The 227,206-nt window shown below is 41.9% G+C and overlaps 3 protein-coding genes, 2 long non-coding RNA genes, 34 other non-coding genes and 1 pseudogene across 41 annotated transcripts; 14 read left to right on the forward strand and 26 right to left on the reverse strand.

Moving 5' to 3' along the window:
• Nucleotides 1-14,470: 14,470 nt before the first annotated feature.
• On the reverse strand, nucleotides 14,471-14,864 carry LOC110216652 (histone H4). The gene has a single exon (XM_020998513.2). The coding sequence runs from the start codon at nucleotides 14,826-14,828 to the stop codon at nucleotides 14,517-14,519; it is 312 nt and encodes a 103-aa protein (XP_020854172.2). The 5' UTR covers nucleotides 14,829-14,864; the 3' UTR covers nucleotides 14,471-14,516.
• A 4,675-nt stretch (nucleotides 14,865-19,539) lies between these two features.
• Nucleotides 19,540-19,621, reverse strand: TRNAS-AGA (transfer RNA serine (anticodon AGA)). The gene has a single exon. It is a non-coding gene; the product is annotated as a tRNA-Ser (tRNA).
• A 6,276-nt stretch (nucleotides 19,622-25,897) lies between these two features.
• On the reverse strand, nucleotides 25,898-26,399 carry LOC144457510 (histone H4). Its single transcript, XM_078154922.1, has one exon. It carries the CDS (start codon nucleotides 26,320-26,322, stop codon nucleotides 26,011-26,013), a length of 312 nt encoding a protein of 103 aa, XP_078011048.1. The 5' UTR covers nucleotides 26,323-26,399; the 3' UTR covers nucleotides 25,898-26,010.
• Nucleotides 26,400-39,433: 13,034 nt separating this feature from the next.
• Nucleotides 39,434-153,210, reverse strand: LOC110220087 (uncharacterized). The gene is made up of 3 exons (XR_002327778.2): nucleotides 153,122-153,210; nucleotides 48,293-48,355; nucleotides 39,434-40,975 (listed from the first exon to the last, which is right to left on the reverse strand). It is a non-coding gene; the product is annotated as an uncharacterized LOC110220087 (long non-coding RNA).
• TRNAK-CUU (transfer RNA lysine (anticodon CUU)) lies at nucleotides 49,123-49,195 on the forward strand. Its single transcript has one exon. It is a non-coding gene; the product is annotated as a tRNA-Lys (tRNA).
• TRNAV-CAC (transfer RNA valine (anticodon CAC)) lies at nucleotides 50,035-50,107 on the reverse strand. Its single transcript has one exon. It is a non-coding gene; the product is annotated as a tRNA-Val (tRNA).
• Nucleotides 60,036-60,109, forward strand: TRNAI-AAU (transfer RNA isoleucine (anticodon AAU)). Its single transcript has one exon. It is a non-coding gene; the product is annotated as a tRNA-Ile (tRNA).
• TRNAQ-CUG (transfer RNA glutamine (anticodon CUG)) lies at nucleotides 63,711-63,782 on the reverse strand. The gene has a single exon. It is a non-coding gene; the product is annotated as a tRNA-Gln (tRNA).
• On the forward strand, nucleotides 67,272-67,342 carry TRNAG-CCC (transfer RNA glycine (anticodon CCC)). Its single transcript has one exon. It is a non-coding gene; the product is annotated as a tRNA-Gly (tRNA).
• TRNAQ-CUG (transfer RNA glutamine (anticodon CUG)) lies at nucleotides 71,852-71,923 on the forward strand. Its single transcript has one exon. It is a non-coding gene; the product is annotated as a tRNA-Gln (tRNA).
• Nucleotides 73,598-73,668, reverse strand: TRNAG-CCC (transfer RNA glycine (anticodon CCC)). The gene has a single exon. It is a non-coding gene; the product is annotated as a tRNA-Gly (tRNA).
• Nucleotides 82,595-82,668, reverse strand: TRNAI-AAU (transfer RNA isoleucine (anticodon AAU)). The gene has a single exon. It is a non-coding gene; the product is annotated as a tRNA-Ile (tRNA).
• On the forward strand, nucleotides 96,436-96,509 carry TRNAI-AAU (transfer RNA isoleucine (anticodon AAU)). The gene has a single exon. It is a non-coding gene; the product is annotated as a tRNA-Ile (tRNA).
• On the reverse strand, nucleotides 99,221-99,316 carry TRNAI-UAU (transfer RNA isoleucine (anticodon UAU)). The gene is made up of 2 exons: nucleotides 99,279-99,316; nucleotides 99,221-99,256 (listed from the first exon to the last, which is right to left on the reverse strand). It is a non-coding gene; the product is annotated as a tRNA-Ile (tRNA).
• Nucleotides 101,068-101,149, forward strand: TRNAS-UGA (transfer RNA serine (anticodon UGA)). The gene has a single exon. It is a non-coding gene; the product is annotated as a tRNA-Ser (tRNA).
• On the reverse strand, nucleotides 101,438-101,510 carry TRNAK-CUU (transfer RNA lysine (anticodon CUU)). The gene has a single exon. It is a non-coding gene; the product is annotated as a tRNA-Lys (tRNA).
• On the forward strand, nucleotides 102,486-102,558 carry TRNAK-CUU (transfer RNA lysine (anticodon CUU)). Its single transcript has one exon. It is a non-coding gene; the product is annotated as a tRNA-Lys (tRNA).
• On the reverse strand, nucleotides 102,775-102,856 carry TRNAS-UGA (transfer RNA serine (anticodon UGA)). Its single transcript has one exon. It is a non-coding gene; the product is annotated as a tRNA-Ser (tRNA).
• TRNAI-UAU (transfer RNA isoleucine (anticodon UAU)) lies at nucleotides 104,609-104,704 on the forward strand. The gene is made up of 2 exons: nucleotides 104,609-104,646; nucleotides 104,669-104,704. It is a non-coding gene; the product is annotated as a tRNA-Ile (tRNA).
• Nucleotides 106,617-106,690, reverse strand: TRNAV-AAC (transfer RNA valine (anticodon AAC)). Its single transcript has one exon. It is a non-coding gene; the product is annotated as a tRNA-Val (tRNA).
• TRNAH-GUG (transfer RNA histidin (anticodon GUG)) lies at nucleotides 122,493-122,564 on the reverse strand. The gene has a single exon. It is a non-coding gene; the product is annotated as a tRNA-His (tRNA).
• LOC110220078 (small ribosomal subunit protein eS24 pseudogene) lies at nucleotides 123,715-124,544 on the reverse strand (annotated as a pseudogene).
• TRNAV-CAC (transfer RNA valine (anticodon CAC)) lies at nucleotides 125,847-125,919 on the forward strand. Its single transcript has one exon. It is a non-coding gene; the product is annotated as a tRNA-Val (tRNA).
• On the reverse strand, nucleotides 126,591-126,663 carry TRNAV-CAC (transfer RNA valine (anticodon CAC)). Its single transcript has one exon. It is a non-coding gene; the product is annotated as a tRNA-Val (tRNA).
• TRNAK-CUU (transfer RNA lysine (anticodon CUU)) lies at nucleotides 127,873-127,945 on the forward strand. The gene has a single exon. It is a non-coding gene; the product is annotated as a tRNA-Lys (tRNA).
• Nucleotides 128,295-128,367, forward strand: TRNAK-CUU (transfer RNA lysine (anticodon CUU)). The gene has a single exon. It is a non-coding gene; the product is annotated as a tRNA-Lys (tRNA).
• Nucleotides 129,373-129,445, forward strand: TRNAV-CAC (transfer RNA valine (anticodon CAC)). Its single transcript has one exon. It is a non-coding gene; the product is annotated as a tRNA-Val (tRNA).
• Nucleotides 130,117-130,189, reverse strand: TRNAV-CAC (transfer RNA valine (anticodon CAC)). The gene has a single exon. It is a non-coding gene; the product is annotated as a tRNA-Val (tRNA).
• TRNAG-CCC (transfer RNA glycine (anticodon CCC)) lies at nucleotides 138,204-138,274 on the reverse strand. Its single transcript has one exon. It is a non-coding gene; the product is annotated as a tRNA-Gly (tRNA).
• Nucleotides 147,808-147,901, reverse strand: TRNAI-UAU (transfer RNA isoleucine (anticodon UAU)). The gene is made up of 2 exons: nucleotides 147,864-147,901; nucleotides 147,808-147,843 (listed from the first exon to the last, which is right to left on the reverse strand). It is a non-coding gene; the product is annotated as a tRNA-Ile (tRNA).
• On the reverse strand, nucleotides 152,839-152,912 carry TRNAI-AAU (transfer RNA isoleucine (anticodon AAU)). The gene has a single exon. It is a non-coding gene; the product is annotated as a tRNA-Ile (tRNA).
• Nucleotides 153,211-159,573: 6,363 nt separating the features above from the next.
• On the reverse strand, nucleotides 159,574-159,647 carry TRNAI-AAU (transfer RNA isoleucine (anticodon AAU)). The gene has a single exon. It is a non-coding gene; the product is annotated as a tRNA-Ile (tRNA).
• An 8,498-nt stretch (nucleotides 159,648-168,145) lies between these two features.
• On the forward strand, nucleotides 168,146-168,219 carry TRNAI-AAU (transfer RNA isoleucine (anticodon AAU)). The gene has a single exon. It is a non-coding gene; the product is annotated as a tRNA-Ile (tRNA).
• Nucleotides 168,220-173,424: 5,205 nt separating this feature from the next.
• Nucleotides 173,425-173,506, reverse strand: TRNAS-AGA (transfer RNA serine (anticodon AGA)). The gene has a single exon. It is a non-coding gene; the product is annotated as a tRNA-Ser (tRNA).
• Nucleotides 173,507-176,340: 2,834 nt separating this feature from the next.
• On the reverse strand, nucleotides 176,341-176,413 carry TRNAK-CUU (transfer RNA lysine (anticodon CUU)). The gene has a single exon. It is a non-coding gene; the product is annotated as a tRNA-Lys (tRNA).
• Nucleotides 176,414-178,029: 1,616 nt separating this feature from the next.
• TRNAH-GUG (transfer RNA histidin (anticodon GUG)) lies at nucleotides 178,030-178,101 on the reverse strand. Its single transcript has one exon. It is a non-coding gene; the product is annotated as a tRNA-His (tRNA).
• Nucleotides 178,102-179,562: 1,461 nt separating this feature from the next.
• On the reverse strand, nucleotides 179,563-179,634 carry TRNAG-UCC (transfer RNA glycine (anticodon UCC)). The gene has a single exon. It is a non-coding gene; the product is annotated as a tRNA-Gly (tRNA).
• Nucleotides 179,635-193,035: 13,401 nt separating this feature from the next.
• On the reverse strand, nucleotides 193,036-214,842 carry LOC110220069 (uncharacterized). Of its 3 annotated transcripts, XR_002327769.2 has the most exons (4): nucleotides 214,751-214,842; nucleotides 201,595-201,658; nucleotides 200,441-200,947; nucleotides 193,036-193,562 (listed from the first exon to the last, which is right to left on the reverse strand). It is a non-coding gene; the product is annotated as an uncharacterized LOC110220069 (long non-coding RNA). The 3 variants fall into 3 exon arrangements; XR_002327768.2 differs by having other exon boundaries at nucleotides 200,441-201,658; XR_013486858.1 differs by lacking the exons at nucleotides 193,036-193,562; nucleotides 200,441-200,947; nucleotides 201,595-201,658 and adding an exon at nucleotides 203,431-213,619 and having other exon boundaries at nucleotides 214,751-214,841.
• TRNAE-CUC (transfer RNA glutamic acid (anticodon CUC)) lies at nucleotides 201,288-201,359 on the reverse strand. Its single transcript has one exon. It is a non-coding gene; the product is annotated as a tRNA-Glu (tRNA).
• HJV (hemojuvelin BMP co-receptor) lies at nucleotides 213,867-217,823 on the forward strand. The gene is given in 4 exon segments (XM_021003907.2): nucleotides 213,867-214,234; nucleotides 214,754-214,821; nucleotides 214,824-215,321; nucleotides 215,972-217,823. Coding segments are annotated over 4 exon segments (1,278 nt in total). The 5' UTR covers nucleotides 213,867-214,143; the 3' UTR covers nucleotides 216,593-217,823.
• Nucleotides 217,824-227,206: the final 9,383 nt, after the last annotated feature.

Raw genomic sequence — 227,206 nt, forward strand, 5'->3', positions numbered from 1 at the left:
AATTTAAGATTGCAAGGCATGGTCGCGTGGTTGGTAAATTTAATGCGGGAACTGAACTCGGCTCTTCCTAACTCCCAAATCCCAATACTCTCGGAATATCAAGCTGTAGTAGCCAGAGTTCAAGGGCTAGACCGGAAAAAAAGATTCCGCAACTAAAAGGAGAAAATCACATTCCTTGAAGCAAAAAGAGGCCTTTCAAAGAAATAATGGCTTCTGTCTTACCTTCTTAACTGTAGTTATTTGTATTATAAAACCGAGTATGCCTTCAGAGCAACTGGCGGGCGGTTGCAACAGTTATGGCTACATCCAATCCCAGGAGGCCCCGCCCCTTGATTCTGTAAAGACTTCTTGCAGAGGATAGGATTTTAACCCGGGTTTGTAGTTTGTCCTTTGTTCTTGAAGAGGACCAATGACTTCGGGAAGGTGATGTCCTCACTTGCAAGTGAATTGGATTTAAGTGAGGCAGGGCTATGCAACAGATTCTCAAATAGGCAGGGGGAGGGGTATGTCTGGAGACATCCCTTAGTTATCCCTTGAATGCCCATGATTGAATGGGTCAAGGGGCAAATCATAGCCATGATATAGTGGGTAACCTTACCTTCAGCCTTGATTTCTGCCCAGGCTTGGTGAGAGAGATGGAGAAAGTGGGAGTGTTGCCCAGACCCAGGTTCCCTTGTCCTCCCCAGTCTTGAGAAGACTGGAGGATAGGGTACTGGGGGGCTGCTCTACCACTTCTCCTACTTTGGGGACAATCCTTCCTCCAATGTCCCTCCTGGTCACATCTTGGGCAAGGTCCTGGAGGTGTCTGTCTTGGGGGCTTCCTCCAAGGGGGTGCCTTGGAGGGGCACTCCTTGGACCAGTGACCCTCACGGTGGTATCAAAAGCAGGACTTCCCACTGCCCAAGTTGGCAGGAACATTCTTGGGTCTTTTCCTGACCATGGCAGCAGCCAGGAATTGAGCATATTCTTTGTCTCTAGCCCTCTGCCTGAGTTCTTTCTCCTCTGCTGCAACTAATTCTCTGTTGTTAAAGACTCCAAAGGCAATCTCCAATAACTGGGCCTGAGGTGTTTGGGGTCCCATTGCCAATTTCTGTAATTTTCTCCTAATATCTGGGGCAGATTGGTTAATGAAATACATGCTAAGGATTGCTGCCCCTTCTGTAGAGTCAGGATCTAAATTCATTTACTTTTTAATGGCTTCTACTAGTCTATCCTGGGAAAGGGCAGGGTTTTCCTTTTCTTCCTGAGCAATTCCCTTAATCTTTTGAAAGTTTACTTGCTTTTGAAATGCTGTTTTGAGGCCTTCTAGCAGACAAATTATCATGTAGTCTCTCTTTCCCCTATCCTCACTCTTCTAATAATCCCGACCCGGATCACTAGCAGGAACAGCAGCTGTTGGGGGGGGTATTTTGTGGGGTCATTGCTAGCCAAATGATCCCCAAAATTTTGGGCTTGTTCCCAGATTCGTTTCCTCTCTTCAGTGGTACAACAGGTGGAGAAGAGGACATGCAAATCACCCAAAGAAAGTTTGAATTGTAGGGACGTATCTCTGAAGCCCTCAGTAAATTTAGTTGGATCTTCAGAGTATCGACCCAGCCTTTCCTTAACCTGGGTGAGGTCTGAAATGGAGAATGGAACATGCACCCTAAGTGTCCCATTAGGAGAGGCAGGTATTTCACTTAAAGAAAAAGCCCTGAAGGTCCTACAGGAGCAGGGGCTTGTGGGGGGGGGGAGGAAGTCCCACTTGTCCTGAGCGAGGGACTGGAAAGTGCTGGCTGAACTGGCAAGGCCGAGGAATCCAACTGGCAAGGGGGAAAATTACCTGACACTGGAGGAGGGGGAGGGATCAGGGGAGAAGACACCATGGTGAGACCCTTGTCTGGAGCCTAAGTAGGGGTCTGGTCAGAAGTAGAGGTCAGGGGAGGAAGCACTGAGTTGAGAACCTTGTCCAGAGCTTGAGCTGGGGTCTCTCTGGAAGTAGAGGCTGCAGCGAGGCCCTTGATCAAGGCCTGAGTAGAAGTGGCCTCTAGAGCAGGGGCCTGGGGAGGATGGGGAACAGCCAGAGAGGCCAGAGAAGAAAGGGGTGGAGATAGGTGCTGGGGAGGTGGTGCAAACAGAGGTTGGGAAGAAGGGGATGCCATAACCCTAGGAGCCATAAGAGAATTGTCCAAAAGGTCCATTTGGTCCCCACTCTTTGCTAGTGGGGTGGCTCTAGCTATGAGCATCTAAAATCCTTTCTGAGAATGGGATCTCTAGAAAGCTCAACAAAAGCCATTAAGTAATAAATCTCCACCCATTTTCCTTCTCTGTGACAATATTTTTGTAACTCTGAGAGGGTCTTTACCCTTAATGTCCCAAAAAGGGGCCATGCCTCATAATTTTCCAGGTGATACTGAGGCCAAAAGATGTTACAAAAACGCACCAGCTTTTTCTCTTTAAGTTCTGTACAGAAGCTAAGATTTTCCCAATTTAGTAAAAGACAGCCCAAAGGTAAATTCTTGGGAAATGAAAAGGATTGACCCATTGTGGGCTTAGGGAAAAGAAAAGAAAAGAAAAGAAAAGGAAAGAAAAGAAAAGAAAAGAAAAGAAAAGAAAAGAAAAGAAAAGAAAAGAAAAGAAAGAAGAAAGAAAAGAAAAGAAAGAAAAAAGAAAGGAAAGGAAAGGAAAGAAAAGAAAAGAAAAAAGAAAAGAAAAGAAAAGAAAAGAAAAGAAAGAAAAGAAAAGAAAAGAAAAGAAAGAAAAAAATATATATCCAAAAGTTTCCCAATTCCCTAGCACAGAGAGAACTGAGAAGTTTGAACCAACGCTTCCTGATAGGGAGTCCATCCTCTATGCTAAGGAAGGTATACCCAGGTCCAAGTGCTCAAGCACAGGCACTGGACCGAGAGCCTGAGAGCATCAGGTGGAGTTTGAGACAGCCTTGTAGCTGTCTGACCTAGAGGGACCTGAGAGATCAGGCCCCAAAACACTTCCAAACCAAGCCTAGCTAGGTGCTTGGAAATCCCCCTCCCAGCCACAAGACAACAGAGGAATTGGGGAGGGGGAGGCTTACCAGTCTTAGCTGAAGAAGAGTTTGAGATTTGGCAGTTGTTTCCCGGTCAGGGAACCATATGAAGAAGTCTGGGACTTTGGGGTGTTGCTGGGAACCCCAAGAATGCGACACTGGGCCCTGTCTGAAAGAATTCAACTCAAATCTTCTTCCAGCCAGAAGAAAAGTTTATTAGTGATAAATCACATAGGCCAGGTAACACCCATGAGGACGAGCAGGCATGAGAAAGTCTCAGCCTTTTGGACTTGAGATTCTCTGCATGTGAATGGGGGCCAGGGTGGATCTCATATACCAAAGTGCCTTTGAGTAGCCCAGAGGGGTCTGGGAAAAGGGTCTGGGAAAAGGGTGTAGGAAAAGGGTCTGGGTAAGAATTACTATTGGAATGTCTAAGAGATTGAATAGATAATGAAGGAACTGAAAGGCATTTGAATGAGATCAAAAAGATGGGGCTAGGGCTTTCAAAGGGAGATGAGGGGCTGGGGCCTGCAGACAAATGGGAGCCAGATTCCCTTTGGGTCAAGGGGTGAAGACCTCAGCTTAGGCCACACCCCTTCAATTCTACTGTTAGATATCGACATGTATAAATCTGTAAAAATTGTTCAATCAAATCATGAAACAAGGTAAATAATGAATCGGGCAGAAAGCAAGACATCCATACTCAGAGGGTTGCTCCCACACTTCCCAAAAGCATAATCCCTCAGTTGTTCCCACTCCTCAAGAGGACACATGTCAATGGAAAGTAAACTGATGTTAACATCAGAGGACTTTGATTAAAATCCACACTTTATCACTTGCTACCTGTGTCACCTTGTGCAGATCACTTAACCTTTTTGGTCTTCAGTTTGCTTATCTGTAAAATGAGTTCATCGGACTAGATGACTTCTAAATACCTTTCTGATTCTGTATATTATGATCCTATAATCCATTTAGGTGAGTAGTAGGGTGCCAAAGAGCCGAGTCCACAGTCATTAATCAATCATCTCCCTCTTAGAGAAGCAGCTGGTGTGTGTTGTCCCCTTAGGTCCAGAGCTCTACACTTCAAGATGAAGTTGTCTTCACCCTTACCATCTTTCCCAGAGCCTGCACCTCTGAAGCCCCTCACTGCTGATTTCACTTCTCATACTCTATCTGGTCCTTGGCAGCTACTTTCCTTCATCACATTCCCTACCTCTTGTCTTTTTAAGCAGGGCATGCTAAAAGCTGCCTAGTCCATATAGACCTCTGGTTTATGCCCTCACAGAAGGAAATCATGGAAATATCAGCACCAGAACTTAATTCCCCTGTAAGTTGTTGTTAGCATCTCCAAATCTTCATGATCCCATGGACCCTCACATACCAAGCACTTCTATCCTCTGCTAACCCTCAAAGTCTATCCAAATTAATTTTTTCCATGACACTATCTATCCATTTCATCCTCTGCCATCCCCTTTTCCTTTTGCCTTCAATCTTTCCCCAACATCAGGATCTTTGCCAGTGAGTCCCATCTTCTAATTATGGGGCCAAAGTATTTATGCTTCCACTTCAGTATTTGACCTTCTAATGAATAGCCTGAATTAATTTCTTTAACTATTGACTATTTGACCTTCTGGCTGTGCAAGGGACTCTCAGAAGTCTACCCCAGAATCACAATTCAAAAGCATTGATTCTGTGGCACTCAGCTTTCCTTACAATCCAATTTTCACAGCCATATATTGCTACTGGAAAAACCGTGGTGTGTGGGACAGCTATCCTTATTTCCAATAAATTCAGAGCCTTCTCCAGGTAGAAGGCAGAAAGGAATTTTTATTATGATCTCCCGAGAAAGGGCGACCCGCACTGAAAAACCTCTCAGTGTCAGGGTGCCCTGAACATAGATACAGCAGGTTTTTATAAGGCCATCCCCAACAGTTCATCTCCCCACCCCCTAAGCCTTGAAGGTAAATTTTCCCGGAGATAGTGACAAACAAACAGATGTGGTTATCTTGAAATGCTCGAATTCTGCAAATCCCTGCAAAATTCCTGTTCCCACCCCACCCAGAGTCCCCTGCAGACTCGATACAACCATTTGTTCACACAGTTGGGCAAAAGGCCTGTATTTTGAGTTTAGATTTTATGAGGGGTTTTCACCACATTCCATTCAATAGCTTTGACTATACAGACTTTTGTTGGCAAGATGATGCCTCTGCTTTTTAGTGTGCTGTCCAGATTTGCCATAGATCTCCTTTCAAGGAGCAAGTGTCTTTCAATTTCATGGCTGCAGGCACCTGTGTGCAATAATCTTTGAGTCCAAGAGTATAAAATCTGACACTGCTTCCATTTCTTCTCACTCTATTTGTCAGGAAGTGATGGGATCAAGATCTTAGGTTTCCAAGATCTTAGTTTTTTTCTTTACCGTTAAACATCAAACCTGCTTTTAACATCAAACCTGCTTTTACATTCTCCTCTTTCACCCTCATCAAGAAGCTTCTTAATTCTTCTTCAATTTCTGCCATCAGAATGGCATCATCTGCATATCTGAGATTGTTGATTTCTCCCAGCAACCTTAAATCTGGCTTTTGATTCATCCAGCCTGGCATTTCACATGCTGTACTCTGCATGTAAGTTAAATAAATAAGATTACAATATACAGCCTTCTTGTACTCCTTTTCCGATCTTAAACAAATCAGTTATTTCATGTTTAGGAGTAGTTTTTCTGTTGCCTGCATAACCAGAATGATCTACACCTTTAAAATGGCCTTACTGGGCAGTCAGAGACCCTTCCTGCATTCATTTCTCAGGATGGACTCCTTCATGCATAGCAGTTAAAACCTTGTGGTAAAGAGAGAAAGCCAGAGAGCCACGTTCTTTCCCTCCTCCTCCCCCTTAGGCCATGAGGCCTTGAGATGAGGGATTAAAGTTTGGGGTTTTCCTTTTGACTTTTTCAATTCTAAGTGTTAGGGAGTAGGTGGAGTCTCCAATCAGGGACCTTGATCAAGCTGCTGTGATCTGGGAATCCAAGAATCCAACCCTGGTATTTCTTCTAGGACACAGCAGAGCCCTGAGGAATAAGGCTTTGAACTTGAACTTGGCTGAACTGTTGGAACTGAACAAAACTACTAACCTAACTACCCTTTTGGTGCCTTAGACTGAGGTGGTATTACCTGGGAGGGTCATGGCCCTGAAGCAGTTTTCAGATCAGTTCTAGCTTTATCTTTGAAGTAAATATCCCTTTGTAAAAGCTAATCCAATGTTATTTGGTTAAATGGAACTGAGGTGCTAGTCAATGGACCCCTAAAAATAAGGAAACAATTGTCAAGGATTCAAGTCTTTGGCAGAGAAGAGAGACTCCCCAAGCCCTTTAGGATGTTGGAAAACTTTGGGGTGGTACAAAATGTAACAGACCTAGTCCTGAGAGAGTGGACCAAAGTCAAAACATGTTACACAGGGTCTAGATGGAAAAATGCAGCAGGTCTGAATCATAAGCTACCACAAGATAAATGTGTGTGTGTGTGTGTGTGTGTGTGTGTGTGTAGCCAAGTCCTTTGTTCTGGCTTTATCACTATTTTAGATGCTAATATCCTTCCTGGGGAGGCCTTGTAATGTAATGCAGAACATTATTTTACCATTTAGGTAGTAGGGCCCTTTAGGCAATGGAAAGCAGAAGTTGCTGTGTAATCTTGCCCCAGACCTCTTTCCTCCTAAATCTAAACAATAGTGAAATGTACTCCTGCATAGCTTAAGCACAGCCCATACCTCCAAAGCAAATGGATAAGAAAACTTGCAATACAATGGCTTTAGATAATTATGTTTATACCAGAAACCAGGACACCTGGTCTGGTTTGTGTGATCCCTGACCTGTAATGATGGGATGCTCGGATGCTTGTGCTTGTACTTTTGCCCCAAAAATGCCTCCCTAGTCTCAGAAACACTATCTCTAACAACCACTCCCCAGCCCAAGGACGCTATGCCTAGCAGTATTCATGCATGGGCCTCAGCAAGATCCTTATCTGGCTGCTCAGGTCCTAGCCCTCAGATCATATCTCTGGAAAACTCCAAATTCCTTAGCAAGACCCTTATCTGGCTGCTCAGGCCACAGCCCTCAGATCATATCTCTGGAAGCCTCCATTGTAAGAAAGTTTGCAGAGCATTATCATATCTACACAGAGGGAGAAGGGTGTCCTTGACCAGCCAGACTTCAAAGATCCATCCCCCTCCCTGTACTGTATACTCCCTATATAAACCCCAGCTCGACCCCTGATGGAGGCTGCTTGATTTGGATGTGAATATCCCTGGCAGCCACGCGCTAATAAAGTCCACAATTTAAAATTAGCCTGGGTGGTCAACTCGCTAATTTCTCGGTATAACAGTAAAAGGTAGGAGGTTTTTTGTTTGTTTGGGGGGTGGGATGGGAGAGGTGGTAGGGAGAAGGGCACAGCACAGTTATGTGCCTGCTTTATCTCAGGGAGGCTGATTAATGAGAAATGATAGCTTATATAGAAAAGCAAACTTAAGACCTGAGAATTGTGGCTAATTTCTCCCTAATAGGTTTCAGGAGCCCATGACAACTATCATTCTAGTGGTTACTGAGTAAGTCCAGGACTGCTGCTTCCTATAGAACACCCCTAAGTCTTCTTTCTAGAAGCAATGCTACCAATGGGGTAAGGATAAATCAAGTTATGTTTTTTGTTGTTCTGGTCTACGTTGTCCCAGGAATAAGAAGAAAGATAGTACTTATTCTAACAATTCCTATAAGGGTGCATGCTTTTACTTACATGCCATGGCTGTGAATTCCTCTCTCTTCCTGGGTAACATTCTTAAGAATTAACCCCATGAGCTGCAGACACAGTACTGTCCTTAGAATGTCTCCTATGTCTTGTCCTATCTTTTAGTTTGCCAGTAAATGCCAGGCTCTGCTACATGAGGCCCAGGTCCTTCCTCAAATCATCGTGACCTGCTAAGACTGACATTTTCCTGCCAGGCAGCAATATGTGGGCTAATGCTTCCTACAGATCATTCAGTCTCCACACACTGAACAAGTGACAGTTTAATATCCTAAGGGGTCACTATAAGAAGCTTTTACGATGGAGTATGCTTGTACCTGGACCTTTTCTCCTGCTAAATAGTGATGGTCCCTTTCAGATTAACTTGAATTATTATTAAGGCAGAAATAAACAGTGTAATTGCCCATGTGCCACATTCCTAGCCTTCCTTTTAATAGATAGTACTTGGACTTAGGAAGTGAAGTCAGAGCAGTAAAGGGCCAGCCCAAAGCAAGGTATTCCATGACCTGAAAGTAAAGGTGTAACTCACATAGAATTAATGAGGCTTTGCTCCCGTTGTGAAAGGGGTTTCCTCTTCACAGTCAATCAATCAATGCGCTTGGTACTATGTTAAGCAGTAGAGATAAAGACCCATCATCATTATCATCATCACCATCGCCACCACCATCATCACCATCACCATCACCATCACCATCGTCATCATTATTCATCATTGTCACCCTGATCTGAAGGAGATTATGCTCCCTGGGGGACCAATATTTCTGAGCCTCACCTCTCAGTCCTCTGCCAAACTACTAGAAGATGGGGTACAGCCACTATAGTGTCTGTCACCTTGGATCAACATTCTCCCCAACCCTGCATAGGTACAAAAGTTTGACCAATGCATCTCCTAGCATGATTCTACTTATACTAATGCTGCTCCCTCACCAAATGCTCCTGCCTTGGGTGAAAAAGTCTAGTTACAACAGTAGGAGAAAGGAACCCAAGTAGTATTTAGCTGAGACTCTCCCCAGTCTCCCCAGGGACCCACTGGATGATACACTGATCCATCACTCCTACTGCAAGCCAGTATGCAGCTGGAACGCCTTTCACATTTATGAAGATTCATTAAATCAATTCATAGCCCCCAAAGGAACATGTGGAATTGGAAGATCTGTCCCCATGGTCACAGGTTATGATAAAGATTAGGGAGAACACGGTGGGCTTCAACTATACACCCAAGAGCCATTATGTATAGTTAGGAGCTGCCCTAATGTCTCTTGACACTGGGTTTCCTAATTATGTTGCTCCAGTTGGATAATGACAATTATCCATTGCATTAAGACTCACTGCAATTCCCACCAGATTCCAGGTAAGCCCCTTCCATATGTGGGCTTCTTGGGGGTCTAGGTGACTTACATGAACTGTATAGGTCCTTAAAGGGGACACCTAGATGGTGTGGTAGATAAAGTGCCAGGCCTGGAGTCAGGAAGACTAATCTTCTTGAGTTCAAATCTGGCCTCAGACACTTACTAGTTCTGTGACCCTGGGCAAGTCAGTTAACCCTGTTTGCCTCATCTATAAAAAGTTTCCTTATCTGTAAAATGAGTCGGAGAAGGAAATGGCAAGCCTCTCCAGGATCTTTGCTAAGAAAACCCCTCATGAACAGTCAGATACAACTGAAAATGACTGAATGACAACAAAAGGTCCACAAGAGCTGTTCTACCTGCTACATAATGTCCAATTGTTGACTGACATTTTTCCATAAGGCCTTACTTTTCCCAAGGTTATAGAATCCCCATTCCCACTTGCCTCAAGCTTAAATGAATGCTTTTCATCAGCAAGGTCACAATAAAGTCAGCTCAAATAGCAATTTATTTCATATAACCCCTGTGGCTCTCTACCTTATCCCATATCATAGGTTGTTGTTCTGAATCAACTTGTGTTTTCAGATCATAGTTTTGTATAAAGCAAGGGAGTGGACAGCCATAATTACCATTTTGTGGTATCATGGGTTAGGGCATTTTATCAAAATAAACAGCACAGGCCATGTTGTAAAAATCCAAGGCACTATCCACCATTACCCAGGGCATATTAATGTCTGCAGGCTAAAATTCTGGGAGATGCCATAGAATGATATTGTTAGCTTCTCTCTGGAGAGATACAGATCAGTTCAATGAATTATCAGCTGGGCCCAGTTGCTAATTTCAGGAATCAGAGTGGTTTTATATGCTTCAGCTTGCCTTATTATTATATTACATATCAACTATTCCAGTTAACATGATGGTATCTGCAGCAATGGGGGTCCTGAGAAGGATAACCCCACTGGACTCAAGGCAAACTTCCAAGAACAGATATATTTCCATCCTGGGAAAAAAGAAAAGAATAAAGCAAGAAGATTGTGATACCAGGAGAATCAGGAGAGAGGGGAAGAATGGGCCGGAGAGGTGAACAGGAACATGCAGCATATAAAACCAACAAGGCTGGTGCTTTTCATTCATTGTATCTGGAAGAAGCAGGAAAGAGAATAATAACGGGAAGTAATCTTGAACTCTCACTTGTTAGGTAACTCACAGAAAGCAAAACAGTATCCTACAATGTTCCAAGAGCACATTCTTGGGCATGAAGTACAGAACATGGAGAAATAAAGTTATGATAAGCAGGCTCAATCTGGGATCAGTTATAGCCTAAAACATCTCAAAAACACTTTGTATCAGCACAGTGATTAGCACAGTGCCTGGTACACTGTAGGTGTTTAATAAATATCTATTGACTGACTTTTTAAAAAATCTTTACATAGATTGTAAAGTTTATAACCCTTACAAAGATGTAACCATCTTTGACTTAAACTCTCTATTTATATGGTGTTTGGATGACAGTCAGCTTTGTCCGAGAGAAGTATAAATTGAGTATGTCCTGTTTTGATTTTGAGTTCTTCAGTCTAGTTGCAAAAAAATACAGGTGACACACCCATGTGGATCATAAAGATCTCTCCTCAATTCAGAGGTACTAGGCCAATGGAGGGGGTGACCTGATGCTGCTCAAGGGCTCTTGAGGAAACTTTGCCCAGAAATTCTCTGTCCCCTCTTCTGAGCACTATCACTTGAGTAAATTTACTTTCGTTTTGCCCAAATTTGTATATAAGTCTAATTCTCTGGTGAAATCTTGAGTCCAGCCAAACCATTAATGTCAGAAGTAGGATTTTATAACCAGAATGGACATTTTACAGAGAATGTTGGAGGGTGGAAGGAAAGGAGAAGGTTCTTATTTCACATGGAACAAACCTTTCTCAGCGCCCTCCCGCCTTGCTAGGGTAGAGATACACAAAAGGGCATCATTGTGTTAGTGCAGTGCTAAGTACCATGCCCAGTGAAGAGCTGGTTCCACTGCCTTTCTCCAAACTGGCATTGACTGCTGGGCGAGTATTTTGTTTCCATGTGAATTTCAGATACAAACACATCATAGAGTTCTGCCAAAGTAATGTAGAATTTGCTTGTCTCCAAACTCGGCACACAAATCATCTTCATTCTCATCTTATCTATAAACTGAGGGGACTGGGACAAGTGAACTCCAAGGAATATTACAAATAGCAGTTTCTAATAGCTATGCTGCCTGTGCCAGTGTTCCTATTATGACTGTCACCTGACCCTCAAAGCCCATTGGAACAGGACTCTCCTGTCATTGGTGGAGAGGGCAGAAATTCTCCCTCGGAGAAACCTGTTGGTTTTCTACACTGCATGTTCCTGTTCACTTCTGTGGCCCATTCTTCCCCTCCATCCTGACCCTCTCCTGGCATCACAATCTTACTGCCTAATTCTTTTCTCCTTTCCCAGGATGGCATTGTGGCTGCTCTTGGAAGTTTGCCATGGATTCAGTGGGGTTATTCTTCTCAGGATCCCCATTGCTGCAGATACCATCACATTAACTGGATTAATTGATATGTGATACAATAGTAAGGCAAGCTGAAGCATACAAAAGCACTATGGTCCCTGAAATTAGCAACTGGGCTTAGCTGCTAGTTTGTTGAACTGGAGGGAGGAAACAGTAGAGATCTACTCTTTCGTCTGGAAAGCCACATGGAAACTGCCCCCTTACATGATTCTATGAGATCATACATGAGAGTTCTTTGTAAATAGTATAATATGCATTGTATAAAGGTAAATTATCAATTGTGGAAGTCAACTTATGGCCCCACAGCAACTTCTAATGGAGTCCAAGGTTTTTATCTCTCCACAACCCCTTGTCAATATAAAATTCGCTTCAAAACAGCTTCAACTACCCAGATTACGTACAACAAATCCGCTTTAGTCCTGATCCCTATCTTCACACACTGAAAAGGACATCTCTACCTGGATCCTCTCTCTCTATCTCCCATCCCTCACTTCAAATACTATGGTCAAATCCAAATGTTCTCATATAGCTCCCTACCCTCAGCCCCCCCAAAAAAGTATTCCTCAGTGTTCTAAAAAGAGTGCTATATTTGGAGTCAGAGGACATAGGTTGAGTCCCAAAAATATGAAGTGCTTACTACGTACAAAACACTACGCTAGGAATTAAAGTTACCAACACAAAAATCAAACATCGACTCCTCCCCAAGGGGACCTGGATCTGAAGATCAGTACCTGTGATCTTTTCCAGCTTACTTGTTCTAGCAGGGCCTTGGTTCCCACATTAGAAAGATAAGGAGAGGTGGACAAGATGATTTCTAAAGTCTTATCCTACTCTATCTAGGATCCTGTGGGCCTTTTCTACATGTTACCATACTGAATTTAAGTACTAGGGAAAATAGATTGTGGGCAAAATGTTTCAGATTTGACTATTTCTGTCTGCGGCATTATCATTCACTCAGACTGACATATTCACAATCAGAAAGCTATATTTTTGACTCTTCTCTTATAACTCATAAGACAGTTACCACCTCCCCATCCCTGGAGTCAGGAAGACCTGAGTTCAAATTTGACACTTACTAGCTATGTGACCCTGGGCAAGTCACTTCATCCTCATCTGTGAAATGCAGAAGGAAATGGCAAACTACTCCAGTGTCTTTGCCAAGAAAATCCCAAACAGTGTCACAGAGAATCGGACATGACTGAAACAGCCAAACAACACTACCACCTCCACAAACCTCTAGAAACCAGGTACTCCTACATTTAGAAGGCAGCTAGGTTGTACAGTGGGTAGAGCACAGAGAGTCAGGAAGACTTGAGTTCAAATCAGGTTCACTTACTAGTTGTGTCGTTCTAACTAGCTGGGCAACTCATTTCAACTCTTTCAGGGTCAGTTTCCTCATCTACAAAATAAGGATAATAATAGCACTTGCCTTCCAGGGTTGTTCTGAAGATAAAGTGATATAACATTTGTAAAGTTCTATATAAATAGCTATTATTATCTATCCCCTTTCTTCTACTCCCTTTTCTACCCTAGGACAGATCGTAACATTTCTTCCCATTTCTACTCTCTAGTCCCTACAATTAAGAATTAAAAGTTCCAGAATATTATTTTTTTGTACACATGAATCCATTTTTGTCCGTCTCTTGCTCAAAAATTTTCAGAAGCTCCCTGGTTTATCGAGGAAAGTTTCAACTCCTCTGTCTGGCAAACTGTCTTCAGCCCTCTATGCATGTATCTGCTTGCATTGTTCTTTAAGCACGGAACGTTAGTCATTCCCCCGCTCTATCTGGTAAAAGTAACAAAAAAGAGAACGAGGCTAAGCTGTGCTCATAAGCCCTCTTCTTCCCCCACTAACCTAAACTTTTATCTTCAGGTAAAACATCTGCACCCCCCAGCTCACTAACAACCAGGTAGGAAAGGATTTGTTTTCTTGGAGATTAGAATGCGTATCTTCTGTTTTTAAGGACAGGATCTTGGGAAAGGAAGCGGAAAAAGCCAATTGGTGGGCCAGGGGAGAATGGGAGGGATAGCGTGTATTAGTTATTGAATTGGTGTTTCTTCTGTCTCATATAACATTGTGCCAAGAGACTGAGCGAAATACAAATGACGTGTAAAATGAAATCTCCCTATTCAGCAGCTTGTGAAATCCTTCCATGAAATCCTTCCAAGGCATTAGTCTTTCCACGGCGCTTCAATGCTACAAATTTAGCGACTGGTAGCACATTACAATTTACTTCAGCCCTCTTCTTTTCTAGCTGAACTAAGGCCCAAGGTTAGTCACTTACCTGTTTTCATAAACAAATTCAAGCCTATTGATAGGAATTTCTGGTTTTCCCTCGCTGGGAACGATTTTCAGATATCCAGAGCAGAGCACTAATTTAGGTAGCGGCCTGTATTCTTTTGCCCAGATGTCTCTTGATTGGGTAGAGGCCATATCGTTCCTCCCTGATCTGAAATCTATTGGTTCATGCAGTATCCCTTCTGGTCCACTAGCACGCTTAGCTTTCCTGAATTACTGCATCCCTGCTTGGTAAAACGCATTGTATTCTGTAAATGATAGCTGAATAACAAACCTGTTCTTTCTTGACTCTTGTCTAAGAAATAAAAGCTAAAACTGGGCTTTATTAAGCCACTTAAATGTTAGGGCCCCCCAGTAGGTTTGGCACTAGTCGTTAGCATACAATCAAACTCTTTGTTCTACGACATAATTACAAAAAAAAAAAACCCCAAAACCAAACAGCACACATACTAAGAAACCTGGGTAAACCGAAAGTCAAATGAGACAAGAGCTACAGTCATTAGGAGGAAAAAGTGTGTGGCCCTGAAAAGGGCCTTTATTTTGCTAGGGATATAGAAATTTAGCCTCCGAAGCCATAGAGCGTCCGGCCCTGGCGCTTGAGCGCGTAGACCACGTCCATGGCAGTGACCGTCTTCCTCTTGGCGTGCTCGGTGTAGGTGACGGCGTCCCGGATCACGTTCTCCAGGAACACCTTCAGCACGCCGCGGGTCTCCTCGTAGATGAGCCCCGAGATACGCTTGACGCCGCCGCGCCGGGCCAGACGGCGGATGGCAGGCTTGGTGATACCCTGGATGTTATCGCGGAGCACCTTCCTGTGCCGCTTGGCACCCCCTTTGCCCAAACCCTTGCCGCCTTTGCCCCGACCAGACATAGCGACAGATAGATCGCAGATAAATTGTGAAGCAACCACTAGCTTGTGCTCATTTATATAGCCGAGGGTCCGACCTGTTTGAAAACCTCACACGCTGGGCGGGAAAAATTTTTCCCCTCCCCTTTTGGCTCTAACAACCAATATCTAGTTTGAGTGTATAATTAAGTACCCGCCCCTCCAAAGAGACATTCCTCATAAGAAAATTTTTTTTATAAATATTTCCTTTTATTTCCAGAATCGTATTTTCAGTAAAGTTTCTCCCGAGAAAGATGAAAATGGAGACACGAACAAGTAAACAGGGATAGTATCTGCATTTTACTCTTAATAAATAAGCTTCGGATGAGATACGATTCCTCCAACTGCGGGAGGCGCAAGGTCTCACATAACACGCCATTTCCTGTAGTAGCTTCTAGGATTTATCTCAGGCTACAACAACTTATTTGCACCAAAACTGCTTCGGTAAAGAGCCTAAAGCCATGAACTGCTAGTTTATTGAATTTCAGGTCGTTTAGTACAGCTGTCTCCTTTTACAGATGAAGGAAAATGACTGATTAGTGAGTGGCAACAACAGAAACAAGAAGGAAGGAGTCTTGGTTCAGCGCACTTATTTACATTCCACGCTGCTATAAAATGGTGTATACAAGTATTATTGTGCTTTCATTTATTCAATGACGTGAAGGGGAGTGGAAAACTCAGTTCACAAAGAAATTAGTTTGGCAGAGATCCCTTCTCCCTGTTACTGGTTCAATGGTAGAATTCTCATCTGTTAGTACAAAAGTTGATTCTCAGAAAAATGTAGCATTTATTTCACAATCTGCAACTCTCCCCAGAGCTGGTTTATAGCTCTGATTCATCCATTTCTGGATCGTGGGCCTAGCAAAATTCTGACTTTGTTATTGAAAAGTATGTGTCAGTCATCTTCCCTATGGCTCTCCTCCTCATTCTTTGTCACTTCCCAAAATGAAACAGCACTTCCCTATCCACAAGTCCGGTATAAATGTGCTGTAAAACAACTTGAGAGCAAGCAGGGACTGTTTTACTTTCCTGTTTGTATTTCCAACACTTAACTCAGTGCTTGTCACAAAATTAGTTCTTAATGAGTGTTTTTTCCATTCATCATTTATTCATTTTTTCTCTTGCATTTTTCCTTCATCCCATTCCCTTCTTTACATATAACCTCCTCTATTTTCTTCTCATCTACCCCAATCTTCCTCTTCCTGATCTCCCCCTTTCTTCCTTTGTCTTCAGTTAGTCAACAAGCATTTATTAAAAGCTGACTATGTCCTCAGCACTGTGCTAAGTGTTGGGGATTGGGGATAAAAAGAAAGGCAAATGTATATTTCAGTCCCTGCCATGAAAGAACTCATATTCTAATAGGGGAAACAATATGCAAATACCTATACATACATACATACATACATATATACATACATACATATGTATGCATGGTTAATACAAAGTAAATGAAAGGCAAAAGGCACCAGGAGTTGGGGGGGGAGGGTGCAAAAGGCCTCCAGCAGAAGGTAGAATTTGAGCTGAGTCTTAAAGGAAGCTGGCGAATCTAGATTAGATGGTGGTGAGAAGGTAGAGCATACCAGGCATGGGTGACAGTGAGAAGGAGTCAGTGAAAATGCATGGAGTAGGAATGTGTGCCCTGTTCGAGGGACTACTGAGGACACGAGTGTAGGTAAGTTGTAGAGGGTATGAAGCTGAGCAAAGTGAAAAAGTAGATCCTAGAGGTCTTAGGGAGCCACAGGGTAGGGGTTGGACCTATGCTTTAAGAAAATCACTTTGGTGGCTGAATGGAGAGTGGATTAGAGTGGGGAGAGAACTGAAATAGATAGATCCACCTACAGGTTATTGCAATAGTTCAGGTATGAGGTAATAAGGCCCTACATTGAAGTAGTAGCAGTGTCAAAAGAGAGAAGAGAATATATTGGAAAGATGTTGCAAAATAGACAGCAAAAGACCTGGGCAACATATTGGATATGGGGCAGTGAAAGATAGTGAGGAGGCCAGGAGAACTCTTAAGTTGTGAGCCTTCAAGACTAGGGATGGCATTCCCCTTGTGAATGATTTTGGGGCCCTCCTCACCTGAGAAAGGCCTAAAACCTGGATTGGCTAATCAGGAGAAAGACATATCTGGCCCACTCTGAGATTAACCTACCATAATAATTTCTGTGCTCTGGTATAAGAGGCATGCTTTGCTTTGTTCTCTGAGTGAACCCAAAATGCCCCTTCCTGTGTCAGCAACTACAAAGCCAAATGACACTGACCAGGAGTGAAAATTCTTCTGCTTATGACTACCAAACACAAGGTGACTTGAACTGACACTATCTTGAATAATGGGACTTTTCCTATGTTTTCTTATGTCATATTGATGATAAAAGAAATATAGACATCCTGGATCTCTAATTTCACTTGACACCTTGACATTCTCTTATCTTATTGTATTTACAACCTATCCCATTACAAAATTCCTTTCTCACATTATGGTTTAAATGAATATGGGGACTATAATTTGGGGATGACACAGGCATCCTGAGTTGGGATTGTTCTAAGTGTATAAAGGGTCTCCTTCAGCTTGTTTACATCTGAGTTCAGAATTATTTTCTAACTCTGTCATACATGATTCTGGCTTAATGAGAATAAATAAGCACATTTATAGCACATGTAGATTCTGTGTGAACCCCATTCTGTTTGTTCTTGAATAAAGGGAAATCCCATTCTATTTGTTCTTTGGACCAAATTTTTGGAAAGCCCTCTACAGTAATAGGGAAGGTGGTGGGGGGGGGGGAAGATAGAGGGAGAAAGAGGAGTTTGGTTTTGGACATGAGTTAAGATGTCTACTGGATAGTGGGAAATGTCTGAAAGGCCGTTGGAGTTCATAGATTGGAGAATCGCAGAGACCTTAGGGCAGCATAGGTAAAGTTGAGAATATCAGCATAGAGATGGTAATTAAATCCATAGACGCTGATAACATCACCAAGTGAAGTAAGGGGGTGAAAAGAAGAAGGCCCAGGACAGAGCCTTGTGGGAATCCTGTGGTTAGAGGTTGTGATCTAGAGGAGGATGCCCCAAAGGACATTCACAAGGGTCAGTCATCAGATGGAGAAGAGGAGAACTGAGAGGAAGAAAAACTAGATAGAAGAGAGTATCAAGAAGAAGATGATGAACATTGTCAAAGGCCTATGAGATGGAGGAGAATGAGGAATGATATTGGTTTTAGCAACTAAGAAATGCAGTTATCAAAGTAGTTTTTGAAAAACAAGTTCATGGACCCCAGGTTGGGAGCCTGCCTTAGAGTTTTGGATCCCCCATTACCTGATCTTTTTCCTTGTGAACTTGGTGGTAGCTTTTGTAAATCATGATTCTTTTACATAGAGTTTCATTCCCGGTACTTTGCTCAACACGACTGACTAAGTGCTGCCTCAGAGCGTGGAGGCTGCAGAAGACGATTCAGGATGACTTTGAAAAAGTTTTATATTTCACAGAATCTATGAGATACGACTTAGGGGCCAAGGAGTCTTTTTATTCTGCATGTTTCATTGCTTAGCTTCCCAAGGGCAGAATTTGAATTGCATCTGAAGTCTGCCAGAGAGTGGGAGTCTGCCTTTCTTTTCTATTGGTTGTATTCATCTGGTGTAACTCTCGGCCTGGTAGCCAGAACAGTCCCAGAGACTAGGCAGTTCCTCTCGCCCCAGTCTTTAATAAGAGGAAGGCAGAGTGAGTGAAGAATGACAGAGGAGGACAAGGGAAGGAGGTCCAGATCCATGAGGATCTTGTCACTGGGAGTTTTCTGACCTGACCCCTTCTAGTTGGGAGGGGCAGTATTGAGGAGGGCACATATAACCAGGTGCTACAGCTACACTTCAGAGCTACAAATAAACAAATAAAATGTTGTTTGTTTGTTTGTTTTTTACAATATTCTTACCGGAAAAACAAATATATATCTTTGCCCTCCTGGTGTCCTGATTCCAGACTATATATTATAGTTGTTGGCTTGGTTTTTCTTCTATCGAATCGGGGGAGTCATCAATCTCAGTGAAGTTCAGACATATCATACAGACCAAGTTCATACATAAAATGCAGTCTTTGAGGGGGGAAAATCCCTCTTCTCTGACCGTCAGTCCCCTCAGGTTTGGGGCATTTAAATGCCTTGGGTATTCTGTGTTCTGGATGTAAACTTTGTCTACTCAGTTCTGCTGGAGGCTCCACAGCAACCTGAAATTAAGAGAAAAGTAAGTTTCCGAAGTTACAGTGCTTGATTTTCTAGTTGAGGGGTGGGGACATAAAACTGGGAGCGGAAAGAACTCTTAGAAGAAGGGAGAGTAATTAAACCTCCAGTCAGAGTAGTGTTAGGCTGCAGGCTTGGAAACTGCCTGTCCCAGGACAGAAATACTTGTCGAATGAAATTAATCAAAAACGTATTCATCGAGTAATATGTGCAAAGTACTGTGTCAGACGCTGGAGAACATATTAAAAGTGACTAAGCTGGTGTCTTTTTAATCCTTCATGGAGCCTGCCATCTGGCCCTTTTCCAAGCCTACTTCTTTAATGACTTTCAGACTGAGAGATCGGTGGAGTAAACAGATTCACCATGCAGCATCTTGCTGCTTTCTCCCTGAGTTTGAGATACACTTGCTTGAAACAAGCAGTTAAAGTGGAAATGAGAGAAGACAGATTTGATTAAAAAAAAAAAAGACATCCTCGTAGTCGGCAGGATTCGAACCTGCGCGGGGAGACCCCAATGGATTTCTAGTCCATCGCCTTAACCACTCGGCCACGACTACTTCTTATGCCTAGTAGCAACAATAATATAAATAATAAATCATGGAAATACTGTTGGAGAATTCGAGTATGTTTATTCATTGTTTAGTAGTAAATTATTGAGATTCTGTTACAAGAATCTGTCTCTTCATGAAAGAAAACAAGAAAGTTGCTTTAAGCATACCGCTTGAACTCTAAAAACTGATATGGATCATTTTTACATGTCGTATAAACCCCTCTGTATATCCTTCTATTGAATTCCTTACAATACACAGTAATTCAAAATACTTTAGTCAAATAACATAGGGTAATCAGAACAGGTAACACATGTGAACTTCCACTTCAGTAGTTTTTCCCTTTCTTTAGAGAAAAGACTATATGGTTTCTTGATCCCCCTATCAGTTACTAGTGTGCCCCCTCCTTTGCATGTGTGTCACACATACACACACCCCTTTGCTTATGTGGAAGCAAATTTAAAGCCTTTTTAGTTTAACTGGCAACATTTAAAATAGATATTTCTTTAGTCTAAAGTTCTTTCCAGATTTTTCCCTTTAGTGAATTTGTATAAAAGTTCAGGAACAAAAAGCTAAGGCCCCAGGTGGGAAAATGGATTAAATCATGTGCTAACTAGTTTTAGAACAAGAACCGACCTAATTAATATTGTCTTTCCCATCCCCCTAAAGAAATTAGAGTAATGGCCCACCTGAAAAAAAGGAGAGAGGAGCTATCTGAGACTCATTCTACAGAGGCATATACTGGAAGGCTTCTTTTCACTCTAATGCCAGAAAACCCACTCTGATGCCATTCCACGTGGTTTAATCTCCAAGACCAAAATGAAGGTTCTGTTGCTTGGATTCTAAATTCAGATGCTAACTATTAGAAGAGACCTTTACAAGTAAGAGCTTACCTAAAAAATAGTTTTTGCCACATTTACTATTGTGAGGAAAAAAATGGGAATTTCAACCATTTCACCACATCTTGATGAACGTTAATAATGTAGAAATCCCCCAACCACCTGGTGGCCATTATAATATTGTGAAGTTGCCCTACTCCAATCTGATAAAATGGATGATTTCATCCACTAACTGTAACAGCTACTTGCTGTCCCTTCAAGAGACCTTGAAGTTTTATCTAAAAGGACTGACTGCTTTTATAATTGTAAAAGATTTTGGTTTCTTTTATCTCCTGCCCGTGAACAGGTAATGTTTTCTCATCATCCTGCTACTTATACTGCCCTTTTCACTCTCCCTTGTCTAATTCCCCACTGATTCTCCACCCCCTTCTCTACCCTTCCCTGTCCTGTGTAATGCTTTACTTGTTTATCCTAAGTTTCTGCTATGTGCTGCTGTGTACTCTAAAAAGGCCTGAATGATTATAAAAACCAAAACTGTGCCAGTGAAATCTAAATTTGCTTTTAGGGAGAGCAGATTCCTTAGCATTTTAATTTCAGACTATCTGACCCAGAAATACCAGATCCTCACTGATGGGCATGTTTCTCTCTAGAGGACAAGAGAACTCTCAAACACTATTCATTAAGCTATTATAATTTACATTCTTATTCATCATTTTTTCTGGATGGTATACTGGCTGGGCTAAAAATTGAGAATCTATCTAATAGGGAAATGAAATTCCTCGAACTATACGTGAATGAAAGCTGATACAAGCAATGGATTTGACACACCTTTGAAGTGGTCTGGAAGCATTGGAATATCAGAGCCAGGAGTGATGAGAAAGAGAAAAATAAAATAAAACCAACTACTCTTTAACTTTAGCACTCTTTTTTTTTAAACTCCTAAATGCAAACAGGTTCTGTGTGTGTTTCACTTAGAACACCTGGATTGCAGCTAGTGAGAATGAAACTTTTGTGGGGTATGCTTCCATACCCAAAAAGTCAGCAACATTCCTAAGTGGATTCTAGACACAAAAATCTTCCATAAGTGGATGATGGAAAAAGACTGACCTGAATAACAAAAGCCCTGTGTAGCCCAGCTGGAAGATCTCAGCCAAGACCTCAGTTGAGTGGGCTGGATTGCCTTCTGAGAAAGGCAGAGCTTCTCCAACTAAGCCAAGCAAATTGATATCTTTTTAATACTAACTTTCTCACAGTATTGCTATATGGCAGAGACACATTGAAGGTTACCCTCTCCAAAGAATATAAAATGAGTATGACACAAAGGGCAATGGAAAGGAACATGAAAGCAAAATATTAGGATCTCAATTTTATAAATTAATGTATAAGACTTGGCTAAATTTTAGTAAGCTTTTAACATTTAGCGATTTATATCTGTGTTGTATGTTACTAGTTGGGAATTGAAAGCCATCATGTAAACTCTAGCATATACATAAAGTATCAGAAGACACTAATATTTTGTGTATAAGATTACTTTTGTGTGAATCTTATAAGTTGAAATATCTTTCTCCAATCGTGAAAACTCTTGAAGCTGTATGATAACAATTATGATTTAACATCTGCAAGTGTAATTCTGGTGTTTTCTCTTTCTATTTGATAAACAACCTGTTCTTAAATTGTAACTTAAGATAAAACTTTCAGTGTCAGGTAGTTTCTAGGACTTCTCATAAAGATTTACCCAAGAATACAAGACACACACTACTTGTGTCAAACTGGCACACGTGATAGAGAAGGCTTTACAAAACAGTTGCCATTTGACAATACCATTTGAATGTTAGTTTTAAGATGATGATTACTTCCTAGCCTGAAGTCTGGAAGTGCTATTCATCCTTCATTCTGACTTCTTATTGCTCTGGGATTGTAGACCTTTTGTTTCTGTAAATGAATCAATGAGTCTTGTTTTTGTCTTGTCTAGCTCTGTAAAGAATTCCTTTTGCAATTTGATTGATGAAGGACTAAAAATCTCTAAATTAGTGTGACATCATGATTTCTTAAAATTGAACTGGCACTGCCCAATCATAATCACTGGATATATCTCTCCAAATTAAGTTGTTCTTTATTTCTTTGAAGAATGTTTTGTAATTGTATCTATATGTCTTGTGTGAGTCTTGGTAGCTTGACTCAAATATTTAAATACTTTGCAGTTAATTCGAAAAAGATTTCCTTCCTTTTTTGAGTGTTCTACTCTTCATTTTGTTTTGTTTTTTTCCTATAGAAGTATAGTTGTTGTTGTTGTTGTTTTTGTAGTTTATGGAAGTGTTGCAGTCTGAGAGGTTGAGACCCCTCAAAGACCGGAGTACAGGACGGGATCATCTGGAATGAATTCACAGACTTAAGCATTGTTTAAGTCAAGTAGGCAGAAAGTTTATTGTTAATTTTTCAGCAGGCAAGGATTCTTAAGGAACCTGCAAGAAACTGAAGATGGAAATATGGAAAAGGGCATGGGAAAGGAATGCCAGGGATACCGATTAGGTAATCTAAAGGTCCAGGTGTCTTTGGGAGCTATGGATGGGAAAGTATAGGGAGTATACTGGACAGGGAAGGAGATGTCAGAGGCATGGATCTTGGGAATCTCGCAGGAGGAAAAGTCCTTGGGCCAGCCAAGGACAAAACTCCTTGGGCCAGACAAGACACCCCTCTCTCTCTGTCCTGATTAGAGAATGCTCTGCAACAAGGGAAAGCTTTCTCACAAGACAGGAGCTCACTAAGGAATTGGGAGGCTTCCAGAGACATTATCTGAGGGCTGGGGCCTGAGCAGCCCAGCACTCTCTCACCCAGCTTTGTGTAGCCGCACCACGAAGAGAGATAAGGGTCTTACTGGGGTCCGCACATGAGTAATTGCTAGGCACAGTGTCCTTGGGCTGGAGAGAAATTGTCAGAGCTAGTGTTTCTGAGACTAGGGAGAAAGAAATTGGGGTCCAAGTACAAGCACAAGCACCCAAGCACCCCATCAGAAGCTTCTAGAAAACACGAATCATTTTCCATTTTTGTTTTTGTCTTTGCATACTCAGCGCCTTACACAAAGCAGATGTTTAACAAATGCTTGCTGATTCTTTGATCCTGATGCTCTGTTGAGGACTATACACCAAAGTATTTATATCAACACTTTCTGTAGTAGCACAGAACTTGAAATGAGGTAGGTGTTCAGCAAGTGGGAAAGGGCTAAACAAATTATGTTACGTGAATGTAATACAGATAATTAATATGAAGAATTCAGAGAAGTTTGCGAAGTGAAATGATGAAGAATGAAAGGAGAACAATGTATGTAACCATAATTTAAATGGAACAATCCATGAAAGTGTAATTAATGAATTAGACTGTCCATAGGGAAAGGATCAAAAGATGTATTTTCCTCTCTTTTGCAGAGGTAGAAATTATTGGTGTGGAATGTTATTCACACTATAAGATTTTATAACATGTTTAGTTTTGCTGAGCTGCTGTTTTCCTTTTTAAAAAATTCTTTATTAAAAATGGCTTTTGAGATGTATGTTCAGGAATGAAAATAATAAAAAAAAAACAAAATACATCAATGAAATGAAAGCTGCATTACCAAGTGGAGGAGGGATAAGACTGGTTCTACCCACATGGGGAGGCAACAAATAAGAGACAGCTTGGCTTAGTGTATAGCAAGAGCTTGTCCTTGAAGCCAGAAAAACATAGGGTCTGTTCTATCCCTTGCTTGACATACAAAAGTTGCATGACTCTAGGTAAGTTTTGGAATTTTTATTCTTTGTGACCCTCTTTTGAGGTTTTCTTGGCAAAGATACTGGAGTGGTTTGGATTTTCCTTCTCCAGCTCTTTTTTACAGATGAGGTAACTGACCCAAATAGGGTTAAATGACTTGCCCAGGGTCACATATAGCTAAGTAAGTATCTGAGCCCAATTTTGAACTCCAGATGAGTCTTCCTGACTCTAGGGCTGGCATTCTATCCACTGCACCCTAATTGTCTCTCCTAACCATTAGAACTATCCCAAGGGGAGTGGGATACTTACAGGGTTCAAGCAAAGGCATCATATTTTAAGAGATTCTTTATCTGGAGGTGGGTGGGATATGAGTTTAACTAGATGCCCCTGAGGTCTTGGCTCTAAAATGCCATGACCTTCATTATTTTTACTTCTGTCAAGCTTAATACATACCCCCATTACTAATTGCCAGGGTATATGTCATCAATTTTGTAACAGGTTTTTACACTTTTACTCTCGACCTCCTTCACACTTCTATCAAAATATTTCTTAGCCAGAAATCTGGTCATGTCACTAATACTCAAAAACGTGCAAACTTGCTTATGGAGAAAACTTTCCAATCCTTTGCCTGACATTCTCCACAATTTGGTGCTAGCCTGCACTTCCAACCACATTTCAAAAACTTCCAAGCAGTCCAGATACAGATATCTCAAAAGTGCTTACATTATTTTTGGGACACTCTGAATAATTTAATGCTATTGACCTTTCATTTGTATACAGCCTGTACTTTGATTTATGCCCTTGCTGTTCCCTATACCTGGAATAAACGAGTGGCCTACAGCTCTGAATTCAGAGAACCTGGGTTCTAATTTATGTGACCCTGGGAAAGTCACCTTATGTCACTGGGCCTTAGTTTCCCCATCTATAAAGGGGTTGGAATTAGACAATACCAAAGATCTCTTTAAATTTTAAAATTGTAACTATAAAGAATAGCTATATAGGCATCTGCAGTGTCCTATCTGCCAATATAATAACACTATCAAAGCCTAGGCTACTACCATAATTTCTCAATTTTACCTTCTCCAAATTAAACATACCTAAGCTGGAGCCTGTGATAGAAAGTATAAGGAGCAATTAAGCGGAGTACTATTTTAACCAGTATTTTTTTTCTAGCTTGTGTCCATAACAGTGATTGGTTAAAGCTGGGGAGTCGTCGGAGAATCCAGGATCTAAAAAAATGACTCCTACCATCTATCTTAAAAATCTAGTTGGGACTGATAAAATACCACGACCTGATCTTTCAGGAATGAGCTTCTCGCCGTTGTTTCAGGATATTACAGCACAGTGAAATCCAAGTACCCCGTTGGCTTAATTCTCAGCACCATAAAATTTTGAGCTAAAAATGGAGCTTGATACAGTAATCAGCTCTTCATAGCTGAAACAGTCTCTGGGGGAATGACATTACAAATAGGCTAGTATTTAAATTTTCTTCAATGTCTGCTGATATATTTCCCGAAAGGCTGCCAATCTGAGATTATTCTCTGCTACCAAATGCAAACAACCCTTTCATGGTTAAGCATAGTGACTAACAAAGAATGAATCCTTGGTTACATAGTCAGAAAGTGGATTAATAATGCACTGCTACTCCACCTCCTTTGTTCTCTCAGTCTGCCACCCCTAGGAATTATAAACGCTACAGTTAGGCTAAGCCCAGGAAAACCTTTTAATTCCGCAGATCGATCTCAGCTCTCTTGATGAAAAAAATGAGGGGCCCTGAAAAGGGCCTTTTAAGTTTGTTTTGCGAGTTGCCAAATCAATTTAGCCGCCGAAGCCGTAGAGGGTCCGGCCCTGGCGCTTGAGCGCGTAGACCACGTCCATGGCAGTGACCGTCTTCCTCTTGGCGTGCTCGGTGTAGGTGACGGCGTCCCGGATCACGTTCTCCAGGAACACCTTCAGCACGCCGCGGGTCTCCTCGTAGATGAGCCCCGAGATACGCTTGACGCCGCCGCGCCGGGCCAGACGACGGATGGCGGGCTTGGTGATGCCCTGGATGTTATCGCGGAGCACCTTCCTGTGCCGCTTGGCACCCCCTTTGCCCAGACCCTTACCGCCTTTGCCGCGACCAGACATGATGGCTAACAACTACACGCAGCACTGAAGCTTCTGAGCTTCCCGTTGGCGGCGGGCCCTTATATAGCCGAGGGTCCGACCTGTTTGGAAACTGAAAGCGCGCGGGCGGGAAACTTGATTATTACGTCATCTTCCGCCCTCCCACCGTCCCCGTCCCCAAGCCATTTCACTTGGTCCTAACAGCTACCGGACAGATAATTCAAAACCTCAAGCTCCGCCCTCTCTTAGAGTGCATTTCCTTCTGATTGGAAGAAATCTTTTTCCGATTCCTTCTTCTTTGTCTCCGATGTGTTTTTGAAATTTGTTTTCTAGTAAAATTCCACAAGAAAATTCTGTAAATAAAGCCCTTTGAGGTGCAATGATTTGCGCACAATTATAGAGCTGGTTAACGGCATAATACGAATTTAACTGGATTAGGAATGTCGCCTTTGTTCTACAGCACCACGCTATTATCTTCCTACCCAAAGCAAAGACCTGGGGCTGACCGAGGCGTCCCAGTTCACCAAGAAATCTAGGAAAAATGGCTTAGATGGCTCTTTTTGGTGTTTGATGGTGGTTCAGTGACAGGATTCTTATCTGCTTAAGAAAGAGTTTGAGCTCAATTCCAAGCTAATGGCATTTAGAGAAAGAGAAAAGGAGGGAGAGAGAAACAGAGAGAGGACAGAGAGACGGAGAGACAGAGAGAGACACAGAGACAGAGACACACAGAGAAAGGGACAGAGAGAGACACAGAAACACATACATACATACATATATATATATATATATATATATATATGCATAATGCTTAATCTGTGTATATTGTTTTCATTTAAAATCTCAGATTCTGAATGTAAAACTCATTTTGTGATGCCATATGGAAAAGGAGACAATTCTTTATTGTCTTTTTTTCTGTTTAAATTTCTCCTTTCGGAAATCTTTACATTCCCTCTCATTTTCCGTCCCACATGCGCTATTTCTGTCGTGCCAGTGACATTGCTGCGCACTCAAATAGTCAGGGAAAAGAGACTGATGAATCGATCTTTTAGTGAAGAGAACAAAAGAGGGAGGAACCGGTGAAAATGTAGATGTCATCTCAGAGTGGAGTCAAGGGTCTCCAATCTTCGTAGCAGGTGGCGCAGCGGGAGCGTGCTGGGCCCATAACCCCAAGGTCGATGGATCAAAACCATCCTCTGCTACAAGTCCTTTCTTTTTCCCATTTTAAAAAATCTGAAATTAATTACATTTCACCATATTTTTAGAAGGCCTCTTAACAGGGAAAAGGAATTTTTAAAAGTATATAAAACGAATAGAATTACCTAGTAAATATTACAATATGGACACAGCTAGAAGGATACCTAGAGGTACCTCCCCCTTATTTTACAAAAGAGGAAGGTGAAGTCCCTTGTGCATTGTAGAAAGGTCAGTGTTGTGAAGACCATTGCCAGGGAAAGAAGCAGTAATGAGGGCAGAGATGGAAACTCTTGTTCCCCTGGGATTGAGGATAGGGAAGAAGCTGGTAGCAACTTCCTATTTTAACTCATTACAGTCTTAGTAGGTATAAAACTCACTTGTTTCCATGATGTTGAAGGGTTTAAAATGCTGTCAGTACCTCCCTTTAAATTTTGTTACCCTGAGACAAAATCTTGGTTTCACTCCTTTATGCACGACTCAATTGGTAAATCTGAGTTGGGCCCAGTTGCTGGTAACTGAAAAAAGGGAATTTTTTGAAACCAGATTATATTTCTGCTTGTGGGGCATTGCAAATTTATCTAAATAATTTGATGGAAAACCTTAGGCAGCAAAACCTGCAATTCCATTTCTGGACCTAGGCTGCAGGGTTTCAAAGAATGGTTTAAACAAACCCCGGATTTTGACAAAAATTATTTTTAACCTCAAAATACCTCAAACCTTAGACTTACCTCTCAAAGACTTTGTCTCCCTCTCCTGCTGTATTTCCCATTCTCTTTTCTGTACCTTTCACTCAACTTCTGTTTTCTTTCTCTTTTTCACCTATTTCCTTCTCTCTTCCTTTGTCCCTTTCCCCACTTTCCTTCATTTCTTCCTTCTTCCTCCTTTTCCTCACTTGTCCATTTCTTCATTTCACTAAACTGACTATGAGATAAAACTGAAGTTTGTTTTCAGTATTTTAATACATTAGCAGGGTTAAAATGGAGTACCTTACACATAGCCAATGTGAGTGTTGAGTGCAGACCCTGGCTGAGAACCACATTAAACTTGCTATTTTACTCAATACTTTGTTCATTCTTATCCAGGCTTCTAGGAAAATGAAGGTATATGATCTGATATTTCCTCATTAATTATTAAAATTTCCTTGTCTCTGTCATTAATTAATCAATCAATCAGCTCTGAGCCCCTATCCAGTTTTTATTTGTTTAATAAACTTTGCAAACCTCTCTTCCCATAAGTTTTTGCTAACCTCTCTCTTTATAAACCCTCCTAATCTCCTAGTCTTAAATAAAGATCAACATTATGCTGGCTATGTAATTTCTTAAGGATGTAACAAGCAGTAAAACAAAGAATAATTATCCAGAATAGATCATCTATAAGATAGATAGTCACCTCTAAACATCACTGCAACAGCTAATTCTACCTCAGTTGTAGAAACACAGTCCCATTCAGTTAAGGGGATACCAATGAAAGTCTCTTCTCAAAAATTCTCTTGTTTCTTTGCAAGATAAATGTTAAAACAACTCTCTTTCTCTTAAAAAAAAAGTTCTCTTAGTTCTTAATCTCTGTCCTTACAGTCTCTCTTTGGCCATCACAGTTAAAACACACTCATCTCAGGATTCTGCTGTTGTTCAGACATGCCTGACTCTTTGTGATCCCATTTGGTATTTTCTTGGCAAAGAATCTGGAGTAGTTTGCCATTTCCTTTTCCAGCTTGCTTTATTACAGATGAGGAAACAGAAGTAAACAGAGTTAAGTGACTTGCTCAGGGTCACATGGCTAGTAAGTATCTAAGGACAGAATTGAATTCAGAAAGATGAGTCTACCTTGACTGCAGGCCTCAAACTCTATCCACTGGTTTTCACTTAGCTGGTCTCTCAAGAGTCTATCCCCTCTTAAAGATACAGCAACTGTATCCATCATTTCTGTGGAAGAATGGCTATTGAATCTTCTGTTACGCACAAATGTATCTTTCTTTTTTCTTTTCACTGATTTCCCCTCTGATGACAAACATGCTGAATCCTTTCCTAACCTAACAAAAACTCTTGCCTCCAGCCTGATTACCCCTTTACAATCAACATAAGACTTTCTGAAGAGCAATTTTTATTACGTACTTCTACTTACTCATCTACTTACTCTTCAGCCCTTTGCAATCTGGATTCTTCCCCCACTGCTATATAGAAACTGCCCATTAATCACTAGATCCAGTGATATTTTCTCTGTACCTTCCTTCCAACACTTGATGCAGTTCACCATTATTATTTTTATTCTTCTTTTGGCTTTCAGTACACAGCACTCTTCCTGTTTCTCCTTTTTTACTGTGTATGCCTTATTTTCCTCCTCATGTGATTCCTTTTCTTTTCCCTAACATGTAATGTAAATATTACCCAGTTCCGTTCTTGGCTGTCTTCATTTCTACAAAATCTTCCTTAGTAATATCAACTATTCCCATGGTTCCAGCTACCATCTCTTTGTTAATGAATTGCAGATCTTAATCAGGACCTCTCTCCCAGGTTTCAAACTCAAATTTTAGCAGTCTATTGGGTATTTCTATCTAGTGATTCCATTGATAAACTCAAATTCAATATATTCCAAACTGATCTTATCATCTTCCCCTGCCGTATTTCCAAATGACACCACCTTTCTTCTAGCTACCCAGGCCTCAGATCTTGGTGTTACCTTTAATTCCACCCTTTCCACTGAGATCTTACTAAGGAAGAAAACTGTAGAATCTCAAAAAGGGTGCTTCTGAAGGAGGTAAGAGATGGTAAAGGAATTTGGAGCCTGGATCACAGAAGTTGGGAAATGACATAGAGATATGTTATTCAACTAGACTGTAGAAAATCACAAAACTATGTTGACTAGGGCCACTAAAACTTTATGTAACATTCTTAACTGGGTCTTCCTTATAGCAAGGCTATCCTATATTTCCCTAGTCAAGTCACCGTCTCACTCACCACGATAGATTTTCCAACCTTTTTATATGTCCTCAAAATTCCTATGACTTCCCTTTCCCCAACCCTCTCTGGTGAGAATTTTGCCTAATATTTCACTGAAGAAGAAAAAAGAGAGAGACTATTTGCTAAGGGCTCCCTCTTCTCCCCTCCTCATTCTCCAGTAGATTTCACCCTCCATCATCCCACTCATCTTCAATCCCACTCCCTACTGGCTTCTTCTCTTCCACCTACAAATACAACCACCACCCTCCACCCTCAAAAAAATCTTCACTTGATCCATCTATAGCATTATTGTATTAGCTATAGTCCTACAACTTTCCTCCCTTTCATTGCCAAACTCCTCAAGAAAGGGATCAGCTGATGCTTCTTCTTCCTTTCATCTTCTCCTATTCTTAATTCTTCTCATTCTGGGTTCAGATTTCATCATTCAACCAAAACAGCTCTCTTCAAACTTATCCCTCCATTGCCAAATTTAATGGACTTTTCTGAGTCCTCATTCTTCTTGACCTCTTTGCTTCTTTTGACACTAGTAATCACTCTCTTCTTGATATTCTGTTCTACATTTTATTGACACTACTCTTTTCACCTTCTATGTGCAACAAAGGTGTCCACCAAGGCTCTATCCTGGGCCTTCTCTTCTCCCTCAATATTATCTCACTTGGTTATCTCATCTTCCCCTTCCCCCCAACCTCTCCCCTCTTCCTAATTTCCCTATTATTGTTGATGGTACTACCATCTGCCAATCGGCCAGGTTGAAACCTAACTTGGTTATCATCCTGTACTCTTTCTCACTCCAAAGCCATCCACTCAGTTGCCAAGTCAAGTTGATTCTATCTTTGCACCATCTCCCATCTATATCCCCCTTTTCTCCTCTGACACTGCCACCATCTCAATACAGCTCCTCATCACCTCATGCCTAGATGATTGTAGTGGCTTTGTGGTTGGTTTTGTTGCCTCAAATCTCTCACCATGCTTGTCCATCCTCTGGAGGAAGACTCAGCTACCAAAGTGACATTTCCAAAGTGCGAGTCTGACAATATCATCCTTCTATTCAGTGAACTCTCCTGGTTCCCTACTACCTCCAGAATAAAAGATGACATCCTCTGGCTTTTAAAACCCATTATAACCTGGTCCTTCCTACCTTTCCAGTCTTCTTATATCGTACTCCCTTACACATACTCTATGATCTAGTGACATTTGTCTCCTTGCTCCCTCATGCCTGGAATGCTCTCCCTCCTCACTTCCACCTTTTAGTTTCCCTGGATTCCTTCAAGTGTGGATATTATATGTGCCCAATCTGCAAGAAAAGCCACAGAGGCAGAGCTCTGAGCCAATGGCACTTTATTAAAGGGTCCATGGTCCCCTCTAATGAAGTAGACCTCATATCTTCCTCATGACCTGAGATGCCCCTGATCTCCAGGATCTTGTTTTGTAGCATTTGATACCTAAGTATGCAAAAGAGGCGTAATAAAACACAGAATCTCCTTGGTTGATATACCTTGCTCTTGAGGGACAAAAATGACATAACAGCCACTTTGGGGGAGTGGGGTCTGGGGGCCACAGGTTGGGTGAAGCATGGGGCATTTCTACCAAGTGGTTATAAGATGGTCAGCTGCTCATGTTGAACAAGAGAGTGTTCCAGAAGTACAAAAATAAGTTAGGAGACTTTCTCGAGAATGAAGGTATCCCACCCATGCCAGGTTTGGACTTGGAATTCGAGTAAAACAGGATGGAGATATCTTTGTCATTATTCTTGCAGTTGCTCAAGTGAGGGGCATAACTGGGAACAAGTAGTAAACATTATGTTAAAGTTTGAGGCCCGTTATAAAGGCTTACTATAAGAATCTAGCTTATCTTATTATCTCTATATGACATATAAAATATCAAACTGATTAATACTGATTGTAATAGAGTAAGAGTCCAAATGAATCATTTCTCACACAAGTCTCAGCTAAAATCCTATCTTTTGCAAGAAGCCTTTCCCAGTCATGTTAATCTTACTGCCTTCCCTGTGAGATTATCTCCAGTTTATCCTGTACAGACAGATCCTGGCCTCTCACAGCAGCCATTTAATTGAGTTCTGGTATTCATTCTGTCCACTCACAGCTCTACAAAGTCAATGATAAACTACCTTAACTGATTGCTCAATAATTAACACACTCCCATTTATTCCCTCCCCATCACAGTGATTCTGTGCTCCCAATTGCCATTGTTCAAATTCTGTTCTTAATTTCCTAAGTGACCATTCCCTTATTCCTACCCCCCTCAATACATTCTCCAACCCCAAACCCAATATCCTACTCTTCCACTGTGGTCTCTGGAATGCACACTCCATAGGTAACAAACAAGCTTTCACCTCAAACTTTTTTCCCTTTTTTTCTCACTCTATCATCTTGCAGTCATCAAAACCTAGTTTCCTCCTGATGACCTAGCTTCCATGTTCATGAACACTGAAGTTCCTTTTCTGATCACAATCTCTTATCATTCGTTCTCTTCTTCTACTTTGCAACTCTGAAATCTGATCTTCATCCTCACCATGATGTCCAATCCCTCAACTCTCAGTTGTTTCCCAGGCCATTTACCCCTACATTGTCTATACTCTCTTCTTTTCCCCATCTTGATTCCTTGATAAATCAATTTACCTATACACTGTCTTCTCTTGAATTCCCTGCCCTTTTATCCTATTAAAGATCTGACCCTTGCAAGTCTCAGCTTTGGATTACCCTCACTATCTGGCGCTTTTGCTCTTCTATGCTGCTAAATGACATGGGAAAAAATCATGAAATTGTTATTACTGGGTAGACCATAACTCTATGCTACATAATCTTAACTGGGCCCTCACTGGAGCAGGGCAATCCTTTTATACCTCCCTAATTGACTCACTATCCCACTCCTCCCTATCCCACTCCTTCCAAGGACTTTTCCAAAACTTTCCATCCTTCCTCAGGCTTCCTATGGCTCCTCAACTTCCACTCCCTCAGCTAAGAACTTTGTGCCACATTTCATTGAAAATATTGAGAGCATTTACTGAAAACTCCCTCTTTTCCTTCTCTACCTTAACCTACATCACTCATGCATTCTGCTATTATCTTTGAAAGGGATGTTCCAGTGAAGACTCCTCAGTGTAATTAAGGTTTGGGATAAAGCTGAGTGGGATGAGGGGTCCCATTAAGACTTCTCAGAAGAGTAAATAGAAATAGTATTGTGACTCAAGGCAGGCATAGCAGCCTGACAGAAATCACCCGAGTTATGGGAATCCAGCCCCAAGTACCCCCCCTTTTTATGCCATTGTTATCTCACTAGTTAAAGTTTGCCAAGGCTGAAACCCTTAAAGCCCCCCCATATCTTGTACCTGTTGCTATATTTAGGTAGTGGTGACCTGGCTATACAGTACAGTGTCTACCTTGACTGAGCATTTTTAATTATTTCTTTGGCAATATTTCAGTAAACTAAGGGGCTAAGTACAGTGTGCTCTTTGTTTTGTTTTCTGTTTCTATAGATTGTGAGCCAAGTAGTAGACAGTTGTGGGGGGGGAGGCTTTACCCTTTAGGGCTATTTAATCAGGTCTTTTGTTTCTATAATTGGTCTCCCTTCATCAGAGCATACTGGTGGAGGGACACCTGAATCTCAAGATTTGAAATAATAATAAATTTTTAACTTTCTGTTCCTACCTAGATATCTCTAAGTGTGTTTTTCAATTTGAATTGCATCCCACACATCTTGTTCTTCACCCATGTCTCACGTAAAAGGGTGGTCCTTTTCCTTACCAAGACAAACCCCTCTACATGACCAAGTGATACCCTTCCACCTCATTTTCTCCAACATGTTGTCCCCTTTATTATCCCCATTCATATTAGCCATTTACTTATCTTTAATCTTTCTTTGTCTACTGGTTGCTTCTCAGCTGTTTATAACATGCTCATTTCTCCCCCATTCTCAAAAACAAAGCAAAACAACCCAAACCCTCACTTGATCCATTTATCCCTGCTAGCTATCACCCAACTCCTAGAGAAGGTTATCTACAATTATTTCCATTTTCTCTCCTCTCATTCTTTTAATTCTTTGTAGTCTGGCTTTCATTCCCTTCATTCAACTGAAACTTCCACCTCCAAATATCCAGATAATCTCTTAATTAGCAAATCTAATGGCCTTTTTTCCAACCTGCATTCTTCTTGAAGTCTCTGCAGTCTATGACATTGTTAGTTACCTGCTTGATATTGTCTTCTTTCTAGGTTCGTTGGTTTTTTGTTTTTAGTTTTGGCTTTGTTTTTTGTTTGTTTGTTTTACCACTACTCATTCTCTTCCTACGTGGTTGAGAGCTTCTCAGGCTTCTTTGCTGGGCCTTCATCCAGGTCAGACTTGTTAGTCATAGGTGTCTCCCAAGGCTCTGTCTTGGCCATCTTCTGTAAAGTAGGAATAATACAGCACCAGCCACACAGGGTTGCTGTAACAATCAAATGAGGTACTATTTGTAAAAGGTGCTTGGCATATAGTAGTTGCTATATAAATACTTATTCCTTTCCCTTCTTCACCCTGAAACCATTGCCCAACTTGTCATGCCCACTGTTCAACACTCACCTTCTTTTCTTAACCCCTTCTACATAGGCTCTTAAGTACAAGTGAAATGTTCAGGGTTTTATTCATGAGAAGTGTTAATCTATAAATTTAAGAGAATATTTAAGGTGCACACATTTTCTGGCTATGAAGCACTTCTTTGATGATGGAAATAAATAGCTGCCTGTGGGTTAAGCAGATCATGGCAATGGTTTCAGGGTGAAGAGTTACAAACATTATGAGTTAAATGGATAATAGTTGAAATTAGGGGCAAGAAACTCATAAATATTCTATAGGTCAAGAATGATGTATGGCAGACAAGCAGCGAACTCTGTTTTTGGTTGAATTTTCACACATCCTGCTACTTTGGCCACATCCTGAAGATTTCAGCAAACTTCCCCTTTAAGCAACTTTAGTCAGTTTAAATATATGTAGTGTGTGTGTGTGTGTGTGTGTGTGTGTGTGTGTGTGTGAGTGTGTGTGTGTATTACATATATCATGTATTGAGGGAGAGACTTAAGAACAAAAACACAGCAGGGATATATCTCCTGCTTATTTTTGTTCATTGCAAGGTGCTATCACAGGGGCTTGGATTGATCATCGTGACATCCTGGTACCTCTTCCCTCAGGATTACTGCCTCATAAGCAGATGCATTTGGGCTCCAAGACACTGTCCTATACCTGTACCTACTTTGTACACTGAGAGTAGTCTCTTTCCTAATAGGGATCCTGTTAATTCCTCTTGTGAAAACTCTAGACATGAGCAATATTTCAGCTTTGTTTTAGAGTTCTTCTGGATTGGGGCAAAATGACCCAGAGAGAGGGAAGGAAATCTCTGTGGTCAGGGCAGCCCGGGATGAATCCAAGCCCCACTAGCATATTGTAAACAGCCTTTCATGAGAAAGGGGCTATGGAAAATGTTAGTATTTTTTTCTACTTTCTGATCTACAAGGGTATCTACTTTTATAACACACACACACACACACACACACCCCTAGAGAGAGAAAGAGAACCTCCTTTTCCCTCACACTCTCAATTTTGCACTTTTCCAATAATAAATGATCTTCTTTCCTCATTTGACTTCCAAGTTCATAATGTGCTCTACTATGAAGTGTCAAGCAGGGGGCCTTGCCCTCAATTTCTCCATAGCTTCTTTATTCAAGACATTATTTTATATATTGATGTGAGTTGAATTTTTTTTAATCTTTTCTCAAAAAATACTTATAGGACTTAGAATAAGAAGACATAGATTTGAATTCCCAGTACCTAAATGGCTAGGAATTCTGCAACCTTCTGATCCTTCCTGTTTCTTTTTTTTTTAATTTGTATGCAGGGAAAATAATATTTGTGCTATATAAACCAAAGACTTTAACTAGGATAAAATAAAATGTATATGAAGCATTTTATATTGTAACAGGTCCAGCCCCACCAAAAAAAAAATGCCACATAAATATGAGCTGTTATTTTATCAGATAAGATGGTTTATGCAATGCGATATTCCAACTTCCCTAATGTGACCAGTGAGTAGGAAAGTATAAATGAAAGTACAGCAAGCATTTAAAAGAGTAGAGAGAGAAGCTATGCCATTAGAAGCAAACCAAATCTCAGTGACAGAAAAAGATGGAGAGAGCAAGAAAGGAAAAGGTTTAAGATGAAAGCTTGTCTCCTGAGGAGCATGCATTCCCGGAGATCACCGTGGAAGGGGTAGAGAGTTTTAGAGGAGAATGTTGGGGAAGGGGGGAGATCGAGTAGAGAGGGGTGGGATTAAAGGACTGGTCAGTGAGGGACCACAAACAGAGTCATAAACAATAGGAGCTGGGTGGTCAGAATCACTGGGAGGGAGAAGTCACGATAAGGTGCAAGAATATTCATCATTGAGGAATATGTTCAGGTTGTTTATTACTCTCCACAAGCATTTGGCCTAGGATAGAATTGACTCAGGGGTCTAGGAAGCTGTGTGTTGGGGGTCTAGGGGGGAAGGGAGTGAAAGGAAGTGAAAGGAACATGGAATCCTAAGTGGCCAGAGAGGGTCCCTGGAGCATGATGGAATTCCTGCTTAAGGTAGGTGAGGCAACTCCTGTCGCATATGACCTGTCTCAGGTTAAGAAATGTCCTATTCTCTGGGACTGGGGAAATATTCAAGACTCTGGCTTTTCTTCACCAGGCAGTAAAATTTTTTCTGTAGCATGATATGTAATATATGTGTCCACCACAAACAGGACTCCCACCACCAGGTAGAAAAAGCCTTGGAACTGAATTAGAGATAATAGGTACAGAAGAGATCTTGGATTAGAAATGATTTTCCTCCAGTTGCCTAAAGACTCCTGAAGATAGGAACATCATAAAAATGAAAAGCAGAGTGGGGAGCTAGAATGCCAGCAGCTATTTAGTAGTCACCTATGGGATTTAGGTCTTGGAGACAGCAAGAAAAGATCTGTATTTAAGGTGCAAAAAAGTTTCTCCCCCACTGTCTTTTTTCAGAATTTCCTTTAATAAGACACAGAGACTTTTATTCCACAATGAAATCGATGCTATGTAACACAGTTGAAGTCACTCCTGGGACAGATAATACTGTTAATTCAGTCAGATAAAAATGATTGCTATATCCCTGCGCCTTTCCCAACTTTTTTTTTTGTAATGGTGTAACACGGCATGACAAAGGGCATTGATTACTTTATGGTATCGAAGCAAATAAATGGAGTTACTCTGTGTTGTGTTTTGTGGCCAAATCTATTAGAAACAAGATTTTGGAAGATAAAGTTAGAAAATAAAAAATACAAATTCAAACAGCTGTTTGGAAGACAACTGTTTAACAGGCCCCTTCTCTCTCAACAGAGTGTCCCAGTTTGACACAAGGAGTCTATATCTTATTTATTATTGTGGAGGTGTTTATGAGAAGCCCTACAAATTATCTTGTACTCTAAAATGTACGTTAAGCTACAACTTAGGAACAGAGTATTCATTAACAAAAAAAGAAAATAGATCAAAATTACATTTGATAATGGTAAATCATAACAGTCAGAATCTCATAAGTTCAAGGACTTCCAGGACAAGATAAAGGCAGATTCAAATCTGCAAGATTCAAATAATAATAGTTTTATAAGAATAAACAAATTTCAGTCATAGGTATATAAAAGATTAGTGGCTACAGCTGTCTTACAGTATATTCTAGAATTTGCACAGAGTCTGTTTTGTTTTGATTACCAACCAGGAGCTTATAAATGTAGAGGAGCAGTAAATTTACTTAAACTTTATGCATTAAGGCATGTAGAATTAATTTATTTTTCCTTTAATACCATTTTAATTTTTATTAGTGTATTAATCACTAATAAATTTCTTCATAGATTTGAAACTTTACTATTTTATTCTATCAGGGAAAGAAGAAAATGGAAGGGAGCATCTAAGACAAGCTTCCTTACTTTATAACTACACCAGGACCTAACCTTGATTAGCACTACAAGAACTTCTTCCAGTTATATCCCAACTCTGCTTCCTATCACCCGTATGATTTTGGATAGCTCATTATACCACAGATGGAAAATAGTACTGGCTTTAATGTCAAGTATATGTACTTAAATCCTACTTCTTTTGCTCATGAACTTGGACAAGGCTGTACAAGCCTCATTTTCCTCATTTGGAGAAGGAAAAAATGAAGGGGGATGGATTAGCCACATGTCAAACATGTCTGCCATGTCTGCCATGCTTACTCCACTCTGTGGTGTTTAAAATGGTTTGAGAGACATGACTTTATTAATAATGCCAGAATTTTAATAAAGGGATGGTCATTTGGCATGTCTTTCTTGGACCAAAGACAATTGTGACAGCAGGCTCATGGCTCATATGTCCATTGGAAAAGAGGTGTTCCCACAGGTGGCAATCAGTTCTGACTGGTTAATAATAAGAGAATGAATATTACAATGAGGTGCTAGACCTGAACTTTTATTATGTCCTTTAGTCCTAAGTCACACACACACACACACACACACACACACACACACACACACACACACCCCACTTGAATAATTTGTTCAAAGAATTTATCCCCATCCAAACCTGAGTAGAGCATAATGGCTTCCTCACCTGGATGGGGTCTCGATAGAGGAGGAGAAATTGAAGTCTTGAAATAACAATAAAAGGGGGAAATGTGAATCTCCCCAAATCATTGGTTATTAATAATAATTTCTGTCAACTCCCAAGTGTAGTTCAAATCAACTTAAAATATAAATTGGGAAATATTTAACAAAATAAATAAAAATACAATAAAATACAGATAACATCGCATTTTAAAGCTGATGGTATGCAGCTCACAGGGATCCTTATCTATGCTTCAGTGGCCTCCATTGGTATTTGAGTTTGATACCACTGGGTTAGATGACCTTTAAAATCCAATCCTATTCCAGGGCCTGTGGTCTATTTTTCAAGTGGCCCTGAGTATCAATAGAGAGTAATACAAAAAAAAAGGACAAAGACAGAAAGGGCTGTACCAGTTAGATGGTCCTTCATTTGTTCATTTCATGAGACTGAGTTACTGCTACTTTGCATGGGGTCCCACTGCAGCCTCATTCATAAACCAGGTCCTTTATTCATAACATGAATTACTCAGGAGAAAAGAGATGTTTTTTATTTCAGTTACCAAGAATTTGCTAATGCGTTGATATTGTCATTACTGCTGCACATCAGTGGTAAGATATGCAGAAAAGAAAAGCAGTTTTTGGAAATGAACTAGTAAGTTATTAAGTATCTGAGGCTGGGTTTAAACTCAGGTGTTCCCAATTCCAGGTTAAGTGCCACCTAACTGTCTAGTTATGCAAGGCTAACATTAGTTCCCTTTTTGACAAGGTTACTAAAGTGATAAACCAAGGGAAGTGTAGATAGAGTTTAACTACATTTTCAGAAAACATTTAATAGAGCTTCTCCTAATCTTGTGGAGAAGGTGTACAGAGGAGGAGCAAATAAGTTAGGGGTTCTTAACCTGCATCTGTAGGTAGATTTCAGGGAGTCTGTGAACTTGGATAGGAAGAATCCTTTGGTAATTGCATTTCCATATAATTTGTTTCCTTTGCAATCCTATGTATTTTATTTTACATCTTTAAAAACATTATTCTGAGACAGACCTATATACTGCTAGATTGTCAAAGGTGTCCATAATAATAATAATTAAAAAGGTTAAGAACTGCTACTAGAGGGATTCAAAATTGGTTGAATAGCTGATTCCAAAGAGTAGTCACTAATGGTTCCATTTTGACTTGGAAGGTCTCCATTGGAGTTCCTCAAGAATCTGTAGTTGGCCCTATACTTATTATTGACAGGATTTTTTCCCAATAAGTTTTTATTGATGTCTTTTGTATTTTTACATCACCACGTTTTCCCCTGGCATCTCTTCCCCAGCCCTTCTGAGAAAGTCAGCATATAATGAAGAGCATTTTTAAAGATAAAAAGAGGAAAAAAATCATTATAACTGATCAACACATCAGCATGTAATGCCAGCATGTAAAAGACACTGAGGTCCTTTCTGGAGCTGAAGTGCCAAACATTCAGACTCCACTGTAGAGAGTACAACTCCAGTGGGCTGGCAACTTTGTTCAAATGCCAAATCTACCTTTTCCTCAACAACTGATTTACAGAGAACTCACACAAGGCAAGTGCTCACATAGAGGTCAGAAGAAAGAATACAAGAACATTCTCAAGGTCTCTCCAAAGAATTCTGGAATTGATTGGGAAACATGGGAGACACAGGACTGCCCACCATGACATACCCACATTGAAAAAAGGTGCTCTGCTCTATGAGCAAAGCAGAATTGCAGTAAATAAAAAGAAACATGAGATGAGCAAATTTAGAGATATTTCCACTTGAAATGTTTATATGGACTATTTGTACCCCTCCTGTGGTAGATTCTTCTGAGCTTTCATTGGTCACTTGCATTCAGAGGCACTGTACCTTGACCCCAACGTAGTGATGTCATTTTGATCCTCTGTGAACACAAAGGACAACAATCATTCAGTAAATTTTATGTGCCAGCCACTCTACTAAACACTGAGGAAACAAAGAAAGGTTAAAAAAATAGTCCTTGCTTTCTAATTTTAATAGTTTTCCCCCCAATTACATGTAAAAAACATTTTTTAACATTCATTTTTTAAAATTTTGAGTTCCAAATGCTTTCATTCCCTTACTCCCCTCCTTCCATCACTGAGAAGGTAAACAATTTGAGATAGATTATATATGTGCAGTCATACAAAAAGTTATTTTCATATTAGACGTGTTGTGAAAGAAAATGCAGGCAAAAAATAAAACCAAGAAAAACAGGATAAATGGTCAAAGGATATGAACAAGGAGTTTCCCCATGACGAAATCAAAACAATTTATCTTTATATGAAAAAGTGCTCTAAATCATTATTGGTTAGAGAAATGCAAGTTAAAACAACCTTGAAAGAGCATTTTACACCTATCAGTGTAGTGATTGAAGGGGAAAGTGAAAAATGTTAGAGAGAATGTGCAAAAACTGGGACACTAATTCACTGTTGGGAGAATTGTGAACTGATCTAACCATTCTGGAGAGCCAATCTGGAATTATGCCCAAAGAGTTAATAAACTGCCTATATCCTTTGACCCAGCAATACTACTACTAGGAAAAATAAAGATAGTTACAAAAAAAAACCCTTTCTTAAATCTGCATGCAGACTCCAACAATTCTTTCTCTGGAGGTGGATAGCATTTTTCATCATAAGTCCTTCAGAATTGTCTTGGATCGTTGTATTGCTGAGAATAGCTAAGTCATTCACAGCTAACATCATACAACATTGCTATTACTGTGTACACTCTTCTCCTACTTCTGCTCATTTGACTTTGCATTAGCTCATGTAAGTCCAGGTTTTTCTGAATGCATCCTGTTCATCTTTTCTTATAGCATAATAGTATTCTATTACAATTATATACCATAGTTTATTCAGCCATTTCCCAATCAATGGGCATCCCCTCAATTTCCAATTCACTGCCACCACAAAAAGAGCTGCTATCATATTTCTGTAAATATAGGTCCTTTTTTGGGTTCTTTTTCTTTAATTGCTATGGGATACAGACCTAGTAATGGTATTACTGGGTCAAAGGGTATGCACAGTTTGAGAGCCCTGTGAGCATAGTTCCAAATTGCTCTCTAGAATCAGTTCACAACTCCATTAAGAATGCTTTAGTGTCCCAGTTTCTCACATCTCCAACATTTGTCTTTTTCCCTTTCTGTCATAGTAACCAATCTGATAGGTGTGAAGTTGTACCTCAGAGTTGTTTTAATTTGCATTTCTCTGATCAGTAGTAATTTAGAGCATTTTTATGTGACTATAAAAACTTTGATTTCTTCATCTGAACACTACCTGTCCATTTCCTTTGATTACTTATCACTTGTGCAATGACTTACATTCTTATAAATTAGACTCCGTTCTTTGTATATTTGAGAAATGAGGTCTCTATCAGAGAAACTTGCTGTAAAATTTTTTCCACACTTGTGATTACTGTGTATTTCCCTCCATCCTATTTTTCCTGTTTCTCTCTCCCTCCCTCTCTCCCTCCCCTTTCCTCTCTCTCTCTCTCTCTCTCTCTCTCTCTCTCTCTCTCTCTCTCTCTCTCTCTCTCTCTCTCTGTCTCTCTCTCTCTCTCTCTCTCTCTCTCTCTCTGTCTCTCTCTCTCCTTTTTATCCAGTCCTCCTCAAAAGTGTTTTGCTTGTGACCACTGCTTCCCCCAATCCTCCCTCCCTTCTATCAGCCCACCCTTGCTTCTATCAACCCTTTCCCCTCCTACTTCCCCATGTGGTGAAATAGACTTCCCTACACAACTGAGTGTAGATGTTATTTCTTCTGTGAGCCAATTCCCATGAGAGTAAGGTTCAAGCATTGCCCACCAGCCCTCCCAACTTCTCTTCCACTGTAAAAAAAAAAACTCTTTCTCACCTCTTTACCACTCTTTCCTTCTCCCAGTGGATCTGCCTTTCTCACCCCTTAATTTTATTTTTTTATATCATCCTTTCACAGTACATGCACGTTCATGACCTCTGTCTGCATATACTTCTTCTAACTGTCCTAATAATGATAAAGTTCTTAGGAGTTTTAAGTATTGTCTTCCCACGTAAGAATGTAAACAGTTGAAAACCTTATGATTTCTCTTTACTATTTACCTTTTTATGCTTCTCTTGAGTCTTGTATTTTAAAGTCAAATTTTCTATTCAGCTCTGCTCTTTTCATCAGAAATGCTTGAAAGTCCTCTATTTCATTAAATATCCATCTTTATATTCAGTTTTGCTGGATAAATGATTCTTGACTATAAGTCCTAGCTCCTTTGCCATCCAGAATATCATATTCCAAGCCCTCCAATTCTGAATGTATTGTTATTTAGTCATTTTAGACTCTTTGGGACCCCATTTGGGGTTTTCTTGGCAGAGATACTGGAGTGGTTCATCATTTCCTTCTCCAGCTCATTTTACAGATAAAGAAACTAAGGCAAACAGAGTTAAGTGACTTGCCCAGGGTCACACAACTAGTAAGTGTCTGGATTTGAACTCAGGTCCTCCTGACTCCAGGAATGCCATCTGGCTGCTTATTCACTGTGCCATGTAGTTGCCCTGATCCTTTAGTGCAGAAACTGCTAAATCTTGTGTGATCCTCACTGCAGCTCCATAATATTTGAATTGTTTCTTTCTGGTTGCTTGCAATATTTTCTCCTTGCTGTGAGCTCTGGAATTTGGCTATAATATTCCTGGGAGTTTTCATTTGGAGGTCTCTTTCAGGAGATCATTTGTTTATTTTGATTTCTATTTTACCATTTGGATCTAAGATATTAGGACAGTTCTCTTTGATAATTTCTTAAAATATGATGTCTATACTCTCTCTGATAAAGGATTTCAGGTAGTCCAACAGTTAAGTTTTCTCTTCTTGATCTGTTTTCTAAGTCAATCGTTTTTCCAATGAGATATTTCACATTTTCTTCTATTTTTCATCCTTTTGATTTTGTCTTATTGTTTCTTGATTTCTCATGGAGTCATTAACTTCCACTTGCTCAATTTTAATTTTTAAGGAATTATTTTCTTCAGTGACCTTTTGTACCTCCTTTTCCATTTGGCCAATTCTGCTTTTTTTTTTTTTTTTGGTAAGGCATTTGGGGTTAAGTGACTTGCCCAGAGTCACACAACTAGTAAGTGTTATATGTCTGAGACCAGATTTGAACTCAGGTTCTCTTGACTACAGGGCTGATGCTCTATCCACTGCACCACCTAGCTGCCCCTTCAATTCTGCTTTTTAAGGAGTTCTTTTCTTCAGTGCATTTTTGTACCTTCCCCCCCCCATTTGGTCAATTCTGCTTTTTTATGAATTCTCTTCAGTGAATTTTTGTACAGCTTTTTCCATCTGGCCAATTCTGCTTTTTAAAGCATTCTCTCTTGAGTGAATTCATCATCTCTTTTACCATTTGGCCTATTCTGGTTTTTAAGGTGTTATTTTCTTCAGTAGGTTTTTTTTTTGGCCTCCTTTACCAAGTTGTTGATGCTTTTTTCATGATTTTCTTGCATCACTCTCATTTCTTTCCCCATATTTTCTCTACCTCTCTTATTTGAGTTTTAAAATCCTTTTTGAGCTCTTCTAGGATTTCTTTTTTGGTTTGAGACAAATTCACATTTTTCTTTGAGGCTTTGGATGTGACTGTTTTTACTTTGTTGTCTTCTGAGTTTGTGTTTTGATCTTCCTTGTCACCATAGTAACTTTCTATAGTCAGATTCTTTGTTGTTGTTGTTTGCTCATTTTCCAAGCCTATTTCCAAGCCTAAAATTTTTTATTTTGTGTTAAAGTTGGGCTCTAATCCTAGGGTGGACTGGTCATTGTCCCAAGCTTCAGGTTTTTTGTACTGCTGTTCTCAGAACCAGTTCTAGGAATGAGTAAGTTTTCAGTTCTTCCAAGGCGTTATAATCTAAGGAGAGGTGTGGTCACTCCTCTCCTGGCCTGCACTCTTGCCTGTGAATGACCACAAGCAATGTTCTCCAGAACTGTGACCAGGGCCCCTGTACTCCTGTGGCTTCATGTTCTAGTATACTAGTGCTCCTCCTTTTCTTCACCCTGGGACTGGGACCTGGAATCCCAAGTGGGCAAATCATTCTGTGATGTTTGGATTCAGTCAAAGGGCTGCGCTTGAGGACCTAAAGGGCCACATGTGGCACTGAGCCTGAAGTTTCCTCACCCCTGCCTTAAAGAATTAACTAGGAGTTCTATGAACTTTCTAACCTTAAGTCAGATAGAGACTTTGGACAGAGATCTTGCCCCCATTTAGGGTTATTAAGGAAGATTATTGGTGTATGTTCAAAGATATTAGATGCTAATTGACCTCTAAAATTACAATAGGAGGGTAACTTTGCTTTAGTACAGGAAGAGTATTCAACAAGAATACAAGACTTTGCTTGGGTCGATGCAGCCTACCTTGTCTCCACGCAGGTATTCTGGACCAGATATAATGTGACTCATGTCTTTGGAACAACTTTCAAGGCTGAAGGGTCCTGACTCCACAAGTTTAAGCCTCTTATATGCTTTTAAGAGATTCATTAACCTGCTCCAGAAAGGTGCATAAGTGTCACCCAGGGTCACCAGGAGGCTGCACAAATGGAGACATGGCTTGAGACCTAGCCTCCTGAGCCAATGAAGTCTTGAGGATAGCTTCATTGCATTTTAGGGAAAAAACAGCCTAGTGTAATTGAAGAGATGGAATCCTGATAGATATAGATCCAATCACAGATGTGAAACTGCAAGTTATCTATTTGTGATTTGTAAAGAAAGTATAAAGAAGCATTTACACTTTCTTGTTAAGGAGATAGGAAGTTTCTCCAACAATTTGATGAAATTATAGTGTAACTAACTGCGAGCTGGCTAAAGGATCAACCTAATGGCCTTTAAAAGCCAGCTAGAAACATTCTCTGAGATGTTAATACAGCTGCTAGGAGCCAGTTCGTAGGAGCAGTTGGGAGAAGGGGAGAGGAAATATTTCTCCTCAATGCTCCCATGACAGCATCCAATAGAATGAAGTCAAGGGAGTAAATGAGAAGGATTGAGAAAGAGTGGTAGCTTCGGGGCAGCTAGTGGAGCAGTGGATAGAGCACCGACACTGGATTCAGGAGGACCTGAGTTCAAATCCAGATTAAGACACATAACACTTACTGGCTGTGTGACCCTGGGCAAGTCACTTAACTGCATTGCCTAGCAAAAACAAAACAAAAAACAAACCCCCCAAAAAAGAGTGTCAGCCTCAATTCAAATTAAGTACATCCACAGAGAGGAGGAGATCCAAGAAGCCCACCTGAGTGACTTGATATCACACCAAAAAGGGAGAAACATGAAGAAAGCAGAAGAGAAGGACATTGGAGTGCTGCAGAATCAGTCATTAGTTACCTAGGTCACATGTGTCTCCTATTTGTGTAGCTCTATGAATGCTACAGTGCCCTACATGTGTACACATTCTTCCTAATGATGTGTGCTTTTGTGGGAAAGTATACCCCCCAAGTTTATGGGGAAAATGTTTTATATTAATGCTCATACTGTGTTGTTTCCAAATTATCAATCACTATTTGAAAGATTTCACCAAAGCACCCTGAGCTATTGTACCACTTGCTCTAACACTACCGGCTTGGACATCCAAAGAGTAGCTGCTGTCTCTGGTTTTAGGGTTATTTCTAGAGCTATGTTCTTAAAATGATGATAGTGCAAAACTTCTCTGCCAGATCAGGTAGGCTCCTCTTTAACTCAGTACTTCAAGGAGGAGTGAGAGGGAGGAAAAAAAGGGCCACTTGTTGTCCAAGTATTGAGATGTAGCTGGAAAGGAGTCTGAAGAATGGGACTTCCTACAGAGATTGGTTTTTTGGTTCTGAGGGGGAAGTACCTGTAAATGCAGACCAGTTTAAGCTGGGAGTACCCTGAGAAAAAAATTAAATATGTGCATGTGTATGCATATATGTGTATGTATGTGCATATATGTGTGTATATATAATATGATCGATGACAGATAGATATTCATTGGCCTGCTCCAAGAACATGATGTGAAACAGGACAGCAGTTTTCATATTTGAAGGATGAGGCTTCTATCTCTGCTGCTTTTTTGTGCTTAGGTTTGGTAGCATAGTGGTTATGACATTTGTAGTGAAGTAGAAAAACCAGACTTAGCTTTACCTAGTCCCTCCTGTTTCCCAAGACTGCAATCTATCGCAGAGTAGTCCTCAGCTACAAGGAAAGTTTCCTCATGGTCACGCCAAAATATTCTGCCCTTTGGTTCTCTTGGTACTGAAAGAGTTCTGAGAAAGACTGGGATTATAGGATAAGGGAAGGAAAGAAATACCAAATAAGACTGGAAAAAGCCAGTGGCAGAACACTTAGCTTGTTCATTATGCTCAGAACCACACAGCTTTGCAATACACATGCCCATCACATAGATTCTACTCTTTACAACCTGGAGATACCAGCTCTTTGGCAGCTGTTATCCCCATCAGATGTCCCCCAAAGCATTTTCCTTGCTTTTTGGGGATGAGCAAGATTTCACAAAACAAAACAAAACAAAAATAAATCTGTCAAAATCTCCCAAGGTCTTTACCATTGACCTCAGGTGGTTTTTCTTCTTTCCCTTATGATGGCCTGCTTCCTTCTCCACCTAGGGTCTTTCCAGAGAATCATGGGATTCAATAGAAGCCTCTTTCTCAATTGGGTCCTTTGAGACTCAGGTTCTGCCTTAACCAGAGCTGGGGGGAGGGGAGCAAGTGAAGCCAGAGTAAGGGAGGAATGGAAAGAGTACATTTGGGAAGGTGCAGTTGAGAAAGTATTGGAAGAAGACATCTTCTCTTGATTTGCAGGATATTTGTCAGTTTCCCACTCTGTTTATTTCATTTCCCACTCCACTCCTCCCCCCCAAAAAAAGTGGATATTTTCCTCTGTCAACAGAGAACAGTCAGTTTCCTAAGACTGAGATGATTCTATTTTGAGGGGAGAGGAGGAATGGAGACAGGATTTCATTTCGAAGAAGCTAATGGACACTTGACTGTGAGTAAAAAAAGGGAAAGATGGAAGGGAGAGAGAAGGTGAGCATCAATGCAAGTGGCATCAAGTGTCTGCTTAAAGATAACATTTCTTAAGATAGTCCCGTTTCAATGGCTAACCCCCAGAACTTGAAAGCCAATGGTTCTCACTGGAACCATTTACGTATCATTTCTACCATAATCATTTTCTCTACGTGCTAGCTTTCTGGATTCCTGTTACGGTCCAATGTGACAGTCTCTCCTACTTACCTTTTCAACTGCCATGGGTCAGTAGCTGAAGAGAAAAAACTCCAATGGTGAGCATTACTGAGCCTGGAAACGACAGAAATAGAGCTCATCTGAGTAATTATCTTCATCTTTAAGGGCAGTTTCAATTAAACTGTTTGCATTTTTATAAAAATAGTAAGCTGGGTTTAAAGCCAGTGACCATGATTTCACATCCTGACTTTGGTGCTCACTACCTTTGTGACTTTGGGCAAGTCATTTCCAGAGCCTTAGTTTCCTGGCAATCCAGCATTAATTTTCCTTCAGGTTGACATTATTATTTCTTCTGGGACACCAGAAAAAAACAGCTATAAGGTCTTTTGCTCAGCTAATTCAGTCGGTAGAGCACGAGACTCTTAATAGGCTCGTGAGTTCGAGCCCCACGTTGGGCACAGTTGTGAGTTTTTTCTTCCACGTTTTCTTTGAAGAAACAAAATAGTCACTCAACACTAAATCATTTTCTCAGACTGTCGCTGAGGTCGGGAGGAGAGAGAGACAGAGAGAGACAGACAAGGACAGAGACACATACAGACAGGAGAGAAGACAGACAGAGAGACAGAGACACACATACAGGAGAGAAAGAGAAGACACAGAGAGACAAAGACAGACAGAGAGAGAGAGAGAGAGAGAGAGAGAGAGAGAGAGAGAGAGAGAGAGAGAGAGACTGAGAGACGATTTGAGGGACTTCACAGAGGACTTGGCACCTGAGCTGACCTTAGAAAGAACAAAAAGATTCTAAGGACAATCTAAGAGAGACTGTATTCCAGGAATACAGTTAAGGTGGAGGGAAGGGGAAAGAAAAAGTCCACACGGTCGCCCGGCTAGCTCAGTCGGTAGAGCATGAGACTCTTAATCTCAGGGTCGTGGGTTCGAGCCCCACGTTGGGCGGAGTCTTTTATTGGTTTTACCCTATTTTCTTTGGACCTGATGGGTCTCAGTCTGTTCAACAAACCTTTATTAAGGGCCCACCCAGACAACTGACAGTTCCGTTTGGGCAATATAGCTTCTTTCCTTCCTCATTCACTCCCTCCCTTCACTTCCTCCCTCTTTTTCAGTGTGTTGCAAGATTGCGCTGCTACCTGTGACCAAATCGCTCCTGGTGAGACCAGGGACATATTTCCACCGTAAATACCATGAAAAACCACTGTCTCCGCTTTGTCTCTGCATCTTCCAGGAGCTTTGGTCGGCGGCTACTACCAATAACCACACCTGGGCCAAGCGTCAGGGAGGGGCGAGAAATTCGTGCTAGCAGTGTCTTCCCCCCCCCCCCTTTAGCCTCCTATGCACCACTAGGTAACCGAAACATCTCATCTAGAAAGGAATGGTCCTCTTCAGGGGTTTTCGTTCCTGGGTCCCTGAGCCCGAAGAAGGGCGGTGCATCCCTCTACTACGAGGTCTGGCAGGGAAGAAAGACTATTAATGTGGAAGCAGACCTGTTGGCCTTCCCACAGCCCCAGGACACATATAGCTGAAGAGGGTGCACACCCACTACTTCTCACTCTACGACGTCTCGAGAACTCCGGTGTGCGTGTCCTGGGAGTTACTGAACTCAAGGAAAACACAGTAACACACGCCTAAGTATTACACAAAACAGCATGAGCTAATCACCAGGCAGGTGACGTGAAGTATTTCCTGTATGGTTTGTTGCGCTTTCCCTACCAATTGATTTCCGAGAAGTGTGTCTGAAGGGTAACGTGATCTGGGCAAAATAAAGAACACAAGAACCGTGTTTCCGCCCGGTTTCGAACCGGGGACCTTTCGCGTGTGAGGCGAACGTGATAACCACTACACTACGGAAACTTCCTCGAAAGCAGTTTTTTAGTTCTTCACACCTGAAATTTGTCGCGCGGTTTCAGGTTTTGGTGATATTTACTAGATTATAGTACTGTTTGGGATTCTAAGTTCACCCTGGACCCTGCGCCTGCATTGCCGCTCACACAAACCGTCTGGCGTTTCTCACTTCCACCTCTCCACGCCAATCCGGGCAGCTACTTCTTCACTAGAAGCTTCCTACTCAGCCAACTTCGAGCATAAGTTTATTTCTCAGACCACTGCCCGCTCCTCCACGTGTACATCCCATCTCTGATACAGAAAGACGCTGGATGAAAGTTCCCAATTAGGGCCTATATATCAGTTCAATACTTATACATGCTACCTAGACCTATCACCCACGAGAACTGAGTAATACAGCTTGCTGATAGGGATTTCCCTAGTGGGGAAGGCAAGGTTGCTGGTTCCCATTTCATCAACAATATTCTCTCCCTACTCCCAGCTAAAATCTGGAAATTTTGTCTTACAACATATGTAAGGAATGATTGAAAAATTGCAGTGGTAATTAATTCCCAGCCCAAAATGGGTAGGCATATGTTATGAGAAGATAAATTTTCAAAGAAGGAAACACAAACTGTTCCCAAAAATCAGTCACTAACGTTTATTAAGCTCCTACTATGTCCCATGCACAGTGCTAAGTATTGGGGAGATAAAAAGAAGTAAAAGACAATCCCTGCCCTCAAGGGTTTCACAGGGATTCAAGCAAGTATATATTTGTATGTGCATGCACACATATATACATACATATGCATGCATGTGTGTACAAACAAGCTATGTACAGGCTAAATAGGAAATAATTAGAAGAGAGAAGCCACTAGAATTAAGGGGGTTGGGAAAGGCTTCCTGCAGAAGATGAGATTTTAGTTGGGACTTAGAGGAAGCCAGAGAAGCCGGTAGGCTGAGATGAGGATAGAAAGCACTCCAGGCAGGGGGCACAGAGAAAATTCTCCAAGCTGAGAGATGGAGTGTCTTGTTTGTGGAAGGCCAGTGTTACCAGGTGAAAGAAAATGTGACAAGGAGGATGGTGTAAGAAGACTGGAAAGGTGGAAGAAGACTGGAAAGGTGGAAGAGGAAAAGCAATACATTTTGAATGCCTTTAAATATCCAATAGAGCACTTTGTATTGATTCTGAATGTGCTAAACAGCCACTAGAGTCCATTGAGTAGAACCTGAGCTTTAAGAAAATCCCTTTTGTGGCTGAATGGAAAATGAAATGGAGGGGGCTAGACTTGAGGCAAGCCACTCACCAGCAGGCTATTGCAATAGTACAAGCATGAGGTGACAAGGGCCTGCATCACAGTGGTGGCAGTGTCAGAGGTGTGAAGGGTGTGTATTTGAGAGGTGTTACAAAGATGAAATCAACAGACCTTAGCAACAGATTGGACATGAGGGATGAGAAATAGTGGGTCCAGGAGGACTCCTACATTGTGATTCTGAGAGACTGAAAGGAAGGTGTCATCCTCTACAGTATTAGGAAAGATAGCAAGGGGGAAGATTTAGGAAGAAAGATATTGAATTCTGTTTTGAACATGTTTGTTTGTGGTGTCTGTTGGACATCTAGTTTAAGATGTCTGAAAAACAGTTGGAGATAGGAGATTAGAGATTAGCTAAGAGGTTGGAGAAGGATGGGTAAATTTGAGAATCACCAGCATAGAAGTGATAATGAAATTCAGGGAAGTTGATGACATCACCAAATGAAATGGTATAGAAGGAGAAGAGGACCCAGGACAGAACCCTGAGGGATGCCTATGGGTGAAGGGAGTGATCTAGAGAAGGATCCAGCAAAGGAGAAAGAGAAGTAGCAGTGAAATAGGTAGGAGAACCAGAAGAACTCTCTCCACCCCCAAAAAAGAATTTAAGAAAAGAGAATGTCAAGGAGGAGGGAGTGATCAGCAGTGTCAAAGGCATCAGAAAGGTCAAGGACATTGAGGACTAAGAAAAGGACATTCAATCTGACAACTAAGATCATTAATAACTTCGGAGAGAGCAGTTTCAGTGGAATAATTTGGGAAACTGGATTGTAAGAGGCTAAGAGTAAGAAGAGAGAAAGTTGAGTAATCTATTGCAGTGAGCCTTTTCAGGAGTTTAGCTACAAAAAATATAAATGGGAGAGGGGAAAGTGGAATACTGAGATCCATTTATAAGCAAAAGGATGAAAACTGAAACAGCTGTGAGACATGAACTTCTACTCACTGATGAGTAAAAATTAATTAATTAGTTAATAACGATTAAAGCAATGAAATCCAGTACTGATAGGGTTGTGGGGAAAAGATGCCGTTGTCCATTTATGGTGGAATTGCAAACTCCTAGAATTCTTTTGGAGAATAATCTTCCAGTATCCAGTAAAAGTTCCAAAACCAAGCATATCTTTTCATCCAATATTTCCATTGCTGTGTATGTACCCTGAAAGAACTATCCAAAAGGTTAACAACAACAGAGGAATGCTGTATTTGAAGATTCTCATAGTCACATTATATCTAATGAAGATATGAACAATGTAGTGACTTTTATAATATAGTAAAATATAATAAATAATATATAATAATATAATGAATGAAATTAAATATAAATATATTTAATATTAATCATTAAATAATATTAATATTAAATAACCACCTGAATAATATAATAGTAATAAATATAATATAATATAATTGGTTGAACCAAATTGTAGCACTATCACTAGTGAATTCATGTTCCCATCTTTTCAATGTCTCCCTCCAACCTGACTATGCTCATCTTTTATCATCTTTGTCAATTTTCTAGTCGTTAGGAGAATCCTTAGGACTGTTCTGATGTGCATTTTCCTTATTATTTGATGTTTTCAGCACAATTTTATTAGGTAGATGATATTTAAAATTCTTTTGAAAACCCTTAATATTCATTGATGTGATGATCTATTTTGTCAGTTGATGAATAACTCAACCTTATACAGATGAGTAAATTTCTGTATTTTCTGAATATCAATCTCCTTTCAAAACTAAGAGGTAATTTTTTTCCTACAGTTCACAGTCTCTCTTCTTAAGCTGCCTGCATTGACCTTGTTCCTGCAGACGCATTTAAATATTTTGTTAAAACAAGGATAGCTTGTTTTAGGATACTACCTAAGTATGGTTATGAAAAGTAACTTCTTCCTACTCCGTCTGAAGGGTAATGATGTGACCTGATATATTTGGGTGGAACACCGATTTGGAATTTGCAGTATACCAAGGAAGGAGATAATCTGAACCTATTTTCTCTCTAAATTAGTTCCCATGTTTCCAGTAGGTGTTTTTTTTTTCTTTTATGAAATGGATTTCTCTCGATTTTTTTTTGTTTTAACATCACCTATATTTGACAATATATCCTCACCTTTTTCACAAAGCCCTATAATAAAGAATCAGAAAGATGGGGGGAAATAAATCAGCAAAACTAAGCAACACAGAAATAATATGACATTTTATGTGCTGCTCCACAGCCATGGTCACCCACCTCTTCAAATGACTCTTTTTTGTGGTCACCCTTTAAAATGATAATTCCACCCTGTTCAATTTTGGTTCTTTTGTTGTTATTTTTCTTTTCATTTATGTTGCTGTAGACATCATGTGTTTGGATTTCTTGGTTCTGCTGCTTCATTTTGCAGCAGTTTATATATGTCTTCTGATTCTTTTCAATGGTCATCATAGTCATCATTTCTTACTGCCCAGAATGGATTACTTGTCAAAGAGTATGAACAAGGAGTTCACATAAGAAGAATTATAAACTAGTTACTATATGCAACATTATTTGAAATCACTAATAATAAGAGAAATACTTGACAAAAAAAACTGTAAGATTTTACCTTACACTCAGAAAATTGGCAAAGATGAGAATAGTCAATGATGGAGGGGTCATGGAAAAACAGAGATATTAAAGCACTCTTATGGAAAACATCATTGGTATAACCATTCTAGAAAGTAATTTGCAATTATAATAGAAAAGTGACTAAAATGTGTCTTTGACCCAGAATTCCCAAGAATTCCTAACACATAGGCAGTGGATAGGTGAATTTTGTACTCATTCTCAAGTGGGGAACACCAGCAGGAAGGTAATGGATGTGACATTCTTAACCCTCTGCGTAATACAAATTAGCAACGGGCCTCAAATTAGAGGTGAAATCTCTTAGGAGGTTGATGGGCTTGGATTTTTCTGAATTTTGTTTCTTCTGCCACCTTGAAATCTCTTTCCCAAGCTAAACCTACCAAGACAATCAATATCTATAACTCTTTAGGAATCTCATGGGGAATCTCTCCTGGAAGCAAACAAAGGAAAAGGTTTCATCTTGAAGGGCACTTGAAAATGTACTTACCATCCCCTCTGTCCTTCATCTTCCCACCTTCTTAGTACCCTTCAAACTCATGAAACAATTGTCCTACCTCTCATCCCCTTCAATCCACTTGGTCCAACTCCACCCTCTTCCTATGACCTCACCCTCCCACAATCAAACATGCCTCCATAGTTCTAGCCTCTATTAGCTGCCTGGTTATACCTGCACTGAAAGATTATATTCCATATACTATGAACCACCTGGACAAGAGGGGAAACTACATAAAATAGGAAAGAGATCAGAAAGCTGTAATGGTAGCAAGATAGTAAAAATGGAGGGATGCAAGACTATTTCTGCAGCTATCCCTCTGCTCACAACAGATGACAAATTATTGACAAGTTTTTGAGATGGTTTTGCTTTTCATAAGAAGAGCAGGTGGAACTAATAGTTTGGGCTTAATTCTGACTCATAAGTGGCAAAATATAAATGACGAGAACTTTGGAGAAACATGACCATCCCATCTTATGGATTTGTGATAGGTAAGGAAAGAAAAGCCAGGTATAGATGCACACTCTAGATTTTGAGAAAATTGAGTTTCAAATAATTTAGAGATAGGGTAGATTAACATTCTAGAGAGGAAGTAAACACATGAATGACCTAAAGAATGAAGTTTTGACAACAAAAATTATTCTAGTGAAAGAGAAAACATCTGAGATACGGATGCACAGGATATTCATTTACCGCATTATGTTTCAAAGGCATGTATAGAAAATGGAAGCAATGGCAGATATTTTAGAACAAATACAAGAATGACAGTGTTAAGAGAAATGTCAGAAGTCCTGACAACAAAAAGATAAAAGAAGAAACTTGAGTTACAAAAATGATGTAGCTACATTTTATGCACTGCAGTTTGTTTACTTGAAACTAAAAGTTTTAAAACAAAAAAAATAAAGATCACATTCCAAAAGAAGCCAAAATGAATCAATGCTTACACAAATCCAGTCACTAAGCCAATTCCACAACTTCATGGCTCTAGAAGACTCAAAATGTCTGCCAGCTGTTCACCATATGCACTGTTTTGACCACAAAACAACCTGGCAAAACCCAGGACATGTTCTCATGCACATTGCACAGCTTCAGGGATGGAATTCTGTTGAGTCTCAAGGTCTTCTGCTTTCCCCAGGGGGCATTTTCACAAAGTCTTAAATCTATGATCTATGATGGGGGGGAGGGGAAGGAGGAGGGAAAGGGTGGAGAGAGAAGGGACTTAAATCAAAAGACTAAATGAAAATCAATCAAAAGACAAAATCAAAATTAACTAAAGCCAAATTTCATAGCAAGCCCCTTGCCAGGAAATAAATGTGAAGTAAAAAAGAAAGAAAGAAAGAAAGAAAGAAAGAAAGAAAGAAAGAAAGAAAGAAAGAAAGAAAGAAAGAAAAGAAAAGAAAAGAAAAGAAAAGAAAAGAAAAGAAAAGAAAAGAAAAGAAAAGAAAGGAAAAGAAAAGAAAAGAAAAGAAAAGAAAAAAGAAAAAGAAAAGGATAGGTATTGATAAAACTTTTAAAATGGTAGAACAAACAAAAAACTCATGGTTCGTGAGTCCTCTACCCCCATAATGTCTTTAAACACTTTCCTTAGAGACATGTTAGTTCAAATCAAGGCACATTTAATAAGAAAACATAGCTTCTCCACCCATCCACCCCCAAAAATAAACCCAACCAGAGTATTTTGTCTATACACTGCCATGCATGGATGATATACTCTCTCCCATAAATTAAGACTTTGAGTAGAACACGCACAAAGAAACCACATGCTCAAGCAACAGGCATGGAGGGCACATTTGTGTGACTAAAAAACATTGGTGAAGAAGCACATGCCAGCAATTCCAGTGGCCAGGGCACAGGCATTTTGTGTATACATACACCCAGCACAACTCACACACCCAAAGCTTTAGAGCTCCTGATGTCTCTGGTAGTGTGCTACTGACGCTCTCTGTCGATCTGCTGAATATTTCTAATCTTTTCACTAGTCATCACATTGTTTCACTTCGGCATCTCGCCTGATTTTGTGGCTTCTCTCTACAATTGGTTTCTATGCTTCATCTCTTCAGGCCCATCTGCATGAATCTCAGCTTCCATCTGCTAGAGCACAATGATTACAAAGGCTTTCCCTGAAAACAACAGGCTGATAGCTCTTTTTCTCCATAGTTATGGGTCATTACACCTGGTTAAGGGAAACCAAATCAAAGTCAGACAGAGAGACCCAAGGTTTGAAATACCTGTGGCCTGAGTTTCACATTACCTCTTATGGACATCCTTTGCAAACAAAATTTGCTTTAGGAAACTCTTCTGAGGAAATCCCACAGTAATTGTCTGGAAGCTAGAGTTATGAAATTAATTTCATTCCAAGTCTCCAGGCTGGCATGAAAGCAAATCTAAGCATAACCATTATCCTGGCCCCTGCTAGCACAGGTTCTTGATTTTATGATCTATTTCTTTCAACAGCAAAAGTCCAACAATAACAACCCCAATTTCACCCTACCTCTTCTCCAGGGACCTTGCCCTCCCCAATATGCCCAGCAATCCTTTGCCCAGCATGGATCCTTAAGATTCTCACTGTCTCTCTTCTTTCCTGCCAGGGACAGAATTTGCAGTTCCAACTAATTACATGGATAACACATGAACATCTATGAGCACACAACATAAGTAATTTAAATTGACCTATCACATAGAGAGAAGTGATTGTCCCAGTCACATAATATGATGTACAGGAAGGAACCTAGTAGCAGAAATTCATAGTATGATGAGATTTTAAATCCTTTACCTCTCTAGCTGAAGGTGGGTGATGTGTTTCATCTTCATTCCTCTGGGCTACTGGTTTACCATTGCACTGATCAGAGTTCTCAAGTCTTTGAAAGTTGTTTTTCTCTATAATGTTTCTGTCATTGTATACTTTGTTTTCCTATTTTTCTCATTTTAGTTAGCATCAATTCATAAAGTCTTCCCAGCTTCCTGTGAAATTGCTCATTTGGTCTTTCCTTATGGCACAAAAATATTCCATTATGTTCACATATCATAATTTCTTTAGGCATTCCCCAATAGGTGGGTCCATTCTTAGTTTCTAGTTCTTGGCCACTACAAAAAGAGTTACTAGAAATATGCTGTAAGTGAAAGTCCTTTTCACTTTCTTTGATCTCTTTCTTTGTATAGGCCTTCTATGTGGGGTAATGGGTACATGCAATTTGATAACCTTTGGAGCATAGTACCAAACCACTTTCCGGAATGGCTGGACCAATTGACAGTCTCTCCAAGAGTGCACTACTCTGCTTGTTTTCCACACCACCTTCAACATTTGACATTTTTCTCTTTTATTACATTTTTCAGTGTGATAAGTATGAAGCAGAGTTGCTTGAGTTTTCATTTCTCTAATTCATAGTGATTTGAAACATTTTCTCATGTGGTTATTAATAGTTTGCATTTTTTCCTTTGAGAACTGCTTGTTCATATTCTTTGATCATTTATCTACTGGGGAATGACTCTTCATCCTATAAATTTGAATCAGCTCCTTAACTAGCCTACAAATGAAAGCTTAATGAGAGAAAGTTGCTGCAAATATTCTTTCCTGATGATGTTTCCCTTCTCAGTTTATCAGCATTAAGTTTATTTGTACAAAAACTTTTACATTTTCCATTAAAAAATTGTCCCTTTTCCTTTTTGTCACCCTTTCTATCACTTTTGTAATCAGATATTCTTTCCCTACCCAAGTCACTGAAAAACGATTTCTCCTTTGCTCCTCTAATTCACCTGGGAAGTCACCTGTTAAGTCTAAGTCACATAGCTCATTTTAGAGTTTATCTTGGTATATAGTGTGAGATCTTGATTTATACTCAATTTGTGCCAAACTGTCTTCCAGTTTTCCCAGGAGCTTTTTCAAATAGTGAGTCCTTAGCCCATTAATTGGCTTACTTGGATATGTGGAACACTATGGGATTGTGTTTATTTGCCTCTGTATGTTTTATGCCTAATCTGTTTCACTGTTGGACTTCATATGTTTGTTCAGTTTTAATCAAGTCATTTTAATGATTACAGAACTGCTTTTTATCATAATTTGAGATCTGGTGCTGTACTGACCTGCATCCTTCCCACTTTTTTCCATTATTACTCTTTATATTCTTGACCTTTTGTTCCTCTACATGAATTTTATATTTTTATTTCTGTAAAATACACTTTTGTAATTTGGTATGGCAATGAATAAGAAAATTAAGTTTGGTGTTATTGTCATTTTTATTATATTGGTTTGATCTAGCCATGAATAATTAATATTCTTGCGGTTATTTAGGTCTACCTCCGTTTCTACCAAGAGCTGCATCTAGTTCCTGGGGCTATCTTAGTAGATACTCTGCCAACTATTGCATACCTTCTATAGTTATTTTGAATGGAATTTCTCCTTCTATCTCTATTTCCACCACACTTTTTTCCTGGTCAGTCATCCAAGGACAAAGAAAGCAAAGAGAATGGGTTCAAGACATATATACTGAAGGCATAATTTCTGAAGAAAACCTTAGAGTCAGATTCTGCTTCAAATTACTGATTTGGGGTCTTTGATAGCTCAGGTTAGAGCAAAGAAAAGAATAGGAAAGTCCTTCCTTTTAAAAGCTACATACAGTCAAGCAGAGCAAGTTTACATATTGGCTGCTTCTGAAAACGTGTCTCATTAGCCTCTAGTTCACTGCCTCTGTTCCAAGTTGTGGGAAGCAAGGTTCATTATCGATTTCTGGAGCCATGAGTTGTTGAATTGGCCATGTTTCTGAAATCTATGAAAGTTGATTTTCTTTCCATTACTTCAGTCATTGTATAACTTTTGCTCCTGCTTCTACTCCCTGAATCTGCACCAGTTTGTACAAGTCTTCCCAAGGATTGTCTGAATCCATCTCTTTTTACCATTTCTTGCAGCACAATAATATTCCTTTATATTCTTGCAGCATTCATCCATCCCCTCAATGGACACCCAACTCCCTTCTTTCCAGTTGTATGTTTGCCTTTTTTTAAGTGTTCCTAGAAATATTGTGGCACATAGTCTTACATATGCATGGTAGCATTGCTGGGTCAGTCATTTAAAAATACTGTAGGGAATGGTTGGATAAATTCCTGGCTCCAAAAATAATGAATTCGTGGTTATTAAGTCGTGTCCAATACTTTGGGACCCTGTGGACCATACTGTCTATGGGGTTTATCTTGGCAAAGATACTCCAGAGGACCAAAGGAATCAGATTAATGACTTGCCCAGGATCACACACAGCTGGTAAGTGGCTGAGGTCATATTTGAATTCAGGTCTTCCTGACTCCAGACCAAGAGCTACCTAATGAATTCATAATTTTGCCTTTCTTCACATCCGCTGCATTTGGGGGGGGGGGGAGGAAGGATTCCCCGAGAAAGAAAGAGTCAATTAAGGGAAGGGAGGTTCTGGTGTGCAAAACAGTAGAGGAGGAGTCCTCAAACAGTCCGAGGCTCACTTAAATGGATTTATCTGGCAAGATTAACAACGATGCTTAGAAACCCAAGGAGACTTTTCTGTACTACTGCTGTGAATGTTGAGTGAAGTACGTTCTGCCAGAGGCCGGTTAGCTCAGTTGGCTAGAGCGTGGTGCTAATAACGCCAAGGTCGCGGGTTCGATCCCCGTACGGGCCACTACACTTTTATAAGGGACAAGCGCACAAATCCCACTCGCTGAACAGTGAAGCACAGGGAACTCTAAACCCCTGCTTTCTTGCCCTTGGGGGTTGAGGGGGCAACGAAACTAGCCAATGAAAGCCAAATTTCACACCTCATCTAGCTAACCAAGAGATGATAGATAAAAGGCGAATCTTCTGTAGTCACCTGTGCCACTCGCAGCAGCAGATCGAGCCAGGGAAATTCGGGCACCAGTGTAACGACTTTCTCTCCTACAGTTTTTTAAAAATACACTTTTTATTGATACCTTTCTCATCACCAGTATTTCTTCCTCATTCTTCCCCAGCCCCTCCAGAAAACCAACTCATTGAACTAGCAACTCTTAACAGAAAAAAAAAAAGAGGAAGAATGGGAAACGGTACCAACCAGTATTGAAATTGAACATGCATTGAAAAAGTCTGAAAATACGTGCAACATTCCAAACCTGTGGACCTCCGACACTTCTGCAAAAGAGTACAGGTCGGGATGCCTTCTTAGATCTCTTCTTTGGGGCCATGTTCTTTCTAAATTTTTCAACTTACATTGTGGTAGTCCCAGTGAATTCTGGGGTTTTTTTGGCTCTGCTTACTTCACTCTGCATCAGAGTGTGGAAATCATTGCATGATTCTCCTTCGGGAATGAAGAGAAACCTCTGAGCAACAAGGAGCAAAAGCGGAACCTGGATAGACTCCAGCCTGGAAAGAGACACCCTTCTTTCTCCCCTCTGAGAGCTCCTTCTAGTCTGTCCATCCTTCACCTTGCAGGATCCCCATCCTGGAGTCTCAGGGAAGGCATGAGGCCTGCCAAACTTGTGCATAACCAACTACTAGTACCCTGTGAGCATTCTGGTACTATGTGGCACTATTCCTGGCAAAGGACCCAGAAATGCCGCTTCTAGGTCTCTATCCCAAAGAGATCATAAAAAAGGGGAAAGGACCCACATGTACAAAAAATATTTATAGCAGCTTTTTCCATGGTGGCAAAGAACTGGAAATTGAGAGGATGTCCATTGATTGGGGAATGGCTGAACAGGTTGTAGTATATGAATGTCATGGAACATTACTATGCTATAAGAAATGATGAGCAGGCAGACTTCAGAAAAGCCTGGAGACTCATATGAACTGGTGCTGGGGGAAGTGAGCAGAACCAGGAGAACATTGCACACAGTAATAGCCACACTGTACAATGATTGACCTTGATAGACTTAGCTCTTCTCAGCAATGTAAGGGTCTAAGACAACCCAAAAAGATTCATGATGGAAAAAGGTTATCCACATCCAGAGAAAGAACTTTGGAGGCTGAATGTAGATGGAAGCATATTCTTTGCTCTCCTTTTCTTGGTTATTTTGTTCTGTTTTTCTTTCTAGTGGCTCCTCCATTTTGACACCATTGTTTAAACCCCAGCTACCCAGAATGTAGCTGTGTCAGGTCAAACGGGCTCAGGGTTTGGAGTAATCTGACTCTTTTAGCTTATGTGACTGGTTTGGGTCCATTTTTATTTCTGACTGTCCTTAGTGACCCGCACTCTGTTAGGAGCCCTCACTGATGTCTCTGTCATGAAGGACAAGCAGAAGAATGCACTTTCTCTCTTTTCTGTTTCTCTCTCTATGTCTCTGTCTCTCTGTGCTTTTGTCTCTGTTCTCTGTGTGTGTATCTCTCTGCGGCTATCTTTGTCTCTGTCTGTCTTTCTGTCTCTGTCTCTCTGTGTCCCTCTCCCTCCGTGTGTCTCTATGTCTGTGTGTGTCTCTTTCTCTTAGCTTTAGAGTATTTCTAAGTCCTCCTCCATCCCTATTCCCCGGCCTCCCTTACTCCCTTTTCGGCCTTATTCTCCTCACCCCGATCTCCAGCGCTGGATTTGAGGTGGGTAATATTAGCACTATCTGCATGAAAGTGTAACTGAGGCTAAGCACAACAGGCCACGCCGAGCTCCGGAGCTCTCTCGGAAGCTTCTGATCCTGGACCCAAAGCCTGATTAGCCGCCGGAAAGCTGTGCTTAGTAGAATCAATGTGATGTCTTCACTGAGTATCTGTGTTAAATGTTCTGTCAGCGTGTCACAGTCTGCGTAGAAGTATGCTCGTAAATGTTCTGGGGAAAAGCTCTGGGTTTCTTGGCTTTCTACTCTTCAGTATGACTACAGCTCTTGGCACCTTCGAATACGTTAGTGGTGTGGTCATGTATTCTAGGCCCTCAATGGAGCCTACAATCCAGAACTGTTGACGTTGTCTTTGCAGAAAGTCTTAGTCATCATTTTCATGCTTTCCAAAGAGGCGACTTATAACTGCGAAATTCCCAAGTGACCCTGAATCAGCTTGTTGTAAAAGCGTACTGTAATTGGCTTGGAAGGAGAAAACACTTTTGCACATCTGGTCCTAGTTCCATCAAAAGTCACAGTTACTTAAATCATACTGCTTATGCTCTCCCTTGTGTTCTGGTTGATTATTATAAAGTAAAGCCATGAAAGTAAAGCAAGAAAGAAAAGTAAGTGAAGCTGCCAAGAGAGGGCTAAGAGCTAGAGATGTCTATGTAGGAGTGAGTGGAGTGAAGTCGAGCCCTGCAACTGAGCTGTGTGAGCAAGTGTGGAGAAGGGTAAGGGCGGGCAGGGAGGTTCGTAGGCTTCGAGCTGTCTGTTAGCGACCTTGGGGACTTACGGACTATTTGGTAGGAGTCGGTGAAATTCAATCAGGAAGGTGAGGCCTCGAAAGATTAATGGGTTTTAGAAAGATCTGAGGTTTCTTTAGAATAAGGATCCTCACACACACACACACACACACACACACACACACACACACACACACACACACACACACACACCCCATCATCGAAAGGTAAGTAGTACAAAGAGATGTTGCATAGGTATTGGTGGTTCAGTGGCAGAATTGCCCCCTCCCACGCGGGAGATCCGGGTTCGATTCCCGGCCAATACAGTTAAGCTTTTAGGTATCTGTTCGTCACTGTTGACAACACTGTCTCCTTCCTTCCACCATAAAGTTTCTCACCTTCTGGGACTCGACCTTAGACCCAAAGCTCTTGGCAGCTCTGAGACACCCTTCTCACACAATACTCACGGCCATGCTTCTTTGTAGTCTCCAATCTTTTCTTGATGATTGCCATGCTGTTTGTGTCCTTCATTTTCATTTCAATAGACGTTTACTGAGCACCTACTGTCATAGTCTTTTGTTTCTGTGCCTGTCTTCCTATCCCCAGTGCTTAGCACGGAGCCTGGCACTTAACTGGAGCTTAATAAATACCAGTTGACTGACTAGTATACCAATTCGCTACTTGACTCTGTTGGGAGCGATAAGACGAGTACCGGTTTCGCATCGACGCTGGAAGCTGAAAGAAGTAGGGGCAAAATATTATTCTTCAAAATTCAGTCCATATATGATTTGCCCAACATACAGACCAAATCACGCATCTTTCGGGTTCTCTCTTTCCTGGGCTTAAGATACGACCTAACCCAATAAAAGTAGAGTACGAAAGTGTGGCCTTCACTCTAGACCTAGACTAACGGGGAATCAAGAAAAGTACCTTCTTTCCTTATGTAAGGACTTGTGAAAGTAGGGGGGGGAAAGAAAACCCAAGGCCCCACCGAGACTTGAACTCGGATCCCTGTATTCAGAGTCCAGAGTGCTAACCATTACACCATGGAACCACCTTGAGAAAACTTTTCTTTCGTTCCTTTTCAGCAAGATTTGGAATATTTACCTCAATCAGGAATCCTTTTTCTTCCAGAAATCCTACTTTATTCAAGAGCAGAAGATAATGTTCACCGCTGTGAAGACACTACCTTACACTTTCATTGATCGCCTGCCTGACTGTATGCATCTCTGTCTCTGTCTCCCTTTCTGACCCTGTCTTTCTGTCTCTCTCTGTGCCTGTGTCTTTGAGTCCAGCTCTGTCTCTGTTTCTCTCTATGTCCGTCCGTGTGTGGTGTGTGTGTGTGTGTGTGTGTGTGTGTGTGTGTGTGTGTGTGTGTGTGTGCTCCTTCCTCGTTTCTTTCTTTACAGTAGTTTCCTTACGGTACTGGTTATCACATTCTCCTTACACGCCAAAGCTTCTGGGTTGGAAACTGAGAGGAAATAATTGTTCATCCCTTTCCTCTTCCTCCCCCTCCCCCGTAAGTCCTTCTCTCAGTCTGCGCTTGGGAGAGGAAAGGGGTCCGTTCCACATAACTAACTGTCGGTAGTCCCTGAGAGCCCAGCAGGGTTTCCTAGCATCTCAGTCCGTACTCGATTCGCAGTAAAGATGTCTAGACCTTTGGTAGACAGACTAGTGATGCGCACTACTGGAAAAGGTCCCTGCTCTGAGGACTGCAGCCTCCTAACTCCTCACATCACTCCTTCTGGACTCCAACTACGGAAGGATCTCAGCGTCACTCCAGATCTAAGTGAGCATCTTGAGGATATTGCCCTCGGCCTTGGCGTCCTTGGCTCCTAGCTTAGGACCTTGCACAGTACGTTGCAGGCTGCTACTCGATATTCTTTGAATTTCATTGAAACTCTGGGGCGAAGAGAACAAGAAATGTGTGTGAGAGTGTGCACGTGCGTGTGTTTTCATGCGCTTGGGAGCTGTGTGCATTGAACACACTCTTTGTCCCTAGTTCTTGGTCCTCCGTCCCACCCCCGTCCTCCACCCCTTTTCAACTTCTTTGTAGTGTCTGGGCAAACCAAGATCTGGTCTTGTAGTACCTAAAACTTCGGTAGATGCTAATTTAAAACCTAGCTGAATGAGTGAGTATGATAACTGTTAGGGAACACTTGCGTTGTACAAAGAACCAATTAATACAAAGAGAAAGGTGTTCATATTTGGAGAGCGAAACAAACCTTTGAAGGCTATGCTGCATTGGCCGGGAATCGAACCCGGGTCGGTGGGAGGCGAGAATTCTACCACTGACCCACCAATGCCCCGACACTTCTTTTCCTATCCTATACTTCTCTTCCTTTATCTTACTAGGTTCTGCACACAATGAAACGAGTAGTTCATTATAAAGTCATCTAAATCTAGGCCTCGGGTTCCCGATCTACACAACTGAAGCGCCAATCTCACCAGTAAATTTCTTAGGTCCCTGATGCCTCCAAACCTATGCTGCTCTCATTCTCTCTCCCTTTAACTTTCTTTGCTCTTGCCCACGACTCAATCCTCAGAAACTGGCGCTCGCGCTCGCGCGCGCACACACACACACACACACACACACACACACACACACACACACACGGCAACAATGTCATGCTCTTACCTCTCCTGGGCTTCAATTACATTTTCACACAAGGTCAAGTTTCAAGGGGAAAACAAAGGTCAACCACTTCATATATTTACATGTACACACATATATACATAAATAATATATATGTATTTCCGTACATATATGCCTATACATATATGCATATGTATGGATATGTGTATATATCTCATTATCTCTAGCTTTGTGGGTGAAGTGTTTGACCTTTGCTTTCCCCCAAAGGGGAAAGCATCCCTCTGATATTTACACACACAGCCTAATATGTATTTATGGGTACACGTGCATTTATTTACCTATGTAACCCGTGCACGAATACATGCATACATACATGTAGTAAGGAGTCATATGCCTAGAGGTGGTAGTTAAATCAATGGGAGCTGATGAGATGATGGAAAGAAAACATTGAAGGACCACTAGATCTGTACCTCAAAGAGATCAAAGTAAGAGGAAAAGAGCCCAATGTACAAAAGTAGCTATAGCACCTTTTTATAATCACAAAGAGCTTGAAAGTTAGGGAGGTGTCCATCAATTGGGGAATGGCTGAATAAACTGTGATATATAAATGTAATAGAATACACCACAAGGAATAACGTGTGGGTTTATTTCAGAATATCCTGGGAAGGTTTGTATGAACTAAGGCAGAGTGAAGTGAGAGGAGCTGCGACAACAGTTTCCGAACTAACAGCAACACGAAAGACAAACAAAAAGGAAAGATTGAAGATTTCTCTTCATTGCAACGACCACCAATGCTTCCAGAGAAATGATGATAATTTGTGCTGCCCATCCCCTGATAGGGAGGCCACTAATCCAAGATGTACAAAGATTCAAACATTTTTGGACATGGACAATGAGGGAATTTGCATATTAGTGCCAAGGGTTTTCTTTTTCTTTTAAAATGTGAAGAGGGTTTGGAAAGAAGAGAAACATGTCTGCCAACTGTTTTATTTTATTTTTTTAGAAAAATAAAGAAAATGCAGAGAGAGAAGACAAGAGGATCCAGGAGAGAGCTTTGGGGTACAACTTCAGTTAAAGTGTGGTATGTGAATAAGGAACAACTGGAGAAGACCGAGAAGAAATAGACAGATAGGTAGGGAAGGGAAACAATACAATTGTGTCAGAAAAAAACAGACAGGAGAAAGTGCCCAGGAGGAGACAGTGGTCAATAGTATCAGGCTTCAGGGGAGTTCAATAAGAATAGAATTATGAAAAGCCCATTGCTTATGTAGATTGTGTGTTTGTATTGCCCATGTAGGTTATATATATGTCCACAATTGTCTATTTAGATGTGGCTTGGAGAAAGGAATGAATAGAGGGATATTTCTAGAGTATCCTCTACCAATTCCTCCCTAAGAGAGAATTAGATTGTTCAAAGCAAGGGAGAAGGAGATTAGGGTCATACAATCTCTCTTCAAAGAAGGGATACTGGACTATATCTGAGTGAAATGTATTTCTGAACCCAGGTGTGTATGTGTGTGTGTGTGTGCATGTGTATGGGGGGGAGACAGGGAGAGGGAAGGGAGAGGGGGAGAAAGGGAGAGACGGAGAGACGGAGGGAGGGAGAGAGGGGAGGGAGAGGGGAAGAGAGAGACAGAGTTACACAGTCTCTGAGGACTGAGCTGTGAGAAGAGGAAAAAGGAGGCTAAGGGGAGAGAGGAGCATAGGTTTCAAGGCGTCAAGGACCTTAGAAGTTTTCTGGTGCTATTGGTGCTGCTGTTGTGCAGATCAAGAATTCATCCATTCAGTCAAGGTTTAAACGAGTGCCTACCGCAGCTTTAGGTGTTACAGGACGAGACTTTGGCTCTGCCAGACACTACATAGAAGATTTAGGTGACTTTTTAATGATCTGCAAAGCCCCCTGGGATAAATGAAGAGAAGCATAGGAAAAAAAACGACCACGCGGGAGCATTGGTGGTTCAGTGGCAGAATTCTCGCCTCCCACGCGGGAGACCCGGGTTCGATTCCCGGCCAATGCACCGACTTTTTAAAAGTTCATTTCACTTTTCCTTTTGTATTAAGTGGTTCCCTTGTAGCAAATTGAACTGGAGTCGCAAGTGACTCACGTCCGGTCCGAATTGCTGCGCAATCGACGTTGTTTATTGTAACAGGTGTAAATGCCTAAGGCCAGGTTTAGGCAAGACCACTCACAGCTGTCTGCACTATCCAGGTGTACCAGAAGGTCTCTTAAGGTTACCTGCAAAGCCAAGTCACCGCTTCCCCCACCCCTTGCCCCCAAGATTTGCTCCGGAGAATAGAAAGCCACAGATTGTACGGGATTACCCGGACTACCAGCAAAATTGGATCGTGGCTCCCCTCGGGCAGAATCTAGCTGGCCATCCTGCCCGACTAGAGAGTCAGCGTCCTCGACCAAACTGGACGGTCCACAATAGCGTAGACAGGCTGACAGGTGAACAAAACCATTTTTTTACACAATTTTTAGAAGTGTAAGGGGAGGGGAGGAAATTTTATCTGGGGCGCGCACATACACTGGGTAAGCTCGGGTGGTACCTTGGGGCGGTACCTAAACTCATCTAAACAAAACTTATGCCTACAAAAGTGTTTAGCCTTGGGGACCAGCTAAACTTATCTAAATTAACTTTTCTTGTAGGGTGTAACCAGTGAGCATAACTATGACTAAGCTAAACTTATAAGCTTTTTTTATATTAAAATAGAGTTATTTTGCTAAGGGTGGGGGGAGGGAGAACACATGGCTTGCGGTTAAATTCACACATAATACAGGGGCTCTAGGAATTTAAGTTATGGAAACATGACAGGCCAGTGTCCACTGCTGTGCCCATTTCCCTCCTCTCCATTTCCATAGTTCAGACTTTTTGCTTGTTTTTTTTCCCTCAAGCCTGATTATTGGGAGGGGGTCATAAACTTCACAAGCGCAAGTTTTTCAGAGCAGTTATCATTTTCTCTTTGGGATTCACCCATTCAGTCAAGATTTAAATGAGTGCCTGCCGCAGGTTTAGCAGCTACAGGACGAGACCTTGGCTCGCCCGGACAATACTTAGAAGCTGGAAAAGGGGTGGGGGGGGGCGAGGTGGAGGTGGAGTCGAAGACCAAGAATGGGGACGAAGAATCAGTTCAAAACACACAGCTGCCAAACGTGAAAACATGCACTCGCGCGCGCGCATATTCCTTGTTCTCTCAGTCCCACGGGATGGAACACAATGCAAAAATATCTAGTAAGCGCTTACAATGTGCAAGGTCCTAAGCTCGGAACACTTCCTTAGATCTGTAGTAACGCTGACATCTGGCTGTCTGGAAGAGAGCAGAAACTGATAGACAAGAACCAAAAGTCAGCGCAAAGAGGCAGAAAAGCGTGTGAGAACCACGAACGCGAGACTCTCTCCAAGAGTTCCCTAACCAAATAGTGGGAGCCATCTCCAGTCGTCCTGATCTATATCTTGCACTGGACCCAGATGGCTCCAGAGGAGAAAGTGCGGCTGGTGACTTTGCACAGACCTGTCTCACTTAAATCCAATTCAATTTCAAGTCAAGGCATCTGATGTCACCGTACTCTTCGATAACGAAGGACAAACAACCTGTGAGTAGTTCGTACTGCTCCAGTGGGGACCCAACTGGCCAGTTACAGATGGGGAATGCAGTTCCTTCTTCCTTCCTTCCTTCCTTCCTTCCTTCCTTCCTTCCTTCCTTCCTTCCTTCCTTCCTTCCTTCTTTCCTTCCTTCCCTCCCCCTTCTCTCCCTCTCTCCTTCTCTCCCTCTCTCCTCTCCGTCTCCCTCTTTCTTTCTCTCCCTCTGTCCACATAGGATATCACAGCTTTACCAGCGGGTGCTCTGACCAAAGGAATGCAAAATTTGATGGCTGAAATCTAAAATGATATCTTGGTGTTTACTGGCTAGATTTCTTTCTTAAAGACCATGCCTTCAACCCAATTCACTCTGGCTCTCATTGATTGGCTAACAATAGATCCCAGCCCACGCCCCACTTTTTGGGGGCCCGGATGGCTCAGAGTAAATGCAAATAGTAATTGTTTCTGTTTTGGCCAGAAACCCTGAGGATCTTCTCCTCCCAGATTAAATTTTTTTTTAATTGGGCAAAAAGGGCCATTCCTTGGCTCATTTCCTACCTAGCCTTGGTCACTGAATGACTGTTGCTTCAGGCCAAGTGAGAACTTGGAAGGACCTTCGGTTAAAAAGGCCAAGGTCTTCCGCTGCACCAGGCACCATCTCCAGTTGTCCTGATCTTTATCTGGCCACTGGACTCAGACGGCTCCGGAGGAGAAAGTGAGGCTGGTGACTATGCACAGCCCTCCCTCACTTAAATCCAATTCACTTGCAAGTCATGACATCACCTTCCTGATGCCCTGGTCCTCTTCCAGAAGGACAGACAAGTTAAATAGTGCCTCTAGGCCAAGGAGTGGAAGAGGGGTTAAGTAGAAGAGTTCATCATTTTGGACGAAAAGGAGAATCAAGAAGAGAACCATACTTGTCTGTTGATGCATGGAGAAAAAGAATTTCCTAGAAATTAAACCTAAGAGATTTCCAGTGAATGAAATTGAGCTGCTGGATTTGGAGTCAAGTCCAGCCTCTAGAATGCCTACTGTACATCACCGAACCTCTTAAAACAATGCTAGCTTTCACTAGATTTCACAGACATTTGTATCATGTACATTCCACTTTAAAATGGAGTTTCATTTTCTCAAACATCTCTACCTTGTTCAAAAGCAAATGACAAGGCCTTCTATCACGCAGACACCGGCTGCGCTGCGCACTGATCTTCTCTCTCTGTCTCTTCTCCTCCCTTCTCCCCTCCCCCTCTCTTCCTCCTCTTCCTCTTCTCTTCCTCCTACTCCTCCTTCCTCTCTCTCTCTCTCTCTCTCTCTCTCTCTCTCTCTCTCTCTCTCTCTCTCTCTCTCTCTCTCTCTCTCTCTCTCTCCCCCCTTCTGCCTCTGTCTTGGTATCAGTCTCTCTGCCTCTATCTCTCTATTCTCCCTATTTCTCTCTCTCCCCCTCCCTTCCTCTCCAGTGGAGAACAGGAGAATTCCCAGGGAATTCCCGGAGAATCCTGATCCCTTCTCGGCTGAACCATCCCAAATGTGCTCTTTCTCCATCTCTCCCTCATCCCACCTCATTAGCCCACCCCTGGTTAAGGCAGAACTTGTGATTGTGATGGAGGAGAACTCTTCTTCCTGGTCCCAAGTGTCTCTGGAAGGCCCCAGGTGGGAAGGGAATCAGGCCATTCTAGGCGAGTAGGGCGGTAGTGGTGCTTCGGGACCTGCGGTTCTGAGGGGTAAAGGTATAACCTGCTCCCTCTCGCCCAAGCTAAGCAGGTTCTGTACATGAGCTTGTTGATCATGACAATTTTTGTGTGCTCCTTCCGTAGTTGGATTCTAGAATGAGTAATTTGAGGAGGTGGAACGCTGCAGTCCTCAGAGCAGAGACCTTTTCCAGCAACGTATCCCTGTCTGTCTACTAAAGATCTAGACATCTTTGTTGCCAATGGAGTACCAACTGCGATTCAAGGGAACCCTGCTGGGCTCTCAAGGACTATCAACAGTTAGTTTTGTAAAAGGGACCCCATCCTCTTCCAAGAGCAGATGGAGAGCGTATTGGGGGCATGGACGGGGGTGGGGGTGGGGGCAAAGATTTCCCCATGATTTCAAACCGAGGACCTTCAGTGTGTAAGGCAATCTGATAAAAAGAGAGGCGGAGACAGACACAGAGACCGCGAGAGGCAGAGACAGAGACTCACACAGTCAGACACGTGATCAATGGAAGTGGCAGGTGGTGTCTTCGCAGCTGTAGAGGTTGTCCCTTTTTCTCGAAAAAGGTAGTTTCTTTTTTTGCATGATAACTTTATTATATATTTAAAAGAAATTGCAAGTTGTATATAGTAGATTTTCAGTTTCATGTTAAATCATCTTTTTTATTCCATTATGTTACGAAATGCTTGTGTTACTTCTTTTTTTTAATTAATTTATTTTGATTTATCTAACAATCACTTCCATAAGCTTTCTGAGTTTTAAAATTTTTCTCCCCTTTCCTCCCCAAGACCACGTGCAATCTGATATAGGATATACATATATATATTCCTATTAAACATATATTGACATTAGTGATGTTGTAAGTAAGAATTAGAACCAGTAGGAGGAACCACCAGAAAGAGAAAACAAAACACAACAGAAGAAAAAAAATGGCAAATAGTATGTTTCGATCTGCATTCAAACTCCATAGTTTTTTCTTTGGATGTGGATAGCCTTTTCCATAATGAGGCCTTTGGAAATGTCTTAGATCATTGCATTGCTGAGAAGGGCTAAATCTATCAATATTAGCCATCGCACGACGTGGCTGTTAGTGTACAGCGTTCTCCTGGTTCTGCTCATTTCACTCACCATCAGTCCATACAAGTCTTTCAAGATAGAGTTTCCTGAGAAAAAGGAATTTGCGATTGATGAAGGTAAATGCTCCAGATCTTGCTGAAAAGGAACGAAAGAGAAGTTTTTTTTTCCTAAGGTGGTTCCATGGTGTAGTGGTTAGCACTCTGGACTCTGAATCCAACAATCCGAGTTCAAGTCTCAGTGGGACCTCGATTTCTAATTTCTGCTTGTTCTCGATTCCCGATCAGTCTAGGTGCAAAAGGATGGGCTGATGGATTCCTGGTTACCTATATCTCACTCTATTTTTATTGGGATTAGATCGTATCTTAAATCTAGGAAAGAGAGAACTGGAAAAGTGCGTGATTTGGTATGTATATTTGAGGAAATAACCCCATTGCCTAGGAAAAAAAAAAAGGAAATAATATGTGGACTGAATTGATCCTTTGCTCCTATTTCTGGACTTCCACCTTCCAGGGTCGGTGCGAATATGGGTCTGTCTTATTGTGCCCAACAAAGAGTCAGCCAAGTAGTGAGTCAGTATACTAGCCAGTCAACTCTCATTTATTAGAGTTTGAATGCTTGGCAGTTTAGTTCAAGAAAGAACGTCAGTGTCTGGCATCTTATCCTGCCAGGTGATCGTCAGAATCTTCCTAAGACAATTCAAATGGAAGCGATTCGGTTTCCTGGCATGGAGCTGGTATACTGTCCAGGTTTTGAGGGCATACAACAATGAGGTCAACACAATGGCTCTGTAGACCTTCAGTTTGGTAGCCAGTCTAATACCTCTGCTCTCCCACACTTTCCTTAGGAGCTTCCCAAACACTGAGCTAGCTCTGGCAATGCATGCATCAATCTCAATATGTTAAACCCTGGAAAGTACCTAGATAAGTGAACTTAGCCACAGCATTCAAAATTTCTTCCTTTACTGTAACCGACGGTTCCATGTATGGATGGTGTGGTAGTGGCTGATGGAGCATCTGTGTTTTCTTGGTGTTAATTATTAGGCCAGAAATAACACAAGCAGCAGAGAATCGATCCATACTTTGTTGCTTCTCAGCTTGGGAGACTGCATTGAGTACACAGTCATCCCCTAACAGAAAATCTACACCAACACTCTCTTCTCTCTACTTCAGAGGGCTCAACTCCTATGGCCTGGCTATGTTGTTCGACTGTAAAATGTCAGCTTGCCAAAAGTGCTACGTTTATGGAGAACTCGAGCAGAGCAAGCGTTCACATGGTGAGAAGAAGGGACATAAGGACACTCTCAAAGTCTCTGTTAAGAACGTTGGAATTGATTGTGTGACGGAGAGACACTGGCACAGGACCGCTATCGTGGCATGCCCACCAGAGAAGGTGCTGTGATCTACGAACAAAGCAGAATTGAAGCAGCTCAAAGGAAAGGCAAGAGGCGCACATTTAGAAAATCCACCCCAAATGTTCACATGGGACTATTTGTGCCCGACCGGTGGTAGAGCATTCCGAGCTTGTATTGGTCTGATCAGCCACAGACACTCTGTAACTTGACTCTAGCATAGTGATGTCATTTTGATCCTCTTCAAGAACGACGAACAAGCAACCAAGCCATTATTTATTAAGAGCCAACTATGTGCCAGGCCCCAGCTAAGCGCAGAGGCTAGGAAGCCGGGCACTGAAACAAAAGACTGCAGTAGCAGGTGCTCAATGAACATCTGTTGAATGGAAGATGAAGCACACAAACAGAATGGCAATCACCAAGAGATGATTGGAAACTTCAAAGAAATATTACAGTGAGGAATGTGTAAGGGAATGCCTCAGGGGTGGCAGGTGAGAAACTAAGTGGTGGAGGGAGAGGAGGCGGTCTTTCTCGTATCGGAGAAGGAAGAGGGCGGATATCTAAAACTTAACTGCATTGGCCGGGAATCGAACCCGGGTCTCCCGCGTGGGAGGCGAGAATTCTACCACTGAACCACCAATGCCCATGCGATTGGGCTCTCTACTACTTAACTGTTATATGATCTGGGGTGGGGGTGGGGGTGGGGGTGGGGATGGGGATGGGAGTCATTCTAAAGAGACTCTCAGATCTTTCTAAAATCCATTAATCTTTCCAGGCCTCACGTTCCGGATTTGAATTTCACGACTCCTACTAAATAGTTCCTAAGTCCCCGAGGTCGCTAACAGCTCGAAACCTACGAACTTCCCTGCCCGCCCTTACCCTTTTCCACACTTGTTCACACAGCTCAGTCCATTGCAGGACTCGACTCACTCCTACATAGACATCTTAGCCCTCTCTTGAGTTTCACTTACTTTTCTTTCTTGCTTTACTTTCATGGCTTTCACTTAATAATAATCAACCAGAACGCAAGGGAGAGTATAAGCTGTATGACTTAAGGAACTGTGACTTTTAATGGAACTAGGACCGGATGAGCAAAACTGTTTTCTCCTTCCAAGCCAATTACATGGTACTCTTTTACAACCAGCTGATTCAGGGTCACCTAGGAATTTCGCCTCTTTGGAAAGCATAAAAAAAACCTAAGACTTTCTGCAAAGACAACGTCAATAGTTCTGGATTGTAGGCCCCATTGAAGGCCTGGAATACATGACCGCACCACTAACAAACATATTCGAAGGTGCCAAGAGCTGTACAGTCACACTGAAGAGCAGACAGCCAAGAAACCCAGAGCTTTCCCCCAGAACACTTACGAGCATACTTCCATGCGGACTGTGACACGCTGGCAGAACATTTAACACAGATACTCAGTGAAAACACCACACCGATTCTACTAAGCACGGCTTCCCAGTGGCTAATCAGGCGTTGGTTCCAGGGTCAGAAGTTTTCGAGAGAGCTTTGGAGCTGTTTGTACTTAGGCGTGGCCTGTTGTACTTAGCCTCAGTTACACTTTCACGCAGATTGTGCTAATGTTACCCACCTCAAACCCTGCGCTGGAGATCAGAGTGAGGAGAATAAGGCCGAAAAGGGAGTAAGGGAGGCTGGGGAATAGGGATGGAGTAGGACTTAGAAATGCTTTAAAGCTGAGAGAAAGAGACACACTGAGACATAGAGACACACGGAGAGACCGGGACACAGAGAGGCAGAGGCAGAAAGACAGAGACAGAGATAGACACAGAAAAACACACACAGGGAGAACGGAGACAAAAACAAGGAGAGAGACACAGAGAGACAGAGACACGGAAACGGAAAAGAGAGAAAGTGTATTCTTCTGCTTGTCCTTCATCATAGAGACATCAGTGGGGGCTTCTAACAGAGTGTGGGTCACTAAGGACTGTCAGAAACATAAATGGACCCAAACCAGTCACATGAGCTAAAAGAGGCAGATTGCTCCAACCCCTGAGCCAGCCTGACCTGACACAGCTCCATCCTTTCACAGCTGGGGTTTAAACAATGGCGTCAAAATGTCAAAGATCTAATAATATTCGGTGGTTTCTCTGCAACTCTCTTTTCCCATTTCTTACTGCGCGTTAGTATGCCATTCCATTCAGATATCACAATCTGCTCTGCCATTCCCCAATTGATGGGCACGCCTTTATTTTCCACTTCTTTGTCCCTACAGAAAGAGCTGCTATAAAAAGTGTTGCACACACAGGTCCTTTCCCTCTTTCTTGTGTTCTTTTTTTTTTCTAACAATTTATTTTTAGTTTTCAATGTTCACTTTCATAAGATTTTGAGTTTTGAATTTTCTTCCCCACACTCTTCTCCCCCTTCCCCAAGAAGGTGGGCAATCTGATATAGGCTCTACTTACACATTCATATTAAACATTTTCACGTTTATCAAGATGTAAAGAATTAGAACTAATGGGAGGAACCACGTGAAAGAAGAAACAAAAGAAAATAACCAAAGAAAAGGAAAGCAAAGAGTATGCTTCCATCTACATTCAGACTCCAAAGTTCTTTCTCCGGAAGTGGATAGCCTTTTCCATCGTGAGTCTCTTGGAGTTGTCTTAGATCCTTGCAATGCTGAGAAGAGCTAAGTCTACCGAAGTCAGTCATCACACAATGCAGCTGTTACTTCCTACAGTCTTCTGGTTCTGTTCCCTTCACTCAGTGTCAGTTCATATGAGTCTTTTCAGGTTTTTCTGAAGTTTGCCTGCTCATCATTCCTTATAGCCCAGTAAGGTTCCATGACATTCATATACCACAACTTGTACAGCCATTCCCCAATTGATGGACATCCCCTCAATTTCCAATTCTTGGTCACCACAAAAAGAACTGTTATAAATATTTTTGTACATGTGTGTCCTTTTCCCGTTTTTATGATCTCTTTGGGATAGAGACCTAAAAGTGGCATTGCTGGGTCAAAGGGTATGCACAATTTTATACCCCTTTTGGCATACTTTCAAATTGCTCTCCAGAATGGTTGGATCACTTCACAACTCCACCAATAATGCATTAGTGTTTCACTTTTGCCACATCTTCTCCAACACTTACCAGTTTCCTGTTCTGTCATGTTAGCCAATCTGATAGGTGTGTTGTGGTACCTCAAAGTAGTTTCCATTTACATTTCTCTAATCCATAGTGATTTAGAGCATTTTTTCATATGAATATAGATAGCTTTCATTTCTTCCTCTGAAAACTGTCTGTTCATATTCTTTGACCATTTATTAATTGGGGAATCTTCTGTTCTCTTTGAGGTAGAGACCTAGTAGCTGGCCAACCCCACTTAGCTCCTGGCATTCTTTTCGAGGAATAGTGCCACATTGTTCCAGAATACTCATAAGATACTAGTAGTTAGTTATACAGTAGTTTGTCAGGCTTCATGCCCTCCCCGAGACTCCAGGATGGGGATCCTGCAAGGTGAAGGATGGACAGACTAGAAGGAGCTCGCAGAGGGGGGGAAAGAGGGCATCTTTTTCCAGGCTCGAGTTTGTCCAGGTTCAACTTTCCCTCCTTATTACTCAAAGGAGGTTTCTTTTCATTCCCGAAGGATCTCAGAACTGTTCTCTGGGCCACTCCAGTTCCTGAATAGCTAGCTAGCTGTATGTCACCATCTGAGTCAACGCTCTTGCTTAGCGTTAAAGGAGATGGACTTGAAAAATTCTTGCTGAGTTCCCAATCCTGCCAATTTATCCTGAGAATGTTGTTCACTGCTGAGCAATTAGGACAATCCATTTCCGGCGTATTTCCTACTTCCACTGCCAAGGATTTCTCCTCATTTCTTTCGCTGCCATGCAACGCATTTGTCCGTTTAATTCATTTCACTTTGTGAAAGGAGGACAGCAAACGTGCTTCAGGGGCTAGTCGAGGTAAGGAGACTTGCCTGTGTTTCAGTGAATGAGATGCCCTTGCATTGGAAGGAACAGGTAAACGAATTATGGTGCATGAACCTCAGGGACTACGACAGTGTGGTAAGAAACAATGAATAACCACGAACGACCACAAAGAAGCATGGAATGATTTCCACACTCTTATGCAGAGTGAAGTAAGCGGAGCCAAGAAAACAGTATTCACACGGACTGCCACAATGTCAATTGCAAAAATTAGAAAGAACATGGCCCCAAAGTAGAGATCTAAGAAGACATCCCGACCCGTACTCTTTTGCGGAAGTGTCAAAGGTCCACGTGTGTGAAACGTTGCACGCATTTTCAGACTTTTTCGGTGCATGTTCAATTTTGGTTCTGTTTCCCGCTATTCCTCCTTTTTTTTTTTTTGTTAAGACTATTGCTCGTTAAATGGGTAGGTTTTCTGGAGAGGATTGGGGAAAAAAGAAGAAATTCTGGTGACGTGAAAGGTATCAACAAAAAGCGTATTTTTAACATTTTAGGAGAGAAGATCGTTACATGGGTTCCCGCATTTCCCTCGCTCCACCTGCTGTTGGGGGCGCCACAAGTGACTCACGAAGATTCGCCCATTATCCGTAGTATCTTGGTTAGCTAGACGTCATGTCAACTTTGGCTTTCACTGGCTAGTTTGGTTGACCCCCACACACACACCCCACAAGGGCTGTGGCGGCAGAGGTTTCCAGGTGAGTTCCCTGTGCTTCACTGTGCTGTGAATGGGATTTATGCGCTTGTCCCTTGGAAAAGGAGCTGGCTCATACAGGGCTCAAACCCCGCGACCTTGGCGTTATTAGCACTACGCTCTAACCAACTGAGCTAACCAGCCTCTGACAAGCTACATCTTGGTCATTGTCCACAGCAGAAGTCCCGAAAAGTCTTCTTGGATTTTCTAGCGTTATTGTTAATTTTGCCAGATAAATCCACTTACGCAGACCGCGGACTGTTTGAGGACTCCTCCTCTATTCTTTTGCACACCAGAAAATCTCTTCCCTTAACTGACTCCTTTTCTTTCTCGTGGAATCCTTTTTTCTAGATGCAGCGTTTGTAAGGAAAGCCAAGTTTATGAATTCATTAGACAGCTCTTGGTCTGGAGTCAGAATGCCTGAATTCAAATATGGTCTCAGCCACTTATTACCTGTGTGTGACCCTAAGCAAATCACTTAACCTCTTTTTCCCTTAGTCCTCTGGAGTATCTTTACCAAGATAAACTCCATAGACAGTATGGCCCACAGTGTCACAGAGAATTGGACACGACTTAAGCATGAATTCATTCTTATTGGAACTGGAAATTTGTCCCAACCATTCCTTGCAGTATTTTGGAATGACTGACCCAGCGATGCTACCACCCATATCAGCCTAAGACCATGTACCAAAACATTTCTAGGAACGCTTAAAAAAACCCCAAATAACTGGAAAGAAGGGAGGTAGGTGTCCATTGATTTCAGAAGTGCTGAATAAATGCTATATGAATATAAAGGAATATTACTGTGCTGCAAGAAATGGTAAAAGGGTTGAATTCAGAAAATCCTTGGGAAAATTTGTAGGAACTGATGCAGAATCAGTGAGCAGAATCAGGAGACAAAGTTATGCAATGACTGCAGTAATGGAAAGAAAATCAACTTTCCCAGATTTCGGAAACGTGGCAAATGCAATGACCCATCATGGCTCCAGAAACTGTTGAGGAACCTTGCTTCCCATATCTTGGAACAGAGGCAGTGAACTAGAGGCTAATGAGACACATTTTCAGAAGGAGCCAATATATAAACTTGTTTTGCTTGACTTTATTTAGTTGTTAAAAGGGACGACTCTTATTTCCTTATTTCCTTGCCTTAGCTCTAACCTGAGTTACCAAAGGCCCCAAATCACTAACTTGAAGCAGAATCTGATGCTAAGATTTTCTTCAGAGACTATGCCTTCAACCAATCCTCTTTGCTTTCTTTGTCCTTGAATGATTGACCAGGGGGAAAAAGTGTGATAGAAATAGAGATAGAAAGAGAAATTCCATTCAAAATAACTACAGATTGAGAAGCTAGGGGGCCCAGTGGATAGAGCATGGGCCCTGGAGTCAGGAGGAGCTGAATTCAAATCTGGCCTCAGACACGTGATGCTCTAGCTGTGTGACCCTGGACAAGTCACTTAACCCTGATTTCCTCACCAAAAACAAACAAAATAACTACAGAAGGTATACATTAGTTGGGAGAGCATCTACTAAGATAGCCCCAGGAACTAGATGCAACCCTTGGCAGAAATGGAGGTAGACCTAAATAACTGTAAGAACATTAATTGCCCATGGCTAGGTCAAACCAATATAATAAAAGTGACAATAACACCAAACTTGATTTTCTTATTCATTGTCATACCAGTCAAATTACAAAAGTGTATTTTACAGAAATAAAAATAATAAAATTCATATAGAGGAAAAAAGTCAAGAATACAAAGGGTAATAATGGAAAAAAAGTGGGAAGAATGTAAGTCTGGTACTGATAAGTATCAGATCTCAAATTATGATAAAGAATTGTACTGTAATCATTAAAATGACTTGATTAAAACTGAACAAACATATGAAGTCCAACAGTGAAAAAGATCAGGCATAAAACATACAGAGTCAAATAAACAACAATCCTATGGTGTTCCACAAATCCAAAGCCAATTAATGAGCTGAGGGCTCACTATTTGAAAATGCTCCTCAGAAAACACGAAAACAGTTTGGCAGGAATTTGGTATAAACCAAGATCTCACACCATATACCAAGATAAATTCTGAAATGGGTTACGTGACTTAGACTTAAAAGGTGGCCTCCCAGGTGAATTAGGGAAGTAAAGGAGAAAGTACCTTTCAGTGGTATGAGTAAGGAAGGAATTTCTGATTACTAAAGGGATAGAAAGGATGACAGAAAGTACAATGAACAATTTTGTGTATGTAAAATTTTCAAGATTTTATACAAATAAATTTAATGCTGATAAATTAGAAGGGAAACAAATAATGGGGAAAGAATATTTGCAGCAACTTTCTCTGATTAAGGTTTCATTTTTAGGCTAGGTAAGGAGCTGATTCAAATTTATAGGATGAAAAGCCATTCCCCAATTGATAAATTGTCAAAGAAAATAAACAGGCAGTTCTCAAAGGAAAAAAAATTCAAACTGTTCATAACCACATAAAAATGTTTTAAATCCCTAAGAATTACAGAAACGCAAACTCAAGCAACTCTGAGGTACTACTTCATACTTACCACACTGAAAAATACGATAAAAGAGGAAGATGACAAATGTTAAAGGTGGTGCTGAAAACAGGCAGAGTAGTGCACTCTTGGTGGGACTGTCAATTGCTTCAGCCATTCTGGGAAGTGATTTGGTACTATGCTCCAAAGGTTATCGAATTGCATGGACCCATTGACCCAGCTATACTGCTAGAAGGTCTATACAAAAAAAAAAAGTGATCAAAGAAAGTGAAAAGAATCTATATGTACAACAGTATTTATAGCAGCTCTTTTTGTAGTGGCCAAGAACTAGAAACTAAAAGTGGATCCACCTATTGGGGAATACCTAAAGAAATTATGATACATGAACATAATGGAATATTATTGTGCCATAAGAAAAGACCAAATGGGCAGTTTCAGAGGAAGCTGGGAAGACTTTTATGAATTGACGATAACTGAAATGAGCAAAACTAGAAAAACAAAGTATACAATGACAGAAACATTATAGAGAAAAACAACTTTGAAAGACTTGAGAACTCTGATCAGTGCAATGGTAAACCAGTAGTCCAGAGGACTGAAGATGAAACATACCACCCATCTTCAGCTAGAGAGGTAAAGGACTTAAAATCTCATCATACTATGAATTTCTGCTATTAGGTTCCTTCTTGTACAACATATTATGTAACTGGGATGGCTTTGGCACAATTTCCCTTAATTAGGTACAGTGACATAAGTATGGACTAAAAGAGCTGTCAGCCTGTTCTTTTCAGGGAAAAGCCTTTGTAATCATTGTGCTTTTAGCAGATGGCAGCTGAGATTCATGCAGATGGTTCTGATGAGATGAAGCATAGAAAATGATTGCAGAGAAAAGTCACAAAATCAGAGGAGATGCTGAAGTGAAACAAAGTGATGACAAGTGAAAAGATTAGAAATATTCATCAGGAAAGCAAGGGAGAACAGCATCACCACATTACCAGAAACATCAAGAGCTCTGAAGCACAAGTCCTGTCCCCTTTTTCTTCCTTCTCTTTTGGGTAGAGACCTAGTAACAGGCCACCCCCACTTAGGTCCTGGCATGCTTTGCTCAGAATAGTGAGACATCATTCCAGAATGCTCACAGGAGACTGTGTTGGTTATAAGCCAGTTTGGCAGGCCTTGTGCTTTCCTGGGGAATCCAGGCTGGCGGTCCACCAGACTAGAGTGGGCTGGGAAGGTTGGAGGTCTCTTTCCAGGCTGGAGTCTGTCCAGGCCCCACCTTCATTCCTTGTTACTTGGAGGAGGTTTCTCTTTATTCCTGGATGGTCTCAGAACTGTTCTCTGGGCCACTTCAACTCCTGAACAGCCATATGTCCCCATCCAAGTCAGCACTCTTGCTTGGCATTAAAGGAGATGGACTTGAAAAATTCTTGCTGAGCTCCCAATCCTGCCAATTTATTGTGAGGATGGTGTTCACTGTTTAGCAACTAAGACAATTCAGTTTCTGTGTATTTCCTACTTCCACTGTCAAGGATTTCTCCCCATTTCTTTCGCTGGCCATGCAATGCCTCTGCCAGTTTACTTCCCTTCACTTTGTGGAAGGAGGACAGCAAATGTGCTTCAGTGCATGTGGGAGTCAGGGGCTACACGAGGTAAGGAGACTTCCTGTGTTTCAGTGAACGAAACATGGATGCCTGTGGATTGGGAAGAATAACTAAACAAATTGTGGTATGTAAATGTCATGAACTATGATGGTGGTGTAAGAAACCACGCATAACCATGAATGACTACAGAGAAGCATGGAATGATTTCCACCCTCTGATGCAGAATGAATTAAGTGGAACCAAGAAAACAGTGTTCACACGGACTACTTCAATGTCAGTGGAAAGAGCAACCACAAGATATTCATGAGTCAATGTTGCAAAAGTTAGAAAGAAAATGGCCCCAAAGAAGAGATCTAAGAAGGCATCCCGACAGGCACTCTTTTGCAGAAGTGTCGGAGGTCCACAGCTGTGGAACATTCCATATAGTTTCAGACTTTTTCAATCTATGTTCAATTTTGCTACTGTTTCCCCTTCTTCCTCTCCTTTCTGTAGAGACTATTGCTGGTTTAATGGGTTGGTTTTCTGGAGGGTCTGGTGGAAGAAAGGAAGAAATACTGTATGATGGCAAAGTAAAAAGTGCATTTTAACAATTGTAGGAGAGAAGGTCACTCTGGGGATTCACGCATCGCTCTCTCCCCACCTGCTGCACAGGTGATTCAGGAAGATTTGGCCATTCTCCATCTTCGTGGTTAGCTAGCCAACGCTTCAAATTTGTCATTCTTTGCGTTAGCTTCCTCTCCTCCTATGAGCTGTGACTGCAGGGGTTTACAGAGTTCCTAGTGCTTCACTCCAGTTGGGAGTGGGATTTCTGAGAGCGTCCCTTGTAAAAGGATCTGGCCCATACGGGGATCGAACCCGCGACCTTAGCGTTATTAGCACCACGCTCTAACCAACTGAGCTAACAGGCCTCCAGTAACCTGTATTGTAGTCAAGACCACCCGAGTACTATGGAAAAGGCCTGCTGTTCTAAGATTGTTATTTATTATTAGTTGACAAGTTTACCGGTTAAATATTTGTTAAAGTTACTATCTGCCAATCCCTCTCCTAAGCGTTTAGGATACAAAACAAGGCAAAAGACAAAGGAACTCACAATCTAAAAGAGGAAACAACCAGCCAACACATATCTGCAACAAGCTATCCTGTATAGGATAAACAGTAAATAATTAAAAGAGAGAAAGTACTAAAATTAAGAGGAATTGGGAAAGGCTTCCTGTAAAATATGCGATTTTCATTGGGAATAGAAACCAGGGAAGCCAGTAATCAGACATGAGGAGGGAAAATGTTCCAAGCTTGGGAGCAGTTTGACCAGAATAAGCCAGTACTGAGACTTAGCAGGGGGGAAATCTGCGATATGATAAGAGGCTAGGCAGAGGTGGCCTCGAGGCCAAACTTCAAGTTCAGTCAAAGGGCCGAACTTGAGGACCAAGAAGGTCATATGTGGCCTTGAGGTCACAGGTTCCTCATCCCTGGGCTAGGGATTTAAGAGAAGATAGTGAAGAGTTGTATTGGTTCACCAAGGCACAAGATGGTTAAGAGATGAGAAGGCGACGAGAGCCAGCAAGATGGCCTGGGAGAAAACTGAGGGGCTGAAAGATTGAAGATCATGGTGTGTAGAAACACCAGGGTTGTTAAAAAAAAAAAAGGAAGAAGTGAAAAGCCAAGTGAGTGAGTTTAGATAAGGAATTCAGAATTCTTAAACACAGAGGTGGTGCATTTGTGGCAAGATCTAGGGTATGATCATCTTTATGCATGGGTAAGGTAAGATGGAGGAGTAAATCGTGGGAAGTAAGTAGATTCAGGAATCGAGTGGTTAGAGTATTTGAGAGAAATAATATGTATTTTGAAGTGCTCCCCAAGTATGAATGCAGGAGTGGAAGAGGAGAGGAAAAATTTGTGAACCCCAAACCCATGAACCCCAATTTGAAACAAGGTCTGCTCTAAGAAAGAGACAAATGAAATTGGGGTACACATGTCCATGGTTTAATTTCTCTCAAGCTGACTTGACATCATTGCTTGGGAGTTCAGTCCAAAACTGGGCTCCCCCTCCAAGGGGGCCAGTTCAGAACTGGCTCAATTTGGGATTTGGGAGTACAGCATTATATACCCTTTCAACAGAGGCTCAAATCAACCTGACATCATTCCAGACCACTCTCAGCCTGTATCTGGGCAGTAGTATCAGTCTCCACCCAAGCCTGAGTAGAATAAAATCAATTCAAGTTTGGGTTGGGTTTGACCAAGATAAGAAGATTCAATGCAATCTCATGTCCTTCTGAAGAACTTCAAAGCAGAAGGCTGCCAGGGTGGAGCTCTGAGTCTCTAAGATACAGTTACCAAGAGAAACCATTTTTCACAAATTCAAGCTAGATACCAAACTCATTGATGAAGGAAGAGTAATTGCCTATAGACAACAGCTACCACTATTTTGATGAGGTAGTAGATGTGAAAATGTGACCTTCAAAAAAGGAGATGTTACTGAGTGATGGAGATTGGAGGAGAATGCAGAAGTAGCAAAGAGGAAAAAGGAAACTCTGCCATCTCAACCAGTGAGTCAAGGGGAATGAGTAAAGGTGTAGCTACTACTGACTGAAAGGGGAGGGGATCCAGTTTCAGTAACAGCTAGAACATGGAAGAAGTGGGAGAGGATTGTGATCAATAAATCAACTTAGCCACCAGACTATTTGAAGACTTCTCTTGCCCTGCTTTCAACACCAGAACCCATTTTTCATGAACAGTTTTTCTTCCAGAATGAACTGTCTTTTGAAATGCAGCAGGTGGGAGGACAGAGCTGACTGTGGGTGGTGCCAGGAATTAGTATTTGGGAACTTTGCAACAAAAATCAATAAAGTGACTGACCACTATGACATACCTTAAAGTGGTCCAAGACAGAGGGAGAAAAGCACCCATATGTAGGCAAATATTTATAGAAACACCTTTTGTTGTAATGAAGAAATGGAAACAAAGGGGAAGAATTGTCCATTGATTGCAAAATATTGATTGTCGAACAAATGCTGAATGAATAGAAGGGAATATCATTTTGCTGTAAAAAATGGCAACCCAGCAAAACTGAGTATAATCCCTCAGGGGAAAAAATGGACGTTGAGTGAAATAGAAGACTTTCAAGCATTCTTGATGAAAAGACCAGAGCTGAAGAGAAAATTCGACTTTCAAATACAAGACTCAAGAGAAGCATGAAGAGGTAAACAGGAAAGAGAAATCATAAGGGATTTATTAAGGTTGAACTGTTTACATTCCCACATTTGATATTTGTAACTAATGAGACCTTTGTCAGTATTAGGGTAGTTGGAGGGGAAAAAAATTATATGTATAGATAGATTGACAGACAGAGGGCACAGGAGGAGTTGAATATGAATGGGTGATATCTGGAGAATGAAATTAAGGGGTGAGAGAGAATTATACTGGGAGAAGGAGAAAGGGAAAGGTAGAATGTGGTAAATTATCTCACATAAAACAGGGAAGAAAAGGCTTTTGCAGCGGAAGGGAGAGAGGGGAAGGTGAGAGGGAATAAGTGAATCTTATTCTCGTAGGATTTGGCTTAAGGAGGGAATAACATACACACTCAACTGGGTATGGAAAGCTATCTTATCCTACAGGAAAATAGGAGGGAAGGGGATAAACGAGTGGAGGAGGATGATAGAGGAGAGGGCAGATTGGGGGAGGGGGTAATCAGAAGCAACAATTCTGAAGAGGGACAGGATCAAAAGAGAGAATAGAATAAATGGGGGGGGATATGTTGAAGGGAAATATAGTTAGTTTTCCACAGCATGATTACCATGGAAGTGTTTTGCAGGACTACACAAGTATAGCCTGTATCAAGTTGCTTGCCTTCTCAGTGAGGGTGGGTGGGGAGGGAGGAAGGGAGAAAATTTGGAACCCAAAGATTTAAAAACAGAAGTTAAAAAAAATTGTTTTCACATGCAACTGGGAAATAAGAAATACAGGAAATGGGGTATAGAAATCTATCTTGCCCTACAAGAAAATAGAAGAGAAAGAGGATAAGAGAAAGGGGGGGGAAGATAGAAGTGATGGGGCAGATTAGGGGAAGGGGTATTCAGAATGCATGCCATCTTGGGGTTGGGGGAGGAACGAGATGGGGAGAAAATTTGGAACTCAAAATCTTGCGGAAGTGAATGTTAAAAGTAAAAATAAATAAATTAATGAATCATAAAAAAAAGAAATGGCAAAGGAGGATGGATTCAGAGAATATTTGGGAAGACTGAGATGAAATGAGGCAGAGGTAGGGAGCAGAACTAGGAGAACAATTCACACAATGACTGCAATAATGGAAAGAAAAATAGCTTTCAAAGATTTCATTAGATGACCAGGACAATGCCCCATCATGACCCCATGAGACTGATAGTGAACTTTGCTTCCCACATATTGGAACAGAGGCAGTGAACTAGAGCCAGACTGAGACATACATTTTCAGAAATGGCCAACACTTGTTTGACTTGACTATATTTGGTTGTTAGAAGGGAGAGCCTTTATTTCCTTTTCTTTGCTGGAGGGAGGAGCTATGGAAGGTTGGAGGTGAGTAATGACTTTGAAAAAGAAAAGAAAAAGAAAAGAGCAACATTGAAAACAGTTTTTTAAATTCCAGAAGAGAGTAGAAGGACATTCAGAAGGGAACACAGACAAGCAGGGCAGTTTCATTATCATCATGTTGAATTTGATATATATTTTAAAATATTAGATATAATACAAATTCAGTTTCATAGACTACCCTCTTTTTATGTCTTTCTATTGAAATTTTTATGTTTGTTCATGTTTGTTAAATTGATGATTTTGAAATGTAAAAGATAAGACTATGCCAACTTGGATCAACACTGTATTTCTGTCATAACTAAGTAACTCTTCTTTTGATAACTGTTAGGTGAACTGTTAGTGTTACATTCCTTTATAAACTCTAATTTGAACCATATTGAACCTACTCTTGGCAGAAATAGAGACTGACCTAAATCATTAGAAAAATATTACTTGTTAATAGGTAGATAAAGCCAATATAATAAAAATGACAGTGATACCTAAATTAATCTACTTAATAATTGTCCTGTTGAGATCTAGCGGTTCATGGGCCCAGAAATTCAAGGGCAAGCAATGCAGTTCCTACCTGGAATGAATCCGACCCAAGCCTTCTTTCAGCCAAAGGCAAGATTTATTATAACACCTGTCAGAATAGAATTTTCCCTTTGGTAGATGAGGCTAACTCTTTTTATAGGAAAAACATTGTGGGATGATCTTGATGGGAGTGGACAGTAGGCTGGGGTGACTGGGGTGAGGGACTGGGAAGGGCCCAGTGCCCTAGGGGAATGCCAGGGACCTAGGCCATGTAACAGAGGTACCAGAGAATTGGAGGTTTGGTCATAGGCCACAATGAAAGGCCAGTTGAGAGGATGTCTCAGGTGAATGCCAGAGACTTGATAATGTGGGAAAGTTGGGGGGGGGGGTTCCCAGGGCCAATGCTCCATCAGTCCTACCCATCAAATTCCCATAAGTGTATTTTATAGAGCTAAAAATAATAACAAATTTCATATGAAAGAACAAAAGGTCAAGAATTTCAAGTGTAATAATGAAAAAAGTGGGAATGAGGAGGGTGCCAGATCTCAAACTGTAATAAAAAGAAGTAATCATTAAAAATGATTTGGATAAAACTAGATTAAAAAATATGAAGTCAAACAATGGAAAAAATTAGATATAAAACATACAGAGACAAACAAAGATGGTAACATAGTGTTCCACAAATCCAAGGACCTCAATTACTAGGATCAGGATGCACTATTTGAAAAAACCAGCTGGGGAAAACTGGAAAACAATTTGGCAGAAAACAGATATAAATCAACCTTCATACCATATACCAAAATAAACTCTAAAATGGATATGTGACTTAAACATAGCGACATCATAAGCAAATTAGAGGAGAAAGGAAGAAATCACCTTTCACATGTACATGATGGGACACGGGCCCAAGCCAAGACCTTTGACCCTTACCCAAAAGAATTTGGGTCCCGTTTGTTTAAGGAGGGAATGATGGAGAGGCTTTGGAAACCCCATCCTTGAACTCTCCTTGAATTTTCCTACTTTATCTAGTAAGAATCTAGCATTAGCCTGAGGCTATAATCCTTTTAACTGGCCTTTCATCCTTGCCTATGCCCATTTCTCTGTTACCCTTAATTTAACCCAGCTCTTTATTGTCTATTACCTCTGGATCACCTCCCACTACTTCCCACCCCTGATCCTATCTAGAACCCATTCTTTTGGTCCAGGCATTTAACCCCCAGTCACCCCAGCCTACTGGCCACTACCATCAAGATCCTCCCCAGACCTCTTCTCCCAGATCCCTCCTCCAGTCACCCCAAACTACTTGGCTACTCCTAGATCCCTCCCACAGTCTTTCTGTATATAAGATCCATCTTGTCTCCATTAAGGGGCTCAGATTTTTTAAATCTAGTTAAGGTTCAGATTCTTAAAATCTAGCCAATAGTACAGACTCACTAGGAATCTTGCTCACCCCAATCAGTGTTCTAATAAACCTTGTCTTTGGCTGAAAGAAGGCTTGGTTTGAATTCATTTGGACAGGACCCTTGGATTGCTCTTTGGGGTCCCAGCACCCCTAAACCTCAACATGTGGATATAGAAGAATCTCTGACTACACAAGCAATGGTAATGGTGACAGAAAGTTAAAAGGACAATTTTGGTTATGTAAAATTTAAGAGTTTTTGCACAAATAAATCTAATGCTGTCTAAATTAGAAGGGAAATAGGTATCAGAAAGAATTTTGCAGGAAACTTCTAGGACAAAGATCTACATTTTAGAATAGATAAGGAGCTGATTCAAATTTTTTTATAAGTTTATACTGATATTCTCTTTATTTACTTTTGATTTTTTTTTAGTAGATCATTATTTTAATTTACATTGTTATAGTTACTGTGTATATTATTTTCTTGGCTATGCTTACTTCACTTTGCATTAGTTCATATAGGTCTTTCCATGCTTCTCTACATTTATCACACACATTCTTTCTTGCAGTACAGTAATATTCCACTAGTATTCATGTACCACAATTTGGTTAGCCATTCTCCATTCAATGGACATCTACTTTATTTATAATTCTTACCTATCACAAAAAGTGCTGATGTGTGTGTGTGTGTGTGTGTGTGTGTGTGTGTGTGTATGAGTACATGTGGACTTTTTCTTATCAATAACTTCCTTGGGGTAAGTTCAAATTTATAAGATGAAGAGCCATTCCCTATAAATAAAAATATAAGAACAGCCAGTTCTCAAAAGAAGAAATCCAAGCTATCAATAAACATATGGGGAAAAATGCTCCAAATTACTAAGAATTAGAGAAATTCACTTTCAAGCAACTGTGAGGTTGCATCTCACACCTCTTACACAGGAAAAAATAACAAGAGACAAAAATGACAAATATTAGAGCTGTGGGGAAACAGGCAAGGTAGTGCACTGTTGGTGGGGATATGAATTGGTCCATTCATTCTGAAAGGAATTTAGAACTATGTGCCCAAAGTTAAACTGTACCCATGGACCTAGCTATACTACTATTACTGCTAGGTTTATACAAGAAAGAGATTGAAGAAAATGGAAAAAGACCTATACTTACAAAAACATTTCTAGTAGCTCTTTTTGTAGTGGCCAAGAACTAGAAACTAAGAATGGACCCACGTATTGGGAAATGCCTAAAGAAATTATGATATATAAATGTAATGGAATATTACTGTGCCACAAGAAAAGACCAAATGGGCAGTTTCAGAGGAAGTTGGGAAGATTTTTATGAATTGATGCTAACTGAAATAAGCAAAACTAGAAAAACAAAGTATACAATGACAGAAACATTATAGAGAAAAACAGCTTTGAAAGACTTGAGAACTCCGATCACTGCAATGGTAAACCAGTAGTCCAGAGGACTGAAGATAAAACACCCCACACACCTTCAGCTAGAGAGGTGAAGGATTTAAAATCTCATCATAATATGAATTCTGCTATTAGGTTCCTCCTGTATATCATATTCTGTAACTGGGATGATCACTTCTGTCTACATGACAGGTCAATTTAAATCACTTGTGCTGTATGTTCATAGATGATTCAAGAGTGCCCTATGCAATTGACTAGAACTGCAAATTCTGTCCGAGGGAGGGAAGTAGGGAAGCAATAAGAATATGTGCCAGCCAGAAGATTATGAAAAAGGAAGGAGTATTGGGTAAAGCCTAGAATAGAGGGAGGGTGAAACTGGGATTGTTGCTTGTCTTTTGCTGTTGACAGAATTAGACCACAAAAATGTGTGTCAGCAGGATGTAGGATAATGGCTATGCCTTCTTTCCTTAGTTTTGGTCTCATTTAGATTCCCTTTCATGCCAATCTGAAGAGGTACTTGGAGTGAAATTAGTTTTATAACTCCAACTTCCATACATTTACTCAGGAGTTACCTCAGAAGAGGCTCCTAAACAAATTTTGTGGGCAAAGGGTGCACCTAAGAGATTGTTGCCCGCAACCAGATATTACACCAAATGGAAAGGCGTGAAATAAGACATGAAGTGGGACCAGGTGGAGCAGAAAAACTGACTCAGTTTATTTTTCTGAGGGTACAGGATATATAGAGAAAATCCATCCTAACTTCAAAGAGTCCTCCCCGTGAGACACTGCAGAAACATCTGCTAAGGATGTGATAACATACATTTCCTCCTTATCAGAGTTCCTAGATAAAGTTGTAAATTCCAAAGCTTTTTCCTGGCGCCTGTATAGAGGAGTGAATATGTAAATCTAAGGTTCAAAGACTGAGAAGGAATGTCTCAGGAACCTCCTAACAGGGAGAGATTGTCCTGGATCTTAAACTCATATCAGACTCTTAAGATCAGCCCTCTACAAGAGATGAAGTGAAACTCAAGTTACAGGGCACTCCAAACCTAGGGTCACTCTGTCTAGCTTGGGTACAGTTTCCCTTAAATGGGTAGAGTGACTCACAGCTATGGACTAAAAGAGCAGTCAGCCTGTGCTTATCAGGGGAAGGCTTCTTAGTCACTGTGCTTTAGCAAATGGAAACTGAGATGTGCTGCGGGTGGTTCTGAAGAGATAAAAAACAAAAACCGGTTTCAGAGAGAAGCCACAAGATGAGAGAAGATGCTGAGGAGAAACGATATGATGGCATATGAAAAGATAAGAAACATTTATCAGAAGAGCAATGGAGAGCATAAAACTGATATTACCAGAGGACATCAGCAGCCTTAAAGCTTTGGAGGTGTGAATTGACCTGAGGATATGTACAAAAAACAAAAACACTTATCCCCCGGACACAGGGATTTCTAGCATGTACATCTTCACCAATACTCCTTAATCACATGTGTGCCCTCCATGCCTGTTGTTTGATCATATGTGATCTCTCTGTGCATGCCCTATCCACGGTCTTAATCTGTGGGAAAGTAGGCATCATGTATTCATGGCAGTGCAGGGATGTGTTGTTCTGGTTGGGGGTTTTGTTTTGGAGGAGGGAATGTAGGCACTATATTTTCTGATTAAATATCTCTTGATTTGAAGTCAAATGTATTTTAGGTAAGCGGTAAAAGTAAAGACATCAATGGGGGCTCATGAACTGTGATGTTTTTGTTTGTTTCATTGTTTTTAAAGTTTTATTAATTCTTTTCATTTTTACTTCACAGTTATATTCTGGCAAAGGCCTTGACAGACTGGATAGTTTTTCAACTGTGCATCCCATTTAAACCTCCCTTCCTTCCCTCCAACATAGATAACAGGATTCAGAGATTTCATGGGAAGAAGAAAGCAGAAGACCTTGAGACTTGAAAGAGTTCCAGCCTTAAGACTAGAAGCTATATATGACAACTTGTGTCCTAGCTATCTGACACATGTTTGCAGCCAAAGCTGTGGACATGATTGGTCAGCCTGCTGGCATCCAGAGTCTACAGCCATGAAGGTGTGGCATTGACCTAGTAATTGAGTCATTTTGGATGTTACTGGAATCTGATCTATACATGAAGGTGTTTAGCCAGGCAGCTGCTAGAAGCTAGAACTACATAGGCATGTATGATTGTGGGAGGAGTGGTCATAGAAAAAGGGTGGAGGTAGGTCATCTAAGCTGAGTGGTTGGGAGATGGGACAATTGTTTCACAGTGGAAGTGGAGGGGCACTGATGAGGAGGTGCTAAAGTGGGGGACATGGAGAATGATGATGATATCAAGTGCTCTTGAAAATGAAGCCCTTTCCTTTGCTCCCAGGAGAGCTCCCCAAGGGATTCCCAAAGAATATTATTGTAGATATTGTCTTGGGAGGTTTAGCTTGAAAAGGAGATTTCAGGATAGCAGAACTACAGAAATTCAGAAAAATCCAAGCCTGTTAACTTCCTAGGAGGTTTCATCTTTAATTCTAGGCCTGATTGCTCATGTGCACCACACACAGAGTTCAGAATGTTGGACCTATTGTCTTCCTACCAATGTGCCTCATTTTGCAAATAAATGCAAAATTTACTTTTCACTGAGTATGTGTCAAAATTTTCTCAGAATTTTGAATCAGAGAGATATTTTAATCACTTTCTTAACTTAATTCTAAATTGCTTTCTAGACTATTTGGACAATGACATCTTCCGTAAGAGTGTTTCAGTGCCTGTTTTTCCACAACCCCTTTGTCATTGCCTATTCCTAAATTCTGCCATCTTTGTCAACTTTCTGAGTGTGAGATGAAACCTCAATATTATTTTGATGTGCATTTCTCTTATTATTAGTGATTTCAGGCAATGTTTCACATGGTTGTTAATATTTTTTAATCCCCCTCCTCTTTTTTAGGATACTGTGTTTATCCCCTTTGACAAACAATCCAGGTGGAGAATGGCTTTTGGTCTTCTGTATATTTGTTAGGTGCCTTTATATCTTGGATACCAGATGTTTTCAGAGATATGTGACTCAAAAGTATCCTTCTCCCTCCTCCCCCATTGGCTATTTTGCTTCTTATCTTGATTGCTACAATGCTTCATTACTACTTTGATTGGTATAGCACCAAATCTGAAAACTGATTTGGACAGTCTCATCTTTTTAAAACAATCTAATTGGAATATTATTAGGCATATAACACAAGGAGACCAATGGTTTTTTTTTAAAGAAAGATTCCATTTGCTTCAAAACATTCATAGTAGCCCTTTTTGTAGTAACAAGCAATCCAAATCAAAGTGGAAGCCCTTCTCTTCAGTAACGGCTAATCAAGGTATGCTTTATCAATATAAGGGATTATATCTGGGCTGTAAGAAATGATGATTACAATGACCATAGAAAAGGATGGGAAGACATATATAAACTGCTGCAAAGTGAAGCAGCAGAATCAGGAAGTCCACACACATGATGTCTACAACAATATAAGTAGAAAGAAAAATAACAACAAAAGAATCAACATTGAATGTGGTGAAATCATGAGGTCCAAGAGTGATCACAAAGAAGAGGCATTTGAAGAAGTGGGTGACCATGGCTGTAGAGCAGTGTATAAAATGTCATACTATTTCTATGTGTTGCTTGGTTTTGCTGACCTATTTCCCCACATCTTTCTGATTTCTTATTATAGGGCTCTATGAGAAAGGCAGGGATATATTGCCAAATATAGGTGATGTTAAAACAATACATACATATATATATATATATATATACACATATATATATATATATATACATATATATGTATATATATATACATATATATACATATATATGTATATATATATATATATATATATAAAGAGGAATTTATTTAATAAAAAAATGGAAACCATGGGAACTTACTTAGGCAGAAAATAGATTCATATTTCTTCCAATATACACTACAAGTTCCAAATGAAGGCTGGACCCAAACACATCCAGTCATATCATTATCATTTAGAGGAGATTAGAAGGAGTTACCTTTCATAACTACAGCTGTATGGGACAATACTTAACAAAACAAGAGATAGAGATATTAAAAGAGGAAATGGATACTTTTTACTACGCAATATTTAAATACTTCTGCAGGAACAAGATCAGTGCAAACAGCTTATGAAGGGAGACTGTCAAGGATAGGAAAAATATGTTTATTACTTCTGAAAATTGGTATAAAGGAAAGATGAGAATTTATTCATCTATATAAGAGCAAGAGCCAATTCATTGGTTGACAAAATATGTCATTATATCAGTGGGTGTGAAGTGATTTCAAAAGAATTTCAAATGATCACCCACCTAATGAAATATTGCTACAAATCATAAATAATAAGAGAAATGCAAATCAAAATAGCTCTGAGGATTCTCCTTAAAACCAACAAATTGTCAAAGATGGCTAAAGATGGGAATAGTCAGTATTGGGAAGACAGGAACAATAATTCACTGGTGGTGGAAATGGAAACTGGTTCAATCATTCTGGAAAATAATTAGAAATCATGCATCAAAAGTTACTGAAGTATTCATACCCTCATTACATACAATATGGCCATGAAAATCTTCCGAAAGATCTCTCCTTTTGGTTGGCTTTTTGGATAACTCTATCAGAGTAAACACACAGCAATGGAAATATTGGGTAAAAAGATAACCTAGTTTTAGTACTTTTACTGAATACTGACAGATTGCTCTCCAAAAGGATTACAAGTTTGCAATTATACCAGAAATTGATAGATATACCTGTGTTTCTGCTATCCCAGCAGTATGGGATTTCATTGTTTTTAGTTTTTGTTGTTGTTATCATTATTATCATTAGCTAAATTAATGATTGGGGAGTCTATACTTCAAAGTAGTTTTCATTTTCATTTATTTGATTATGAAGTGGATCTAAGCTCCCCTCCCCCTCATTTATTGTGAACAATTTATGTTTCCTTCTTTGAAATTATGTTCTCATAACTTAGGGCAATTTATCTATTTTGGACTGGAAATTCCCGCTGTAATTTTTTAATAGTCCAAAACAGGTAGAACACTAGGCCAGAAGTCAGAAATATCTGAGTTCAAATCTGTCCTTACTAGCTGTGTGACCCTGGGCAAGTCACTCTGCCCTGTTTGCCTCAGTTTCCTCATCTGTAAAATGAGCCTGAGAAGCAAATGGCAAACCACTCCAGTATCTTTGCTAAGAACCGAAATTAGGATTTTCTGAAAAGACTGAGCAAACAACAACAAGATGGACTGAGAGGTAGAGACCTTTCTTTTCCTGGCCTCTCCATCCCTTAATATATTCAGTGTCTCTTCCCCCTTAACCTTTCCCAGTCCATCTTAGACACTGTCTTTTATTCTGGAAAAACAGCATCCGTTTTGGTTTGTCATTTTAACTCTAATGAATTCCAGCTTGCTAAACTTATGTAGAGTTGCTAGCAAGAGGCACATGATTTAGATTAGACAGTATTAATGTGTAATAAATTTGTAGTATAATACCTTCAGTCAATTGATTGGCTTTGGCAAAATGCGATTATCAGTAAGACAGGGCAACAAGGGATTCAACCTAAATACAAGTCAGGAAATGCAAAAGAGGCCGGTTGATGGAGGGAGGAGTAAGGTGTGGGGGAGAGGGCTGGAGGGGGGGGGTGATGTGGTTTGTCAAGAAGGCTTCACTTAGGGTGAAAGAGGCAAACCAAGAGGGAAGATGTTTCAGGCACTACGGAAGTTTTGAGACAATGGGTGGACCAACTCTTCATGAAATTATGTTTCTTGATGTCTTTGAACACAAAATAAAAGCAGCTTCCCCAGCTTCTGTTTGGCTCTCCAAACTATCCTTTCGTTAATCTGTAGCTATCAACGAGTAGAAAACGTGGCTGCTCACACAGATGTGAACATAATAACAGAAGACAGGAGAGAGTTCTTCTGTTTTTCCTAACTGAGGGGAATGATCTTTGAATTGGAGAAAAGAAAGAAAAAATGGTTAGCAGGGAATTGAAACCTAAGAGAAGTGAGACAATAAGAGAGAACTTCTCCTAATGGTCAACAGCCAAAGCCCATTTCAATGAAGAGAAGTGAGGATTTTGCCTAAAAGCAAAAAGAATATCTTCGCCTGCAGGGGCCCTGAAATCTATCTCCATTTCCATCATCTCTGGCTCCTATCAGCCCGCCCTTACGCAAGGCCAAGCCCACGCTGTGCAGCCATTCTGCACCTCCAGGATCCCAAGTCGAGCTCGAAGAGTTGAAAGCAGAGGTGACCTCATCTCATCTGGGCTATGTACAAGGACTCAGGCTCTACTGCATTGCTGAGCCTGAGATCCTCCGAGGGAGGGCCCCGCTTCCTTGCAGCTGCGCTCCACCCCCACTCCAATTTGGAAACTTGCGACTTTGGCCACTTTAGCACGAAACCAGGCTGTGGTTTTCTTTTTAGGGTGAGTTTAGAGAGTACCAGCTGCTTTGTCTTAGAAAGGGTCTCCAGAGTTAGCATAAATTGTTCATCTCCGGCAGGTAGTGAGCCTAGAAATGGAATTGAACTGAAATGAGAAAAGCGAAATGCTAAATTTCTTTTCCAAAGGTGCCCTGTGGGCCAGGGAAGTGGGAGCCAAGTGTGGTCCAGGAGGCCATCACTACAGGAGGCACAGGTGAAATGGCAAACCATGAGTCCAGATGTCCGGCTGATTACCAGGAACGTCTAAGAAATACTGTCCCAGGGTACCCTGAGTTTAATGTCAACATTTATGAAAACCTTACATAAAATTCTTCGCGTGCGGCCGGTTAGCTCAGTTGGTTAGAGCGTGGTGCTAATAACGCCAAGGTCGCGGGTTCGATCCCCGTACGGGCCATGTGTTATCATTTTGGAAGGAATCACAGAAATTCACGTGTGGCATCTTGAGTCTAGCACTAACTAATCCGAGATTGGATCCTCTCTATGAGAAATAAACGTTGTAGATACAAAATAGATGCAAAGTGAAATTGAGAAAACATCTGTAGAAAGGGATGTATCTGGAATCTGGAATAAATCTGGAAGAAGTTGGAATTCGACCGGGCCAAAGTGAAGAGCTAGTACATTCTGGACTAGTGCTAGTCCCAAGACAAGAGGCCTCGAGAGGAAGAGGAGGAACCAGGCCCCATTTGACTCATTGGCCATTACTCACCTGGGCAGAAAGCCATAGGACTTTGGATTGTGCTGTTTGATGAATCTACGGATTGATATGTCTACTTTCACCTGAACTCAGTAACTAGGTTACCGAGTAACCTAGGTTACTAGGTTTTATCTTTCTGAGGAAATTTGTCTTTGGGAATGCCACAAACTGTGTGTGAAGAAATGGTTGGTGTCGGAGAGATTTTCAAAGCCAGGATGGATCATCTGTCTCTTTGGACTTCCTCAAGCTGAGGAAATAATTTGACTGGTGTCAGGCTTGTTACCAAAAGGCAGAATATGAGCTCAAAGTGTTTCCTTCCACATCAACGTCCAAAGAAATTATGTTTCTTCTCATCATCTAAGACATCCGATGGAGCCAATTCAACCCGGTCCTTTCTGTGGCACTGCAAAGAGAACCTTTGGACCGCCTCCCCCCCACCCCCGTCCCTTCATTTACCTTCAACTTCCTTTGACCTTCTGGTTTCATTTACTACAACAAAATCAATTGACGTTGCCTGCTTCGCGTCCTCCAGTGCTGTGACAGTTTGTTACTTGTCAGATAGAGATCTCACATTTGGAGTAGGTGCATTGCAGTTATTTTTCTCGACGGGTTTAAAATGGTGTGACTGCTTTGGCAACCCACCACCGTTTCTAATTCTAATATTTTCTCTCATTTTAATAACAAAAATTGAAATAAAAAAACCCACACAGGCTCTTCATTGATTAACTAACAGTTCTGTAGAGATGACTCCCCAAACTCCATTTCCAGTGCCCACTGGTGCTTTGGCATTCAGCCAACTGAGTGAAATGGACCGGACTTGTCATTTAGATTTTTTATTGCCTATGTATGAGTTCCTTGACCAACCAGATCATAGTAAACTCCTTGAAAGCAGGGGCCACACCCAGAATCAAAATCCTCTAGTTCTGTACCCAGCAGTACCTACTCACTAAATTGTTAATAAAGCGCCCCGGGCTCTCTCGCTTCTCAGTGAGTTCCGAGTTCCATCCAGGAAAGCTTTGAAGGGTTGGAACCGAAGCCCCTCTGGTCAGCAGCCATAATGCTTTCACCTCCAAGAAAGGGCAGGTCAAGACAAGATGACAGAGGATGTTTCCCCTTCTCCACAACGGCTAGCAAGCCCACTCTACTTTCCAATGGTCCTCTGCTCCTTTTTGTCATTTTTTTTTTCTCGGTGGGAGATACAGAATTCCCCAGCTCATCTCCCCTTGACTCCTGACTCCGATGGCTCCCTCTCTACGCGAGTCTGGCTCTCTTCCCTCTCCACTCTGAGTCGCCAGGGGCTGCTGACCTTTGCTTTCGCTTCTTGCTCCAGGGGAAGGGTCCCCAGGAGAATCACATCTCGGGGCCCGTTAGTAGTTTAGGAAGGAGTTTCGTCACAAAGGCGGGGTCACAAAGATCCAAGTCTCTCAACTTCCCAGAAGCTTCCACCTCTACCCGGGAGCCCTTGGCTCCTTGAGCTCCACACACTTCGACCAGTTCCTGCCACGGGCTACGGTCCCAGTTCTCTCTTTGCCTGGGACAGCTGGGGTCCAGGAGGTTTGTGTCCCTAAAGAAACCAAATACGTGCCGTTTCTCTGGCAAGCAACGGCCAGGTCCACGTTTGGGTGGTCTCCACTTTTCAAGGATGCACGCTGTCTTGGTGAGTTTAGGCCTCATCACCCATCTCACCCGGACTAACGTAGCGGCCCGTTACCTGTTCTTCCTGCTTCGCTCTCGTTCCGCCCCCCACCCCGATCGGTCCTGCTGCCAAAAGAATCTTTCTAAAGCGGGGCGTCTGGCCTTGCTGTTTTGCCATTTGAGAATCTTCAGGCTCCCTATTACCTGTTAGTCTAGATACGAACTCCTCAGCTTGGCTTTTCTATCACTGCCTGCTCATTCTTCCCCGAGCTCCCTTTCCAGACTAAGGTCAAATGACTCGTCTTCACACACTCTCTACCTTCCGGGTCAACTGGCCTGCTTGCCGGTCCCATCTGCTGCCTCCCTGCCTGGGAAGTTCCGGACCTCCTCGGACGAGCCTCTGGCAAGCCTTCGCTCCCTTCAAATCTCAGCTGAAACGTTGTATGGCTCGGAAAGATTTTTCTGCGATTCTGCCCGCACTCCTCTTCGCACCTGTCAGGAACCTCTCCCTAAATGATCTCGTTTTCACTTCTGGGTGTGTTTGTTCTAGTACGTAGGTTCCCGTAGGGTAGTTTGGTCTTGAATGTTAGCACAGCAGTCTGCGCAACCTCTCGGACCTAGGAGGCGCTTAATAAATGCCCGTCAAATCTTTGCTTTCCCCCGGAAAACGATGCAGTCCCCGCTCGCCTAGTAGCGCGGATCCCGGCTCCTGCCACTCCGCTGCAGTGCAAGGAAAAAACAAAAATTCCGAGGGAAAACAACAAAAAAAAAAGCACTGCTCCAGGTGAGGATCGAACTCACAACCTCGGCATCTCTCGCCCACTAGTACTGCCGTATAAGTACCGCGCGCTAACCGATTGCGCCACTGGAGCCACGCAAAACTGCTCTCTCGCCCCCCTCACCAGCCAGAAGCCGCACAAGGCGTTAGCTCTTCCAAACGGAATCGCGACTCCACACCCCACGGCTCCCGATCACTTAGCCACGACCAAACGATCTTGGACAGGATAGCACACATAGAATGTCTTGGACAAAAGGACAGCCAAGGGCAAAACGCCCGGTATCCCGGGCCCTTGCTACCACCAGCCCCTCTGCCGCCTACACGCGCACCGTTGCCACGCTTGGGCCACCAGAAGCCCACCAGGAACCACGAAGAGAACGACTTCTCTGTCACCAGGGGAAAAGTCTCACTTTCCAGGTGGCTTCCACATCCATTGCGTTTGCTTCCTCAGAGAGACCGACATTTCCCCGCCACGCATCAGACCAACGTGTGCACTGAGAGCACACGCACACGGTGTGCCAGGGGGAAAGGGTAATATAGGAAGGGCTTCGCCAACCCTTTGCTATTGAGAACGCGAACGGGCCCGGGGAGGGCGGGAGGATTTACTTGACCACCAATCTTTCCCTGTTTTTGCAGCTTTTATTTTTTCTTTCAGAAAACAGATAAGAGTTCAAGCAAAAAGGAGTGTGGGCCAAGTCTCCTGACACAATCATCACAATCGTCCTGCCTCTAGTGAGGTGGGGGGAACTCGAGGCAGTGTGAGGAGATCTCAATACGTATACCTATGGCTATACAGTGAACTGTAGCCCTGATCATGAGGGGTAACAGCAAACAATGAGACAAGCTTGGTTCATAGCAGGGCTTCATCACCGGAACATGGGTGCTTGTCCAGTGCTCAGAGAACATCTGATGCTGGCCAAAGCAATACAGTAATTACATGAAACAATGCTGAAATTTTGCTATGGCTGAGATCATCCAGAGGGTGAGCGCAAGGGATTGTTGCTATGCCAAGCACAGCTTGCTTGCTGGACCTTAGCTCTGGAAAACAGGGTGTCTCCCAATATTTTGACAGGTTCCATCTGAGCCTTTTCTTCCACTAACCACTAACTGCTGAGTCCCGGTCCCCGTTGTCCTTTACCCAGATAATAACTGAAAGAGCTTCTTACCTGGTCTCCCGGCTTGCATTACCCTCCTCCCATTCGCCCCGTCTCCTCCTCTCTCCATCTCTTATTCCCCAATCACGGAATTTTTAAGACGTGTGCGATGCCCAGCTGATGAATACAGCTGTACGTTGGCCCCCGGCAAAGTCCGATGTCTTCGACCTGACTACGACCATCCCCCACGATCCAGTCCTACTCCATCTCGCAAACATTCATTTCGATCTACTCGGCTACCCTGGTATCCTCGCTTCCCTACCCCACCCAAGTTCCCAACAAACAATCAATGCCGGTCAGAACAGTGACATACGCCACCAACACCACGTTCCCTGCTTCCGCCTGGAAGGACGGTCAGAGATATTGTGGCTGGTTCGTTGTTGTCCTTCGTTCTGGAAGAGGTCAAAATAACATCACTATGTTGGAGTTAAGGCACCGTGTGTTCAACTGTGGCTGATCAGATCATACAAGCTGGGAAGGCGGTATCACAGGTCGAGAACAAAGAGTTCAAATGAACATCGCTAGGGGGCCTGAGTTCTCTGTAGGCTTGGCATTCGAACAACGTGGCCAGCCCATCGGAGTTACTCTCTCTGCAGGAGACTTTGAATACTTGGCATCCTAGCTCGAGATAAAGGACCACAGACTCTGGCAAACTTATCCTACCAGGTGATAGGAAGGACTTTTCCGGTAGGTAGTCGTGGCCGAGTGGTTAAGGCGATGGACTTGAAATCCATTGGGGTTTCCCCGCGCAGGTTCGAGTCCTGCCGACTACGATGTGTATACTTTTAATAATGGCCATGAACAGCAGATGTTGTGATGTTCCCAGAGCAAGTGGCCAGGGGGAGGTGGAGGGGAAGGGGGCAGTGACAAACAGAAGAGGGAAATAAGAATAAGCAACTTTTTTTCTTTGTGTTTTTTTTCGTCTGCGGTACGCACCATCAGTGCCCAAAACCTCATAGAGTCATTACGGACACTTAGATAAACTTAAGTTTACTTAGTAGAGACACCTAGATAAACCTAAGTGGATTGATCGTCAGAAAAGAGTTCGAAAAGGAAAAATGCGCCCAACGTGAGGCTCGAACCCACGACCCTGAGATTAAGAGTCTCATGCTCTACCGACTGAGCTAGCCGGGCGCTTCTGTTGTTACTTTTTCCCACTTTATACTTCCAAAAGATACGGGAACGAGGAACACTGACTAGTTCAGCAAGTGAGTTCAATCATTCATTCATGCCTAACGGGTGAAGTAAAACTAAGCAAGCCAATCCGCACCTGCTAGCCTTCTCGCCTCTCCAACCCTACCAGGCAAGATCGTCGTAGCATTTCCTCGGCCCTTCTGCCTGGCCCACGGGAAGAAAGGCTCAAGGGGGGGGAATTCCACAAATGTCCGCAAACAAAAAGCAAAGGTCTCTCTGGGCCTAGCCTCTAAGGCTGTCTCTACATCCATCCACCCCACTGTCTCTGGGGTGAGGGGTTACCTATTCAGTAGGTGGTGGAGAGGAACGAGGGAGAAAGAACTTGTAATTGAAAAAAAAAGGAAAAATGAATAAAAAAAGTATTTTGATCCACAAAAAGGCAAAAAAATGGGCAAAATCCTTTGGTATCTATTAAATAATTACCGTCTCTATCTCAGATGATCCCCTTGTCCCCTTCCCTCCCAAATCGGTGACGGAAATAAGAGAGCTGGTTTTTGAATTGACTCTTGAAGGTTTCGCAGTGCGGAGGGGAATGGAAAAGTTGCAAAAAATCAAGAAAGTGAAAAGGAAGAAGAAACTGAGTTCTTCGAGTATCCTTGATAATTAGAACTGATAGAACAAGACATTTTTGTAAAGTCACAAGGACCCTTGTGAAGCAAAATATTTTAAAATGTAAAACAGATGTGGCAGGTGATTGTACGTAACTCAAATTCAGTTCTAATGCTCAGTAATAATAGCTGAATTGTAAACTCTTCCAGAAGGAAAGTGGGAGAAATAAGGAGGAACTGCAGAAAAGGAAGAAAGCAAAGGGAGAAAGAGACCACTGATTTTCCCCTCCCACTCCGCGAGTTTCACTGTAGATTGATTTCACTTGCTGAGCTCAAGTATGACGTAGGGAGAAGATAAGGAGAGGTCGCCCGGCTAGCTCAGGCGATAGAGCGTGAGACTCTTAATCTCAGGGTCGTGGGTTCGAGCCCCACGTTGGGTGCGTGTATCTGTTTTTCGATCTCTTGTCTGGCAATTTAGGTTTATGTTAAGTGTCTCCAACTGAAGGTTTACATAATGTAAAAACAAAACCAAGTCCTGTTCTCACTACCGTAGCCTCGGGGATGCTACCAGGAGTGTTCCTAGGTTTGCTTGCTGGCGCCTGCGGAAGCAACATCACAATATCAAATTTGTCGATGACGTTATTAAAATTACACATCGTAGTCGGCAGGACTCGAACCTGCGCGGGGAAACCCCAATGGATTTCAAGTCCATCGCCTTAACCACTCGGCCACGACTACCTACCGGAAAAGTCCTTCCTATCACCTGGTAGGATAAGTTTGCCAGAGTCTGTGGTCCTTTATCTCGAGCTAGGATGCCAAGTATTCAAAGTCTCCTGCAGAGAGAGTAACTCCGATGGGCTGGCCACGTTGTTCGAATGCCAAGCCTACAGAGAACTCAGGCCCCCTAGCGATGTTCATTTGAACTCTTTGTTCTCGACCTGTGATACCGCCTTCCCAGCTTGTATGATCTGATCAGCCACAGTTGAACACACGGTGCCTTAACTCCAACATAGTGATGTTATTTTGACCTCTTCCAGAACGAAGGACAACAACGAACCAGCCACAATATCTCTGACCGTCCTTCCAGGCGGAAGCAGGGAACGTGGTGTTGGTGGCGTATGTCACTGTTCTGACCGGCATTGATTGTTTGTTGGGAACTTGGGGTGGGGTAGGGAAGCGAGGATACCAGGGTAGCCGAGTAGATCGAAATGAATGTTTGCGAGATGGAGTAGGACTGGATCGTGGGGGATGGTCGTAGTCAGGTCGAAGACATCGGACTTTGCCGGGGGCCAACGTACAGCTGTATTCATCAGCTGGGCATCGCACACGTCTTAAAAATTCCGTGATTGGGGAATAAGAGATGGAGAGAGGAGGAGACGGGGCGAATGGGAGGAGGGTAATGCAAGCCGGGAGACCAGGTAAGAAGCTCTTTCAGTTATTATCTGGGTAAAGGACAACGGGGACCGGGACTCAGCAGTTAGTGGTTAGTGGAAGAAAAGGCTCAGATGGAACCTGTCAAAATATTGGGAGACACCCTGTTTTCCAGAGCTAAGGTCCAGCAAGCAAGCTGTGCTTGGCATAGCAACAATCCCTTGCGCTCACCCTCTGGATGATCTCAGCCATAGCAAAATTTCAGCATTGTTTCATGTAATTACTGTATTGCTTTGGCCAGCATCAGATGTTCTCTGAGCACTGGACAAGCACCCATGTTCCGGTGATGAAGCCCTGCTATGAACCAAGCTTGTCTCATTGTTTGCTGTTACCCCTCATGATCAGGGCTACAGTTCACTGTATAGCCATAGGTATACGTATTGAGATCTCCTCACACTGCCTCGAGTTCCCCCCACCTCACTAGAGGCAGGACGATTGTGATGATTGTGTCAGGAGACTTGGCCCACACTCCTTTTTGCTTGAACTCTTATCTGTTTTCTGAAAGAAAAAATAAAAGCTGCAAAAACAGGGAAAGATTGGTGGTCAAGTAAATCCTCCCGCCCTCCCCGGGCCCGTTCGCGTTCTCAATAGCAAAGGGTTGGCGAAGCCCTTCCTATATTACCCTTTCCCCCTGGCACACCGTGTGCGTGTGCTCTCAGTGCACACGTTGGTCTGATGCGTGGCGGGGAAATGTCGGTCTCTCTGAGGAAGCAAACGCAATGGATGTGGAAGCCACCTGGAAAGTGAGACTTTTCCCCTGGTGACAGAGAAGTCGTTCTCTTCGTGGTTCCTGGTGGGCTTCTGGTGGCCCAAGCGTGGCAACGGTGCGCGTGTAGGCGGCAGAGGGGCTGGTGGTAGCAAGGGCCCGGGATACCGGGCGTTTTGCCCTTGGCTGTCCTTTTGTCCAAGACATTCTATGTGTGCTATCCTGTCCAAGATCGTTTGGTCGTGGCTAAGTGATCGGGAGCCGTGGGGTGTGGAGTCGCGATTCCGTTTGGAAGAGCTAACGCCTTGTGCGGCTTCTGGCTGGTGAGGGGGGCGAGAGAGCAGTTTTGCGTGGCTCCAGTGGCGCAATCGGTTAGCGCGCGGTACTTATACGGCAGTACTAGTGGGCGAGAGATGCCGAGGTTGTGAGTTCGATCCTCACCTGGAGCAGTGCTTTTTTTTTTGTTGTTTTCCCTCGGAATTTTTGTTTTTTCCTTGCACTGCAGCGGAGTGGCAGGAGCCGGGATCCGCGCTACTAGGCGAGCGGGGACTGCATCGTTTTCCGGGGGAAAGCAAAGATTTGACGGGCATTTATTAAGCGCCTCCTAGGTCCGAGAGGTTGCGCAGACTGCTGTGCTAACATTCAAGACCAAACTACCCTACGGGAACCTACGTACTAGAACAAACACACCCAGAAGTGAAAACGAGATCATTTAGGGAGAGGTTCCTGACAGGTGCGAAGAGGAGTGCGGGCAGAATCGCAGAAAAATCTTTCCGAGCCATACAACGTTTCAGCTGAGATTTGAAGGGAGCGAAGGCTTGCCAGAGGCTCGTCCGAGGAGGTCCGGAACTTCCCAGGCAGGGAGGCAGCAGATGGGACCGGCAAGCAGGCCAGTTGACCCGGAAGGTAGAGAGTGTGTGAAGACGAGTCATTTGACCTTAGTCTGGAAAGGGAGCTCGGGGGAAGAATGAGCAGGCAGTGATAGAAAAGCCAAGCTGAGGAGTTCGTATCTAGACTAACAGGTAATAGGGAGCCTGAAGATTCTCAAATGGCAAAACAGCAAGGCCAGACGCCCCGCTTTAGAAAGATTCTTTTGGCAGCAGGACCGATCGGGGTGGGGGGCGGAACGAGAGCGAAGCAGGAAGAACAGGTAACGGGCCGCTACGTTAGTCCGGGTGAGATGGGTGATGAGGCCTAAACTCACCAAGACAGCGTGCATCCTTGAAAAGTGGAGACCACCCAAACGTGGACCTGGCCGTTGCTTGCCAGAGAAACGGCACGTATTTGGTTTCTTTAGGGACACAAACCTCCTGGACCCCAGCTGTCCCAGGCAAAGAGAGAACTGGGACCGTAGCCCGTGGCAGGAACTGGTCGAAGTGTGTGGAGCTCAAGGAGCCAAGGGCTCCCGGGTAGAGGTGGAAGCTTCTGGGAAGTTGAGAGACTTGGATCTTTGTGACCCCGCCTTTGTGACGAAACTCCTTCCTAAACTACTAACGGGCCCCGAGATGTGATTCTCCTGGGGACCCTTCCCCTGGAGCAAGAAGCGAAAGCAAAGGTCAGCAGCCCCTGGCGACTCAGAGTGGAGAGGGAAGAGAGCCAGACTCGCGTAGAGAGGGAGCCATCGGAGTCAGGAGTCAAGGGGAGATGAGCTGGGGAATTCTGTATCTCCCACCGAGAAAAAAAAAATGACAAAAAGGAGCAGAGGACCATTGGAAAGTAGAGTGGGCTTGCTAGCCGTTGTGGAGAAGGGGAAACATCCTCTGTCATCTTGTCTTGACCTGTCCTTTCTTGGAGGTGAAAGCATTATGGCTGCTGACCAGAGGGGCTTCGGTTCCAACCCTTCAAAGCTTTCCTGGATGGAACTCGGAACTCACTGAGAAGCGAGAGAGCCCGGGGCGCTTTATTAACAATTTAGTGAGTAGGTACTGCTGGGTACAGAACTAGAGGATTTTGATTCTGGGTGTGGCCCCTGCTTTCAAGGAGTTTACTATGATCTGGTTGGTCAAGGAACTCATACATAGGCAATAAAAAATCTGAATGACAAGTCTGCCTCCCGAGGCCTCTACCTCGGGACTTGTGGTTCTGTCCAGGAATACACTAGCTCCTCATCACGGCCTGGCCTATTTCCAGCTCTTTCCAGAGTCAGCTCTAGAAGCCCCATCATGTATCTATTTTGTATGTAAAACGCTCGAGGACAGATACTTTTTTTCATCTTTATTCTTTGATCGCTTGCTTTGGGACTGATTGTTGGATTTCCATAGAAATCTTCCAATCACTGATTATTCGATTCTAGATTCAAAACACCCTAGATTCAAGAGTGTAGTAGAGAGTTTCTGTCATGTCTTCCAGAAGAAAAATAAATGGCCCGTATAGGGATCTAACCCGCGACCTTGGCGTTGTTAGCACCACGCTCTAACCAACTGAGCTAACCGGCCTGCGCGTCAGATGTTTTCTAAGGCCTTTATAAAAACTGTTAGCAAACTCAAATGTCCTGGGATAGTCATTTATCATTCTTGACGGAGCTGGCTGGACAACCGTCCTCAGAGTTTGCCATTCCTCCTACACCTCCTGGAGCAACCGCCTCCTAGATGACACCTGGCTCACACTTCTCTGGTCCACAGAGTACCTCTGTAAAAGCCACTTTACATTTCCCATTTCTGTTCAACTCCATTTCCACACTGCAGTGGGGAACAGACCTGGATTTGGGAGCGCTTTTAAAAGCGAGGGTTTTTAAAGAGAACCGAGTCCAGGGAGAGAGGGAAGAGTGTCCTAAGGAATCTGATACTGGAAATTACGAAGAAATGCCTAGATCTTCCGGTCCGCGGTTGCGTTCATCTGCTCCAGAGAAGACGTCGGGACTCCGACGGCATCGGATTGCAAAAGCACTGTGTAGAACCCACAAGTGAAAGGACCAGACCTCTCCGATGTGGCCTAAACTCAGGGATCCTAACAACTGACAAGGACTCCAAAGAGGGTTCTCTTCAGCACCATCCCGCTACCCCAGTGCCATTCTCTATCCTTACTACGTACAGCCCAGAGATTCCATTGATTCAGTAAGAAGCTTCACTTTTTCCCCTCCTCAAAAAGGCCCGCGATCCTTTCACTTGGGAGATGCCATAACTCTACTTGCCCAGGGAAGGTTTGTCAAAAGGCAAACATCAAAATAGTCTGCTCTCTGAGTTTCAACACAATGCTATGTCTTTCGCTTCACTTGGATCAGACCTGAGATCGGAGGTCCTTTGGTGATCTCCCCTTCAGGACAGGTGACTTCCAGAGGAGGCAGCAGAGAGTCAGAATCCTGGGACCCATTACTTCCCCAGGTGACAAAAGGCGTTCCCTTTTTGTTTCTACTCTCCCACTGGGGACAAGTATCCTCATTGCCTAGGAAGGGGCTTGCTATCCACCTGAAGAGTGCCGCGGGTGAGAGTGTGACCTTGGTTTCCAGGGAGTCAAGATGACGGAGTAAGAAGTAGGTCGCTCTCACCACCCCTTATTAACCTCTGAATGCCCAGAAAATATCGCCCCAGGAAAAACTCTGGAACAGTTGAACCAGCAGAAAGATGGGGTGCAGCAGTCCTATAGCCCAGGAAGCTTGAGGGATTAACGGGAAAGGCCCTTCTTGCCTTGGGGGAGGGGGAGCAGTACAGAACTGGAGATGTCCCAGCAAGCTAGGGGAAAGCCCCACCTCAGCACACCAGGGGGAGATCCTGAACCCCAGGTGGTGGAGCAGGCAAGTACCAACACCAGGCTCCCCAGTGCCTCAGTATGGGCGGCTGAACCAGTGGAAATCGGCTGGGGAGACGACCAAGTGTCACAGCGATCTCCGGCAGCCAAGTATCCCCATACCTCAACAAAACTCTGGGAAGTGCAGCTCCAAGGGGGAAAGCGCAGGGCGGAGAGACATCCTGCAGCAGCGAAATATCCATCTTCAAAGAGCGAAAGGCCCTGATGAGCAGTCAGCCTCCAGGGGCCAGACTACTATCCCTAGAGCTCCAAGGTTGCTGATTCCAACCCAACACCAGGTAAGCTGCCAGAAACCTACAGCCTCCAACTGCCAGCATCTGAAGCCCCAACACACAAAGCCAGGGACCAGGCCCCAGGCTTCCAGCACAAGAAGCTTGGGTCAGTGCCTCTTGCTTCCCAGCAGGAGAGCTCAATTTTTTTTTCAATTTTTTTTAAAGGCCAGGAAATAAGCAAAGACATTGAGCAAAAAGAAACATACCACAGATTCTCATTATGGGGACAGTGAAGATCAAGGCAGAAATTCTGAAGAGGACAACATTGTCAACAAACCCACATCTGAAACCTTTTCAGCAGTGCAAGGATCTAAGACATCTCCAATTGTCTCATGGAGTTTGAATGCAGATGGAAGCATACTATTTGCTAGTTTTTTCTTCTGTTTTGCTTTGTTTTCTCTTTCTGGTGGTTCCTTTTTTGGTTCAAATTCTTACTTACAACATCACTAATGTGAAAATATGTTTAATAGGAATATACATGTATAGCCTATATCAGATTGTGTGCAGTCTTGGGGAAGGAGGAGGGGAGGGAGGGGGAGAATAATTTTAAAACTCAAAGGCTTATGGAAGTGATTATTGATAAATCAAAATGAATAAACAAAAAAAAGAAAAATACTCTACTGAGGAGTGAAAAGGAGAAAAGGAGAAAGAAAGGCATAAACAGGAGGGAAAATAGAATGGAGAGAAAGACACAGATAGTAATAATAACTGTGAATGTGAATGGGATGAACTCTCCCATAAAACAGAATTGGATAGCAGAGTGGATTAAGAACCATAATCCTACAATATGTTACTTAAAAACCTGGAAAGACTTATACGAACTAATGCTGAGTGAAATGAGCAGAACCAGGAGAACATTGTGCATAGTAACAGCCACAAATGATGACTGACTTTGACAGACTTAGCTCTTCTCAGCAATGCAAGGATCTTAGACAACTCCAAAAGACCCATGAAGGAAAATGCTATCCACATCCAAAGAAGTCTGAATGCAGATGGAAGTATACTATTTGCTCTCCTTTTCTTTTGTTGTTTTGCTTTGCTTCTTCTTTATCATGGTTCCTCCCATTAGTTCTAATTCTTCTTTACATCATGACTAATGTGAAAATATGTTTAATATGAATGTATAAGTACAAAAGAAAATACAATTGGCCAACTGGAAAAAAAAAGTACACCGAAGAAAAGAACTCCTTACAAAGCAGAATTGGCCAAAGGGAAAAGGAGACACAAAAACTCACTGAGGAGAACTCCTTAAAAAGTAGAATGGGCCAAATGCAGAAGGAGGTACAAAATGTAATAGAATAAAAGAATTTGTTAAAAATTATAATTGGGCAAGTGGAAGCTTATGACTCTGTGAGAGAGCAAGAATCAGTCAAACAGAAACAAAGGAATGAAAAAAATAGATAAAAATGTAAAAAAACCTCATTAGTAAAACAACTGACCTGGAAAATAGATCCATGAGGGACAATTTAAAAATTATTGCTCTACCTAGAAAACCACGATGGAAAAAAAAAAGAACTTGGACAGCATCTTTCAGGAAATCGTCAAGGAAAACTGCCCTGAGGTCCTAGAACCAGAGGGTAAAATAACCATAAAAAGAATTCACTGATCACCTCCTGAAAGAGATCTCAAACTGAAAATGCCAAGGAATATAGTAGCCAAATTCCAAAATTACCAGGTCAAAGAGAAAATACTGCAAGCAGCCAGAAAGAAACAATTTAAATATCATGGAACCGCAGTCAGGATTACACAGTACCTTACAGCTTCCACATTAAAAGATTGTAGGGCGTGGAATACCATATTCCGTAAGGCAAAGGAACTTAAATTACAACCAAGGATCAACTACACAGTGAAAATGAGCACAGTCTTTCAGGGGAGGAAATGGACATTCAACAAAATAGGGTACTTCCAAACCTTCCTGATGAAAATACCACAGCTCAACAGAAAATTTGATCTTCAAATACAAGACTCAAGAGAGACATAAAAAGATAAACAGGACAGAAAACAACAACATATTATTAATAAGGGCAAACTGTTTACATCCCCAAAAGGGAAGATGATGCTTGTAGCTCTTGAGAACTGTGTTGTTGTTACACCATTTTAAAGGGGTATACATAGAGGGGGTGGGTATAAGTTGGCTTTGATGTAATGATAAAAAAAAAAAGAGTGCCCCAACTCTGGACCTTTCCCCCCTCACAGAGAACCTTGGATTTGGATACTGAGGGGTCTTGGGAGAGCTGGCCAGCTTGTAGGTAGGATGCAGACACATGTCATAGCTGCCTACCAACTGTTTGAGACCAAAGCTGTGGAGGTGGACAGCTAGCCTAGTAGGAGCTGGATTCTGAAGCTGTGCTGTTTGGAGCTATAGAAATGGGAAATGTCAAAATGTCTTCTGCCATAAGGGAGAGTGGAAGTGGTTTTGAAATTTAGAAATTGGAGGGCTGCTTGTAGCTTGTAGTTGGGGCTTAGGTGGAGCCTAGTCATTGGTGACAGTTATAAGGAAAGCCCATTCTAAGCTACAGAAAGATGCCCAAACCCTTCAGTGACCAGAAAGTGAAGTTCAAGGTGGCAAATCAGGCTGAAGAAAAACAGTTGAAGAGGAATGAGTCAAGGCCTTTGGCAAAGAAGATCCTGGTGAGGATCAAAAGCCTTTTGTAGTCAAATACTCCAAGGACCAAATAGTGCTTTCTTTGACAAAAAAAGATAGGAAGGTTTTCCCCCCCAAGATGGACTTTTGGCCTGACATAGCTCTTTTTTGCTTCTTTCGTCTTTTTCAATGAAAAATCATGTATTTTCTCTCCCTTTCACTTTCCTGTCCACCGAGAGAGAAAAGAAAGAATGAAAACAAGACTCTTTTAACAAATATGCAGAATCAAGCAAAAGAAATTACCACATTAGTTCTGTCCACAAATGTGTCTCAGTCTACACCATGAGTCCATAAGTCGATCTATCTGAAGGTGGGTAGCATGCTCATGCTTCATTATCAATCTCCCTGGAATTGTCAATGATCATTGGTTGCTGTTTTCCTTAAGAAATAAAATAAAATAAAATAAAAAGTTGGGGCAGGTAGGTGGCATAGTGGATAGAGCAGTGGCCCTGAAGTCAGGAGGACCTCAGTTCAAATTCGACCTCAGACCAAACACTTGACTTTTATTAGCTGTATGACCCTGGGCAAGTCTCTTAACCTCAATTGCCAAAAAAAAAAGTGATGAACCATGCCTAGTAGCATCCAGCCTCGAACATGGACCCAGTGTAGCACTAGCAGAGGTGATAGTGTCAGGCAGAGCATCAGCAGTGGTGAGCTCAGTGGTGAGAATCAACATATAAATATCAGAAGACAGTAGGTAAGCAATCCGATTAATCAAAAAATATCTAAGGAACATTCATTAAGTATCTACTATGTGTCAGGCACTGTGCTAAGTGCTAGAGATGCAAATACAAAAAAAAAAAAGAAATGGAACTGAAAAGCAGAGGGGAAGGGAATCCAACTTGGGGATATGGCAAATAAATCAGTCAGAGAAGTCCCAAAGTAGTGCAGTCAGGTGAGAAATGTGATGTCTGAACTGAGTTGTTTCCTTAAATGGAGCTTTGGAGTTCATGACCTCACCTTCCAGTCAGAGAGGAAGAAAGTAGTGATGCTGATGAGATTATTTATGTAGGATTATGGGGCTATCCTGATAGTGATCTTCCTGGGCCATGCATTCTGAAGATCTTTGGTCTCCAGAGCTATAAAAATGGGAAATGTCAGAATGTCTTTTACTGTAAGGGAGAGTAGAAGTAGTTTTAAACTTTAGGAAATTGAGGGCTGCTTGTAGATTGTAGGAAGCTGAGGCTTGGAAAAGTGCTGGAAAAATCCGTCAGAGAAGTCCCAAAGTAGTGAAGTCAGGTGAGTAATGAGGTCAGCTTTAGTCTTTTTCTACCCTCGGAGCTAGTTCATCTGACTGAGTGACTTGTACTTGCTTGAAAGCAGTTAGGTTGTCTCCTATTATCATATCTCTTGAGTTTCATTTCCTTATTAACCATTTTTGTTCTGCCTTTCCCAATTCCCTCTCTTGCAAAAACAGAAGGATTCTCCTTTGTCTTCTGTTCTCATTGTCCTATCCATCTGCACAGCCTGCTCCCAACATAGCTAAGGAAATAAATGTATGGATGAACAAATGAAGTCCCTTTTGTCATTTTTAGCATTCATCACCAATGTTAGCTCTTGCTTAGATTTAGCTATCTTGGCACTATTTTACAAGGGGCACTCCCCAGACACTATCCTTACATAGCCATCATGTGGTTTGGTGGAAAGACCAAGGGACCAGAATTCATCCTCCCTAGGTTAGACACAAGCCTTCAACACTTACTAGCTCTGACTTTGGCAAGTCATTGAATCTCTCTGTCTCATTTTTCTCATCCGTGACACTAGGATAATACCTCTAGCACTTATCTCTCTGGATCTGGATGAGGATCAAATAAGGGTAATGTGTTGCAAAGTGCTTTGCAACCTTGCTATATATGGAAATGCCACCTCTTGTAATCACAGAAATATGTCACACCTTTTTTGGTATTCTTTCTCTGTCATCTGTCCTTGCTTCCATAATCTACATAAGTTTCAAGATGCTCACACGCACGCGTGTGCACACACACACACACACACACACACACACACACACACACACACCCCTAAGCTGGTTGTGGTTGATATGGCTAGAGGAAAATATCTTAATTAACAAGGGATAGAGATGATCACAAAAAGTAAAATAGTTAATGTTAATTACATGAAATTCAAAAGCTTTTGCACTGACATAATCAATGCAACCAGAGTAATGATCTGAAATCCAAAATATTGGGTTACATTGATTGCATGAGATGTTCTTTTCTTATCTTCATTATTTTTTCTTGATTTTTATTAGTTTGGGGCTTAGTTCCAATGAGTGAATAGTACACAAATAACTGATTCAGGAATATAACTCCCATATCAGAGGACCCCAGCTCAGCACCAGGTAAGCTGCCAGACCCCTATGAATACCAGCAGCACCAGACGTGAGGATCCCCCATGAGCCTCAGGGTAACATTAGTACAGCACCAGGTAAATAGCCAGGGCTGCAGCCACCAGCACAAGAAGTGGGAGACAATGCCTCTTCCAACCTGGGGGCAGAGCTCAAATTTAAAAGAAAGGAAAAGGCTCCCAAAAAGGGGAGGGGGGGAGAGATGAGCAGAAAACAACAACAACAACAAAAAGAATCTGACCATAGAAAGTTATTGTGGTGACAGGGAAGGCCAAGATACAAACCCAGAAGAGGACAACAATGTCAAAACATCTATGGATAAAACCCAAAAGAAAAATGGGAAGTCATTTCAAGCCCATTGAAGAGCTCAAAAAGGAGCTTAAAAATCATTTAAGAGAGGTAGAAGAAAAATAGGGAAAAGAAATGAGAATGACACAAGAGAATTATGAAAAAAGACTCAACAGCTCGGGAAACTGCTTAAAAAGTAGAATTGGCCAAATGGAAAAGGAAATAAAAAAGTACACTGAAGAAATACTGGCTGTTGTCCTTTGTTCTCAAAGAGGACCAAAATGACATCACTGTGCTACTCAAGTTTCAGTGTGTCTGACCATGGCTGATCAGACCAATATGAGCCTGGAATGTTCTACCACAGGTCAGATACCAATAGTCCATGTGAACATTTGGGGTGGATTCTCTAAATTTGTGCATCTTGCATTTCTTTTGAGCTATTTCAATTCTGCTTTGCTCATATAGCACAGCACCTTCTCTGATGTGGGTACACTATGTGGAGTGGTACTGTGCCAGTGTCTCCCATGTCACACAATCAGTTCTGAAGTTTTTAAGAAAACAACTCCTTAAAGAGTACAATTGGCCAAATGGAAAAGAAAGTACACAAGGTAGTTGAAGAAAACAACACCTTAAAAAGTGAGAATTGGGCAAATGGAAGTTAATGACTCTTTAAGACATCATGAATCAATCAAACAAAACCAAAAGAATGAAAAAATGGAAGAAAATGTAAAATACCTCATGGGAAAATCAACTGACATGAAAAATAGATCCAGTAGAGACAATATCAGAATCACTGGACTACCTCAAAGCCATAATCAAAAGAAGGACCTGGACAGTATCTTTCAAGTAATTATCAACAAAAAATGCCTGGATGTTCTGGAACCGGAGGGCAAAATAGGCATTGAAAAAACCCACCAATCACCTCGGGAAACAGGTCCCAAAATAAAAACCCCCAGGAACATTATAGCCAAATTTCAGAACTCTCTCAGGTCAAGGAAAAAATGCTTCAAGTGGCCAGAAAGAAATAATTCAAATATAGGGGCGTCACAATCAGGATCACATAGGACTCGGCAGCTGCAGACTTAAAGGATTGAAGGTCATGGAACATGGCATTCCATGGAGGGCAAAGGAACTAAGACTACAACCAAGGATCACTTGCTCAGTAAAATTCAGCATAATACATCAAGAGGGAAATGGTCATTCAGTGAAATAGAAGGATTTCAAGCCTTCATAAGGAGAAGACCAGAACTAAACCAAAAATTTGACCTCAATATCAAGACCCAAGAGAAGCATAAATAGGTAGAAAGGGAAAGAAAAAAAAACAGAAGGGATTCAATAGAACTACACTGCTTACATCCCTACATGGGAAGATGATACTTGTAACTCTTAAAAATCATACCATTAACAGTACAGATAGAAGGGATAAACACAGACAAGAAGGTATGGGTATAAGGTGTATTTGAGGGAATGACATAAAAAAATAAAGGATGAGAAAGAGAAGTAAAATGGGTTCAGAAGGAAGGGAGAGGTAGAATGGGGTAAATAATCTCACACGAAGAGTTGAGAAAGACTGTTACAGTGAAGGGAAAGATGTGGGGGGAGGCAATGGACATTGCTTGAACCTTACTCTCATCAGTATTGGCTCAAAGAGGGAATATACACAATCAGATGAATACAGACATCTATCTTAGTTGACAGGGAAGTAGGAGGGAGGAAATTAAATAAAATGGGGGGGCTGACAGAATGGAGAGCAGATCAAGCGAGGTGGTAAACAGAGGCAAAACATTGGGGATATGGGAAAGAAAGGATGAAAAGAGAGAGAGGACAAACAGGAGGAAGCATAGGGTGGAGGGAAATACAGAGGTAGTAATCATAATGGTGAATGTGAATGGGAAGAACTCTCCCATAAAATGGAGGTGGACAGCAAAGTGGGTAAAAAAACCAGTATCCTACAATATGTTGTTACAAGAAACACACTTGAAGAAGAGAGACACACAGAGCAAAGGAAAACCTGGAAAGACTTGTACAAACTGATGCAAAGTGAAATGAGCAGAACCAGGAAAACACTGTACACAGTATCGGCAACATCATGTGATGATCAACTATGAATGACTCAGCTTTTCTCAGCAACGCAATGATCCAAGACAAGTACAATAGACTCATGAAGGAAAATGCTATCCATATCCAGATAAAGAACTGATGGACTCTGAATGCAGATTGAAGCATATTTTTTTCCTCTTACTTTATTCGTTCTCTTTTTTAAAAACTTTTTATCTATTTTTTCTTCCACAACGATGATAAATATGGAAATATGTTTCATATGATAGCTTGTATATATAAACTATATCAAACTGCCCATCATTTTCAGAAGGGGGAAAAGGGAAAGAGAGAGAGAGAAAATCTTGGAACTCAAAATCTTGTAAAAATGAATGCTAAAAATTTTCTTGATTTGTAACTGTGGGAAAAAAATAAAATACTATTTAAAGCCAAAAAAAAATAACCCTGACATAAATTAGAAGTCCTTTCTGGTCTATTAAAATATGCTTTTTTTCAATTCTTACCTACTTATCTAGTGCCTGCAATATCCAGCAGTTAGTAACACTTACTTTTTTTTAGAAGAAAATGTACGTGATATAAGCTAGAGGCTTTTGAGTAATTTAAAAGAATTTGTCCCTGCCCTCATTCCTTCTTCCTGACCTATGCTTTCCCATATAATGTCTACCTATCCTCAACTTTGCATTGAAATAACCAAATATCATTGTATGTGGTTAATTTAGTTCATAGACTTTGTATATCTCTTCAGCCCCAACAATTAATGTAGATGCATAAGCTGCAAAAAATTTCTATGGAGACTTTTTGCAAATACATATTTTTGCCGCATATTTTTACACATTGTTATACAAAAATGCATAGTTTTATACAAGGACCAAATATCCTATAAAATAATGTATTTTTCTACCTTTGGGTGTATGATTAAATCCACTCCTTTCTTTCACCAACCACCTTCTTTCTTTCTCAAGCAGATATGTGGAACAGTGGATAGAGCCAGTCAGGAAAACCTGGATTCAAAACCTGTCTCAGGTGCTTAACTAGCTATATAATCCTAGGTGCATCATTTAACTGGTCTGAACCTAGTTTGGATTCAGTGGGCATTTTTCATCCCTTGTACCTCTAAACCCATGATGCTATATTCTTTCAGCAATTCAGCCACTCATTTGTCATTGAATAAGAATCACACATGGGAGCAGTTCAATTCTGAGTGATTTTTAACAAGTAATTGATGCTCAGAATGAGAATTGAAAAATGAGATTGATACCGATTGAAAATAATCTTGCAGAGGAGCTTAACTAATAAATGTCAGTTGCCACAGTCAGGAGACCAGAAGATCTTAGAAAGCAAAAGAGCCTGCAAAAATCTGGTCTCACTTGCCAAATAAAGAGTTCATGCCTTTCTCCTTGTGCTGTAGGAAAATTGATTCATTATACTTTTCAGGAAATATTCTTGTACCATTTAAATCCAACCTTATGTGATTAAAGGTTGTCCACACCCAGAATATCTCTTGACCCTAGTAACTCTCTAGGAATGCCAGAGATAACTACAAGGTATTTGCAATTCCTCCAAGCCCCAGATTCACCTAAACCATTCTTATTTTGGGTTACCACATCCAGGAACTACTGAGCAGCCCACCCCAAATCTCTGTTTTGGATTTCCTTGTGTTTTAGCTTCACCCAAATTTTATTGAATGTTTACTGTTGCTCATATCTATCTCCATCTACCTTGCTTTCGGGCTGCCCTTTTGGCAAGATTGCTTAACTGTGTACACAGGGATCCTTGTGGGAAACCTTTGTCAAAAATCTTACATGATGTAAATCTTCCAGAATCTGGAGAGAAGGAGCAACACCTTTCTGTTGGCTCACTCTCATCTACTAAATGACCTAGTAAAATTTATTTCTAAAAATATTTTGGACAACAGCATACATTTAGAAAGGTGTAGCTTACATCTTCTTACCATGGGGATCGAGGAGCATTCCAAATTTCCCAGCTTGATGAGTGAATAAGGTGGAGCAGGGTGAGGAGATGTCATGAGTGAAAGTGTAACTAGTGCTAAAAAAGGACAGGAAGGGAATCTATGTCAACAGGAGCAAGCCAGGTCTCAGTGGTTGCAAAAAAAAATGGAGTGAATGAGAAAGGAAAAGGTTTAAGGTGAAGTATGTGAGCTACTTATGGAGCAAACACCCCAAAGAGAACAGTGGAAGTGCTATATAGTTTTAGAATGGAGGATTGGGGGTGGAGTGGGTGAGTTAAGGGAAACAGCAATAAAAGAATGGTCAGGAGGAACAGTGAATGGAGGGTGAACAATGGCAAACAGGTTCTAAATTATTGGGATGGAAAAATTTGGTTGGATGGGAATAAATTATTCATTGGGAATTGAGTTCAATTAGACTATTTTACCTAGGAATTCACCCTTAGTATGGCATCATTAGGGGTCTTTGTGTAGCTGGAGATTGAGAGAAGGGGAGAAGCCAACTAATGTGGAGTTGTAGAAGGCATGGAGCATGACGGAATGGCTAACCTAGAGAGGCTATTCCCATGTTCCTTCCCAGCACATGATGAGGGATGAATGGGAATAGAACTTTGAGATTTATGCTGGGTTTTTGAAGATTTGAGAGTATGGTAGAATTTCTCCATCAAGTAACATGGGAAGATATGGAATTCTTTTTCTGACATTAAACCTGTCATATCAGAGAGGTCCATCAAGAGTAATGATGAAAACCAAGCAAAAGTAGGTTTTCTTCACCATACACTAACTTAAAAAATTAATATCTTTCAATTTTAAAAATTTTGAATTTACAACATAAAATGAGCTTTTCCTTATACAAGATAAAACAGAAAAAAAGATTATAGATGAAACTCACGTATAGCTTTCTTTTTTTTTTAGTGTTTAATAGATTCAATATGCAACTTTCAAGATTTCCTGCATTCTTGTGTTTCCTTTTGTCCTTGCTTTTCTTGCCTTTGTATGTTCTTTTACTTCTTTTCTTTTTGACAACTCTTATCACTAACCACCCCCCCCCTTTGGCACAACTCCCTCCTATCCAAAATTGGGGTTGTGGGAAGGGACCCTTGTAACAAATACTCATAAACATGTAAAATAAGTACCCATATTCTACATCCAAAAATGAATTTCTTGCCCTACATATTGAGGCTATCACTTCTCTGTCAGGAGGTGGGTCATTTACTTCACCATAGGGCTTCCCTCTGGCCCATGGTTGGACATTTCATGGAGCAAACTTCTTAAGTCATTCAAAATTGTTTTTTTTTACAATGCCTTATAATACAATTCTTATTACTTTGGTTCTGCTTATCCCTTTCTGTATCAGCTCATAAAAATACTCCCAGGTTTCTTTGAAATAGTCATGTTCAGTCTCACCCTTGACTCTTCACTCTCATCCACCCCACATATCTAATCAGTTACCAGTTCCAGTCCTTTCTCCAACAGCAGTCTACCGACACAGCCACCACCATAAGTTTCTTGTGGATTGTTGGAATAGCTTGGGAATTAGACTCAGTATCTCAAAATTTCCTCCATTAGAAGCCATCTCCCTTAAAGGTGACAAGTAGATTTCCCTAAATTATGAGTCTGACCCTGTCACTTCCCTCCTTAATCAATTCCAGAGACTCACTATTACCTCTGATATAAAATATAAACTACTCTGCTGGGCATTTGATGACCTGTCCTAAGCCTACCTTTCTAGACTTTTTAAATACAGCTTCACCTCAACCATTATGTAATCCAATCAAGTGTTTCTCATAGGTGACATCGAATTTCCAGAATTTGTGTCTCTGCACAGGTGGTCCCCCCATGACTACAATGCAATCCTCCCTTACCTCTGCCTCTTAAAAATACCTGAACTTAGCTTGAGTTCTTCCTTCTACGTAAGGCCTGATCCATCCTTCACTCTCTCAAGCCTCCTAGACGCCAACTCCACCCAATATTACCTTCTATGTATTTTGAATCCACCTACTTATATCTGCACATGATGTTAAAGTCCTTAAGAGCTTGGACTGTCTATATTTTCAGTGCCTATCACAGCTCCTGGCACATTATAGATGCTTAATAAGTGCTTTTGATTGATTTTTTAAAAAGTATAGGCATGTTACAATCATCTACAAAAATTGGCTCTAGAAAGAAACCTCTTTATAGGATAAAATAGTAGCAGGATCCCTGTCTACCAGAGCCTGTAAGCAATCTATTTCCAAATAGAAGTGTATCAGAGTGAGCAAATGAGAGTCAGGGAAGCTTCACTCAGCTGAATCAATTTGGGATGTCCTCTATGAAATTTTTGTTCAATGTCCTTTTCTTGTCATTGCTGAGGAAATTTCCTTTTTTAAACCTTTGAATGACCCTACGGATGTCTCGTTTCATTCTGATAGTTAACATAAACTATCCGGAGACTGGCTTGAATTAGGCTCAGTCCAGGTCAAGGCTGTTAATACATACATTTTCTTACCATCTAAATACTCCTCTGTTATCTTCTTTACTTTCTTTGATCAGCTAGCTATCGGAGTTAGGAGGGAATGGGGAGATGGTAATTAAATACTCTTCCCCTTTTGTCTGGTTTGGACTAGTGAATAGGAATACAGAAGATCTTGTTCTGGAGTTATTTAATGAATTGGTATTGACACAGTTTCTTATAAATCTACAAACTTTAGGTAGAAATAGGAACCAGCTGCTCTTGCTTAAACAAAAGCCAAAGCATCAAGTGAGAAACCAATCAAGCTTATTTGATATGTATTTTTAGGGGCCATCTCCAGTCTTCCTGATCTAGATCTTGCCACTGGACCCAGATGGCTTCAGAGGAGAAAGTGAAGTTGATGACTTTTCATAGCCAAGTCATAGCGTCACCTTCCTGATGTCATGGTTCTCTTTAAGAATGAAAGACAAACAACAACAACAGGTATTTTAACCTGTTTTGTGTTGGCTGTTTGCGTTTGCTACCAATACGATGTAAACACATTGAGGGCAGAGTCTGTTTTGATTTTATATTCATCTCCCCAGATCTAGCCCTGGTTCTCAAGAGTTGGATGGAGAAGAGCAGGCCTTAGGAGCCCAGCTGAGGTGAGTTGAGGGTTTGTTTATGAGGACTCCAGAAGGAGAAATGGGACTTGAATTCCCTATAGTTCTGGAGGTGTGAATTATTTTGGCCATATGTTCCCTATGTGTCTGCGTCACTACTATTACTCTGAAGCTATGCTCCCTCTTACCACAGACATGGTATATGTTTGTGGAAGTATATTTGTGCCCCAGATTTTGGGGAACAAGGCGAGGAGAGAATACTTAATAGCTACTGTCTTTACCTTACCTTGGTAAAGGCCTTTGCTGAGAACTAATTATGATTGATCACTGATTATGGAAAGAAGGAAACTTGCATTTATTAAGGTGCCTACTGTGTACCATCTCATTTGATAAATAAAACAAGCCTGCAAGATAGGTACTATTATTATTCCAATTTTACAATTAAGGGACTTGCCCTGAGCCACACAACTAGTGTCTGAGAGAAGATTTTAACTCAGGTCACCCTGGGTTAGATAACAGCCCAGCCTTCTATCCAAAGTGCCAACAGGCCTTGAGGGAAAGTACAAAGATAAGAGACAGTGAACCAAAGTAGCAGGAGTCCAAATGCACAGAACGTATAACCCTATAATCTTGTAGAGATCTAACCTGCAACCTGGGGGAGAAACTTGGAAGCATAGCCCAGGAAGATACCGTAAATACTGGGTGCCATGTTCCCCAGGTTGATACGTATAAGATTTAGAACTTAGAAGGGACCTTAAAGACTGTAGTCCAAACCCACTCCTTTTACAGAAAAGAAAACCTAGTGCCAGAGAGAAAAGGTGAAATTCTTGACTTCTGTCACACACTTAGTAAGCATTGGATATGAAATTTAGACACAGGATGACATTACCTGATATTCTAACAACAACCCTTTAAACAATGATTCCCCCAATTGAAAGTGGAACCTAAAATAAAGACACAGGTCTTCACAGTGTGTGTGTGTGTGCAATTTTATATTTTATGTATTAATAAAATTTATATTTCATATATATATGTATATATATATGTGTATATATATATATATATATATATATATATATATATATATATATATATATATACATTTACACATTTATATGTTTCTCAAGGCAAAGGAAAGATCACGATGGGATTTCCTTCTTTTTATGACCTTGGCAAAAGAAGGAAAGAGGTGAATGTGGAGAAAGACCATGGAGTCTATATAAATCAATCCCTCCAGGATGTTACACTACAAATTGGTGCTCATTTTGGATTTTTGTTGGTGGTTAGGTTCTTTCCCCCCTCTTACAGAATCTTTCAGTCATCAGTATCTCCCTTTACTGTTATTCTGGAAGAGTCATCACTTGAGGTATTAGAATCAAAAGTCGGAACCGTACTGGTCTGGCTTTGCTACTTGCTCTTGGGAGAAGTTGGATTCTGGTGTCTGCCCTTCTTTGGGCCATGGAAGATCTTCCCTGGGTGAGAGATTCTGGACTCATCTGGGCTTGGAGGACTCACTTCACCTCTTTCTCCTAAATTTGCATCTATCTTCGTCATCTCCAGTCAGAAGGCGGAAGAGGGAGTTGGAAAGATGAGATTGCTGCCTTGTGACTTGTGTGGAAAAGGCCTTCACTTTCATGACTGTTCCATTCTCTGGAGACACTAGAACTGAGACCTTCTCGGAGTGTCGGTCTCTTTCTGGCATTTATCCTAAAGGAAAAAATGAGACCAGAACTCCCAGATGGAAACCTTGGAAGAGATGGGTTTGGACTGCAGTTTCCCTGATTCGGCGCCAGTGGTGCAAAAAGAACTATGGTGGTGGTTTGCTGGAATAAAAATCCATAAACCAAATAAAAAACCTCCATACTGCCGTGACTCGGATTCGAACCGAGGTTGCTGCGACCACAACGCAGAGTACTAACCACTATACGATCACGGCACGCCACCAAGCAGAATGCTACCGCGAGTCTTTCCCTCAACACTTTTAACACCATTTAAATCCTCCCTCTCAAGAAAATTATTCCTTTTTTAATGATCGTTCTTCGCCTCCCTTTCTGATAGCCCAAATATAGAGTTCAGCGTAGAGCATTGTAAAGCCGGTCCTCAAGCACCAATCAGAACATGGCCTCTGCTCTCCATTCACCCGGAAATACAACAGTAGCCCTCCACAACACCACCGCCCCCGCTCCCACTCCCGAAGGTCAGTGGCAAATCCTCTGGGGACTTGACTGGGTTTGGATTTTCGTGGTTTGTGAAGTCTTCGTCTTGCCTAAAAAGCAACAGTCAGCGTCTAGGGAAAATGCTTTTGGGATATGGGAAGGGGGTGACAGGTGCATGAGAGCTGGTTTCTTCCTTTCTCTCTCTTACCTTTTGCCAGGGAATTTGACTCATGTGTGCCAGGAGATGAAGTAAACCAGAAGGACAACACAACCATCCCGGGGATTGAGAGAAGAGGCTTCCTTACCCGCACCTTCACAAATCTCCACCCCACCCCTCCATCTCTCCTTGCCACCTGCCTCACTACCCCGCAGCTCTGGTTAAGGCACGACCTGAGTCCTAAAGGACCAAATTGAAAGGACCCTTCTTCCACGTCCCACGAAGATCAGGAAGGCCCGAGGTGGCATCACAAGGGAAAGGAGAGACACCCCACCACTCCCACCACCCTTCCCTCTATGCCCCAGCAGGTCAACTGCCAAACCATCTGAAACAACTAAACTTAATTTTAAATGAACAATTTCACTTAATACAAATTGAAGAAAGGAGACACATGGGGGGTGGGGATGTGGGGAAGAAGATATTAGAACGTGTCGTACACGTCCAATAAGCACAGCCTATGTTTCGGGAGAACCTCAGATTTATCCCGTGGAATTAATAGCAAAGTCAATGAACTTGTCAACGCAGCACATTATAAAGTGGTCGCTTATTCGCTGCTTTCTACTGCCTAGTGAGCAAGGTGGAAATCTGTTGGTGTTTGTTCTCAGTAAGAATCAGAGGGTAGTTTTTCCTTTCCTATTTCGAGTCGTGCTGCCTCATTTCCCCCTAGAGGAGGCAGAGAAGATATGACTTGATTTAATTTTTTTTTTCCTGCCTCTGAGTTCCCTGGCACAGGGGAAAAAGAAAAAAGAAAAAAAAGACACCTGAAAAGCGAAACCTGCTCCAAGGCTTGGGGGGTAAGGCCGTTGCTTGTCCCACTTCTGTCAGTCGATGGCTTTAAATTGACCATTACCTCTATTCTCACCGAGAGAGGTGAGGATGAATTTTTCTTCTGCGATGCCCATGCCTCCGATCCCAGTTGAAAAATCCAGACGCTTCTTCCCAGTTTCCAGCTGAACGAGGGAACCTTGCCGCTTGTGAGGATAGATACAAATTACGTGATAGACACTACGGAAAACAGACTGATGAGTTCATCCCAGACAGAAGATAAACTCCTTCTTCGAATTTTTTTTTTGAAGTTTTAACGTAGTTTATTTATGCTCTGATGAAAAATTATCTTCACGGATAAACGTCATCCATAGTACCTTTTATTCCTTCTTTTTGCCGGCACCAACATTTGCCTTTGCAGTACCCCTGACTTTCTTCATTCTGTTCTTGCGTTCCTTTCGCTGTTTTCTTCATGTCTTTTTCTTCTCATACAGGCCATGCCTTGCAAATCTGTGCTTTGGTTCATTTTTCTTTGCATAGTCGAGGGAATCATGAATCATGCCAGAGCCTGTTGTTTTGCCACCACCAAAATGAGTTCTGAATCCAAAGACAAAAATGACGTCTGGGGTTTTCTTGCACATCTTGGCAGTTTTTCTCGAATTTCAGTCTTGGGCACTGTAGCCTTTCCAGGATGAAGAACAGCTATAACCAGCTGTTTACGCTGAAGTAGTCTGTTTGTCATGAATTTCCTGGTTCTGATGGTTACAGTATCATTCATGGTGGCGGCCTCGAGCAGCAGAAGAGGGAAAAGCCATTCTTCTAATTTTTACTCAGTGAATAAGTCAATCAGAATGCGCAGCTGGTCTCTTCATCTCCCACCTCGCCCCCCCACACACATATACACATGTTTACATTTAGTACGTGATCCACGGGGTTCCTAGCCATTATGAGCCCACCTATTTATCACTCCTTTTCTCTTACAAAGTGTAATAAAAAGGGTTTATTGAGAAAGGTATTTTCCCAGCGCTCCACATTTCAGTCCTTGAAGGATCTGAGATTTCTTCTTTGTAGCTTCTCTCTCTAGCCAGGGATTGTGCCTTGGATAGTTAGAACGCTGTACATATTTCTATAGGATTTTAAATGGCACGCTTTGTTTTCAGAGTTGCTTCCGTGTTGATCGCCAGTCCATATATCTGCATACATCAGCCAAGTGAGTCTGAGGTAGATCACTGCTCACTAGACAACCAATGTGGTTTCTAGCACTCTGTCTCCCCAAAAGTGCAATAGCCAATACTGGGTTAGAAAGAGATCTTGGCATTACTAGGAGCACGCCCTAGAAAACTGAGCTAACCAGTTCCCAGGGGAAAATACAATTAAAAACCAAAAACAAAACAAAAATAGAAGGACCCAGAAGATATGCATGGACCTATCCAGAGTAAAAATAAGTAGAGAAAGGAAAATAATACGCTCAATGACTCTGATAGTGTCGATGAAAAGGACCCTCAGGTGAAATCAGTCTTGGCCCCGGGAAGAAGTGGAGAGGTCTTTCCTTCTGGCCCTACATACATAGATCGCTGTTGCACTAGGGATATGGAACGTGTCATACTCGCTGTCAGAATCCAATTTATTGAACCATTCCGTCAAGTTTGAACGCGCAGGTTCTTACCAGTTGTTGTTGCTGGTAAGCACATATCCTGCAACTATGAAAGTTGCTCCTTTTTGTAGTTGAAGGCCGACTTTCAAGCTGTAACCGGCAATTCCACTCAAAAGCTAATTACGCCTGAGAAGGAAGCTTCAGAGGAAACCACGAGCGAAGCGGCAGACTGGGCTGTGTTTGAGAGCGGAGAGGAACGCGGTGAAGTTTCAGAGAGGAGCGAGAGCGAGGTGTTCAGTTGTTTATGGGTTGGGACCGCCCTACAGCGGAGTTAGAAGCCTCGCTGGGGCACTGGGGAGCCCCTGTTCGGCCACAAACTTTGCGGCCTTGGGGAAAGTCGTCCTTAACAGAAGGATCTCACCAAGGAGCCGAGGTTGGCAAAGGGTTTATCCGGCCAAAGAATGACGGGTGAGGTAGTAGTGTGTGGTTTCCGTAGTGTAGTGGTTATCACGTTCGCCTCACACGCGAAAGGTCCCCGGTTCGAAACCGGGCGGAAACAACGCCGTGCCGCCTTACCACTTTTGGCCCAGCCCAACTCACTTGGCCTCTCAAACACGCCTCCGCTAACCTGTTTTCTCTAGGAGCTGGGAACAAATCCGACGCGAAACCTCTGGTCCTGTCCTTACCTACCTTGTGGTGGCAGGTTGTTTGCTTCAGAAAAAGGTCTTTATCTACCAGAGGGGCTCCGCAGGTCACACATGCGAGTGACGTGGCCGTCGCGACGTGGAGTGTGTCTGTCAGTCAGTCGGCTAACATTTTATTTATTAAAGGCATGTCCAATAGGTGCCAAGCACCGGGCTAAGCGTTGAGGACACAAACAAAGGCAAAGGACAGGCCCAGCCCTCAAGGAACTCACAATCTAATCAGCGTGTGTGCGCGGGCCCTTGGCCGGGATTTGCATCCAGGGGCTGTGCTTCGCCCCACAGGTATGTGTTTGCTGCGACATCGAGACGGTAACAGGCTTTCCTTCCGTCAGGAACTCGTCCTACATGCCGGGATGCACACTCCTGCTTCGGGCTCAGTGCCCCAGGCGCCAAAAGAGCAGAGTGGACCTAACTCCACCCCAGCCCAGCTGACTATGCGTTCCGCTTCTGACTCCCCGGCTCCGGGAGGTGGGGTTTCAGGTTGGGTCTGTGGTCCAAGCCCCGGGAAAAAGCTTCATGGTTTCGCTGTTTCCGCCCGGTTTCGAACCGGGGACCTTTCGCGTGTGAGGCGAACGTGATAACCACTACACTACGGAAGCAACCATACACAACGTTTAGGGAGGATGAACAGCACCACAGGACTTCGATGATTCTGGAAGAGGGAGTGAGGCTAATGATTTTGTGTGACTCTGCCTCGCGTCAATACAACTCACTCTCGAGTCAAGACATCACCCCGTGATGTAATTTTGTCATCTTTGAAAACGAAGGACAAACAACCATTACCAGTGGAAAGCTGCTCCTGGTCTGGCAAGCAGAGGTTTGGAAACTAGCAGATGCGCATTTGGCCTTCCCGGCCCCGTTTACCTCCACCATTGTCTGTGTGTCTCTCTGCGAGTGTGTGTCTCTCTGTCTTCCGCTCCTCTATGTCTGAACAAATGACTGGGCGTGTTGAGTTGGGTGACTGTTCTTCAAAGAAAATGGGGGAGGAAAAAAAAATGCTGCGCCGAACGTGGGGCTCAGAACCCAAGACCCTGAGATTAAGAGCCTTATGATCCACCGACTGAGCTAGCCAGGCAAAGATAGAGCCTAACTTCTCCATTTTTCAATGGGAAGAAATACTGAAGCTGTCTTGACTGAGAAAATTAATGTACCCAGCCATATTCCTGGTTCTCTCCCTTACCTTACTCTGGTAAGGTATCACCGCAGTGGGGATTCCTGCACTTTCGTACCTCTGCCAAGAGGTGCTCAGAGAGTGGACGCATCAAACAGAGTCCAGGATCGTGGAAGGGGCGCCGAATCAAAGGGCATGGAAAGAGCGGGGTAAAGACACACTTCCTCTCAGCGCATTTACTCACTGTGTCTTGTGCGCGACATACAGCTCCCACTATAGGTTCTTCCGTTAGATTTTTCACTGTAACTCAGGCCATCCCATTGAGCATGCCCAGAGCTGCCGATAGTAAGAGCCCAGTTTCCATTAAACATCAAATGCCAGCGAACGCTCTCTACTCGGTCCCGTAACTTTCTCGATTGTTTTTCAACCACAAGTAAATAGGTGCAGAGAAGGTCGAAGGCGGGGCTAACCCACGTTTTGTCAAGGTGTGACTGGCAATTGATTGGCAAAACAGGAAACTGATTAAAGTCAGTGAATGAAAGTAAGGGTCAGGAAGACTTCACTGAGGTCTTGGCACCTGAGCTGACCTGAAAGAACGAAAGGATTCTAAAAAGGACAATCTACAAGAGACTGTATTCCAGGAATGATAGTGAAGGGTTAAGAAGGAGAAAAGGGGAAGGAAAAAGTTTGTAGGGCCGCCCAGCTAGCTCAGTCGGTAGCGTATGAGACTCTTAATCTCAGGGTCGTGGGTTCGAGCCCCACGTTGGGCGCGGCTGAGAGTTTTTTTTTTCCTCCTCCATCTTCTTTGAAGAAACAAAATAATCACTCAACGCGCTCAATCATTTCCTCAGACATTGTCGCTGAGGTCGAGGGAAGAGAGAGACAGAGACAGAGAGGGACAGAGATACACACATAGAGAGACACAGACAGACAGACGCGCACACACACACGCAGAGACTGAGGGATAATGTGAGGGACTTCACGGAGGATTTGGCACCAGAGCTGACCTTAGAAAGTACAGAAGGATTCTAAGAAGGACAATCTACAAGAGACTGTATTCCAGGAATGATAGTGAAGGGTTAAGAAGGAGGAAAGGGGAAGGAAGACGTTTGCAGGGTCGCCCGGCTAGCTCAGTCGGTAGAGCATGAGACTCTTAATCTTAGGGTCGTGGGTTCGAGCCCCACGTTGGGCGCGGCTAAGAACTTTTTTTTTTCCTCCTCCATCTTCTTTGAAGAAACAAAATAATCATTCAACGCGCTCAATCATTTTCTCAGACTCTCTTGCTGAATTCCGGGGCGGGGCAGGAGAGAGACAGAGACAGAGATAGACAGACACCGACAGAGACCCACACATAGAGAGAGGCAGAAAGAGAGAAGACAGAGAGAGCGTGAGACAGGGACAGAGACACACACATACAGAAACAGAGAGAGAGAAGACACAGACACACACATACACACAGACAGAGAGAATGAGGGACAATCTGAGAGACTTCACAGAGGACTTGGCACCTGAGCTGACCTTAGAAAGAACAAAAGGATTCTAAAGACAATATTCTAGGAATACAGGGGTTAAGGTGTGGGAAGGGGGACGAAGAAGTCAAAGGGTTGCCCGGCTCGCTCAGTCGGTGGAGCATGAGACTCTTAGTCCCAGGGTCGTGGGTTTAAGCCCCACGTTGGACACGGTTGTGGTTTTTTTTCCTCTCCCCCATTTTTTTCGAATAACCAGTCACTCAACATGCTCAGTCATTTTCTCAGACTGGTGTTAGGCTAGAGCCGGCCAGTGACCAAACCTCTGCTTGCGAGACCAGGAGCAGATTTCCATAGGTAATGGTTGTTTGTCCTTCGTTTTCGAAAGTGAACAAATGATATCACGGGGTGATGTCTTGACTCGGGAGTGAATTGGATTGACGTGAGGCAGAGTCATCAGCCTCACTCTCTCTTCCAGAATCATCGAAGTCTAGTGGCAAGACAAAAGTCAGGACGAGTGGCATGACCCAAAACGCGGTGGACGACCTTGTCACCGTGCCTGCTCCAGCTTCCGGGACAAATTGTGCTGCACACGCGATTGCTGCTGTCTCTTGGAGTCACAAGTGACAGTTGGGTGGAGGTGGACCCCAACGGCGCATGGGTAGCCCTGAAAAGGGCTTGGCAAAGTCTTCCACCAGAGGAGCTAGTCCCCAACGAAGCTCTTCCGTGTTGTTTCCGTAGTGTAGTGGTTATCACGTTCGCCTCACACGCGAAAGGTCCCCGGTTCGAAACCGGGCGGAAACAGCGAAACCATGAAGCTTTTTCCCGGGGCTTGGACCACAGACCCAACCTGAAACCCCACCTCCCGGAGCCGGGGAGTCAGAAGCGGAACGCATAGTCAGCTGGGCTGGGGTGGAGTTAGGTCCACTCTGCTCTTTTGGCGCCTGGGGCACTGAGCCCGAAGCAGGAGTGTGCATCCCGGCATGTAGGACGAGTTCCTGACGGAAGGAAAGCCTGTTACCGTCTCGATGTCGCAGCAAACACATACCTGTGGGGCGAAGCACAGCCCCTGGATGCAAATCCCGGCCAAGGGCCCGCGCACACACGCTGATTAGATTGTGAGTTCCTTGAGGGCTGGGCCTGTCCTTTGCCTTTGTTTGTGTCCTCAACGCTTAGCCCGGTGCTTGGCACCTATTGGACATGCCTTTAATAAATAAAATGTTAGCCGACTGACTGACAGACACACTCCACGTCGCGACGGCCACGTCACTCGCATGTGTGACCTGCGGAGCCCCTCTGGTAGATAAAGACCTTTTTCTGAAGCAAACAACCTGCCACCACAAGGTAGGTAAGGACAGGACCAGAGGTTTCGCGTCGGATTTGTTCCCAGCTCCTAGAGAAAACAGGTTAGCGGAGGCGTGTTTGAGAGGCCAAGTGAGTTGGGCTGGGCCAAAAGTGGTAAGGCGGCACGGCGTTGTTTCCGCCCGGTTTCGAACCGGGGACCTTTCGCGTGTGAGGCGAACGTGATAACCACTACACTACGGAAACCACACACTACTACCTCACCCGTCATTCTTTGGCCGGATAAACCCTTTGCCAACCTCGGCTCCTTGGTGAGATCCTTCTGTTAAGGACGACTTTCCCCAAGGCCGCAAAGTTTGTGGCCGAACAGGGGCTCCCCAGTGCCCCAGCGAGGCTTCTAACTCCGCTGTAGGGCGGTCCCAACCCATAAACAACTGAACACCTCGCTCTCGCTCCTCTCTGAAACTTCACCGCGTTCCTCTCCGCTCTCAAACACAGCCCAGTCTGCCGCTTCGCTCGTGGTTTCCTCTGAAGCTTCCTTCTCAGGCGTAATTAGCTTTTGAGTGGAATTGCCGGTTACAGCTTGAAAGTCGGCCTTCAACTACAAAAAGGAGCAACTTTCATAGTTGCAGGATATGTGCTTACCAGCAACAACAACTGGTAAGAACCTGCGCGTTCAAACTTGACGGAATGGTTCAATAAATTGGATTCTGACAGCGAGTATGACACGTTCCATATCCCTAGTGCAACAGCGATCTATGTATGTAGGGCCAGAAGGAAAGACCTCTCCACTTCTTCCCGGGGCCAAGACTGATTTCACCTGAGGGTCCTTTTCATCGACACTATCAGAGTCATTGAGTGTAATATTTTCCTTTCTCTACTTATTTTACTCTGGATCGTTCTATATATACATTCTTCCTCAAATTTCTCTTTTCTTGCAGAGAAATAACGCCGAGTATTCATATACCACAAATTAATTAGCCATTCCTTAATTGTCTGGTGCACCCTTTGTTTTCAAGGTTGGGTTTTTTTCCCCCCTCCTTATTACAAAATGAAATGCTTTGGATACTGAGATGTACGTCTGTACTTTTCTTTCTCTCTTGGTTTAGGGAACATATACAAAGAAATTACATCACTAGGTCAAAGGGTAGGAACACTTCAGTGACTGGTCACATAATTGCAAATTGTTTTCCAAAACGGTCGAACCAATCTGCAATTGAGCTCCATCATCAGTGAATGAGTTCTCCTTTCTTCCGAAGATCTCTCCAACAGTGACTATTCCCATATTTTGTGGTATTTGCCACTTTGCTCGGTTTGAGGTGAAGCTTTTGGAGTCATTTTTCCCGTAGTTATTTCTCTTATTATTTGAGATTTACAGCAATATTTTATAAAATCGCTGATTATTCGAAAGACTCTTAGAAAATGATCGTGTTCGTTTGAAGCAATGATCTATTTCGCCGATTGGCAGGTGGTTCTTAGTCCTATAAAAGTGAATACATTACCAGGATATCAGACTTCTTTCAAGTGGTCTCAGATGTAAGTTTTTCCTGTACATGTCAGTCTCCTTTCTTATGCTATCTGCACTGATCCTTTTCCTGCAGAGCTTTTAAATTTTCTGTGACTTAAAAAAAAAAAAACAACCCTGAAGTTTCTCTCTTAATATCACCTTTATTCTTTTTTCGATTAAGAGCTGTAGTTATGAAAGATCGCTTCTCCCACTCTCCTATAATTGTTAAGGATGTAATATCTGGGTGGATCATCTATTTGGTACTTCTCGATCATTTGTTGTTCTCGGTTCTCCAGGAGGACCATAACTTCAGGAAGGTGATGTCATGACTTGAAAGAGAACTGGATTTAAATGAGGGAGGGCTGAGCAAAGTCACTAGCCTCACTCTGTCCTGAAGCCATCTGAGTCCAATGGTAAAATATAGATCAGGACGACTGGAGATGGCCCCGGATGAAATGAGGGAACTTGCCCTTTTTAAGGTAAGGTCTTTCCTAGGTCTCAGTTTGACTGAGGCAACTTTTTATAGCAAATGATGGAAGAAGCTGGGCTAAACTTATTTTCTGCTAAAACGAGTTTCATTGTTCCTGGAAGTTTTTTTTTCTTTCATAAAAACATTTCTTATTAATATCTTTGATTACATCCCCTACAACCATCAATGTATCCCTTCCATTATTGGAAAGCCTTTAAATAATATCCAAAAAAGAGGGGGAAACAATTCAGCAAAGTTAAATAACACATATAAAATGTCTAACATTCTATGCAGAGATCCATATCTATAAAAACCCAGTTCAAATGTCTCTTCTCTGAGGTCAAGCATGACATGATTTTGTCATATTCAATTTTATCATATTCAGTTGTCATATTCTTTAGTTGTTGTTTTTCTTTCCATTTACTCTAATCATTGTGTATATTGGTTTCCTGATTCTACTTACTTCACTTTGCAGTGGTTCAGTTATGTATTCCCATGCTTTTTCGGATTCATCATAGTTATTTCATACAGGAAGAGTCAGACATGACTGAAAAATGACTTAACAACAATGGGGCATTAATACTTCATTATATTCATATGCCTTAGCTTGTTTACCCCGATTGATGATCATTATCCCAACTGATGGTCCTATCTACTTTGGTTCCAGTTTCTTGTTACTACAAAAAGTTCTGCTATAAATATTATGTTGTAAGTCAAATCTTTTTTTTTAATCATTGTACTCCTTAGAGCAAATGCTATCCATATTGGTTTTCAGATTTAATTCTATACTAATCAATCAAGCAACCAGATGCTTTACAGAACTAGAAAAAAATCACAAAATTCATTTGAACAAAAGGTCTATATTGCTAAGTGAAATAATGAGGGAAAGTAGTAATGAAAAGGGAGGAGGATATTATTTCCAGATGTCAAGCTATTTTATAAAATAGTTATCATAGACCCACTCCTACACCTAATCTTCATCACTGTCTTGTCAAGGCAGAGGGGCTTGCATAGCTCAATCAAACTATGATATCAATATCAAATCAATACCATGCAGGGTACCCAAGACTGACAGATCATAGCAGAGAATTCCACTGGACAGGGAAATGGCAAACCATTCCAGCATCTTCGCTGAGAAAAGCTCGGGGACAGTATTAAAATGAGAGATGACATTGGAAGATAAGCCCCAGAAAATGGGGAAAACTCAACAGTGACCACTGGATTGGAAAATATCAGTTTGCATCCCAACCCTAAAGATGGGCAACTTCAAGGAAATTACCGAACAACTGCTCTCATTTCACAGACCAGCAAGATTATGCTTAAGGTTCTTCAAGTTAAGCTTCAGGAGTATGTGAAGCAAGAATTACCAGAAGAGCAGGCTGGATTTTTGAAGAGGCAGAGAACTAGAGAAGAGATTGCCAACATTTGCTGGATTAGGGACAAAGCAAGGAAGTTTCAGAAAAAAAAAACCATTTACTTCTGTTTCATTAACTGAACTAAAGCTTTTGACTGTGTGGATCACAGCAAAATGTGACAAATCCTCAAAGAGATGGGAGTACAAGATGATCTTACTTGTCTCCTGAGAAACCTGTATGTGGGCCAAGAAGCAAGAGTTAAAACCAAACATGGAACGACTGATTGGTTTAAGATTGGAAAAGGAATATGACAAGGCTGTATATTGTTACCTCATTTATTTAACTTATATGCAGAGCATATCATGTGAAATGCCAGGCTGGATGAATCAAAAGCCAGAATTAAGGTTGCCAGGAGAAATATTAACAATCTCAGACATGCAGATGATACCACTCTGATGGCAGAAAGTGAAGAGGAATTAAGAAGCCTCTTGATGAAAGTGAAAGCAGAGAGTGTAAAAGCTGCCTTGAAGATTAACATTAAAAAAGATAAGACCTTGGCAACTGGTCCCTTCACTTCCTAGCAAATAGAGGGAGAAGGGATGGAAGCAGTGTTAGGTTTTATATCCTTGGGCTCAAAAATCACTGCAGACATGACTGCAGCCATGAAATTAAAAGACACTTATTCCTTGGAAGGAAAGCTATGGCAAATCTGGACAGCATACTAAAAAGCAGAGACATCACCTTGCCAACAAGTCTGTACAGTGTTTGTCTGTGTAGTCAAAGTTATGGTTTTTGCAGTGGCAATATATGGCTATGAGAGTTGGACTATAAAGAAAGCTGAACTCCTCAGTATCTCTGCTTTGGATTTGTGGTGCTGGAGAAGCATTTTGAGAGTCACTTGAACAACAAGGAGATCAAGTTAATCAATACTTAATGAAATTAATTCAGGCTTTTCACTGGAAGGTCAAATACTGAAGTTGAAGCTTAAATACTTTGGCCATATGATAAGAAGATGGGACTCATTGGAAAACACTCTGATGTTGGGAAACATTGAAGGCAAATTTGGACAGACCCAACCTTTGGATGGATGGAATTTGAACTGACTTTGAGAGATAGTGGAGAATAGAAGAGCCTGGTGTGCTGGACATGACTGAATGAATGAATAACAACAAATCATTGAAATAATTTTGCTGTGCTTTTTTAATGGAAAAGAACATAATGGAATAGATTCAGTGGGGAAAATGAGCTGAATAACTTGGTGTTCAATAAATTCTAAGACATAAATTGCCTGAGAAAGTAGCTTCTATTTAAAAAGAATTTCTGGGAAATCTGGCAATCAGATGGCCAGAAATTAAGCCAACATCTCACACCATTCGTGCAATATTATCAAAATGGATTAATGACCTGAAATTAAAGGTCATGCCACGTATGAAAATTAGAAGAGAAGCAGATGAAGTACCTTTCACAACTATGGGGGAATGGGTGGGAAGGAGGAAAAATCTTAACAGAGGTGATAGATAAGAAAGGAAATAGATGTTTTTAGTTATATGAAATGAAAATATCTTCTCAGAACAGAATTAATGTAACTATAACAGGAAGGGAAGCAGTTGATGGAGAAAGAAATCTCTATATCAAATATCACTGATGAGATTCTAATATCTAAGCTATATAGGCACCTAACAGAAATAATGTAAGACCAAAAACCATTTCCCAAAAAGAAGAGCAAATCATTAATAATCATGTGTAACATTGCTCCAAAACACTATACGTACAAAAATTAAAACAACTCTGAGATTCCTTTCACATCACACCCAGCAAAATGGTAAAGATAACAAAAGTTGGGAATAGTCAGTGTTGGAGGAATCATGAGAAAAGAGACATGGTAATGAACTGATGGGCAGCTAGGTGGTGAAGTGGATAGATAAAATGCTGGGCCTGGCATCAAATCTTTGTGTGATGCTGGTAAGTCACTGAACCCTGTTAGCCTCAGTTTCCTCATCTGTAAAATGAGCTGGAGGGAGAAATGGCAAACTACTCCATTATCTTTGCCAAGAAAGCCCCAAATGGGGTCACAAAGAGTAAGAAATGACTGAACAACAACAACAAATGCACTGTTAGGAGAGCTGAACATTGGTCCAACCATTCTGGAAGGCATTTTGGAATTATGATAAGAAAATGATTAAAATGTCTCTTTGACCCAGAGTTCTCAGTAGAAAGATGGGTTTTGTATTTATTCCCAAACTGTAACAAACTTGAATCCTGATATTCTTGCACTTTCTCAAAGGCATTCAGCCCCAGTGTGTGTTGAATAATGCATGATTGAAATACTGAGCCTGTGGGTCTCCTTGAGGCAGTAAGTTATAAGTCTAGTCTTCTTGATTCCTACTAAAGCCAACATCTCTTTAAGCAATTTATTCTCCAATTTTTCCACCTTGTTCAGAATGGATTAAGGCAGGGAAGCCATAGACAGATAAATTATTTCCCCACAACTCCATAGGAATTGTAAACATGCTAACCAGATGTAATAGTTTATCACCACTAGGATACTTATATTTTTTCCTATGTCTTTTCAGAGATAAAATATCTATACATGAAAGCTCCATAGGCTTCCAAGAACTTATCCTCTCCAAGCATGCAGTACTATTCAACAGTATTCTCCTACAGCCAGACCAAATACAAGGCTAATTCTTCCTAGAGTCATCTGTTGCATCATGCAGTGGCATGACAAAATCTGTTTCTCACTAATTTGAGTCTTTTCTTTTGACCCAAGTAGGAAAAGCCATTGCTTTCAAGGATATAGAGTGAAATGCCTTGCTTGGCCCCAACTGCTTCTGAGTACCATGTGTGGGGCACATTACAGACTGGCGCAGAATTTAGTCACATAGCTCTAAGTTCTGCCATTCTTTCAATAGCAGGATACCCTTAGGGGAATGAAATTTCAGTCCCCAGTGGTCTCACCATTGTTTCCAGGCACTTTCTCAAAGGCTTCTCATACCTAGCTCTTCATCACACAGTTGCTCCCAGGGTCAATTATCCAAGGACAACTAAGGCCAGAAGGATTGGTTCAAGACATTACACTTCTCATTCACTGATTGTACGTTCTGTGGTGGAAACCCAAAGTCTTAGGTTCACTTCCAAGTTGTTACGGGTAGGCTGGGTCTGATTTGGGTTGTAACTCATGTTAGAAACTATATCCCACTCCATCCAACAGTTATCAAAGGTAAATTTACAAAGCCATAGCAGAGAAATTATATTCAACTGAAAACAGACAACATGCATTTATTTGATGTAGTTCTCTTTTAAACAATTTAAGATAATGAATTTAACCAACACCAACAAACACAAATATTTCAATACCCAAAGAATAGGAGAAAAAGCTGCATATAAAATTGCAGTTTTTTAGAAGTGGTGTTTGTTTAGGTGTATGTTAAATTTCACAGTACAATAACAAAATTTCTCTGCTTGTGTGTTCCTTTCTGAACATCCTTCTGCTCTCTTCCAGGTATTTTTAAAATGTTTTTCATTTTACTACTTCTTTCCTTCCTTCCTTCTTTGCTTTTCTTTTTTCCTTTCTCCCTCCCTCTCTCCCTTCCTTCTTTTCTTCTGGTCTCTCTTCTGATCTTCATCAAAATCACTACTCACCTTCTATCTGCCACAGTTCTCCCCATCCCCAAGAAAAATAAATATAGGGAGGTTACCTCCCTTGTAACAATCAAATATAATGAAGCAAAAAAAAAATGTGACTGAGGATATATATCTCAGTCTGCCTCTAGTCCACCACCCCTTTTCAAAGCTGTAAGAAACTTCTTTCCTCTGCAATTATAATTGGCCATTCTATTGATCAGAAAAAGGTGAGAGAGTTTTTTGTGTGTCCACAGGTGAGTGAAGAGAGACAGAGACAGAGGGATAGAGTGATAGAGATAGACAGAGAAATGCAGAGGCAAAGAGACAGAGAGAGCGAGAGAGATCCCTACACTGTGAGTGGAGAGGTGTGTCGCTTGAGCAAGTTTGTTATTCAGCTGCTGGAGTGTGAGTTTGAGGGCTAAGTAGAGATATAGAGGAGAGAGAACTAGTGCATGTGGCAGCAAGTGTGTCTGCGCCAGAGCTAACGCTGGGATTTCTTTTGGCCTGGGCCAGCATTTCTTGACAGAAGCGCAAATTAGCATGAAGTGTGGGTGCTGCAAAGACTTGCCTTACAAAATCTTTGAAAAAGGCATCTCTCTGAGTAGTTTCTTGGTGTAATGGTTAGCACTCCAGACTCTGAATCCTTTCATCCCGAGTCCAAAACTTTGGTGAGACCTTTTAGTTGGGGTTCTCCCTGGCTGGGTTGCTGTTCAAGGTAGGCCCTTGAGTTCATGATCTCTTTTCTAGCGCTGTATTTTTGCCCTGCCTTTGGTTTCCACCTACCAGCTGGGCTATCTCCGGCTACAACAGGATTTGAAGGTCCCTGCAGATGTAAATATGCTTCTGGAGGGCACAGCTTTCCCCTCTATCTTGGTATGCTCAGAGCCCAGCTCGGTGCTTTTCACATTACAGGCTCTCATTCGATGTTTTCTGGATCTCATTGTATCTTAAGCCTGGGGCAAAGAACACGATATAGACATAGTTTGGAACGTCCAGAGAAAACGTGTAGATGGTATTACTTCTTTGTCCACGTTTCCTGATTTGTTCCGCCTTCTACCGAGAGTCCAGGCGAGTCAAGGTTTCATGCTGTGTATCGGTCCTAACCCGGAGCAGGCTCTCATTGCAACTTAATTGACTGGAAGAAGCACCAGAAGAAAAGGCCAACTGCTCCTGAACATTTACAGAATTCGAAGAGAAGTGTCCTGAGGTAGACGAAACCAGAGTTGGTTTTCGAAGGGAAGCTGTGAGATTCAATAGCCACTGGAATTGTGCTTTGGAATAGAAGATAAAGAATAGACCCCCACCTGCATTGGCCGGGAATTGAACCCGGGTCTCCCGCGTGGGAGGCGAGAATTCTACCACTGAACCACCAATGCCTCACAACTTCCCTTTCCTAGGTATCGCAGAAGACTTTTTGCAAAGGAAACTGACAGCATCACAGAATAATATCAAAGAATCACGGCTCTGATTTACACAAGTACAGACTCACACTAGTTAGCCTCTATAGACCCTGACAACTTGAAACCTATGAACCTCTAATTCTCTCTGCCATTACCCTTCTTCGCACTTGCCCACAGTTCAGTCTAATATAAGGATTGACCTGGACCACCTTCAGGAGAGTCACCTCTAGATACAATCATCTCTAGCTCTTAACTCTTTTTTAAAATTTGTTTTTAATTAATTAATTTTTTGTTTCCAACATTCACTTCCATAAGCTTTTGAGTTCCCAGTTTTAAAGAACTCTAAAGAATTAGAATTCTAAATTCTAACGAATTAAAACCAACAGGAGGAACCACAAGAAAGAAGAAACAAAACCAAACAGAAGGAAGAAAAAGAGCAAATAATATGCTTCAATCTGCATTCAGACTCCACAGTTGCCTCTCTGGATGTGGATAGCCTTTTCCATTGCAAGTCTTTTGGAGATGTCTTAGATCCTTGCATTGCTGAGAATAGCTAAGTCTATCAAGGTCGATTATTGTACAGTGTGGCTATCACTGTATACAATATTCTCCTGGTTCTGCTCACTTCCCCCAGCATCAGTTCATATGAGTCTTTCCAGGTTTTTCTGAAGTCTGCCTGCTCATCATTTCTTATAGCACAGTAATGTTCCATGACATTCATATACCACAACTTGTTCAGCTATTCCCCAATTGATGGACATCCCCTCAATTTCCAATTCTTTGCCACCACAGAAAGAGCTGCTATAAATATTTTTTTGTACATGTGGGTCCTTTTCCCATTTATTTATATGCTCTCTTAGGGAGACAGCCCTAGAAGTAGCTCTTAACTCTTAATATTCAATTATATTTTTTCACGCAGAATACACTTCAAAAGGAAACCAAACCTCACAGCTGCAGATTACACTTTGACCCAGACTCTGAAGTCCAGGCAGAAATAAGAGGTAAGAGAGTGACAGTGAGGAGGATGACCAAACAATCATGAAATTCTTTTAAAATGAGAGACAGTGGGAACTGGAAACCTAGAGAGAGTTAACGTTACTAGTGATGTTTTTCTTAGCTGCTAAATTCAATGGGCTTTTTTCAATCCTCTTTCTCCTTGACCGCTCTGAAGCCTTTGTCACAGGCTCTCTCCTCCTTGATACTCTCTTCTCTTTAGGTTTTTGGAACACCACTCTCTCCCTGGTTTGTCTCCTACCTATCCAACCAATTCTTCTCTGCCTCCTCTACTAGATATTCTTCCAGATCAAGCCCCTCTAACTGTAGGTGTTCCTCAGAGTTCTGTCCTATGTCTTCTTCTCTCTATATACTACTTCACTTAGTGATCTCATTAGCTCCCATGGATTTAATTACCATATTTATGTTAATGACTCTCAAATCTACCTATCTTGCCCCTACCTCTCTGCTGACCTCCAGTCTCCCATCTCCAAGTGCCTTGCAGACATCTTGAACTAGCGGTCCAATAGACATTTTAGACTCTATATGTCCAAAACAAAATTTGTTATCTTTTCCCTCAAACCTTCCCCCCTCCATGCACACACACTGTCAAATGCAACACCATCCATTCAGTCCTTTAGGTTCACAACCTAGGACTCATTCTGGATTCTCCACTATATCTGACCACCACCACCCCCATCCAAGCAGCTGCTAAGATCTGCTTATTTCAACTTTGCAAAGTCTCCTGAATACCCATCCCTCCCCTTTCTCCTCTGACACTATCACTACTCTAGTGCAGGGCCTCATCTCACACCTTGATTATTGTAGTAGCCTGCTGGTGGGTCTGCCTGTCTCAAGTTTCTCCCCAATTCAATCCATTTTCCATTCAGCCACTAAAGTGATTTTCTTAAAATACAAATCTGATTATGTCACACACACACACACACACACACACACACACACACACACACACACTCAGTAAACTACAGTGGCTTCCTATTGCCTTGTGGAACAAATACAAAATGCACTGTTTGGCATTCAGAGCCCTTCATAACCTAGCCCCCTCTTACTTTTCCAGACTTCTTGCACTTTACTCCAACCCACATAATGTTTGATCTAATGACACTGGTCTCCTGGCTATTCCACAAACAAGACACTCCACTTCTTGACTCTGGGAATTCTCTCTAGCTGTCCCTCATGCCTGAAATGCACTCCAACTACTGATGTGCCTGGCTTCCTTTAAGTCCAACTAAAACCCTACCTCCTATAGAAAGCCTTCACCAACCCCTCTTAATTCCAGTGCCTTCCCTCTGTTAATTAATTTCTATTTATCCTGTATATAGCTTGCTTTGTACGTTGTCTCTGCCATTAGATTGTAAGGTCTTTGAGGGCAGGGACTCTATTTTGCCTCTTTTTTTTGTATCCCTAGTGTTTATCACTAGGCACTTAGTAGATGCCTAATAAATGTTTATTGAATTGAATTAAGGATTACCTATGCTTGTAAAAGTTTTAAAAAAACAGCAAAGTGAGGATTATCTTCTGCCCCTTGGTGCAGCAGTTTAAAGGAAGCTAAAAAGCAAAACAAATCGTATTGGGACTGTATATGGAAACCAGGACAGCTAAGCCAAAGGGGCTTGATCAACATTAGATTAAGCTATTCACTTGGCCTACCTGGTTGTCAGCCTCCCTCATTGCTGCTTAAACTCTTTTCATTTCATGACAATGGAGCAGGGTTAAATCAGGTAACCCCAGAAAACTCCATGTTCCTTAGTCAGAAAGGTTTCTTATCTATTGCCTCAGAAATCCCTTGTTGTTCTCCCCTCTTTGCCCTTAAGTAACAGGGGGAAACACAAATGTGAGAAAGAACAAAATAACAGGCACAGTTATAGATTCAGGCATCCAAGTATGCTGATTTGAAAAGTAGAGGGTATCTCAGACACTATCTCTTTCAAGTCTCTCACTTGCCTGCCTTTGATCTACTTTGGTGCTGAGAACTTCAGTCCTCACTGGACTCCCTAACTTTTGGCTACTCCCACTCCAGAATTTTGGAAGCTTCTAAGGTCAAAGCCTATTCCAACTTTCCTAACCTTAAGACCAGGAAAGAATAAATACAAAGGGACAAATAAAAGTGACTTGTGTTCATGGGTCAGAGTAGGGAATGGGTAGGGAGGGACTGAAGCCTCTTTTCACCCAGAGGCTCACAGCCTATCTTACTGGGATCATTCAAGCAAAAAAGAGGACTGGAGTTGTACTCCCATGGGAGTCTTTTGTCTACCTCACAGTTCTAGTTCAACAGCCAGCCATGAAGGGCTTTTCTTCATCAAGAGACAAGCTGAGTGGAAATAGAATACCTGTTCATGGTAAGAAGTGGAGGGCCAGACCCCTTCATACCATGTCATCTTCAGGAACTTCCAGAAATAGGCACATTCAACACACATGTTCCCAAATCAGACCCCTGTTGCATGAATATATGCATTATGTGTCCAAACTGATTACAAGATGGGTGAGGGTTGAGATGGCCAGTCCTTGAGCCATACACAGATAGTCCCTGCACACTCCCAATCTAGCCTTGCGGAAACTTTAGGGAGCCAGTTTCAAGATATGAGTGAGGATGTGATTGGTTCTGGAGATGAAAGTGTTAGTGACAAGAATGGCTAATCAAAAATTGAGTTTGCATAGAAGCAGAATGAACCAGCCTTCTTTCCATCACTTTCCTTTGGTTGGTCTAGAGCATCCAGATTTCATACTCTTTTGCATTTTAATTTTGCCCACCTATTATACTTTGCTCAGGAAAGAATAAGAAAGAGCAGAGTTGCACAGACCGAGAGCCAGTTCTCCATTTTATTTTCTCTCACAGGGAGAAACATTCATTTGGGTTCTCACCTAGGAAATCTAGTGTGCACTTCTACTATTCCTCAACAACTTCATAATGTGTGCTGCAGCAAAGTAACTTGTCCTTCTGGTCAGATGGAAACTGTCAGTTTTAGGAGATGAAATGTAGGGAGGTGGGAAAAGGGAGAGATTGAGAGACAGAGACAGAGAGAGATGTGTGAGAGCATAGTGTTGTGGAATGGAAAATATTTCTGTTGTATTTCCTTGGTTGTTATTTGTTCTTCCTTGGAAGAGGACCAATGACATCAGGAGGGTGATGTCTTGACTTGCAAGAGACTTAGATTTAAGCAAGGCAAGACCTCGCAGTCCTCAGTCTCACTCTCTCCTCCAGGGTCATCTGAGTCTAGTGGCAAGTTATAGGTCAGGACGGCTGGAGATGACCCCAGATGCGGTGGGAGGCCTTGGCCTTTTTTTTTTCTCCTTGGGAATGGAGAGAAGACAGGCTGTATCTTAATAATTCTATGGAAAGAAGAAGCTGTGTTGTAATTATTTGCTCCTTCGCTTGTGGTTTCACAGTGCGCTCTCCATACTGAACTCCATTCTTGGGAATCGAGTTTAGACTAGAGCGAGAGAAGGCGCCATCCAGAAGGGAAGAGAAGTAGGACAGTTCCCACCCCATCCTACCCCCATCCCTCACCTTCCAAAATGACAATTTCCTTGAGAACGCTAGTTTAAATGCTATTAAAAGAATCTAGTAGAAGATCTAGAACCGCGTTGTTTCGTGGCGAGCCGTGATCGTATAGTGGTTAGTACTCTGCGTTGTGGCCGCAGCAACCTCGGTTCGAATCCGAGTCAGGGCATGGTAGAACTTCTTTTGCCACGAGTCAATAGTTCTCTCCCAGGGAAAGCGCATCTTTTACAATCCAGTCTCCAGACACTTGATTGAGATTTGTACTACCATTATCCTGTATATGAATGCTTGGAACAGACAAGACCTGGACCCTGGACAAGAGTCAACTGTTAGGGTCACTTAGAGACGAGAGCAGTCGTGAAAGCGAAGCCCTTCGGAACACAGACTTAATAGGAACCAGTCCCATCCTTCCAAAGACTCCCCAGTTCCACTTTCTACGTCTGGATAGAGTTGCAGAGAAGCAAATTTGGCGGTATGGCCTAAGTCGAGGTGAGCCAAGAACCTGTCATCTAGGGAAGATCCCCAAAGTCCAAAAAAAGGCAGACACTAGAATCCATCCTGCCTTCTCCCAAAAACAAGCATCAGAGTCAAAGTAGCAGGTTCAGACTTTTAGTTCTACTATCGAGTTATGCCTAAAGGGATAACTTTTCCAGATGACAAGGAAAAGGAGAGACATGAGGAGACTGAAGTCATGCTGAGCAATGTGAACAGGGAAGAGGAAATAGTCTAAGCATTCTTAAGCTGAGCACCTTCATTGAGCAGTAGGGACACTAGCTCCCGACGTTGGAAATACTAGCCATGTAAAGTGACTACCTAGTCTTTGGTGAAACCACTTAGCTGTGGCTTGAGGATCAGGCCGAGTTATACAGTTTGATCGATTGCTAGCTAAGTCGCAGCTTACTATTTATTGTAGGTTGCAGAAAAAAGGGAAACAAGCCAGGTGTGGCAAGATATTTCTATTTCAGCTGTGGACAAGCCCACCAAGTAGGTAGCTGATGGGCACTGATGTCACATCAATACAAAGAGAGCTGCAGTAGAACAAGTGTACTCAGAGAAGCAGGAGTTCAAAGCCAGGGATCACTCATTCGATCCCTGGCTGAAGCATTTCGCCTACACTTGTGGAGCTTAGCTTTCACAGTTTTTTTAATTGTTCAGTTAGCTGTTGCTTTTTTTTTTTAACCAACAGATCCTTTCAAACAAAGGTCTATCTTTTTATTTATTTATATCCTATATTTTATATCACTTACATTTCCTGACACATTAAATTTTTATAATTCAGTTGTTGTTATTGAGTTGTGTCTGACTTTTGTGACCCCATTTGGGGTTTTCTTGGAAAAAATACTGGAGTGGTTTGCCATTTGCTTCTCCAGCTCATTTGACATATGAGGAAACTGAGGCAAGCAGGGTGAAGAGACTTGCCCAGGGTCACACAGCTAGTAAGTGTCTGAGGCCATATTAGATGTCAGGAAGAGCCTTCCTGATTCCAGGCCAAGTACTCTATCTATTTGACACCTAGGTGCCCCAAATAGAGATCATGGCAAAAAACAAATTGATCCTTTCAAACATTGTGGTCCATTTGCCAGTACAATTTGTTCTACTTGTAGAATACCCTTAACAGGACAACATTAATTAGTCAGTCAATGCAACTGATGGCAAATCCTGAAAAATCAAGACAGAAGAGAGTACAAACTTCTGGGTTGAATCTGCCCCCTTTCCTGGCCAAATTGAATGTTCAGATATTGCTCAGCAATGCAATGGGCAAGTATATTACTGGCCTAGATAGTTTATCTGCTCAATAGAGACCAAAATTCTAGGGCCTTTAGTTCAACCATGATGCTAATCAGTAGTGATGGCCACTTCATTTCTTTGGAACTGAGTTGCTTCATCTGTAAGAGGTAGCACTTATAGCCCATGAACTCACTGCTCTCACCAGTTCAAATATTCCTTCATATTTTAATAACATTCAAGATAAAATCCATGCACTCTTTTTGGGTAACTAACAACTTTGAACAGATGACTCTACAAAATCTTCATTTTCAGTACTGAGCTGTCATTTGGGATGTAGCAAATGCTACCTGAGCTTACTTTTTATCTTTTTCTGCTGATATCCTGGCTCATCAATCAAATAGCAGATTTTTTAGCTCAGGAATCATACTTTATGCATCTTAGTACGCACAGCCCCTAGCATACTGCATCTACTGATGCTCATTAAATTGTTGATGGTGAGGATGATTGTGTTCTAGTTTCCTTCAATGGGATTGCCTGTACATTGCTTAATATGATTAAAGGACTCCCTAGGGGAAATGAAAAAAGTTTCATTACGAATGTGGGTTTGAACTGAAGCTTCTTCAATCAAAACGTATACTTCATTTGTGTTGAAGTCAAGACTAGGAGATCTTCTTTCTAGTTGTTATTGTTTAGTCATTTCAGACTCTTTGTGACCCCATTTGGGGCTTTCTTGGCAGATACTGGAGTAGTATGCTATTTCCTTCTCCAGTTCATTTTACAAATAAGGAAACTGAGACAGAGTTAAGTGACCCAGGTTCACACAGCTCATAAGTGTCTGAAGCTAGATTTGAGCTCAGGTCTTCCTGACTCCAGGCCTGGTGCTCTATTCACTTTGCTACCTAACCGCCCCACTTTCTAGTAAGTCCACTTGACACCTAGTAAACCTATTTGACTTGTATCTTCTGTCTGTGTTTCTCAGCTGAAGATCTACATTTCGTTCCCCATGTACCCCTTTTTCACTACAAACAACTATTCCTTGCTCACTTCCTGGCTTCACCCCATTTGCTCTTCATTCCAAGTCTCCCTAGGATTGTGACCTTCCACCCCCTGGGCCATTCTTGCCTGCTCTTCAGCACACTAGAAAAGTGAAATCCCTTTTCCTCCAATCTCTCAGAACCCAGCTCTTCCTTTGGGGTTAAGGGAAACATCAAGCAAATAGATATTTATTAATGAACTTTATTTGTTTAGCTGTAGTAAGTTATTTTTTAACTCTTAAAAATTAATTTATAGTTTTCTGCTTTTACATAATCTTCTCTAAATATGTCCCCTCCCTTCCTCAATCCAGAGAGCCATCTTTTGCAACATAAAATAAAAAATAGAGGGAAGAAAGTTCAGCAAAACAAATTAATTTCACCTCCATATTCATTCCCCTTCCTCTTTGAAGTAAGAGAGATACATTCTCATATCTACTCTTCATTTCCAATATCAGTCATTATAATTGTGCAAGGCACAGTTTTGAGGTTGTTCCTTCCATTTACACTGCTAAGGTCCTTGTGTATATTGTTTGTCTTCTTCTACCCACTTCACTTTGCATCAGTTCATAGATCTTCCCTCTGACTGTTCCTTTTTTTCTAGTGCATAATAATATTTATTATATTACATTACATTATATTATATTAACACTGGACTCATTGGCTTTAACTGCCAGTTTTGTGGGTTTAGGTAGGAATGTCACAGTGATAGATGGATGGAAGCTTGTTTACTTCTTTCTGGCTATTTCTTCACCAACACTTTTTCCCCAGCTCCTTTGTATGTTTTCTTCCACCATTGGACAGTAACCTTCTTGAAGAAAAGGACTGTCTTGCTTGATTGTATTTTTATCCCTAAGTGTTTAGCACAGTTCCTGACATATAGTAAGCACTTAATAAATGTTCCATTCATCTCAATTCAAATAGAGAAATCTTGAGTCCCAGAGTAAGGTTATGCCTCCCTCTCAGAGTTCTAGAGTTCCCCCTGAGGAGTTAAGAGTGATTATCTTATGCCTTTGGCCCAAGACCCCACTGGTGTGCTTTCCAACTCTCCTCCCTCCTACCCAAGATTATCAGCTACAAATTGATTTAGTCAGCCAGACAAAATTGTTTTTCTAATGGAGTATTTACAAAAGTGGTACAGTTAGAAGAGTAGCTACAAAGTGTCATTCCCAAAAGTTTCTGACAGTCTTACAGAAATGCAGAGTCCAGGGGACAGCAGTCTTAAAGCCTAGAAAGTGCATGCGGCAAAGGGATGACCCAACTCCTGATAACTAGAAGTCCTTTTCTTCTATTCATTCTCCTACTCAAGAAGTTCCCTTTACCCATGTTGTAGTTTCTTTGCTGAGCTCCTTGTGCAGTTGTGAATCTGTGTATAGTATGTCCTTGCCTCCCAATACAGACTCTCCTGTCAGTCAAAGCAGAGATGCCCCTAGGAAGTCCAACATCCTCTGGATCCTTTGAGGATCCTTCTCCAACCCAAGGAGTGAGGGAAAAACTTAAGTCAAAGCCTCTCTTCCCTCTCCTATCACCAACCCTAGGAAGTTCCTCCTTGGAGGCTTGATAGAAGCACTCTCTCTCTTTCTTCCCCAACATGCAACTGACTGGAACTCCCCAATTCCAGCTAACTCTATGGTCTTATGTAGGATAGAGTGGGCATTACAAAATCCCTAAATGCAAACCTGCCTAGAGTCATTGCAGAATCCAATGACCTTCAAAGATGTTGCACACAGTCTAAATTCTATGACTGAGATTGATTGAGCATCTTATCACTTAAGTGGGGTGATTATTGATTTATTCAATTATCCTACTCTTCCATACTCCCACCGGGTCTGACATTTGCTGTCTCTAGCAAATCTGAAGTGTGTTTGGCAAAATCCATGGCCCCAAATCTTACACAATTCTTTAGTGACTGGGACATCTCTTTTTGAATGCCTTCTCAAATACTTGCACTAAAGAATCTGAGGAACCGTCCACGTGGCTCAGTTGGTAATTAAACTTGATAATTCACCTTCTTTCAAAGTTCTAAATACATAGTGATACAATTTAACAAACCAATATCATTTTACAAAGTTCTAATAAGTTAATGTCTGTCTATCTTGTTGTTTGCAAAAGACCTTCCCCAACCCAAAACAGTAAACCACAGAAAATGAATAGTCTTTATCATCAATGTAAAATCCACCGTGCACCCATAATAGCTCTCCTGGAGTAAAATTCTAAGCATGAGAAAAAACACCTGCTCCAGGTGAGGATCGAACTCACAACCTCGGCATTACTCGCTCTTGTACTGTTGTATAAGTACCGCGCGCTAACCGATTGCGCCACTGGAGCTCCTCAAGAATGGAACAGCCGAGCGAAGGCACATAAATCGGAGTCAGAATTCTTTGTTGTTTTAAAGGCAGGTTTCATTAAATGAGTTTTAAAGACATTTTCTTCTGAGTAAATATGAGTCCGTAGGGTTGCCAGGTGTATGTCGAAGTTGAAAGAGTATAGGAGTTAAGATTAGGGGCGCCCATCAGAAAGCAAAGGAAAATGTCTGGAGAACCCCACCCTATCATACAAAAGTTCCTCGATCACCAAGAAAAGCGTCCTTTGTCTGGAGCGTCAGTGGATGAAACACACACGGCCGGATCGGCTGTATGAAACAACTTGCAGGAAACTAGTGCGGCCACTGTCCTGAGACCACCAGCACGCTCTCCTGTAGTGTATAGGCATTGCCACAGCAATCCGAAACGCAGACCAGACACACATTCTGGTCTATAGGTACAGTCACAGCCTCTGACAGGAGAGACCAAAGCACATTCATGTTGCACATGAAATTCATAAGGAAATAACAGAAAAGGGACACAAGATCACCGACCCCGGCCGAATACGTAAATATGAGTCTATTACCACACACCGCTGAGTCATGGTTTCAGAGCTGAGCTCCTGATCAAAGTTTGGCACTCTGGCTCGGCCCACACAGCCAGAGGACACGCCCGGTCAATGTCTCTGTGACTGACCGGGAATAAAACACAGCCCGGAGCGGGCTAGAGATGAGGACTATTTGAATGTTCAAGTCCAGTCTTAGAATCGCACCACCTACATGGACCTGGGCAGATCACTTTAACTTTTCCTACTGCTCTACCAGCAGGTGCAGATCTGCATTGGACTGCTCTAACTCCCCGAGGCGTCAGGAAGGTCCCAAGAGTTATACAAATTCACATTCTCCCTCTCTCTGTCTCTCTGTCTGTCTGTTTCTCTGTGTGTGTCTCTCTTTCTCTCCCTCTCCTTCTGTTCTGCCCCCTCCATTCTTCATACTTTTCTATTTATTGCCTTTCCCTCTCCCTCTTTGTTCAAACAAACACACAGAGATGCACAATTCAGTGGATAATCGCTTCATCTCAGAGAAACCTTGAAACAGAAAGCAAAACGAACTTTTAAAAAACAAGGATTGGGAAACAACATTATTTTAAAGGAATGGAAAAACAAAAATTCGCCAGTTCAGTTTTAGGCAGCCTAAACAGTTCTAGACACTTCATAATGATTCTGTGTGACTTCTCCACAGCTCAGTTTCACTCTCTCCCTTTTTTTGTCTTTAATATCAGATTTTACTTCCTTACCAGTTCTAACGGTGTTATCAATGACAGCTCGGGGTGGGGGTGGGTGACATTGTTTGGTTGCAGTCCCTTAGCAAGGGCCTCCCGTCCAGAGGGTTTGTCTCTCAGTCTGACTCTATTCCATTTAGTCTAATGTTTCATTTCTGGGTCTCACCCTTGATCCACATTTGTGCTCTAGGGCCTCACTTCTCCTTTCAGACTGCATGGAGGCTACCAGTCAGAGTTGCATGGCAGTCTAGGAACTCAGCTAATAAGTTCCTCTATCCCAGCGGACTTAGGTCTTCCTAAACATCCTGTTACACATAAAATGCTCATAAACTGAGTGGTGAAGAAATCCTTAAAACCTGCAACAGTAAGCTATCACATCTGGTATATGCTTTGGGGGAGGAAAAGGCAATTTTAGAGGAAGTGCTGAAAAGGTTTTTCACTTTCATATCTAAAGTGTCTGTCTGTGACATTCACAAGTCCAGATCTGTTGACAAGTCAGGGCATGGATTGGGCTTTCTTGCATTCTCCCAGTCTCTGCTTTTCAGCTTCTTTTTGGATATGGTCTCCCTCCGTTAGAATAGAAGCTCCTTGAGGGCAGGGACTGTCTTTTTTCTTATTTGTATCCCCATTGCTTAGCATAGGGCCTGGTACATAGAAGAGTTCACCCCTGTGGATCACCTGACATTTACATTGTTTTAACTAACTTTTCTTGATAACTAAGTCCTATCTAGGTCACATTTGATCTCTGAAGCAGCTAATTGGAAGAAGTCTGACACCTTTCGAAACTCATCAGTCTCTTCTCTCCATTGCCACTATTCCTGTCTTGCACAGAAAACCCCAAACACTCTCTTCAAATTTGTAGTAGGTGAGGGCTAGCTCTAGACAGGAGTTGGCACAGGGCCAGTGTCCTCTACTAACAACAACAACAAAAAAAGTAGTGAAAGCAGGCAACACAAAGTTTACCAGAACAAAGAAATGCTTACCCAGAGTGGTCTTTCCCTCTACACACACAATAGTGTGGGAGACAGGAAGCAACAGAATCAATCAATCAATAAGCATTTATCAAGCACCTACTATGTGCCAGGCACTGTGCTAAATACTGGGGATGTGAAAAGAGGCAGAAAGGATAAGAGATGCTTGAGGATAGGGAAGTAGCAGGTGATGCTGGGAAGCTATACAAAGCTACCATGCTCATCCTCTTGCTGTCTGGAAGGGGGGAGAGGGGGGAAGAAGAAAGTGCCTAGATCACTCTACAAACAACTCACTTCTACTCCTCCCCACTGCTGCTTCCCTAAGGTGAGTTAATGTCCCTTTTCATATGATTAGTAAGAAAAGTTACTGTTTTTGATTGCGACAAGCTGTAGTATGCAAGAGTGATATGGATGTCATTAATAACTGTTTTATAATTATGGGACAAATGTCTTATTGAATCATAGAGAGAAAATAAGAATTTGATTACTCATCATGAGAGTTAAAGTTGGACCATTTTGAGAGAGGACCCAGAGTTTGAACCCAGAAAGAAGGGAGAGAGAGGTAAAAGAACAGATTTCATAATTGTATCAGTTAAGTTTGAGACTGGAAGTGATGGATATTACAGCTGCTGTTAAGAAATAAGTTCAAGTAAGGGGAGTAACTTGAAAGCAGAGAAATCACTTAGTATATTGACCAGTTTGGTTGAGACTATCATGTTCAGTGAAGTGTTGGGTAAGCACAGAATGGATCATCTCAGCTTAGCAATGGAACTATCTGTTCAACATAGAGGCTATGTTCATCAAGGAATTTTATGGATTGTTCCTGAGACAGAAAGATAACACTGAGGTTTATTGTTCTAGACTTGTTAGTTACCCCCTAGGTCATAGGTTTTCCTAATTCATGTGTTTCCTTGGCACATTTCTGTGTATACTAAGCCCTCTCCACACACACACAGAGACAGATACTGAGTACATAGGTGAGAGAGGTGATCCAGGTTTATTCATGGATTATGATGTATTTATTATTCCTGTATTTACTTTAATATATAAGTACTTGTGATATTATTTTGTTAGATAAATAGTTATATTTAAGATCCAAAAATATCATTACTGGGAGTAGCTGGTTTTGTGTAAATGAAAAGACATGTCAGGGCTTCCAAGCTGAAGTGGTAAGGGGCATGTAACAATAAGGTTACCCCTAGGACCCTGGGAGAGATTGGGTGTAACCATGTGGTAACGATCCTTCTCTGAGAAATTAGCCCTGAGTAAGAGTAGAATGGAGTGAGTAAATATGCCCTATATGAGACATGTAAGGTGCTATAGTGTGGAGTCACTTGGAAATGATTGGGATACTTGAAAGTGAAGAAGAAACCGGCACTGTAGAGTAACAGATGTCTGAGGTCCCAGTTTCCAGCTTGGTATTGGGACGTCTCAGGATTCCTTACCACACTCCCCCCACCAAGGTACTTAGCGCTCCAGGGAGTTGAAGAATCTGACTTCCTTCTGTTCCTATTCTTATTTCACCTATTAGCCTTTTGAATCCTGCCTTGGCCATCTAAGTTGTCTTCTATCGTCTCCAACTCAGCATACAAAAATAGAATTCACTATCTTTTCCCCAAAACCTTTATCATCTTTCAAACTTTCTTGTTATGAGTTTGGGGACTATTATTATCCCCAGTACCCAGGCTCCCAACCTGGTATTAGCCTTAACTCCTCACTCTAATTAACTTCACATATCCAATACACTGCCAAATCTCATAATGTCTATGCCTCTTCTCTCTCATAGAAGTCCTCTCTCCATTCACACAATCTGACATGTTAGTTCAGATCTTCATCACCTCTCACCTGCAAAACTGCAATCACTTTGGCACAGGCCTCAATTCTCCCCCCAATCCCATCCCTCCTCCATTCAGCTGCCAAAATGATTTTCCTAAAGTTCTGATCTGACCATGTCATCCTTCTATTCAATCAACTCCAGCAGATCCTTGTTACCTCCAGGATAAAATATAAGTTCCTATCTTTGACATTTAAAGCTCTTCATATTTTGTGCCCTCCATGGGCTTTCTTACCATTCCTCAAATTGGCCACTCAACTTACTTTGTGGTCCCTTTGCACTGGCTGTCTCCCATAACTGGAATGATTTCTTCTTCAACTCTGAGGCTTGGTTTACCTGGCTTTCTTCAAGACTTAGCTCCAATCCCATTTTCCAATAGGATGCTTTTCCTGGTCCCCCCCCCCCCCGCCCAGGTCCTAATGCCTTCCTCTTTGAAATGATCTTCCATCTACTCTGTATATATCATGTTGGAATATAAACTTGAGGGCAGGATTTTTTTTCTTCTTTTCTTCCTATCCCAAGTGCTTAGCACGTTATTGGTACACAATTTTTAATAAATGTATTTTGACTATCATCTGGAAATATGAAAGGCATACTATTTTTGCTATTATCCAAAGTACTGATAAAATTGTTGAAATGTATAAGGTCAAAAACACGCTCTTATAACTGTCCACTCTTGACCCAGATCCATTAGGAATATAGACATCTGAGATATAGTTTGGTCTCTACCAGTGCAAGACAACACACATATGCACATGCTTAATGAGGACTCTCAATGGCCAAGTAAACTTCGAGGTTTATGAGGAACTCAGCTTGAATAACTTCATTTGAGTTTCTCTTCGTGAAAACCTCTTTTAGTCTGCGAGCTACAAAACATGGCCCGTACGGGGATCGAACCCGCGACCTTGGCGTTATTAGCACCACGCTCTAACCAACTGAGCTAACCGGCCAACCCACGATACCATTCTCTAAAAGTTATATTAAAAGGAAAAACATTTTGGCTGGACGTTTAGAATACAAAGCCCTGATAAACTTGAGAGAATAACATCGGATTTCTGCTTTTACTCTCCACTGGCTGCTGAACAGAACGTTGCTCAGAATTTACTGCAAGAGATATCTCCGAGAGCCGGAGGTTCTCGCTCTTCTACTGTTTACTTACAGTTTGTAGTGGGTTTACAACTGCTTTCCGGACTCTGTCCCTGCCCTGCCGTAGCGGAACAGCCAGCTTGGTCTTCAAGTCGTATCGCCCCCATTCCTCATCCACCTCATGCGCTTCAAATAGCGCCGCCCCCGTGCACGCTTGCACACAACACCACACCAATCTCCAGCCAGCGCCCACTCACGCTCTCGCCCAGAGGCCACCTCTTCCTGGGCACTGGGCACACACACACACACACACACACACACACACACACACACACACACACACACTCTCTCTCTCTCTCTCTCTCTCTCTCTCTCTCTCTCTCTCTCTCTCTCTCTCTCTCTCTCTCTCTCTCTCTCTAACTCTCTCTTCCACCCTCCGTCCACTCCTGAGCCCCAGCTGGGGGTTGTTACGGTTCTGACCGATTACCCGGCAGCCTGCGAGGCAGAACGCCAGTAACCGAACAGTGTCTTAGCAGAGAGAGGATGGATGAGACTAGGCAATACTTCAGAGGCAACTCTTCGCTGCCTTTCTCAGCGTCGTCTTCACCTCATTAGCATTCTTTTCTTATCCGCAGACCCACCGGAGGGAAGCTCACTTCCCTTTTGATTGGATCGCCTGTGGCCCCGGTCTCAATCACAGCCAGCTCCCGAAATCAAAGGGAAACCTATTGGGGAAAGCCAGGAAATGGGCCAGAAAACAAATTTTAGAGAAGTGGCCTCGAGATTGGAGAGCAACGTGTCTGCGACTTTTGAACAGAAGTGAGGAAGAGGGGAGCACGGGTTTATGGTGGAAACAGAGACAAAAGGCACGAGAGACAGAGAGAGAGACAGGCAGAGAAATACACAGAGAGAAAGAGAGAGACAGAGACAGAGAAAGTTCCTCCTTCTCTTTGTGTCATCCTCTGTCTCTTTCTCTTCCTGTCTCTGTGTCTCTACCTCTGTCTCTTTCCGTGTCTCTTTCATTTCATATCTCTCTGTGGGTCTCTTACTCTCTGTCTGTTTCTGTTTCATCTCTCATTTTTCTTGTCTGGCTTCATTTTAACAAGGAAACAATTACTGCTGTAAGCCAAGTAGGAAGACAACAACAGTCTACTCTCACTACCTAGGTCCACCTGAAGTCATGAACACACGGCCCTGGTATTACTTCTTTCCCTGTGGTATCTATTCTTCCCCCCCCCCCACTTAATAGTATTTTATTTTTTCTAATTACATATAAAGATAGTTTGCAACATTCACTTATATAAGATTTTGGGTTCCATTTTTTTCTCCCTCTCCTCCCCCCTCCCCAAGACTGCAAGCAATCTGATATAGGCTAGATATATATACATGGTTAGCCAGATTTTTACTGAGCCACTCTCTAACCTGAGAATGCTCCAAGCCTCACAGAGCAGGCCTAGAGACTGGAGTGCTAGCAATCAAGTAGTTTAATCAATTTCAGAGTGAAGAACATTCTTTTAGCTGAAGTAAAAGCACAGGTTATATACTTAAATCACAACTGAGGAAGGGGGGAGGGGAGGTGGATTATAGTCAATTAGTGGTTTCCCAAGAGAAACCCCTAAGTCCCGCAATACAACAATCCTAGAGTGAAGTCTTTGGGGGTTGTGAGCACTTCCTCCAAAGTACAGAAGCAGAGTTCAGGGAGGGGAGCAGGTTCTTAAATCTTTGATTCGCTTCACTTAAGGTCCAGTGATTGTGAGCGTTGTCAGAGTTTTGATTAATCAGGCTAAGCTCCATTGTGAGCTCAGACTCCCAAGCCAGAGAGGCTTGAGAAAACTACGTTATTAGTATATTCATTACACATATCATATTTATATGAAAATTATAAATTCCCTGCTCAACATGTACAATCATATTGAACATGTGGTATCTATTCTTTTCTGCCTTAGGTGGAATATTGGCGATTGAAGAATTAGAACAGCTTTGTGATCTTGGAAAGGTCAGGAAAGCACCAGGTACTAGGGCACTTGTCAGAGTTTGTAAGCTGTCAAATCCCTTGAAGATTAAAGTTCCCTGAGCAACTGACCTGATCCAGTCCATCAGTGAATCAACAGTGAAACTACTGGTGTCTTGAAACAAAGAAATGACTTTGTCCATTGACTATGTCGATTATGATATGAAAGTAAACTTGGTGAGGCCAATGTTTCGTGGCATCCAAGTTAAGTTTGAGTCGTTTTCCCAGGGACTGAGAAGGTAAACGAGAGAATGCGCTCCCTGGTATTGGGGGATTTGTACTTCTATTTCTATTCTATCTTCTCTGTAAGTACCGCTTTGTAAAAAGTAACTGATGTTAATTGATTAAATGATACTACTGTGCTAATCACAAAGTCTATTGATGATATAAGGAAGATACTAACTGCCATTTGGTGACTGCAATTGAGCAGAACACTCTGGATTGGGGGCCCCAATTGACAGGATTTGCGATGTATGCCAAGACCTCATAGGTACCCCCTAGAACACTAAGAGGGGTAAGAGATAGCTATTTATCCTTATTCTGGCAGCACCGTCAGTGGAAGTGTTCAAAATAAGATACAAACTGAATTGTGATATGGTTAAGAAATATTATATATGAATAATTTTAAAAAGTCTTTTTTAAAAAGCACTAGACCAAGTCTAGAGGAACCTAGAACAAGATTCAAGAGGCAAACTTTGTTGCAATTAGTTCCTCTTTCTATCCCACCAGAAAAATGGGGCAAACTCCTTCAATACAAAGATGGGCATGGCAGTTTGCCCCTTCAGTCTGGTAGGTTATGTTTCATCTAGTATGAATACATGTATACGTATATGTGTATATATGTATGTATATGTATGTATGTGTGTTTGTCCCATTCCCCCCCACACTTGGGGTGTTCAGGGAGGACTAGCAGGGTTTGCCAAGCCCTATTCAAGGCTGCTTATCTACCTTTGATGTCCACCTGTCACCCAACCCTCACCTGTGGCTCCAAGAAATGGTGGCCTGTGAAGTGGCCATACCCCTTATAATCGTCTTGGGCAGATGAGCTAAACCAGGTTGAGAGTAACTGAGGGATCTCGGGCCTGTTGGTTAGAGGGATGTCTACCTCAAGCATACTGAAGACTTCCCCGTTGGAATGGTCGATGAGAACAATTTGTTCCAACGGCCATGAATGCAGCTGAAGCAGGCACTGTGGATCACTTAGAACTTGGTTAGACATCGAAGACGCTAAGGTCTTCCACTGTACCCTGGGCTATCAACAGTCGTCTTGAACTTTGTCCTGTCATTGGATTTCCATGATGAAGGGAGAGTGAGGTTGATGACATTACTCAGTGCTGCCTCACTTAAACCCAATTTACAACCAAGTTAAGACATCATCCGTGATGTCACTGGTCCTCTTCAAAAACGGACAAACATTTATTTCTATTTTTATTTTAAAATTTACTGAGACAAATGATACAAATGTACACTTAGATACAGCATGAATGATGAGAGAAACAGGTCTGCCTCCCATACCGGGATGCAGTACCAACATCCAACCAAACGTTATTCCTTTGCCGTTTTTGCCTGGCGAAGGAGCAGTGGCGCTCTATGGGGTCGGACAAGGAATACAAGTACATTATTGTTTCGTCCGGTTTTGAAACGGGGACCATTCGCTTGTGAGGCGAACGTGATAACCACTACACTACGGAAACCACCTCCAAAAAGGGGACTATTTCCCCCTCAAAAATTCACTTCCGTGGGAAATGTACATATTTATATATAAACATAACTACGGGAGTTGTAAATATGGGAAACATATGGTATATTAAACACTAAACTATACAGTCTCGTCACCACTGGCTCCAAGAAACTTTGCCCGTGAGCAAAAGCTTCACACTTCTAACTCCTCTATAGAGACTGAAGCTCCATCTCAGACACAAAGAAAGCTCTTTTCATTTAGTTCTAGCTTGCCCCTGAAACTTTCACTCTGCTCTGCTTGCCTCTCCACGCCAATCCAATTCTCCGCTTCTCTGGCAGTTTCTCCTGAAGTTTCTTCAGCCACTTTCCAGGATACATTTCTCAGACCTCCACCCGTTACTCTACATAATCATCCCATCCCTGATACAGAAGGGTGCTGGCTGAGACTTCCCAGCTATGGACTTGCTCCAAATCTCTCTGCCTCGGGCCAGAGTTTTCCAGGTTACGAAACTGTTGGCTCCCACAGGGGAGCAGAAATCCCATTACTCACCGAGATGGTGCTCGTTTCTATTGTTGTCATTTTAGGAAAACGTCCTGCGCCCTCCAACCCTAAATAGACGGAAAGGCCTTCTATGGCAGATGCTTTCTCTTGCTCCTTTGTGTATGCCTAGCGACCATCTTTTGCAAAAGAAAAGAAAAGAAAAGAAAAGAAAAGAAAAGAAAAGAAAAGAAAAGAAAAGAAAAGAAAAGAAAAGAAAAGAAAAGAAAAGAAAAGAAAAGAAAAGAAAAGAAAAGAAAAAGAAAAGAAAAAAATCGCTCAATGATCGCTGACAATGAAGAAAGAGAAATGACATAACTCTTGGTGTGCTGATAAAGGTGTAACAACGGGCTGGGGGGGCGGGGATGTATGCAAAACACCCTTTAAAGCATAACCTGCATTGTTACCATTTTCTCCAACCCTTCATTGTCTAGACAATCAGTAAAACAAAAACATCAAGCGCAGATTTCTATCATTTGATGATTTCAATATGTAAATGCTCACACTGAAAATTTAACAACTGGCTCCCTCCAGTCGGTGAATGGTTCCTGCATACTTCTGGATGCCACCCCCACCTTCCACCCCCACTGTTGTGAGCGGACCCAGATTTAAAATCCGTTCTTCTTTCAAGTCTTTCTTTGGGTTCACCTTCAAGAGCTACCTCTTTCTTCTTCCATACCTCTATTCTCATCCACAACCTCACCCCACCTCCTGTTCCTGTTCTCTCAGGAAAATCCCCACACCTCTCTCAAGTCCTGCCAATAAGTGACTCAGGCTTCCAGTGTGAGAAAAGCCAAGGGTGTCTCAGTCCCCCGCCCCAATAACTTGCCAAAGGGAAGAGTCTAAAAACAGGGAGCACACTGGGATGTGTCCATCCTTCTCCAATCATGCAGTTTTCAATCAGGACAGACTGAAATCTGGCCTTGGCTACTACAGCTTCTGGAACTTCTCAGAGCCAATGCACAAGCGAGCACTTCAGAAACTCTGGCCACATCAGTCATTCTTGTCTACAGTCCAAGTCACTCTCATGCTACACTCATTGTAGACTCAGTCAGAAAATCAAGCATTTATTGAGCGCTTCCTATGTGCCAGTTACTGTGCTAAGCCATGGTGACACAAATAAAAACAAAAAGAAAAGCAGATGCCCCAAGTAGCTTACATTCTAACAAGAGAAGACAATCTATAATAGCGGAGCTATCATAAGGATGAGGAGGGAGAAAGGAAGATGTCATATGGGGGCATGGCAGTCCAGAATGTGAGGGATGGTTAGTCAAGACCTTCCCCAAAACGGAGGTTCCAGGAAGAATTTTGCAAGTGGAGAAAGGATCCACAGGAGCAGAGCAAGGAGACTGCAACTGAGGCATGGTGGCCTACTCTGAAGAAGCAAGGATGGTCACTAAAAAAGGAAACAAGCATTTATTTATGAAGGTCCTACTATGTGTCAAGTGGGAGCAAGGGAGTGGGTCGAGTGCCTAGCCTAGAGTCAGTCAAATATGGCCTCAGTATGACCCTGGACAAGTCACTTAACCGTGTTTGCCTCCATTTCCTCATCTGTAAAATGAGTGACAAACCACTCCATTATCTTTGCCAACCCCAAATGTTCTCAGGAAGAGTTACGCTCGACCAAACAATAAATGTGTCATGTACTTTCCTTTAAAAAATGTTACCTTAAAAAAAATAAAAATAAAAATGTTATCTTGCTTGATTCTCACAAGAGGCCTGAGAGATAGGTGCTATTAGGATTCCCGTTTTAAAGCTGGGGGAAATGAAGCACACAGCTGGTATCAAAGGGTTTATCTGGACTTCAGCTTCATTCTGACTTCAAGACACCATTCAAAAGAAGAAATTGAATACAAATATAGGTATAATTTTCCTATAAAACTTTCATTTCCTTCCCCTTCTCCCCAACACTCGATCACAATCACTGAGTCTGAATTGAAAGTGATTTCAGAGGCTACATAATCTAGCTTCTACTTGAACAAGAAGCCTCCCGCCAAATTACTGGAAGAGTCGTCACCCACTACTGTATTTGAGTAACTAGAATTGTTGGAAAGTTCTTCCTTAATAGATTGATTGCCCCCAAAGGTTTGCTCAAATGATATCATTCTGTTTTCTTCTGCACCATAAGTAAAGTAACAAATAAATCCGATGTCCCAGGTGAATAAGGCGGAAGAAGGATTTCAATTTTCCACACTACTAAAGCCAGTTGATACGAAATGAGAGCTTTAAACGCGAGTACTTGGAGATACAACATAGGTCTTTCGAATGAATCGTACAGAAGGGTTTTAAAAGCAAATGGCCCGTACGGGGATCGAACCCGCGACCTTGGCGTTATTAGCACCACGCTCTAACCAACTGAGCTAACCGGCCGCCTTACTAGATGTTTTCTACGTCTTATTAAGAGTACTATAAAGTAATTTCAATCTGACGGTTAAAATTATATATTAATTGTTGCCTCAGAAAGAATTATGTCCGTAGCTACGGATATGCTCTGCGATTCCTTAGACCTCTCTCAGCTGTCTCTCGGCACAACACTCTGCTCACAAATCACGGAGTCAGGAAGTAACAGTAAAACAGAACCCTCTCAAGCTTACAGTTGCAGCTGCTTTCCGGAGTCTGGGCCTCTCTCAGCTGACAGTTAAATCTGACTGCAGACAGGCGGCTGACTGGGAAATTAATCATTTCTTTTCTTGTTAAAGATGTAGTCAATTTAATTTTTCATGATGTTCACTGCTGGTTGTCTTTCCATTATTTCCCTGTTAAAGAAAATACTCTGATGCATATTCAGGCAAAAATTATAGGATCACTTAGAACTGGAAAGTACCCTCCAATAGTAGAATTACAAGTGCTCTAATACAACTTTCTCATTTTACATATGTATGTATGTATCTGTATGTCTTTCTATCTATCTATGTACCTCCCTCCCTATCTACCTATTTTTTACAATAAATGTTTCTTTTTTTTGCAAGTAACATCTGATTATCAAGTATTTTGTTCCTTTCCATTTCTAACCCCCCAAAAAAAAACTGGGAAAAGAAAAACAAAAGCATTGTGACAAATAAGTATAATCCAGCAAAATAAATCCCATACTGAACATTTCCCAAAATATGCATCTCATTTTGCATCTTAGTCCACCACTTCTAAGTCAGGAGGCAGGTAGTTTCATCATTAGTTCTGTGAAATTGTGATTGATCATTTTGTTGACTGGAGTTCTCAAGTCTTTCAAAGTTGTCTGTTTGTACTATGTTGCTGTTTATTGTACAAATTATTCTCCTGGTTTTGTTCACTTTGTTATGCATCTGTTTATAGAAATCTTTCAGGTTTCCTTGGGACCTTTTCTTTCATAACCTCTATTAGTATAATACTAATAACATAGGAGAATAGTTAAATGTAGTCTAATAGCACAATAATAATAATTCTAGCTAGCATTTACATAGCACCTACTATATACCAGGCACTTTACCAATATTACCTCCTTTGATACTCACAAAAACCCTGGGAAATAGGTACCACAATTATCTCTATTTTACAAGTGAGAAAACTGAGGCAAACAGAAGTTAAATGACTTGCCTAACATCACACAAGTGGTAATTGTCTGAGGGTGGATTTTAATTCAGATCTTCCTGATTTTAGGCACAACACTCTATCCTCTGCACCACTTAGCTACCTTATCGACTATTTTTGTATACCATAATTTTTTCATCTATTTTCCAGTTGATAGGCACCAATTTAGTTTACAAAAGAGTTGCTACAAATATTTTTGTACACTATCTGGTACTGGCTAGGAAACAGAGTGGTGGATCAGTGGAATAGATTAGGTTCACAAGACACGGTAGTAGATGACCACAAGTAACCTAGTGTTTGATAAACCCAAAGACTACAGCCTTTGGGAAAAGAACTCAGTATTTGACAAAAAATGCTGGGAAAACTTGAAAACAATAGGGTACAAACTAGATATAGACCAACATCTCACACCATATACCAAGATAAGGTCAAAATGAGTACATGATTTTGACATAAAAGGTGACACCATAAACAAATTAGAAGCTCAAGGAATAGTCTACCTGTTAGATCTATAGAGAAGGGAAGAATCCATGACCAAACAAGAGACAGAGAGCATTACAAAATGTAAAATAGTTAATTTTGATTATATTAAATTAAAAAGCTTTTGCACAAGCAAAACCAATGTAACTAAGATTAGAAGGAAAGCAGAAGCTGGAAAACAATCTTTACAGCCAGTGTCACTGATAAAGGCCTAATTTCTCAAATATATAGAAAACTGAGTTAAATTTATAAAAATACAAGCTGTTACCCAATTAACAAATGGTCAAAGGATATGAACAGGCAATTTTCAGATGAAGACATCATGAAGAAGTGCTCTTTTGAATAGGTAATTCTATTTTTTTAGTCTGCCTATTTTTGAGTAGGCAGTATCTAATTTTCTAAATCACTTTTGATTAGAGACATGCAAATCAGAACAACTCTACCTCCACATACCTATCAGATTGGCTAATAGGACAAAAAAGGAAAATGATAAATGTTGGAGAGGATGTAGGAAAATTGGGACACTGACGCATTGTTGGTAGAGTTGTGATCCAACCATTCTGAAGAGTATTTTGAAACTATGCCCAAAGGGCAACCAAGCTGTCCATACCTTTTTAGCCAGCAATACTACTACTAGGTCTGTATCCCAAAGAGATCATAAAAAAGGGGGGGAAACCTACATGTGCAAAAAATATTTTAGCAGTCCTTTTTGTGGTGATAAAATATTAGAAATGGAGGGGATGCCCATCAATTGGGGAATGGCTGGACAAGCTGTGCTATGTGAACGTAATAGAAGACTATTGTGCAATAAGAAATGATGAGCAAGCAGATTTCAGAAAAATCTGAAAAGACTCATATGAACTGTTGTAAAGTGAAATGAGCAGAACTAGGAAAACATTGTATATAGTATCAGCAACATTGTGCGATGATCAACTATAAATGACTTCGCTTTTCTTCGCAACACAATGATCTGATACAAATACAAAGGACTCATGAAGGAAAATGCTATCCACATCCAGATAAAGAACTGATGGACTCTGAATGCAGATGGAAACATACTTTTTTCACTTACTTGAATTTTTCATATTTTTTCTTTTGATCTGTTTCTTCTTTCACAACTGTGACTCATATGGAAATATGTTTTACATAATTGCATATCTATAACCTATGCCAAATTGCTTACCATTTTATAAAGAGGGGAGAGGAGGGAGGGAGAAACTTTGAAACTCAAAATCTTCCAAAAAATGAATGCTAAAAACTGTCTGGAAATGTAATTGGGAAAAATAAAATATGCTTTAAAAAACAAATAAATATTTTTGTACATATAAGACTTTTTTCTCTTTCTTTGACCTCTATGCACGGGCCTAGTAGTAATATAGCTGAGTTAAAGTGCATGCACAGTTCAGTACCTTTTGGGGGCATAGTGACAAAAGAATGCCTTTTACCAATTTACAGCTTCACCTACAGTTTATCAGGGCGGCTGTTTCCTCACAGCCCCTCCAACATGTGTCCTTTTACTTTTTTGGTCAACTTTGCCAGTCAGAAAGGGGTTTGAGATGAAATTTCTTAGCTACTTTAATTTGCATTTTTCTAATTATTTGGAACATTTTTTCTTATGACTATAGCTAGCTAGGATTTCTTGCCTTGAGGACTGCCTATTCATATCCTTTCACTGTTTATCAGTTGGTTGATTCTCTAAGATACTCTTTTTAAAGTCTTGCTGATGTATTTTGTTTTTACATTACATTTACAGGTTATTATTTTAACAGCAAGTTTTTCTGATAAAGGTCTTCTTTCTCAAATCTATAGAGAACTGAACCAAATTTGTAAAAAAAAAAACCCCTACCACTGCCAAAGTAATCTGAATTGAATTTCAAACTTCTCCATTGAGGGAATAACCACAGGCAAAGAAGAAACAAGTACACCATCATATTATCCTTTTTTTTTTTGCAAGGCAATCCAGGTTGAGTAACCAGCCCAGGGTCCCACAGCTATTAAGTGTCATGAGTCTGAGGTCATATTTGAATTCAGGTCCTCCTGACTCCAAAGCCTGAGTTCTATCTACTGTGCCACTTAGCTGCCCCCTATAATAGCTTTAAAAAAATTGCAACAATTTTGTATCTTCCTAAGTACATCATTATATCATTTATGAAAATTGATAATTTGGGTTATTTTTTGTCTATGCTTGCTCCCAGAAGGACAACTAAAACTATGGATTATGAAATTGCTGCTGTGGGACTTGTGGCCACTCCATTGTGGCATGAACTGAATTCAACTTAGTTGAGAGTCTCCCTCAGAGACTTCTCCCTTCTCTCAGTTCTGAATGTAGAGGGCAGCTGATTAGCTTTCCCCACCTCCATTACTAAGCACAAAGACCTTTTCTGCTCCCTGCAATCAGAAAATCACTGGTTGCCTCATTTCCAATGTCTGTGTTTGTTCTCCAAACTTAACCTTACAGAGCTAGTTGTCAGCACTTTCTAAATTGGACAAAAATTATGAGCAAGAGAAATAAAGACCATTGAGGATGCTTTATAATCTGAACCTGAGTTCCCCTGGACAAATTATTTCTTTTTTTATAATTAATTTATTTCTTTTGCATTTTCAACATTCACTTCTATAAGATTTTAAATCTTAAATTTTCTCCCCCTCCCTCTCACTACCCCTCCCCAAGATGGCATGCAATCTGATATAGGCTCTACTTATACGTTCATATTAAGCATATTTTCCCCTTAGTCATGATGTAAAGAAGAATTAGAACTAATGGGAGGAACCACGAGAAAGAAGAAACTAAACAAAACAACAAAAGAAAAGAGGAGCAACTATTATGCCTGCATCTGCATTCAGACTCCATAGTTCTTTCTCTGGATGTGGATAGCCTTTTCCATAGTGAGTCTTTTGGAGTTTTCTTAGATCCTTACATTGCTGAGAGGAGCCAAGTCTATCAAAGTCAGTCATCGAACAATATGGCTGTTACTGTGTACAAAGTTCTCCTGGTTCTCCTCACTTCACTCAGCATCACTCCATACAAGTCTTTTCAGGTTTTTCTGAAGTCTGCCAGTTTATCATTTCTTATAGCACAATACTATTCCATTACATTCATATACCACAACTTATTCATCTATTCCCCAACTGATGGGCATCCCCTCAATTTCCAGTTCTTTGCCACCACAAAAAGAGCTGCTGTAAATATTTTTGTACATGTGGGTCCAATGATTTCTTAATGAGCCAAATAGCTACAAACAAGAGCCAAAGAGAAGAGGTGCTTAGATCTAGATTCCTCTGTTCCCATCTCTCCAAGCAATGCTAGGTGAAGGTCACAGGGAAATTTTGAGGCTAATATCATGTACTAGCCCTGAAATCTCTGCTACACTTTCCAAGTTTCATAGCTAAGTTGGTTACTTCATGACATCCAAACATATTACCTCCATGAAAAAAACAATTCCGTCATTTCAGTAAACAAAGTTATTAGATAGTGGTTTACAATTATTTATTTCACCATCTGTGTTCCACAATCTATTGTCGGTATTGGCCTTTAATTGCCTCACTTGTGTCTTGCCATCTGCTTAAGATGAACATGTCGCATATCTTGCTAAAGTCTGCAGTATCAAGCCTGAGATATGACCCTCAGCTTCTGTTTTAGCTAGCTAGTTCCCTGGTCTTCTTGATAGACCTATCAGTACCTTCACTTTCTGCCACTCTCTGATATGGTCTGTTTCCTGATATGGCCATCCTTATCTTTTCCTTCTGCTATCTCTTTTCTGATTTGGAAATCCTTGTCTTCCCACACACATCTCTGTAAAATTCCACTGCACCCATGCTGCTTTTGTATTCAGATCCTGTATAAGGTAGCTGAAACTGGTTCTCTGGACTCATTGACCTATTGGTTATCATTCAGTATAGCCTTTGCTCTAAGACTGATAAAATGCAGCTGTTCCTGTGCCTGTCTCCTGTGCTGGCTTACTGGCAGGGACGAGTCTGCCATTGAGAAAATTAACACAACACTGGTCAGCTAGTTGGTGATTAGAACATCTACTTTTTCCCTTTTCAACTAAGGGCTACCCACCACTCCTCCCCCAATCCCAACCATACTTACAAATTGGGTTTAGAGTTATAAAGTTCATCTGAGGTCTTGCAGCTACAGAGGGCATAATATTTTTCTCCAAGAATCCCTAAAACATATAGGGAATCCAACTAAAGAGCTGGACAAAATCTCAGGGTATTCCTTTCCTCATAGGGCACAGGGAAATCCTCTAGGTCCTTCAAATAGCACACGACACTCAAAATTGTTTCCAGAGATCCCCCAAACCCAAAAGAAATTCTGCCAAAAGTTCAGATATATTGCTTTCTGCATAGGGCACACCAAAAATTCTCCAGCAGTCATTATACCATAGACAATCCCCTTGAAGTTCCGGGAAATTTTCCTCTTGGTTCTTATAGTAGGAGGCACTCAAAACTTCCCAGAAGAATGCCTACCACTGCCAAAATAGTTTGAATTAAATTTCAAGCTCCCCCCACAATAAGACAAGTAGGCTGTTTTAGAAGAAATCAAGTAAGGATTTATCAAGTAAGGACTGACCAACTGATGGACATTTGGAAGGCTCCCAAAAGGGATAAAGTACCTGGTCTTGACTATTCAGGCTTTCTAGGCCATCAGAAAAACTTTCTCCTATGGTCATATTTTATTGATTGTATCCTCAGCACTTATCACAGTGACTGGCACATAGTAGGTGCTTAATATATATTTATTGGATTGGATTGGTTAGACTTGTAAGGAAACACATAGAAAACTGACTGTAAAATTGTAACTTAAGACAGGTGGGAAAATGGACAGTTTTCTCTCTCTCTCTCTCTCTCTCTCTCTCTCTCTCTCTCTCTCTCTCTCTCTCTCTCTCTCTCTCTCTGTCGTTCTGAAAGCTAAAGAATCTAATTATAAGAATCCTTCCAGCAGTCTAGATGTAAAAGCTCAAAGTTTATATCAGAGGAGCCCCCATATATGCATAGGCTCTGTTGCTCACTCTTCTAACCCCACTTGCATCAGTACATCGTCTCCTGAGCTTCTAACTCTGAAGGGTACTTTGACATTATGACTTATAAGTTCCCATTCTGGTGTGTTTTCTCAAATATCAATCACCAGTTAATATCGCTCCAATATCATTAACCAATTTGCATCAGCTAGTTTTTACTTTTTTTTTGGCAAGGCAATAGAGGATAAGTGACTTGCCCAGGGTCAGACAGCTAGTAAGCCTCAAGTGCCTGAGATCTGATTTGAACTCAGGTCCCCCTGATCCTAGGGCCAGTGCTCTATCTGCTGACACCTAGCTGCCCCAACCAGCTTTTACAAAGAGATATTTACTAAATGTATATCATGAACATAAATACCCCAAAAATTCCCTCAAACCAAGACACACACCATTTTCCCAAGGTGGTCGTTGGGAGAGCAGACCTAATTTTAAAGAGGTGATTGCAAAATTCCCCCCAAGTGTGGTTCTGAGTGGCACCTATGTAGTAGATAAGTCTCTCAATCACTCACGTCTTAGATGTTGGATTGATTTATTAATGGGCTATGTCAAAGTGGTCTGGCCCTTCACTAAGCTCAGCTGCTGTGATTATCTGAGGATTGTTATGGACTCCAGTTGCTGGACTTCTAGTGGCTTGTCCAGATTTAATCCATTCCATCTCTGCTGTTCTGTCATCTGAAATCAGGAAAGAATGCACACAACAGACAGAAACAGAGAAGGCATGTGCATCATAATCTTATGGTGCATGGGTTGAGTAGAAAAGAGCCTATGAAAGGCAGCAAGCCACTTAGACCTTTCTCCATCATCTAGGGAGTGAGGAGGAGAAGAAAGGAGGGAATTAGCATTTATTAAATTGCCCACTATGTTCCAAACGTTATCTTTACAAACTTTATCTCACAGCAATCTTGGAAGGTAGGTGCTTTTATGATTCCCATTTTACAGTCAAGGAAACTGAAGCGAACAAGTTAAATGACTCGCCCAAGGTCACAAATCTAGTGTCAGGCCATATATGACACTGTCTCTCTGTATGTGTGTGTGTGTGTGTGTGTGTGTATGTGTGTGTGTCCTTTCCCTGTCTCTCTGTCTCTCTCTGTCTTTCTCACTCTCCCTCTATCTTTGTCTCTGTCTGTCTCTGTCTCTCTGTGTCTGTCTCTGTCTGTCTCTGTCTATCTCTCTCTGTCTTGTCTCTGTCTATCTGTCTCTATCTCTGACTATCTGTCTCTCTCTGTCTGTCTCTCTTTCTAATTTCACGGTCACTCTCCTCTAAAATCTGTGTTCTCGCACATTTCCCAGGCCTCGCCCTTGACTTTAACCCAGCTCGGCAGCGGAGGTGATGGGACTAGCTTAGAGTGCTCAAGGCTGGCGAGAGTCGGGGTGAGGGAGGTGGGGGTGGGGTGCCCGATGCCCAGGAAGAGGTGGCCTCTGGGCGAGAGTGTGAATGGGCGCGGGCTGGAGTTTGGTGTGGTGTTGTGTGCAAGCGTTCATGGGGGGCGACGCTGTTGGAAGCGCATGAGGTGGGTGTGGAATGGGGGCCATTTAGCTGCAAGACCTTAGTTCCCCTAAGGCAGGGCAGGGCAGGAACCCGTCTGGAAAGCAGCTGGAATCCAAGCGGGAGAGGCTTCCGGTTTCAGAGGCGCTTCTTGGAACAGTGCTGTGCCTAGACGAGCCTGGAGGAGAGGAGTCCCAAAGTGTTCTCCTACGTGTGTTCAGCTGATTTTATCGAGAATGGCAAAACACAGTTATACTTGTTGGGGCAGAAATATATTTGTCCTCTTTACATTCAACTTTCAAATTCGCTCCTGCGGGGGTCGGTTAGCTCAGTTGGTTAGAGCGTGGTGCTAATAACGCCAAGGTCGCGGGTTCGATCCCCGTACGGGCCATCAGCGTTTTGAGAGTTCTGGGATCAGAAGGACTCCGAAGTTTCGATAAATCTGGAGTCTCTGCTCCTCAGGCCTCCTTCTCTCAGAGGAAGCAAAGCGTTCACCTGACCCCACTTAAATTATTTCAAATATGCTTTTATTTTGATCTCAACTAACACGAAATAAAATGGGCGTTTCCTTAAACAGAGTAAAACAGAAAAAGAGGGTTGCATATAAAACTCAAGGTCTCTGTTATGTACAGCTTTCCTTTTAAATGTCTAAATACAGTCTTCACTTTTCAAAGCTGTCCTGCTTATCTGGGCTTCTTTCGAACCTTTCTTCTGTTCTTTTATATTCATTTACCCTTCAGTTTAGCTCCACTTTGCTCATCTAGAAAATGGAAACAATAATTCTTGTAATATCTATCTTATAGATATAAAAAGAACCGAAGTAAATTGGCGAAGTTTTTTTTTTGTAAACTCTACAGGTGAAGTGGGGAGAGTGGGCAAGGGAGACGATTATAAATGTGACTCCAGAAAAAGAATCAAAGAAGTAAGAATAGATTTCAAACCCAGGCCTCCTCACAACTAACCCTGAGGGTAGCAGCTCCGAGAGTCGTCATTTTCAGGAACATGCATACAAAATGTTTAACAAGGTGGGTAGGGGGTGGGGTGGGGGAGAGCAGAATTTAGGAACGAAGCGCTTTTAAGTGTGACTTGCATTATTAACATTTTCTCCATCACTTTCTTAATTCCAGATAATCCACAAAACAATAAATCAAACCCTCATTTGTCGCACGTATGTTTGCTTTTTTTCGGAGGTGGAAATAGGCTGGAAAGACTCTTCAAGCTGGCTCCATAACATCCCTGGCTCATTCCCTTTCCTCACCTTCAACAATCATTCATTGTCCATTGAGTGAATCGCTATGTGCAAAGCGCCTATACAAATGCATACATACGTATCGTAGCACAGACTGTATGACATTACTGTATGTTTAAGTGGGAAGGGAATTTGGAGAAACTACAGTTTAATCTATGTAGAGTCTGTAAGGACACTAGAACTTTAAATGTTATTCTATCACGACTGGAGAGATAGTAAATGAGGAGCAAGGACACAAAACTTTCCTGAGAGAAATGATTTAAGTATTATCTTTTGAAGAAACATGATGAGAATTCTTTTTTAAAAAAATTTATTTATTTTTATTTTTCAACATTCACTTTTATAAGATTTTGAGTTCTAAATTTTCCCCTTTCCTCTCTTCCCCTCTCCCCAAGATGGAATGCAATCTGATATAGACTATACATGTACAATCATATTAAACATATTTCCACATTAGTCATATTGTAAAGAAGAATCATAACCAAAGGAAAAAACCACGAGAAAGAAAAAAAAAAGAAAGAGAGAAAATAGTATGCTTTGATCTGCATTCAGACTCCGCAGTTCTTTCTCTGGACGTGAATAGCATTTTCCACATGATGAGAACTCTTGAGAAGAGACTTAACTAGCATACTGAGAGAGTTTAATGGTAGGATTGCATTTCTAGAATTGAGAAATCAGCATTAGCAGTAATGGTTAGAGGTAACTTGTTATCTCTCTCACAGGGGCAACAGTATAAATAATTATGTCTTATTGTTTATTATATTATATATATCATATGTCATTTTATATTACGATGAATTGTATAGACTTTAATGTTTATTTAAACCTAAGAGATTAAGGGGTTTTATAAAGAGATAAACAAAGGTTTTGTCTCTTCAGTTCATTTTATGCTTCATAAACCAGTGTAATTCAAAGCTAATTGATTAATTATTGAATGACATGTTGCCATTTTAGTAATTTACCAGGAAATATAATAGTATAAGTGTTTTAATCTGGAATTAAGAGTGAATAAGGGGAGGGAGTCTAGTCATATATAGCCTGAAAGATGGAAGTTTGCTATGATTGTCAGTGTAATGCATCACACAAATCCCACATTGGTTGCACCTTTTGAGTGTTAATCCAAAACATATATGTATACATATTACACACATATATATATGTAGTGGGGGTTTGGCACATGCACAAACACTTTCAGCTCGGATGATACAAACTTGTCATACATCATCACGATTTTCCTCAAAATATCTCCCCAGCACCATCCTCCTAGGGTAGTTGCATCATCCAGGCAAGCTAATGGGGTCTGCATTTGCACTAGACTCCCATTACACTTGGATATGGTGGCAGTTAGGTGGTACAATGCATATAATTTTCTGCCCCTGGAGACAGGAAAACTTGAGTTCAAATCCACTCTGAGGCATTTACTATCTGTGTGTCCATGGGCTAGTCACTTCACCTCTGTCTATACCTCAGTTTTCTCAGCTGTAAAATGGGGATAGTAATAGCACCTACCTATGCAGGGTTGTTGTGAAAAATCAAATGAAATAATGTATGTAAAGTGCCTGGCATATAAAAGGTACTATATTAATACTTATTCCCTTTCCCTCAAAGAAAAGTATTAATACTGTACTCTGTTGGAGGCAGAAGGCTATTTTTAAAAATTAATTTATCATTATTGTAATCCTAGCCTTATTCTGATCAGAGAGGAAACTATCTGAACTGACAGAGCACTCCCATACCCTCAGATATCTCTCCACACACATTATTTTGAAGAGCTACTTTATAGGACTTTTGAACAAGGAATATTTCATAGTCAAGACTGATTGAGAACCCAGAGTTTAAGTAATAGTTTCATTAAAAGTTTGCTTCATTAAATAGAACAATAGTCACTTAACTTTCTTCCAACACTTGGAGAATTGTTTTTCTTGAAGCCATTCAATCCCTCTTTCGCCATTCCCTTCAAGAATTCTCTGTAATCAGACCTCTTTGCTGTTATTCAGTCATGTCCAACTCTTCATGACCCCCTGAATCCATGAGGTTTTCCTTGGCAAAGATATGGAGTGGTTTGCCATTTCTTTCTCCAGTAGGTTATGGGAACCAGAGGGTGACTTGCTCAGGGTAACACAGCTAGTAAGTGTCTGAAGCTAGATTTGAACTAGGGTCTTCCTGACTCCAGGCTCATGCTCTTAACCACTGAGCCTAGCTGCCTCCTCCTCTTACTAATCTTCCTAATGCCTTCAGGATATTAAGAAAGAAGTTAGTACTCTTCAGTGGATCAATTAAAGCACTCCTTACCTCTGACAGGTACCCCTGTCCTTGCCCTTTCCCCAGAGTCGTTACCATTAGCATCTGCCTGTAAGCCAGACAGATAATACCCAACTTCTTTTGGTTATGCTCTTGATCTTGGACAGACTTCCAAAAAGAAGCTAGGGTAGCACACTGGGTGCAGACTGTTTTGCTAGTGAAGGAAGTTGAGCAAGGAGCAGCAGCCGTGGTGGAAAAACTAACAACTGGGATAGAATGTAAAAAGCCAGGATTACATCTGGGATTGTCTGAGCAAGGAACGGATTGGGCCATGTGGAACCAAGGCAAGGAGGCAAGCAAAGCAGAGTGACACAGACAGACAAAATCACAAGCCAAGAGGGATAAGATTGTGATCAGGTACATTCTAGAAAGAGCAGGCAGTGACCAACAGGCCATGGGGCTGATGAAGAACAGTAATACAGTTAATGATACCCTTGACATTTCCCCCCATTCTCCAGAGCAGAACATCATCCCATCTGTCAGTTAATCTTTCACTTCCTACTTTTCCCCACCCAATTCAAAAGAATGGGGGGGGGGCAGGTGTCTCCTCTCTTTTGGCCAAGTTATTTTCTCATTGTTTATTTTGAGTTTCTTTTATATTTTATTGTTATAAAAACTTGCTAGCATCAACTAGGTCCATTTGCTTATTGAAAGGGATGGGGAGGGACACATAGGGAAAAAAACCCTTAAAGGAAGAAGAGGCACTTTGCCCTCAGTGCAGTCTGGGAGTGGAGAGAGCTTTAGCAACTTATTAGCAAATACATTCAACATTATTTGAACATTAGACATACCTAGAAGAACCTATATAAACAGGAAATTGGAAATCTCCTGAATTTGCCTGAATGTATATTGAGGTTACAAGCTTCCCTTGGAGCTGTTTAACTTGATAGATCAGGGACGCCAGAGCTGAAGCAATTTGTAAAAGACTGAGCTTTATGTTTCATGCAGGCCACAGCTGACTAGTAGAGAGGGCTTGGGCTCCTGCCCAATCTTTGCTCAGGCACTCCCCCTGGTGGCTATACATACACACATCTATGGGGGTAGGGGGAGAGACTCAGACAAGCAGGGTTGGTTGCAGTTTTGCGTCTGTGGCTATGTGACCCTGAGAGCAAGTCACTTAATTTCTCAGCGCTTTAAACAGCTCTTAAATACTGTAAGTTGCAGAGAAGATGCTGATCTGTGTTGGTAGAGGGTTAGTTAATCGAAAAGTTCTCTGTGTCAGTGAAATCACAGATCTTGTCCTATCCCTTATAAGTGTTTCGATTCCAACAAAGATTTCCTCTTAAGTTGACCCAGTCTGATTGTTTCCCCTTTCTTCCCATCTTTGTTTCCATTATTGCCACAGAGTATGTGTATAGATTATTTATGCAACAATGACTTACTATCACTGCTGGGCCAAGTGGATCCTGGACATTTGCTTTCTCCTACCCCACTAGCTCTAGACCCACATCAGAATGGAGCAGGGTCAATACTGGGGGAGCTTGGGCACATCAGAATGGAGCAGGGTCAATACTGGGGGAGCTTGGCTTCTGAAGAAATAAAGTGCCTGTTTTTGCTTTAGTTTTGTTGTCTCTGTTGTTTTGTTTGTTTGTGTTTTTTACCTGCAACCCTGGGTCTCTGGGGAGAATCACTTTGAGTTTTGATTTGGCTCTGAAAAAGGGAGGAGTAAATAGAAAGTGTTCGATGTAGATCTATTTATTTCCTCTACACACACAAACACCCCCCCCCCACAAATGTATATTCACAGAAAAACTTGAATAAGTAGCAAAGTAACTGCTGTTATAGTCTGATAATAATTGCTAGTATTACTTGAGAACCAGGATATTTAGTCTTATGGATCCCTCAAAGCATGTGAAAGAAAAGATAATATTTTGATAGCTTCATCTTCTCTTTCTCACTGTTTCTGGATGGTGGTGGAGACCTTAATTTCACCAGGCTAGAGACTACTCAATTAAATAAGAGCTCATCGAGTGCCCGTTTTGGCTTGAAGTTCCAAATAATAATTTTTTAAATACAATTTTGTTGTAGAAGGGACGCACACGACCCCGTAGTCGGCAGGACTCGAACCTGCGCGGGGAGACCCCAATGGATTTCTAGTCCACCGCCTTAACCACTCGGCCACGACTACCCACACTTCAAAGGCTTCTCTTGAAAGCATCTTCTCTGATCTACCTCAACACTTTTCATTAGTTTTAGGTAGTTGTCTGGGACATTGAGAGATTACATGATTTGATTATCGTTACATACGGTTAATATGTCAGCTAATCTGTTATACTTTAGTAGGGAATTTCCACTTGGGTGATATCTAGGACTCTTGATTGAACTGAGTTGTGTTTCCAATTGTAAAGCTCATTCACTCTGTCTTGTCTAATAGACATTCTCATTTGCAGAACAGGTCTTTGGTCCAAAGGGGTCAATACTTGGAAATACATAGTTATACACACGCACACACACATATGTGTGTGTGTGTGTGTGTGTGTGAGTTTGATTGCACATAGCTGTTAGTATATTGTCTCCTCAGATTATGAGTTACTCAAAAGCAGGTTTGTCTTTTGTCTTTCTTTGTATCCTTAGCAATTAGCACAATGGCTGGTATATAGGGGGCACTTAATAAATGTTTATTGACGATCAAAGTCAGTTGTACAGGAAGAACCCAACTGTTTACCTGGGAGGGGGGATGTGAATTTCCTTACCTCCTCATCTTCATATATGTACTCTAGCAATGGAGCTATTCACCCAGAAGGTACTCCATCCACCAGTCTGAAAGCTTAAAAGGGTCCAGGCAGGAGAGATCCCAGCAGAGACATATTTTCCAGACAGACGAAGATACAGAGATATAATTACTTGAAGCTAGAATCTCCCTCAAGAAGCATGACCTCTGGCAGCTAAGAGGAGAATCAGCCATATACTCAGGAGACAGCTAGTCCTTGCACTCCAGAGTAAGACTACAGAGAGTACTGCATTAGTAGAGAAAGGTCTTCAAGACCTGCCAGTGCAAGAGAAATATGTGGTCATCTGTGTGCTTCATTACTGTTGTGCTATGAGTTTGTGCCTCTTCTTCGCAAAGATATAGCATGTATTGTTGGGATAGCGTACCCAAATTTATGGGAAAGAATATTTGTGGCTGCAGTTTTTACTATGCCATTTTAGAAAATGCCCTTGCCCTAAGGTAATTATTTCTCCTGACTGATTATTCATATGAAACACACTTATCAGGACTCATGAGCTGTAAGAGTATGACTCTTACAGGAGTACCCTAGAAAGAGAAACAGGCTGAGGCCTTCCTCCATCAAACCCATGAGTTTAAGTATCAAGTTAGGAGACTAGACCAGAGGTGCGCTCTGAATTTTTTTTTAACTGGCTGGAGTTCAGGGATCAAAAACGTTTGTCCCCCGTGGGTTTAAGAAAGAGACCAAAAATGCACTACAAATCACATGGGTCAACACAAAGAGACTTTGCTTTCAAGTCACTCTGGGCACTTATAAATAAAAGAAAAAAAATCACAAAGTTGATTATTTTACTGAACAGGGCTTGTAGCAGCACTGAAGGTAGATAGAAAGTTGTTCTTCTTACAAATGTAACCTTTCAAAATAAGAATCAACCCCAAGGGAGGAAAAATATAGATAGCTACATAGGGATATACATATTATCTTCACAAGAAACCTGGGAGATAAGTGCCATTATTACATCCCCATTTTACAGGTGAGAAAACCAAGATTTCTATATGGAATTACACAGCTTGTGTCTGAAGCTGAATTGGAATTTACATCTTTACACCTTTGCTCTACCCACTGCACCACCTTGTAAAAAGCCCTGGTGTCACTTATAAGACTCATTTCTATATTCTGACCATTAAAGAAAAAAAAAGCTGCCCATAGAAACTGGAATTTCTTAATATAATCAGAATAGCATTAAATGTATTTTAGGATACAGTATAGTCTAGAGTCGCTGAGCCCTTACAGGCGCATAACCTTCAACTGTGGAAAATCATTGCTTACAATTCTTTCAAATTCATTTTGCTGCCTTCTTTCTTCCCTGGCTTCCTTCAACCCTGTGCTCCCTTAACCTAGACCCACGTGCAGAAATTTTGTAGAAATGAAATCCCAGAAAGAGTAACGCGGGGTTCATACAAATATAAATTGTGATGGGGAGGTGGGGCTTCTAACTAGGGCCTCGTAGGTCCCCAAAAGGAACACTTCCAAATACCCAGGCTGATAAAGTCCTGATTAGCCCTGAGACTGCACCCTGATTTTCCCGGCTTCTTGTTTTCTCTTCATTCCGTTGGCGAGAAGGTGAGGAGCTGAGTTCTCGAGAAGAGAAAGGTTGACAGCACCTCCCAGTGGCCATAATCTACTATGGGTTTATTGCAGAAACCCCCGACCTTTCCTGTCCTTAGCCTGCTCCGACAAAACTCCTTTCTCTAAGTGTGATTGCAGCTTAACCCAAAGTAAGTAAACATGACCGCTCCTTCCAGTCCTCCGAGACTGCTTTCGTTTTCCGAGCTGACATCTCCCAGTAACTACGAAAGAGAAAAACTCGCCACCAGCAAAAATCTTTCTTTAAGGCTCGGCCCAAGTGAGCGTTCTCAGCCAAGTTTTTCTTTTCTACAGGTACATCCTGTGTCTTTCCCCATCCCCAGGATTCATGTAAGGAACTTAATGGCAGAGTCTGATTTTGTCTCTGTACACACAGCCTTAGTATTCATGCAGTTACAAGAGAAAGCTTCCACTGTCCAGCACCGAGAGGTTTTAGGGGAGCACCGAAACAAAGAGCGAACAGAATGAGAGGACATAGATCACATGTAATCTGAATCGCTGGAGAGGGTGCCCACATATAGAGCCTCACGGACCCTTCCAAGTATCCTCAGCGCCTAGCACAATGCCTTGCGTTGGTAGACGCTTAAGTTGCATTCAACTGGTGCCAACACAAAAGAAAACTGGTTTTGGAAAAAAGTTTCTCCTGCGCCCAACGTGGGGCTCGAACCCACGACCCTGAGATTAAGAGTCTCATGCTCTACCGACTGAGCTAGCCGGGCGATAAGGTAACGGGATTTTTACTTCACGGTTCATGAAGGAAAAAAAAGCACAGGACAGGGCACGCGCTTAATGGAAACTTTTTTAAACTACTGAAATGAAATTGGATGTAAAATGAATGATACCGGTCGGTGCAAGCCTTGATTGTCATGTTTCCTGATTATGGAAGATTCCAATAGGATTTCCTGTGCCTTCGCACTTTAGTGAACCAAAGACTCTGAGGAGAAGGAGAGTGGAACGCTACTCCAGGGAGAAAGGAGCGCTGAACCTGGGAGAAAGGACGGTTCTACATCCCAAACTTATGAATTCTCCGTAGATGGGTTCGTTCTGTCTCATTATTTCTTCTTGCCAGTTCCCGCAGCGATCACCAACCTCCTCACTTCCTCTTTCCGCCTATTCTCAAGCACTAAAATGGGGCGTTAGAATCCTGCAGCGCTGGGGGGGAGGGGCGCCCTCTTCTTGGGAGGAGGGAGAGCTGGAAAAGGGCTGACGCGATTGGCCTTTCTAGTGGTGAATGAAGTGGGAAGTTTTGCCGTTACCCGGACGTTACTCCTAAACTAACTCGCATTTCTGTGCCAGATCACCAGCCAAAAGCAGGAAAGAGGAGCTAAGGGCTCGAGGAAAACTGGTCAGCGTCCTGAAGAGCTCTGAGTCCTCGCACACTTCACCCTCGCTAATGACATCGACCTTCAAATATACTCGTTCTTCTCCAGGGTCTCGGTCTGACCAAACATTAGTTGCAAAGGGGCTAATGGGACAGGAAATACCAACACAGAGCCCTGGGGCCTGAGTCTCCCAAATACTTCTGCTTATCCTGGTCTAGGCTCACTTCTTAGTTATGTTTCAATTGCCATTTCATAAGGACTTGGGAACTAAGGAGGGGGCACTGCTTCCGTAGGCTAAAAGAATTGAGAGACTCCCGGGAGAAGAATGTAGCTAGAGGAAATTCCTGCGCCCAACCGTAAGTCAAGTTTCTAATTTACCAAAGGAAAATGGAGTTTCTCACTGGTGAGGATTCTCCCTCGTGTCTCTAATTGTCATCACAATAACCCAAAGCTTTCTACTACCTTTTGAAAGGTTCTTTTACTGAAGCGGTTCCCAGAGCAGGCAGGCAGCAAGGAAACAGCATTTATTAAACGCTTACCACGTACCAGGCATCGTGCTCCGTGCTTCGATACAAAAACAAGCAAAAAAAGAAAGAGGGAACTCGAAAGCCAAATGGATCTGCAAAAACCAACTCCGTCATTTCAGTCACCCCGAATATAATTGTATATTAGTTTACTGTAGCTCCTTGCCCCTCTGAATCCCATGCCTTCCGTTTCACTCTACCCGAACCCCAAACAGCTTCTGCCTTGTATTATTTTTCTTTGCTTTTCCCCCAGTGCATTGGTCTTGTAACAAACCCTAAGACAAGATAAAAGCGAGTTGTTACATACTATTCCCGACCACATTCTAAAATCTTGAGGCTGAAGGGACAGCTTCCTCTTCACTGTAAGATACGTGTACCCAATGTATCTATGGGGTCGATAAATATTTGACTGAGTCCACACTGTGAGAAGACGATGATTAAGTATCTTTGCATTTGCAAATGCCACAACGTAAAATACACAAACCCTCTTGCCGTGACTCGGATTCGAACCGAGGTTGCTGCGGCCACAACGCAGAGTACTAACCACTATACGATCACGGCTCGCCACAGAGGAGACGAGCTGATAGGCTGCAAAGATAATCTTTCACCATGATTTGAGGCAGCCCCTTTAAAAGAAAAGTGATTTTTTTTCTCTTTAATTGTCTATATTCTTTTCTTCTCTGGTTTCTATCACGAAATGTTTTTCTAAAAGACCACGTACAAAGGCTATCTTGTAAAAATAAAAATTTCTTCCTACAGTACCCAAAAGTCTACTAAAATCCCGTACTTTGGCTTCTAGACTACTGCGCAAAGGGAGGAACTAGATCATTGGCCTGTCTGATCATGAACTGAGACTTAAATTGTCCTTTTCACCAGACCAGAATGGACTCCCTTCTGCTTTCCACCTGGCAGTTCCTCTCTGCTTCAGACCCTGGCTCCCATCTAAATTCCACACCTCGGCTCTCATTTTGGGCAGTCAGGGCTTGGGAATTTTAATTTCGTGATAGACTTCGAATTCTTTCACTGAAAACTAACGTGATTCATGTGTCAGTTTCTCTCTTTTCTCTCTTCCAGTACATAGCAATATTTCGTTCTCTATATTCTTTTGATCTGGGACAGGTTAAGAAGAAATAAGCCTCCTCGAATGACGTTATGATTCAACAGTAATTAGAAAATCCAACTTTCCCCAATGGAAGAAGCAGAAATCCTCCTCCACTCCGTTCTCCCTGAATGAATGAACGGTTACCGCTTAAGGATAATGCACTTTTGTCAGTGTTTTTCATACCTTTTGACTCATATATTTTCCCTTCCTAAATATTCAAAAATCACCTGAAAGGAAAAAACACAGTTTTCTAAACTATTCCAACATCTCATAGGAGAGTGTAAATGTCCCTAAATTCTACCAAACAATAGCCATGTGTGCTACCCATTGGCAGATCCTACCAAGCTGGAAAGGTACCAGCAACGAAAGACAGCCTAGCTAAATTCAGAGAGATTTATCACCAAATTGACTACGAGATGATTTATTGTTCAGCCAGAGACACTGGAAGACAGCCTACTAAGTCTCAGAGGGGTTGCGATCTGCACTCGTGGAGGGAGCAGCTCGCTGGATGCTGGCCCTGCTGTCTACACACAGTGTTTTCTCGGTACCTGATGGTGTACTTTCCTTTTCTTGGACTCTCAATCTTATTAGAAACCTGTATCAACCAGCCTCCGTTCAGTTTAAGAAATGCATCCCATCTGTTTCTTTTTTGCAGGCATCGGAGTAAGGCCTTCTTTCACATACCAACCCCAGACGGTTCTGCTCGATTTATTGCCGTCTTTTGGAAGGCAAGGTCTCTAGGTATAATTAATGGTAACTACATGCGGGGATGCCACCACACCGTTCTTCGGCTGGGAACGCTGCACAGGCATTTCCTCTTCCTAAGCTCTCTCTGAAGCCCCAAAACTACTCAAAACTACAGTATTATCCCTTTCTCTGTGGTGCCAGCTCTGCTGAGAGCAAAACTAGAATTTCAAAACTGCGTTGGCCGGGAATCGAACCCGGGTCAACTGCTTGGAAGGCAGCTATGCTCACCACTATACCACCAACGCTGTCCTGCGAAAAGCTGCTTCTAAGTTATATTCAGTAATGTAGAAGCTTCGAGGCCCAGACTCCACAAGGCATTTTGTTTCAAATCGGTCTACATTTTGTAGGTTTCAGAAACAGGAACCAAGAAAGGAAAGCAAAATCTTGAGCCAATCCACTTTGCTCTTGTGATGAAAGTCATTTAATCATACCCAAAAGAGCATTGTGCTCAGTGAATTTGTAATCTTCTGGGCCTGTTGACGAGACAAGGTGGTCTCAGGAGTGGGGGCAACCAAGAAGAAGGCTGTGTGTATGGCTTGTAGTTCAATTGGATAAAGGTAGAGAGAATACATTTAAACAATTTGATGCCAATGGCTGCCTGGTCTTCTCAGGAGAATCTTGTCAAAATAATTGGTCTGAGTAATTAACCTCTGTGTTCCTAATCATGGGGAATACTACTCTTCTTGACTTTATGTTTAAAGTAACACCATTCATTTCATTTCATTTCATTTCATTCATTCATTTGTTCACAAAGCCTCCCATGTTCAAAACTTTAGGGTTTACTTTCATTCATCCCATTTCCTCACTAAAAAAAAAAGTCTATGATTTCATGGAATTAAGGAATTTCCTCTAGTAAGTTAGTGTTTCTTAGTGGCTCTAAGAGCTTAAGTGACTTCCCTAGGGTCACACAACCAGTATGCATGTGTCAGAGGCTGGATTGAAACCCAGATTTTCTTGGCTTTCAAGGCAGGCTCTCTATCCACAAAGCCATTTTGCCTCTCTTAAATCTAATCAATTATCAAATCCTGTTGATTTTGCTTTGGCAACGTTTCTTCCATATGTCTCTCCTCTTTATTATCACAGCCACTACTCTGAATCAGATCCCGAGAGTTACTGATTGGGAATATTGCAAGTCTCCCAATAGATTTTCCTGACTCTACTCTCACTGGCATTTATGTAAGAACCTCAGACCACCACCATCACCACCATCACTTCAGCTCCTCTATTTAAGAAGCTGAGGTTCAGGAACATTGATTATGTGTAGGCCAAGCCAAGTACCTTTTAAAACATCATAGGTGAACTCCCTCATGGACAAGCACCTTTGCTTCTGACATGGATTTCTTTCAGAAATGCTATTATTGCCTCAGTTGCTGTTTCTTGGGTTGGAAAAGACCATTCTCAGGAAATCTCTCTGGCACAGTGGAGAAGAAATCTATGAGAATGAAAGCATATGTAATACCTATGTCCTTCTGACCTAAGCCAGGCATTTCTATTTCCTGGAGGAGGATGCTGGGTGAACACAGAGACTTCCCCACCCTGCCTCCTTGCCCCCATTCAGGTCCTCTGCTGCACAGCTTAGTCATCTGAAAACAGAAAGGTTGAAGGAGAATGGTCTATTTGCTCCCTTTTATAGGGTGCCCAACATAGGGTGGTTTCTCCAATCCAAATCTGTCCAACTAGGTGCAAATTAATCAAACGTCTTGGCAACAGCTCCAGTCACTAGAAATCAGGGGTTACATGATCCCTGCCCTCCAAACCAGGTTCTAATGGGCATGCCCACATTCTTCATGGGAAGATGGTCACCAGATACCACCACACAAAGGCTCAAGCTATGACAACTCATGAGGGGAGAGAGGACTCATCAATTTCATCCAGGAATTACCCTGATCAATCCCACTTATACATATATGAGGTCAAGGCACATCTCTGCGCAAAAGTCATCTGTGACTGATGCTTCTATTAGCTTCAGTTTCCCCATCTGTAAAATTGTCAGACTAGGTGACTTCGAAAGTCCCTTCCATCTCTGAATCTAGGATCCCAGGCTTCTCTAATTCCCTCTTGTCTACCTAGTATTGCCCTGGGGTCAGGCCTCATATGCCACAGCTAGAAACTAAAAGCCTAGGAATTCAGAAAAAGGCCTAGTACTGTTCTGACCTGGCCTCAGACACCTTAGGCCAGTGGGTGACCAGAGTCCCATCGTTACCATGATCTAATCTCAAAGAGTTGTGTAATCAACCAATTAGAGAGTAGAAATAGGGGTCATATTCCACCTTCCTCTAGATGGCTAATTATGGGATTTGTTCATGACACAACTACTTGTATCCCCCAACATTACCCATCCCATTCCTATTCCTCCATTCAAGCTACCCACTCCTCCCCCTTTTCCCTCCACTCCCTTCTTGTCAGGCATAGGCCTTTCAGTACATTTGTAATCCAAACTTCCCCATTACCATATAGGGCACTACAATCCTTCCAATAATCCAGGTTCACAGTCTGTGTCTCATCTTTGACTTCTCACTCTATCATACCTTACATATCTAATCAATTGTCAATCTGCCTCCATATCTATCCCATCTGTCCCCTTCTCTCTGCTCACACCTACAGCAGCCTGGTTCAGGCCCTCATCACCTCTCACCTGGTCACCTTCTCACCTGCTATAACCTTCTGATTGATCTTCCTGAATCAAGTATCCCTTTTTTCCAATGTCTTCCACACAGTTGTCAAAGTAATTTTCCTAAAAGCTGATGTCTAACCATGTTACTCCCCTACTTAATAAACTACAGTGGCTCCCTATTAATTCTGAAATCAAATACCTCTCTCATAACCTTTAAAATGTTTTTCAAAATCTGTCCCCCCACTTTATATTGCCAAAGACTTGAGCATTTTCTGATCTTACAGTTTACTTTTGTACTTACCTTGTGATATTTCAGGAATCTAATTGTGATGATTTACAAACTTCTGTAAGCTCAGAACCCCCAAACCAGTGGAGAAATATTTCCCTTCCCTATTGACCTAGCTGGTACTGGCATCTCTGTTCTAAAACACACTTTGAAAAAAACAATCTCCACCAGCCACTATGTTTCTCTTTCGCACTCCACTATCAAAAACACTTGCTTAAAATGTAACAAAGACAGATTTTCTTTATCTGGAGAAAAAAACTCATTATAAAGTTACAGACAAAACAAACAAACACGATTTCCAAAGGGCAGGAAACTCCAAAAGAGTAAAAGATTGGAGTACTCCAGGCATTGATGGGGGGGGGGAGAAGAGAGAGAGAGACACAGAGACAGAGAGAGACAGAGAGAGAGAGGAAATGGAAAATGAATAAATTCACCAGGTTATAGCAGCAGGCACATTCAGGCTAAAAGCAGCTTCTTGTACAGGCAAATTACCCCTTAAACAGATCAGCAATCCAAACAAGGTTCCAACTGCTCATAATTATATTATTATTTGTTATATTATGTTATTTGAATGTATTTATTATTTAATATCATTATTATATACATTATTCAATTTTATAGTCAATCAGAGTAGCAGTGCCTTATGTTTGCATTTGATTCCCATCGCTAACAATGCCCTTACCTATAGAGCTACAAAGTTCCTAAGTAACCCGATCTAACTTTTCTGGAATCTTCAATATCTCCTTCCAGTTAGAAAAAAATTACACTTTCCAGAAGCTGCCACAGCAAATAAGAGGCCATATTGTATGTGTCAGTTTTGCAGAAAAAACATAATTATTAGTAAAGTATTATATGTATGTATCATAAATAAGTAAATATACACGCAGGACCCCTTCCAAGGTTACTTCCCCAGCTCCAACTCATTTTGTCAGCTAAGTCACCAGGTGCAGCTCATTACTACTCTCAAAGTTCCAGAGGGTTTCTGGTACTGTCATTCACAGGCCAACATAGATATACTTTTCAATGATAATTATCCAGTAAACTTAATTAGCTTTTAGCAAGACATTTACTAAAAAGATTAGTTAGAACAGTAGTTACAAAAATACTCTCTTCCCTTCTGAAGTCTAATCCTCTCAAACAAATACATACCCAGTCTGTGGGGAGAGTAGGTACAATCTTGAAGTACAAAGATAGTGGAGTGAGGTGTCCATATAAAGAACACATGTGGTCAAAATGATAACTGACAGCTTCTAGTTATTGGACTTCTTTTCTCCCTTCTTAGAGTCTTCAGGAAATTCCTCTTTAGGTTTAGCTCTCTGCTGGACTCTGTGGGTTGTTCATGGCTTTGTAAAGTATTTAGCCATCACTTCTCTCTGCCATGAGGGACACTCTCCCTACAGCTGCCTTTCCTCAGGTTAACCATTGCTCCCAGCACAATGTTTTATCCCTGACTTCGTCCCCTTATTCCTGCTCCCAGCTGGAGGCACTGTCTGCTGATGGTCCAGTCTCTGACCAAAATAAGTCAAAAGATAGGCTAGTAGAATACAGCAAGGGATGCCCCTGTCCTCTATTGATATCCTCAAGATCCCAAGAAAACAAGAGGAAGTCTCCCAAAGTGCTGGGTGAAATCCCTTTAGGGAAAGTATGGGAGAACAGGAGAGGTGCACAGATCAGGATAGCATAGAGGGTTTGGAATCTGTATCTTTAGAGAGTGTACTCATACCAATGTGACCACAAATCCATTTCAGCATTGGAGTATTTCTAATCTCCGGGTATGGCGCCATCTGCTGCTGCAGCCTTATTCTTTCACCAAATAGCCAAGAAATATTTTCCATCTACTTTATACAAATATTGAATGTACCTATTAATTTACATGTTGCCTTTCCTCAATAGAATGTTGTTCTTTATTTCCTTAAGGGTACCTTGTAATTAAATCTATACAAGTCTTTTGTGTCCTTTGGTAGTTTGATCTTCTGATATTTTATACATTTTGTAGTTATTTGGAATAAGGTTTCCCTTTTTAATACTGCTTCTTGGATTTTGTTATTATTATATAGAAATGCTATTGACTTTTGAAGGTTTGTTTTGTACCCTGCAACTTCGCCAAAGCTAGTAGCTGTCTCAATCTCTATCTTTGCTGATTCCTTAGGATTTTCTATATATACCATCATATCATCAGCAAATAAGGATAGTTTTATCTCCTCTTCATCCTCCTCATTAGCATTTAAGCTCTGAAAGATTATCTTTCAGATTTATAGATAGGGAAAGAATTCATGGCCACACAAGGGAGGATCACCGAAGGTGAAGAGGACAATTCTCACTACATAAAATTAGAAAGTTTTTGCACAAGCAAAACCAATGCAGTAAAGATGAGAAGGGAAACAGTTAGCTGGGGAAAATATTTGCTGCAAGTTTCTCAAATAAAAGTATCATTTCCAAGATGAGATGTATCTTGGAAATGATATATGCAACTAATTCAAATTTCTTTAAAAAAAAAAAAGAGAGATTTCCCAAATGATAGTCAAAAGCTCATATGTACAGGCAATTCTCAAGGGAAGAAGTCTAGGCTATCAATGTCTATATGAAAAAAAATATTCCAAACCACTAGTAATTAGAGGAAATGCAAATTAAAGCAACTGTGAAATTACACCTTATAGGGTGAGACTGGCAAAACTGACAAAAAAGGAAAATGATATGTTAAAAGGGCTGCAGGAAAACAGGCACACCAATGCATTATTGGTAGAGCTGTGAACTGGTTCAGCCATCTGCAAAGCAATTTGGAACTATGCTTTAAAAAAAAAAGTTACTAACCTGTGCATATACTTTGATCCAGCAAATACCAATTCCAGTCATATACCCCAAAGAGATCAAAGAAAGAAGAAAAGGACAAGTGTGTACAAAATATGTTTGTTGGCAGCTCTTTTTGTAGTGCCTAAGAGTTGGTAACTAAGGGAGTGCTCATTAATTGGGGAATGGCCAGAGAAAGTATGGTATATGAATATAATGGAGTGCTATTCTGCTCTAAGAAACAATGGAATAAAATTGAGAGGATGCCCATCAACTGGGGAATGACTGAACAAGTTGTAATATATGAATGTAATGGAATACTATTGTGCTATAAGAAATGATGAACAGGCTGAATTCAGAAAAACCTGGAAAGACTTGTATGGTCTGATGCTGAGTGAAGTGAGCAGAACCAAGAGAACTTTGTACACAATAACAGCCACATTGTGGGAAGACTAATATTGATAAACTTAACCCTTCCCAGCAATGCAAGGATCTAAGACATCTCCAGAGGCTTCATGCTGGAAAAATGCTATCCACATCCAAAGAAATAACTATGGAGTTTGAATGCAGATCGAAGCATACTATTTGCTGTTTTTTTTCTTCTGTTGAGTTTTGTTTCCTCTTTCTGGTGATTCCTCCTATTGGTTCTAATTCTTACTTACAAAGTCACTAATGTGAAAATATGTTTAATAGGAATGCATATGTATAGCCTATATCAGATTGTGCACTGTCTTGGGGAGAGCGGTGGGGAGGAAGGGGGAGAAAAATTTTAAACTCAAAAGCACATGGAAGTAATTGTTGATAAATCAAAATTAATTAATTTTTTTAAAAAAGAAAAGAAACAATGGAAGAGCTTGGTTTCAGAGAAACCATGGTAACTGACACAGAGTAAACAGAACCAGGAGAACAATGTATATTCTGTGATAACAACATTGTAAAAATAAACAATTTAAGAACTCTGATCAAAGCAATGGTCAACCATGTCTTCAGAGGAATGATAATGAAAAATGCTACCCATTTCATGACATCGAGGTGATAAACTAAATGGGCCCAATGAGACATACATTTTCATACACAGGCCAATGTGGGCATTTGTTTTACTTATGGATGCATATTTATTACAAAAGTTTTCTTTTTTTTCCAATTTGTTCCAGTGGAGGTGGACAGGAGAGAAAATAAAGTTTTCTTGGTAAAAAATAAAATAAAATAAAATCTAATTTTAAAAAGTATGCTGCTTAAAGATAGCATTAGATTTTTGCCTTACTTTGTAATGTCAATGCTTACAGCACAATGCCTAGTCTATATTAAAGGCTTAATAAATCCTTGACTGAACATTCATTAAATACTTCCTATATTCTGGGAAGGAAGACAAAGGACAAAAAAGAAATTAAAAAAAAAACAACCTCAAGCTTCACCCTCAAATAACTTACATTCTACTGGTAGACATAATATGTAAACCATTAAATAGATACAACATCATTTGAGGAGGAAGAAAGTACTAACAGCTAGGGGTATCAGTAAAGAATTTTCCCAGAAGGGAAGATTCTAAGAGTACAGTTCTATGCACTCAAAGGTACAGAAATGGGAGGTGCAGTTTTAGGAGAGCTAAGCTAGTTTAACTGGAATGCGAGGCATATGAGGGGGCTGTCCAAAAGCACAGGCTTGCGCCTAACCCTTAAGGGAATGCAATGTCAAACTGAGCAGTTTGTATTTGATCCTAGAGATGAGGGAGAATCAGCAGAGGCTGCCTCTCCTTCACAACTCAGCGTAGATATGACTGTCTTAGCAGCGGCTAGAGGAACTGATTAGATGCCCTAGTACTGAAGCACTCTATTCAACTGGCTGTGGGTTACGCTGTCCCCTTTTCTAGGTAGGCTATTGCACCAGCCGAGGTTGCCGTGCACTGTCTCCTACTGAGACCAGGCAGCCAGGGTCATACTCACCACTTTGGAGCCTACCCGGATATACAAAAGGACGAGTTGAGTGGGAGGTGTTCAACCAGTTTATTAGGGATTGATCATGGCGAAGGTGAGCGGGAGCAAGAGTGAGAAAAAGACCGAGAGAGCCCGAGAGAGAGAGCAGGAGAGGAAGAGTGTGACCTTTTATCCAGTTTGCTTGGTACCACCTTCAGGGCAGGAGAGAACACCCACGTGATACTGCACTGCAGTTAACGGAGATGTGGCAGAAGCCCACAGCTCTGCCGCCTCTTGAATGATATGTCACACACAGTCATGGCTCCTCTACCCCGCCCCTGGGCTGGACCTCGCAGAACAGGATATTGCCAATGGACACGTCATCCCGAGGAAGGCTACGTGGCCCCTAACAACTCCCCCTTTTTGTTTAAGTACATCAAGGTCTTGGTTGTAGAACTAAAAGCTCTGATTTGACCTGATGAATCTTAACAAATGCACAAAGCATATGAGCAGGGAGGGCAGAAGGAAAAAGAGAAAAACAATTGCAAAACCAAGGGTTATAAGGTGACCCAACCACCCAGCCACTGGAGAGGACACATGTCCCATCTAGTCCATAATCTTTTGGATGGTGTCGTCAGAGCTGTCAGGCATTTGAGCTGTGGCATTCTTGGACAGTTCCACCAGCCATTGTAAAGCCTGTATCTCCAAAATCACATTAGTGGATTGAATGGCACTCAAAGTTGCCTGGTGTTTGCACCATCGGGCTATCCAAGTGTCATTGCTTGGTGGTGTCATTACAGCGTGCCTTCAAAGGGGGTCACGCATGCGGTAGTGTATCTTCCGTCACAAGAGAGCTGGCTCCACAGTTCTTGCCAGAGCAGTTCATTGCTAAGCTGACGGGTCACTCCAGCTAGCGCCTGAATTTGCAGTTCCAGTTGTTGATCTATCCGTGCCTGCCTTTCGATGGCTTGTTGCAGGATTCGTGCTTGTTGATCAATTTGTGAAGCCAGGATCTTGTTTTCAGCATATAAGTCCTGTATTTGAAACTCCTTGAAGATGATCGCCCCTAAGGCAAGGGCACCTAAGAGGTCCCTCTTCTGTCTCTCTAATGCCTTGGCCATGCGTGCTATATAATAACTGGCTCTGGTGCTGTACCAATCGTTCGGGCTCAGTGCACGCATGTATGTAACATCTCTTATTCCCACCAGGAATACAGTCATATTCATGGGAAGAGCCTCAGGGCCAATGGCGTTGGTCAGATTACAGTCCTTAGTCTGTAGGTGAAACAACGGTAGACCAAGTTCCATCCCATTCACTGTAGCCTGCACCTTATCTTTAGAACACACAAGAAATCCATAACCCTGGGGCACAGCCCCCTGCGTCTGGAACCAATACCCCATCACGTCGCATCCAGTTCAGGGAACTGAGCAGGTGGTGTAGTTGGCGGCCTCAACTCCAAAGTAAGAGTAAAATTGCTGGAAAGTAGGGTCTTGGCACGGTGATCCCTTACATGCACATATAGTAGAGTTCATTGACACATTCTGGATCATAGCCAATGCGATCTTCCAAAGTCCAACATGAGGAACCCCGTGGTAGCTGAGCACTGGTTCCAGCAGTTCCGTATTCCTGTGGGGCTTGTCTTTGAGTACCCAAGCTTCCATCCTAACGCCCAATGTGTCATTCCACCTTGGGTCAGAAAGGTATCCTTTGGCAATATAACTAGTGCATGGAAGGGGATCGTGACAGCGGGTGAAAGGCAGGTGCATGGGCATCTGCTCCCTGTAGTGGCATGGCCAGTAAATCAGTCAAGAGCCATTGGCAAACTGCTCACACAATATGCCACCCATTGTCAGGTTAGTCTCAGTGGGGTGGCCCCAAGTATTGTTCATATAAGGTTGCATGGTCCAAATACCCATATGTCCCGCCAAGAGGCAAAGGTGTTTAGTCGTGTTGTCCTTATCATGTTGTGCCTCAAAGGTCTTTTTGCGGTGGTAATGCATACTGGGGTGCCTCGCACAGTCCAATTTGCCAAATGATTCGTTTTAACTCTGGGCGTGATGATGTGGACATGATGGTGACTCACAAGCAAGGATGTATTACCTGCCAATCCTATCTCTGGTGTCACTTCTTCAATCGTGGTCATTTGCAACTGTCCTCCAGGCACCACCACCCATCTTTCTGTGTTTTCCTCTACGCCTGTCCAGGGAATGGCTTTCATGGCACCCAGAGATAGATGACTTAAGGCAAGGCTAATGAGCAGAAGGTTTTTAGCAAGTGGCGTCTGTTTGCGGCATCTGGGCCCTCATCACCTCTTCTGATTTCTCCATCGGCCGTGTCTCTTTCGTGGCCTTGTCTTCTCTGGTGGGATCAACATACTTTGTCTTTCAGGCTGGGACCCACCACTGTCCTTCTGCTTCATCCTCATCTGCAATGCAAGTAAATCCAGGTCCTTCTAACAGGACCTTAGAGGGCCCTTTCCATACTCCTGCATGGTCCCTCCACATAACAAAGCATGGCTCTCGAGGTGCTTGAAGCATGGTTTTCTTGGGGGACATATGGCTAGGGCATGTCATCAGCAGCCCGAAGTGTTTCATGGTAGGAACGAGGGTCAAGTCCCGAAACACAAAAAATTATGAGTAAACAGGGCCAGATCTATATCCGATTGAGCGGGCCAAAGGCCCCGGCGACCATCACTAACTCCCCCTTTTTGTTTAAAAAGGAGAGTCTTTAAAGTGCGGTTAGCACGCTCCACAATGGCTTGGCCAGTGGGGTTATAGGGAATGCCCGTGATATGCCTAATGCCAAAATGGAAACAAAATTGACCAAACCAGGCAGAAGTATAAGCAGGCCCATTGTCTGTTTTTATAGAGGCCGGAAGGCCAATGGCCGCAAAGCAATGGAATAGGTGGGTGATAATGGCCTGAGTGGTTTCCTTTTGTGCCACCATGGCCATAATAAAGCCAGAAAAGGTGTCCACAGACACCTGTATAGCCACTGATCCCATGTGGGTCACATCCATTTGCCACAGCTCGTTAGGAGCTGCACCCTGGGGGTTCACAGCCTTGGAAGGCAGTTGGGGCAGGAAGGGCACACAGTGGACACAGGCGGGAACAATGTTGCAGGCCTGCTCCCAGGTAATGCCTTACAACCAGCACAATGAGTGAGCTGGCAAATGAAGAAATTGGTGCACTTTAAAGGTGCTACTTTCAAGTGGCATGACAGAGACAATACCTGAAAGGGCGCGATCTGCAATGTCATTGCCTTCAAATATGGGACCATAAATGGGTTGGTGAGAATAAACATGCAATATATATATACAGGGTTAGCTCTGCCGCAAAGGGCTTCTTGCAACTGGTGAAGCAAAGTGAGTATACAGGTCCTGTCATGCAGTAGCAAGGCATCTTCAATGCGCCTGGTCACTCCCACTGCATACTGGCTATCAGAGATAATATTAATGGCCTCAGGAAAGTGCTGACAGGCATAGATGATTGCCTGTAGCTCATTTTTCTGGGTCGAGGATTGGGGAATGTCAAGAACCTTAATACTCCTTCAGCCCTCATGATATATCGAGGCCCTTTCTTTATTGGCATCAGTGAAAACATTCGGACCTTGGACAGGTTCCATTTGAACAATACGGGGAGGTTTCAATAGCGCAAAAGGTTTCAAGAGGTCAGGGAGCAAAGATGAGGTCTTATAGTCTACAGTGGCCCATTGCATACATAGGAACCATAGGTAGGATTTCTGGGCTAGGAGAGCAAATTCAGTGGGGGAGCAAGAAGGGTGGAAGATGGGTGCAATGTCTGGAATCGCCGTGCTTTGTCTACTACTGAAATCAGGCTACCAGGTTCATACTCACAGTTCTGGCCATCCATGAGTCTTTGGAGCCCACCCGGATACACAAAAGGACAAGTCAATCAGGAGGTGTTTAACCGTTTATTACAGAAAATCCATAAGGGTGAGTGAGAGAAATCGGCAGACGGTAAAGCAAAGCAGAAGCAAGAGAGAGGGAGGAGGAGAGTGCCGCCCCCAGTGAGGCCCGACCCTGACCACCAATCTGGCCCCACCCCTTAAGCGGAAGAGAACAATCACGTACCGCTGCGGCTCTAGACAGAGACTTGGCATGAGTGTATTGGCTCAGCTGCCTCAATAGACATCATAGGAGGCGTGTTAACATGCCTCTATCTGATGGAGACGTGGCAGAAGCATAGGCTTTGCCACCTCTAGAGTGACGTCATGCACAGCCCATACGCCTCCACTCCGCTGCCAGGACAGTTTCCGTATCAGTGGACAAAGCCGAGACCCACCGGGAGCAGCAGGCCCCTAACTCCCCCTTTTCGTTTAAGATTGTGGGGCCTTGGCCGTAGCACCAAAAGCTCTGATTTGACCTGCTCAATAGCAAACCTAAGCAAACGCACAAAGCAAACAAGGAGGGAAGGTAGAAGAAAAAAGAGAAAGACAATTGCAAACCCAAGAGCGATAATGTGGCCCAACCACCCCGCCACTGGAGAGGACACATGTCTCATCCAGTCCGTAATCTTCTGAATGGCATCGTCAGAACTGTCATGCATGTGTGTCGTAGCGTTCTTAGACAGTTCTACTAATCGTCTCAATGCCTGTATCTCCAAAGTCATATTAGTGGATTGAATGGCACTCAAAGTTGCCTGGTGTTTGCACCATCGGGCTATCCAAGTGTCATTGCTGGTGGTGTCATTACAGCGTGCCTTCAAAGGGGGTCACGCATGCGGTAGTGTATCTTCCGTCACAAGAGAGCTGGCTCCACAGTTCTTGCCAGAGCAGTTCATTGCTAAGCTGACGGGTCACTCCAGCTAGCGCCTGAATTTGCAGTTCCAGTTGTTGATCTATCCGTGCCTGCCTTTCGATGGCTTGTTGCAGGATTCGTGCTTGTTGATCAATTTGTGAAGCCAGGATCTTGTTTTCAGCATATAAGTCCTGTATTTGAAACTCCTCGAAGATGATCGCCTCTAAGGCAAGGGCACCTAAGAGGTCCCTCTTCTGTCTCTCTAATGCCTTGGCCATGCGTGCTATATAATAACTGGCTCTGGTGCTGTACCAATCGTTCGGCTTGTAAGCCAATACATGTGGCTCAGTCGCATGTATTAACATCTCTTATTCCCACCAGGAATACAGTCATATTCACGGGAAGAGCCTCAGAGCCAATGGCGTTGGTCAGATTACAGTCCTTAGTCTGTAAGTGGAACACCAGTAGATCGAGTTCCGTCCCATTCACTGAAGCCTGCACCTTGTCTTTAGAGCACATAAGAAATCCTGGGGCGCAGCCGCCTGTGTCTGGAACCGATACCCCATCACGTCGCATTCAGTTTTTGTTTAAAGACCTACTTCTCAACCTTGTGAAAAGCAGCCAGTGGTCTAGATGTTCTTGTTTAAGTGTCTCAATAAAGTTGTGAATAATTCTAAATATTAATGACAACAAGCATGGCAAAAGCATGATAAACAACATAGTAAATAACGCCAAATAGACGACATACACAATCATCGTGGGAACAACGTTGGCCGCATGTGAAATTTCTTGAGCAATATGGTATAACTCATCGATGTCCAATGACAATGTAGAATTTTCAAACAATCCATCTTGTTGTATTTCCTGTCTCTACTGCTGTGTTCTGTACCACCACTGACAATAACAATAAGAGTCACAGCTTGGTTACAAGTTCGTGTAGTGCCTTCTTGTGCATTATGTACTAAACATTTTTGCTAAGTCATATACAAATTATGCAGTTTAGATTTCAGATTGTAGCACAATAGATGAAACAGCAGCAGATACAATAAAAGAAGCGACAATGATTAAACCAATAATAAGGAGACAATAAATTGTTTTGAGTGACTTAAGGAGGAAATGATAATTTTAGGAAACATTTACCAGAGTTCTGGAACTATTCATGTGTAATATTAGTAGGGAAAATAACAAATGATTATTGTTTTACCAAAAGTACAATATAGTCATTATGATCAATACATTGTTTGAGAGTACAATTGATACAAGTATCATTTCAATTCAAAAATAGTATTAGATTGAATAAAATTTACATATCCAATAGATAAACTGGTATTAACAAATGATGTAACAAGGAACAGACATGATTCAATATTGTTGCTAAATTTTGAAAAACATATAGGTGTCCTGGATGCTAGAGATCTGAGGGTAATTGTAACATTGACTTTGTCCTGGAGATAGGGATCTTCTTGTCTTCCGAATATACAGGTGTTATTAGTATATATGTAGTCCCAATTTGTCCATATATGTGAGAGGTTGCATCCAGGGTGGAAAAGGAAAAATAAGTCCAGTGCTGAGCAGTCTGTACATACCACTTGAGCAGAAAGTAAAGCTACTATTGTTAAAAATACAAGTTCAGGAGTCTTCCATAGCTCGATGAGAGGGAGCTTTCACTGGACCCCATGTGGGAAGGCGACTGTCACTGTAGATTGGCTCCTTCTGCGCTTTCCCAGAATCCTCATACTTTGCATTCGAGCTGTGAGTTGTTATACATGCTCTGACATCTTTCTCCGGTATCCGGACAGGTTTATCAAAGTTTTCTGAAAAATTATAAGCACACCCTCATCCCCTCGTTAGTAATGGATCCAGTAATGGATCTGGGCCTCTGGATGTTTTTAGGCTGGAGTGTACTCATCTTTGTTAATATTTAGAAAATTAATAGCCAATTATAAAAATTAATAGCCAATTGTCAAAAATTAATAACCAATTATCAATGAGGGGTAATAGCCCAGATTCCCCTTTTTTGTTTAAAAAGAATAATTTTAATATCTTTGTTTTTAATTATATAAAATGTTTGTGATCAGAGAAATGTTATAAAAAGCATAAAAAAGAAGAATGTTTTGCTAATAAGCTCCTCAGGAGCATTATCTGTTTTAATTCATTTAAGTACACTCATAACTGTGAAGGCTTGTAAAAGATGATTGATCACATATGTAATTGTACCACTTGTTTGTAAAGTGGCAAAAATGAAAGAAGAAAAAGTATCCATTATAACATGAATATAAGAAAGCTTTTCAAAAGAAGGCATATAGGTTACATCCAATTGTCAAATATGTTTGGGAGAAAAGCCTCTTGATAGATTTGAAACAGGCTGTTAATTAAAAATAATCATTATTCTTTATACTATGTTTCTAATACTGTAGGAGTTTATTTATTCAAAAATAGTCACAAAATGTTTTCTTCTCTACAGTTAAGGTTGTTGTATTGGCAGAATATAGTTAATAAAAGGCTCAATAAAAGCTTAATAAAAGTTAAGTGGCAGCATTGTAGTTAAGAATCAATAATGGCATTGCTTTCAGTATATAATTGTGTACTAGTAATATATTTTAACTTTGCAGTCTCTATATTTTGAGAGACATAAACAGATTACTTGTTATCAGAAACAACATTAATAGGCTCATAATATCTTGCTATACCTGTACTTAACCCATCGATGAATGTCATGGGTGCTGAAGGAATGGGGTTAAATCTAACAATCTTTTTGAAATACCTATGAATAATTAGTAAAAAAGGTTAATATCTTAAGAAATGGTAAGTAATTATCAATATCAATATGACCAGAAAAAATAGTAATAGCAATTTGCCAATTCTTTAAGAGGAAACAAGAGTACCTATTTGTCTTTTATTATAAGGTTGATTAATAACAGAAAGTAAATTTCCTATAAGTTAAAAATTGTAGGGGACACTGGAGTACTAAGAATAGCACCTGGTACCTCTTCATTTAAAAAAAATGGGTGAGTTGAGCTTCAGGAATTTTTCTGTTTGACTAAATAAAGCTCCTTTTTTGCTTCAGGAGTTAATGTCCTAGGGAAATTTAGATTAGGATCTTCTCTAAATGTAAAAAAGAAATTAGTCAGTTGTTCTGCAGCAATTTGGAGTGGTGGTAGAAACCAATTAATATCTCCTAAAAGTTTTTGAAAATCATTAAGTGCTTTTAAAGAATTAAAGCATAAGTGTACCTTTTGTGGCTTTACTGTTGATTCGGTGACAATATGACCTAGGTAGGAGAATGAAGATTTTTCTTAAACTTTTTCTTGGGCTATAATAAGCCCATATTCTTGTAAAGCTAATTGAGGCTGAGGAAATAAATGTGTGAGTTTTCAGTGGAACAGCTACAAAGTATGTCACATATAGTGTATTATTTTTGCATTAAGAAATTTTTTCGTAATTGGTTGTATAGCTTTATTAATAAAATTTTGACACATTGTAGGGCAGTTTTTCATGCCTTGAGGAAGGACTTTCTATTGAAACCTGGTTGCAGGGTGTTCTGACAAAAACAAAGCAACATTTGTCAGCTTCTTAGTGGAAAGTAAAAAAAAAAAGCAGTCTTTTAAATCAATAACTATCAAAGGCTAGGAAACAGAATTCATAATGGGTGAAGGGAGACTTCATTAATAGCTCAGAGGTTGTGAAGCATCCTCTATTTCGATGACTTGATTTTAATAACAAAAACAGGTGAATTCCAAGGATTTGTAAAGAATTCTATATGTCCTTTTAAAAGTCTTGTTCAACTAATTGCTTTACTGTAAAAAGCTTCCTATTTTTCAGAAGCCACTGTTCCACCCAAACAAAATAACAGCTCCCCTAGATGTAAAATATCATGCCCCCACAAATTAAAGGGAATTAATTGAGGAAATTCATCTTAAAATAATTGATTAGTGGTGATCTACTAGGCAGGCTAAAGCTAATATCTTTAAGAGCTTTTAAAGAATCTTTCCTATTTTGTAATATTTTGGGGGTCTAATTATGGGCTGTGAAACAATATGTCCAAAGTAAGCAAAGGGTGATTTCTTTTGTGCCTTATCAGGAGTAATTATAAATCTTTAAGACTGAAGAGCTTGTTAAAGCTCACACATTAATAAGGAAAGTTTGCTGGTAATAGAACAACTGCAAAATTTATCATCCATATAATAAATCATTTTTGTCTGGGAATATTTCTGCCTAACAAGTTTAAAAGTGGTATGAACAAAATTTTTGCACATGGTAGAAAACATTCCTTTTTAAAGGAACATAACAGGAAAACTTCAAATACTAATTTAATAGAGATGACTATACCCAAATTAAAACTCAAAACAAAATTAGTTATAGTCCTAAAAGTCTTTTACCTTAAGCAGTAAGTCTCCCTAATCACGGCTTAAAGCCAGATATAGTCAATTTTATTCTCATGGAGTTGTAATAAGTAATAAAGATTTACCAGGACTCATGTGTATATATATATAAGATTGTACTTAGCATCAATTTTTTCTTGAATTTAAACTCATTTAAAAGCCAGTCATTAGGAATCACTTTATAAATTGCAATTTTTCAGCAAGTTCACTTAATTGTTTAGGAACTCAACAACATAAACAAATTCTCTTCTCAGAGCAGATGACCTTGGAACACAGGTGGCAGGAGCTTTTGGCAAGCTTACAAAGTTAAGGGAATTGCCTTGTGCCCCTCCTTTTCACTCAGAAGCAATGAAGAATTCTAGGTTTTAACTTAAAACAGTAACTGCAAATAACTTAGTTAACAATTTGGTAATTATCATGAGTGCTAGTTAAATTGTTTTAGCTCTAAGTTGTTCTGCAATCATAGGTAAAGATGGAAATATCTGATTTTCTAAATGACAGTTATAAAACATCATGGAACAAGATTAACTGGACTTGATAAAATTATTCAGCAGAATTTACATAGTTATCTCACTACCTTGCAGTTTCTTTTAGTTCACATTTTAATAAAATCTAAATTATTAAAAATTGCTTGGCATAACACATAAAAGTGTACCAATTTGTAACAAGACTAGATTTGTAAAACTTGAAACATGCATATTACTAATGTGAATGAGCTAAATTATCTTTAAATTGTGTTCCAATACCTAAAAATTTTTCTTTTTTGATCTGAGGAGGAAAACTCACCCTCCTACCTGGAGGACCCTCCACTCTGCTTCTAGGACAGTTTCCGTATCAGTGGACAAAGCCAAGACCCACCGGGAGCAGCAGGCCCCTAACAGATGGGCATCCGTCCACTGAGGTGGGTGGCCCTCTGAAGGGCCTGCAAAGCAAAGTGACCTAGAAATTCCACTCTGTTAGGGAGTGAGGTATTTCCCCGTTTCATGTATATGAATTCTTGGGACTCCTGTCCCTGATGGATGACACTATAAGGAGGCTCCTCTTTGAGGATGGTCACCTCCAGTGGCTGTTGGGGCTCCCACCTGTAGGTTGATGAGCAAGCCGCCAACTGTAAGATCTTCTGGAAGGCTTGTAAGGCTTCAGGGTTCCACTGTCGAGGGGACTGCAAGTTGGAATCCCCTTTTAAGATGTCATATAAAGGTGCCATCAGTGAAAAGGGCACAGGCACTTTGCTTCTAAGCCATTGAATTTGTCCTACTAATTTTTGAAACTTATTTAGGGTATTGACACTCTGAGTATCAATTTTTGGAACTTCTAAAGAGACAATGAGATCTCCCATGGAATGGCCCAGATACTTGAATGGTGGGGACGTTTGGACCTTATCAGGGGCTATAAAGAGGCCATGGGCTGCCAGGGCAGATATAACTTTTTTCTCCAGGCTCGCAAGCGCAGCAGATTGGGGGGAGGCAAGCAAGATATCATCCATGTAATGGAGAATTATACTCTGAGGCCATTGTTGTCTTATAGGCTCCAGAATCACCCCTACAAAGAATTGGCATATAGTGGGACTGTTACACATGCCTTGGGGAAGAACCTTCCAGTGATATCTTTCATCCGGGTCATGTTGTTAGTTGTGGGTACTGTAAAGGCAAAGCAGGGAAAATCCTGTGGTGCTAATGGGATAGAGAAGAAGCAATCTTGAATATCTAATATGGTTATCGGCCATCCTTTTGGTACCATGTTTGGGGAAGGTAGCCCAGGTTGTAAGGCGCCCATGGGTTGTATGCTGTTATTAACCTGCCTCAGATCCACTAACATTCTAAACTTGCCTGATTTCTTCTTTATGACAAACACAGGGCTGTTCCATGGGCTCGTGGTTTTCTCTATATGGCCCTTCTTTAGTTGTTCTGCTACAATTTGTCGGAGTGCCTGGGTCTTTTCTGCCACTAGGGGCCACTGAGGAACCCAGACAGGTTCAGATGTTTTCCATACCAACGGTATGGGGCATGCGTTCTCAATGGCCCCCATCAGAAATTTGTCTCGGGTATGTACACCGCGGCTCCAGATGCTTTCAGAATATCCCATCCCCAGAGACAATAGTTCAGCCCCTCTATAACCAGGGGGTTAAAGGTACCTCGCTTCCTTGCTAAGTTCCATTCCAAAGGCTGTTGTGACAACTGGGCGATCTGTATGCCCCCTACTCCTCGCACCTGGGTATCAGCCTGTTGTAAAGGCCATCGAGGGGGCCACATGGTGGATGGGATGACAGAGCGGTCAGCACCGGTGATGATAATACCCCGAAACGGCCTCCCATTCACCGTTATAGTGGCCCAGGGTTTGCCATGCTCTACATGTTGCATCCAATCAATATCTGGGGTCTCTAGGGGAGGTTGTATCTTTAACGGTAGGGCCTTTGCCACAATGTCCCCTTTGTCAATAAAGACAGTGTGATCTTTGATATTTGTAACCAAGATTTTTTCTCCTTGACGAGCGGGCATGGTGGTATGAACTACTAAAGGAACGTAATCTGTCGTGCCCACCACCAGGGCAGCTTGCCAATTAGGGGAAATGGGGGAAATGGGCATTAGAACTGTGTCTCTGGGTTCCACTCAGCAGAATTCCCCAGCTTTAAGGGGTTGTCCGAGGAAGGGAGGAGCCGCTGATATTCTCTTAGTAGTGACTGGTTCTGAGCTGGGGGACTTTGCATAACAGGAAACGCCTGTTGATTCCTTGGCGTTCCATTGGTCGGCCTGGCAGGGGCCCTCGAGGGGCCCCTTCACCCGTTTCCCAATTGGATTTTCTGCATTCCTTGGAAAAATGTCCGGGCTTTCGGCAATTGTAGTAAATGACTTTAGGCCTAGCCCCACTTTTACATTGTGACTTCAAATGACCCAGTTTCCCACACCCATAGCAGACCCGATTCTCTGGTTGCTTGCCCTAGCCTTGCAGGCCTTTGATAATCCCTGCCGAAAGGGCCTCAGCCAAGGCATGCATCTGATAAGCGGCAGAGCCAACATTTTCACATTTCTTTATCATTTCCTCTAGGCCAGTCTCTGGATCTAAGGACACCAGAATCTTTTTACAGGCAATGTTAGCATTTTCTCTGGCAAGTCTTTGTGTAATGAGACCAGTAGCTTCTGACTGCCCTACGAATTTCATTGCAGCTGCCTGTAGGCTTGCAAGGAAATCTGCAAACGGCTCATCTGGTCTCTGTGTTATTTTTCTAAGTGCAGGTGTTGTTTTCCCAGATGGCTGTATCTTCTGAAAAGCTCTCTGAGCCACCTGGCTGACCGCAGCATATACTGTAGCGTCATACTTCAACTGCTCCTCATTATTTTCATATTTGCCCACCCCCACAATCTTTTGCCAATCTGCCTGGGGGGTCCGGCTTTGCATATCACAGACAAATGTCTTAGCAATATCCTCGAAAGTGGTCATCCACTGGAGGGATTCCCCAGGTTTCAATACTACCTTAGCCAGTGTTTTCCAGTCATTGGGTGTCAGTATTGTGCTGTTAACCAGTGAAGCAAGCATCTCTTTTACAAAAGGGGAATCAACCCCGTAAGACTCAGCGGCTTGTTTTAAATCTTTCAATTTTTTCCAGTCTAACGGCGACCAGATGCGCCCTTGGTATGATTCAAAGACTGGACACGGGTCTAGCCACCCTCTGGCTTCCTCGTCCCCTTCTTGGAGGGCTTGCCTACAGGCCTGGGCCAGCAAGGAAGCTCCTCCTGGTTCAAAAGGAGGTGCTGAAGGGGAAAGCCTAAGCCAGTCAGACGGGGGAGGAGGAAGTGCATCAGAGCACTCCTCTTCCTCAGCCTCTTTTGAGGCTGAGTCCCTTGCTTCATCCTTTTCCTGTTCACCACCCGTGATAGGGCTCTCTTACTTGCCTGTCTTAGGCCCCATTGGGGGCAACTTGGTGGGGTTTCCTGACTCCGATCCTTTAGTGCACCTCTGCGTCCGCACGTAACGGAGGCAGTTTTGGTCCATTTAACTGGGTTTGTAACACGGAGTAAATCAAATGATGTAAAAGGGGAATAGCCCCGGGGTTTTCCCTGTCAAAGGAGGCCATTTGGGAACCTACCACGGCCCACCTTTGTAAATCAAGTCCATTAACATGCACCCATGGGCAACAGCGAAAAACTGTGTCCCCAAAGGCGCGGGCGTCTCTAGGGTCTATGCCCAGGACGGCTAGCTCAGTCCGTAAAGCATGGGACTCTTAATCTCAGGGTCGTGGGTTCATTGGACGCCACTTGCACCAGCCGGGGCACTGTCTCCTACTGAGACCAGGCAGCCAGGGTCATACTCACCACTTCAGAGCCTACCCGGATACACGAAAGGACGAGTCGAGTGGAAGGTGTTCAACCAGTTTATTAGGGATTGATCATGGAGAAGGCGAGCGGGAGCAAGAACGAGAAAAAGAGCGGGAGAGGAAGAGTGAGACCTTTTATCCAGTTCGCTTGGTACCGCCTTCAGGGCGGGAGAGAACAGCCACGTGATACTGTGCTGCAGTTAACGGAGACTTGACAGAAGCCCACAGCTCTGCCGCCTCTTGAATGATATGTCACACACAGTCATGGCTCCTCTACCCCGCCCCTGGGGCTGGACCTCGCAGAACAGGATATTACCAATGGACACGTCATTCCGAGGAAGGCTACGTGGCCCTTAACAGGATATAATTACGCATGAAATAGCTTCTTCAGTTTACCTCAGCATCCTCTTTCTCAGGCTTCTCTCAGAGACACTTCTTTCCTCGGGAGTCCGGCAGGTGTTGCCCAGGGTGTCCAAAGCTTCTTCTCCTCCGGCCCCTATTGCTTCTGTAACTCCGGAAAGAATGAAAAAAGATATTTTCCTGCATGTGATCTGCCTGTCTTCTCCAGTATCTCACATTGCCCAGCGGGTTATGGTTTGGGTTCCCCCCACAAGATTGAAGTATCAGGGTACACTAAGGCCGTAATCGGTGTTTTGCCAGAAATTGAGACTACTCAATTTTCTGTCATTCCTTCTGGCAGCGTTCACCCAAACTACTATCTTGGAAACTTTGTTGCTAGCCTCCTGTGTTCAGCACCGCACGTTGAAGAAAATACTCCCTGTACCTAATCTCCCTCGTTCAATGCAGACAGGCTTTTGAGGTAGAAAAGTTACTTAAAAAGCAGTTTCCCTGACCGGGAATCGAACCCGGGCCGCGGCGGTGAGAGCGCCGAATCCTAACCACTAGACCACCAGGGAAGTCGGCCAGTCCTTATCTTATATCATTCTGGTAGCACGAATACAGCAGGATTTCCTTGTTCATATATGTATTAGATCTGTATTTTCTAGCTCAGAGTTACACCAAAGCGAAGTTTTTGCTCCAGAGCTCCGAGCTCTCCCGTCAAGCTCTCGCCTGCCTGGAGCTGCGTGGCTTCGAAAGAAAACCTGAGGAAATTCTCTGCCCTTCCAGCGAGTCCTGATGCTGGAAACTTACCATGGAACTCAGGCTGCAGTAGTCCTTTGAACTCCAGAAAGGGAGCCGGGGGTGGGGGTCACGGCTGGGTGGATGAGACAGGGATGGGAAAAACTGTTAGCTAGAGATTACAAGAGAAAGTTCTTGTTGAACTTAACGCATTAAAGCAACAGGGCTAGCCATTTGCTTTACATTTCCGTAGCCCAACTGGTCCCTCCCTGGTCGGTTCTTTAGAGCTAGAGGTCTGAATTCCCTCCTGATTCCATAAGGGTGATGCTGCCATGGGTGCAGAACAACCCGTTGAACCTTCCTCTTTCCTCCCAGACTCCCAGGGAAAATCTCCTTAGGTTTGACTCATCTCCAGCACCTTTCCAAAAGGGACTGATTTAGAATCCCTTCCAGAGGGGTACTCGATGTACAAAATAGATCACGTATTTATTTCTTCTACCACAAAAGAAATGCTTAAAACCAAAAGACTCATAACAGCATATGGAAAAACATTTAAAATATGACACTGTGATGCATAACGCCTCATAGTCTCCCATGAGGTTAATACTTAAAATATGAAACACTTGATGGCATTTAATACCTTTGCCTCAAAACTGCACTGTCCAACCAACTCACTCAAAACCCACTATCTCCTGTTCTGCAAATTGTGTATGACCCAGCCTCCTGTCAGTGATCATCTTCCCCTCTGAGAAGTTGTAGTAGCAGGACATATCCCCTGCTATCATCTTTACCCAGGAATTCTCTGCTTCTTGAACTCTTAAACTAAATGACAAGACTAGAAACAAATATTGAGCTCAAGATTTATATTTGTTTACCTGTGTTCAGGAACAGAAACAAGCCAAATCAATGTCTCCTCCAAGGCTAAAATGAAATTTAAAGCAGCGGGGCAGGAATAGAAAATGTGGCCAAAGGGTTAAAATAAACAAGGGGAGTCAAATTGCTTTCTTGTATACTTTATTTTTATGGCCTGGCTGTAGACGTATATTTTCATTAACTAGTAGAAGATACGGAAAAAAACAGGATGTTAAGTAAATTCTCAACTTATCACAAAATTTCAAATCGGAAGAGACAATTAAGAGACAAGTTGCAATCTTGTTCTCCCCTCCTTTATCAACAAAGTGGGTTTCTTCCTCAGACTTTTCCTGAGAGGATTCTCTCCCCACCTAGTGGCCATTTATACGTGGCAGGAAAAACTAGTGTTTGTCCAGATAGGACTGAGCCTGAACCTGAGCCTGATTCTGCCTTGGGGCAGGAGAGAGGAATAAAAAAAACAGATGACTCAAGAGGAAACAATGTCTGACTCCCCTTTTGGGTCTGGTTCCCCCTCCTCAGTATATGATCTTGATCCATGTGAGGCTCGCGGCTGAAGCCCCTCAGAGATAGAGAATATATCTCTGGGTCTCGAGAATTCTACATAAGTATCATTTGAAAGAACTGAGGGGAATGTTTAACCTAGAGAAGAGAGATCTTCAAGTGTTTTAAAAGGTTTTCTTATGGGAGAGATTAAATTTGTTCGACTTCGCCCAAAGGCCAAGTAGAGTAGAAGTAAGGGTGGGGCAATTTTAAGCTTGATGTAAAGAAACGTCCATTCATGAGAACTACTAAGACTATTACCCACCTTCCTATGAGCCCAAAGAAACTAATATCAAAGGACACTGTCCCCCTAAACTCCTAAAAATAAGGAGGGTTCATGAGTGACGATGCAGGTGGACATCTTTCCCTTTCATTTGCCCAAGAAGTTTCAGTACAGTTCAGATTACCTAAACTTGACCAGCAGAGGGAGCCCTTTCCCCCACTGCTCAGGTTGTTGCTTTTAGATGTAATAAATGCATGAAAAATTCCTGAAAATCACTTTTTTCTTTTTACATTTATTTATACAAGTATCTGTTATGTCTCCATCCCACTGTTCACTCAATTAGACAATGAAAAAGCAAAATAAAACCTTGATAACAAGTATACATAATCCATCAAAACAAATTCTCACATTGGCCATGTTCAAAAATGTATGCTTGTTCTGAATTTTAAGTCCATCTCCTCTCTGGCAGGAGGTGAGTAGCACATTTCATATTTAATACGCTGTACTTGTATTTTACATTGCATTGATCACAGTCCTAAAGTCTTTCAAAGTTGTTTTCCTTTGTAATGTTGTCGCTGTATAAAAATTGTTCTTACTAGTTCTACTCACGTCACTGCAATTCATACAAATCTTTCCAGTTTCCTCTGAAACTGTCCATTTCATCATTTCTTATGATATAATAGAATTACATTGCATTTGCTTACTAGGCAGACCCCTTTTGTTTCCAGTTTGGGACTGCTATAAATATTTTCATACGTATGGGTCCTTTTCCTCTTTCTTTGATCTCTTTGGGGTATAAGCCTGATAATGGTCAAAAGATATGCATTTTGGTAATTTGAAGGCATAGTTCCAAGTGATCATCTTTGTTGTAAAAGTAAATTTTATTGATATCTTTTGCATTTATGTCTCCTACATTGCCCATTGTTCCGAATGACTGGTAATAGGTTTTTTATTCCTTTTTTGAAAACTATTTGCTCATATTCCTTTTGAACAATTATATAAAGAGGTTGGCTGCTGATCTTATATAATTTTTAGTTGCCTGTAGATTGGATATAATTAGTAGATATATGTGATATAAATAATCTTTCTCAATTGACAGTGTTCTTTCTTATATATTAATTACATTTATTTTATTCTTGCATATGCTTTTCAGTATCGTTTTATCTTTTGTTATAGCTTATATTTTGTTTTTCTTCCTATTTTGTTGCAATCATTATGTATATTGTTTTCTTAACTTCTCTTTGTTCTGTTTACTCCACTCTGAATCAGTTTATGTTTTCCCTGTATTCATCATGTTTAAGAACGTAGTAATATTCCATTATATTCACGTGCCACAATTTATTTAGCTATTCCTCAGTGGACAAATCCACTTTGTTTCATATTCTTTGCTTATTCCAAAAAGTGCTGCTATAAGTATTTTGGTGTAGATAAGACTTTTTTTTTTTGTCATTGACCTCCTTGTGACATATGCCTACTAGTGGAATTTCTGGGTCAAAGAATATGGACATTTTAGTCATTTTCTTCATATTATTGTGACTTGCTTTCCATTATAGTTGGATCAATTCATAGCTCCACCAAAATGCATTAGGGTACTTGTCTTCCCACCATCTCTCTAAATATTGACTATTTCCCATCATTTGTCATCTTTGCCAATTTCTTGGTTGTGAGGTAAAGCCTCAAAATTATTTTGGTTTGCCTTCATCTTATTGTTAGTGATTTAAGGCAGTTTTTTTCCTATGGTTGTCTTTCAATTTCATCAAATCCAAATTATCTGTAATGTTTTATGAACACTTCTATCTCTTGTTTGGTGGTGAATTTACCCTGTGAAAGGTATCTGATGTGGTTCATTTTTAAATTTCTTATGACCTCCATTATTTAGGTTAGTTATCCACTTTGAGTTTATTGTGGTATAAGTTAGTAGTCTACTTTAATTTCTTACCAAACTTCTTTGCAGTTTTTCCAGCAATTCTTGTCAAATAGGAAATTTTCTATAAGTAGTTTATCATCTTTGGTTTATTGAATTTAATTGTTTCTCCTATAATATGCTTTCTCCAAAGCTACAAATGATCTCCTAATTGCCAAATCTGATGGGGGTTTTTTTCAATTCTCACCCTTCTTGACCTTTCTGCTGCATTTGTCAATGCTGACCACTTTATCCTTTTTGAAAACTCTTTCCTCTATGGATTTTTAATGATATTACCCTCACCTGGTTCTCTTCTTACCTGTTGGATTATTACTTCCATCTCCTTTTTTAGCTCAGCATCCATATCAGGCCTTCTAATTGTGGGTGTTCCACAAGACTCTATCATAGGCCCCTATTCTCTCTATATTCTTTGTCTTGGTGACATCATCAGTGCCTATAGGTTTTATTTTCATCTCTATGCCAGTGACTTACAGATCTACATATTTAGCTCAGGTCTGTCTTCTGAGCTTCAATCTAATATCACCAATTGCTTATTGGTATCAGAATAGGTATCAGAAATACATTTTAAACTTAACATATTCTGACTAATATGGAAATAAGTTTTGCATGACTGTACATGTATAACCTATATCAAATTGTTTTCCTTCTCAATGAGGGGAAGGTAAGGGAAGGAGGGAACTTGAAACAAAAAAAAATTTTTTAATGAATGTTAAAAATTGTTTTTACATGTAATTGGAGAACATAAAATATTAAATATATTAAACTCAACATTTTTTAAACTAATTATCTTTCTCTACAAGCCCACCCCTCTTCCAAAATTCCCCACTTCTATGGAAAATACCACCATTCTTCTGGTTTCCCATGTTTATAGTGTCATCTTCAACTCCTCAATTCTCTCTCATCCTCAAAACCAAATCTTGCCATTTCTATATCTTTATCTCTTGGATTTGTCCCTCTCTCTGTACTCACAGAGCTACTACCTTAGTTCACGCACTTGTCACCCCTCACCTAGATTATTGCAACAGCTTCATAATTTGTCTCCCTAGCTTGCCTCTTCCCACTTCAGTGCATACTCCACATTGCTGCTAAAGTGATTCTCTTTATGCACAGATCTGACCACATCACTTCCCTACTCAATAAATTCCAGGGGTTCCCTATTGCCTGTAGGATCAAATATAAACTTCTCTATTTAGCTTTTAAAATCCTTCACAATCTGGGCCCAATCTATATTTCCAGATGTGTAGTGCATTACTCCCTCTCCCCCATTCTGTATGGCCTAGCTAAACTGGTCATCTCTCTCTTCCTCATACATGGAACTCCATCTCCTATCTCCACACATAGAGAGAATAGCAAAGATACTCATTTATCCAAATTGGTGGCAAAACATGAATCAGAGAAGGCATATAGGGGAATATGCACCAAATAATACAGAGTGAAAGAACACTCCCATTAGAAGTGAGATAATTCAGCTCAACCAAGAGTGCCCTAGATCTCACCCACCCAAGGGGAAACTCCCTGAAGATTCCACTATAGTTGTTTGGGAATAGCGACATGATGGAGCCTAACTGCTCCTCTCTTGTCTTCCCAGTACTCTTTCCTCCAGGTACCTGAAATGGGGTTAGTTTCTTCTATCTTCTCTCTCAAAGCTGGAAGCCAGAAGCACACAAAGCGTCTCTCTGCTTGAAAAGTCCTGAAGAAGACTGGGGCTCCAGGAGTTCCAAAGGGGACTAAATAAGGCTGGAGCTCTCTCACCTTTCTCCAACTACAATTTCCCTTCACTAAGGGTGGGGCATTCCTGTCAAGGAGAAGGGAGCTTTGGGACAGGAATTATACACACACACACACACACACACACACACACACATATTTGTGTATATGTGCATATATGCACACTGTATACACTATCAATCAATCAACATCTATTAAGGGCCTACTGTATGCAAAGTACATGCTAAGCACTTCGGATACCAAAAAAGAGGCAAAAGACAGTCCTTGCCCTCAAAGAGTTTATAATCTCATGAGAGAGACAACATGCAAGCTATGTACAGGATAAATAGGAAGTAATTAATAGAGGAAAGTCACTAGAATTAAGAAGGGTTGGGAAAAGCTTCTGGTAAAAGAAAGGATTTTAGTTGGGTTTAAAAGGAAGCTAAGGAAGTCAGTAGGCAGAGTAGAGGAGGGAAAGTGAATGTTCCAGGCAAGCCCTGAGCTAAGAGATAAAGTATCTTGTTCCTGAGACAGCCAGGAGGCCAGAGTCTCAGGATTGAAAGTGGGTGTCTAGGTAGGAAGAAGCTAGGGTATATAAAGGACTTTGAATGCCTAACAGAATATTTAGTATTTGATCCGGGAGGCAATCGGGAGTCACTGGAGTTTATTGAGAAGGAAGGTGGCATGGTTGGACCTGAGCTTCAGGAAAATTACTTTAGTGGCTGAATGAAGGATGGATTGGAGTAAGGAGAGACTTGGGGAAGGCCGACCATCAGGCTATTGTAATAACCAAGGTGCGAGGTGATGAGGATCTGTACCACAGTGGGGGCATTGTCAGAGGAGAGAAGGGCCAATATTCAAGACATAGTGCAAAGGTAAAATTGACAGGCCCCGGCTACAGATTGCATATGGAAGGTGAGAGACAGGAAGAAGTCCAAGATGACTCCTAGGCTGTGAGCCTGAGGGACTGAGAGAACGATGTTGCCTTTGACAGTAATAGGGAAGGTAGGAAGGAAAAGGGTTTAGGGAGAAAGATAATGAGTTCTACTTTGGACAAATTGACTTTAAGATGCCTAGTGGATATCCAGTTTGAGATGTCTGAAAGGTATTTGGAGACGTAAAATTGGAGGTCACAGAGGGGTTGGGACAGGATAGGTAGATTTGAGAACTGCCATTACATAGATGGTAATTGGTGAGCTGATGAGGGCCCAGAACAGAACCCTGAGAGACACCTAAAGTTAGAGGGTGTGGTCCAGATGAGGGTGTAGCAAAGGAGACTGAGAAAGAACAGCTAGACAGCTGAGGGGAGAACCAAGAGAGAGTAGCATCTGGAAAACCAAGAGATGAAAGAGCATCAAAGAGGAGGGAATGATCAACGACATCAAAGGCTGCAGAGAGGTCAAGAAGAAGGAGGTCAGAGAAAAAGGCCATTGGATTTGGCAACTAAGAGATCACTGGTAACTTTGGAGAGCAGTTTCAGTGGAATGATAAGGTTGCAAGCCAGATTGTGAAGGATTAAGAAGAAAGTGAGAAAAGAGAAAGTGGAGGCATCTGTTGCAGACAATCTTTCGAGATATATATATATATATATATATATATATATATATATATATATATATATATATATATGCACACACACACAGATATGTGTACACCAAAAGAAAATAAAAGTACTATCTTGGGGGTAAGAGAAGGCAGAAGCAATTTAATGATCCAGACTGTTATTGCAATAGAAATGGCATGTAGCAAAACCTTGAAGGAAGCCAGGGATTGGACAAGGTGGCAGTGAGAAGGGAGGGCAAAGACAAGCTGAAGCCACAGTGTGATGGACTTTAAACATACAACAAAGGACTTTGTATGATATCCTGGAGGTAAATGAAAGCCACTAGAACTTCTTTACCTGTGCTTTAGGTCAGACCTGTGCTTTAGGAACACGTATTTGGCCACTCTGATGAACAGATTAGAGAATAGAGACGCTGGAGGAAGAGGGACTATTGAAGAGAGTCCAGGAAAGAGGTGCTAAGGACCTGAATTAGCATCGTGGCCATATATGTAGTATAAACTCAGCTGAGCCCCTAGTCCTTCAAGACAATCCTTTAACTTAATCTTAACTGATTCTCTACTGTATTCTCCAAAGAAGCTGTTGCACACCATCTCTTCTCTCCTCAAGTCCCCTAAAACACACTGCTTTCCTATTATCTCAGCAAAATGAAAGAATAAAAAAGTATCTATTAAGTGCTGGCCATGTGCCAGGCTCTATGCTAAGTGTTGATTACACAAACACAAAGCTATTCCATTGCACTGGGGGAAGTCTTCGCATGCTTGAGTAGACAAACTCACAGCCAGGTATGAGGCCTGTTGACCATGCTCAACCTGGTTTAGCCCGTCTGCTGACGTGGTTTTAGCAGGATACGGCCAGTGGGCATGCTACAAGCTTCTTGGAGTCACAGGTGAGAGTTGGTGGCAGGTGGATACCAAAGGTGGATGACAAGGGCTTGGCAAGCCTTCACACCATAGATGCTAGTCCTCCTTGAAAGCCCCATATTGCGCCATGGAGCACTTAAAGCTTGATCAAAGACACCAAGGTGAGTTCCAGCCACTATCCTGGCCATTGTGGAAGTCTTGACTTTTGTCTTGCTATTGGACTTCGATGACTCTGGAAGAGTCAGGCTGATGACTGTGCAACTCTGCCTCACTTAAATCCAATTCACACACAAGTCAAGACATCACTCCATGGTGTCATAGGTCCTCTTCAAAAATGAAGGACAAACAACAAACACAAGCAAGTAAGATAGTCATGCCTTCAAGTCAAAGAGCTTATGGTCCATAGCTAAATTTGGAAAGTGGTTTAGGGGTACATGTAGCAAAGCATAGCATGGAGATGGCCCAAAGGTGGCATGCTAGGCCTGAGATCAAGACTAGATAAAACAAAAGCTAACCAACCCAAACCAAACCCTGGGTCACAGGTGTGCAAATTCAGGTTCCCGGAGGAGACAGAGGGAAGGCTGGAGTGCAGGTGGCATAGTATGGAAAGGACTTCACCTCATCTTTTATTGAGAAAATGGAGGCAATTTGATGTCTTCTCCTCTACTTGAGCTCTCAAAGCCCCTTGACAACACCCTCATTCCCTTCTCCTTTATTCTAGTCTCTTTGCCAAAGCCAATCCTACCACTTGTACTCTTGATGCCATCCCTTCCCATCTGCTCTCATAGATTGTCCCTACAATCATCCCCTCCTTTCTATAATTTTCCAATCTTTCCCTAGCTCCTTCCTCCTTCTCACCTGTCTAAAAATATGTCTTCTTGATCCTTGACAAATCCTCATTTAACCTGACCACTCTCCTTAAGCTATCATCCTATACCTTTTCCTTTCCCAGACAAACTCCTAAATACTTTTTTATACTCATTGCTCCCACGTCATCTCCTGTCATTTAACTTCTCAATCCCTTGCAGTCTGGCTTCTGACTTTATCACTCACTTGAAACTTTTCAACATTAACAATGATCTCATAATTTCCAAACCCAATGGCCTTTCCTCAGTCTTCATCCTTTTCAAATTCTCTGCAGCATTCGATGATGTTGAAAACCCTTTTCTCCTGGATACTCTCTCATCTATAAAAGTAGAAACACCTATTAGATGACTTTCTTAAGGATTTTAGTGAAAAAGAAAGATATAGGATGATATCTGGAGGGTATGGTTGGATCATCTAAGGACTTTTTAAGGAGGGGCGCACCCATGGGTATATTGTAGGCATCAGGGAAACAGACAGTAGATAGGAAAAAATCCTGAAAATTAGAGTGTGAGAATGAGAAAGGAGATAATTTGCTGGAGAAGATGGCATGAAAAGTCAAACAATGGTACAGGTAGATGGGTTAGCTTTGACAAGGAGAAGGGCCACTTCTTCAAATGAGACAAGGATGAAGTGAAGGTGGAGGTAGTTAAGGAAGACATCTCAGTCATGTAAGCTGAGGAGGAGATAAGAGGGAGCTCTTGACAAATGGACTCCATTTTTTTGGGTGAAGAATGAGACAAAGTCTTCAGCTGAGGTGGCAGAAGGGGATTTGAGGAGAGATGAAAACGTTTATAATAGTCACAGTGGTGAGTGTGATAATGAATCAATCAGGAAGGTTTAAAAAAATCACCGTACTGTTACAGATTCAACATATTGGTGCTAGACTTCATGCATCTATCCAATCGGTTTAGCCTCCTGCTCAGAAATCACAACCTTGAGGGGATCCACAAGCCTCAGCATGCCCAATAGCAGAGATTATAGACATTCACCACTATGCCTAGCCCAATCATCTATGTTAAGGGTTGTAAATCTCTGACCTATAGGGCAGATTTAGCCCCCAATCTTATTTCTGGTCAATAGGGGAAATACAAAAATACACTGGCCTATGGCCACGAAAACAAGGCATTAAAAGTATTGAGCCACAATATACTAAAAGGCCATAAGATGGAGCTGCTACTCCATGAAATTGTCTTTTTTTAAAGCCTCTTTTTGTTTACTACCCAATTTCCCTTGCCCTCTTCTATTTCTCTTTTAACTATCAATCACAAGAAAAAAAAGATTTTGCAATTTTATATTCCCAACTCTTAATTTTTTAACTAAGTAAATGGAATGTTTTATGAAGTAAGGCTCAAATCAGAACTCTGCCATTTTACTACCTATGTGACCTTGTAAATGAGATTTTTGGCTTTTTTTCTTCCCCCGTAAACTGAGGCAAGAAAACTAGATAACTTGTAAGATCTCTTTGAGCTCTAAATTTACAACACAGTATTTTCCTCTAAAAAGGAAAAAATAACTTTTTCTTTGTGTGGCACTATATTGATTTTTATGTGTGATTTGGTGGCAGAGGGAAGAAGGGAGATTCCCCTGTCCTACCATACTCATACTTTATAGTACCTTCACCTAGCAATTCGGCTGGTATCTTTATTTTATTTTATTGGGGAGGGGTGGATAATAGGGAGAGGAGTAGGAGGGAAAGTGGGGAGGGAGAGCAGACAGCAGCTGCACAGAGCAGAGCTAAATGTGGATCTAGGGCGAAGGAAAATAGATTTTAACAGCCCCAGCTTCTCACCAACTCCAGGCTCAGATTTCTCTGGGCAGCTGGTTTCTTTGGCCCTGCTTTGATAGACTAGGGGGAAGGGAGGGGTTGAAGAATTTTGGAGAGGGATTTATCTCCTGCTGTAGTTTTTATTTAATGATAGCTGCTTTCCACCCCCCAAATGGCATCTATAGACAGTAGGTAGTAATATCCAAAGCGCTTGGGAAGTGGGGACATATCCAGGTACTTGCCCAATTCCCTAAGGGCAGGACCCTATGTTTTAGCAATCCCTAGGGACTGCCTGGATGAGACGGTGACTGGGGTTTCATGCAGGATGGAACTGGATATCTGACCCCTTTCCCTGTCATGGCCACTACTCTGATCTCTCTATACACATAAACACACACATACACTCACACACATATACACACACAAACATACAAGTCTTTCTGCTCTCCTGCTCCCTCCCTCCCCCCAGAATTATGGTCCTGGCTATTTTTAAAACTCTCAACTCAGTGGTCAGGCCTCCTTCCCCCTCAACGCAGCCTCTCTCCCCCATCCCCAGCTGTCCATCCCTTTGGTTATATGTTCACTCCTCACCCCCCAAATCTTTCCTAGCTCCTTGCCCTCAGACAGATTGTAGCTAAGGGTCAGTACTGGAATTGGCAGAAAAAGGACATGGAAAAGGAGATATGGGACCCTTGGATAAAGCTGACAGACAATAGGCAACACTGGATGGAAAACTGGATATCAGACTGACACTTGACCTCTAGACACAGAGGTAAGTCACCACAACATTAAAGCTTCTTTCAAAGAGTTTTGGGTTAGGATTTGGGTTTGCATTTTTCTTAATGCTGGGAATCACAGACACCAACCTCAGTTCCTCTAGGCTACATAGGCTGGTGTCTCAATCTCGTCATGCTGACATGAGAAATGCATGCTGACACGTTGACTACATGGGTATATTCTAGAGCAAGGAGTACTCTGTGCCAAAGTGGGAAGGGGAAGAGAAATTGTCTAGTAAGACAACTTGGCTGAGAGGAATGTTTCTCTAGGAGAAAGGCTAAAGGGCTATACCCAGTCTCTCTCACCACCCTTTCCCCCCAGCATCTGGGTCTCACAGCCAGAAATCCTCCTGTTCCATTTTCACCATTTGTCTCAGACTTTCTGGTGGGGTTTAGGGGGTATTCTCTAAGCCTCCACCTTTGTGGTTCTCTCTGCCAAGGCTAATAATAGAATCAGATGTTTGGTCACTGACACCCCTCCACCCTACTCCCACCTCCCACCTCCAGCTGTACCCAAAGCTTCTGAATTGTGGCTGTGAGAGGCAACTTTCAACTATAGATCTCCCTTCACAATATCAACCCCTCTCCAGTCTATGCTTCACCTGTATGACCTCTTCCTTCTTCCACCCGTTTTAGCCCTAGGTTCTCCACCAGGAGAAGAGTCGTGGTGGGTGATTAGCCTTACCACTTCTTTCCAATGGGGAAGAGAGGAGTATTGAATGTGGGGGGGGGGCGGATTCTTCTACATTTTTGGGGCTGAAGGGGTTTGTGGTTGAGAGCAGCATTATAGGAATATTAGGAAAAGTGAAGCAGCTGTTGGGTCAGGAAAAAAAAAGGTTGATTTGCACACTTGTCTTGCACTTGTTATTCAGTGGAGAGAGCTAGCCAGTGGCTAACACCTATCCAGCACTCTTTAGATCCCAAAGGAAACTGACCTGCATGTCACTGTTCAAAATAGGCTTTGGATATTCCTAGCTTTCTCCCTTCTTTTTCATTCTCTTGATCCTCATGTGGAGGGAATGGCAAGTCACCTGGGTCTTCAGTAAACCCACAAGCAAATGAGTTGTGTTTCTGAAATGTTCTCAGATTATATTCCCACTGAGGGGCCCATTGGGGTAACCGAGTAGCTCTGTCACCTTGGTCATTTGTTTTTTGACCCCTCTGCTGTTTGGTCAGCTCAGGATGGGTCAGTACAGTGGACTCTGCTCCCCCCCCCAACACCCGCCCCATCCTCCCTCCACCTCTGACTGGGGTGTTGCACAAGCTCCCTGGGGTGACCATGGGAGGAAGACACAGGGCCAGAAAGGTTCCCCAAACCCTAAATCCCCAGTTCTCTCCTCTCATTCCTACCTCCCATCATTTCTTTGACCTCCCTAGATCCCCTATAACACTTCTCACTCAGACTTTGGCTCCTCTCACCTCAACCCCCAACCAGATTTCTCTTTGACTGAGGTCCCTTCCAGGGGATCCAGCCAGCAGTCGGAAGAGGCCTGGGGACCAGGGGGAACCTGGCTGGATAGGGATGAGGGAACCAAGCCATTCCCCAAGTCCCTGGTCCCCCCGTGGCAGCTCACTAAGCACCCTCACTCTTCTGCTGCTCTTCTGTGGACATGGTAAGGGGAGGGTTAGGGAAGGGTCTGGGGAGGGAAGGGGAATGGGAATGTAATAAAGGCCTGAGGGATCCCAAACATTCCTATCCAAACTCAGGACTACAACCCATATACCACAGATCAAGGAGAACTCTGTTCGGGGAGATGAGGAGGGAGGAGGAAGGGAGAGATCCTGGGAGGCGGGGTGGAGAAACTGGCGAGATCATTTAGCTGAGGGAGGTGTTTCTTTGGGAGACTCGGTGACTACATGCATTGTTACAGGGCCATAGGGAAAGGCAAAGGGGTTGGCAGTTGCTTAACGGAGGTTGAAGAAGTGGTCCTCAGTTGGTATATAGAATTTGGAAGGTTGGGGCCCTCCCAATGAACTGTGGGAGGGATGTTGGGGGCTACTCTGGATAAGGATAGAGTCTAGGGCCTTTCTGACAATAATATCCTCCACTCTCCATTTTCCCCCCTCCCTCTCCCCCAACCTTTTCCCCTTTCTTTCTTCTCCCGCCTCCCATTTTCCCCTCCCCCTACCAGTTCACTCTCAATGCAAAATCCTCCGCTGCAACGCTGAGTATGTATCATCCACGTTGAACCTACGAAGTGTGGGGGATCTTCTGGAGGGAACCGGGGAGGTGGAGTCCGGGGCCCAGGGGCGAACTCTGGTGGCCTATGTCGCGCCCTGCGCTCCTATGCGCTCTGCACGCGGCGTACTGCGCGTACCTGCCGAGGGGACTTGGCCTTCCATTCTGCTGTCCACGGGATAGAAGATTTGATGATCCAACACAACTGCTCCCGCCAGGGTCCCACGGCCCCACCCCCTCCGCAGGGTCCCGCCCCTCCTGGCGCTGGCCCCGCCCTTTCTTCAGGCCCCCCTACTCCGGATCCCTGTGACTACGAAAGCCGGTTTTCTAGGCTACATGGCCGTCCCCCGGGCTTCCTGCATTGTGCTGCCTTTGGGGACCCACACGTACGCAGCTTCCACCACCACTTCCACACGTGCCGTGTCCAAGGCTCCTGGCCTCTTTTGGACAACGACTTCCTTTTCGTCCAGGCTACTAGCTACCCGGTGGCCACCGGAGCCAACGCCACTGCCACGGGGAAGGTCAGGGTATAGATAGTCAATCCTGTCAATGCTTGTGAACAGCTTTAGTGCCACGACCACGACTCGCCCAACCACTTGCTGATTAGTCTCTTTGGCACTGGTTACCCCTCAAAATACACACTAGCCACTCTGGTACTCATTAGTCATTCCTCATTATAATGCCATGCCTTTGCTGGCCCCTCCCCGCCACTGTTGGCCACTCTCCCAGTCAGACTCTCCCTCTCCGTTACTATTATTAACCACTTCGTCCCCACAGCTTCTCATCGATTCCCTTCCCTTACCAGCATCTCCCTTTACTCCTTTCTACTGGCCACTTTCCATGATCAGGGAATCCAGAAGAAAAAGTGGGAGTGGCAGAGCCCTAAGTAAACAAAGGTGCAGATGGGGAAGTTTCTAAAAGACGGGAACTCAGTCCTATGGGAGCTGCTAAGGTGGAGACTGTAGGTAGGAGGAGGGAGGAAAGAATGTTAGATTTGAACTGGAAACAGGGACTGCTTGGCATTCAGGGAGGCCTAAGGGAAGAGATGAGAGCGCAGTGAAGACCAAGGTGTTTTAGCATGGAATAGACGGATTTAGGGCTGAGGAAGAGGGTGACTTTGGGGAAGATCAAGTTGACCAGAAATGAACCTTTCTTGTTCTCCCCCAAACAGCTCACCATTATATTTAAGAACATGCAGGAGTGTATTGACCAAAAAGTCTACCAGGCTGAAGTGAACAATCTCCCAGCAGCTTTTGAAGATGGATCAGTCAATGGAGGTGACCGTCCTGGAGGTTCAAGTTTGACCATCCGAGCAGAGGCCCCTGGGAGCCATGTGGAGATTCGAGCTGCCTATATTGGTACAACCATCATTATTCGGCAAGCAGCTGGTCAGCTTTCTTTCTCTATCCGGGCAGCTGAAGAAGTAGCAAGAGCATTCTCAGCTGAGCAAGATCTACAACTCTGCGTAGAGGGATGTCCCCCAAGCCAGCGACTCTCCCGGTTGGAGCGACAACGAAGAGGGGCTCTGACCTTTGATACTGCTAGGCAGTTGTGCAAAGAAGGACTACCCGTTGAAGATGCTTATTTCCATTCATGTGTCTTTGATGTTCTGACCTCTGGTGACCCCAACTTCACTCTGGCTGCTCAAGCTGCCCTAGAGGATGCTCGAGCCTTTTTGCCAGACCTGGAGAAGTTGCATCTTTTTCCTCGTGATGCTGGAGTTCCCCTCAGGCTTACCGCTCACCTGACCCTAGTACTTGCTGGAATCCTTGTTTTCTGGTGTTCCATCTGATGAACACTCCCACACCCACTTTAGTAATCTAACTAACACTTTAAATTTGGTAGGAATAACACAGAAACGGGGCAGAATACTTGAGGAAAAGAAGGCGGCAGGGGACAGTCTCAAAATCTGAAAATGGCCTGATGATACTTCCCTAGATATATAAAAATGGGCTAAAATCAAGGGTTGGAGTGGCCACAGGATAGAGAAATGGGGATGGGAGTAAAACTAGAGCCTCTGTGGTATACACCTCTCTAAGAAAGCCTTTAATGAACTTCCTAGTCTTTATGATGAGCAGATTCTCCTACTACTATTCCCTCTGGAATGAAGGTAGGAGGTCATGATTTCTGAGTATAAATAATTTAAGAGATATATATATATATGTTCATTACCTACCAAAAAAAAAAGCAATTGGGTACTTTGGTATACATGATTTCACTGGTATAGGCACTCCCTCTATCAACGCAGATCAAAACCCCTCCATGTTTTTGCATCCAGTCCATCACTACATTTACCCATAAATCCACCCTATTAGATTTATCCAACACACTGGCCTCCCTCTTGTCCTTTTAGTATCACAGGGATGCTGATAGACTGCTAAGATTATCAGCTCTTCATTCTCATCATATGACTCACCACCTTTTCTGATAATATATTTCCTTGATTTTTTTTTACATGACTTCTCCAGTGAAAGTCTCTCTCTCTCTCTTTTTTTTTAAAGCAACATTCTGCAACATAGAATGCTGGGTTCAGGACCTGGCTTCCTAGCTCTGTGACCCTACTATGTGAGCTGCAAGTTCTTTAAGTATTTCCTTATCTATAAAATAGGAATAATAATACTCACCACTTAGTAAACTGTGAAATGGTTTTCAAATGTGAGCTATAATTACTTAGACCCACCGCATCTTTTCATTACCCTTCTAGCTATTCCTAAATTTAATTCTTCTGAGATCATGATCTTCCATGATTAGAAGCCATATTAGCATCTCAAGGAGAATGAATACTGTTATTTTAAGGGGTAGACTTTTTCAATACAGAGCACTTTGGGATCGCTGAAATCGTTGCACAACCCACAAAATGGAAAAAAGATCCAATGCTTTTCATTTACTGTTTTCTTTTTCAGTACAAGTATCATCTGTCAGGAAAAGGGCTATAAGCAGTTCAGGAACTATTTTCCTTTTTGGTTTTGTGTCCTTAGTGCCTAGCCTAAATTAAGGGTTTAATAAATGTTTATTGAATTGGATTGAATGGAGGAAACTGTTTTGATTTCTGCTTTTTGAACTGTCAGAGTGGAATTTCTCTGCCTACACCTTAGGCTTAGGGAATTTCTCTGCCTTTGGAAAGGGGTGCATGTTAGACAGAAATTCATCACCTCCCCCCATATAGTCTGCAATTAAAATTTTTAATTCCATACATATACTTCTGTTGCTTATTTTGAATCTTCCAAAGGAGATCTGAAGAAACACAAGCATGGGGCATAGTGGAATTATTCTTCAAGTAATCAGCAAGATAGGTAAGTTAAGGTAAAAAGATAATTAAATTATTTTTGGATATGTTGTTTGAGATGCCTATTGGCTATCCAGTTGAAAAAATGTCCAGTAGGCAGTGATTTGAGACTGGAATTCAAAAGAAAGAGTAGAATTGAATATATAGATCTGGTAGTCACCAAGAGGACCTGATAAGGTCAACAAGAGAGAAGGTATAGAGAGAGCAGAAAAGAAGACCCTGGAAGGAGACTTTCCATAGTTAGGGATATCGATCTGGCAAAGGAAACCAAATAGAAGCAGTCAGACAGAGTAGTGGAAAACCAAGAGAGAATAGTGTTATAAAACCAGAGAGGAGGAAATATCCAGGAAAAGACAGTCAACAGTATTAAATTCTGCAGAGAGAACTTAGAAGGATAGATCAAGAACATTGAACAATATAAGTACAGAGTATCCCAAAAATCTATTTAAGCTATGAAAGCTTAAAACTGCACCAAGATTTTTAGAACATCCTGTATATAGCTAAATGCTAAATTATGTGCTGTTAATATCATAGAAATTCAGAAGTAAGGAAGATCAATGAAGGGTGAAATGGTTAAGGAAGTCATCATTGAAGAAGGGCCTTGAAGGATGAATAGGATTTGTTAGGCAGAAGTGAGAGAGGAGAACTTTCCAAGCAAAGGAAACAACATAAGTCAGCAACTCAATTTGTGGTCCATGGATGCTGAAGCAGTCTATGGATAGATTTCAATGGGTTTATGAATTTGGATAGAAAAAAATACATCTGTATTTTCACTAACCTTTGGTTTCCAATTCAATAAATCCAATGAACAATTATTAAGTACCTATACTTACAACGTGCCAGGCACGGTGCTAAGGGCTGGGGATATACAATTAACAAAAAGAAAGACCATGCCTGCTTTCAACAAGCTTACAATCTAAAGAGACAACACACGAAAGAAGAAGGGAAAGGCTGGAAGGTGTGGGGGGATTGATGGGATACCAAGGGGTACCAGGTGTGAGGGCATCTTGTTCCATGGAGTTGAAACCAGGTAGGGCAACAGATGCAAAGTGGAGTGATCTGAGAGTCCAGTTTCAGCCCTCTGTAAAAGGATTGGGAGGAGTTTGGTACTCTACCTTTCAGTCCTCTAAACAAAGGGAGAAAGGTGGCTGAGAAGTCAATGCAGGCTTAAGTAAACAGTACCTTGGTGAGTTTATCCTGGGAGGGACATGTTGTTTTGTGGAGCTGAAACCAGAAAGGGAAGCAGATGCAAGGTGGAGAGGTTTCCTTTGTAATCCTATGCATTTTGTTTTATTTAAAAACAAAATGCATTTTAAAACATTATTTTGTGAAGAGGTCCATAGGCTTCAGTAGATTGCCAAAAGAGACCATGACACAAGATAGATTAAGAATACTTGATATAAGTGGAGATAACAAGTTAGAAATGAACATGTTCTATTCCTTGGGCAATAAGGAAACCAATCTGACTAGAGTAGAAATATCCTTGAGAATAGTGAAAAATAAGGATATATAGGTATAGTCAGTCTGGATTATAGAGGACTTTGACAAACAGGTAGAGTTTAGATTTGACTCTTTAGGAGACCAAAAGCCATTGAGGGATATTGATCTTGGGACTGACTTGATAGAAATATCTTTCTTCCTCTCTGAGGAATTCAGGAAGGGCTAGGGAAAGGGGAGGGAAGGCTGGAAAGAGACACAATAAGGAATTGGGGATGCTCTAAAAAATAGGCCGGTTTTAGGTAAAACTATTGTAATCTGAGTTTGCCTTCAGTGTCCTGCCTCCTTTAAGCATGTTCTGTCCCTTTCCCTATCTACTCCTCTTCCCCTAATGACTAGGCTAGGTAAAGGTTGACCAAATAGGAGTCTAGATAGGAAAATTAAGTTACTTTATAACTTCCTACAATTTCTAGATACTCATTCCCCACACACTTTGAAAGCCTTCCCCTTTTAGTTGCCATTCCAGATGTACTATCAACCAGACCTGGCACCCGTAAGCTGTCTAGTAGTGCTCACAGCTCAGAGCTTCCTGTGGAGTGATCCCACTTAAGCTGTGACTGCTCTTGCAGGCCTGTACCCAATTTTACTCTACCTTTCTCCCCACAGTAGTATAGAATTGATTCCTATTATGTTCTCTCTCCCTTCCACCTATCCCACCCACCACCCTCGAAAATGTACTATTTAGCATCTCTTCCTCCCTAGGTCATGGTCTCTTCATCTTCTAAGTTAAAGCTGGTCTGACAAACTCATCTGTGCTAATATGTCCTTCTTAACCCAGAATGGAATCTAACATTATAGACGAGTCTGAGGAGAGAAAAGACACATACAATAGCACTCAGCCTATCTGTGAGTTCAATCCAGAGGAGTCCAATCCAGAATTGTAGTTTTCAATTCTAGAGTTGAAGTAACCACAGATAGCAGAGGAAGACAGGCTGAGATGCATTATAACGTAAGAGAAGAAAATTAGAACTAAGGAAAGAATCAGGGTTTAGTGTAAAAAGCCCTGAACTTAAAAACCAGAAGATCTTAATTAGATTCTCAACTGTGATTTACGAGTTGGTTGGTTGCCGTCCTTCCTTCTCCAGGGGACCAAAATGACATCACTATATTGGAGTCAGTACAGTGTGTCCATCTGTGGCTGAATACAAGCTTGGAAGGCTCTGCCACAGATCAGGCACAAAGAGTCCACAAGCACATTTGGAGTGGAGATGTGTCTAAATCTGAGCATCTCACGTTTCATTTGAGCTCCTGTGATTTTGCTTCACTCAGATGTATCATGGTGCTTTCCTGCAAGTGGCAATTGCACCATCACATGCCCGTTGTTCACTCCTTTTGGTAAGCATACAAACTTGTTGACTAGATTAGTTTTTATTTCAAAACCTATGCCAGCTTCACCATGTTCCCCTTCACCTCAGCCACTCCAGAAAAACATGTATCCAGCTCCAACTTCAGTATGTTGGCCTTCATTTGCCAGCCTTGTTTCACTTAGTGTTAATATTGGGATGCAATACCCACAATGTTTGCTCTCAACAAGAACTGTTCATCTTTCAGGTCTACTGGATTTTGTGTTGTCTGTAAGTATGTGCACATTCCATGCAACAGTGGTGAGTGGAATCACCTTCACAATATTTTTGTATTTTTTTATTTTTGGCATTTTGACTGCAGGGTAGAGTCCCTACCTGCCATAGTAAGCCAGCCAGGGCTGGGCAAAGCAGACGGTTTTTAGAGTACCTTTTTTAGACCCTTCCTCACACCAGGAAGTGAGCAGTACAGCCCTTAAAAAAGTCTGATCAGACTCCCCCCCTCCCCCAGGGGGCTGCTGAATCCCGCTGCTGCTTCAGTCCAGTGAGAAGACAACCCTATGGCCTGCACTGCCTGTGTGCAAGGTTGTGATTATCCATACCGCTTGCTGCTTCATCATTTGCCTGCCAACACAGGACTTTGAGGTAGATAAAAATGGTGAAATAGTATGAGTGATGTCTTTTGATTTGCACATAAATTAGATTTAAGTGAGGCAGAGTTGCTCTAAGTTGTCTGCCTCATTCTCTTGTCCAGAGGCAAGATAAGGTCAAGATGACTGGTGATGGTTCTGTATGCAGTCCATGATCCTGACATCTTCAACATCTAACCAAGCTCTAAGCACTCCACAGTACCTGCTTCAGCAGCCTTCATGGCCATTGAAACAAATTGTTCTCATACAAGGGGAAGTCTTCACATGTTTGGGATAGACACCCCATCTAACTCACTAAAGGGTCTGAGATCCCTCGGTTACCCTCAGCCTGGGTTAGCCCATCTGCCGATATGGTTTCACCAGGGTATGGCCACTGGGCATGCTGCAGCTTCTCGGAGCCACGGCTGGGAGCTGGGCGAATCAGTGGATACCAAAGGTAGAAAGTGGTCCTAAAAAGGGCTCAGCAGTTCTCACGCCAGTGGTACTTGTCCCTCCCTGAACACACCCTGCACCCCTATGACTTACTAGCTACATATGTCACAGCTTTCTGAATTTGTTTCCTCATTGAAAAAGTGGGTACAGTAATACTTGTATCACCTACCTTATAGGGCTGTGGTGATGATCAAATGAGATAATGTACATAAAGAACTTTGCAAGGAAAAAGCACTATTTTCTTCTAAATCCTGGAAATCCTCGATCTGAATTCTGGGCCCTTTCTGCCCTCAACCCTCCCACCCCCCGCAATAAGCAGTTTATTTCAGAAATGTCCCTCATTCACTGCTTTATTCAAAAAGAGGAGAAAGTATCAAGAATTCCCGATGATAGTGGTACTCCCCACATCAACCCCCTACCCCAAAATCTTGGCTAAATAACTATAGTTCTCAAATATCAAAAGACCGCTCAGTCTTATCGATGAAGATGGGAAAGAACAACCAGAAAGGTGGAATATTAAAGCTCTTAGATCTATTAAAACTTCATTTCTGCCTACCTCTCTCTCCAAGCCAAACTACTTGCCACCAGTCCCCAACAATGAAGAGGAAGTCACAAGTTGCATGTGTTTCCTGTGATTAAGACAGTTTGTGAATTGGGTAGTGAGCCACTGGGAGAGGTCAGAGAACTCAGAAAATCAAGTGATCTGGGATCTGCTTCCACTGTTCTTTTACTGTGGGCCATGCACCACTCCCTCTGGGACTCAGTTTTCTGAGCTGCTAAATTAACTCATTACTTCGAGTAACCCCAGGTTGGAGTTAGTGGAACTTTAACTCAGCACCCACTTTCCCATTCTGTGTGGATAGAGAGTATTATAGTTAATGTTAACAAGCAAACTCAGTTGCTGTGTTGCCACATCCCCATATCACTACTAATATCTACCCCCATCTACCATCCACCACTTACCTCCCGATGCTAAAATGTGGAAAATTGCCCAGGTAAAGCTTTGGAGTGCTGAATAGAACAGGCATTTCCTGTTAGCCAAAGGGCAAACAATCAGGAAATCAACAGTAATCAGGAGGGAGAAGGAAGAGGTGTGGGCTGGAATAGACAGATAACACATATAGGTTCACCAGGCAAAGATAATTAAAAGTAAGATGCCTACAAGTTATGACAAAAACATAGGAGAGATACAATTCTGGGCAAAGAGCAACAAATTGATTCTTTTTTTTTGCCTGCTACTTCTTTTTAAAAAAGTTTTAAAACATTTTTATTTAAAGTTTTGAGCTCCAAATTCCTTGAGTCCCTCCTCCTTGAGATGGTAAGCAATCAGATATAGGTTTATACATGTGCAATTATGTAAAATATTTCTATGTTAGTCATTTTGTACAAGAAGACTTGAAAGAAAAATATGCAGTGGATAGAGCACTGGCCCTGAAGTCAGGAGGACCTGAGTCCTCAGACCAAACACTTGACACTTACTAGCTGTGTGACCCTGGGCAAGTCACTTAACCCCAATCGCCTAAAAAAAAAATGAAAGTGAAAATTAGCATGCTTCAGTCTGTATTCAAATAATGTCAGTTCTTTCTCTGGAGGTAGATAGCAGGCTTCATCTTTAGTCCTTTGGGATTGTCTTGGATTATTGTATTGCTGAGAACAGCTAAATCACTCACAGTTCTTCATCAGACAATATTTCGGTTACTGTATACAATGTCCTCCTGGTTCTGCTTACTTCACTGTGCACCAGTTCACATAAGTCTTTCCAGGTTTTTCTGAAACCATCCTGCTTGTTTCTTATAACACAATCACATACCACAGCTCGTTCTGCCATTCCCCAACTGAAGGGTACCCTTTGATTTCCAATTCTTGGCCACCACAGAAAGAGCTGCTATCAATATTTTTGTACAAATAGGTCCTTCCTCCCCTTTTTTTTGGATGGCTTTGGGAAACAGACCTAGCAGTGGTATTGCTGTATCAAGGAGTATGCAGCTTTATAGCCCTTTGGGCATAGTTTCAAAGTGTTCTCCAAAATGGTTGGATCCATTTGCAACTCTGCCAAACAGCACATTAGTGCCTCAGTTTGCCCACATCCCCTGCAACACCCAGCATTTTCCTTTTTTGTCATATTAGCCACTCTGATAGGTGTGAGGTAGTGCCTCAAAGCTGTTTTACTTTGTATTTCTCTGATCAATAGTGATTTAGAGCATTTTTTCCTATGACTATAGATAGCTTTGATTTCTTCATCTGAAAACTGCCTGTTCATATCCTTTGACCATTTATCAACTGGGGAATGACTTGTATTGTGATCAATTTGATTCAGTTCTCTACATATTTGAGAAATGGACCTTTATCAGAGATACTTGTTGCAAAAAATTTTCCCAGTTTTCTGTATTCTTTATAATTTTGGTTGTGTTGGTTTTATTTGTGCAAAAACTTTTTAACAAATAGATTCTTGCTATTGCTTTCTGCCTGAGATGAAGTCAAAACCATCAAAGACAAATCCCCGCCGCTAGATCTCTTCTTTATGATTGCTCTACTGAATAACTGTCTTTCACCCTCTGGAGGGTATTTCGGGTCTTCTTTTTTAGGTCCCAAGACAATCAGGGAGACTTGAGAGCTTTCCTAAATCTGAGAACCGAGGACAAACAAGAAGCAGCAACGGTCTGAGAACCACAGCAATAAAGTCAGTACATCCATCTCCCCACTGGGAGGCAGAGCTGAGCCAGATTTGGTCTAAAATTGTGCAATCAAAAATTTCCCAGAAAAGAGGAAGTTAGGATAAGCACTCAATGTCCTATCACCCTCAAATTCATAAACACAAATACAGTCCAATTTTCCTTCGTGGAAAAACAAACCATCACCCTTCACCTCTTCATCCTCCTGCTCTGGCAAAGGACAACGTAAGCTTAGGGCATCGGGCGCTGAGCCTAGTGATGCTCCTGAACGAAGAAGAAAAAAAAATGAGTTTGTTCTTTCCTCTGCCAAAATGACTGGAGAGTTTGGTGTTAGACTATGAGGATGAGGAGTAGGAGAAAGGAATCCCAATGCTCAAAGCACAAAGTGCCTATTATGGCATCTGAAGAACTTTAGAAAAATGAGGAATAACCCTTTCTATCACTCCCTGACAATCTAGGCTAGGTAAACTCTGCCCCAAGTCAGGAGGCTGGATTAGAATAATTAAAAATATCCTTAGATGTTTCTGGGAGCCCATTTCCCAAAGGTACTAGGGAGTTTCTTGAAGAGGTACAAAAAAAAAAAAAGAGAAAATTGTGGCCAAATTTTCAGTCTCTAAGCTGGCTTCAAGCTTATTTGATCTGCATTGCTTTGTCCAGAGACAGATAAGCTCCTACCTAAATAAGAAAGCAAGAGCTGGAGAAAAAGAAAGTGACACACAGATACATCAAAAATGATCACATCTACACAGAAGGACCCAATTTTGGCTAGTTTCTTAGGAATGTCTCATGATGGGACTAAAGCCTTTCATCTCCCCGCCCCACTCTCCAACATGAGAACATTAGGAACCAAGCAGCTCTGGAAAATATCTGGCAACAGTCCTGGAACAGCCCTGCCCAATCACGTGTTTCTCGGCCTCATTCTTCCTACTGCTATTGAGAAAGCTAGACAATAACTGGAAAGAGCACTAATTTTTGAATCAGAGGATCTGAGTTCAATTCTTTCTTTTACTATTGACTACTTATATGATCTTCAGCAAGTTATTACACGTCTTGTCTGTAAAATGGAATTGGACAAGATGACCAATGGTCTCTTTCAGCCCTACATTCCTTAATCTTTTAAGTTTAGTTTCCCATTAGGTACCTCATAGTCTGTCAACTCGATAAACATATGAAGTACCTACAATGTGCAATGTATTCAGCTAGGAAACATAAAGATGAAATAAGAGTATGCTTGCACTCACATGGTTTACAATCTAGCAGGCGGGAAAAGACAAATACACAAACAAACACAAAACTAGCTCCAACATGATAAGTACGTAGAAGTATTCCAGACAGAGTGGTTCAAGAGATTGGAGAAAGGAAAGCTCACTTACAGCTCAGAGGGTCAAGGAAGGCTTCACAGGAGAAGGTGGCACTCCAGCTCAGACTTCAACATTCATTTAACAAACAGTGAGAGTCCAATGTAGGTAAATCATCATGCTCCTTACTGTGAGAGATACAGCTATGCTAACTATGCTCTGGCTTACTCTCCCAGAACCAGGCTGGCTATATTTGCCCCATTGACTTCTAGGGATACCCTGAGGGCTTGGAGGTGTCTCCTGTCCTGCCATGGATCCAGGCTCTGTTATGTCTACCCCTCAGGGTTAGGTGTCAGTGAATAGCACTGCGTACCATTTAGCCAGTTGAAGTCACTTACCTTTTACAAAGCGTATTTACTTCGAGGATAAGGTAAAGTATCAACACCAAATGATTCCGCCCAAAAAAACCCCTCCAAGGTCCTTTTCTCCCCTATCCCACCTCAAGCTCCAGGGAAAGTGGGCAAACTATTAGCCCAGTTGCTGCATAGCATTTGTCCCACCAAGTTGTTCACATCCACATATGACACGTCTGCTGGATGAATCCTCGTCTGAACTACTACTTCTGGGCTGGATCCAGAAGGTCACTCCTTGCTCCTTGGCCACTGATGCAGAGCTGGATATAAGACCCGAATGCTGGAACAGTGAGCTAGTGCTCTCCTGCCTTTTTAACACTCACAAAGGCAAGGTGTCCAAACCTTTCACCTGAAGTAAAAACAAACAAACAAATGCTAAGGCAGGTAAAGGACCCAGACCTGAAACCGCCAGCAATGTGTCAGGACCTCAGTGGGAAGACCTTAAGGCCTCTCCCCTTACAGCATTGCCTCTCAATAGACACTGCCATCAGAGGAGGCCAAGAGATCCACAGTCCAAAAGAAAAATGGCCAAAGCTGAGGTCACTAGGCCTTTTTTTGAAAGCTTCCTATTTTCCACGTGGTTAGTTGGCCAGGATCAAGGCATTTCCATTATACGTCATTACAATTCTTCCAAAGGTAGGTTCCCAACTTCTTCTACGGGAAGACACACTGTCAGAGGTACTCTATCAGTATGCTAGTCCCTAGTGTTATGTGTGCTGGTTTGCTGTATGGAGGTAAATTCTATTTCTAATACTTTAATTTATTCATTAAAATTAAGTTGGCTAAGGAATGGAGTGAACTTTTTTTATTCCTCAGTTGCTAAAACACTTCTAACCTGACTAGAGGCAAATTGGTGT

The sequence above is a fragment of the Phascolarctos cinereus genome, unplaced genomic scaffold, assembly GCF_003287225.1.
Source record: "Phascolarctos cinereus isolate Bilbo 61053 unplaced genomic scaffold, phaCin_HiC Scaffold_5;HRSCAF=322, whole genome shotgun sequence".
In the NCBI taxonomy this organism is placed as follows: Eukaryota; Metazoa; Chordata; class Mammalia; order Diprotodontia; family Phascolarctidae; genus Phascolarctos; species Phascolarctos cinereus.

Coding starts and splice junctions, on each gene's coding strand:
- LOC144457510 (XM_078154922.1), bottom strand. CDS start 26,322: ATGTCTGGTCGCGGCAAAGGCGGTAAGGGTCTGGGCAAAGGGGGTGCC.
- LOC110216652 (XM_020998513.2), bottom strand. CDS start 14,828: ATGTCTGGTCGGGGCAAAGGCGGCAAGGGTTTGGGCAAAGGGGGTGCC.